General features: G+C 44.0%; 1 protein-coding gene across 1 annotated transcript; it reads left to right on the top strand.

The window, feature by feature from the left end:
* Nucleotides 1–21,577: 21,577 nt before the first annotated feature.
* Nucleotides 21,578–170,008, top strand: TMTC1 (transmembrane O-mannosyltransferase targeting cadherins 1; the record flags this gene model as incomplete). The annotated part of the gene is made up of 20 exons (XM_084278677.1): nucleotides 21,578–21,897; nucleotides 33,772–33,949; nucleotides 35,636–35,709; nucleotides 36,823–36,999; nucleotides 38,855–39,061; nucleotides 76,404–76,485; nucleotides 77,450–77,553; nucleotides 91,093–91,282; nucleotides 107,355–107,476; nucleotides 124,107–124,271; nucleotides 132,638–132,751; nucleotides 148,060–148,203; nucleotides 157,281–157,389; nucleotides 161,190–161,292; nucleotides 166,151–166,286; nucleotides 167,021–167,165; nucleotides 167,592–167,729; nucleotides 168,087–168,209; nucleotides 169,056–169,133; nucleotides 169,868–170,008. 20 exons carry the CDS (start codon nucleotides 21,578–21,580, stop codon nucleotides 170,006–170,008), a joined length of 2,850 nt encoding a protein of 949 aa, XP_084134803.1.
* Nucleotides 170,009–229,537: the final 59,529 nt, after the last annotated feature.

Below are 229,537 nucleotides of genomic sequence, written 5' to 3'. Positions count from 1 at the left end.
GCCAACTGCACCAGACATGGGGTGCATTAATACGAGTGTGGCTGGGAAGTGAGGTCACATCTGGCACAACGTGTCTAGTTATGGCTCCCAAAAGGTTTGAGAAGAGACATTGGGAAACTGGATGGCCACTGATGTTGTCAAGGGGCAGGAGTTTGTAATGTACAAGGAAAGGCTGAGGGAGCTGGGTTTGTTCAGCGTTAAGAGAAGATTCAGGTGGAGCCTTAAGGCTGCTTTGAGCTACATAATGGGGGTTGTAGAGATGAGCAAGCTGCTGAGAGGTGCCCAGAAGGAGATGCCAAGAGGCACCAGGCATAACTTGTACCAGGGGACATTCCTACTGTGCCTACGGAAAAGGTTTTTCCCACAAAGGGAGATGCTGAGCTGGGGGTGTCCAGAGGCGCTGGACAGTCAAGTTATCAAAAGGCCCTGAGCAACATGAGAAAATTTTGAAGATAGCCCTGTTTTAAATGGAAAGTTTGGTTAAGGTGTTCTCTCTGTTATTCTATGCCTCACTTTTATTTAGATGCCCTGGATTTACTCTTTTCCCAGCTCATCAGATTTCTCTATCAGACTGTTAGATACTGTAGTCATAGCTGTTCATGGTATCTTACAGAGGAAATACGTGTAGCCTGCAACTCTTGAAATGGAGTGGACCTAAGCCAGTGAACACCTTGGTGCTAAGTGTTGTATGTCTAGTCTTGTCCCCACTGAATGCAATAGTTCCGTATTCAGTGGCTTCAGAGAGGTTGGGTCTATTGCCATTCATATTTAGTTGTTACTGATGTGATTGGGGCTTTCTTACAGAACAAAAACTCTTTAGAGAGACAAGAGCTTTCAGTTGTGACTCTTTGCCTTACAGCATTGTATGGCTGTTCCTTAAATGCACATTTCATATGAAGTGTGCTCATTCTGCCTTGTAACTGTAACTGCCATAGCCTGTTTATGATCCCTCACTTGTGTTTCCCACACCTTTACTTCTCTTCCAGTCCCTGGAATAGTAGACAGGACTGTTGTAGATGTCTACTGAGAAGATCAGAAGTAGCTGAAGAGGAGTGGGGTTGTGAAACTGCTCTGGCAGGCTCCCAGGGAGCCACCACGTCCCACCATGTGCCCCTGCTCCCCTGAAAAACCCTCTCATTGCCTCACCCATGCCAAAAGTCAGATTAACTGTGTGGCCCCAAACCAATTTAAAGGTCGAAGCCCTATTGTTAGAGCCAGGTGTATATGGCTGGAGGAGAGGTGAGGTAGGAACACCTTCAACCCACCATGAGAGAAGAAGCCAATGAATGCTTTCCCACCTGGGCATCAGCATGCAGGTTAGTGTTTCACAGTTCTCGTCTGTATCACACAATCTGTCATTTACAAAGGCAATTAAAAAGCATGCTGCAGGAGCCCGCTTTGCTGAGCAGAGGGAGCTGAGCACAGGCTCTTTGAGATGAATGTGACCAGGAGGTGTTGGCATTAGTCCCCTAATGATGTCAGCAGGAGAGCTGCAGCAGAGATGCCTGGAGAACATCAGGCTGCTTATCTCAGCTGCAGTTCATCCTTGTGATACAGGGAAAGGTCACACTTGTGACTTCTGCACCAGGCTTCCTTCAGACCCTGCCCAGCAGCTGTGAACGAATATGGAAGGAAAAAAAAAAAAGAAATTAAACCTGAAGCCGGTAATGAAAAGATGGGGAAGGCAGCTGTGACATGTCCTTGCAGTGAGAATGTACACACTGCTTCTTTTCCCCTAGCAGATAATCCACAGGGGAAATAAGCCTTTGCTTTTGCTGTCAGCTGATGAGGTTATTCCTTTGGTTCTTGCTGACAGTTCTGAGGCTGGAGCTCCTGAGGTCCCTCATCACCTGTGTTCCCCCTGCCAGGTGTGGGGGGGTTACAGTAACTGTGAGCTTTTCTCATTCCTGCACCTTCCCTTAAAAATAACAAGGCTGGTCACAAGGAGACAGAAGGGAGGGGGGGCGGGGAGAGAGGACAGCTCTGTTGCTTTTTAGTCCTTGGTAATGGTCTGTGAATTTTCTCGTAGGAAGCCAAGCAACATGGGGATCTTGAGGGCAAAGTTTCATGAGGTCTTTCACACTGATTTTGTGCTCCGCTACCCTTTTGCAGGGCAAGGACATTCTGTTTTCATATTAACACTGCACTATAATGCTTTGTATTAGCTCACTCCATTGTTTCCTGTATTCCCAATACGCCTCTTCTGAAAAATAATAATAAAAAAAAGAATTAATTTTTTCTCCTCTTAGAATTTAGGTGATCCTTTCACCAATGCCTCTCTCAACAAAACCATTTTTATGTAATAGAAAAATACCAACATTTTATTTCTCTTTTATCTGATATAAACTGTTTTAACTTCACAATAACGTGGCACAGTGGCTGCATTTTCAATGCCAGCACAAATGGTACCTGCATCTGATCACCAATGATCACACGGTACCTTGACACACCATGCAAAACCTACCTGCAATCTCAAGTATTTTCCTGTTCCCTTATATGGCCTGATGAAGATCACAACCTAATGGAAATGCATGTGAGGGAAAAGTGTTTTGGGCACCTATTTGTTTCCTTGGACTGCACCAGAGCACAGCAGTAAAGCAGAGAGCAGTGTAGAGCCTCCTCATCCTTGAGTCTCTGAAATTTGCTGGCCTGATCTGTATATTTTAACTGGGTCACTGAGTGGGAGCCATTTGAATGCTTTATGCTCTGCATCTTCCAAGTAATTACAGTTTAAGGATTCATTTTAATGTTAATTTTCCCACTTTTACATGTTTGAAGCTGAGCTTGGAGTTATGGAAAAAAGAGGCATATCTCAATCTATTTTGAATCCAAAACCAGCAAAGTATCAGTATAAAATCAACCTGACCTTATAACTTTACACATTAAAACTTTTACATTATGCTTTTTGAGGTGGTGGAAGACAAAGGACTCTGCTGTGTAAAAATGACCCTGTTTAAAAAAAAAGAGTTGTTAAATTCTGACAAAGTGCAAAACAACATGCTGCTTCATGTATCCTGTCCCTGTTCCCTCCCTAGAGACTCCCCAGGGTCTGACAGCCCTGAGGGTGATATGCTTCCAGGGTGAACTTTCTTGTAGAGAATCAGGGAAAGCTCTGGGGCAGAGTATGGGGCTCGGGTTGAGGTGGTCACTGACAACGAGGACAATGTCTGAATCATGAGCGGGGCTGGTGAGATAGACAGAGCAAGGAGAGGCTCTGAAGGTAAGATTCAGGGAAAAGCAACTGAATTAGATGAGGGATTCAAAGAGAATGGCACTCTTCAAATGTCCAGGCATGAAAGAAAGCTTCAGAAGCAAGACACAATGATAGCTGGATTGTAAAGAAGGCTAATAAGTGAATGATACAGATTTTATTGCAGAAATATGCAGTGAAAAAATTTAATTACAGTCATGATTTATTAAAATGAGTTGGGAAGTGTCCCAGTTCAGAGAAGCTTTGTATAGAGGATGCAGACCACATATTGCCTATTCAATTATCAAGATAGATTTGTGGACATAGGATCTGGAAACTGGCAGCTACAGGATGAAGGAAGTGTGTCTGTAAATAACATGCTGACAAATGAGGAAGAAGACTCTCTTGGCTTGTCACAACCACTCCCCTGTCTCTTTTTTTTTCCAATCCCAAACTGACATTTTTGGCCCCTTGAACAGCTGTCCTGTCTTTGCTGGTTTTGATGCTGTGAAGTTCACCAATATTCATCAGGGCCAGAGAGAGAGAGAGAGAAACTAAGTTTCATTGGAGGCAATTGGGTGACTCCTGTTGACACCAAAAACCAGCAACAAGGCTGGATCGTTTTCCTTTTGGCATCTCCCATTACCCTGCAGTAGGAAGTCTGCCCTACTACCACAGCACTGTTGGCTGGGGAGGTCTGCTGAGGACAACAAGGATTCAGACATGATGCCCACGTTAATCATGGCAACTTCAAACAGGAAAAATCTAAACAAGGTGATGGGCTGAAGCTTTAAAGGATTTGCTAATGTGCTTGGCTCTTTGGCAAAGGAAAGCCTCCACAAGTCTCATGAGAACTTTTCAAACAGCATGTTGGATGGTCTTTTTTTTTTATTTTTAAGTTTTTTAAGCTGTGCACTGCTTTTCCAAAGTACTGGTCCGAGCAGACCAGCTCACATTTTCCTTTCTCTCTGAAGTGTTTTCCTAGTTACTCTAAGTTATGAAGCATCTGCTCTTGCTTTAGGATTTGTGAATGGTTTTTACATGTTGGGGGCGGGGGGGACGACAGTTAGCATAGCTGTGTTTTGGAAGTCTCTAAGGAGCTTGAATCTTGTTTCAAAAGTATTGCTGTCACTCAGGGCAAAGACAGATGTTACAGATCTGCAAACATTTGCCACCCTAGGAAGAGAAACCGTGGGAAGTGTTGGGCAGAGACATCTCACAAAGCTCTGCAAGACAGCTCTCTGAGCAGCAGGGCCGATTGCAGAGACCAAACCATCTCCAAAGCTGTGCTTGCACCCACATGCTGTGTTCCATCACTGAGTAGCCCTGGTGAGATGGGATGGCAAGTTCAGGGACAGCACAACTCTCCTGATTTTCTAAAGGCAGCACCTAGGCTGTGCCAGCCTCCTTGGAGGTATTGTGTCCACCTCTGTGCCCATGACAGCACAGGTGTGCTCTGTGTGACTTGTGTGTTTCTGAAGGAGGTATTTGTGGTGTTGCATTTAGCAGTGTCACCCCCCCACTCCCCCCCCCCCCCCCCCCCATCTGGAAGAGACTTGTTTCTCATGTTGGTAAAGGCTATCAGGAAGAAACAGCAGCAATGGCTGTTTCCTGCCAGCCCTTTTGGTAGTGCACCTTGGGGTGATGCTTCCCTTCAGATTTGAGACCTGTCACTCTGCCTAGGTTCTGGTGGTGTCCGTGGGGGTGGTAGGTGTCTACAGGCAGGTGTCTACTTATTTGTCCTGGGCAATGACAATAAACTTGGTTTCTGCCAGGTCTGCCTGAGCTGTGCTAGCGGTGGCAGATCTGAAGTAACTCCAGACTTACCATGTCTGTTCCTTTATCAGCTAGTCACCACAGAAGTAAATACTGCACCCCACTGAAGAGAGCCGCTGAGCTGCGAGCAAGATGGACACTTCTTGTTACATCTGTACTAAAAGCAATTTTTTAAAATTTTCTTTTCAGAGGCCCCTTCACACCAACCAAATTAAGACAACTCTTCTATACAGCCAGTGGCACTCCAAAAATTCTCATGTGCTCCCTGGGGTGGCCCTCAGGCTGTAACTTTGTGACCTCAGGTAGATGCTGCATGTATCCCAGAGTCTTAAGTTTTATATTAGCTACATACTTACCTTACTGGAGCGAAACTATTCTTGCTACAACAATATTCTTCCCTACTTGCAAATCTCTGTCTAATGGAGCTTTCCATAAATCTGCATCTATAAATGCAGAGACAAAAATCCATAAGAGAAACCACAAATGGTTAGGTACATTGCTTTTACAACTGCCTGGTATTTAGGAATCTCATGTTGTGAATGATGTGCAAAGTTTCTGCTTTTTTTTTTTTTTTGTCACATACATTAGCCACTAATCCAGACTTGCTATCTGTTTGGGATGTAAAAGTGAAACTGACTGTCGTGGTTCAGCACCAGCTAGTAGCTTATCCCCATGCAGCTGCTCCCTCACTTCCCCCAGCAGGTTGGGGCAGGGGGAATCAGAAGAGTAAAAGTGAGAAAACTCATGGACAAAGACAGCTGAATAGGTAAGGCAAAAGCCACACATGTAAGCAAAGCAAAACAAGGAATTCATTCCCCACTTCCCATGGGCAGGGAGGGATTCAACCATCGCCAGGACAGCAGGGCTCTATCACATGTAATTATTACTTGGGAACACCCCCCTTTCTTCTTCCCCCAGCTTTATATGCTGGGCATGACATCACATGGTACGGAATATCCCTTTGGTCAGTTGGGGTCAGCTGTCCTGGCTGTGTTGCCTCCCATGTTCTTGCGGGCACCTCCAGCCATCCCACTGGTGAGGTGGGGAGCTGAAAAGTCTTTGGCTCTGTGTGAGCACTATCAACAGTAATAAAACCAACCCCTTGTTACCAACACTGTTTCCAGCACAAATCCAAAACACAGTCCCATACTAGCTACTGTAAAGAAAATTAACTCTACTCCAGTCAAAAGCAGCACACTGACCCGGGATTACTGGGATTTGCTTGATTTCATGTATGAGTTGGACTTGCTTTTTGACAAAAAGGGTGCTTGCAGCTGATCCCAACCCATTCAGAAGGTAAGCAGATGCTTCTCAAAGCCTCTTCTATGTTTAAAAATTGAAATTAAGCATAAACCCCAGTGCTTTCTGTGCTGTCCTGAAGTATGTATTTTATTCTTCTTGTTAAAACAGTTTACGTGTCTTCTGGTTTATCATTTTTGAAGATGATACAGTGTAAAATACCAGGTTCTGCCTGATGAATGGTGGAGGGATTCCAGGAAATGCTTTCTTCTCTAAGGCACTGCTCCAGTTCTCATGAATTCAATAGCAATCCTCTCAGCTGAAGGATGGGGGGAGGGGGGAAAGGGGTTCTGTTCATTGCAAGGACCCACTAAAATTAAATAAAACTGAAATTAGTCATGGACTTTGCTGAAATTCTTCACCTTGCATTGTGCAGGAGTTCAAACAAGAACTTCTAACCTAAATCTCAGTGAAAAAGGGACCCACATTCTTGAGATTAAGCATCAGCAGACTTTTTTATGAAGAGTTTTCTGAGGAAGCAAGAACCACATTGCTTTAATTTTCTGGTCGGAAAATGCCAACAGTTTGCTTTATTTTGAGAAAAAGCCATGAGATGGTAAAGCAAATGCCACCATGCCTGCAGGTTTGCAAAAATAAAGGCAAAGTGGGCTGCTGTATCTTAAATATTCCATAGTGTGTTGTTATAGTTTTGCGTGGCAGATTCTTGTGGAGGAGGGGAGCTGCAGGGGTGGCTTCTGCAAGAAGCAGCCAGAACCTCTCTGCAGGCCTGAGAGGTTCTGGCTGTGGAGACATACAGAAGACATCAGCTGGATCAAGGCCGGAGTCATTGCTGACCAAGGCCAAGCCCATCAGTGATGGTCACAGCACCTCTGAGAATCACATTTAGGAGAAAAAAAATCCACAAGCAGCTGCTTTTTGCCATCAGAGAAGGGAGTGATAAGGTGTAAGAAACTGTGCTGACACCAAGGACAGTGAAGAAGGTGGGGTGTGGGATGAGGTGCTCCAGAAGCCAGAGAGAAAGGTCAGTAGAGGAGGTGCTCCAGGTGCTGGAGAGAGAGATTCCCCTGCAGCCCATGGAGAAGACCGTGGTGGAGTGGGTGTGCCCCTGCGACCCATGGAAGATGACGGGGAGCAGAAACCCCACCTTCCAGGAGAGGGCCATGCTGGAGCAGGTGGAGACATACAGAAGACATTGTGCAGTAAGCCCCTGGCAACACTTGCAGCCTGTGGACAGAAAGACAGAGAGAGAGAGAGAGAGACCCAAGCCAGAGCATATTTGTGGGGGGTGGGGATGGGGACTGGGACTTGTGACTCCGTGGGGGACAAGGCTGGAGCCATCTGGGCCTGAGAGACATTCTATGATCTATGACTGCACCCCATAGGAGTGACCCGCGCTGGGGCAGCTGGTGAAGAGCTGAAGCCCTGTGGGAAAGGACTCATTGTATAAGTTCACGGAGGACTGTCTCCCATGGGTGGGACCCCATGCTGGAGCAGGGGAAGGGGTGAGGAATGTCCCCCCAGCTAAGAAGGAAAAAAACTCATGAGAAACTGACCGAAACCCCTATTTCCCCATTCCCTGCACCTCCATGTGCCACAATGCTGGGGAAGAATGGAGCAAAATCATGACTGAAGTGAAGTCCACAAAAAAGGGAGAGGTGGGGGAAAGTGTTTTAAGATCTGGTCACACTTCTCATTACCCAAATCTAGTTTCACTGTGTGTGCAGTGTAGTGTAATAAATTAGATAATTTTCTTTCCTTTATTCTGTGTTGAGTCTGTCTTGCCCATGATGCTGATTGTGGAACGATCTCTCCCTTTCCTTATCTCGACTCTTGAGCCTCTCAATATATAATTTCTCCCTTGTCCAGCTAAAAACGGGAGCGATAGAGTGACTTTGGTGGGCATTTGGCCTCCAGCCAGTGTCAAACCACCACAGTGGTGCTTTGATATACTGATGTACTGGTAGATTTTGTACTTATCAAGAATGATCACCTTAATACTCAGCTGAAATGCTAAGTGGAGAAAAAAATATTATTATAATGCCTGACCAAAACCTGGCAGGATTCTTTGTTGTTTGTGGCTTACATTTCTTAAAATGCTTTTCAGCTACTAGAACTCTGGGTCCTCTGTGTACTAAACTCAGAAAATGAAGGTCAAAAATGGGAGAAGAAAAAAATGTCACAAACCCATCTAAAGGCAAAAGGTTTAAACCTCTGGCTCGCGTGAATTTGAAGGAAATCCACTGTCATTTTGTTTGCGATGATTAAAGGTGAGCAGCTTTGCCCTGTGTGGGATTTCTTGCCTTTGAAACACATTTGGTTAATTATTATATCCTCACTTATTTCCTACTCTAGAATAAGCCTTGTTGTGGGAAGCAAAGCACAGTCAACACAAGATGATGCTTCTCAGTGGCAAAGCTTCAAGTATGGCATCCTTTTTCATACTTGCAATATTAAGCCACAGTATCCACAAGGGAGGTACCATAATAGCAAAATGCTATTAAAGATGATGGTGTGTTTTATAAGAGCTTCCAGTGTCTCCCATAATATTTGCAGATAATCTCGTTTTGCCCATTTGTCAAGTCATTATTCTCCATCTGTGATATCCAGTGATAACCAAATAGATTTTTCAATTCATTTTTATCAACATCAGCAAGCTCATCACTAATGCATTGGAAAAAAAAATGCAAGCTCTAAAAGTGGTGTAAAGGCAAGATATTGTTATTCTAGCATGCCATCAAACCTGCCTAATAACTGCTAATTAAATTGTTAAAGGTCTTCGTTTTAGAAAGGCAGTGGGGCTGTCTGCCTTCATACTCTGCTTCCCATGCATCTTTTCTTGCCATTTGCTTTCTAGGGTTAGTGGCCACGAGCTTGTTTTACCAGGGATGAGACAATATCACTTAATGATATTGAAGGTCAGAAGTTGCAATTAGACATTCACTTTTACCCAATATTCTACCTCAAGCCAGTATGTGCGCATGACCTTAGCAAATGACAGGCATGTCTCTGTCTTGGGAGAGAAGCACAGTCAAAATGTTAAGCCTTTTTTTTTCCCAGCCTGGATGTTGACAGACACACACACACACACATCCTCACAGACCGAGCCAGAGCCACTTCATCAGTGCAGAAGTTCCTTTCAGACACAGATGGAGAACAATAGGTGAGAATGACGGAGGCCACTGCACCTTGCTTTAACACCTTGCATATTGGTAAGCGCGATAGTGATGTTTAAGTAACACTTTGCACGTGATGCATTAGCACTGAGTACCTAAGAGACCTAGGCCTTGCATTTCACAGCATCTTCTTCCCGAACTGCAGTACTGGAAGTGAACACTAGAGAGCTCCTTTTACCAAAGACGAGGAGAGGCGAGGAGAGGGGAGGCTCCCCTGAGAGGTACCTTTCAAGCGTTCCCCACTGTTGTTTAGGGGAATTTTACTCGGTTTTCATTTTTATGTTGAAAAATTAATATTCTCAAGGGAAAACTACCTTTACCAGAGCAATGGCTGCAGCTGTAACTCCACATCTCCTACCCCCAACAAGGCAGGGATTTTGCAGGAGTTGTAACTTGGGAACTAATTATACAATTTCAGAGATGGCAAAAAGTTAATCAAATGCTGCCAGCTTGGAAATTATAATTAAGTTTTCCTCGGTATAACAAACATGCTCAGTATGTTATTTACTATGACTATTACTATATTAATGATAGTAATAGTCTATGTCATGCACCTATGCAGAGTACATGTTTTCATCTAAATTGCTGGATTACAGTCACAGATGTGGGATGAATTCTAACGAGCTCTCTGCAGTCACTCTGCTGATAACCTTAAGCCTTACAACATGCAAGCTATTGCTAAACACTCCTCTACTTGCGAGTGATATAACAGGATGACGACTGGGTCTACTTTTTTCATTAGCTGTGTTTGACCCGTTTCCCCTCCAGTTGCCTTTACCCTATCAATCATTTATTCAAAACAGAAACAAAGCCTCCTAATGCTGTCACTGTAAGGGCATTTGCACCCCTGCTTCTCAGGCTCTGACACAAGCACAGGCTGCTGCAAGGTGCTATAGCAATGCGACATCCTATCCCCTCATCAGGGATTTTGTTCTGGGGTTGATTTACAGATAATCAGGGGCAGGGCGAGGGGGCGGGTATTGGGAAGGCGCGGGCTGTGCCTCCCTCAGGAAGTCCTCTCTTGTCCCTCTCTTAAAATCCTGGAGTGCAAAGGCTGAAAAAGTCTATACAAAATCTTGAGAAAGGTTTGGGATAGCCTTGTTCCGACCCCTCCTGTGCATGGCAGCGATGCTTGGCCAGGCAGAGCAATAGCTGGCTCTTGAGAACTGCAATCACTGCTACCATGGAAGCTCTTACCAAAAGCAACCGCTCAATGATGCCCATTTTCCTCACTCCCACCTCCTCCTCCTCCCAGTGTGAAACCAGAACACAAGAGCCTGTGAAATCTGGAATGGAGAGCCTTCCTGCTGAATGCAGATCTTTCTTATTCCAGTCCTTGTGTGCCCTCAGGGGTAGAAGATGGTCTCTCATTCAGGAGACATGTTCTCACCTCCTGCCTTTATTTTCTGCCTGAGTTCCTTCCTAGCTCTGAGCACATCTCTCAGCCTTCCTACGCCTCTGTTGCTTCAATAATGAAGCCAAGGCTTGCTTGCTTCCACCATTGCTTTTCCTTGTTCCCCTGCCTGGATTGGGACCAGGAGCCTTTGACTGGGCAGGTGTGAGGGACTTCTGGTCTGTGGGTGGCTGTAATAAGGGCCAGGCCTGGGTGCAGGTGCCTCTTGTGTCCTGGCAGGAGGTCTGTGTCTGCAGCTCATGGCACAGCTGGGAGACCAGGCTGGCACAGCTGGCAGGGTCGTCCACAAAGTTGGAGGCTCACTATTGCAGTTGCTTAGTGACACTTTCAGCTGGATGGAGCAAATAATATTAATTAAGATGTTCCATATCTGATTAAATTACTTGCAGGCAGCCTGATGAGGTGAAAATGTTTATTGTCATTGCCTGGATGTTGAGGAGGACATTCTGCAGGAAGGAGTCAGATCTGGAAAGGGTTACCTAGAAAGCCAAAGAAACAGTATTGAGTTGTGAGGCATCTTCTCTTGTAGAAGGGTGGGACTGTGTTAATGACAGTGAGCTGAAATGCAGCATGAACGTCACTTAGTTTCTAAAAGCAGCATGTGACAATGATAGCTGAAAGATGAGCTGGAATGTTTCTTTTGTTGTTCTTTTCAACCCACAGTTCTCTGAAAACGTCTAGACGGATGGAAAGAGAGAGGGCTTCAAGCATAGGGCAGCTCTAAAGAAGGTCAGTGTGGGAGGGGAGAGGCTGCGTTTTGATTCATTTGAAATTCTCTCTTCCCAACTGCTTTTTGTGAGCCTTGGCCGTGCTGTTACACAAGCCATACACTGAGGCCCATACATGCAGAGCAAGTCCCCAGTGAGCCACTCATCAACTCTTCCTAAATGACCTTGAACTATCTGGAGGATCTTCTCCATGCTTTGAAAACAGAGGATTGAAAACGTAACAAAATCCAGCTGTAAACTGCTGAACTGGAGCTAACGAAAGGGTGCAGTGAAGTCAGGACTAGTGTGGCCCTTGAAAAACCCCATTTCTCAGAAAATTGCCTTTTATTGTTTCCGGCCCTGGGAGCTCACGTTACACCCTAGCCAAACCTACCAGGGGCCTGTCATTCATCAGTCAGTTTTATGGCATGACAGGAGTCTGCAAAGCTAGAAGCCAGTTAAACAAATTTAAAAAAATAAAATTAATGGGATCCTCTGACTATGTCTTGCAAAAAAAAAGAAAAAAAGGGAAATTCTTTGGGATAAGTTTTCCACATAGGGAGGATCATATGGGCCCCCAAAAGGCAACAACAGCAAGGTGGCCACTGGAGAGAGACAGAGAGAGAAGCATGAAAAATTTTACAAAGGAAATGAAAATGTGATTTCTGTCAAGTCCCCCCTCATGAGCCCGTCTTTTCTCATCAACATTTAGGACCATGTGATATTCAGAAAAAATGAAAATGCTAGCTGTGGCTGTGAACTACTTTTCCCCCCAATTTTATTTTGTTTCAACTGTCAGAGAACAAATCTTTTGGGAGGTATCCAAAACCTTAGCGTCTGAGGAACTCTTTCTGGAAACTAAACATAATAGCTCTGCCAATTTAGCTGACAGATGTGGTTATTTCAGTGACAAAGCACCCTGGGACCTTCTAATCCCCTTCTCCAGGAAAAAAAAAACCCTAACCCAACAAAGAACTCCACTATTGCTTTATTCATCTCCCCAAAATATTTTGGTATGTGGTCTTAGGAAAAATGGCTCATTTAATATCATTTTTATGGACCATTATTGAATGGATTGTGATCCATAGTCTATTCTTTTCATCAAGATATCACCCACTGTCAGTTCTGACTAATAAGAGTTTATAGGCCGGAAGTGAGTGTAAGTGGCCTCAGTGACACGAATACAAACTCAGCAGCTCAGCTTACTGCAGCTTAGCATGGATTAATTTCCCACAGCAGATGCCAGCCTCATACCAAAAAAAGACTAACCCCATCTTTATGATTTTTACTCTTCTTCACAATTGTCAATCTACACAAATACAGAGGTAACTAGAAATCAACCCAAATTACAACATGGATCTCTGTGGCACTTCTTGGATGTTGGACTGTGCCTTAGTTTCTCCTGAGGCTTCTCTCCCTTATAGTCCCTTCCCTTATAGAACTAGTCAATAGCAAGCTCAGTGTGTTTTTATGGATTCTATCACCAGGTCTGTTTAAGTAGTACTGATATAAATGATGTTGGCTCTCAGGTAACGGATTTTTTTTTTCTCTCCCCATCTTTTCCCAAGGAAGGATTGGGAGTACTGTGGTTTGGTGGAGTGGTTCATTTGCTATTATTATTATTTTTATTGTTTGGTTTTGCACTAGAAGATGACAATGAGGGTCATAAAAAGCCTTAGGTCTTGCAGAAAGTCATTCATCATTCTTGAAGCAGCTTTCCAGGGAAGCTCTGTCTCAGCATACGTGACCTCTACAAAGTTAAAGGTTGCCTTGTGCCTGAGGAACAGAGCTGTAGAACAAACTCCATAAGAGTTAAGATATGCTGGGCTGTGGAGCATCTCTGAAAGTCTCTAGAGAGCCCAAAGGAAAACTAAGGAGAACCTAGGACACAGTCCTCGAGTCAGGTCCCTGAATGTGTTGCGATGTCCCAGGGATGGAAGAAAGGGGCAGGTGTAATTGCTGGAACCAGGCCACAGTGCTGGAGTTTCCAGGCTGGCTGCAGTTTCCCTCCCATGGACGGATTAGTACATTGGTATTTTGCATCACTCTGGGCAAAATAGAAAGTGAAAAAGCACAAATAAGTGAATCCAGAGCATCATTAAGCAGCTTGGCATGAAACTTTTGGTCCAGGAGAAGTGATACAAAATACTAGAGAGAAAAAGTTGCTGAGCAGGTTTAGTAAGAGCAAACATGCTAGATTTGCTCTCAAACTGTGGCATGTTTTGATTTCTATGTTCCAAATGCTGCAGGTTCCAGAAAGCTTGCAAACTCCCATCGCAGGGATCCTAGGAGTGTTTCAGCTGAACTATGGCTGACTTTGGGCTTTGGGATGAAGCCATGGGAAATAATTTTGTAAACAAACTTTCCAGGCAAGGCACAGTAACTTGCTTTTTAGAAGTTGTTCAACAACAGAAATTCAAAGGTTCCAAGTTCCTACTGAGAAGAAAACTGGAGTGGAATCAGGCAGGAGAAGTCAACTGAAACACATGAAAGGAATGTGCGTGGACATAAGAAAGTAAGAAAGAGAATCATCTCCTTGGAGAGAGACTGAGTTCTCAGACTCTGAAAGGAGGGAATCCTGTGGTCCCCATTAGCAGGAGAAGCTGAAAATCCTGAGCTCATACATGTGCACTTGTCTCTGGGAAAACAGAGAAATCAGACATGTTGTCTCCCCAGAGCATTTCAGGCAAGCCAAAAGTTTGCATATGTGTGGATAAATTGTGTGTAAGTATTGGTAGCACATATGGCTCCCAACTCCAACATCACCAGGTTTATAACGCTGAAAGCAATTTTGCAACATTGTGGTAGCAAACCTGAGTGGGTGCTAATATAGGAGAGAAAGGGGATTTTACCCAAAACAAAATAGAATTTTCCAACAGTCTCAAACTCTTGTACTCCCAAACTCCCAGAGACATGAATACAGGTGGCCTAGCCCAGATTAAGTCCAGTGGCAAGGAGGGAAAGGGGACACCAGCTCTCTACATCTCAACATATATCCTGGGTTCTTCTTAGACAGGAAAAAAATAAGATGTGCTAGCATCTCAATGACATGACCTAGGCAACATCCACACCTGCCATTCTCTCAGCACTTCTCCTGGACCTCTTGGTGCTTCCACACCTAGATAATAATTTTCTTTCAGAAGAGGCTTAATATTTTTATTATGATTTCCTCGAGTATTACAACATTTTACCCATCCACAACAGAGTCACAGGTGTGCTGATGAGTGCTGAAGAATACAGATCACCAGGGAGGGTCCATTTTATCCTACCTCCAGTTTGAGGGTCACTTAAATGCGTCGTCTGTGGAAACAATGGAGGAAGAAAAGGGGGCACAGAACAGGATTCCAACCATTCCCAGCTGCCTCTTGGTCCATCCCACATCTCACCACATCAGCTACTGAACTGGGACTCCAAATAGCAGCTGGCACACAGTGATGTTCACAGGTGAAAAGCAGACCTGCAGACAAACTTCCCAGCTAGTGTAGGGCCGGTGTTGGCTTAGGTATTTGCAATTGCACTTGAAAACTTTTATTTTTGCTTTAACACAGCTAGAGCTCCTCAGTACAAGATGGTGTAAGAGGACTAGTGAGAAGAAGCAGTGCCCAGAGTGGATGATTGATGTGGGTTCCTTATCTGGGGTGTTTGTTCAACATAAACACTAAAGTTAACTAAAGGTAAGCACTGTAAAATAAAACTGTATCTGCTTGCAAAAATAAAATACAAAGGAGTCATCTGAAAAAAAAAAAAGAAAAAGTATTCCTTCCTCAGTAGCTTTTATGGACTTTCACCCTCCTCAAATTACAGTGACTCCATGTGGCTTATTCCACAATATGGTTTTTAATATTTTTGCTAAAATTTATGCCAGCTGTTGCTAATCATGGAGATATGAATAATATTACTACGCAGAGTCTTGACTGGATTCGGTGCAGATTTATTAATTTGTAATTTTTCCATCTTAAACACAAATATTAAAAAATAAGTTAAGGGAACGAAAGGTAATTGTAACCACTGGCTCCTATTCCACCACGATGAAATTGAGCTTGCTCAGTAAGCAGAGAGTAAATGTAGAGATTTCCTGATTTTATCCAACTGTCTGGTTTTATCAGACCATTTGCTGTGACTGCAATTCAATTGAAACTAGGGATGCCAGAAAATCTTACATATAAATCAGTTACTTTTTGGAGAGAAGTGCTACTGAATTCCAGCTCAGAGTTTCCCAGAAAACAAACCCAACTGAATCCAAATAGGGAACTGACTTGATGTCTTTAATCTCTGTTCTTATTTTGACATATAAACTTCCAAGAGACGATTACACTGGGGAATGTACAGTCAATTCTAACAGGTCAAATTAATGGATTCACATCAGTCCAAGCTAAAAATGCCTTCTCTGTCTTGCCAAAATCAGTTTCTTCTTCCAAATCCAGCATCTCCTTGCAGAAGCAGTATGAATCCCAACCACTAAATATTGATCAGGGTGCTGTGCCCGAATCTCATTTCCTACTCTGTGTTTGACTCCAGTGCCCTCAGCAGCTCAGCATCTGACTTCACATCGTGGTGACAATTTCCACGTGCCCTTGCACAGCCTTGTAGGAAGTGTTTGGTGGCTGAGTTACCAATGTCCATTTCTCTGGAAAGCTACATTTTAAAAACAATTTCCCCCAGCCCCACACTTTAAACAGCCTCACACCCTTTCTGACCTGCTTGTACTCAGAAACAAGACTCCAGGCAGAGCAAAAATTCAGTCGGGCTATGCTCTCCAGTGAAAAAAATGTTGGTTCATCTAAGAGAGTCTCATTTGCTCACCCAGAAACAGTACTGCCTTGAGTTGGGTTTTCCCTTTCTAACTGTTGTGTTTCTGAGCCATTAGCTCATTTCTGTGAAGTACATAAAAATGCAACTTCAACTGTCTTGTACTTAATCAGCATTAAAAAGATGACTGTTACAAGTGATAACTCTTATGATTTAGGCCCTTTTCCCCGTGTTCTGATGACATAAAAAAAAAGATCTTTTGGGCAAGGGCAAGACTGAGCACCTTCTTGGTACTGGGAAATTTCTGCAGTGCTTCTAGAGAAGGGCAGATCCATGCTCAATAATTAAAGGGAAATGCTCTCTTCCCTTCACTCCCCATTCCACCATGTGGTTCCAAATACCCACATGAAGCACACAAAGATGGACAGCACTAATGTCCTCAGCTGACGAGTGAGGCTGCCGGAATGGATGACTTCAGCAGCCTGTTCCATTGTCTGCGTCTGCTCTGTCAGCGAAGAATCCTATTCTTCATTACTGGGACTTGTACCACCTTTGTATTTTTCTTGCCTTTTAAACTGTGACTACCAATCCATACCTTTGGCTGTATGCCTCTCCCCTGTCAAATCATGGACGTTCCACCCACTGCAGGGGTTCAAAGTCCCTGCAAAATCCTGCCTGTAGACTAAGGCTTTACCTGGGTCTCTTCAAAGGCAGAAAACGCATTTTTTGTATGGGCTGAAAAAGAGATTCCCTCTAATCCAATAACAACTATGGCAAGCCTTTTCTCAGCTTGAAATCTCTCATTTTACACAAGCATATGAAACAGGTGACAAATGGTTCTAAAAATGGGTCATGGTTTCTGTGTTACTTGCCATCTGTATCAGGGATGGGAAATGTGCATCCGTGGGGATCCACCAAGCCATGCTTACCATGTGATTACCTATAATGTGCTTACTTGTTTACACAGTTTGTGAAAGGTGCGGGGGTTGAATTTTTAGGGCTAATATCTACCACACTCCATGACTACCACAGGGAGAAGGTTTATTATTTGGGATGTGGGCTGAACTTGAAACACCACATCCCTATTGAAAAGGACAGGTCATCCCGAGGATACTGGATTGTACTGGTGCTCCTAAGGATCACAGGACCAGGGTACTAAGGGCAAGAAATTTTCCGCTCCTGCTTGTAGTAGTTCTGGCTTTTGGTCACAGTTGAAAGTGAAAATAAAACCATGGGAACTTTTACTGGGCTTTGGGAAAAATTCACTTTCTGTAGCCTGCATAGACCTAGTAGCAATTTGGTAACAAGTGAAAAGGATCATAAATAAGATTTCTCCAGCCCCATATAGCACAGTGCTTCACTGCATTGTTGCAGCGCTCCAGGTGACACTAAAGTTCAAATCCTACTTGGCTAAACTGGACTCCTTGCAGGGGCTCTGGACCACATGGATTGCTCTCGGTCTCTCCCAATCTCTTCCAGCACAGGCAGTGCACTGGGTTAAAGATGCCAAATTCAGTTCCAGGTTTTGCAACACTCCTAATTTAAAATGGCAATTTCCTTTAATACTTTAATAGCCAGTAGAACCTGGTGGCTGGCTCATTCTTTAAAATTGTTGTTGTTGTTGTTGTTTGGGTTTGGTTTTTTTTTGGGGGGGGTGGGCTGGTGGTGGTGGTGTTGCTTTTAACCATATGAACATAATCTGTATCAGCCGAGGAATATATGCATGGCAGATACAGAGTTTCATCCTGGGGCTACTAAAATGATTTGCAAAACCATTCAGCAAGTGACTACAAGCAGAAATCAATTGTAGCAGTTACCAAATGACTTAGTTTAAATGTAAAATTATTTGTTCAGCCAGCAAGAAACTATTTACACATGCTACTTTTGAAATTTACCTCTAGCTATGACCATATGGTAATTTAACTTTTAAGTGTATTTACCACATTCTTATCCTTTAATCAGTCAGTGCAAAGCTAAGCTCATCAGAATTCCACATTCAAGCCTGAAACTCAAAACTTTTGCAGTTTCTCTCTGCCTTTGAGCAGCTGACATCTTCAGATAAAACAGATCAATCAGTGCTCAACCCTTTGAAGTTTAACAGTTCAGATGTATCTTCTGCCTCATATACCTTGCTGTATGTTTCACTCCAAGTGGAGGCCAAACTTTCCTACTTTAGAAGTAATGAGCTCTGCTCAATTAACAGAGCAGGTTGGGTTTTTTTTTTGAGCATCACACATAATTACTTCCAAGGTCTCTAGTTTTAACAGTCATTTCATAATTTGTTTATATATCTGGCATGCAACTTTTGATTCGAACACAAATAGGCAGTCAGGTAGCTGGAGTGCTTCAACTACACACACAATCCCAAAACTCAGCTGGGCTTTTCTGAGAAGCAATTGGGCTTTACATTTCAGAAGTGATGCCATGGCTACCTTAGGTAGAGAAAGAATCAAGGCTTGCAGGAGGAGGAAATCTTATTAGTCCAGATATTTTTGGAAGTGGCTTTGGAGCAAACCATCCCATTGCAGGATTCTCTTCTCTCTCTTTCCTCTCTCCCTATGTATACAACTGCATATAGACTGTATACAGACTTCAGACCCAATATACAGCAGCATTCAGTGTGTGTCCTCCTGCTCTCTGAATCATAAATTTTTGGTAATGGTTTCTCTATAGATGGTCAGGACTTCTAGCAATAGACAACATCTTGAATTCAGTCTGCAATGGTGACTGCTGCATGATGAGGTAATGTTTCCCTTTGTGGATCAAAAGGAGAGGACTATATATGTGCCTGTATTTCAACAGGTCTTGGAGTGAAGAATGGGTCTTCCTCCGTGGCTGACTGCAGTATTGCTTTGTCCCTTTCAGATGTTTGTTTGAGGGAAGAAAGGAAAGATCTGGTCTGTCTTGGAGAAGTGAGAATAGATTTTCTTCTCTTAAAGCCATGGTTTGTTGATAAAACAGTGTTAACTACACTTTGTGTATAGCATTACAGTAACCACATTAAACAAAAAAATAAAAAAGAAGAGAAAATAAATTAGGTTTTTCTCCCTTGCAAACACTAGGTTTCTGTGCCAGAAGAAAGCCAATAGCCAGTGTTGTGCCCTCCTAAAGAAAGTGAGGACATACTTTTTCCCCTGCTTTTAAGGGTTACTAAGCATGGTGGGTTGTGAAAGCAAAGGGAAAATCACAGATCTGTAAAGGAAACAATGTTATTTATTCAGTAGAATATGTATGTTGTACTATGTGATGTTATATGGCTGTGTATGTTCCTCTCAAGATATCGACAGCAAATCTCTTCATTAGAAAATGGTGCTTTATCACCTCATTTTTTACCATTTTAGAATTCTGCATTTTTTGTAGTGAACTAGATAAGCTCAAAGGGTGGATTGGGACTTGTGACACAGCACAGTCCTGGATAACAAACGGAGACACCCAGCCTCTGTCCCAACATTGGGTTGCCTGATGGCAGCTCTGGGCCCTGTTTCATGGCATGAGTGGGCTATTGGCAAGTTGCCCCCACCTGTGATGAAGAAGGACAGAAGGCTGAAAGACATCAGCAAGAAAGGCTGTGCGGACCCTGGTCCATGCTGGACATGAAGTATAGTGCAGGTCTTGTTGGAAGGGACAGCCTGCTGAGTCCCAGGTGGGTGGGTTGGGTTTGTTGGGGTCACATCAGCAGTACTGCTGACATCCCTTTAGGCTGCTGAGCTACATGTCACAAGGAATGCTCTCCCATTGTGGGGAAAGCTCAGGCAAGCCAACTGGCAAAATGTCATCTGCCACTTCAAGGGAAAGTTTGAGTGATGACCCTGCTTCTGGTGGAGTTTCCTTCTGTCCCGGATGTAAACACACTGTCCTACTTGGAGTTAACTGTTATTTTTAGCGATGACAAAAGTGCATCTGAAAAGCCTGTTCTGTTGTCCTTGGAAAATACCAGATCACTCAACGTGCCAGATATGCTGGGGGGGGCGGGGGGGGGATAAGCATTCCTGAAGAGGGCTTGCCCCGGACAATCTGTGTGAACCCTTCATGGCTTCTGTTCCACTTTTTCCCACACACAGGCATGCATGCAGGCATGCAGGCACACTCACTCACACACACACAGCTGGCGGTGAACCATGCACACCGTATCTTCAGGAACAAATTCAGGGTATGACCAGCATGGTCATTCACCTAATGGAATCCAAGCTCCTTGGCTGAGATATGTTGTTTCTTTGCTTGGTTAGAAGCAGAAAGTTTTATTTAAATGGTAAAAAGCATTAATGGACTCTTTTTTTTTTTCTGATTTCTGAAAAAGCCATGGCCACCTATCTTTTGCACATGACTGAGAAGGTGATCTGAACACAACCTTTTCTTAAGTGGAAGTTTTTGGTAGTTGTATGGTGTATGGGAGGTGTATGGGAGGGGATGGACACATTGCAGTCATCAGAATAATGCTTTGGAGAAGGCAGCTCTCAGGTGATTTTGGAAGAGGAACAGGTGATGGACCATGGTAAAGAAAACAAGTTCCACGGCACCAAAACTCTTTCACTGCCAGCAGGACACAGTGGGGACTGTTGGGCACAGCTGATGCTGCAGCACGGATGGTGTAGATCAGCATCTATAGTGCGCAGCAATGTGTATGTGATGGAGCAGCATTGATACTCTGGATGACCCTGCACACTCTGGATGCTGCAGACCCACGTGGATGGGGCGGACCAGCATGGAGGCCACCGTGGAGCCAGCTGGGACATTCCCGTGTCCCAGGTGAGCATGGCTCGCAGTGAGGCCGGTCATGACCGGCCGTGGCGGGGTGGGGATGCCCGCGGGGGAATGGGGGGGGCTCTGGCACCAGGCAAGGCTGCCTCGCACCTGTCTCCCGTGAGTGAGAGGGGCGACCGGCCGCAGCAGGACTCCGTTCTCAGCCCCGCAGTGCACCCCGCCCACGGACAGCACGGCTTCGCCTGGGTACTGTTCTGCCGTGCTGTGCCGTGCCGTGCCAGGAGCGGGTCCCTCCCCGGTGCGCGGGGACTAGCCCGGGCAGAAGCCACCCAGCCAGTGGGCTGAGGTGGCGGCGGGCGTGACAGTGCGGCAAGGAGCATGCGTGCGGGGCGGGGGGTTAGGGGGGAGGAGGAAGAGGAGGAGGAGGGATGGCTCAGGGAGGCGGTCGCTGTTTATTTGCAGCCGGTCTGGCAGCGCCTCGGTAGAGCGCGAGTGGCCGGCGGCGGTCCTGCTCCCCGCCCAGCACCATGCGGGCGCCGCTGCCTCCCCGCGCCGCGGCGGCGGAGCCGGGGCAGCCAGCGCGGCGCCCCGGGCCCGCACCCGCGCTATGGTGACGGGCTCGGCGCTGGGCTCCCGCAGTCGGGACCGAGGCGCGCCGCCCCCCTACCCGTCCCCGCAGCCGCCGGCGGGCGGGCGGCGCGGCGGGGCGGCAGCGGTGGCGGTGCTGGCGGGGCTGTGTGCCCTGTGCTACGGCAACTCTCTGCGGGGCGAGTTCGTGCACGACGACGTCTGGGCCATCGTGAACAACCCCGACGTGAGGGCAGCCGCCCCCGTAGCCACCGCCTTCGCCAACGACTTCTGGGGCAAACGGATGTCCGAGAACACCAGCCACAAGTCCTACCGGCCCCTCTGCATCCTCACCTTTAAGTAAGTGCCGGGCGGCGCGGCTCTTCCTCAGCCGCCCAGTCCCTCTGCCAGACTCGTGTCCGGCCGAGCCGGGCCGCGGGGAGGCAGCTAGCCCCGGGTGAGGGGTCAGGGGGAGATCCTGCATCCTCGGCTTCGTGATTCAGCATTTCTGCCCGGAGCTGCATGGCACGGGGTGTGCCCGGGGGGCAGCTTCGGCCGCCTGCTGCTGCCGGGCCGGTCCCGCGGGCCGGCCCAGTGGAAGTTACCTGGGGAAGAGGAATGATGAGGAGCCGCTCTGGAGGAAAACCTTCCGCTGTCCGGCAAGTGCCCCGCTTTCCTGGGCGTTTGGAACAGGTGGCGCCTCTTCCTCGGGCTGCCGGCGGGTGAAAAGGAAAGCCGAGTTTTTCGGAGCGCTTTTCTGACCGGGAAGGGTGTTCAGATTGAATTCCTCTCGAGTTCCTCCCCTACACTTTCCCTCTCTCATCTCTGGTACTTTTCCCTGCAATGGAACGGTCGTGCCAGAAACTTCCCTGGTGCTGTTTCGAGGCAGATCCATAGTCATCTCTACCTTTATTTTTAATTTTTTTTTAATGCTAAGCTGGAGCTCGAGGGTACCGCTGCGTTTCTTGCAGCCGGGCTGTCGGCTGCAACCCTCTCATGTCGTTCACGGAGTTCTCCGCCAGCCTCCTCTGCTTCAAATATTCCTTGTGCGCTGGGCAGAGGTGCTGACAAGGAGCTTTCAGTCGCACAGGCATAAAGAGAAGTTGGGTAGCGGCAAAATAACTGATTGTTAATCCTAGAAGGAAAACCTGGACACCTGTGTCTTCCCGAGGAGAATGATTTGTAGCAGATAGCTTAGTTACAGTTCATAGTTTGCTATCCTTCCCATTAGCTTGTTCTCCTCTTAATCTGGTGAAGCATAAATGATGGTGAATGTTTGCCATGTTTTAGTGTATAAAAATAATAGTGTTTGTGGGGAGCTGTGCTGCAGACGTAGTGCAGCTGGGCTATGTTTGGCGCTGGGGTCCTGTTTGTAGCTGCTCACTACAAGCCAGGCATAAGGAGCGTGCTGTACAGACTGTGGTAAGTATGCTGGGAGGAGATGTTGTTCCTATTCATTAAAATACCTGATTTTTATAAACAACATTTGAGGAGCTGTGTGAAAATTTTGCGTTTCTGTGAGGCAAGAGTAGTTTTGGGGAATGCTGGATCCCTTTGGCACTCCCATGGAGCACTTCCCGCTCTCCCCTTCTATGCGTGGGCTTGGAGCTGAGTGTAATCAGTTATTGGCTCTCAGGGAAGCTGAGCTGAGTGGGCATGGGGTGGAGTATTCCTGGTAAAACAAAACTCAACCACATGTACTTGTAAACAGGATTGTTTAGGTCAGGTTCTGTACTTTCTCTCTGAAGGGGCTCTTTGCAGGCTTCTGTAGAGAGAGAAGGGGATGTAGGCAGCCATGGGCAGGGGTGGATGGCCTCATGCACACAGAGTGTCTTCTCCATTGCGTGTTCAGACAAACTGTTGCAGTTTGGGGAATCATCTGATTAATCCATTCCTCCAGCAATATGTGTGGGGGTAACATGAGAGGGGAGCGAGCTGACAGGTATTACCACTGACTGTGCTGTGTGTGGTGTTGGTGCCTGGCTTGGCCTCCTAGATCAGGTTGCAGGATTAAGGTTATGTTATGCTAATCAGCAAAAGGATCTGAAACTTTAATACTGGAATGGAAACTAAATGCCTTGGTTCCTGTTTATATGTCTTGACTTCCAAGTGGTTTTGCCTTTGCTGTTTGAATGGGGGGGGGAGAGGGTGTGTTTAAAAATAATGAAAATCACATCTAGTCCTTTTTGGAAATTAGTAAGACTAGTTTTGTGAGCGAGATTTCATCTTTAAGTGCTTATAATAACCATGCAGTTAAGATAGAGAGGTCAAAGGCAGAGTCATTTGCTTACCACTTGGTGTTGCATTTGGAGTGGGAAAGGAAGATTATTTCCTCTGCCCTCAAATACTCTTCCAGCCCTCCAGTTTCCACATTCTTCCTGTTTCAATTCTGCCAGTTGGGTGTCAGCAGAAGATGTTCAGATCTGGGTGGAATGTATAGTCCACACCCAGTGCTGCCAGAGAGGCTGCAGGGACCTCCTGCCCTCCTGCAGAAGGAAAAAAGCTTTACTCTGTTGGTTGTAAAACACTCCATAGAAATGGACTTGCAACAGAATGGAAATGAACATTGTTTGATAATGTTTTGTTAGAATTTAGTGCATCTACTTAAGATATTAAAGAAATATGTGTGATATGTTTTGCAGGATATTGCTAAATAAGGGAGGTGGGGACCAAACTATTTTGGTCTCTTTATTTTTTTTATTTGCTTGGGTTTTTTTGGTGTGGGTTTTTTTTGTTTGTTGTTGTACTAGTTTGGTCAAATCCAAGGCATTTCAGTAATAGCAGATTCTGTGTGCCTGCCTGTGTATGTTGCATGAAACTTTAATCTAGAAATACTGGTTTTGAGTCTTGCTGTACTAAGATTAAAAATCTGGGAGATCTCCAAATTGTATGTACAGAACAGATGTGAAGGGGGGGATGAAATTTATACCTACAGATCCGTCATGCTACAGAAACCTTGTCTTAGTCTCTTTCTTGTTCTTCGTGACTGTGAAGGTAAGAGGAAGGGCTCCTGATGTTCTGTGGACTCTTCACTAGGTTGAACATACCCTACATATATGCTATGTAATCTTGAAATGATCTCAATTTAAAAAAATTACCACCCACCTGTCAGGAATCTCAAGCAGACGTTGCTGAACTTCTGTAACAGTAACGCAGTGTCCCTGATGTATTGAAATCTTAAATGACAGTCCTCATTCCAGTAGACTAATGCTCTGAAGCCAAACAGTGAAAAGAGCAAAAGGATTTTTACATTACTCAAACTGGATTTGTCAGTATGTATGATCAGAGGAAAATAAGAGTGGCCTGTGTTACTGGAACCATTTACAAATACTTAAAATGTTCACAGACCTGCTGCATTGTTTTGTGTAGGTTAATATCAGGTGGTGGGGAAAAAGCCTGCACATGGGCTGTTGAATTAAATCATGTTTGCTGTGTGTCTTTGAATGTCTCTCGCCTTTTCTCCTGATACTATTAAAGGAGTGTTAAAACTAGTCAGTCCAGAAACATTCCTGTTGTATGCAGGTAACTGTGAGGTGATGGGTACAGCACAACTCCTCATCTGCATGGGAGCTGAGATGGTAGACAGTGGTTTGGCATAGTCCTTAGGAAGAACTTACTTCAGGGTCTCTTCTCCAGTGCTGTCACTTGGAGATGTCTGTCCCAAGAAATGATTCAGTATGCTGCTTCTTAAAGGTGGCTTTAGGACTCAGAATATACTATTTATTGGTGTCTTCCGTATAAAATGTGAAGATGAAAGGTGGCAGATAGGGAGGGAAGAAACCCCAAGCAAACCCCCAAACCAAAAAAGCACAGCCAGTTCTGTAATTCACTCAGGATTTTATATTTAAGATGAGTGCTTTCTGTTTTACACCTTGAGTCCACTAACAGAAGTTCAGTTATTCCTTGGTTCCAGTGGTTTTGCAAAAATATTGTTGAAGAAGAAGGTGCAATCCTCAGAGCTGTCTCCCTCTCTCTTTTTCTTCTCGTCTGTCAGATCCCCATTTAGATAGATTTTCACCCTAGCAATAAACAGGTGATGGAGGTTTGATGTAGTCAGCAACACTCAACCTGAAGGTGTGCAGTAGTAGGAGGTTGTGAGGATGAACCCTTTGGAAAGTTGCCCCTTGCCATGGTTTAAAGACCCTTCAACAGAGGGCAGCCTCCTAGATTTTCAGGTGGTGGGGCAAAGACTCTGAAGAAGTGGAGGTCCTGCCTGCTTAGCCTTGTTGGTGTTGGATGGAGGTTGCTGCTGAGACAGATGCTGGTGAAGGCAGTGCCTCAGGTAACAGCTGCCAGGGACAAAAAGACTGTGAAAAGGAAAAGGTCAGAGTATGTTTAGGCTGTGTAGCTGTGACAGACTCAAGAGATTGACAGTGGGTGGAGAAGCACAGGAGATTGTTGGCCTTTTTTGAAGGAGGTGGAAGTCAACGTTCCCTGGGAAAGCACATGGCTCTGTGGGAATGGTGCAAGGGAGCCCATACCGATGCTGCTGCTGGGTGGCTCTGGTGGCCCAGGAGGATAGGATCTGAGAGAGACAGGCTGTCAAAGGCAAAGTCGACTCCCCCACTGGAAGAGACTTAAACATGTGATTTGTGCACAGACCCATCCTCCTAGTATTCTGGCTGGGGGAAAAAAAAGATGGAAAAGATAAGTTTAAAGGCCCTGGCAGCACTCAGCTACTACCTGCAGAATGGCTGACCTGCTTGTTCTCCTGCCTGGGTTGCAAGGTAGTGATGGCTTGGGCATGTATGTGCCTAGGAAGTAAACAGGACCCTTCAGCAACAATCTAATATTTTGTGTGGGCACCGAGAGCCTGGTTTGACTATCAGTGGCTTTGGATCAAAGCCTCTAGTGACTGTGAGCTTGGGTTAGATGTAAGTATGCAGCCAAAGAGAGGATTAATTCAGTAATTCACTGCCACCCTGCAGATCTATCTAGTTGCTTAGAGCTGATCTTTCTGTTTTTTCAGCTGTATTGGTGGCATGAGTTTCAAGGACAGGGAGCTTAAAAACCCAAAACAACCCAGGGAAATAAAAGAAGACTTTAGATTTTTATTTGTTCTTGATTTAATGCTATATTACAGTTTGACATCACAGGGTAATATAGTGGAGCTATAATGTGTCAGGTTAAATACACAGTGCACAAGTATTTTCTTCACTCTGTTCATCTATATTAGGGCAATATCACAATGTTTAAGATGGTGTCAGTATTTCTTCTGTACAGCTTAGTCTAATATTTCTACCCTAGCTATAGCAGTCACTCTCCATACTGATACTGTGATGCCTGCTGTTAAATTGATGTAATACTGGTGCAGCCACATCAGGTGAGGTGGAGTTTGTGAAGAGAGGCAGTTGCTTTTATCAGACTGCTTGTGTTATGCTTGGAGTAGACTAGGCACATAAGCTTTTACTCTGACCTGGAGCAGAGTGCCTTGCTGCTGCTTCAGGTCTGGGAGAGGGGGTGTGTGCCTCAAAGATCAGATTTTTCTCACACTTAAAGATCTACAGAATTCATGTAGCAATGTCGTGTTTGTAGCAGGTGGCTGGTGTTTTCTGGTCCTACGTTTGGGCTGTGTTTCTCTAGGGGGGTGGGCAGGGTTGTTTGCACTCTCTGTAAGGAGTACAGGACTTACAGGGAGGGTTGGGGGAAGCTGTCTGCCCTGGGGAGTGAGGGTGCAGACCTGACTTGGGGGTGGGGAGGGGGAGGGTGTCTGTGCTGCTTGCAGCCAAGCCCTAAGGTGAGGATCTGCTCAGGAGAAGAGGCGTGTACAAAACACATCAAGACTTCTGCCTTGTTGTGACGTTTTTGCTGTCTTTAATACTCAATAAAATTTGTCTGTCTTTTGAATTAAAAGCCATTTATTTTGAGGGAAGTGTTCACTAAAAGAGCTGGGCAGATTCTCTTGAAAAGACTTGGTTGACATGAATCCAGTCACGCCTTTATTTGCTGCTTGCTTCAGTGGTGTTTCATCTCTATTTAACACCTACCAATTCCTGAGGGTTTTCTCTCATCTGGCATCCTACTCCTCTTGCACCAATGTCACCCTTAATTTTCTTTTGTATTCTTTTACCTAAAAGGCTCAGCTTTTGACCAACCTTCATCCCCAGAGGAGCATCCCTGTCAATACCCTTTAGAGTCCCTGAAAATAAAGTGCTCTGGCTGCTGCTGGTGTTAGCTAAAGGCGTTTCTCTGCATTTACTCACTCTTTCTGACCACTTTCATGCGCTTTCTCATTTATTGTCTCTGAAATTTAAAGAAAGAAGGGGTGGGGGGAAGGCTATACTCAGTATGCTTGTTTGTTGGTTTTTTTTTTTTTTAATTTACTTCTGTATAAATTAAAATGGCACTTCCTTCATGGTCTGCATCTTGAGCTGACAGATTACCAAAGTTACTTCAAATTTGGTGGATGGCTCTAGTACCTAGTTTTGAGATACTGTCTTCATTAGGTCTAATAACTTTAGTCTGGATATCTGTTAGCATTGTTTTCTTTTCTTGATGAACAACTGTCCAAGCTATATTCTTGAATGCATCTAATCTCTTAATCTGCATTTGGAAGAGGACCGTTCAATGGCTGCTAAGGAGTTTTGGGTGATGCTCCTTTCCTTCAGGGCACCACTCTTGCTGAGATGATACTTAAGAATAATTTTGAAGGCGAATGCTCCTTTGCTCCAAACCTGGTTAGTGACGTGTGGTTTGTCAGTTTTTAAATTGCGATCATCTGGCTTTTTTTTTTTTTTTCATTTTCTAAGGCCATTTTACAGAGACAAATCAAAAGCTGCCTGAACGATGCTTTTGGTGTTCTTAACACAGGAATGATTGTCAAACCACACTTCCTAGGGTTTCACCAGAAGCTTCTACTGGGGTGTATCTGCTGCTTCCTAGTCTAATTGTGATTTCTTGTGTTCTTTTCCTAAACGTGCTGGAAAGCAATGACCTGCTTTGAATGTCAGCACTTAACTAACACTCTTGTAAGCGGTGGCTGTTGTGCTCAAAGGGAGTTGGAATAGCTTGGGAATTGACAGTGCCTCTGTCTTCTCACCCGTCCCCATTACAGCACATCAAGTAACAAGCCATTTAAGCCTTCTTGTCCATTTAATTCTGAGGCATTGTACTGTAGTATGAAAATACTGTTGGCACACAGTGCTGTTGCACAGTGGCAGAGACTCTTCCTGGCCTCTGCCGGCCATTGCAGGAACGCTGCTGCAAGCTGGGCTTGCTTTCTCTTCAACTGCTACAGGCTTTTCATTAATCTTTGAGCTGTTTCCACAGCGAGCTCTAACAGTTATTGCCACTGATGCAGCTGCACCGGTTTTGGAGTGCAAATGCTCATTTTCCTGGCATGTGGTAGATGCATCTGTGGGGTTTATAAGGAGATTCCACTGCATACTGAAATCGGGCATTGGTTTGCATGAAGTTTGTGTCACTTCTATCACACAATTCCAAAAGGAAGGAAGGATTACTGAAAACTTAATCCATCCTTGTGTATTAGATTAATTTATATAAATCTGAATGTGAGCCTTCCTCCATAAAAACTGTGGGGGTTTTATGAGGTGTGGAATGCTCTGAGACTTTCCATTAAGTGTTACTTGCTATAACAAATTACCATTATTATCCTGTGCGTTTCTCTTTCATAAGATGTTGTGTTTTTTGTTAGTCTTTTGAAAATAATAAAACAGATTAAGCTAAACAAGAGCTGCCCAGGGATAATAATAAAGTCTATAAAAAGAGAAAATCTCCAATTATGGTTTATAATATTATTAAATCATAAGAGGCCTTAAAGGTTGAATGAGTCTTCATGTATACAAGTGGATAAAAAGTACTATGTTAGAGCCTGGGGGTGCTGGTGATTATATACTGTAACTGGATACAGATGGGATTTGTCTGTGAGCCCATACTGACGTGGCATAGCCCCCTCTAGTTCTGGGTCCATGAAGATGAAGTTACCGAATCCCACACGACTTCCAGGCCTTCTGTACAGGGAGTTGCTCACCCAAGGACACATGTCCCTGCCTGGCCACTTATGTAGAGGAGGAGTAAGTGCCTGTGGCTTGGAGTGCCTGTGCCATGGTGCAGGTGTTCCCTGCTTTACAAATCCCATTCCTCAGATGAGACGGCTGGACCAGAAAAGGGAGGGTTAACTGGGGGTGTTGATAGATGTTGATTACTCCTTTAATAACAAGTGTGATTTCCTTTCTGCTGGAGAGCTCTTGCAAGCTCTACTCATTGGACTTCCAACAGCTGGTACCTGTGAAAGTCTTTGTGAGAGCAGAGCTATGCAAGTCCTTTTCATAGAGTGGAGAGGGGCTGAATGGGAAAGCTGCTGTAAGTAGCAAGCTGTATTGCTGTTACTAGAAAACCTCCATTAGCCTTTATAAAATCAAGGGGTTTCTCTGTTAGGGCATATACCTCTTATTTTGGCATACCTCCTGCTTGGGCTTGCATTTTTGGCAGTGCTCTGCCTTGGTTGTGACACGCTAAACCACACACATGCTGCAACATTTGGATGCAAAGACTATGCCTTCTTTGTCCCCACAGGGCATGAGATCAATGCTCAGATATCCGTAATGAGTCTTTATTATGGTGGTAGCTTGGGTGATGCTCTATTAGAAGATGTCACTTACTATTGAGAGACTGCTCCTTGGTCTGCATGCTCCTCCCCTCCTTTTTCCCAGGCCTCTGCAATTTGAACTACCACCGACCACTTCTGGGAGGCTTGGCATACTCTTTGCCTCCAGGAACTGATGGAAGCAAAGGTGTTGAAGTAATGCAAAACTCTTATCTGAGTGTTTTGTGGGCAGCTCCCCTAAGGAAAGATCTCCTTATCTGAAAGAGACACCACAATCCAAGGCATCTCTATTCCTATGAGCATCACTTGCCGTACTCAGCCCCAAATCTATAGCATACAATTTTCAAACACCTCTCTGGTTTGATAAGCAGACAGTTCAGAAAGCATCTGCCCACCTAGATGTGTGCTCCACCAAAGCCATAACACTTACCTCATAAGTTGTGCTTTAGCTCTGACAAATGTTACAATCTTCATGCAGAAGTATCTAAGGTCTTCAGCCCCTCAATTGCGGCAAACTAGAAATGCTGGTAGTACTGGTGTCTTTTGGGCTTGTGACTTGAAATAGAAAACTTTCCCAGCTGGTGAGCCAGTTCAGATATGGAAACATAAGGACAAAGCTCTTCTGTAACGGAGTACAGTTACTGCCTCTGAGCCTCTGTTCGTGAACACTCTGTTGGAGTTAATTTTGAGATTCCTATCTCTGTTCTACTTTGTTTACTGAGCTATAGACCATGTATAATTACTACATGATTCCATGAGAATGCTGTTGCTAGTAAACAAAGACAAGACTGAATTTTTGCAAGGGTATTAAACTTTAAGAAGTGAGAAGTCATTCTTGTTGGTTTATCCATCCCTTCCCGCTCTCTTGCCCAGAAGCTGCTCCACCATGGAGCAAATTTACCTTTCCATGGTAGGCTGCATTTTTTCCACATGGGTGAATGAGTGTACTGGGGAGCTCTGCAAAGTTCTTGTCAGTTGGATTAGAGCTGTTCAGAACCCCAGATATGTTTACCCATTTGATGTTCGATAAACTTAACCACTGCTAACAGTTCAAAATCATTCTGCTGGGATTGTTTTAGGACAAAAGAATGTTTCCTTCATCGCTACGTGGCCTAATTTCTTATGACAAAGAGCTTTAGCAGCAAAAAACACTGGTGTGAATGTTGCATCTGCACACATTTTGTGTTTAATGTTCACGGACCACCAAAGATGGTGTTTAAAACCTATACTGAGGCGTGCTTGCAGTCAGATTTTGTTGTTTAATGGAAGGCTCATCTAAATCCTATGGCACTGTTATGTTTGTGTTTAGTTCTGCCTTATTTCTTTTTTTAATTTTATTTTGAAGAATAAAGGAGAATGGCCAAGCTGTGAGGCTGATGCTTATACATAGCTGTTTTCAATAATTTACACAAGGTAATTTTCAGTATACAAGCCTTGTTGGCTTCATGTTGACCCCAAGAATAGCTGTGAAGAGCACATACCCTGGCTTTGGCATAGGTGACCTGATGGGGGCAGGAAAAGCTGTACCTAACCAGGCTCTGCCTCTCTTGGGGTAGGCCTGTTTGCAGGAGCAGATGTGATCCATGGGATTAGTGAGATTTTTCAAGCCTGTTGTCAGGTGCTGTGGTGTTAGTGCTTGGTCCTCACAGCTCTACCAAATCAGTAAATGAGAATTTCTCACATTTGGGTGCATGGGTTTGTATTGCCTGATAGCCTGAGCAGTTCTTGTCCTCACCTGTCCACATCTGTTTTCTCCAGAAATGTGGTTGCCAGAGAACATTTTGGCATTTGGGTTGGGACAGAGCTGAGGACTGTGCTCCATCTGGCTGATTGACAGCTAGGAAAGATTAACTTGTACAAATAATGTGCCCTGCAGGTGGTCTTTGCTGTTGCACACATCAGCAGGTGCCTCTGAACAGGACCTTTGGCTCCTTTGGGGTATGGTGGCTCTGTGCTGCCCCTTGGTCCCTGCAGCACGATGAAAACAATGTAAAGGCTTGGGTGTTTCTGCAATTGCAGGATATTTACAGCTGAAACTCTGGCTTGGGTGTCTGTTGCTGCCATTTGGTGTAGTTTGTCAGTCCGTGTTGGTAAAAATGAGGGAAAGTGATATATGCTGCTGCCCTGAAGTTGTGTGCAGGAGAAACGGGGGTGGGGGGAGAAAAAGCCCAACTCTTCATGTATTTCTGAATCACACAGACTGATGTCTTGTCAAAGTGTAGCTGCATCAACCTAGACTTCGAAGGCAAAAGTCAAGTCATAATAAGATCTCACTTTTCCCAAACTCTCTGGGTTTTGGCTGTTGCCTCCACAGGCAGTCCAGCATGAGCAGAACAGGGATGCACAAGTCTCTTGGACTTGTAAATTTAGATTGACCTGCAAGATGCAGCCCAGGATAGGTAGCACTCTGTCACTTATGTGTAAGGAATGTAGAAAGCATTTATAAAAAGCACATATTGTGTGGCCCTCATGGACGCACCACACCTCTTCTGTCTTACAAAAAACCCCCAGCACCCTAAAGTGACTGCATTGTAGCAACAGCTACAATGGAGGCTTTGCTGCTGCATCAGGTATGTCATAGAAGACCTTGAGTCTGTTAGTAACCACAGGAGGGTTTATTGTCCCTTTAACTTGTTTGCAACTGCATGCAAAATATTTAGCTTTGTTTTTTTCACTGTGTGTCTTGTCTATTTCTGGTTCTATAGGTGTCCTTTAACATCAGTACTTCCAAATTCCTTGTTCAGATATGGAGTCTTTCCTAGACAGAGCCACCATGGATATGTGCATGTGTGTATATATTTGTCCAAATGTACAGAAGCAGTTATTTCTATAGAGAATCAAGTTATCTTCAACTGTGTGTAAGGCAAAGCCTGTCAGCAGCTGTTAAGCAAGCTGGCTGTAAAAAGCAGTGACCAGGAAATGTGTTAATACGTGCTGCAAGACAAAAGTTGTAACATCTTGTTATATTTGTTTTTTATGATCAAGACAAATAACGAACCCTAATTGCCTCATTGAGTCTAGGGTAATGTTAGCTAACTTATCTTTAACATCAGTGTCCTTATAAAAATGATGCTAACAATTAGGCCAGCCTTTTAGTGTAGTTCTGATGTCAGTAAAGCATTTAAATCATTACTTAACCTTTGGTATGTGAAAGTATTTTGAAAGTGAAATGGGAAGAATAAATCTGCTTGTAACACCAAGCAGATGCTCCAGTTCCTCAGCGAGTCCTTGTCTTGCTTGTACCCAAGCAAAAGCATCTAGCCCACCACAGAAAGTAACTACTCGCATTGTAAAGCTGCTGCGTGGCTGAAACAAGGGTAGAAGGTGCCAACAGGGAAACGGAGCAAGTGCTGAGCTTCTGGTGTCGGATGGTGTTATTCGCCGCGAAGGAAGCAGAGACATTGTCTCCCTGCAGCCAACCATACTAGGCTCTGGGGCACAAGCCTCCTCCATCTCTGTGTCAGGAAGACTGCCAGATTCAACCGTGTGTCTTAAAAATTGGGGAAGCAGTTCCTCTTTAATCAGATAAACTAGAAGTTCAGAATAATTTTCATTAATTAGTTTAATAGGACTTATGTTAGAAGACTGCCAAGCAGGCTAAAAACATGACTTAGACTACGTGGAAGAGCTCTCCAGTCTAGTAATGGGTCCGTTCTGTTTCCTTACAGGTTAAATATATTGCTGGCTGGTATGAACCCCTTCTACTTCCATGCAGTGAATGTAATTTTACACTGTCTAGTGACTCTTGTGCTGATGTATACTTGTGACAAAGCTGTGTTCAAGGACTGTCGACTTGCTTTTGTCACGGCGCTGTTCTTTGCTGTGCATCCCATTCACACTGAGGCTGTAAGTATGTGACACAAAAAAACCTGGTGACACAAATGCTAAAAATAAATGCATGCTTAAACATTTTTTTTTTTAAGAAACCCCTGAGTCATACAGAATATGATACTTGTGATTTTTACGGTGGAGGAGCAAAGGTGAGAATATACTCCTCTTCAAAATAATCTGTAGGAGTCATTAAGAAAAAAGTGTATTATTGGTTGCCACTCTTTTGCTCTGGCACTAAATTCTAATTGACAGTCCTAATCACCGATGCTGGGAATAAATGGACAGTCATTCAGCTGATGTAAATGTCAAGTCTTCTGAAACCAAAAAGACCTTGGTGAGGCTGCACTCTCCTGCTGGGACATTGTTACATACCTTCAGTCATCTCCTGTAGTCATCAATTTAAGGGGGAAAAAGTGGAGGCAGTATATATTCTGGAGGGCATCTCTCAGAGGTGATATGACCCATGGTTTAATTTATACTGATTTCAATTAAAAGCTAGGAGTATCATTTTCAGAAAAAAGCTTATTAGCTTAATTATAATGGTAAGCTTATGGAACAACAGCTCCAATTGGACGTTTTTCTGTTCATTAGAAGGAAATATTTAAGACAGTCATGCTAAAACCACAGCCTGTTAGCTTGGAGAAGTACTTTAGATAAAATGAGTCTTGCTCCCTTTGAGAAAGAAATGCAATATTTAGCTATCTGAACTTAAAAAAAAGAAATATGCTTGTTAGCTGAGATACCACTGACATCACACACTCTCCTTATAAGCCTTTGTAAATGAGTGAGTGAAACAGCTGTCATGGCTGAGAACTTTTGAGGAGAGATTACCTTAATAACAAAAAGCCACAAGCTTTACAGTTGCTCCCTGCGCTGTCTTGCGTGAACTAATCAGCTAGGCTCCTTTTGATAACACAGCTTTATATTGTAAGGGAGGTTTTAGAAGAGGCACTCTTTGAATTTATTTTTGTCTTGGTCAGAACTTAAAAAGGTTAAAAAAACCCCAATACCCAAAGTGCTGAATATAGCTTAATTATGTAATCTCAAAAGAGGCAACATTTCAAAGGGCCTTTTATTTCCTTTCTGGGCAATTTTTAGATCTTTATTAAATGGAATATTGAAATAGTTTGTGAAAAAAGAGTGTTTATACATTCTTCAGTATTCCTTTTCCTACAAAAAGATCTAATTAATATGTAAGAGACTGTCATAAACTCAGGTTATTCAGAAGGAGAATAAATTACATACCACTCTCTTGCTTTTTGGTGATAAAATTTATTCATATATTAACTCATTCCTATATAAAAAGTCTTATCCAAGGAGTTGCTCTTGCATTTGTCTGTGTTTAACAAGTCTCGGCTGTGGGTTGTCAGATGCGTTTCTCATTTGAGCCTTACTGTACAAAATAAGAGGTCCCTACAATTGGCACTTCTCTATGCAACCTTTTAAATACATTTTTAATATGAAGGTGAAGGAACTAATCTGTTGGCTTACTCATTTGTTTCGCCAAGGGAGAAATGCAGCAGGCAAAACTGAGCATATCCTACATTAGCCAAATAAGGTCTCACCACATTGAGGGAGGGCAACAACCAAAAGATGAACAACTGAAAACTGCAGCGGGTAGTATGGATTGATGAAACAGTCGCTGAATGCACATGTCTTCATATACGTGATTTTTACACTTGTGTGTCTCTTTCTTTTTAGGTAACAGGTATAGTAGGCAGAGCAGATGTCCTAGCCTGCCTGCTCTTTCTGTTGGCTTTTCTCTCCTATAATAGGTATGGGTCTTTTTGTTATTGGGTGTGATAATATCATGAGATGCTGTAATCTGAGGAGGAGAAAAAGAGGAAACCTGTTAGTTTTTGTGGTTGTTGGTTGTGTTGAAGTACTTCTCCTAGCACTTCTGTGTGTAAGCACCCTGGCCCCTGCTTTTGTGAGAACAAATAATTAATAATTAAAAAAGTCAACCTTGAAGGTGCCTTCTTCCATTGACAGTGCAGCTGGACATACATTAGAGGAGGGCTTGTAGAGCTAAAAATGATAAAGAAATGTTTTCAACCGAAGGCAGATTGTTCTTAGCTCAGCATACAGAGAGACAGACACATCTGCCTTTGAAATATGTGCTGTGGCTGTGGCACTCTGAAATATCCAGTCTGGGATAGTTAAGGATTGCATTTAGACTGTTAGTCATCCTTTTCAGATGAAAATTTGACACCATTTGCTAGTGTGTGTCCTAAAATCTTAACCAGGCATGTATAGGGATGGGGTTTCTCCCCTTTTGCATTGTTTCTTCATTTAGGAATTGCACTGTGTCATTGTGGCTGTGTGGCAAAACTGCTTACATCCCTCTTGGGATGACTGCTGTAAATCTGCAGTGCTGTTCCTCTTGGAGGGTTTCAAAAGTGTAAAGTGGGTTAGTGACCCTGCAGAAATCCGGTTGTGTGATTTTTGTTCGTTCTTGCCTTACTCCCTTTTGTCCCTGTCCAGCCTGTTAATGATTAGGACACGTTTTTGCTCTGGGGTAGTGTGGGTGGGATAGAGGAATTTTTTTTCTTGCATGGTGTGTTTTATTGCATAAGGGGAAGCAAGCATGTGTGTTCAGGATGACAGAAGGCAGGTGTTTTCCTGTCCTTTCCGTCTTTGTACTTACTCTGCCTTCCTCTGGCTGTTCTGAGTCTTTTCTCCTCTGCTCAAATCCTTGGTATACCTCTCAAAATTTGTGTTCTCCCTTTCTGTGTCCAAGCCTCTTCATTTATCAGTGAACAGGGTAGATTGGTCATGTCTCTTCTTGCCAGGATCTTAAGAAATTAAGGAAGAGTGCCTCAATGTGTGAATGTAGTAAACATGAAAATAACATACAAGTTAAAGTATTTGTCAAATCTGTTTTTCAGGAGTGTGGATCAGCTTTATGTTGGGGAACATTTCCCTCCCACTGCCTCCCCATTCTTTTTGCTGCTTAGTTTATTCCTTGGGACTTGTGCAATGCTGGTGAAAGAAACTGGAGTCACTGTCTTTGGGGTCTGCTTAGTTTATGACTTCTTTTCCCTCTCCTGCAATGGACTCAAACTGTAAGTAACCTGCTCTCCTCGCTGTGCTTTTCAAGTGTTACCACCCATGTGCACAAAATACGTATTATTATATATAGCACTGTGGGAGATGGACTTGCCCTGCTGAATTGGAAGTCACTGGGGTTTGATTCTGTGGGGTTTCTTGGGTTTTTTTAACTCTGTTGCTGCCTGATCCATTTTGATGGGTAGATATGCCAGATGCGAAGAAACAATCTCTGAAATGCTCAGTGCACTCTGGCAAGACTAATGTTTATTGTTCCCATGGGAGTTACGACCGAAGCATCAACATCTTTAAATTTCTCTGGCTTAACTCTCCATTCACAGTGTCTGCTTGATTACTCGGTCACAATGTCCTGGTTGTAGAAATACCAGATGATGGTTAGTTGTAAAATCAGGTTTGATCCTCTCTGTCCTTATAGAATGGAAAAAAAGAGGGAAAATATCCAGCCAGTTCCAGAATGATTGGATCAATTAACGGCTCTCAGGAGTCACTGGAGAAAAATCAAGTACTTTGAAGTTTGTATCCTTCACCCACTTAGTGTCACAAATAACTATACTATACTATTCTGTATTTCCATTAAAAGTTAGAAATCTTCTGTTTGATAGAAGCTGGGTTTTATCCACTTCTTTCCCAAACAACACCTGGTACAGATGCGTTGATGAGGGAACACAAGAGATTGCTGCCATTGAGAATGAGGTCTTGTTTCTGCCATCACTTCTCAAGTTCCCACTGCTGTTGCACCACAGGCTCTAAAAAGGACTCTGAATTCATGTTTCTGCAGTAATGTATTAAATGAGCTCCCAGAAGGTTTCAGGGAGCGCCAGAGCTGGCATGATGCTACAGCAGCAAATGTAGGGAGAAGAGGGATTTCCCTTTTTCAGGAGCATCCTGGCTTCCCTTCCATTTCAGCCCTTCCTCTAGGTGTTAATTGGGGATGGACCACATGTCAGGCCTGCCACCCCCTCCCCCCCAAAGCCTCTAACAGCAGTCACAATCTGAGGGTAGGTATGATGGATTGGCAGAGGATTTTTTCCTCCTTTGACTGGATGAGTAATTCACAGCAGCGTAACTGGTGGGCAAGTAGCCATCGAGGAGTATGTTGGGGACTGAGAGCCAGTCTGCTTGCTAACACTTGTGGTTCCAGGAGCTGCCTAGCTAAAGATAATGCAAATGTTAATCGGGAAAGTCTATGCCCTCCCCCTTCCCAGGGCTTCACATTCCAAGTTCAAGTGATTTCTTTGCTTCAGAAGCATCCAGTTGCCCAGATGTGGCAGTTATTTAGATTGCAGGAATGAAGCTCTGTAGTCCAGATGTGCTGCACCTTCATATTTGCTCTGGTTGCATGTATTGTTTTTGTGTTGCTCAGGATTTTATGATTGTATTTGATTGTTTTAGGGAGCAGCATGAAAACAGCAGCTCTCTACACACTGCTGAACCTCATCTCCTCCTGCTCGTTCCTTCAGCCTGTAGAGATTTGCGTTTTTGTTTAAATGAGGCAGAAGACCAATTATTTCTGCAGAAAAAAAAAATAGAAATAGGACCATATCCTTCCTTGCAGTGTTCCCATCTAACCAGAGGTCTGGAGAACAGCTTGATATAGGAGTGCTCATCTTCTGTTGCTGTTGTGTCTTTTCCTCTAGATGTAGTTAGGAACTAATAAATCCTGTCCTCCCAGCACACAGAGACTTTGTATTTTGGATTAAATAAAATGTTGTCTGCTGTAGTTAGGTACCATGTTGTGCTGTTCTTATAATGTTCAACCTTTTGATAAGTAAAAGTGAAAAAGAAATATCCTTAAATCCTTTTATTTCCCTTTTATCTTTGTTTTTCCCTTTTCTCTGCATGCGTAATCAGGAGAAATGGGGGTATCCACCAGAGACCTACCCGTCAGCCTGCAGGTTCTCCCTCTGCCTCGCTGCAAGTCCCTCCGGCTGGTAGGGAGAACGGGAAGCATCGCTTGGCTCACCGGGGCGCCTGGAGCTCCTACCACCCAGCATTACCTGAGGAGCAGCGGAGCAGTGGCCTTTCTGTGCCCAGCAAAGCCATGTGGGCCATGTGGAGGTACGGCTGACTGCCTGCTGCTCTGTTGTGGTTTACGCTTGCATCTTAAATGTCAAGTCATTGACTTTGTTTTAGCCTTTTTTATCCTGAAATGTACACTAAGTTTTCTTATGCTAGTGGAAAGGGAGGTGAGAAGGTAGAAGGAGTGTTATGGGGGGAAAGAGGAGGGAATCAAAGTGGTTTTGAAAGAGGAGAATATCTGAGCATGGACAGTCCTCAGTTTCTGTCCTAATATAGCTGATAGGTGATGCTCCCCTTCCCAGCTTTTGCACGGAGAAAGACAAAATTGAAATGCTTGTTTGAATCCCAAGAGTGCATGGATATGATAATGCCTGAAGTGAGGGGAGTGCAGTGCAAGCAGTGTACTATGTGACTGTGCCATATATCTATATATACGCACGTTTGTAGGTATAACTTCTGCACATGGATATACTTACATGTAGATATGTATATATAGATCTGTATATATGAGATTAAACGTGATGTCCACTTCTGCATTGTGCATAAGAACACACGATGGTGAGAGCCAGGCTCTGTCAGTAACAGTGATTTTCACTGGTCATGTCTAGCAGTTCTTAGCGTGTTCACTGGGAAGGAAGGACAGACTCCAAGGCCACGCTTTGGTATGGGACCAGTGCTTGGTGCCTTTATTCCTGTGGAACAGCACTCAGTAAGAGTATTCAAGGGATGTGACTCAGCAACCGCCCTATGGATCTCTGCCAGAGTGTGATGTAGTGTTTTGTTTTATTCTTTTCCTTTCATCCTTGACCTCTGTACAATCTCCCTGGTTGCCCTTGCCCAGCTCACCCTTTGTTTCTGACTTCTGGTTTTGATTACTACGCGCTGACAGTGTGACTTTAACTTGGAGACCCGCAATAGTGAATTGCCCCACAGTACCTATTTCTTAAAGTGTTTTAATCTTTAAATAGATCAGGAGTTACCTGGTGCAGTTCCTTGATCATTTAATGGCTGGGACCTGAATGGGCCCCATAGAGCACTCCTGAAACCTTGGAAAGGGAGTGTTTTATTCCCACGTAACACCCCTTGTTAGTGCAGTAGCAGCTGTTTGTTTGGTGGTGGCATTGTATGTGTTTGTTTTTAAATAATCTTCTTGCTGCATCAGTATTGATGGCACATAGGCATCACATGGGATCTGTAACTTCTTGCGTCAGTCTAGTTTCTCTGTCTGTAGTTTAAACAGTTCACCCCACTCAAGAACTTCTGCTCTGCAGGTGTTTTGTCTGATTGGTCTGTCTTTTGGAATGGTTGGGATTTTTGTTTTGTTTTTAGCAAGAAGGGTAGCCAGGTGTGAACCTGTGACACAGAAATGGGGTGAAAGTCAAGGCTTTTTGGAGTGGGTCTGTGGTAGCTGCTCTGGCATGGAAACTTCTAGCCATTAGGAACAGCTGCTGAATATTTTTTTGAAGTGATTTCTTCTCCTGTATCCCCAGATGAGTAGAAAAATTAAGAGTGTGGGTGACCCCAATTCCTTCTGATATGCTAGGTCTGTGCAAAAGCATCTTGCTTCCACAGTTTGTGGCCTGGTGGGGAGGAGTAACCTGAGCACAGCAGGTGCTGTTCCTGGCCTTTGCTCTGCCCAGGTTTCTTTCAGTGCTTTTATTCTCTTTGTATTTGTTTGTTTTCCCTAATGGATACTATGGTGGAGGGTATAATTATAAAAAAATGTCTCCTGTCTTTCTCGGTCATCTTGGTTTTTGTTTGTTTCTTTCCTCTTCCCCCCCTTCCTTTGCTTTATATTTTTTACAGACGCCCTCCCTCTGCCTCCTGTTTTGGGAATGTCCCTTTTTTACAGCCTTGGATTTTTCCAGCCTCTTCAGAAGAGGCTGCAGAAATTGCGTTGGAGGGACTGTGCACGTGGAATGGCTTCAGAGGGAACTCGTATGCGCTGCCAACTGGCATTTGCTTTACAGCAGCTGCCTCTTCAAGTGTTGTAAAGGATTTCTGCAGATGGCAAATCAAGTTCTGCATACACAGAGCTACTTTCCTTTTCAAAAAGGGGTTCTCATGCTATAAGCCACTCAGCTTCTCTTTTCAAGACACTGATTGTGCAACATGCTTGCAAGAAACTGTTGCGGAATGGGTTGCTGAGGGGTGCGCAAAGTGTAGAGCTGGCTTGGTCCTAGTGCCCTCGAGGGAAGTCTCCTGCCACATATCTGTGGAAAATTGTGCCCAGGAGCCTTGGGAGAAAGCCTGGGATGGGTTAATGGATGCTACTATAAAAGAAACTTATTTTAAAACTGCTGGCGACTTTCTTAGCTAGTCTTTCTCTCCTGAATTTCTGTTACGTCTGAAGGCAGGATAAAGGCGGGTGATAACGGAATGTTAGACACTGGAAGGAACCTTGAAAGATCACTTAGTCCAACCCCCCTACCAGAGCAGGATCACCTGGATTAGGTCACACAGGAACACATCCAGGCGTGTTTTGAATGTCGGCAGAGAAGGAAACTCCACAACCTCTCTGGGCAGCCTGTGCCAGTGCTCCGCCATCTTCACAGTGAAGAATTTTTTCCTTATGTTCACATGTAACCTCCTGTGCTCCAGCTTGTACCCGCTGTCCCTTGTGCTATCATTGGACATCACTGAGAGAAGAGCTTGGCTCTGTCCTCCTGGCACTCACCCTCTACATATTTATAGACATTAATGAGGTCACCCCTCAGTCTCCTCTAGGCTAAAGAGACCCAGCTCCCTCTGTCCTCATAAGGAAGATGTTCCACTCCCTTAATCATCTTGGTGGCCCTGCGCTGGACTCTTAGAAGTAACTGAACTGAGTAGTTAAACTGTCCTTGAACTGAGAGGCCTAGAGTTGGACACAATATTCCAAATGCAGTCTCACCAGGGCAGAGTAGAGAGGGAGGGGAACCACTTTTGACCTACTAACCACACCCTTTCTGCTACACCCCAGGATGCCACTGGCCTTCTTGGCCATGAGGGCACCTTGCTGGCTCATGGTCATCCTGCTGTCCACCAGGTCTCTTTTCCCGATGCTGCTCTTTAACAGTTCTGTCCCCAAGCTATACTGCTACATGGGGCTGTTCTTCCCCAAGTGCAAATCTCTACACTTGCCCTTGTTGTATTTCATGAAATTTCTCCTTGTCCAACTCTCCAGCCTGTCCGTATTTCACTGGGTGGCAGCACAGCCTTCTGGTGTGTCAGCCATTCCTCACAGTTTCCTGTCATCAGCAAACTTGCTGATGGTACACTTACCTCATCCAAATTGCTCATTAATATATTGAATAGTACTGGTCCCAATACAGATCCCTGAGGGACTCCACTAGATACAGATCTCCAGCTAGACTATCCCAGTGACCACACCTCTGACTTCTTTCAACCAGTTCACAGTTCACCGCCCTACTTGATCCTCCTTGTTGTGTCTAATGGCAGCGTTGTGGAGCCTGGGTGATTCGGCCAGTGCCTGCTTGTCTAATGTCAAAGCTTGCTAGTGACTATGAAAAATAAATGTGCTGCTACAGCACTGGTAACTTCAAGAGATTCTCTCAGTTCTCAACCACATGGAGCGTGCTCACAGCAATATGGAACAGCAATATTACATGTATTGCAGTTTGCTGACTCCAAAAAACGGCACCCATTTTACCTGGAGGTTTGTGCACTGCTTCCTGATCGTATGTGTGACTGCAGTCATTGTCTTACTTCCATTTGCTGACTCCTCTCACAGAACAGGTTAAAGTAGTCGAAACACTTCCTTACACGGTCTTTCTCTAGTGCTGTTGGCATGTTATATGATTTGAAGTAGGAAGCACTCAAGGCAATTGCTCTATTAAAATACTATCCATCTTTAAAAAGTCCTTGCTATAGCTGAAAAAAGATAGAAGAAAAAAACCTGAAGCTGCTGTCAGATATGTAAAAGTAATTACAGAATTTCTTCTCTGTAATCAATGTTTCTCTGACTAGTGCAGGCCTTTTCCACAACAGAAAGGAGGGGGCAAAGATTTAAAATATTCCACAGAGTGGATTTGGCATGGTGCTGTAGCTTCAGTGAATGAGGCTGCTGGTTGTAAGGTCTTCATTAGAAGAAAATAGTTGTTCACTGCTTAATCTGTACTTTTAAGTACTTGTGATCAACAAGGTTTCTATTTAATGATAATTTATTTTGTATCTTGCTACTAGAGCTAACTGAAAAATGCAGGAAAATGTAATGGAGGAGTTAAGGGAATAGGTCTAATTAGCAATAACTGGGCTAGTTATGTGAATTCTTAGTGCAGAGAGATGTCTGTATTGTCATGTGCTCTTTGTCTTCAGTTATCCAGTGAATGTGTAGGTTGCAGTCCTGGGTACTTTCAGGAGTAAGGAATAAGATAGTTTGGATGAATCTGTAGGTTTCATCAATGCAATTTATTGGAACTTTAGGGTCTGATGGCATATACTACTGAAATGAGGTAACCAGGTGTCCTGCTTGCAGCTGGGATAGAGTTAAATTTTCTTGCTAGCAGCTGGTAAAAAAAAAATGTTGATAATATACTCAGTGATTTAGCTGGTGAGACTGTTCACTTCAAATGGACAACAAATCAGTGTTGAATCCTGCCATTTTCCATGAACTGTTGCATTTGAGGTTTTTTGGGTGTGTGTTGTTTTTTCTGTTGTTGGTTGGGTTTTTTTCTGACAGAATGAGAGAAGAAGCAGGTATATGCTCAACAGCATCACTTTAAATCCACAAAAGAGAGCGAGGAAGCTCACTGCTTGTTAGCACTATAGGATCGAGACATAAAACCCCTGTTGATCCAACATTCAACTAAATCCTTAAGGCTATAGGAGGGATAAATGTGATCCAATGGCTAAACCAGCAGCAGCATTGTTTCCTTTTGCAGTAGCAAGGGAAGGGAAACGGGAAACGTTCTGGCAGAACATGGTGCATTCCAGGGATAGCTGTGCTGGCCCAAAGACTGATACACTGATGAAAAGTATGTTGAGGTCATTATGCATCTTCCTTGTGTCCTCATGCAGCGTGCACTGTCAGGGTTTGAGCCGAACCAGATACTGTTCTCCATACACGAAGGAAGAACAGAGGGGGAAGAGGGAGAACTGTTGGTATGCATGATGTGTGACTACATAGCATTTGCTTGGTATTGCTTTGGCTTTTCCTCATCGGGTGCTTCTATTTCTGATTCTTGTATAGCAATGATTTAAAAAAAAAAAAAAACCAAACAAGGTGGCAGTAGCACATTCCCACTTTAACATGAAATTTCTTTTGAAAAAAACAGGAGTCTCAGCTGCAGTACTGACGCTTCCCCTTGCCACACAGTATAATGCTGCTTTCTAGATTCACAACTGATACAGGAAGAATAATAGTGTGACCAGTTTTCCAGGCAGGGGATTTCATGCGTGCGAACTTCAGTTTTTCTTGAATTTGTCAGAGGGGAACATTTTTAGCAAGACATGGCTCAGAATACGAAACTGCCCAGGCTACAGAAGTGTGAGGAAGGCATTTCCTATTAGATTTAGTATGACTTTTGTACACTTTAGTTAAGTCATTCTCAGTTGTGCTCATGCAGGCTGAAGGTCAGCGGTGGCTGCGTTTGTATGCAAGGTGCAGCAGTAAAAAGCACTGCATGCCTTTGAAAAAACAGCAAGGTAATGGCTATTAATGTGTTTAGTTTGGTCAGGACCAAACACACAAGAAGATAAAAATCTGGATGCTTGATGCTGGTCTAAAAGGTCCATCCTTTGCCAACACCATGCTGTTAGTAAAGCAAAATAAGCAACCTGGGGCATTAAGCAGTGGAGCCAGTCTGGGCTTTTCCCATCCTCCTTTTTTCACTGGTGACCTCCTGAGGGTTGTGAGGTTTGGAAAATAAGGAATCAAGCTCCCAGTCTGTGGTGCTGTGATCAAGGGTTGGTGTTGGATTGTCCCTGTGTGAAAGGAGGGAAAAGAACGTGCTGAATTGTCAGTGACAATGGGGTTTTTTTTTTTTTTTTTTTTTCCTCCCCTCAGGAATTTGGTGTTTCAAATTGAACTGAGAATAGGATGACATGATTTCACCCTAGAAGACAAGCAGGACCTTGAGTCCCAAGGCCTGGGAAGGCACAATGTGTGTTGAAAGATGACAGAAAAGTTTTATTGTTATGGGATGCTTCTGTGGTGTTGCAAGCTTTTTTTTTTTTTAATTGTAGCAGGTTTGCGAAGGGTCTGTCATTGCTATTTAGTGAGGTTAGGTTATGAATGAAGTTCAGCTCCCTTTGGGGAGGTGTACTGCAGAGGTGGATTTGGCCTGTGGTTTTGCTCTTCTCTGAACTCTGAGACCATTTTCCATTGTGAGCCTGAGCAATAGGTCTAGCTACTGCAGTATCAGTGTCCTGTCTTTTTAGGAAATGTTTACTAGCAATAATACATAAATCTTTGCCTGCAGTCAGTGGTGATATTTATGGTCATGCTCAGATGGCACCTGAGGCCACCAGAAGACTCTGCTAGAGTCTACAAACATCTAAGAGGTAGATGCTCCTGTGCTTAAAGCCTTGGATTCGGCCAAGGATTTATGCACTCTGGCCTGTGACTGTCTTCCAGAGAGCCCTTGTGTAATCTTGGGAAAAAAATTAAATCTCTCTGCTCCCAAGGTACATGCTAGAAGATAAGGCATAGTAATGCATGCTTCCTTTCTACTTCTACTTGTGTGGCGTGGTGGTTGTTTTAAGACTTTAAAAAATAAGGTACCAAGGATGGTCTCTTGTGTGTGCTTGTGGCATTGTGTGTGTTAATCTTTCAGATCTGCAAGTACTCTTTCTGTACAAGTAACTGAACTCATTGTTTGCTAACTACAGATTATTTAAAAACAGCATGGCTTTTGTATGGTGATCAGACTAATGTTGCATGCACACACAAAAAGACGTGTTTAGAAATCATTAGGGCAGCAAAATTATGCAGTCACCAGGTAAGAAAGGCCTGATTCAATTTTGGCCTCGTTATGTGTTTGTTAGAAGTCTGTAATTACACTATCACATACCATTTTTTCTGCATCATCCCTGCTCCATTCAGTGCCCGGAATGGCAAGTGCTCACTTAATGAGCAACTATTCAATATCTTGGGTTTTGCCTTGTTCAGAACATGGCCCCATACCCTATTTACTTAATGTTATTCAAGTCCTGCTCTGAGAAAAACTGCCAAGTGCTGGTATTTCCTCACAATTTGTTGCTTCAGACTGTAATCTTTAAAGTACTTTTGGCATAGTTTCTGGGTGTGTAATTTCCTTGCTTTTCAAAACAAGGAATGCGAATAGCCAGAAATTTTGCAGTAGGGAGCCACAGGGGTGTGAATGGTTGGATTGAAACCTTTTGGATCCACCTCATCAACATGCTCAACACTGCTTGAGTGACCAGATTAGATGGTAGCAGCAGTAGGTTGTGCTCTATAGGAGTCAGTATTAGGAGATGGGGGACTGTTCCCCTTAGATATTTGCTAGCAGAGGAGGCACAATGATGGAATGTTCCCTTCCAGACTCTGCATGTGCAGCTGCTTCTGGCAGCTCCTTTCCTCTCTCCCCAGTTTGTTGTCCTGCCGTGTCTACTTCAGCCTGCCCCCATCTCTTCCTTTGCTTGTTTCTCCTTAATTCTTCCTTTTAATTGCTTCCAATATTTGCTCCTCAGGCTTTGCCTTTGGGATCTTGCTACTTTCCTCAAAAGCTGCTGTGACTAAATGCCCTTTCCCAGGGTCTTTCCTATACTCCTAGCCCCAAAGTCCTGGTCCAGTCAGTTTGAGGGCCACTACGTATGTCTCTATACTGCATATCCCATCCTCCATGTGCTTAGCTGCTCCTCCGAGCTTGCCAGTTCACTATCCTGCTGGGGTTCAGGTCCCTCTGGGGTTTTCCTCTCTCATCCCAGCTTGTCCACACTTGGTCTCTTTGCTCCCCTCTACGTGGGTTTCTGCTCCAGGGCTGCAAAACCCAGTTTTCTCTTTTACTTCAGCTTTGTAGTTCAGCTCTCCTCTGTTCTATACTGAGAAGTTCTCCCTGTGCTTTTGAGGAATAGAAAGCATGGAGAGCCAGGCAAAAGCCAGGAACCTGCTCTGCTCTGGTGCTCAATGTGGTGCAGAACCACAGTTGCTTGCACTATTGGCTTTTTTGGGTATGGCAGAGCAGGCACTGGTATCCACTGTTGTTAGAATGAAATAGGCTTGGTTTTGAATTTTACTTCCTTCGTTGGATTGTTTTAGCTGCTATTCTGGATAGTCTTTTGTTTGTTTGGTGGTGTTTTTTTGTTGTCTTGTAGCACAAAAGCGCACACTCCTCCCTCTTTTTAAATCCTTCTAAGGAAGTGGAAAGTGAACAACTAATTAGTGGACTACTAATACGAGGCAGTATCAAGAGGCTCTGGCTTTGTGTACATTAAATGTCAGGAAAAAAGGGTAAGACTGAGTCAGATATTTTTCTTAGATGTTTTAGCTAATTTATTTAGGGAGGAGTCCAGTCTTTTTAAAAAATTGTATGTATTCTGTGAAGATCCATTTTTGTGAACTCGTAAGTGAAACCTATGCCTGGGATGATCACCCACACTCTGCAAAACAGAATCAGGAGGAGAAACTAATGGCTGGTTTTTGGTGGGGGGTGGGGGGTTGTGTTTCCTCATCTTGTAAAAGATGCTGATCACTTATTCATGCGCAGAGGAAGTAGGTTGGCTTTTTTCATCTCGTTAATGGGACTTGAGTTTCAGCCCTGCAGTTGCATTCACTTCATTTTCTGTTGGACTCTTCTGTTCCCTGTGTTGCTAATTGGAAAACCCTAATTTGTAGGTGTGTCCCAGAGCTGACTCACAGGAAACTCTGTTCATTCCCTTTACTTCACAGGACTGCCTTTCTATTCACAGTTCATGGCAGTCTCATTAAACCAGCATTTGAAATAGCAGTGAGCCTGTGTTCCTTGGCTTTCTCTGAAATCCCTGTAAACCAGTGTCAAGGAATTAACAGCGGCTGAGAAACAGAAAAGCCTTAACGGCTTGCCAGGTCATTTTACTTGTGGTAAATCTGGGTTAGTTTGACACTGAGTGATATTTCAGTCACCCAGGAAATAAAATTTAAAAACCCCCAAACACCAAACAATACAACACCTGAAGACACATGATGCCCAGATGATTGCAGGTATTTCCCTGGAGCTAATCTAATTGAAGAGGTTTCTCTTGCCTTTTTGACTTCCAGACACATTTTTAGACATCTAGCAGAAACTTTGAGGCTGTTCTCAGGAGTGAAGGATTTGGCTGTAGCTACCTACCTCATTAACGACTGATGCTTTCAGAGCTGGTCCAGGTCTCCTCTGTGAACCTGGTAATTGCAGCACGTATTAAGTGAAAGGCAGCAGACTCCCAGGACTAAGTTATGTGGCTTTAGGTTTTCACTGGCTGATACAAGCAATCATTTGCTCAAAAACATGAGGATGCCAGTCTTGTCAAATACAATTTCAGGTGGGTGGTTGTAGCCTTGATTTATTTTTTTTTAATGTGAAGTAGCTGTTGATATTTAATACTTAGTTTCAAGAGACAAAATCTGTCAGCATATCTAATGCTTCTCCTACCCTCCTGGTATGGTTTCCAAGATGAATACATCCTTCCCTGACTAGAAACTTAATCTTCAACTTAATCTAAAGAAGAGTAGTAAATCCATTTTCACATCTCTAATTCAGTTATCCTGATACCCTTTTCGAATTAGTGAATTAGAAACCTTAATCCTCTACTTGGCTTGGAAATGCTGAAATGCACATTTCTTTCCTGAGTGCAGATCTTTGAAATGTAGATTATTCTTTTTTCTGTTCTTTTAAGCAATTTCAAGAATATGAATGTCCAGGAAGCTGCAGCACAGAAAGGACTTGTAAATGCATTCCACTTTCCCAAACATCCATACTGAAACTCAGATACTGGCTGAAGCCAGCCTTGAAAGACAAGGTTTGCATTTGGGCTGTCAGAATGGTGCTGTCAAGCGTTTGCTTTCCAGGTCTGACAGGTCTTGATGCTGCTTTGCCTTGTGAATTCTCATTACCTACCACAACTGGAGTGACTTAAATGAAAATCTTCCTCTGAAATATGTAGTAGTGGTTATTTGATTTACTTTTTTAACCTTCCTTTCTTAAAGTTAGGTTTGGTTGTCTTCAGAAAGTATCATCCTTTTCCTGTGTGGATAATATGGTTGTTGCCTCTGTTTCAAGCTTTGGCTTGACAGACACAATGGAGTAAAATACGGTTCCTTTTAACCTGTGAAAGATGCCAACAGACCTGCTGGGCATTCATTTTAGAAGAGGAACATTAGCAGGAAAAAAATCTCTTCTCCGTTTTCCATGGAGACTAGGACTTTATTGATCAAAATAAAGTTCAGGGAAGAAATAATTATCAGTGAGGGGTGGAAAGGAGGAGGGAGATTACTTGCGTCCCATAAACTGCAGTTTTGTTCCCTCATACAAGACTGTTACATGGATTGTTCTTGCACGATCATGCTAGGAATTTCTGCAGCCACAAAGCTGCTGTAAAGTGTTAGCCTTCCATTTTCTTGCAATAATTTTTGCTTGATTTAATTGCTTTTTACTGTAATCCATGTAATCTCATGACAGCTGTTCGTATCACTGCTGTGCCTGTGAGTTATCTATAAGTGAAGCAGAGATGTTTCTCTTGTGTCTTGGTGTAAGCTTAATTCACTTGTCATTCTCCCTCTTCTCTCCATCCTTCTCTCCAGTGTTAATTAAGTCACACATTTATTTCAGATGATGAATTGCTTAGTGTACAAACATTTTGGTATGAGCATCAGGAAATACCACCTTTAGAGCTGTCACCTGGTCTGTCATCTAAATGGCTGCCAGTCTTTCTAGTCTCTACATTGCATGTCAGCATTCCTTTCCTGATCTTGGCTGACACGCTGTGGATTCACTATCTGGACCCTGCTTATGATTCCAAATGGGATCTCCACTGTGGAATTAATATGGAAAACCAAATTCCTTTGTTTGGTGCCTGTATAAACGTTTGGAGCTGACGTATAACTTTCCACACAGAAAGCATTTGTTCATTCATTTGGTCTAGTGCTGTCCATGAATATAGGAATTTTTCCATAGTATTTCTTCAGTAAAAAAGAAACACTTTTTATAGTATTGAACTCATATTGGTATATCTCCATAACAGAAGAACACTTGTGGGTACACTGTATCAAACCAGTGGTCCATCTAGCTGTAGTATCTGTTTTCTGTCTATGATCATTACAGAGAAGAATAGAGTGGGAAGGGACTGATACAGGGTTATATCTCCTCACTGTGCATGCTGAATGTATGCCAGTCAGTGATTTAGAGTCAATGAATCTGGAAGCTTTATCTGGAACACCATGTTTAAGACTCTTTATGGACCTGTCCTCTATGGAGTTGCCTAATTTCATTTTTAGAACCTTTCTCTCCTCCAAGTTTTGATGACATCTGATTGCAATGAGTTCTGTGACTTAATTACATGCCGAGGGAAGAAGTCTTTCACTTTGCTTGAAAACTGGTAATTTCATTAGGAGCCCTTTGACTTTATATGATAAGAAGCAGAAGGCAATTTTTTTTCTGGTTCACTTCCCTAAGACCTTGATAATTTTATAGTAACTTTATATTTATTCCCTTTTCAGGGTGTTCTGTGGAGTATCTCCTTATGCCAAAGCTATTCCATGTGTCTGGACCTTGTTACCCTTTGCTGTACTTCTTCAGTCTCTATTAGATCCTTTCAAAACTGGGCAGAGGAGGGGGACATGTCAGAATAACATGCAGGGACATCTTGGATTTTTACTCAGTGTATTATTGCTTGTTGTTTCTGTTCTAAATGTGCTATTCAAAAGTTACATTTTTCCATGCTTATCTATGGTACCGCCCTCTAAAAATATTATTATTACATCTTTTGTTCTGACTGCAGTTTGTGTAGGTCACTGAGATTTAAACTCAGGTTTTTACTGTAGAATCTGACTATCTTTTATTAGCATGTTTTGAATTGTGTGCTCTGGGCTCTGGCTGAAGAGCATCTTGTGACTGCCTGGCCTGTTCCCCATTACAGGGGAAGGGCTGGAGCAAGATGCTGAACTCTGCTAAGATGGGGCAGGATGATTTTGGGGTCAGAGAGGAAGCCATCAGACTGGAAGCATCTGCTTTTTCTGGGCCTCAGATAATTAGATATGGGTTTATGTTTTCTATTTCTTAACTGTGGCGTGGGGGTAAGAACTCAAAGTAACCTGGCTTAGGCAAAGCTCATGGGCTTCCTCAGCCACTTGCTCATGAAACTGAGTCCTTCTCATTGCTTGTTTTAATGGCTTCAGCAGTTTTCTCTTCTGTAGTGCACAAAGGGGCTGCAGCTGGTGTTAGCTGCCTGGGACTGGCTGGGTGTGTGTGTCCTCTCACTCTGAGTATTCATGCTCCATGGTTGAGGGAGAAGTGTTACCCATCTAAACCACAGGGTAGAAATTCCCAGCATTTCACAAATCCTGACTTAACACAGGATTTTCCAAATCTAAAGTAGATCTACCTCAGCACAAGCCTTCCCAGTAAATTGTCAATGTCTCTCAAAATTTGCTGAAAAGATTGAGCCCCCCCATCCCTCTCCCATCTCCTAAAAGCTGAATGCTTCGGCATTTGATGTTGCTGAGTATGAAGACCTAGACAGTGCAAGCCATGATAGCTGTTATCCCAGCCAGGACTCTCATGTCAGTATTTGTTGCATTATTTATTTTGATCTGATATGGCCTCTTGACTCCATCAAAAGGCCTTTCAATGTGAATTAATTAAGAGAACTATATTTTCTTCTCTCGATTGCCTTTAAAAGAGGAAGTGTTTTTCTGCTCTGCTCAAGCCCCATTGCTGCTGTAGACCAAAGGCTTTCTCTGCCTTCCTTCACACTTTGGCAGTCTGCTGTTCAGATGGATTAAAGGTACTTTCTCCCTGCGATTTGGGAATGCCAGAATGTAATGAAACACACACACACACGCCTCCCCCCTAGTGGCATCCTAGCCCAAATAAGCAGCTTTCTAATAATGAGGATGACTTTAATATTGTATCATCCTGTCTCTGCAGAGCACTCTGTTAATTATGAGGTGTGAATAAGGAATATGTTTCACAGTGTCTTGGCAATTTTCTGAGTTCACTGATCCATAAACAAGATTATTCCCTAATAGTCCTTCATCTCTGCCATTATTACACAAGGATGTTCAACTTTAAATTAAATTTAAAATAATAATTTTTAAAGTTTGTTGAGCCACAGCTAATCTTTTGAGTGTTTCCAGGATTAACCATTTTAAAATTGCTTAGTTATTTGGGAGAAGAGAATATTTTTAGTTCCTGCTATGTCATTTTTATAAAGACCAGTGTGTAGCAACTTTCTACTGGGTAATGTGAATTAGACCCATTTTTCTTTCTTTCCGAAGTCCCTGATGCCATTGGAGAGCTGATGTTTTGGGGGGAAGCTGCTTCATCAAGGTACATTGTGTTTTTTTACAGCTCTTTCAGCTGCCACCAATCCAGGAGTGAGGGACTAAATTTGGTACCTGAATGCTAGCTGTCCAGCCCAGCTCCCTCCCTGGCCCCTGGAAGAGTCTGTACAGGATGGAAATAACTTGGGCTATTGCTGCAAAGCTGTCATGTGGTTTGTGTTCTCTCAGGGTTGTGCTACGTTGCAACTCTTTGAATATGTTTTTACTCTTCCTAGGAGTGTCATGGTAAATTTTAAACAATCATAAATGGTCCCTCTTGACCTTAAATCTGAGCTGGAGTATTGTGCAAGAGACAGAGGTTCATTTAAGAATTACTGCATAAAGCCTTGCATTTCTCCTTGGTCTGTGCTGCACGTTTGTCAGTGAGGCAGAGCAGCCCTGACGCTAAGGCTGGATGTGATTGAGTATTTGCGGTATCCTTAGGTGAATGGCTGCAGCAGTATGCTATTCTGTTAAAAATGCACGCCTGTTTCTAGGCTGATTTATCTAATTTCAGCTTCCAGGCACTACATCTCATAATGTCTTTTTTTCCACCAGATTAAACAGGGCTCTCCTAGCTGAAAGTTTTGCTGTCTGATAGTTGTTTTATCATTCTTCCAGACTGAAAGGCTGGGCTTTTTTGGGGTACATCTACCTACCTAGCAGGCACTGTTGTCATGCAATTTATGGCCGTTGATCTGAACAAGACTCAGGTTATGTAGCTGATAATATGTCTGCAGTGGTATGGAGATCAGAGCAGGTGAACCCACCTTTCTAAGCATTTCCCAATCTTTATTTTTTTCCATGTGGATGTCATGCTAAATTGTTTCAAAACAGTAAAATGCAGTTGATTTTTGCAGTGTAAAATTTATATATTGTAAAACTCACTACTTTTGAGTATAAACAAATAGATTATAGGAAAATTAGTGATCTTTGATAATAAATCCCTATGGGGGAAGAACGAAATCTTCCCATATGTTGGTTGTGTTTCTAGCACATCAGTGTTTCAATCGTAATTGGAAAATTAGTCATACGAGGAGGTACACCTGATACTGCATCTGCACACACAGATGACGTTTGGATCGTGTGCTGCTCTTATCTTGCAAATATTGCCATGGAATCCTGAACAGAAGCAGGTACTCTGAGCCTGAAGTTGACATTTTGCCTGGAAGGACTGTGAAAGTGCAGTGGCCTTAAATGCTGCGTGAAGTCCTTGTTCACCCAAGTGAAGTTAGAGGAAAAGGAATGGAGACAAGTACAGTTAAAAGTAGTGGAGACAACTTGGGCAGACATATCTTTTTCACACAAGACTGTCCCTCGCTATGTGTCGTTCCTAGCAGGTTTTATATTGAATGTAATTTTAGAAACGAGAAAAGATCTAGATTGGTGTCTTTAACACTCAGTATGTTTTATAAGCAGGAAGTATATTTCAGAGAGGAAGAATGCCTTCTGCTGACTTGCTGGCACCCTCACCTAGAGCGAGTAGGAAGCTCTAAGGAAAGCAGGGGTGTCAGGTGTTGACCTACGCCGATGATGATGCTTCATTTGTGATTTATGCAGATTAAAGCACAAAGTAATATGATTAATTTGATTCCAGGTCCAGTGTTCAAGAATACATAAGATAGAATATCAGCATCATTCCTTTATACCAGCTGAGGCTGTGACCCATCTGGCAGACTACTCCATGGGTACCGTTCTCTCTTACATAACAAGCTTCATATTCTCACATTTAATTTTTTTAAGCATCTGTCATTACCTCTTCAGAAACCCCTTACAAATTAGAGGTGCATCTTGCATAACTGAAGAGCAATTATTGTTCCATTACCAAATAATGAAGTGCACACTTGTGTGGAAAGAATGATGACTCCAAATATGATAAAGTTCAGCAAGATTCCCAAGATAATTTTGAGGAGTGTTTTCTACCTTCAAAGCTTTTATTTTAATAGGTGGTGGAACTTATGTCCAATATCTTTTCTTCCTTAATAGTTTTTTTTAAAAAACACGTATGTGAGACCTTGAAACAAGGAGCTGTTTCCGTATTAAAATTAGGGGAGTTGTTTTGCACCACCATGAAAGATGCCTCCCTGTCATGGCTCAGTTTGAGGTTACTGACTTCTGATTTATTGTGGTGGTTTGTTTTATTGGCTCCCTGGTAATTTTTCCAGGACACAGAAGAGGCTCCTGAGGAGACAGGAGTCCTGGGATTTCAGTACGATATGGTCACCCCCAAACGTATGTTTGAAGGAGACTAGTTTTCCACTTGATGCAGTAATGCTCTCCACCAATTAGCACTTGTATCTCAATGTTTGGGACACAGAGAGAAGATTTGAGCAGAAAACTTATCATGAATGTTTAGTCCTCATGTTTCATGTGGGTTTTTTATTTTTATTTTTGACTAGAGCTTAATGTGCCGATCACGACCTGGTAATCCTTGTAGCAGAGTCTCCCAGTAACTGGGACACATGATTGAGTCACTGCAACTGAACAGCTGGTGGGAATCACTGTAGCTGTGTTCCTACAGCAGCAGTTTCCACAGTCTCAGCATCTTCATGATGGGCCTCTTCAAGCTGGATGAGTGGCATAGCAAACAGTGCAGATCTGACCTGCTCCATAAGCCTGCCTGTAGGATTCCTCTCACCTTCCTAAACTAGACTTTGTAAATATTAGGCTGTTAGTTTTAATAGCCTTTTTAATCTGTTAATACTTACTTACTTAAATAGCTTCTCTGAGGGGAATTGCCTTGGCTTTAGCAAGGAGAGAGATATGCTCTGTAATTCAGTGAAAGAAAAAGTCACAACTTCAATAAGCCAGCACAATCCAGAAGATAGTCTGCAGGTGGTCACTTCTTATAGCAATCTCCTTCCATCAAAGGAACATCAGATGGTATGGGAATACTCAGCTCATCAGAAATAGTCCTGTGTTATCACGCACAGCCAGCTACCTTATGTCTTTCATAGACTGGTTCCTCTTCATAGAATGATTTTTGTTGGAAAAGACCTTTTAAGGTCATCAAGTCCAACCATTAACCTAGAATGGCCATGTCTACTGCATCTACACCACTTTTAAATACTTCCTGGGATGCTCAATCTACCACTTTCCTGGGCAGCCTGTTCCAGTGTTTAACAACCCTTTCAGTGAAGAAATTTTTCCTAATATCTAACCCTGGCTTCTCTAGGAGGGTTGCTTTACAGCCTGACAAGTTGGCCTGGCAAGCTTGCTTTTCCCAGCCTGCATGCCTCCATGGCCAATTTATGCCTACTTAACCCATACATTTTCTTTTAACATGCATCTCTTCTCTCTTCCTTTGTTTTTATGACTGGGTATATAAAACTAAAGACATGGTCAAGTAAGGTACAAAACTGGCATTGAATTGTGAGAATCAAGCAGCAACTCTTTATTTCCTAAGTGTTCCTGAGGAAGGGACACAGGGGATTATCATGGGTTGCTACTAAATAATGCAGTAACCTTACTGGCGTTGTCTAGGCATGCTTTGTGTTGTGATAACGGCTGAGGCTCTCTAGAGAAGCTGCCTTTGCTTTTGCCAAGGAGAAGGCTACGTTTGGAGGGCTCGTTCTTATTTTTATTTATTTCCCTTGGTTAAGTGCCATGAAATGCTCAGCAGCTTCGGAAACCTATGCTTTTCATTCTGACTTGCAGCTGTTTTGAGGAAGCATAGAACAAAAAACATCAGGAACTGCAAATGTGTGGAATAAAAAACGTACTACCACATGCTACCACCAATGTTTAAGTTCCCTTTATAGAAGAATGAAATGGTCTATAGCCTCCTGCTTTATCTTGGGAACTGGAGAACAGGACAAATGAATTCCTTTGACAGTGGCTTGTGCTTATGCCCTCTTGTACAACAGTGCAAAACAAGTCTAAATGAGGTGAGATCTGAAACTTAAACTGGACCAAAGACTTAAATATGCTTCCCTGTCGCATTAGTCAAGAAACTGGCTGCTTCTTGCCGCCTTCTAGACTCCCAGAGGAATTAGTTGTCATTATATGTCTTTTGGAGACCTCAGCTCCCTTTTTCATTAGCATGCTCAGTATGTCCTTTGCCACACTGATGGGGTTTCTTGCTCATGTTGTCAGAGTCTGAATCGTGTGAAAATTATGTAGCCTGTAGGCAAAGATAACATGAAGTTCAAGAAAAGGATGATTGTATTTCCTTTCCTGGTAGTGCACTTCCCAGAGGGGTGCCTGTCTCTTTTGCTCTCTTTCCTATGGATTTCCATCCACAAAGTCATGTAAAAAGCCTAAGCAGGAGTGACTTGCTCCTTTTTGGCTAGACAGTCTAAAAGGGTTGCTGGGTCTCTAGGAGAAGGGCCTGCAGTTCTATAACGTTCATTTCCGTTGGGAGGTGTGTAGGCATTATGGTACAACCTCAAGGCTGCCTGACCTTTTTTCAGATTCTAGGTGAAGTTGGGGGCTTTGCTTGGCCTCTATGGGCACATGAACTAATACTGTACCTGCTGTTTTATGTGCTGTAGATTAGGTTGCTGTTGGGTGAGGGAAGTCCTCTATAGGTTAGGTTGTTCTGTCCATCAGCTGTGCTCAGAAGTGCCCATCACTCAGCAATGGTACCAGCTCCTTTTCTAGCCAAAGGTGGAAACAAGCTAAAGAGGAAATAACTTGGAGCTGCATATATTAATGGTCGGAAGTGTTTCTTGTTCAGAAAAGACGCAATAAACTTTTTGCATGAGCTTGGATGGGTGGTGCTTTCCTCCCTCGCCATCCTCTCTGATGGCAGTGTGAGGTGAAGGCATTTGACACTGTTCAATATTGGCATCAGGAAGAGACTGAAGCTTCTCAACACCTCCCAGCAGTCTGGTAACTTTAATTTCCTGAGAGCAGAGGAAGGAATGCTGTCCTCCCCTCTCCATGGCAGGCTTTGGGAGGTGAATTCCTTTGCTTTGGAAACAGATTTGATCTGAAAACATTATTTTCCTGTAGCAAAAATAGACTGTGTGGCACAATCTCTAGATGTGATGTGAAGGTTGGATGTTTCCGTGGTGAGGAGGTGCCCTTGGCTTCAGGCAGTAGGTGGCTTCACGCATGGATGACACGCTGTCTCTTCTGAGTAGCAGCCATGGTATCAGTTATGTGCCAGGGTCCAAAGAGCTGAATATATACCTGTGTGAGGGGTTTTGAGATTTCCTTTTTCATCTTTTGGTTTTTTTTCTGGATCAGTAACATGTTTTTATGTGGAGCTGTGTATTGAAGAAATAAAGCCTAAATGCCTCTGCTGGCATTTTGAATAGAGACCCGCTACAGTGCGTAGTGAATCCCCTTTGGGGAAAGCATTGCCATTTTGCTGCTGAACTCACAGCTTTTTAGATTGCTCTTTGTTTGCCAAACTACTGATCAGTCACTGCTCTCTGAAAGTCTGCTTTTTGGTGATATTTTAAAGGGAAATAACAATTATAAACCCAGAAAATTGTCTGATATGAACGAGTGCGTTTTATTTTACTTTATAGTCCTGCCATGTTAGGATATATTAATGGCTTTCTTAACCTTAGTTCATTTTGATGGAATGGAGTTTATGTATTATGAAGTAATAAATGCGTGCTCGTCAGTAAAAATTAAGTTGCTGCTTTAGTTCTACTTTTGTCCACAAAGGTGTTAAGCAAATGGATGCATACGTATGGATTAGGTACCCAATGTAGGAAAAATCTCCCAGAGGACAGTAAGAAATGAATATATACAAATTGCATTTAAATACTATTGCCTTCATTTTCCCACACTCAAGTGGGAAATCATGCTGTTGAGAGAAGTAATGACTCTGTGATAGATCTTGAAAGAAGTACGGATGAAGCGTCCTTGTAATCATAGAATGTGTTGGGTGGGAAGGGACCTTTAAAGGTCACCTAGTCCAACACCACTGCAGTGAGCAGGGACATCTTTACTAGATCAGGTTGCTTAGAGTCCCATCAAGCCTGACCACATCTCCAGCCATGGGGCTTCCGCTGCCTCTCTGGGCAACCTGTACCAGTCATCCACCGGTGATCGAAGAATTTTTTTCCTAACATCAAAGCTAAATCTCCCTTTCTCTAGTTAAAAGCTGTCACCTATCATCTTACTGCTACATGCCCTTGTGAACAGTTCTTTCCCAGATTTCCTATAGGCCCCTTTCAGGTACAGGAAAGCCACTATAAGGTCCCCCCAAAGCCACCTCTTCTCCAGGCTGAACAAGCCCAACTCTCTCAGCCTATAATGCTGCCACTGTTTTTACTGTTTACCTGAGAAATAGCATGCAGAAAGTTGGGGCATAAAGTCACAGGCAGTTCACTCTTGTCCTGTTCCTTTGAAGGGTATGCTAGCAACAAGCCATCAAAAAACCTGATAATTAACAACAGTTTTGTTTTGGAGGGTGTATTTGGATGCCATAATTGTGTAGGTGTTGTGACAAAGCAGAGGAGGGCCTGGATTAAGAAAGCTGGCTCTTAAATCTCCATTTTCAGTCTCAACCAAGGTAATATCATGCAGTCTAATAAAGCTCTGCCAAGAGAAAAAATGCTGGGTTTTGCTCTTCTTCCTCCAACTCTCTGCCCTCCCACCTAATTTACCATCCTCTGCAGCATGTTTTCATGGTTGGTATGTTGTCAAATCTCTTTGTCCTTTTTTCTTTTTCTTTTCTTTTTTTGGTGGTGATGTTTTTCTTGCTGTGAAACAAAAGATCCAGGCTTACTCCCTCCTTGCTGTGAGACTTTTAATGAATTGTTTTTGCAATGCGTGTTAAGATCCTTGGATAGCAGTGTGGTTTTGGCAGTGGTTCAGTCTCCTAGTGAACACTATGTGTTAGTCTGGGGAAAAAATAATCTAGTATGATTTTAGGGTTTGAAATAGGTAAAAAGACCCAAAGTTGGTGGGCTTAAAAATTGCATTTCTTTGACTTCTGTAGTCTGAAGCTCTAGACTTGTATTAGCATATTTTTTAGTAAAATGGGCATCCTTCCTTCTTGAGTTGGGAGACATCCCAATTGAAACCTTAGGAACAATGCTCTTTTTGCACTGGTTTATCTCTGAAACAGCATTTCCTAACACAGACTTTACCCTTTGTTTCTCTGTTTTCATGGTAGAAATGAAAAGGAAACTTTTAAGACAACAGCCGTTTGCCATAGAGCAAATATCCCCACCTTGTTTTTCCAGAATTGCCTCTGCCAAAGTGCTGTAAGATTGGCTGGCACTTGGGGCTTTGGATAAGCTCTCCTCTGGCCTTCTCATTACTGATTTTGAACATGTGTTACCATATTGATGTTATTTGTAGTCTTTTACTGGGTTTTTTTCCTGTCAAGAGACAGCATGTCCTCGTACTGGTGTTACGAGATGACAGGAACTCTTCCATTTATGAATCTCTCCTGTTGATTGACCCACAGAGCAGCAAAGGAAAAGTTGGCCCCATGCTTTTTGAGGCTCAGCGACATACTTTCCCATCAAAGCTGGTGTCAGTTGCTGGGAACTCAAAGGCAGGCTTGCCAAGAAAGTATCCTGCTTTCTTTTGCTCATTAAGTTATCAGGCCCAAAAGGTGGGGTTTTTTTCTCCATTAGTAGTTCTAAATATTTATGTCATTGCCTGAGCTTTGTCCAGGCAGTGTAGGTTTTGAGGAGCTGGGTCTGTGGGAGCTAAGGTCCTTCTATAACCAACCCCAGTGGGTGACTCAGGATGGCTCTCCATCAGCCCTTCTCTCACCTCCCCTTCACTACTGATTGAATGGGTCTCAAAAGTTGGCTTGTGTGTGTACCCCCTCTGCTGCTGATGCTCTTGCAGGGGTTTCCAACAGCTTTCACCAGGATTTTAGTATGTGGCTTGGAGTGCTTTGTTTTGGGGCAGCAGACTCCTGGTGCATGCTGTCTGGTGATAATTGTAGAGGCAGAGCAAAGAGCGCTAGACAGAGAGCACGCCCTCTTGGGTGTGAGCGTGGTGATGTGCTTGCACAGGCATTGTAAATCCTGAGTGGTGTGTTGGTTAGTGCCAGGAATGCCAGCAGGACACAGATGAACAGATGAACAGCACCTGGTGGGACTGTCTCGTTCTTCATGAAGTGCTGGCCCTATACCTAAAGTTATTTTAAAAAAATAATAAAAAAGAAGTGGAAAGGAGTCGGGATTCTGGCTGTGAAATCTGCAAGGGGCAATCATTGAAAGAAGTGAAAGGGGGATGGAGTTGTAGGGTTTTGGCTTCCTTTTCCGTAACTTGGTGTATGCTGATATTACTTATATCAGAGTCAGCAAGAGAGATCAGTAAGAGAAAAAAAAATAATTGAAAGAAATGAAATATCTGGCACAGTTGAGTTTTAAAGAGGGTTTGTGTGCAGTTTAGGGGTGGTTGGCTGAAGTAAGGTGTGTGATCTGGTATGACAGGGAGCCGTTACTGGAGAGGTGTACACAGAATCCCAATTACAAATCTGAAATACTTCCATGTACCCATGATTGTGTCAGGTTTGAACCACGGAGTTGAATGAAATTCTTGCTCTGTGCCCAGGAGATGGGTGAAGGGCATGGAGAGACATCATACAACCAGCTGTGCCGTAATGTGTGGGAGACAGCTGCTGCTGCCTCCCACCTTACCCCTCCCCAAGCAGATGAGCAGGCACCAGGAGGAGCCTTGGGTTTGCAGTAATCTTGCCAGCACGGGACCTGCCAAAATCAGTGGGTAGCCCTTCCTAGCAAGGAACCAAAGCAGACTGCAGCTTGCTGACCTTGGAGGAAGGAGGGAATGAGCATGAACTCCCGCTGACTCCCAACTGGGTGAAAATTAACTTGTTAGATTCATCCTAATGGGGAAAAAAACCCACCCCAAACCCAACCGAAATCCAAAGCCAGACACGGACACCTTAAACTTTGCTTAAACCAAATTAGATTTTATTATTAACCCTAACCTGCAAAAAAAAAAAAACCCTGACAACCCCAAACACAGAAAAAAAAGGGAAAAAAGGATTTCTTAGTGAACAGCATGTTTTGTTTCTACTTTGGATGTTTTCTAAATAAGAAATGTTAAAAAAGAGTTAGATTCAATAGCAGTCACACTTTTCCCAGGAGTAGGATAGAAAGAGGAGGCTATTAAGAAGCTGTTTCTTGTCCCCACCACCCTGGATTGCTAAGGGTTGGTCAATGCAAGGCTACTTGTTTTTGTTGAGTTTGCCAGCCCTACTCTACACTTTTGAAAAGTTGCAAATCTGCATTGAAATAACCAAAAAGTTTCAACTGAAAAAAAAAATACCCCCTTTCTTTCTGAGCTTTGTGGAAATTTTACTGCTTCCCTGTGAAACTATCAGTATAGCACATACATGATAGCTTGGCCTGTGTAATAAAAAGGGAAAACCACACAAAGGAGGCAGAGATCAGCTCCCATTCCTTTTGGGAATTGGTAGTTCACCCAGCAGTAAAAACTGCCTTTTGAGCAGAATGAGGTCAGTTCAGTTCTTTTGGGGGGATCTGAATTTCTACCTCACCTGAGTGCCTGCCTGCTGTGGTGAGAGGAGCTCAGGGTAAGTGGTGTTCTCCACTCCCTCTCTTGATATTGCTCATTTATGTAAGATGCTGCAGAAAATGATCTGTTTCCTTAATCTGTACTTACATATGGATGCAGTAACTTCCATTCTCCCTCCATATTCCTCCTTCCTCCCCATCCCCATCTTTACATTAAATGTTTGAGGAATATATTTAGGACTTGGTTTCATGCAATACCAATAGCCCTCCTGGCTGACCTTCAGGAGTTCCTGCTGCAGCCCTCCACCTAAGTATGTTCATAAGGAAGCCAAATCATTTAAACTAGCTGGAAGATCCCCAACTGCTACACTTCTATAATTATTTCCCTCCCAGCTTATAAAACTGGCTGTCTCCAGTTTACTGCCAGGCCCATTCACTGCAGATTGAAAAAATAAAGGTCTCCAAGGACCCTGTGCTTCTCAAATCTCCGAGAGATCAATCGGATCAATTTGCCTCTGTGCGTTTCGATGTCTCTGTCCTAATTCTGGAGACAGCATCCCTGGCATGCTGTCAGGTGGCTGTTTGCAAAGGGAGAGACTCCTGGATCTGCTCAGGGCACTAAAACAAGCTCATTAGAGTTTTTTTTAAAAAAACCGAAACAAAAAAAAACCAAAAAAGGGAGCAGTAGGTTATTGCTCTGCAATAGGTACTAATGAATTGGGCAGAATTTCTCTTTTTAACTGAGGTGAGCAGATCCTGAGGTAATGCAGCACGCATGGTTTGGTCAAGACTTTAAACTGATGCAGATTGTTTGTAGTGATTTTTGTAATGTGAGTTTGATTAAGTTGCCCAAAGCACAGTATGTTCATCAACACTTTGCCTCGGTTCACTCCATCCGTCTTGTAAAATACGTTTCTTTCTGGCCCCTGTGAAAAGTGCCCTTTTCCGCTTTCTCTATCGTCGCCCTGAGCCATCAATTCAAGGAAAGAAAACCTAAGCAGCCGCAATAGCTCTGCTCAAGTAAAATGCATTTGGGTGAGTTTGTGCTCTCTGGAGCGCGTGCTCTGACAGCCTGTCAGCCACTTGGGTAAACTCCGCTCCACCACTTCCCTGCTCCTCAGAAAGCACTGCAATAACCCCTGCCCTGAGCAGGGCAGGTTACAGGCTCACTAGCAGCGGGGAGACCTCTGAACCAGGGACTGGGGAAAATGGGGTTCTTGGTAGCACCTTTCCCCCACCCCTCCATTCTAAGCAGATCTTTAGCCATGATCTTGCTCCCTTCTTCCCCTGCTTGCAGTACAGGGGGACAGGGACTGGGAAAAAAATGGGGTTCTCAGTTCATGAGCTGTTTTCCTCTTTCAGATCTTAAAATACCTCTAACCTCCACCCCCCCTCGGCTCCCTTCTTAGCAGACTTCACCCTAGTCATGATTTCACTCCCTTCTTCCCCCCCGATCACAGCACAGGGGGGTAGGGACTGGGAGATGGGGGCTTTGGTCAGTCCCTTGCAAGTTGGTTTCCTTCTCAGGTCGGGGGGGGGAAGGGGTATTCATTCCATACCCTCCCCCTGCTGCACCGTGGGGTCTCACCCACAGGAGACGGTCCCCCACGAACTTCTCCAACATGAATCCTTTCCCCAGGGCTTTATCTATTCACCAGCTGCCCTGGTGTGAGTCACTGCTATGGTGGGCAGTCATAAATCACAATGTCTCTCAGTCCCAGTCCTCTGTGGGGTCACCAGCCTCCCCCAGCAAACCTGTTCCGGTGCAAATCTGTCTCTCACTCATCTCCATGTCTCTCTTTCTCCTCATGGCTGCAAGTGATGGCAGCGGCTTGTTCCAATGTAGGGTCACAGCATCTCCTCTATGTCTCCACCTTCTCCATCCAGCGTGGAGCCCCTCCACGGGCTGCAGGTGGGGTCTCGGCCTTTTCCATGAGTTTCTCCATGGGCTGCAGGGGCATCTTTCTCTCCGGCACCTGGGCCACCTCCTCCCGCGCCCTTTCCTGGCCTTGGTGTCTGCACAGCTCATTACATCTTCTCGCTCCCTTCTCTGGTGGCAAAATGCAGCTGCTTCCGGGCTTTTTTCTCCTATATGTGATTCTCAGAGGCACTCGACTATCTCTCAGGCCACAACTTTGGCCTTGAATTGCTCGTTGTTTATAGTTTAGGCCGGCAGAAAACTGTAACTGCTTCTTAAAAATACTGTCTCAGCAGCACAGCCTCACAAAACTGCAACACTGACCATTCCTGGATGTGTTCAAAAAAAGGGTAACTGAGGTACTTAGAGATATGGTTTAGCATAGGACAGGAAGGGTTGGATTTGATCATCTTAAAGGTCTTTTCCAACCTTGTGATTCTGTGATTAATTTCTAGTCATCAAACCAAGACCGCTAAACTGGTACATTTTTTTGGTATTTATCTATTGCTTTTCTCAGAATAACCTTCTTTCCTCAGGGTCTGAGAGAAAGAGTTTTACATGGTTAATTCAAGAATGTTTTTCCTCCCATCCATTTCACCGCTTAAAACAACATTCAAAAATAAACCAGGAAGTATAAAAAAGAAAAATAATTTTCTGGAAAAATATAGCCTTACTGTTTCAGAATATTTGTTCCTACTGAGACATATTTTTGAAAAAGATCCTTTTTCCTCTATATAAATAACACATGTACATGTAATTTGAAAGTTTTTACAATGGCTTACCAACAACAGCCTGCACTGACACTTGATCTTTTGAAGTATGTTTTAAAAACCTTGCCTTTGTTTTTTGCTTCTCAGTTCATGTATCTGTGATTTGGTTTTGTTTAGCTTGTGGGTATATTGGCTGCTTTACTTGTTTAATTGCATTTTAACCACCAGAGTATATGTGATTGGCACTTGGAACAAGTCTTTATTTCTCTGGGAATGTTTGTGGAATAGCAATTCTGATTGCTGCTTTACGGATGTTACATTTAATCAATAACTCAAATACAGAAATAACAGCAGCTCTCTGTGTTCAGTCTTGGTTGGCAATATTACCTGCACCGGCTGGTACCTTTTTCTTAATTATTCAGCAAGGGCCTATTTATTGTGTTTAATAAGAGGATCAAGCGTACGTGGTGCAAATATTAAAGGAGAACGAGAAAAGAAAAAGAATTGGTTAGTTTAATGAAAATGTCTATTTCTTGTGAGCAAATTTATGCGTGCTGCCTTTAGATCAGTTTTGTTAGAGCATTGCTTGTCCTGGAGTGTCTTTACAAGTGAATTTGGGAGAATCTGTTCTCTTTGCTTAGCAGCAGTGGGCCTGTGGAGCAGAGCCTGTGCCTCTGTTCTTCTGTAGCGACACTGGTGGACCTTGAGGCCAATGTCCTGGCTGTGTTCATGCACTTGTGCAGCAGTAGTCCCAAGAACCACCAGTGTCCCTTAAGAATAAGCAGATGTGTTTGTGGCAGCCCTGATACCACTTCTTGCCTTTCCTCTCCCCCATCACCTATGTCTTGTCTGGACATCTGCACCATTTTTGACCAGATTGTATCACTTTCTAGTGTCCAGACAAGCACAGATTACGTAAGTATCTTCTGAGGGACCCACAACCTTTCCCACCATGTCTCCTTCTCCTTGCCCACCACAGCCTTTCTGCCCACATCCTTGCACCCTTCTTCTGGTTAGCCTGTGAGACGTGTGATGCCAGATAATGCCCCACATGGTAGCTAGTGGGGGTGTCCCTTAGGCAGTGTGGAGGCGTGTTGCATGGTGAGGCTGTGGAAGGGATGAGATGACCTTGTTAAACTGATCTTGGTTTATGGCATACCAGAACAACCCAAACCATGGCTTCATCAGAGAGTGATGAAGCCTCAAACAAACTTTGTTATATATTTTCACAAGCTGAATGGGCGACCTGCCTTCTATCGTGGGGTATCTGGGGAAGAGAGGCTCTTGACTCTGTGGGAAGGTTTGGTTGTCCCTGCAGATACGCACCTGAGTGTTACCAAGTGTCAGCTCCAGCCCCATCCTGTAAAAAAGTTCAGTGTGGTCATGGGGGTACGTTACAAGCTGCTGCAAAATCCCCATGGCAGAAGCTGCTTGTATTTTTGGCTAAGTGCAACATCTCTAAGCTTTCCTTTGAGCAACTGTGCAGGATCTTCCGTGTGTGCCAAGCCTTTAAATAGGAGAATTTAAACCCACTTCTGTGGAGATGGAAACTACAAAATGATGTTGTTTTCTTGCTACTCCTTATTTTTGGAAGTTGCCAGTGCAGTTCAAAGCAAGCATCTTAGTGACTTAAAGCTTAAGACTGGAATATTTGTGGTCTTATCTGGCAATAGAGGAGACTGAATTGTGGTCAAAATAGGATAAAATGTAATTATTTTTTTCTAATTCTGCCAAGTTTCAGAATTATTCTTTTATTGATGTGCTTTTGGCTTTTGCCGTTTATTATCTGTTTAGATGAGATACAAAGAATAGTTTTGCAGAGGAAATCCATTTAAAACAAACCACTAATCTTTACTAGCTATTGCAGATTTTAATTTTTATTTTTCACAGATGAACCCTATCATAACTGAACCATGAGTGCCTGTGATGAAAGAACCACTCCATTTTTAATTTGAAGAGTTTAAGGATTTGTGTGTAGATTATTGTGTGGAAAAGCGACAGAGATTTGGAAGTGTAGCCTTTGGTATTTCATGCCAACAGTAATAGCACAGGCACAGTTTGCTTGCAGGGCTGCTGACAAAAGAAGTCATTTGTTGCCAATTTCTGAATTGTTTTCTTTCAGATTCTGTGTTGCAGTATAACTTTGGCACTGAGTTGCATTTGATTGCAAACATAAAAATGTTTCTCTATACGGATACCAGCTCTGAAGAATGTTATTTAGCTTCTTCACTATATTGCTAACAGACTCGTGTCATTCATATTTAAAAAGAACAAGCTATTTTTGAGGATGTTAAAAATAACAGACGGTTTCCTAACAAGAAAAGAGTGAGGAAGGGTTTTGGTTTAGTTCTTTTTCCCACCATTTATTTTGTATTTAGAGATGGCTGTGACATATTTGCGTATTGCTTCATTTAATCTGACAGAAGCAAAGGGACATGCCAGATCAAATGTGAGATTAAGAATTTTCTTGAAGGGAAATACTTTCTTCCTGATGTAAATGAACAGGTTATTACCTCTTTTAATTTAGAGGATGTTTTCAGGAGAATCCACTCAAGCATTTCGGTCTTCCTTAACACCTCTTACAAGCAAACAGTTGCTGTTACAGTAGTGGCCTGTATGCTCTTTACTTGCTGCCTGCTCCCACAAGCGTTGTGCTAACCTGGTCCTTCAACCCAGCCCTTAGTCCTCAGGCCTTCAGGCTGGGTGCTTGGGCTCCTGCTTTTACCAGGCATATTTGTGGCTGGACTGTGCTCCTCACTAAGTCCCTGACTGTCTTCTGGGGGCTGGTTGCCTGTATGGTGCCATGTGTTTGTCCACAAGAAGTAGGAAGACTGCCTGAAGATGGTGGTTTCCATTTTGTCTTGTTCTCTTTGTTGTGGATTTTCCCCCCTCCCCCCTATTCCTTATTTGATCTTTTCTGGCAGTCTTTGAATCCAGCACGGTTTGCTGTTGCTGGTAGTGGCATATATTATTTCCAACTTTGAGGTGTGCTTCTTTCTTGTGTGGAGTATAGGAGACTAACCTGAAAGAGACTGACAGTCTCACAGATGTTGATTTCTGTGCTCTTTCTCTGCCACATTTTACTGATAGAATGGATTTATTCCTCTTCTGCCCTGTTGTAAATGTCTCTGTTTTTTTTCTTTTTAAGTTTGCTTACTGGGATTCTGGGCAAAGACAACAACAAAAAGTTAGAGACTTAATTCCCTAATTGCTCGTGCATAATATTAAAGCCCCCATGTGTTTTTCTGTAAATTAGCAGACTAGTTGGACCAGTGTGCATTTACTGACATGAAACACTTTACAAAGAGCATCAAAACAATGCAGCAGGCCTCTGAATCTTTTCTGGCTTGTTTGTAAATTTGTATTAGGACACTTGATTCCCAGGGACACCTCACAATAATGGAGCCTTTTTCATGACTGGACAGTAACTTCTTCCTCTCTTCACGTAAAAGCTGGTAAGCTAGTTTTTGTGATTAGGGAGTGTTTTAGATCCTTCACAGACCCCATGCTCCCTGCCTGTGTGCAGAGGATCTGCAACCAGCCCCTTCACCAAACCTGCCCTCCCCCTCCCCCGAGCGAGTGTGGCTCATGGAGACTGTGCTGTGTTTTGGGGAAGAAAGAGGGGAGGTTTAGATTAGATAATGAGGAAGAAATTGTTCACTCTGAGTGTGGTGAGGCACTGGCACAGGTTGCCCAGAGAAGCTGTGGCTGCCTCTTCCCTGGCAGTGTCCAAGACCAAGTTGGTGGTGCTTTTGGGCAGCCTGGTCAAGTGGTAGGTGTCCCTGCCCATCGCAGGGGGTTTGGAACTAGATGGTCTTTGAGGTCCCTTCCAGCCCAAACCACTCTGTGATTCTATGGAGGCTGTTCTATTAGAGAGCTGTCAGCTCTTTTCTGTGCAGACACAAAGGCCACAATCAGTCTGTCAGAGTCCTGGCTGTCCTCTGTGGTTTTGGGTCCATCTGCTCATGCTAGATTGGTTTGTTGAAAACACAGCTGCTTTCTTAAGCAGAGCTGCTCTGGGGAAGATGGGCTCTTAACTGCCTCTGGTGCTGTGGTCCAGCTCATGAGTGCTCACTGGGGACACGAGTGAATGGAGCTCCAGTGGCAGCAAATTATTGGATACTACTGCTGGATCTCTGACAGCAGCAGAGGTCTGAATATCTCCCTGTATCTCCACTTTTCACTTCTGCCTGGCTTCTTGTTCCCTTCCTTCTTGTTCCTGTTCCCTTCCCTTCCCCCCTCTCTTTGTAACACTATTCAGATTGCCTTTTCTTCAGACACAAATGTTCAGCCCTCTGCAGTTCAAACAAATGGTGGTCTCCAGGTTGGATGTAGGCATTATTGGCAAGAGTCTCCTATCTCAGTAGCTTTGCAGGAGCAATGCAAGGGGAGTCTGATGCTGTTCATGAAGGCTCCTGCTAGATGGTGTTTGGTAGGGCTAGAGACCCTGGGGAACTGATAGAAACTTCTAGTGAAAAGTGCAAATGGAGATTGTTTTCTTCCCAGTGGCTTGTCGTGTGCCCAGAAGCAGAGCGAGCTGTCACTGAAAGCCACAACAGGAGCATCTCTGCAGTCCTACTAAATTTCAAATCCCTGCTCCAAAGTACAGAAACACTGAAGCTTTCCCAATAAAGTGGTTGCACAACTTAGTTGATACAGGCAAATCTCTCTAATTGCTTTTGCAGGAACAGCTTTACTGTTTTATCTGATACTTTCAAGGAAGAAAACAAATTCAGCTTGACACAAGCTCCTGGAAGGGTAAAATTACAGCCTGAATGAATAAAGCTTGTCAAAGGAACAAGCAGCTGAAAGTAGGAGTTTGTAGTTGAATGTGTGAAGCAGCCAAAGTTGCTATCAGTGCTACTTACAATGCAGCACTTAATTTGGGCTAGGACAGGGAATAACGAGCCTAGCACTGGATTTCAGTGCTTCAGGTGTGTGCGATGCAGAGGAAATAAAATGGCTGAAATCAATGGAAGCTTTAAATTGCAGGCACGGTGCTTTGGTTTCCTGAGATCTGGCAGAAGGTGGACGTGCTTTGATGAGGTCTTATTTTTCCTGTTAGTCCTGCTCCACCTTGTCTCCTCTTTGTTGGTGGAATGTCTGGTATGAAGGGAAGCCCTTTTTCATCTTCTCGGTCACATCTTTGATCTGTTAAGTGCATTTTGTTACTTTCCTTTTTTCTCTTTCTACTCCTGATCCCTTACTATGCCTCTCTCTCTTCCTCTCCCTGTTCCCCCACGGTTTTCTTCCACCACTTTCATCCCACAGGAAATAAGGAAAAGCCACAAGTGGGATCACCCTCTTTGCTGTATGTGCCAATGTAGTTATGCCCTGCTCTGCTTCACCTGAAAATCCAGTGAACAGAAAGAACTCTAAATGTGGTCACAACTCAAAATGTACATGAAGAATATGTGATATCAGTGCAAATGAGCTGAACCGGTTGTGACTCTCATAAAATCTCTCCACGATCCCCTAAAGAGTCAGTAAAACTGCTTCTGTTTTGTATGTTTATTCATCTGGGTCTGCCTGGGCAGTGGTTACTGGGGTTTAAGGCTCTCTGGGGAGATAAGGAGTAAGGATGCCACACACATGCTGTGGGGAATGCCAAGGCTACTCATAAAGAAAGAAGCAGGAGGGTTTTTCTTTCTTCCCCTTTGCAAAACCTGTAGCTCTGGCTGGTATTTTATTTCTCTGAATTGACAGATAACTTTAAGCAAGTTAAAAATCCAGACATGTCAGTAATATATTGGGTTTTCTTTATTTTTTTTTTAACTTCACAATGGTTTTTCATTCCTGGTTTCTCCCTGGGATATCACATATGCTTGCCCTTCAGTGGTTGTCCTCGAGAAGGAATATAGGCTGAGCTAGGATGAAAAGGTATTTCATGTCTGTAGACAAAATGTGGCTCTACAACTTGCATATTCTCAGTAGGGGAGTCTGTCAAATTGGTTTGGAAATAGATGTGCAACTGCCAATGACCTGAAACTTTTCACAGTTGCTTATAACCTCTTCTGAGTTTAAAAATATCTTAATTAGAGGTGTCTTACTGTTACCAAAGGTTAAGAATAAGTTGACAGCCTTGCTTTTACACTCATCCTTCTAATATCTTAATTTAGTATTAGGGTTTTGAAAGCAAGAAGTCAGAACATTAGTGGTTGCTGGGAATTGGATTTGTTTCCTGAGAAGAATATAAATGGGAGCAATTGTCTTCGCATGGCAGAGGTACCTGGCCAAAACAAGGTCTTGAAATACCGAAGGTTGTTCTACAGAGTACTTATCTTGGTCTTTTAGATGTCCCCAGTGGGGAGCATCCATCATGTATCCTCATTGTTAGTTTACTTCCCTTGAGAAAGCCTTCAAAAAAACCACAAGAGTGAGTCCCTGTTTTATACCAAAGCTGAGGAAACTGTAGAGTGAGGTAAGGGTGTTGCCAATAGGGTTTTGCGACAGCTCCTAGAGCCATGGCAATGAAGGGCAGCTGAGGAGCTGCCTTGCTCCTTTCTGTAAACTCTAGATGGTACAAGCAAATTAAAAAGGCTTCCTGCTTCTTAGAGAAGTTTGTTTTGATTAACACAGAGTCCATCTGGTACCAGCAAAGTTTACATTCCTGAGTTTTACTAGGCCACCTACCCTGCTGGCTTTAATTATAAAACCTCTGAGTGCCCTGATGATGTAATTGATTTCAGGATGAGCTGTGCTTTTCAGGAAGCCAGAGCTGCCAAATATCTGCCTTGGCCTCCACTCGAACTGTGTGAGAGAAGTCCTTGTATGATTAAGTATTTCTTAGATTTATTGTTTATGTGATTCTGGTTGCTTCAGGGAGTATTCCTGAAAGGCTTTTAAGAGATAGCAAGTAGGCAATTACATGCTGGTTTGCTTTGTGGGAAAGCTGGCATGAAGCAGATTTGGAATCTCAGCCCAAACGGGCTCCTGTCACTCTCACTTAGCAAACCTGGTGATCTGGTTTTTATCCTCTAATTTCACAACTTCACTGTGAAAATCTGGGAGACCCACACCTCGAAATGGTCGCCTGCTCTGGAGGTAGCATTTTGCTGCTCAGAGCAGCAAATACGAGTATTTTCCTATGAACATCCCAGAGCTATTCTCATGTGGGAATGAATGTGCACGTGTGTTTTGGCATGAGGAGCCACATGATGAAGGCTGGGGTGGAGCAGGCAATAGGGAGTGTTTCCCATGAACAGCAGGATGTTTGGCAGCCTGGTGTGGTTGGAAAATGCATAGACATCTGACCTGTAAATGACTTTATAGGAGGTAGATGTTGAAAGCGGTTACAAAAAGTTGAACTGGTGTAATAGTAACTTCTTTTTAAAGACAAAGAGCTTTGGCTGATCTTAAGGTTGTCTGACCAAAGTGCAAGGTTCCCACACTGCGATTTTACATTTAAAATGCTGCTTCATTTTACATGCCATGTGTCACCGACACACATTCAGGTCCCATTTGTAGTTAATTCAATTTTAATACATAAATAGTGTATTATTCTACACCTGCACAAGATGCACAATGTTTTACTAGTTACCTTCCCCAAAACAAGTAGTAGCCTCTGTAAGGTAGTCTGGAAAACCACATGGTTCTTGTAAAGCTTTGATGTGTTTGGTCTAACCACTAATGTTTATACCACTCCCACAGGTTGATTGGATGGGTGGACAGCTGGATTCCCAAGCAATAAAACGATGTTATCTTTTGTGGCTTCCAGGTGGACATGGACAGCAGCTTTCTCAAAATGGAGAAGCTTTGTTTCTTAATTAAACAGTTGTGGACAGAAACATTTTTCACTTAAGTTGCAAGATAGCAAAAGTGTTTACAGAAAGGATCAGAAGACTCAGGGCTCCTTGATCTCTCTTACTTCAACCATTCCCAGTTACTGCTTTAATTCTGGTTCCTTCTTGCTTGCCGCCCACCCACTGTCTAGCACAGAGGGGGGGGTGATTTGTGGCTGGTGTCAATGCATGGGTTTCTCCTTTTTTTTTTTCTTCTCCCCCCCGGAGATGTTACTGTTCTGCAACATAGACTGTGAGGGGCCTGTCAGGGTCTTCTGAAATCTCTGTGGCAGCCCGAGGTACCCTGCAATTCTGTGGAGCACTTCAAATTAACTTTGACTTGCAGATAAGCTCAGGCCTCAAAACTAGTGTTTGGTAGCTTGTATGGTGTTATGGTTGCTGTGAGGAAGGTGTGAGATGTGAGCAGTGCCTTTGTTACTCGTAGATTAAAAAACCAAGATGTTTGAAGATGTAAGCACTGCTGCACTGTACTGCCAAGAATGAAAAAGCAACTACTGCTTCCATATACACTCATTTTTTGGCTTTAATCTTCTCTTTTGGCCAGGCTTGAGAGGGAACAGAGATGGTAATACTGAAGGCTCCTCTATGCCCTGTGGTGGTCTCTAGACCTACATTAGTATTTACAATGCCTTGAAGCACACGTGTGCTTTCCTGAGCCTCAGATGCCTAAATCGAAATTCACCCTTCTTGCTGAAGGGTCACCTTCACAAGCAGCCTGTTGTCCCTAGCAGTTGTTCTAGCCGGAATATCTTCCATGCAAACTTGATCTGTTAAAAGCCAAATCCCTGCTGAGTGTGGCAAAGCAGCAGGGTCTGCATCATCCCCCCAACTTCCCACAGGAGCTGTCCCCCAAGCTTTTCTGACCACAGGTGGCTGCCCTGGAGGGTGGTAAACATGTGGCCCAGAGATGATGGCTGCCTTGTGAGTTTTAGGTCACTGCTGCAAGGTGATGCAGTTTCTGAAGGATTAAATTGGCAGGCTTCTTGACACATATGAAAGTGCTCCTCTGTCTCTAATTGAAGTCTTGGAGAAAAAGCTGAACTGTTCTGGCTGATCTTTTTGCAGAACAATTCCACCTAAAAAAATATTTGTAATGGAAAATTTCTGCTGGAAGTGTTGCAGTTGGTTAAATTGGTGACAGTAAATGGGGTTACATCTGACTGGTGGCCAGTCACTAGTGGGGTTCCCCAGGGTTCCATTTTAGGCCCAGTTCTTTTTAATGTTTTTGTAAATGAGCTGGACATGGGATTAGAGAGTGTCTTCAGTAAATTTGTAGATGACGCCAAATTGGGAGGAGCTGTTGACTCTGACGGTGGAGAAGCCTTACAGAGAGACCTGGACAGATAAGAGCTGAGCAATCACCAACCACATGAAGTTTAACAAGGGCAAGTGCCTGATCCAGCACCTGAGAAGGGGCAACCCTGGCTGCACATACAGGCTGGGGGATGAGATGTTGGAGGCCAACCATGCTGAGAGGGATTTGGGGGTCTTGGTCGAGAGTAGGTTAAACGCAGGCCAGCAGTGTGCCCACACAGCCAGGAGGGCCAACCGTATCCTGGAGTGCATCAAGCACAGCATCACCAGCCACTCCAGGGAGGGCATTGTCATGCCCTACACTGCGCTGGTGCAGCCTGACCTTGAGTACTGTGTGCAGTTTTGGGTGCCACAGTACAAGAGGGACATAAAAATATTGGGGGAGGGCAGTGAGGATAGTGAAGGGTCTGGAGGGGAAGTCTTATGAGGAAAGACTGAAGTCCCTTGGTTTGCTCAATCTGGAGGAAAGGAGATCCAGGGTAGATGTCATTGTGGTCTGTGGCTTCCTGATGAGGGGGAGTGAAGGGGCATGTCTGATCTCCTCTCTTTGGTGACCAGTGATAGAACCTGAGGGAACAGTACAAAGCTGTGACAGGGGAGGTTTATGTTGGATATTAGGAAGAGACTCTTTACCGAGATGGTGGTTGGGCGCTGGAACAGGCTCCCCAGGGAAGTGGTCACATCACAAAGCTTGACTGAGTTCAAGAAGCATCTGAATAATGCCCTCAGTCCTATGCTCTCACTTGGCTGGCCCTGCGTGGAGCCAGGAATTAGACTGGATGATCCTTGTGTGTCCCTTCCAACTCAGGATATTCTGTGATTCTCCAAGTGAGTGAAAAAAGATTCTTGAAAAGAGTCAGGCAGCATGATTAATAGAGGGCTTGCCTCTCTCCACCCATAAAAATACAAACAAAATGCAACCCAACACTTCTGTTCCTCCTGCAAATCACCAGAGGGGGTGGGGGAGCGCATGGGTGTGTTTGAACTGCATAAAGGTTCCAGTAGGGAACAAAAGGCAGGGGTTTCATCCAAATACTATTAAAGTCGCTGAGAGTCTTTCCTTTTGGCTCTGATGGGCTTTGGAGCAGGGCCATGGTGATCACTTGAAGGCTAACCTGACCTTTCATGCAGAAAGCAAGCTGAAGGTTTAGTTTCATCTCACTTGTACTTGCTGGAGCCTGATTAAAATCAGTGGGAACTCAAAAAACTCTGCAGAGCTCAGCCCTTGAAGAATAGTCTGACGTAAGTCAGATTCAGTGTTTAAATGTCAACAATTGTAAATATGTAGACACCAATGACTTAGTCATCTGCCTGGCTTTATAATGTATGGTTCTGTTCCTAAGTTACAGGCATGACACTTGGGGCATGTTTCTGAAGACCAGTTATTTTGTAGAGAGCACCCAGATGTGCTTCTTTCTGCTTGCTTAAAGCCACCTCTGTTTCTTGCTGGCTTTGCCCCTGCTGCTTTTATCTGCACTGTTATCTTTTCTCCATCTTACCATAGTGACCAGACTTGCAAACTTCCTACTATAGAAAATCTGAACAAAAAGTCAGCTATTAAAGACTTGTGGCAGTGTTAAGAAGTCCTGCAGTCTTGGGTTTTTTTCAGACTCAAAGGGTGGAAGCAACCAGGTGATAGAATGTTTTGAGGAATTTGGAGAGGAAATAAGGTGTGGTTCATATGCTAGATGTTCATGGGAGAAATGTATGATGCAGTTTCATGCTCGGAAAGGTAACCTGTGTGCAGGTGTTGTGATTTCATGCTGCAGGTTTTGTAAATCATTTAAATAGAGTATGCTGATACTGACTCTGTTACACAGAGGAACCTGCAAGTGTTTTCCTTCTGAATTTATTTTGTTTACTCAATATTTATAACTTCTTAAAATTATTTGTCATTTTTCAATAGTTTTCTATCTCCTATGAGCTTACAATATTACTGTTGTCTCTTCTGTATTACTTTTGTTTCTCGTCACTTTATTACAATGTCAAAGCCTCTGTAAGGTTCAACAGAAATGGAATTATCATTGAATTAATGTGAGAGATATGACACCGTTTGTTATATTAAGAAAGTGCCTTAGAATTTTGCAAGTGCTTCTAGTCTATATTCATATAAATGTGTATTTTTGGCTTCAGATACAGTTTAATTTTACTCATTGAGAAACAAGAAGGGTTTTATGAACACTCCTACAACAATAAGCCACCTGTGTGTGTGTATATCTGTGCTTAATTATTATAACACTTTGTCAGTAGACTTTTAATGAAACTTCAGCATGTAGAAGACACTTTAAAAATAATGCTTAAAATAAGTTCAGTTTGGCTAGATGGTTATTCCTGTCTCTAGAGACTAAGCACATAGCTGGCAATAAGGAGGTTTTGCATTTTAATCATGGCCTAAAATTGAATTGCTCTGAGTGACCTTTTAAAAATGTGCCTCAGTGTAGTCTTCTGGGAGTCTGAAAACAGCAGTCTTAGTGAGGAACATGTGGACGTTTTCTGAGTTAATCGATAATTTAAACAAACCAGATTTTGATGGGGAAACTGCAATGTATTACAGTGCATATTATTTTAAGTGGTCTCAATATTTTACTCAAGTTGTGTGGAAAGAGCTTTGAAGTGTGAAGAGTGATGTCATTATTACTGCATGTTAGTTTAGGGCAGTTAAAACCACTTACAGCTTTTTTTCCAGTTTGAAAAATGAGTTGTTATTTCAAAGTATATCAACGAACACTTGTTTCCTTATATTTCAGCTACCTGGCTGCAAATAACAACCAGAATTTCTTGTATACCGCCAGGCCTTTTTTGAAGAGAGCTGCTTTGGTGATAAGCTATGTAAGTACAAATGGACTGACCATGTATTTCTGTGTATGTGATAAGAAGGTAGTGGTATCCCGAAAATCTCAGAAAGTTTAAATGGTAGATCTTAATACAAAGTTAGTCTTAGGAAAATAGACTAAAAAACCTCATCTGGACAGAGACAAGAATATTGCTGTGGATTTGGTTCAGATTTAATTTATAGTGATTGCCCTTACAACCGTGTAATCATCTGCAAGTACTTCCTGCCCTAAATACAGGAGGACACTCTGGCACTGCGCTGACTTTTCAGTGGCATGCAGTTTTGATGCAGGGCTTGGTAAAAGTGACAGGAAAAGCTCTGCCTGCTAATACCTGTTGCTTGGTGAGCTCAAAGCAGGACTTGACATGTTAGGGGAAGAAAGCAAGTACCTCCACAGGGGTGTGCAACTCTCTGTGCTTCTCTAGGAGCTGAGTCCCTTTCCTTGTCCCTTGACAAGTGGTTCCCAAAAAGATGGAGTGCCAGCCCGCAGAAGTCCTTCCAGGGATTAGGATTACACAGCTTGAGAAACAGCAGTGGAGCTTGTCCTTACACCTATGACAGTATGAGTGAACGATGATAGCTTTTAAGGCATCAGCCATATTTTTCCCCCTCTGTATTTAGGAAGAGGTCAGTAGCAAAACTGTAGCCTGAGCTGCAGCAGGATGGTGGGTTTGTCCTTCATAATGCTGTCTTTGTCTTGGGTAGCTGAGGTATGCCAGTTGCTGTCAGTGATGCGCACGTGAAAGGGGGACACATGACAGCATAGCGGGCTGTCTGTGCTGAGGGCTGGCCTGTTTGTTACCTTACGTAGGGTGCCTAAACCACAGAGCTGACTGACTCACTTCTAGGCACAGAGCAGAGCATGGAGATAAGCTTATGATCTGGAGATCATAGTAAAACATTTGCTGATGGCTTTAGTTCTTTGTAGAAATGCGTTGCTAACTGAGATGTTCTTTAAAGGTGATCCTTGTGTTGTACTTCCGTCTCTGGATAATGGGAGGATCCATGCCAATGTTTTCAGAGCAGGACAATCCAGCTTCATTCTCGCCGTATTTACTGACAAGGTACAATGCCACTAACCAAACTAAAGCTTTCAAAACTGTAGTCTTGATATTCTTTCACCTGCACTGAAGTGTTTTACAGTCGACAAATGGGAAGACTAGTTTTGTTGTCTTGACATAATTACTTCTCCTTATTGCTTTGTCTAGAATAGAATGCCAACAGTGTTATTTGAACTCCAAAGAATGCTCTAGGTCCTGTAAAGTCACATTACAGGTGTTTTCTTACTAAAAAATGTGGGCTTAATTTTTACGCAAAGCCCCAAAAATACAGTTTAATTACCTGACCAGTGACTGAAGCCTAATCCTAAACATTAAAACTGTCTGCGTCTGAGGTATTGGATGCAAACACTCAGTTTCAACTTCAGCTGAAATTTGTATAAAGGGGATGATGATGCCTGTTGGTGGAATATCAGTGGCTGATCAGCGAAGGTGGAAGGCAGGACCTGGTGACACAGACTGCTAACCTACTACTGCACAGCTCTGGATCAGCATAGGGTGGGCTGCCATGCGTTGATTAAAAATTATGTACTTGAAATTTGTGTTAACAGATACTTGTTATTTTATACCTTTTTCGTTCTAAGATACAGAAATGCTTACAATTTGTATTTTTCTTTCTTGCCTGGGACCTGGTGTGTGGTGAGGTGGGCTGATACCACATCCCTCTAGCTCTGCCAGGCCAGATGAGTGAGACAGTGGCAGCTGTGACTTAGCTCTTTACTCCAGACCTAATCAACCAAGTCTTACGAAGTTGATTTCCCCTTAAGACAGGGTCATGTGCTTGTGTTAGCTACTGATCTGGGGAAAGACATTTTGGGGGGTTCTGGAGGTATTTTCTGATGTCTCTAATGAAATGGGAACAGTCCTCATCTGTGCCACTTTCTGGGCATGCTGGCTCCTCCTTCCAGCAGCAGAATTGCAGCTGAGACACAGGTTAAGATCAAGCCATCCTTACTCAACATCTGCTGCAGAACTGAACTGGATCTCATTTGGGAGAACTTTGATAATGTGACAACAGTTCATATTACCATCAAGGCTAAAAGTGCTTCCAGAAAGCACGTTGTCTGATTTGGAAAGCTCTGAGCTGTTCATTGCATTTCTGGCAAGAGTCCTTAATACCAGACTGTGCGGCACGGTGTGAAGGATTTGCTGCTGTCCCTTTTTGATATGTTTATGTTGAGATGGGGGTCATTGAGTCATAAATGATCCTGGCCCGATTCCAATTACGTCTTCTGTCCTGCAAATGTCTTTCGCGTGTTTGTCTCTCTGCATCTTGTAAAATGATGGGAAGATTTTTTAAACCAAGAAAGAAGCTAAGGCATTCTTGGGGTATGAAGCAGTAACTATTTTTACCACCAGCAGTGTGGGTTTTATTAACAGCCTTATGAAAGACAAGTGAGAACTCTGCTTGTTGGCTGAGGTCCTTCCTGGCCTCAACTGCAACCCTGGCTTCATATGTAGTACAGCAACACTTACCTGCTCCAAACCTAATTAAGGAAACCCATGCCAGTAAAAACCAGCATTGTTGTTCGGGGGGAATTCTGAAAGCTTGTAGTTAACCCAGCTCTTCCACTTCTGCTAAGCTTGGGTCCTGAAACCAGAAGCTGAAGAGTAGGTTTGTTGCTGAATTCTAGTCAGGGTGCAGTCAGGAGACAGGACTGGAGGCAAGGCTGCAGCACTGGCCCAAAGTTCATCCAGGAGAAAAGATGGGAGTCAGGGGTAGAGACAAATGAGAGCATGTGTCTGGGCATTGCAGGATACAGAAATAAGCTGGGTCCTGAGCTTCTGTTTGCCTTAAGGGCTCATGCCAGGAGACCAGGGTTATCTTAGATGTGATGTACCTGCAGAATCTGCCGATAAATTCTTCTCTCCAATTCTTGTTATTATGAACTCAATCCTTAAATTGACCACCACCTTGAACTTGTAGCCAAACAACCGGAAAGAGGCTAGACCCCAGCTATCCTGATTCCATGCACCACCTTAAATTTGCAGGATCCAACTGCCAGCACAGTAGGCTTACTCAGCAACACCATCCCAAATGAACCCAGAACCTCACTGTAAAATAGTGACCCACTGACTGCCTCAGAGCTAGCTGTAAGCCCAGCTGTGCTGCTGGCAGAAGTCATGTTAAACCTGTGGGGTCCACTTACAAGCAAGGAATCAGATATAAGAACTGAGTTTTTTGTTGTTGCATCTTGCCAGTCTTACAGAGCTGTCAGAAGACTTCATTGGTCTATGTTGCTGATACCTTAAAAGTTTCTGGACAGAGGTGGCAAATTTTTTCTGAATGAGTGGTCAGTCTTGCAAGGTAGACAGAGATCTGGTGACTATCTCTGAACTGACAGTCCATGATGTACCCTGTCCTGATTCTGGCCAGGACAGAGTCAACCTCTCCAAGCAGTCAGCCCAGGTAAGCTGAGTCAGCCAGGCGAGCTGGATCAGCCCTGGCTGTTTCCACACCACCTGACATCACTCCCCCATAAAAGAGGAGGGGAATGGGTTTGGTACCTTCAGGACAGTCTGAGTGTGGCTGGGGTGTTGGGCCAGTTGGTCCTTGCATTGTGCAGCTCTCTATGATCGTGGGGTTGGTAAGGTGTACTCTGTGTTATCACTGGGTGTGAGTGTAACTGGCTGTTATTGTTCTACATTCTTGGTGATTTTTTTCAGTAAACTGTCCTTATCCCAACCCACGGAAGCTCTGTGTCTTTCTGCTCTGGGTGTAAGCAAGTGGCATGTGGTGCTCAGCCACTGGTTGGGGCTGAACCACCACACATCCACTGACAACAGCCTTTAATCTTGGCACCAAACTTTTCCTTCCTCGCTTCAGGCTCAAACTGTAACTCCCACCAAAGACTTTCTTACCATAGTCAGAGCTGAAACTATCACTGCGGAACTGGCATGCCAGTTATCATATGTGCAGGACTGGGATGTCAGATGGAGCCAGCAAGGTTGAGTGGCGTTGGCCTGGTCTCCAGGAAGATCTTTGTGTCTAGCCCAAAGGAAGACTAGGCTGAAGTGCAGGGCTGCCATTCAGCTTGGGTGCAAGGAAGAGTGGCTGATAGAGCCAGGATTGGTTTTGAAGTCAGGTATTTCCACAGGGTAGAAATAAGAAGTGGTCTTAGATGAGTAAATTGCTCGAAGGTGGATATGGAAGTGATAACTTGTTGCCCTAGTGTTAAGGGTTTACATTAGGTTAGAGTCTAGGACATCAAGGCTCAAAGATACTTAATGTCACAATAGGTGCTGATGTGTGTGGTTGCTTGCTTGCCAAGCTGGTGGATGTCCAGTGATATGGGAGAGTGGCCCAGACTCAGTGAAGCTACTAAGCAGTGTGTTTTCCTCAGCTGTGGACACTTACAACAGCAGCATATGAAGAGAAATTTTTAATGAGGTTTTGAAGAGTGTAATCAGGCCACAGGACCAATTTTAAAGCCAGGATGTTGTTTGCAATTTGGGTTAAGTTGGGAGGGAGTGGAAGGGCTAAGTTTGGTGTCAAGACCAGTAACAGAAAGCCCCATAAAACTAAAAGAAAGGCTAGTGTTGGGTGGTGATCTTGAGGTGCTTACTAACACCTTAACTATGGCTAAAGTAAGGTGTAGCATTTAGGCAGAAGCCAGATTGTTTCTTAACTCTCTGGAGATCACACAGGGTGCAAATGGGAGTTTCTGCTCACAAGCAGTCATCTTTATTTGCACAGAGCTGGAAATGTGGTTACTGTGCGTGTCTCGCCAGGGTAAATGTTATCGCTTTCAACAGAATTGAATGTTATTTCAAGACTTGGTCAACTCTGGGGCTGAAATGAAGGCTGCAGACAACAAGTAGAATAAAAATAATTTAAAAAAAGAAAAATAGAAGTTTGGAAATGTGTGGCAGTCTTTGGGAAATGCATAAAGTTAGGTCTGGAGTTAAGGTCCTAGCTGATACAGGATTATCTGAGAGGAATATTGTAAATTCTGAGGTTTCTGTGTCAGCTGTACAAGTACAATTTACAGAGTCTGGAGAGGGATATTGCAGTGTGGCTAAGATCAGGGGTAGGTTTGTAGGTATTAGTAATGTATAAGTAATGAGTAATGTGTAGAGGTGTAAGTATTGAGTAATGAGGTCAGATTTTGTCTGCCCTCATAATGCTTACATTGTAAATTAGATGACAGAGGATGTGATAGAGGTCTGTGCACCCATGATTGCATGGAGGAGGGGAATATGTATAAGTTAAGGTGCATCAAATAAATGTGAGACAAGACAGGTTTCAAAACAAGCCAAGGAGGTGGCTTGCAACAGGTAATTGAGCTGAGAGCTCCTTGCTGTAGGGTACCATGGGTGTGCTAAAAGTTTTTTGGGCTCCTAGGAATTTGCTAAGTTAAAAAAAGAAATCCAGGCTACTAAATATGCAGAAACCACATCCAACTCAGGGACATAATGATAGCTAGAAACTGGAAAAAAGTATTGTGCTTTTATCCTGCTCTTACAAGCTTTGCTTGTCATGAATTTCTGGTCACTGCTGGAGAGCATCTGGACAGACCTTTGTACCTGTGGTGTGGCACAGTTTGGCCTTAGAACATGACTATGTTCTATGTAACCTATTTCTAATCTTGGACATCACAACTGTATACACTAAATAGAGAGTTGACTTATTTAGCTATTGGAAGATGAAATGTGCTGAAACAGTGACAGTTTTCAGCCTTTTTAAAAAAATCATCTGTTCATTATGTTCCCTAAATTACTGTCCCTAAAATCAGAAGTGAATGGAGATGCAAATTATTGCTTTGGAAGTCAGAATATGACTGCTTCAGTACCTGCAGAGTACTGGATTTTCTAATATTCCCAAATACCTTAAAACGTCCAGTGAGATAAATGAAAGCTGTGTTTCTATGTCCTTGTTTCTTGCCAAGGCTGACCTGAAGAGATGAAATATGTCCATCACCTCCAGGGTGTCGAGTGGTGTGGCTGAGCTTCAGATGTTTTGCACAGTTTCTTCATTCTGCCATTCTTGAGGGGAAAGCAGGAGGAGGCCTCCAAATAAACAGGTTGATTACTAACAGCATGGTAAAACAAGAGAAAAGTCTACTGCAAAGCATGTCTCAAGGTGTGTGAAGGGGATGAAATACTTCCAGTAATTTCAAACTAAGAAAGGTTGTGGTTTTTTTAAAATTCTATATGCAGGAATCAAGTTATATCAATTTCTGCTGACATTTGCCTTGTGATCTCCCTCAGCTGATCACTGTGTTTATTTGTTCGATTGCATTAAATAGTTAATGCATTTCAACAAAGACTGCCTCGAGATAACATTGTCCTGTGGTTGAACCGCTCTCTCTGTAAGCTGGCCTTCTGCATTACTCTGTTGTTTCAATCAGGTAAATGAGAATTCAGTTCTGCAGAAGGCCAAAGAAATGCTTGTGTGTAAAAACTGGCACATACTCCTTTTCATAGACGTTTGTGACTGTTTTCTGAGCAATTTTTCACAGACCTTAGGGTAGGAGGTGTCATTAAAATGGACTCCTGTAACATCTTAGTTCTTAATTAGCCAGGATTGCACACACTTGAGTTGAAAAGTTCTGCCTTATTTGTCAGTGCCTTATATTGCGTGCCCAAAAGTGCTTTAACTTCAGCCCTACCTGTAATCTCTGTAGGTACCCAGCGTTCAGGACTTGCTTCTAGACAAATTGCGAGTAACAGTGTTGGTAAGAATTGCTGTCATGCCCACCCAGAGTCCATACAGTCTGTATGTTACATGTAAAATGTATTTTTTTATTCCAAGGACTATGGGGTTTGCAAGGAAGCCTATCTTGGAAGATGGTACTACAAAACAAAGGCTGTCCTACAGTAGGAAGTTCCCAGAGCAGCTAGCTTTCCCAGAACCACTTAAAAGTTTTCAGCATCTCAAGGTATTTTGGTTTAATGAACAAGCCTAAGTAGGTAGCACTGCTCTGGAAATCAGCTTGATAGGCCTTTTGAATGGGTCATGCCATTTACTGCAAGCACTGGTTAAACAACAAGCCTTCCCTGCCAAAATAGAGCAGAGGAGGTGGAGCCGAAGCAAAGGCCATTAACTCCTGTAAGCAATGTGTTTTGATTTTTCCAAGACTTTCTGTGCCAGGAGGGCTAGACCATGGCCAGTCTCTGAGGCAAAGCAGCACGTCCAGGACATCCCATTGGCTCTCACTGGCGCAGAGTAGGTAATGTTCACGCATACAATGGACTGCTTCAGGAAGTGTTAGTTTGTTGTTATCTGAGTGGCTTTATCATTTCTGGTTTTAAATTCCTGAGGAATTGCCACCAGTATCTCAGTGGCTGCCCAAAGGGGACCCTTCAACCCCACCACTGCCTCAGTTGAGCCTCCTCTGAAGCAGTCACCAACTAGTGGCTGGGGGTTTTGGCTTTGTGACTTTTGGCACGTGCTACTGTCAGTGGGGAGCTGAGGGTGTTTGATCACAAGTCACTCTCTCAGCCTCAGCATATGGGGGCTTGCAAGAAGGAAAACAGTATGAGATCAACCCCAGGTTTGAAGCTCTGTCAGCAGGCTCGGGTTTCACTGGAAATTCAGAGTCTCTTTGAAAGTCTTTACTCTTCAAGTGATATTTTTCAGATTCTTAGCCACAGAGTTGAAACAACAGAGTGAGCTGTTCACTACATCAAAGCTCTTCAGGCTGTGAAGCTATAGAGGACAACATAGTCTGCCTGTGCCCCTGGTGCCCACAAACCCACCTTCAGGTGGAGTTACCTTGCCAGTCATCGAGATGGAACTCTGTCTGTCCTTATCTTCATCTTTCCGACTCCTGTCCTCTGCTGAGTGGCAGCTCTTTTCCCCTAGATGCCAGAGTTTTGATGAAAAAGAATACACGGGCACTTTTGCCAGTTACAAGTGTTTTCTGTCACATTTGGATGTTGAATGGGAATTAGTCTGTCTGTTGCCTGTTCATGTAGTCTTACCCCACTGTCACTGGATGTGCTGGATAGACAGTGTGATTTTTCTTCTAAGGCTCTGAAAAGAAAACATTTAGGCTGACAATACACAGAGCAGGAAACTAAACTTGTGGGAAGGTCTGACTGGACTTGCAGCTCCCCAGGGGAAGCACAAATACATACAATTTTAAGATAATATCCTTAAATAACACCACCTGCTTATAACTGCAACCACGTGAGTCCTAGGAGGACATTATTGAGAAGCGGTTCATCAAACACACTTCATTTTAGGGCTTTGTAGAGGATGAAGAGAGCTTTGAGCTGAAATCAGTTCAGCTGTTAATGGAAGTGAGAAACCCTATTCCCTATAAAGGAGCTCTTCTCACCCTTACAGTGAGCTGAAACCTCCCGGAGTCCCTGGCAGCATGCAGGTCTCCTCCTCAGGGGAGCATTAACAACAAAGTCTGTGATTTCTGAAAGGGCAACAACTGTCTTCCTGCTTCTGTTTCAGATTGGTCCCACCTTCCCTCTCTCTTCCCAGATACCACTTAAGTGCATTTTTACTATCATCACAGGTCTATTTTGTATCCCCCCCCCCAGCCAGGTGAATACTTTGCCTTGATAAAACTCACCACGCAGAATAATCTTCCACTTGCAGATGCATGTCCCTCTGGGCCTTTGGGGTAAGATGGCTGCTTGTTTGTCAGGAAGGGTATACATTGTCCCAGAATTGGGTGGGTGGGAGGCTGTACTGCTCTGTGCACCTGGAAAGAATAGGGTCGCTGGCCTCTACTTGTCCGTGTGGCCTTGGTGGGGCATGGTCAGAGTCTTGTGATAACTTGCATAGCACAGCTTGGGAAAGAAAGCTATAATCTCAGTCCCTGGGAGCTGGAGGAAAAAGCTTAAAAAGCTAAAAATCATAAACCAATTGAAACTCCTCATAAATTTTGATAAATCTCTTTTTAAAAAATTTTTTTAGCTAATCTTGCAATCCTTGTATGCTCTGATTGCCTGGATTTGGCAGAGCTGAGACTAGGGCTTTTCCAAGCTTGTTAGTCTCTATTACAGCATAGAGTCTAGATAGTGTCTATAACAGACAAACCCTGAAGTATTTTATGTTGTATTGTTTATGGCTTTAAGTAGCACCCTTTAATTTCTGGAAGAAATTACAGAAGCTATCAGTTCAGATAGTTAGTTATTTTCTGCAACAGGTTCTAGATATGACTCACCCTGTGTTTATCTCAAAGCACACAACAGTAGATTTAAACTAAAAAATTTAAAACTAAACAAACTGGATTGCCATGACAACGCCTGCTACCTACAGGAGGAGCGCTGTTTTTCTGAGCATGCCAGAGATGCTGAGAAGTGAAACACATTATACTTGCTGAAACTTGGATTTCCGTGTTCAATTTGCAAATTAAAAAAAAAAAAAAGAAAAAAGACTCTGCTGCAATGCAAATGTTGTTAACCAGCCTGGGAGAAAACTGATTGCCAGTTAAGAGGCAGATTCTTCCAATCACCTCACCAGTAATACCCTGTCTTGCCTGGGATTAACTGAAAGAGTGGGAGATGTTATACGCAGGGATTTTTCTCCCTTGGAATTCCAGCAGACATGACAGCAATATAGAGAAGATCATTAATTTAAAATGTAATTCAATCAGTCAACTAATTAAAAGAAAATACTTTTGTTGCCACTTGCAGGTAGGCTGCTGAAATTTAATTAGCTCCTGGAATGATTCCACAGATCTTTTGAGTCTTTTCAAAATTTGCAGTTACTTCCTTGCAGTGTCAGCTTTGGTGAGACGGTTTGTCAGGAGATTCTCACGCGTTTAGCTTTCTCCCCAGTTAGCCTTGTGTATGTAAAGAGCCACGTGTATGTAAAGGAATAGCATGTGCTTTTGAGAGCCAGAAGTAAAAAGCAGCACTGAATTGTCAGTAATTATTAGCATCTTCTTATTAGCATCCTATTATTGTTCTGTTTCTTGTACGTAGAATAGAAATAGTTTCTGGCACTTAATTTTATACAGCGGTCCATCGCATTCAAGGATAGGTCATCATATTTAAGCTTTTACTTGGATCAGAGCTTGCTCTGTGCTTTTACACTTTACAAACACCTGCTAAAATCAGGCAGCGCCCTCCTGGATCCCACTTCTGTGTCTGCTGTTTGCACACACGCATTCCCCAAGAGCCTTCAGGCTTGATGACAAGAGATTTGGTCTAGGGATCTCCAGTAGGAGGTTTGGAGAAGCAAACTGGTTGACTGTACATAGATGGTAATGACTGTCACAGGCTTTAAAATAATTTGCTGTCGTTAGCAGAGCATATTTAAAAAACTAATTATTGCTGTAATGAACTGGAGTGATTGCCCATCTCTTCTGGGATCTTCCTCTGGTAGTGAGTTATGTGTGTGGCTATTAAGGAAAACAGAAGCCCCACAAGCACAGGGAAAGAGAGAAACCTTTCTTCATTGGTGTGTGTCCAGGAGCCTGTCTTCTCATCTTCAAGATCAGTTTGTCCCAGCCTTCCATGACAAATGCTTTAACCCACACTAATTCATCTGTCCTAAATTCCTCTGAAATTTGTTAAACTGACTCAACTTGTTATTGCAGCAAACTGTGTTTATTCTGTGCTACGTAATGATTTATCAGCTTCTGCCTTATCAGTGGAGACAACTGCAGTGCTGCAGCTTTGCAAAGATCCCAGGATTGTTGTCTTGATACTTCCTACCCAGCAGCTCAGTCTTAGCAAGTAGGGGAGGGTTTCTAGTGTGCATTGTGGTTAGCATGTAAACTACCATGACTGTTGTGATGCTTATTGAAAACATTAATATGCAATGGCATAAAAGGACACTACCTCCAAAAACTAGGCTCTACTAAGGCATCAAGTGTAAAACTAATTCAGCAGTTCTGAAAATCCTAATATGCACACTTGTGACAATATAATATGTCATAACATTATTGAGACTGATATAAATTTATTTTTGTTTTGAAACTAAAGTGCAAAATGGATCTCAGTTCGGCTTTTAAGTAAGTAGCTGTAAATAAATGCCAGCAACCCATTCTGATCAGTTGTATTCAGACTGATACAGTAATCTGTTTTGCTGCTGAGCAGAGGTGGAGCCAGGCCACAGGTATCACCACAACTGAGTGCCTTGTCGTGATTAAGCTCCACCACATTTTGTGTTGCTGTGTTTCTCTGTGGACCAGAAAATATTGGCTTGGCAACTAGAAAAGATGTATTTGTTTCTTTAGGAATAGTGAACAATAAAAATTGTGAGAGGAGTTTCAGTAGAATTAGATTATGGTTTTGTGGGATGCTTTCCTAAATAGAAACTGGCCTTCTAATCACTGCCTGTTAAGAGAGAAAATGAGTTTTTGTCGTGGTTTTCTCTCTTTTTTTCTTGTTATTTACTACTTCAGGGTGGTGAAGGGGAAGAAAATGGAAGAATGGAATTGTAGCAAATGGCTGAAAACCTTAAAAATGTGGGAATATTCCATTTTCCAACAGAATTGGGAACCTAAAATTGCAGGGAAATGAGAATGTGCCTTTTCCACTGTTTAAAATGAAACGTTACTCCAGCTCTGTAAGTGTTCATGCTTCTGGACACTGTGCTGCTGGGGATGTTTGTTTTTCAGATGAGAAGAGAAACTGATAGCCCAACTGTTTGTGGTTATTCAAAAATATTTTCACAGAAATTTAGGTTTGTTTCATCTCTGCATCTTGGCCAAATGCACATCTAGGAACATCTATCTGTCCTGGAGTCAGTCACAGTTAGCTTCAGTGCGTTACCTGTTTGTCACAGTTTTGCGTAGCTGGGTGCTGAGAGAGAGACCGGGGGCTGCAGAAAATGGCTGCTGGAGTGCTCTGCCTACCCCCAAAAGTGTAAACATCAGGCAATTCAAGGCCAAAGTCGCTCTGACCAGGGATGAGCCAATCAGAGATGGATTCATAGCGCTTCTGAGAATCACATATAGGAGAAAACAACCCGGAAGCAGCTGCATTTTGCCACTGGAGAAGGGAGTGAGAAGATGTAATGAGCTGTGCAGGCTCTAAGGTCGGGAAAGGGCAGGGGAGGAGGCGGCCCAGGTGCTGGAGAGAAAGATGCCCCTGCAGCCCATGCAGAAACCCCTGGAAAAGGCCGAGACCACACCTGCAGCCTTGGAGGAGCTCCATGCTGGATGGAACAGGTGGAGACATAGAGAAAATGCTGTGACCTTACGTTGGGATAAGCCCCTGCCAACACTTGCAGCCATGAGGAGAACCAGAGACACAGAGATTAGTGAGAGAGTGAGTTTTGCGTCGGAATGGGTTTGCTAGGCGGAGGCTTGGAATCCTATGGAGGGCTGGGACTGAGAGACACTGTGATAAAGAGATAAAGCCCTGTGGGAAAGGATTCATGTTGGAGAAGTTTGTGGAGGACTATCTCCTGTGGGTGAGACCCCATGGTGCAGCAGGGAGCTCCCCCGGCCAAGAAGGAAACCAACTTGCAAGGGACTGACCGAAGCCCCCATCTCCCAGTCCCTGCCCCCCTGTGCTGCGATCGGGGGGAAGAAGGGAGTGAAATCATGACTAGAGTGAAGTCTGCTAAGAAGGGAGCAGGGGGTGAGGTTAGAGGTAGGTGTTTTAAGATCTAAAAGAGGAAAACAGCTCATGAAGAAGTAACCGAGAACCCCATTTTTTCCCAGTCCCTGCCCCCTGTACTGCGAGCAGGGGGAAGAAGGAGCAAAATCCTGACTACAGTCTGCTAAGAAGGGAGTGATGGGGGAAAGTGTTTTAAGATCTGGTTGTGTTTGTTTTAAGATCTGGTCACGCTTCTGACTCTGCTTTTCACTGTTCTTTGTAGTGCAGTGTAATAAATTAGGTAGTTTCTCTCTTCTTTACTTTGTGTTGAGTCTGTTTTGCCCACGTTGCTGGTGACAGAATGATCTCTCCCTGTCCTTATTTTGACTCCTGAGCCTCTTAATATGTATTTTCTCCCCTGTCCAACTAAGAAGGGGAGTAATAGACTGACTTTGGGCGTCTGGCCACCAGCCAGGGCTAAACCATCACACCCTTCTGCCTTAAATCTAGTGTGATGTTTTAAGTGCTGTTGTAAGGGACTGTATTTTGACCCCAAAGAGGCATGTTTCTAAGTGTCTGTCTACATGGTACAACATCTCTTGGCCATCCTTTGTTATCATTTTAATAAAACTGCTAAAGGTACTATGGCAACTGGGTGTGATAACACCAGCCAAAGCAGGCTTTGATGAAAGAAGTCCTATGCAGGATAGAATATAATTTCATTTCTGTTCTAGTTGCTGTCTTTGGTGTGGTGTACTGTGTGGGTTTTTCCATTTGCAAATGGAGGAAGTGTTTGTTCTAAGGTTGTCATAGTTTTGCTTGGTTGACTTTGATTGCTGGGATAATCTCCAGCCTCTTGCATACCAAAAAGTATGGAGAGGGGCTTAAAGGTCTTTTCCATCCATGTGGTTCTGTGATTCTGTGACTGTTTATAAGGGCATATAGCAATAGAACAAGGAGTAATGGCTTTAAACTGAAGGAGGGGAGATTTAGAATAGATATCAGGAAGAAATTATTCACTCTTAAGGTGGTGAAGCACTGAAGAGGTTGCCCAGAGAAGCTGTGTCTGCCCCCTCCCTGGCAGTCTTCAAGGCCAGGTTGGATGGAGCTTTGAGTAACCTCGTCTAGTGGAGGGTGTCCCTGCCCATGGCAAGGGAGGGTGGAAATAGATGGTCTTAAGGTCCCTTCCAACCCAAACCATTCTGTGGGTCTATGAAATGTGGTTTGAGGGGGAGACTCTTTTGGACAAGTAGGTGCCAAGCAGCAAAAGTTGATGGGGGGCAGTGGTGGGGGACAGAGGGGATATTAGTTTGGTTTTATTTATTTCTTTAATTTTGTTCTGTTGTCTGTAGCCCAGTTGCACACATGCTGTTCTTGTTCAGTCTTCTGAAAGCACTACATACTTCCCAGAGGGCAGCGTGGTTCCTGATTTCCATTCTCCATTTATTTCCTCCCTATTGAGAATACCAATTAATAAAGATTACAACAGTTTGAAAGACTCCCTACTTCTCCATTACTTCTGTGTCCAGCTCATGCAAGCTGTCCCCACAAGCTGTGATGGTATCAGCTGAGAATCACCCTGTGCTTCCTTTCTACTCTATTTTTTCTGCCTGTGCTGGGATACAGAGAAAAGACAGAAAGGTCTGACTTTATTTGCTCAACATTGTGCACACAGGACAAACTGTAAGTTAAAGTCAGCTAGAGGGATATTTTATATTGCAGGAGTGATGCGGTGAACTGTGAAATCTGCTTAGTTATTATTTATCTGTTGTTGAAGGTGATAGAAAGTCACTTTAAAAATCTAGCATTTGAATGTGAGGTGGAGATGTATTCGTTTTCCAAAGGCTGGTGTGTAGAAACCACATAAATATTATTGATCTTTTGTTATTTCTTTATAGTGACCTGTTGGAGTGCCCCTTGTCTGTCTTAGCGTCTTTGTATTGACAGAGACATATGGTACTGCCTGAGAGTGCAAAGCTGATTTTTTTCTTTCCTCCTCCTTTATAGTGAATGGTAATTGCAAGGGGAGATGTTTTATGTGATGGCAGTCATTCCATGTGTTATATTACCTGTTTTCTCTTGTAGGTTTCTAACTTACTCCTACCTTCTGGCCTTCAATGCATGGCTTCTGCTGGCACCAATCACTCTGTGCTACGACTGGCAGGTCGGCAGCATCCCTTTGATCGAATCCATCTGGGATGCGAGGAACTTAGCCACACTATTCCTGGTGCTGGTGATGACATTACTCAGCCTACACTGCATAGCTGCATTCAAGGTAACGCTGAAACACATACAAAGCAATGTTTTGTTTAAAATCTTTCGTCTCTTCATCTTCATGTGAAATGGTCAGAAAGCACAAGTTTTCCTCTTGAATATGTTGGATTGAGGTGAAAAAAACCTCACACTGCTATGTAACTACTGCGTGCAAGCTTGACAGATGAAAATACCCCTTGAAGTTGAATGCCTCAGTCTCTAATTGGTCTGATTTGAGGGCAAAACTGGGCCTGGAGTCCTGCATTCAATTAGAGTTAATGATCCAAACCCCACTGAAGTTGTTAAGTGCTTCTGCCTCCCCCGTAGTCATTAGGCTCTTTGTCACTGCTTCAAACAGGACTGGGAACTGTCATGTGTGGAGCCATTTGAAAATTAAATCAGTTCTTGTATTCATACCTTTACTATGCTTGTAAAAAATGTTGAATACAGAAGATTTCTCATCAGCAAAGTAAGGGAATGAAGGAAACTTGAATGAAATTGTTATTGAGTGTAAATAATATAGTGGTAAGCCACACTTCACAATTTAGCATTTCAGATCCACCGTTCATCATACTGCAGAAATTAAAGTGCCATTGTGCCAGACTTGTCAGAGATCAGATCTGTGTATGTGTGGAAGGGCTGCATTTGTGGATGCAGGATAGGGAGTTCCAGGCAATTCCTTCTGCAGTCGTGTTGTGGAAGCTTCTTTAGAAAAGGTGGTGGTACAGAAGTTTCTCTTCTTTAAACATACATCTCATTCAGAAGCATAGTAGAGGAGGAATAGGTTTTTATGCTATGCTAAAATGTGCAGGTCATGTACATGCTTCAACCACCCTGACATCTGTTGGAAAAGCAGCACGGCAAGCTGTAGGCAATCCAGGAGACTCCTAGAGTGCACTGAAGATAACTTCTTAGCCCAGGTAATAGACACCCCTACCTGAGGGGATGCAATACTAGACCTGATGGTCACCTGTGCATGTGATCTTGTCAGTGACATCAAGATTAGAGGCCTGCGGTGATCACACTTCGGTAGAGTTCAAGGTCTGGAGGAATATGGGACAGGCGAGTGTAGTTAGGACTCTAAATTTTAGGAAAGCAAACTTCCAGCTCTTCAACGATTTAATCAGTAGGGCTCTCTGGGAAACAGTCCTCAGGGACTCTTCAGGGACTCTCCTGAGGGAGCAGAACAGAGCTGAGAGATCTTTAAGGAATTTTTCCACAGAGCATAAGAGCTCTCAATTCCCAGATGTAGGAAATCAGGAAGGGAAGGGAGGAGTCTAGCATGGTTGAGTAAAGACCTGCTGGTCAAACTGAAGAGCAAGAGGCAACTGAACAAGGAGTGCAAGCAGGGACAGGTAACCTGGGAAGAATATAGGGATGGTGCTTGGTTTTGTAGGGATGGGGTCAGGAAGGCCAAGGTACAACTGGAGTTGAGTTTGGCAAGAGATGCAAAGAATAAGAAGGCCTTCTGCAGGTATGTCAACCAGAAAAGGAAGGTGAAAGAAAGTCTACCTACCCTGATGGCTGAAAATGGTGACCTTGTATCAACAGATGAGAAGGCTGAGGTACTCAATTTCTTTGCCTTTGTCTTCACTAGCAACAGCACTCTTCATCCCTCCTCAGTCGGTGGACAGTAAGATGGGGCACAAGGGGGTAAAGGTCATTCTACAGAAGGATAAGATCAGGAACCTGAACATACATGTCTATGGGACCTGATGAGATGCAGAGTCCTGAGAGAATTGGCTGATGTGGTTGCCAAGTTGCCCTCCATCATATATGAAAAATCATGGCAGTCAGGGGAAGTCCCTGGTGACTCGAATAAGGGCAACATTGTGCCTGTTTTTAAAAAGGGTGCCTCAGAAGATCATGGAACAGATCCTCCTAGAAGCTATGCTAAGGCACGTGAAAGGCAAGGAGGTGATTCAAGACAGTCAGTATGGCTTCACCAGGAGCAGGTCTTGCCTGACCAACCTAGTGGCTTTCTATGATGAGGTGACCACATCAGTGGACACAGGAAAAGGACTGGAAGTAATCTATGCCTTTGACACAGTCTCCCACAACATCCTTCTTTCTCAACTGGAGAGATGGATTTGATGAGTGGACTGTTAAGTGGATAAGGAATTGGATGGATGGTTGCATCCAGAGAGTAGTCATCAGCAGCTCGATGTCCAGATGGAGATCTGTGACAAGTGGTGTCCCTCAAGGGTCCACACTGGGACCTGTATTATTTAGTATCTTCATCAATGATTAGGTTGAGTGCACCCTCAGCAAGTTTGCAGATAACACCAAGCTGAGTGGTGCAGTTGACACTCCAGGGACCTGGAGAGGCTGGAGAAGTGGGCCCATGTGAACCTCATGAGGTTCAACAAGTACAAGTGCAAGGTCCTGCATGTGGGTCAGGGCAATCCTCGTCATCAATACAGGCTGGGAGATGATATGACAGAGAGCAGCCTGCGGAGAAGGACCTAGGGGTGCTGGTGGATGAGAGTCTCAATGTGAGCGGTCCAGAAGGCCAACTGTATCCTGGCCTGCATCAAAAGGAGCATGGCCAGCAGGTTGAGGGAGGTGATTCTCCCTGCCGTACTCCGTTCTCTTGAGACCCTACCTTGAGTACTGTGTACAGGCTGAGAGAGTTGAGGTAGTTCAGCCTGAAGAAGAGAAGGCTCCAGGGCGATCTTATAGGAGCCTTCCCCCCAGGAAGAGGGACTACAAAGAAGCTGGGGAGGGACTTTTTTGAAGGGTATGGAGTGATAGGATGAGGGGGGATGGTTCTAAATTTGGAGTAGATTTAGATTGGATATTAGGAATAAATTCTTTACTGTGAGGGTGATGAGGACTGGCACAGGTTGCCGAGGGAAGCAGTGGATGACCCCTCCCTGGAAGTGTTTAAGGCCAAGTTAGATGGGGCCTTGATCAGCCTGGTCTAGTGAGGGATGTTCCTGCCTGTGGCAGCGAGGTTGGAAACAGATGATCATTAAGGTCCCTTCCAGCCCAAACCACTCTGTGATTCTATGTTTCAGTCTACCTTGGCAGATTTCTCTGTGCTCCTGATAAGGGGATGGAAGATGAATCAAACTGTATGAGACTGCAGAGCCATTAATTTAGATTGTACGTTGACAGATGCTGCATGGGAAATATGGGAAAATACCCTATTAGCTATTCACTAGTTCTACCTGCAGGTCATACATCATCTTGTATTCCTCCTGCTTTCATTACTCACTGCTAGAGATATTCAGAACTGTTTGTATTAGACCTACTCCTGTTCCCAGGGAAGTTAATGATAAAATTCTCGTTAGCACAAAAATGAACACTTCTGAAAAATGTTATTCCATGTTCTTTGAAGTTTCAGTTGCTTTCTATTTCTTCTGTTGTCAGGGTTGGTACTATGTGTAAGGTGAATGTTGTTGGTTTGCTGGAAAAATAACTTTCAGGATTATTTGGGGATATCTTGTGTTGTTTTGTTTTGGGTAAAATGTTAATCCGGAAAGATTCCTTTGAGTAACTGAGTTGTGTGTTTTCTGTCAAAATGCAAAGCAAAATATTTTAAAACACTTCATACATTAAATGTCTAGATTTCATCACACTTTTTTCCTTGTGTTTTTTGTTTGGTTGTTTTTTTCTTAAAGGCAAAACAATTCAGTTTGAATTTATGAATACCACTGTTAGATTTGAAATTGCAACTTCTGATTTTTTTTTTTTTCTGAAAAGAAGTTCACTGTTTTGCCCTAACCACTGCTAATCTTGTGTTAAAAAACATGAATTTTGCTCTCCAGACATTTACTTACTGGATGCTTTGAAATTCATCTTATAGTTTCCCTTAATGTTTATTGCTGAAAACCCCAAACATAGAATAAATTGGATCTGAAGTGATCTGCTTTTGGGTATAATCTAAGTAAAACCAGAACCATCACCTATTCATGACAAAGTGCTCTAATTAGTCTTTGCTTGCAGCCACCCAGCAAAGCTGTGAACATGGAACTGGCAGTGGTTCTTGGGGGTCATCTTGAGCGTGCTTCTCCCAGCCCTAGGCATAGTTAGAGGTAGCTGAAATATTTGCTTTTCAGAAAATTAAAAATTTCTGAAGCTATTTACTATTTTGTTTTTAACAGCTCTCCTAACAACCCAATTGTGATACTGCCATTAAGCAGTATTAAGGTGATTGTGTTGTGCCAAGTAATATAACTACTGAGGCACATTTCCTGGAAATAAATTATCTCACCTGGCTTTGGGAATGTCTTCTACAGGGAGAGGAAAGGGAAGGTCAGGACACATGAAATGAGGAACAATTCATGATATTAGGTTCTTTTAAGAAAGGTGCTTTCTAAATGCAATGGTGGTGGCCTTTAATACGATGTTGCTTCCCCGAAGAGGGACCATCCTTCTGCCAAGCCCCAGACAGTTTCTCAGTATTCTGTAGCTTGTAGGCAGCATGAGCCGCATCGCTTGATCTTTCCCATTTCATAAGGTGTGAGATGTGCTGCTTTCTTTTTGAAGCAAATGCATGAAACTCTCTTAGCAGCCATTTTTCTCTCCTTTTTCATTGCAAAGTCAAACCTGAAAGCAATAGCTTTGCAATTTTCTAAGGAGTGGTTTTAGAGTGAACAGGCACGCCTTTGTAGAGTGAACAGGTGAGCCTTTTGTTTGAGTGTGTAGGTGTTCAGGGGTAAAGAGGACAAAACCTCATATTGGTTCTTACTGGCACTAACGCTTTCCTTTCTGGGGCACATAGAATGGGAATGCTGGAAATGATTTTGGCAGAAATGAAGAGGTTTGTGCAGTGAACGCTAAACTGATTTTCAGTGGCAAGAGGTGATATGTGTGCATCCACAAAGAAAGCTCACAGACTGTTAGTAGAGAATGCACATATTGGATTTCTGCCATTGTTGCCATTGAATTTTAAACAGGGCTAATTTGCTGTTGACGTTTGTGATTAGGGTAATAACCCTGTTGGCATGTATGTGTAGTGCTGATAAAGGACATCTAAGGCACGAAGCTTTCTTGTTCCACTTCATATTGTGAACATTATTATGTCTCGGAAGGAGAAATAATCATGCTTTGCTTTAAATGTGGCTGTTACTGGATGTGTATGTGTTACTGTGAGAACTGCAGAAACAGAGAAGGCAGCTCTCCAGTGCTGTTGTAGCAGAGATAGCAGGAGTCCCCAGTGGGTCTTGAAATCTTGTGGTGAACTTCCTCACTCAGTCTGGTTGGCCTTTGAGTAGTGTGCTGGGGGTGTGACAAAAGCTGAGGATGAGATTGCAAACACCTGCATCCCAGAGAAATTATAGTACTTGGGAAAAGAAGATGAGATTTGTTTATTGTTCATTTGCAGAGACAGCTTCAGCTGCAAGGGGTGGACATGGTCTGTCTTCCAGCTTTGGGACTAGGTAGGTTGCAAAGGTACCAGTGAAATGGGTGAAACACAGTCTCTTTTTGTTTGCCAAGCATTCCAGTTACAAGGCCAAAGAAATAATCCATTTTATGCCTCACTTGGCTACTAATGTGCCGAAGGGCCCATAGTGCTGCCTTTCTGTGCTGGAAGAAATGGCAAGCACCTGGTGAAATAGAGGACAACAGTTCTTGGCGTATTGTCAGGACGACAGTTATTTCTTTGACATGTTATAATAATTCTATGAGCATGAAAGGAAAACCCTTTGGATGTTTGAAACGCCACTCTGCATGGCATTTTTAGGCCGCTGCTTAATAAGCAGTGTGATTAGAATGCAGATTGTCCTATAGTTGTAGCTGTCAATATACGTACAGAGCACATGATGGATAAGATTCTACTTTCTGTGTAGTACCTGGTATGTGGAGGGTTGATAGTGGGAGAGCTCATGTGCATGCAATGGGGTAATTCAGAGCGGATCTGGAAAACTGATTTGAAACAGTAGTTTTCGTACTGGACCAGTCTGGGGGAATTATTGCACCTCATACAGCTTGTCCCTCATCTTACGTTCATACTTGTGACCAATGCTGTGGATGTACCACAGCACCTCCTACTTGTTCAGCAGGAGCACGTAATGATGGGCAGCAGCTTGCTCATGTCTGAAGAGGGAATGTTACTTATGTTTCACATCAATTAAAAAAATAAAACCTCTTAGTATCCTCCAGGATCTGTCTTTTTAAAGAACATGCTTTGCTTCTTTGTGTGACACTGCTACATATGGTACAGGAAACGTGATGATTTTCAGGTTATATTCATTACATGCAACTGAGATGTATATTATTATCCTGTTCTTTCATATGCTACAGTTGGTTGTTTTTTACTTGAGGAATAATTTTAAGGTACTGCTGTATCTTCATTTCTTTGTATACTGCTTCTTAGCCAAGACAAGGCATTTTATACCAAATTATTATGGCTTTAATTTGTGCTGTAATTGGCATCATATCACCATTTATGTAGTGGTTTGTATGTATGAATATCATCTAAGCATATTCCTCAGTCACTCGCAGACTATTATTTCTTAGCTGACAACATTTAATGCCATCAAGAAGAGGAATGCATTTGCATCTTCTCTTTGTGTGCATGTTTCTGTTGTTTTTGCCAGCACTCATTACGTGCTGTCATGCTATTTACTTTGCCTTGTGCTCCTGAGACTTTTGCCTCATTTCCCAGCTTTGGCATTTCATTAATAAATCACAGTTTATTGACCTTTCTCAGGAAAAATTGCTTGTTATAATATTCTACAGTAGTTTCAGCAGTTAGAAAGTATGCCTCACAAAATTGATATGCCCCAACACTTCCAGAACAATACCCACTTTAAAGGCACGGCAAGGTGAATACGGCTATTTATTGTCAGAGTCTATCTGACAAGCTGGAAACCACAGTCATTTTCATAAAAGGTCCATTTAAAATAAATCCTGCTTTCGTTTTCCTGAGGGTCCACTTGAATTCCTTCCACGTAGAGAGGAGGTCAGGACTGATGTTCTTAATCCTTAGCAGCAAGGTTTTTCTATGTTGCTTCTGTTGTTAATGTTTGCTGTGGGGAGAGAGTAATAAACTGTTCAGTGAAAGCTGGAGGAAGGAGGGAGTCCCTCACCGGTGTCCTGTGTGCCTCGCTGGCCACATTTCTGCTCTGTCAAGTGCTGCAAGCAGATCAGCTGCCTGTCCCTGGTGGGGCTGGAAGAAACATGAATACCTTGCTGTGCCAGCTGACAAACGTGCAAAAGAAGAAACCTCCTTCAGTCTGTCTGTATGTAATTGCTGTTCTGAATTTAAAAAGCAAACACAAGAACTACCAAAATACCTTTTGCATTAGGGTTTGGTTTTTTTTTTCCCTTGGTAGAAGTTTGAATTAACAGGTTTAGAGTGCAGTACTCTGAGTAAATACAACCATAGCTGAAGGAGTTCTGATTTGGCTCACCAAAAAGAAACCCAGCTTCTCACTAGATGGACTCTTAACTCCTGCAGGAGTTAGTCACACTAGGTAGGTCTTTCTTATAGGGCAGGTAGTTCTGCCATTTGCAGCATATTCACAGTGAATTACTATACTTTCAAAGATACTCTTCTTGTCTGTACATTTTCCTTCTTCTGATTTGAGTTGGTATTTCAAGGCCCACTCACAGCTGAAAGGTTTTGGAGTGGTACAACAGCAGGGCTGAATAGGAGAGGCTAGGTGGAATGAGGACCAAGAAATGTACAACGGGGGGGATAATGACACTCATTGTGGTTACTTGGCCTTAGTTAAACATGAAGGTGCCAAACTATTGTGTGATTTTTTTTGTTAGGATCCTCTTGTTCTGTGTTACCTCTTAAGAGCAAACTCACCATGAACACAGTTGCTTTTCCAAAGATCCTGCTTGTATGTACTGCAAGAAAAGCGCTTGTGTTTATTTTTACCTTTTTTCTTTTTCCTTTTTTTTTTTTTTTCCCCTGCAGTCACAGAGTGAAAGGGAAGAGGGAAAACGAACCTCAAGGTCAAAAGCGTTATTCTAATTTCTGGAGTAATTTGTTGACTTTCCTATTTCCTTTTGGAATGTTCAACTTCACTTTCAAAGATGTGTGTTCTCCTGTCTCCTGCTCAAATTGACTTGCCAAGCAGAATTAGAGGCTGCGGAAATTAAGGATTGGGAAAATGAGTTTATATCACCAGGGAATTTTAGAAACCTAGGTAAGAAAGACCATAAACACACAGCTAAATGAATGGGTAGCTGAGGTGTATAGGGGAAAAAGAAAGTAGTAGATAACCAAAATTTTACTTTAAGATGCTAAATAAAAAGTAGAATATACTTCTGTGCCCTGGCATGGCTTGTGGGATTAGGAAAGGACTGCTTTCCTCTTTTTATTCCATAATTGAAAGCTTGATTTCCAGAGCTGTTGAGCATCCACAGTTCCCACTGATGCAAATAAAGTTTTTAGGCACTTTCAGCACTTCTGACAAATGTGCAGTTTTACCTAGTGGTGTATGAACTTGCTTTTTCCTGGAAATGGTAAGTGAACAATCTCATAGGAAGTTCCACACCAACATGCAGAAGAACTGTTTCACAGTGAGGGTGACAGAGCCCTGGGACAGGCTGCCCAGAGGGGTTGTGCAGTCTCCTTCTCTAGAGATATTCAAGACCTGTCTGGACAACTACCTGTGCAATATGTCCTAGGGAACCTGCTTTGGCAGGGGGATTGGATCTGATAATCTCTTGAGGTCCCTTCCAACCCCTATGATTCTTGATTAATTAGGATGGTCTGAGATGGATGCCAAAGATTTCTTTTCAGATAATCCTGGGTTAAGAAGCCAATGACACTTTCAAGGGTTTTGATTCAGCTTCTGACAGGTGTACATTTGCCTGTATGCCAGTTCTTGAATAGGTGCTCATGCTGGTTGAACTGGAAAGTAGGTTTTGTTGTTGCCGAATGCTCAAAATAGGATCAAAGTGTCAAGTAGTTAATAAGCAGTCAGTAGCAATTGATCAAAATAGATTTTGGAAATCTCCATGGCTTTGGGCTATCTGTGAACTATGAAATTTGTCTAATTCTAGTCAGTAGTAACTGTGGATGATTTTATCAGAACTAGATGATCACCAAGGAAAACAGTTATTTTAGGAAGACAGCAAGTTGCTAAGGCTGGCATTCAAGCAGCTGAAGATGCCGGAATTTTGTTGGGGTTTTTTTGTAATGAGATGAAAGACTCAAACTCCTGATAAATTGTAGTGATTACAGAATTTGTGGCTCTTTTTGTAGTTGCAAGCTGATTGTCAGTTGTCTGAGCTAGATTTGAAACTGAGCAGTTACCTTTTCATTACCAAATGTTTGAGCTTTTCAATCCATCTGTTGACACCTGAATTTTGCCACTGTTTGCTCAGAAGTGATAGCACAGGCAGCAGAGCAGAACAGTCACAGCTAAACAGTGCCCTCCTGTTTGGCCTCTGAAGGTAAAGATTCACGTGTCTCATCCTGATTTTTGTCAGTGACCTAAAGACGACCAGACTGATGTGAAGCACCCAGTTGATTCCTGATTAATTGAAGTTTGCTTTTTTTCACCTTATGCATGAATGCAGAGTGTATTTGACATTCTTCTGCACCATCCCTTCTATTTGTAATACTGTAGAAAGTGCACCAGATCCTCTTGCCAGGTGAGATGCTGCTAGTGGTTTGGTGCAGGCTTGTGGGGAGTCATGTTCCCAAGCTGCTTGTCACTTCCCAAGCGACTGTACAACAGGAATACATTGTTTGAGTGCAGTCTGCACTAAGGGTTTGCATGTATGGATGTGAGGAATAAACTGAAGAAATGCAGTCCTGTCTGTGGTCTACTGTAGAGACATACAGTGATTTACCACCTTTGAATCTGTGTCTCCTTTTAGGGATAATGCACTTACCTCCTAGGCCTGCAAGCATTTGAAAATGTGTAATAACAGCCACTGCTTTTTCATATCCATGCACTATCAACTTTCCTGGATACGCACTTTTCTGTGTTTGCAGTCAGGTATTCCAAGCATAACATCTAACTGGCTGCAATGGACCATCCAGAGCTCACTGGCAGAGGGTGATTTATGCTTTTGGTGGGAAGGAAGTCATTACTCTATGGAGCTCTTGGTTATAAATGGTGGAGAGGTGGTGACACTTGCCTCATTCTCAAAATAAACTGTTAGAGGAAGAAGTTAATCCCATTTGATTGCTACCTTCCCATCAAACAGACAAGTGTATATAAACACCTTCAGAAATGTTCCACAGTAATGCAGAAAATTGTTTGTATGTATTTGCCCAGCTGCTGTCCTCCTGAGGGCACAACATTGTGTATGAGGACAAACTTCCTCCCAGCTCTGCTTTCCAGTGCCTCAGACCTTGAAGGTGCCAGGGGATGCAAACGTAAGTCCTGTAATTGCAGTGTGAGGCTTAATGATCTGGCACCTCAGGATGCTTTCTCAGTGGGAAAAATAAAGACTTTACAGTGGGCTTCTGCAAGTCAATAGTTTATGACAAGTATGTCAGAATAATCAGCACACCTTCTGTGGTTGTACTTAGTGGGCTTTGGCTTGTAAAAGGCTTGTGATTGTTACAATAGTCAGCAAATATTTACTTATGGCTCAGGAATATGTCTTGTATGTGATACAGAAAGATCTCTTTCAGTTTGTGGTGGTTTGATCCGGCTGGAGGCCAGATGCCCACCAAAGCCGCTCTATCACCCCCCTTTTTAGCTGGACAGGGGAGAAAATATATATTGAGAAGCTCAGGAGTCAAGATAAGGACAGGGAGAGATCATTCTGCAATTAGTGTCATGGGCAAAACAGACTCAACACAGAATAAAAGGAAGAAAACCATCTTAACTTATTGGACTACACACACACAGAAACTGGAGTTGGATAACAAGACGTACAACTAGGTCTTAAAACACCTTTCCTCCCTGCCACCTTCTTTGTGGACATTATTAATGATTTCTCTCCCTTCTCCCCCAGGTGTCACAGGGGGAGATGGGGGTTTTGGTGAATTCCTCACAAGTTGTTTTCCTTTTAGCTGGGGGGGCTGTGGGGTGTGTTATTCCTCACGCTCTTCCCCTGCTCGAGCATGGTGTCCCACCCACAGGAGACAGTCCTCCACAAATTTCTCCAATGTAGAGTCCTTTCCCATGGGGCTTCAGCTCTTCAGCAGCTTGCCCTAGTGTTGGGTGACTTCTGTGGGGTGCAGTCATAGATCATAGAATGTCTTTCAGGCCCAGACTGCTCCAGCCTGGTTCCCCATGGAGTCAGCCACCCCACCCCCAGCAAACCTGTTCCATTGTGGGTGTGACTCTGTCTCTCTCTACGGGCTGCAGATTTTCTACCAGGAGCTTGCTCCATCGTGGGTCACAGCATTTTCCACGTGTCTCCACTTGTTGTAGCATGGGGCCTCTCCACAGGCTGCAGGTGGGGTCTCTGCTCCCCATCATCTTCCATGGGCTGCAGGGGGACAGCCTGCTCCACCATGGTCTTCTCCATGGGCTGCAGGGGAATCTTACTCTCCGGTACCTGCAGTGCCTCATCCCACCCCCCTTCTTCACTGGCCTTGATGTTAGTTTCTTATACCTTTTCACTCCCTTCTCTGGTGGCAAAAAGTGGCAGTTTGTGTTTATTTCTCCTAAATGTGATTTCCAGAGGCGCTGATGGGCTCAGCCTTGGCCAGTGTTGTTTCCAGCCTTGATCTGGCTGGTGTTTGCTCTGTTTGGCCTGGGGAAGGCTTCTAGCTGCTTCTTGCAGCAGCCCCCTCTGCAGCCCCCCACCTCCACCAGAACCCAGCCACACAAAACCACAAAGCAGTTGTAAACTCAAGACTTTCCTCCTTTTACCCCAAATTGCTGAGGAAGCCATTTCTGAGATTTATTGCTGTGTTGATGGCTTTTGGCCTTGGAATGATTCTTTACTATTTGGTTTGATGTAGCGTGACAATTTTTGCCTTGTCTTTGGGAGAAGAAGCACTATTCTTCAGTTTTTTGGTAAGTCTTATGAAAAACAGCAAGCTAAATTATTTATTGGCTTTTGGTTTGATTTATTGCTGTGGTTTGGGGGTTTTTTTGGTTACAATGTAATGAAGGCCTAATTGTAATTAGAGGTGGATGTGAATTTGAAACCCACCACCAAGCTATCTGCTATAAGGAATACTAGTTTGATTTTAAGTCATCTTGTCTTTAACAAAAGGAATCAGTCTAAGATTAATTCCAAGGTGCTTTTTTTTTTTCCCAGTGACCTGTGACAGATAGGAAGATAAGTTTTGTATTTTCAAAAGAAAGCACTATCTTTAAGAGGAAAGGAAATGTCTGTTTGTCAAAGGAACGAAGTGATCCATAATTTCTAGTCATAGCCTTTTTATTGTAAGGAAGAAGGAAGATAAAATTGCCGACTGTTCTTTAAAAGCTTTTGCTACTGCTCTGGATACCTGCAAGATGCTGATTGTGCCATCTTTAGTTCAGCCATCTCCTAAGGAGGTTTATGTTATGCGAGTAGTTAAACCAAATAAATGATTCCAATATGGAAAATCTATAAAAATACAAGTTGGTGGGTTTTAAAAATTATTAAAAAAATCTCATGGAGGGCATCTCCTATGGCTTGTGTAGAATGGAAGATGCTGCTGCCCTGTTTCCTGCAGCCCTAGCGTATGGGTCTCTGATGTTTTTGTGCTGTCTACTCATCTGTGAGCCCCTATGGGGGAAGGGGGGATAAAGTATGAATCTGCAAAGTAAATTTTGTTAAGGGAAAGGGTAAAGCAGAATGCGGTGTCATGAGACTCCTGCTGTCAGGTTTTAGGTAACTAAGGCTATCGCCTGTGGTACACACAATCATTTCAGTACGTCATGGTTGTATTTCTTTCCTTTTTTTTTTTTTTTTCCTCCTGTTTTCTCTGAGCTGCACAGATGAGCAGATGTTAGCCTTTGCTGGGAGGGCAGTTCTGCTTTGCCTCCAGCCCTTACAATGCAAGGCTGGGGCAGGAAAGCCCAGGGTAGAGCCAGGTTATGTCAGTGTCTGTGGATGGTAGAAACTATTTAGGGAATTGGGGAATAAGATCTGGCTGTGAACAGGGTAACTTTCCCTCCAGTATAAATTCTCAGCTTTGGGCAGCCGGTGGTTTAGGAATTGCATGCAGACAGGACAATGTGTAGCAGAAAATCAGCCAAAGACTGGCCTTCAGGGACCAGCTCTTCACAAAAACCTGCCTGAACCAAATGCTTGAAAAAGGGTGCTGCCAGTTGCCAGATGTTTTCTGTTTCAGAGATAAATATCACTGCTGAGGGCTCTGCTGCTCCGTGAGGTTCATTTGTCAGTGCTGGGCCCTGGGTCTCAGCCCTGCCAGAGGGACTGAACTGGTAGCCTTACACAGCTTCAGTCTAGAGCTATGACTTCTTGTGGAGGGAGAAAGGGCACACAATATCATTTTCTCTGAGCTAAGTCCTAAGTTTTCCTTTCTTCCTTTTGATGTATAGTTTTTTTGTTGTTCTCCAACATTCTTTTTCCTTCACTTATCTGCAATGCTGCAGCCTTGAATAACACTGTATCCTACCTAGAAATGTTAACTAGAGGTTTTCTCAACTATTGATTTAACGAACAGCAACTGGAGAAATATTTGATACTTGGCTCTTTTGAAAACAAGAGGGCATCCTTGGGACAGAAGATTTTATGCATCAGCAGTGCACTCTTTCTGGCCCAATACACACTTTCTTGTGCCCCTGGTCTTTGTTGTTGTCCTGGTTTCAATTAGGATAGAGTTAATTTTTGTTCTAGCAGCGGTGTGATGTTTGGGAGTTAGGATGGGAGCAATGCTGATAACACATGGATGTTTTCGGTTGCTGCCAAGTGGTCAAGGCATTTTCAGTTGTTCATATTTCCCTGCTAATGAGAAAAGGTGGGGGTGGGGTGTGTGCCCAGGAAGCTGGGAGGGGACACAGCCAGGACAGGTGACCCAAACTGGTCAAAGAGGGTATTCTGTGCCAATTATGTCATGCTCAGCATAAAGGAGGGATGGGGGGGCGGAGGGGATGTGCGGTTTTTGGGAATGCTCTGGTTTCAGGATGACTCTGAGCTGTATGGCCTGAGTTGTGCGATTTGGTGAGAAACTGCATTGTGTGTCACCAGTTTTGTGTATTTTGCTATAAAGTCCCATTATTGAAATATCTGTCTTTCTCTATTGTCCCAGTAAACTGTCCTTATCTCAACCCATGAGGATTTTTTGAGGTTCTTTTTCCTTCCCTTCCCTACACCACTTTCCCCCCAGTTCCCCACACACTGCCTCTTAGAGCTCTCAGCTGGGGCAGAACCATGACAGTTGTTAAACCCTTGGGGCAGTGGGCACCATAGAAGTTGGGAAGGGAGTGTCAAATGGCAGGAGAGAAATAGAGTATATGTCCAGAGCTGGTTGAGAGAAGCTGGAGTTGAGCTAGAACTGATAATTTGCATTCAGAGTTGAGAAATAATTTTTAATCCTTTTTTTTTCTATTCAATTTTCTGTTGTAATTACAAGCCAAAATGACCATTCCTGGGCACCTCTGCTTGTCAGCTTTATGGATTACTGTCAGCTTTAGCTCTAGGAATAATGTATTTTAGGTACTGTTGTGACTGCGAGAAGGCACTAATAACTATGGTTCCAAGACTGAAAAAGTGGTTAATAGAAGCAGGTGACTGTGGTGCTGCTGAAAGCAGATACCGATAAAGAAGTTGAGACAAGAATAATTCTTCTCTGCCTTTTGTTTCTTTGGCCAGGAGAAATCAGTGCACTTTTTTGTGATCATGTGGTTCACTTCTTTTAAAACCACATCAGAGCTACTGACACGTATCCTTGCATTTGGTACCCATAGAATATGTTCACTGTCTTTCCTACAGAAGAGGATGATTATATTTTAGTACTGGGACATTTGAATTTCAGCTGCTGACTACACCAGTGGTAACCAGTGTCACAATCTGTAGCTATGCAAAAGCAAGATGGGTTGTACTGCTTGACCCCATGTCATTGATCGAGCTCCCTTCCTCTACTCAGAAATCTTGTTCAACATTTCAAATTTAGATCCCTCCAGTAAAGAGAAGTCTCTTTGCTCTCTAAATTGTCCACAACAATGAGAAAACATTGCAACCCTTAATTCATTCTGGTTGCATCGGTTTCTAAGCACAACAAAGTTTCTCCTAGTGACTGCAGAAGGGTTTTGCAGCAGCTGCTGAGGAGCAGTATTGCAGGGCAGGAAAGCACAGATGTCTCTCTGCCTGGGTGATTTAGCAGACCTCATGCTACACTTTGCTTAGCCTGATGTCATTCTTTGAGATCATACGCAGAAAGCATGAGCTGATTCACACACACTCTTGCAAGGGAGCTAACTCTGAAACTTGCCAGATGAGTCTTGGGTCTCTCCATGGCGGGAACAGTGGCAGCTGCCGATTGCGGTGTCCTGAGATGCTTGTGCTGGCTGTGTAGATCACAGTTGTTTTGAATTGCGTATGGCAATTTGATTTCTCCTCAGAGCAAGCCAACATTAAAGTGGCCTCAAATGGAGGGAATTAACTGAGCTCAAGTGAAAAACATTAATTTTAACATATAGCATGCCTCAAATTTCCAACCCTGTATGAGTATGGAGACCTCATCTGTGAAAATATCATTTAAAGTTTAGATACTGTCTCGAAAGGGATAAAATGACTTGCATTAATGAGCCATTTGGGGCTAGTTCCCTTTACACAAAATGTGACTGATTGAACAGCTTTTTCTCAGTTATGAACACTTAGGATTGAATGCAGCAGTCTGTGTGTATGTGATATGCGTTTGTGTATTTACATACAGCCACACTGTGGTAGACATGCTAATGTATATATTCACACTATTGCTTATGTATTACCAATGTGGGATATATCTTAAGTACTACCTATGCCATCTCAAGAGAGCTGCATATGATAGAGCTGACATTGGAAGAGATACCAAGGGTAATAATACTTGTGGTTATGTTTGTGCACGGTCTGGGCACATCAGAGGCACAAACAGTACATAAATATGGAGGAACGGTGCCTTCGAAGAATTCATTTAAAATGCAAAACATATCCTGTGGTAATCTAAGTTGGGTTTTTTAATGAATAAGAATCTCAAAAGGAAAGGGGAAAGTTAGTGGTGAATTAAGTTGGATTTTTTTAGTTGATACTTGTTTAATTTTGTGTTATTGCAGAAACTGGAACACAAAGAAGTTTTGGTTGGCTTGTTGTTCCTGGTTTTCCCATTCATTCCAGCCAGCAACCTCTTCTTCAGGGTGGGATTTGTGGTGGCAGAGCGAGTCCTTTACATGCCAAGGTAACTATTGCAATTGAATTCCTTTCTATGAGACCACCATCCCATTTTCTAAAAGCAGGCATGATTGTTTCTTCCCTTTAACAATACTTCAAACATTATATTGCTAGTCAGTATGTTCTCTGCCTTTGAATATTGGCATTATAGCATGAGATATTTTATAGCTGGTTGAGAGCAGATTGCTTGGCAGGAGGAAATCTACCCAAAATAGTCCTTTTTTTTTTTTTTTTTTTTTAACCAAAGATTTTTGAGTGCTTGAAACAGTTCAATACAGGGATGAGGTGGTGTTTCTTGAGAATTGTCGTCCAAGACTCTTTTTCTTGGTGGTATCATCAACTTAAAATTGTCCAGTGTCTTTACCTTAAGGACAGCAAGCTGAAAAGTTAACCTGTCGTATTTTTACTGTGGTATTGCTCAGCTTTCTCACTATATCAATCAGTAAAAACAGCGGTAACTATTACGGTCTTAAAAGGCTGCTGGCTTCAGTTGTGGAATATGTGCATGACCTCTTGCCTGTAAGCTACTGACTGCAGAATTTGCAGTTGTTGAAGAGGATGAGGGAAATCCAGACACTTCTCCATCCCTTAGACTTCGCACTTGGATTTTCCTCAGCTTCCAGCCTCTAACAATTGCTACTTCAGCAGTCTGGGTGCTTCCAATTGCGTTTCCTCAAGGACAGCTTTGAAGTGTTAACTTCTGACGTCTTTACAGTATCTAGACCAGAGGCTGCAGTGGCAGTTGGACATTCATCCAAGAGGCACCAGACCCTTTCCCATTCACAGAAATACAGCATGGTTGAGGTTGAAAAGTACCTCTGTAGATCATCTGGTCCAAACCCAAGCAGGGCCACCTGCAGCCAGTTGCCTAGGACCGTGTACAGGCAGCTGTTGAGTATCTCCAAGGAGGGATTCTCCACAGCCTCTCTGGGCAGCCTATGCCAGTGCAGTTTGTTCCAGCCATGAGCATAAATGTCACCAGTCTTGGATGATTCAAGTCAGAAAGCGCAATTCTGCCCTCAGGTTTAGAGGGCAGCACCTGTTCTCTCTAATGGGAACTGACATTGTGGAGCTGTTGACAAAGCTTAACTCCTCAATTTCACTCTGTATTAGTTTGTGGTAACTAAAACAATAGTTTTATTCTACAAAAGGTTTACATTTTATTCCTCAGAAAATGTGGGTCCAAGGATTCTAGGAAAAGCACATATGGGTGGTATTTTGCAAAACTGTGTGTATCTTCTGATTGTCACTTGTATAAGTGCTGTCAGGAAAGGGCTGCTTATTGATGTGAAACTCAGGCTGTGTAGGAGCTGTTGCATTTATTACAAGCTGCTTAGGCAGTTAGGTTATGTCTCTGTGCTTTGCTGTATACTGACTTGCTTTTTGGGTCAAATTCTGCTGACTTACATCACTAGCTCTTGTTTGCTGAGAGTATACCTGGAAGTATACTGAGTGAAAGTTATCCCTCGGAGTTATTTTGCAAATGATAGTCTCAACTAATGGATCTTGCATCATTTCAAATTAACTTGGAAATCAGATTGCTTTAAATTCATGTAACAGAAAATGAAGGAACACATGAAAGCGCAAAGCTATTAAGGAAACAGTCAGCTGAACGCAGGGCTGTGTTGAGTGGTTGCATTTCTGAATCTCAGAAGAACGACTGCAGAAAATACTTCAGCCGTCAGCAGTTCCTTGTCCTGCTCCAGATGAGACTGCTGATATAATGAGAGGAGGGGCAATGAAGAAGAAAAAAGGGTATGTTTGCACAGAGAAAATTCATCAGCGTTAACATTTGTGCATATAGTTTGTATAATGCTTTTCATCTCCCTGAGGGCTTTGCAAATATATGACCTACAAAATAGGTAATTGGTAGTTCCTGCTTTTTTCAGGCAGGAAAACTGAGGCAGATGTATTAAATGATTTCTGCAGAGTAAGTCTGTGTTGGAGCCCCTGGATGTCATGCTTTGCTCGGATCACTCGTGTCCTGCTTTGCAATTTTTGGGTTTTGCTTTTACCCCAGACTGGCAGGCAGCTATCACAAAAAGGGAAGGCAAACCCTGGCAGCTTGCAGGAGAGGTTCCCAGCCCAAGGATCTGGAGAGAGGTGAGCTCTTGGCTCCAAGATACCCAGAAATGAGCTCTTTTACACCCTCTGAGTGCAAAGTGACATGAGTGGTGAGAGGAACTTCTGCAAACAGTCATGACCAGAACAAAAGGAATGTGGGATTTTTTTGTTTTCCATGAGCGCATGGCAGTTTAACAGAGATGGCTTTAGGAAGGGCTTGTGTTCTTTATTTAGATCAGCCTTTAGCAGTTTTCTTATGTTTTGCCTTGAAAAGGGCTTCACCTATCTTTTGCTATTTCCTTCTCTAAAACTCAGCAAGTCAGAGGTGGTCATTTGGCTTTATTTAGACAAGGATGCTGAATCAGATGGAGAGAACCTGGCAATCTATGGGTTTGGGCTTGTGCTGGAAGTTTCTTTTTCTATCTCAGTTTCAAGTAATAGGCTTTTATCAATATTTATGGAAGTCATAGTTGTGTATGTGTGTCACAACCTGAAGTCTTATCAGTGTTGCTCAGCAGTTACCTGTGCAAAATTTAAAGCATTTTCTTTTCAATGCAAGTTAAGTAAAGACCCAAGGATTTATGTAAAAGATGTTGTAAATAGAAAGGAACAAGAAATAAGCCTTTTGCTGAATGTCTAATTACGTGGCTGGGCCTTGCCTTTGGGGGATTGATGAGTATTTGTAACAGTTCAGTCTGCAGCTGTGCCTCAGGGGAGTGGGATGTAAGCAAAGTCAACCCGGTTGAATGTTTACTTTAATTGGCTTTAGCAAATCAGAAATATTTTGAGAAAATGTTTCTTGCATTTAGCTTTCATTGCAGGGTTACAAACACTTACGTATTTAAAATGGTGATTTTTTTTTAAAGTGGTATTACTTTAAGCTAAATATAATTTGTAGGAAAATGATTTATTCTCTTTCAAATTTTTTTTATTGGTTTTGTATCCTGAAGAGGGAAAAGCTTATTTTCAGGAGGGCTAGAGGTGTAAAATATGAACCTTGGGTGTGGTGGACAGGATACAACTCTAGGCCACAGTTTTTTGAAAGACATCACAATAAATGTCAGGATCAGTGAAAGACTCAAACCACTGCAGGCTTTTCTCTCTTCAAAATATGGGTGTACTTACCTTACATCTGCTAATGCTGCTCTGAACACCACAGGCAGCATCATTAATTGAAAATCCAGAAGGACTATGTACATCCAGTTAGTCTGAGCTGTGAGCAGTTTGTCTGTACTTAAACTGGAGCACCAGTTCTTCCCTTCACATGGAGCAGATGCAGAAGCAGTTCAAACTCTTGGGCCATTTAGGAGCTGTCTGCCTTACTAATGGACCATCAGACCCAAGGTTGCCCTCATCTCATGGGCTCAGACCTTTCCTAGCGGAACAATTTCAACATTTTCCTCTTCTTTTATTGCTACCCTGATAGCAGTGGCTTCTAGCTGGGCTCCTGTAGTATAGTTTGTCAACTTAAGCTGTTTTCACAACCTCATATGAACCAATCAGTCAACCAAAACATTGCTACATGGCTTATTTCCAATTTGAACAACCACCTTGCTGAAAGTGACAGGCAACTCAGTGATACCACCATCACTTTTATGGCAACTCATTCATGGTGGATATTGCAAGGAGTGGGTTGCAGGGTGCACAGTACCTTTCCCAACTGAGACAATTACAGGTTGCCATCATTTTATTCACCAACTCCTGACTATGTCAAGAGTCAATGTTGCAGCCCTATACTACTTCAATACTAGAAGATGATGTCACTGCTATACACCGGATGGCATTTGCTTCGGTGTCTGTCTCAAAGTCTGGAAGAAAACCAGTACTGGTGTTTTTCAGGAAGCTAAAGCATCATGTTAAAGGTTTCCCCATGCCATAGCAAAGCAGAGACTATATTGAAAACCATATTGCCTTTGCATCAAGCATGGTTTTGATTCTTTGTGCTACTGCATTCATCCCAATTAGCATACTACCATACATTATTAATGTCTGTAATTGGAAAAGAACCTGGTAGGCAAGTGGGGTTATCTGTAAATTTTATGAATCCGAAATGACCCTGAGTAGAAGTTCCCTTTGCTTATGAGCAGACATCTGAGGATGGGGGTTATTGTTTCTTCTCTTTTCTGGGTGTATGTCATGGACTCCACAGTATCTGTGTTTTCTTAAAGGCCAGTTGCATGATGTGGTGTTGGTTTATTTTCAGTTTCCTTTTCCACCCATCTTCAACATCATTTGAGGCTACAAGTTCACCAGGAGCTGAATTCCTCCTTACTTTTTCAGCATTTTTTCAGTATTAGATGAGATCCCATAGGGATCATCTGATTTACAGAAGACGCTTCTCTCTTCAGTTGGAGTCAAACCCCAAAGTCAGCACTGAAAGTCCCATGGACTCAGTGGAGGCAGTTTATCTGCTCCCTGATCTGAATTGAGCAACATAATTAAGCTTTTTGACTGATTTAAAGTTAAATCCACAATTCATTTGGGATTTGGTCGTGGAATCCAAGTCACACCTGTTCCATTTACTTTAAAAGCTCGCTATTTTAATGCTTTACTCTGTGGCTGCCGTTCTTGCACAGACCACGGAGCTGCCCTAATTTAGAAGGAGCAAACTGGATAATGTTCCCTGTAACTCAGCCATGGACCCGAGGGCTCTGGGAGGGGACAGGGAAGGCATTACATGATGACGGTGGGTCAGATCCCCAGCCCCAGCCTGGTCCCTCTTTACCGTGAGGCTTCAGCAGGGAGCTGTTGAGCAGAGAGCTGGGCTGAGGCAAGCGACTGGTTCTGCTTCCCCATCTATTGAGTAGCGATAACAACTGTACTTCAGAAGAGGGCAGAGAGTATTCTCATTAATTGAAGAGAATAAACTGCTTGGAGAAAGGCTAAACACTGCGAGCATCTCCTTTTCAGATGCATATCCCAGCCGAAGCTCCTAGCTTTTGAAAGCTTGCCCACCCCTCTTACAGAACTTAAGGAGAAATCTAAGCAGCTCTCCTCTGTTAACGCAGGCAAGAAATGCCAAGATGCTAGTGCCAGATATTTTGGCAAAGGCAGTAAAGGCGTAGGAATAAAAGTCAAAATGATTCTGCGAAGCTGAAAAAGATTAGCTCATGTCATGTTTGGTCTAGACTGCAATCTTGCATTATTTTAACTAAATTTAAAATGTGCTTTTTGAGAAACATGTTGCGCTTTGGCCGTTTACAATCAGTTCAGGAAAGAGCTAAATTTATATTGGGTATAAACATTAATGGCTATGTTGGAAAGATCTTTGGTTTTGTTGTGGTATATATTAGGTAAGAGGAAAACTTTCAAATGCATTTATTCTGCTCTTGAAAATAATATAGATACTTAAGGTTATTGCTTCTAAAAACTAGTAATAAACTAATGACATCTTGTGGAAATAAGCTAGTTGATCATGTTGATTAAAAGATGAGTTCTTATTTACAGGGGACCATGGTGCCTTGTGAAGCTGCCCTGTGAGACTGAATAGATAATAGTTTCTTACATTAAGTTTTTGGAGACTTGTGGTGGAATTGGATGGAAAATGACGTCCCTACTATAGAGTTCCAGATGTTACAATGGTATTTTAATTGAAACTGTAGCATACAGACCCTTCTCTGGTAAAATATATAGGATTTAGGGTATCCTTCATGGAATTCCCTTGGAGTTATATCAGATGTTTCATTTAGAAAATGTTTTCTTTCCATACTGCATGTACTAATCAAAAGCCTGAGAGATTTCTTTATTACCTGGAAATAATTCAGCTAGGAATCTCTTGGAAGTGAAATCTTGGACTCGAACATTCTAATGAAGTAGGTCTGTTTATCATGTGAGTTATAGGAAGGGAACGAAAACATGTCCAAATGTTAAATATCCATTCAAAGGTTAGCAAAATCCTTCACTTCTAGTCTATATTTTCTCTCTAATAAGGAAAATAAGAATTTCTGCATTTTTTCTAATTACATTATGTTCTGAGGACCACATTGCTAATGGAGGTACATAATTTTGATGACTTAGCTGATCATGTCTAAGTGTCTTTAATATAGGCCTGCATAGCTTTTAATTTAGAGCCAAAGTCTAACACTAACTTGTAAGGTGCCTTTTCAAATTAGATGTATTCTGCCAGTGTTTATGGTTCTGTCTTTTGCAGACCTTACTCCAGGAAAAGGTCTCTTAATTCTGATGAAAATGTGACATTTTATTCAACAGACTGAGTGGTAAATAAAGCAGGCTGCCAGTTACATTTTTGTCACACTGATATTTTTGAGCTGTGAGGCTTGGGTTTTTTTAAATGTGAATTATTTTGCATGCTAAATATTATCCTTTGATGATGGTCCTGAAGTCTTTTTAAACCTCTAGTAACCAAGAATGAAAATGCTATTGATTCCATAGTTTCTGGGAGAAAGGCATTTTAAACAATGCTTTTCCTTTTGTCTTCAAAACTCAGTACCAGTGAAGAAGCAGAGATGCAGAATGTATGCTGATGGCTGTCAGTGCATGACAGGCACATCCTGCATCCTCCTTGCCTTTGCATGGTTAGTCCAAAACCATGACTGTTACAAAAGGATGAATATGGGCCAGCAGTGTGCCCGGGCAGCCAAGAAGGCCAATGGCATCTTGGCTCGTATCAAAAACAGTGTGGCCAGTAGGTCTAGGGAAGTAATTGTGCCCCTGTACTTGGCATTGATGAGGCCACACCTTGCGTACTGTGTGCAGTTCTGGGCTCCCCACCATAAAACGGACATTGAGGTCCTTGAGCAAGTGCAGAGAAGGGCAACCAGGCTGGGGAAGGGGCTGGAGGGCAAATCATATGAGGAACGGCTGAGGGAGCTGGGGATGTTTAGCCTGGAGAAGAGGAGGCTGAGGGGAGACCTTATCACCACCTACAACTACCTGAAGGGAGGTTGTGGAGAGGTGGGCGATGGTCTCTTCAGCCAGGTGACAGGAGATAGAACAAGGGGAAATGGCATGAAGCTGTACCAGGGCAGGTTTAGATTGGATATTAGAAAAAAATTTTTTACTGAAAGAGTTGTCAGGGCCTGGAACAGGCTGCCCAGGGAGGTGGTTGAGTCACTTTCCCTGGATGTGTTCAAAAAAAGGGTAGATGAGGTACTTAGGGATATGGTTTAGCATAGGATGGGAATGGTTGGACTTGATCTTCAAAGGTCTCCTCCAACCTTGTGATTCTGTGAAAAGGTTTTTCCCCTCATAGTCCACACTGATTGAGGAAAGTTTTATACAACCATTTCCCTTGGAAAAATACAACATTTTAGTTAACCCAAAACTTTTTGCCAGGGTGTGACAACTACAGTGGAACTTTGGATAAAAAAGTTGGAAACAAAAGACTTCTCAAACCCAAGATGGAGTTTATGGTCAAAAGGAAATGGCCAACAGAAACAGGTGGATGGATGTGGCCCAGAATTGCCTTTTTGGTGGAGGATGCTCATATGAGAGCTGAGACATCAAGGACCATCTGCCACACACCAGCATTTTTCCAGGATCATCAGTGCTGGATCTGTGCCCTGCTGGATGAATTGGTGATCGCAGTTTGATCCAGACCTGATCTTAGCCTATGCTTGCCCTCGTGCCAAATTAGCCAGCCTGTAGCTTGCTGAATTCAGGCCTTGTCCAGATGCAAGAGAAAAGCCTGAAGGCTCCTGAAAACTTGTGGAACGCATTTGGCCCAGTGGAGTGTTACTCCAGGTCAGTACTTTGGCTGGAGAATTTTGGGGCCCCTTAACTCAGAGCCCTACAAGTCCACTCACTGCACCCCCATCTCTCAGCCTGACCTGCTGCAGTGGTTTGGATTCAGGTGGTCCAGGTTGCAGGGAGTGCCCTTACTCCTCAGTTTCTAGCTGTTGTGGGTGACCTGGGTGCAAACTAACATGCACATACAAATACACTATTTTCCCAGACAAAAAACATTATTTAGAAGCCTGGATCTTATTCTGGCCCAGAACAACTCCAGCCTTGGAACACTTGACATTTTTCATAAAGCAGTATCTTTGCTACACTGCCAGCACTGCTCCTTGCTGGAGCTCCTTGCCTGAGGGTGCTTTTTGGGTCAGAAAGAACTGCCCTGGACATGCTTGTTTTTGCCAGCACTCCCTTGCGCATCTGACTGCTGCACAGCCAGCATGCCAAGCTTGCTTTTTGCTATCAAATTATTCCCCATTAGAGAAGTGTGAGCAGAGCTGATGAGTTTAGCAGGGGCAAACTGTTTCCATGCCCCCCACCCCTCCCCTTCCCCTGCAACAGCCCTGCCTTGCAAGCTGCATTTCAGCTGACTTTGGCTGTTCCTCTCTGTGTGTTTCCTCACCTCAGGCTGGAGTGGCTTGGACTGGGAGGATGAAAAGCATGCGGTGCAAGGTAACATACATGTGGGAGTAGCGCTACTAACCTTGTGAGAAACTTTAAAACCAAGAAGAATCAAATGTTTGTCCATAGACCTGGCAGCAGGCACCATCTTTTCCCAAAGCTTTCTGTCTTCCTGTTCTCTGAAGGGTAGCAGCAGAGTATGCACCTAATTTAACTGATTTATGCAACAGTTAAACTTGCTTCAGAGCAACTTGGAAGTGGAAGCTACTTTTTATGGTGGGAAAGGGAGTCATCTTAAGTGCTGGAAATCAAGAAGGAAGTTTGCAATTCAGAAAGAGCCTCTGGGGTGAAATGTCAAAGCCAAGCACGTTTTCTGGTCTCAGTATATCTTTGAGATAATCCCTGATACGTATGTATCTGTATTCTTACCTAGACTGAGCTCTGAAATCTAGAGTAACCACTTTGATATATGTAGTTGACTTCCCAAAAATAACCATTACTGGAGTACTGCATCCAGCTCTGGGCTCCCCAGTGGAAAGACATAGATCTGTTGGAAGGAGTTCAGAGGAGGACCACAAAGATGGTCAGGGGACTGGAGCACCTTTCCTATGAAGACAAGCTGAGAGAATTGGGCTTGTTCAGCATGGAAAAGCGAAGGCTCCAGGGAGACCTAATTACGGCCTGCCAATACTGAAAGGAGTCCTACAGGAAAGTGGGAGAGGTACTGTTCATTAGGGAGTGTAGTGATAGGACAAGAGGCAAAGCTGTAAGAGAGTAGGTTTAGAATAGATGTTAGGAATAAATTATTTATTATGAGGGTGGTGAGGCACTGGCACAGGTTGCCTGGAGAGGTTGTGGAAGGCCCCTCCTGGAACTGTTTGAGGCCAGGTTGGATGGGGCTTTGGGCAACCTTGTCTAATGAAGGTGTCCCTGGCCATGGCAGAGAGGTCGGAACTAGATGATCTTTGAGGTTCTTTCCAACCCAAAGCATTCTGTGAGTCTATGATTCTATAATTAAAAAGTGCAAGTGAGGGAGGCATCTTTTCCACATAATTTATCCCACTGCTTTTTAAATGTGGAGTTTACAGCCCTACCAGTGTTGATTAGAAGAGTCTAGGGCTGCAGCACTGCTGCTGCCCAGCCCGCTTCCCTCTTGCAGCGTGCCTCCCAGCTGCAGTCCTCAGCCTGCTGTGCCCACATGCTTCCCTGTGGAGTGAAACCTGCTCTGTGCAAAGTTGCAGCTCAAAAAATAGTGAAGTGCATGACTAGATCATACCTTGGTTTCCAGGAGCTTTCTGAGGCAGTGGGTTCTCTAGGCAGTTTCAGGAGGAGGAAAAGATGCAGACAAAGATGCAGGTGGATTGTTGTAGCAGAACATCCTGATAATCTTGGGCTGCAGCACTAACCACATGTGCCTTCAATCATATGTTGTCATCAAAGATAAAATGCAGTGAAGCTACTCCTGGCTTTACTGAAAAGTGATAAAGCTGATCCACTGAGAGAGAGAGAGGAGCCATCTGTAAGCACTGTCAGGAACAGCCTCACCTTTGAGAAGCAGCCATAATGGCCAAAGGAAAAGTTGAATTTGTAATCTAAGAAGTGTTTGCAAATATTAAGTATCTGCTGGTTTGGCTTTTTTTAAAAACCTGGTGGTATGTGCACTGTGGTACATGGGGTCTGCATGCCACCTCATGCCCATCTGTTTGTGCCTCCTCTCACTTCACTTCCTTGCAGGTAGAATGATATTAACAAATCACAGACATTATAGAAGAAATCCTGTCACTGCACAGCTGCCTGCGTGCGATCTGCCAGAAACACATGGCAGTGGTGCCAAGGGTTTGCCGACTGGGTGCAGCCCTGCCCTCACTGCAATTCAGGACATGCCTAAGGTACTACATCATAGTAGCGCAGGAGTCTGAAACACAAGGAATCAGGGAACGACTGGCCTGTGGGTCCATGTGCTGAACTCAGCAGCAGCAGCATTGAATTTCTGAAGCCACAGGTTCTCCAGTAGTAAACATTCTAATTGTGAGCCCACGGAAAAACTATTACCATCTTAACCTGTTGGGATTTGTATCTGACCATGGGGACCATGCTGGCATGGTGGCATGGGCTTTACTCAGTGAGGAACAGTTGCTGTAGGAGACAGTTGGTTATCCTACAGAAGAGGAGAAAGGAAAAAAAAAAAAAAAGGCTTAGCAGTTTTACAGTAATCCAGTGGAAAATGGATTTAAATAATCGCGGGTTAGGGATTTTGCTTGTTTTCTATTGTTTTGTTTTGGCTACAAAGTATTTCAGAAAAGTGGTTGCATGACAGCAGATTACAGTCCCAAGAGCCCTTGAGGAGGAAAGATCCACTCGCTTTCCTTCCCTAGGAAATGCTAGAGTTCAAATAAAGTCCAAACAAATCCCAAACTCACAGTCCCCATACGTGTGCAGATAGCTGCAGAGAGGACTGGAATGTAGCACTTGAAAGTATCTTTTTCATATGGCTAACGGGTCTCTGATGAAAGATGTTTTTGTGAGACATTTTCATTTTTTCTAGTGGGTGCCCTGCTAGACCTTCTGTTCACAGGCTCCAGCCCCCTGACCATCTGGTGGGAGGTGTGGTGGTTGGGACCTGTCTTGGGCAGAGTGACCGTGAAATGGTAGAGTTCTCTATTTCTTGTGAAGTCGGGGCTGGTGGTGGTGTCAATAAAACTGCTACCTTGGACTTCCAGAAGGCAGACTTTGAACTGTTCAGGACACTTGAAGGGAAGGTCCCTTGGGAGGCAGTCCTGAAGGGCAGAGGGATCCAGGAAGGCTGGATGCTTTTCAAGAGGGAAGTCTTAAAGGTGCAGGAGCAGGATGTCTCTGTGTGCTGTAAGATGAGCCAGTGGGGAAGAAGACTGGCATGGCTGAGCAGGGAACCTTTGCTGAGCCTCCAGGGAAGAGAGTGCCTGCCCAGTAGAAGAGAGAACAGGCAACGTGGGGAGAGTACAAAGAAGTAGCTAGCATGTTGTGGTGGTTTAGCCCTGGAGGCCAGATGCCCACCAAAGTCAGTCTATTGCTCCCCTTCTTAGTTGGACGGGGAGAAAATATATATTAAGAGGCTCAGGAGTCAAAACAAGGACAGGGAGAGATCATTCTGTCACCAGTGATATGGGCAAAACAGACTCAACACAAAGTGAAGAAGAGAGAAACTACCTAATTTATTACACTACACTACAAAGAAGAAAAAAACGGAGTTGGGAGCACAACCAGATCTTAAAACACTTTCTCTCCACCACTCCCTTCTTAGCAGACTTTAGTTAGGATCTTGCTCCCTTCTTCCCCCTTCTCGCAGTACAGGGGGCAGGGGTTAGGAAAAAATGGGGTTCTTGGTTACTTTTTCGTGAGCTGTTTTCCTCTTTCAGATCTTAAAACACCTCTAACCTTCCCCCCCTGCCTGGCTTCCTTCTTAGCAGACTTCACTCTAGTCATGATTTCACTCCCTTCTTCCCCCTGATTGCAGCACAGGGGGGCAGGGACTGGGAGATGGGGGTCTGTCCCTTGCAAGTTGGTTTCCTTTTTGGCTGTGGGGGGGGAGGGTGGAGGGCATTCATTCCACACCCTCTCCCTGCTGCACCGTGGGGTCTCACCCACAGGAGAAAGTCTTCCACGAACTTCTCCAACATGAATCCTTTCCCACAGGGCTTTATCTCTTTATCACAGTGTCTCTCAGTCCCAGTCCTCCACTGAATTCCAAGCCTCCCCCCAGCAAACCATGCAAATATCTCTCACTCATCTCTATGTCTCTGTTTTTCTCCATGGCTGCAAGTGCTGGCAGGGGCTTGTTCCAATGTAAGGTCACCACGTCTTCTCTATGTCTCCTCCTGCTCCATCCAGCGTGGAGCCCCTCCACGGGCTGCAGGTGGGGTCTCGGCCTTTTCCATGGGTTTCTCCACGGGCTGCAGGGGCATCTTTCTCTCCAACACCTGGAGCGCCTCCTCCCGCGCCCTTTCCCGGCCTTAGTGTCTGCACAGCTCATTACATCTTCTCACTCCCTTCTCCGGTGGCAAAATGCAGCTGCTTCTGGGTTGTTTTCTCCTATATGTGATTCTCAGAGGCACTGTGATTATCTCTCGGGCCGCGACTTTGGCCTTGAATTGCTCGTTGTTTGTAGTTTAGGCTGGCAGAAAACACTAACTGCTGCTTAAAAAAACTGTTTCAGCAGCACAGCCTCACAAAACTGCAACACGTATGCAGGGGGAAAATCAGAAAAGGCTTAAAGCCCAGCATGAGCTCAGCCTGGCCACTGTGGTAAAAGATAATAAAAAGTGTTTCTACAAATATATTGACAGTAAGAGGAGAGCTGAGGAGAATCTCCCTCCCATACTGGATCTGGTTGGGAACATGACTACTGAGGATAAGGAAGAGGCCAAGATTCTCAATGCCTTCTTTACATCTGTCTTCAATAGTCAGACCGGGTATTCTTGGGGTATTCAACCTCCTGACCTGGAAGACTGGGACAGGGAGCAGAATAAACCCCCCATGAATTAGGTTGAAACAGAGACCATCCACCTGCACTGTTACAAGTCCATGGGGCAAGATGAGATCCACCAGAAGGTGCTGAGGGAACTGGTGGATGCGATTGCCAAGCCGCTCTCCATCATCTATCTATCAGTGGTCATGGTCAAATGGAGAGTTACCAGGTGATTGGACACTTACTAATGTGGTGCTCATCTATAAGAAGGGTTGTAAGGAAGATCCAGGGAACTTCAGGGCTGTTAGCTTGACCTCAGTGCCAGGGAAAATTATGGAGCAAGTCATCCTGAGCGCAGTCACAGAGCATGTATGTGACAGCCAGGGGATCAGGCGCAGCCAGCATGGGTTCATGAAAGTCAAGTCCTGCCCGACCAAACTCATCTCCATCTATGACCAGGTGACCCACCTGGTAGATGAGGAAAGAGCTGTTGGCACAGTCTACCTCAACCTTAGCAAAGGTTAGAGTCTCCCACAGCATTCTCCTGGAGAAGCTGGAGGCCCATCGCTTGGACAGGTACGCTCTTTGCTGGGCTAAAAACTGTCTGGGTGACCAGGCCTGGGGAGTGGTGGTGAATGGAGATAAATCCAACTGGTAACCAATCACAAGAGGTGTTCCTCAGGGGTCAGTACTAGGGCTTATCCTCTAATATCTTTATTGATGATTTGGATGAGGGAGTTGAGTGCACCCTCAGTAAGTCTGCAGGTGACACCAGGGTTGGGAGGAGTGGGGAAGTTTTGATCTGCCAGAGGGTAGGAAGGCCTTCAGGAGGGACCTGGACAGGTTGAATTGATGGACAGAGGCCAATGGGATAAAGTTCAACATGACAAAGTGCCAGGACCTGCACTTTGGTCATAACAGCCCCAGACAATGCTACAGGCTTGGGGAAGGGTGGCTAGTTAGGCTATACAATTATGTAGTTGTGGCACAACTACCACTCAGTCCTAAAGTTGTCACAATTGTCTCTCTCTGAATAAAGCGTAAATCATGCTTCTGCCTCTTTAGCACCACTCCTTTAATATTACCCCTAGCAGCTTTGTGGTTTGCAATTCTAGTACGTTACATGTGGTCATCGGGGAGCTCATTCCCCTCTGTGTTCATACTTATTGTGGTCCTGTAGTCTTGCTGCCTTGCTGAGTGTGGATGCAGAGCCTGCCCTTTGGGTTATTTACCTGTTTATCTCTTGGGGAGAGCTGTGGGCTTTCCAGCAAGATACCTTGGTTTCCATTGCATACTCCCCGCTCATAGGTAGAGCTGGGGGCTGCAGCTTCAGCACCTTGTTTGCCAGTTGCCTGTCAGGAGCACCAGGTTTTGGGTTCCTGCTCTGTAAGAGTAAAATGGCAGCAGACCCCTCCTAGAAGGTTCTTTGGGAGCCCCCAGTGAAACATGCCACGCAGAGCTGGGCACTTCTACGTGTGTCGTTGCCAGTGCTGCTGGGATGGGAGCTGCAGTTTCAGACGGACCCATTACTCCTGTGTAGCACCCAGCACCTCTCTCTAACTGTTGTGGCAACACACTGCAGGTGTTAGTAAAGAACCCCTGGAAGCAGTACTTTCCCAGTGGCTGTGAGAGCTTTCCCAGTGGCTGGTGCTGGCTGAGGCCTGGACCAGCAGGCTGAGTGCTACTGCTAAAGCAGACATTCCCAACAGCTGGGGCAGGATTTGACACAAATACCAAGACATTGACGTTTGCATTTTTTGTTTTCTGGACACGTTCACGATGCTGTTAGGAAAGGCCTGTTCTTGAAAATGTGAAGGTGTAGGGAAATTCCTTTGAAAATGGCCTTGTGCTAAAGCGATTAAATAATGTTTATGTCAGATAATTAATTCCAAGGGAAGGATGAAATTGCTGAAAGGCAAAATAACAGAGTGAAAACCGTCTGCAGGTTTTTGAGATATTTCTTATTGGAAGGGGAGAGCTTATTACCGAGATTAGCTTTTCAGAGGTTTTAAAGTAGAGTTCAATAGCTATAAAGGCTGGATTGTTTGGCACCAGCATCTCAGTTTGTAGCTCTAAATGCCTGCTTGCAGTTAATGTAGATGCTATAAACATATGCGTGCAAAAGAATTCATGGAAAAGAAACCCAGTGCAAGGGCCATAAGAAATGTGTTGCAGCAAACTGCAAGCGTAGTTAAGTGGAAAAAAAAAATAGACACCCACTTCTGCAAAATGGGAAATCTCTAAAACAACAATGAAAAAGTTTTTTGAATGATCCATCAGTAGATCTAATGTTGTCTCTGGAATTGCCCCCTATGTTTATACCGCTCTCAGTGTCCCATACAGCACCTGTACTGTGCTGGAGATGGCACCACTGCCTGGTGCTGATCAGTACATACAACCGAGACACTTCTTCCTTTGGTAAAAGCAAAAATCCCTCCTTTGGAAGCCCAGGCAATAGCAATGTGCCCAGCCCTGCAAGAGGGCAGAGAAACTGTGCCAAGAAGCACACTTGCAGCTCCTTGAAGATGGGATGTTTTTCTGATTTCTGGATTGACTTTCACCATATCACATGCTTGCTTGCAAGGTCAGTTCTGACAGGGGAGTTGCGTTCTTAACTCACAGCTGTCTCACCAGGAAGTTACTTGGATGCCCCAGTATGGGCCAGGAGAGGCTGTAGGCCTCTGCCTGGAGTGCAGGCAGGTGTGATGAGGTATCTGCCTCCAGCCTGCCTGCATTCAAGTGTGGGATTCAGCTGGGGTTCAAGGTGTGCCAGTGTCTGGGAAAGGCTGCTTTTTTGTCATCCTGTATCAGTGGTAACTCCAGATCTCTTTCTCTCTCCCTTTTTCCTTCAGGGGGAGCTCCCTGGACCAAGATAGTTTTAAATCTAAAACTAACTCAGGAGCTAAGTAACTGCATTAAAGAGTTATAGATAAGCTAGTGAAATTCCTCAAGCAATAGGAATTGAAATTCATTTTTAAAAATGCCAAGTAGAATGAGCTGAGTACTAAGTATAGCAACTGAAAGCACTCCATTTCCAGCTCAGAGGGGTATCGTTGGAAAAATTAACATAATGCTTGAATTAAGGTAAAGAACTACTGAATCAATTTAAAGTTACACAAGAATAAGACTTCTGTTTCAAATGCGGTTGGTTTCACATAAAATGCCTCAGTGTGGAGAGGCAGGGTGCTGGAGAAGACCCTGTCTGGTGTCCTAGAAGGGCACTGAGGAAGCTCTGCTAGAGCATCTCAGCTGTCCTGGACTGGCTGCCAGAATGGTCATGCTGCTCCTTTTGTAGATGTGCAAGTCCTGGGTAGGGGTTTTCACCGTGGCCTCTGCCACCCCTTCCTGCTGCAGTGTTGGCTGCAACACTCTCTCCTGGCTTAGCTTCACGAATTATAAACTAGAATTAATACCGGCCACCCATTGCTTAGAGGCTTCCCTGTGTTAAAATGCTTTTTGCTTCCATGCTGCTCCAGTAGTGCTCAGTATTACTGTTATTACATGATGCTTTCTTAGCTTGCTGTTCAGAAAAGCAGCTGCCTTCTGCGGGCTGGTGTAAGCTACCATTATGCTGGGTGGTATTATGTACGCTACTGTACTTCTGGCATCTGGGTCTATCATTTAGATTAATTTGGAAATTGTGTAGTGACTTGAGGAAAACTGCTGTTGGAGTTTGTTAGCCTGGAAAATATAATTAGTCCAAAAACCCTGTAATTGTGTAAAAAAATGCATTTGTGAATGGTCTTGCATATAAACCAGAGTGCTAGAATGTAATTTTTGGTACCTTTTTACTTTTTTTTTTTCCTTCCAGTATGGGGTACTGCATCCTTTTTGTCCACGGTCTAAAAAAGCTGTCTACATGGTTAAGTAAGTGGAGAATTACTGTTCTGACCCTCTTTGCTTTACTGCTGCTGCTCTTCTCTTGGAAGACTGTGAAGCAGAATGAAATCTGGCTGTCACGAGAATCCCTTTTCAGGTATGGGTGACCACAGGAGAATACTTGTGGGTTTGTGTTGTTTAAAATAAGTTTGCTACATGGAATTAGCACAAGTCCTGCTATTGGTGCATTGCTGTGATTAACATTTTGATTATTATAAAATAACACCTACTTTCTGTATTCTACTTCTGGGAAAAACTGGTGTCAGGACTTTATATGCTTATGTGCAAACTTTTATTCTGGCAGTCACATTTTTAAGATGCAGTTTTTAAATAACTTCAGTTCTGTAGATTTACCAATAATGTAACACTTTTCTTTTTAAAGACTTAGCAAAAGTTCATTGCAACCCTCCAGAACACCATAGTAACGCTATTGAATATATTGAATTTTCTTTAGTGATGTTCTTAGTAACAAAAATGCAATGCCACAAAGTGCCAAACTTAATGTACCATATTTCATTTTATTTGATTACCCTTTGCCAAATAGCTCTCTTTACAACCCCATTTATAATTTTTTTTTCACTGAAACAGACTGTTTCACTTTGTGTTTTGCTAGCAAATGTGTTGCATTTTGCCTCCAGCTGCTTTCAGCAGTTGTCTAATTGTGAAGTAATTGCAGAAACGCAGGTGATCTGCATACGGGTTGCTTTGCTTTATTTTCTAACTTACTGTCCAGAGAAAAGTTTAATTTATGCAGCACTAAAGAGTATGAAATTATTTTTTATGTGTACCCTTCAGTCTTCAGGAAACACTATTTAAGTGGTTGGAGGTCTGCTAGTGGGATTTTATTTTTTTTTTAAATCTGGAATGGGGGTTTCTGTGTTCCAACATGATTCATTGCCCATCATACTGAAACACTGCTGTTCAAACAATAACAGCCATGGTGACCAGTCTGGACTGCTGCTCACAAAGCGCACCTCCAGTCCAAGCTCTTCTGGCCAGCAGCAGCTGCTTGGACTCCTTTCCAAGTTGGACAACTCTCATGTTGAAAGGGAGGTGGGAAGATGGCAATTCCATATGCTGAGTAGCAGGCATCGTCTGGTATCATGTTGCATACGGTTGTTGTCATCTGTGTTTAGGAATGATGAACTAAAGCAGATGACAGGAGGACATCTCCACCTTCTAAGGAGCACTCTTGAGATGACATGGGATGCCAGAGGGTCTGTTGCAGAAGAGAAGGATAGGGTTATGTCTGCTTAGTTGGATGCAAATGGACTTCTGTCTATCCTACCTCTGTTCAAAGCAGGGTGACCATCTACAAGACAGCTTAAATTCAGAAACCATGCCGCTGCTCCAGCACAGAGCTGGAGCTAATACACCTTGCCTCAAGGTAGGGATTTGGTGTTACCCAGGGTAGTACGCACGGCTTAGTGGCTTCGATCAAGCTGCCTTACTTTTCATCTCAGGTCTTTTGGGGACAATTCCAAGAGAGAGATCTGCCCCATGCTTTTGAAGAGAGGGCTCATGGTTGTGCTCCTGCTGGGTGACCTCATATCATGGCCTGCCCCTGAGAACAATCAACAGCAGATGTCTAGAAAAGCAATGTAAGAATAGGGCCAGCAATGGTGATGCTTCTCTCCAGTCCTTTCCCAGCTTGCAGTAATCTGCAGTTTAAAGACTTCCTGAGTCAGGAGTTACTTTCTTTTTTTTTTTGCTTTTAACAGCCACTGATGGACTTTCTTCCATTAATGTCTCTGACTGCTTTTTCAAATCTATTTATAGTTTTGGCTTCTGCAGCATCCTGTGTGCTGGGATCTGTTGTTAAAATTACACAGTGCACACTAAGATTTCCCTTCTGTGTGCTGTAAGCCTTCTGTCTGATGATCTTGTTTGGTGTCCCCTACTTCTGCTGTGCTGAGTAACCTGCAGCTTATCAATTGTCCTCTGCATTCCATGCCTTCACCCCCATACCCTTACCCAAGGTGAGTTCTCTTTTTTCACACTGCAGTCTTCTGGCTTTGAACTCCCCTCATGGAAGTTGTTCAGCATTTCTGGTCCTGCTTGTCTGTCTTCACTGGATGCTTTCACACTCTAATCCACCCTGTGGAGAAGGAGACCGGAATCACCTCCCAAGAGATACATGCAGCATAGTAACATAGGACTGGCTTTTGTTCTTGTATGCTGATTCTTATCTTCTACCTGCCTTTTGTGACCCTTTCTAAGCACTGGATGATAATTTTCACAGCACTGTTGTCCTGGTTCTAGCCAGGCCAGAGTTAACCTCGCCAAGCAGTCAGCCCAGGTGAGCTGAGTTACCCATGGCTGTTTTCCACACCACCACTCCCCCATAAAAGGGGCTGGTTGGGGAGGGGTGCTGCTGGGTGCTCCCAGGGCAGTCTGAGAGTGGCTGGGGCATTAGGTCAGTAAAGTACTCTGTGTTATCACTGGGTGTGAGTGAATTTTGCTACGGGCTGTTATTGTTCCCCTTTCAGTAAACTGCCCTTATCCCAACTCCCCCCCCCACTCCGAGGGCTCTGTCTGTTTCTCCTCTGAGAGTAAGTGGTGTGTGGTGCTCAGCCACTGTTTTGGGCCAAACCACCACAACTTTCCACAGGAACTCCAGGATACATTATGTGGTTTATAGACATCAGTCTGTGTGCAGATTTAGAATGTATGTACACACTTTCTAATACTTGTGCCTGTATCAGAATTGCGTTTCATCTTCAATACCACAAGATCATTCTGCAACAATTTATCGTTTTAATTCCTGCAGTGTGATTCGCATTGGTGTCATCAGCAAATGTGTCTCCTTCCTGTTTGCTCCCTTTTTCAGCATCCTTTGTGAACACATGAAACAGCTCAGATGCCGCTGCATGTCTTTTGGGGACCCTGCTGACAGTTTTCCCCAAGTGTAAAAATTGTTCACATACTCGTCCTCTTTGCTTGCTGTCCTTAAACTCTATATTGATTCAGGAGAGGACCTTCCCTCTAATTTCACAACACCTTTAAGAAATTGGAAGTCTTCTGTGAGGGATTTTATCTAAAGCCTCTTTGAATGTTTAAATGCACAACATTGATGTATGTGTTTCTGACTGGTCTGTGTTTGGATTTTCATAAGAGCTTTCCAAAGTTTCGGTGCCGCATACCCATTGAGTCTGTCAAAGAACAACACATCTGCCCAACTAACTTCTTTCTGCAAAATACAAGGTTAATTCTTCTCTGTTGGATTCTAGTTATCCAGAAGTTTGCTAGAACTAGTCTTCATTACAGTTTTCCCTAAATTGGCGGGGTGGAAATCAGACTTGCTGGTTTGTTGTCCCCCCTCCCGCCCACCTCCAGTTCCCGCCCCTGGAGACAAATGATGTCAATGTCCATCACCTTCCATTTCTCTAGTTGACAGACATTTTTAAATGATTACTGCAGCTAATAGCAGCTTCATATTTGATTTCCTCTTGGTGCATACTACCAGACCCAATGGATTTATAACTGTTCTTGGTGTTGATTTGTTTTAAAGCCTCTTTTACTGGCACTTCAGTTTGAGACAGTGCTTTGGACTTGGCCCTATAAGGAACAGCTCCCATGTGGCAACCTCCTTCAGTTCCCCTGTTGTGAGCATTGGTGCAGATAATCCATTTAGCTTTTCTGTTGTGGCCTTTTCTTTTTCAAGTGCTACTTTTAGACCTCCATTATCTATTTGCCTTAGGGGATCTTTGGCAGGTTTCCTATATCTGATGTATTCCATTATTAGCTTTGATGGCTTTAGCAAGTTTTTCCTTAAATCTCTGTTGGTCTGCCTAATTATGGTTTATGTTTAACTTGCTGAAGTTTATACTCTTTTTCCTTATGTAGCTGTGACTTTCACTTTTTAAAGGGTGTTTTTCATTTCTCATAGTCGCCTTTACTATGCTGTTTAATCATATTGGCGGTTTTGTTGTCCATTTAATATCTTCTTTGATAGGTGTTACATGTCTCTTTTGAGTCTGTAATACTGTAGGAGTCCTCTTGTTGATGGGAAGGAAATGAAGAAGAGTAGTATAGCAAGAAGATAATTCCATCTCAGGAGTGGGAGATCTCATCTTTGGGGCAGAAGGAGAAGCCTCTGTATAAGCTGTTGAGGGGAGAAGTGCATGGAGGCATGTACAACAGCAGTAAATTAGAAAGGACAGAGCAGGAGGAGATAAAGAATGGTAAAAAAGTATGAGGGGAAAATAATGAGTCAGAGCAAATCTATAGATGTGGGAAATGAGACATAAATCAACCTACTTGGTAGTCTTTGTGTGTGTTGAATTTTTACAAGTAGTATGTGCTGGGATAATCTTTACTCCCATTCCTAGTTCTTCATTCGTCTTTCTCCAGTTGCTGCTTTAATTAATTACTGCGTTTTCTCTCCTTGTATTTTTTCCCCTTCACGTCTACTTTGTGTTCCTTCATTTGCTTGGATGTGTTTCTTCAGGGTCAATCTGTCTCAACTCTCTTGGCTGACACCTCTTGTATTGTGCATGCTTCCTCTACACTGGTCCAGGAGATGTTTGTATACTCAGCATGTTACCAGTTTTGTGCTTGTACTCCATTTTGTCCCGTTCTCAAGGCTGACCCTGCTTTGACATTGTGCGGCAGCATCGTTGCCATCTTTGGGCCATCCTGACTCTCAGTCTCCAGCCCAAGTGACAAGTTTTCTGGGTGCAGAAATCTTGCTGAATCCTGGCTGAAAGAAGCAGTGTGGGGAAGGATGTCACTGTCTCAGGAAATGATGCATCGATGCCTAGATGCATAAGCATATGTACAAGGACTGAATGAGAAGCAAATGAACCACAAGTAGAAGATACTTGAGACATACTATATAAGATATTTGAGGCATACTATTCCAACAGGGCTCTGTAAGCCCCAGGCAGTTTGTCTTACTGTATTGACATGTCAGCAGGGAGGGTTTATTTGTTAAACATTTAAAGATCTACCCTGTAGAGCATATGCATGGGCCAGGAGGTCAGGCTGAAACCGCAGTCAGTGGTAATGTCTTGAAGCCAGGGAGAGGGAGGTGAGGCCTGTGGGTTAACCTCTGCATCCGCTGTACCAACTTATTGAAGGTTTGTCAGGCTGTCGCATTTCCTGTTGTTCTTGGAAAGCATCTGCATGCACTGCCTGCATTTGTGACAGAGCCTGGAAACACACTTTTAACCAGCAAAGCAACTGTATGGAAGTTGTGCTTTCTTAGTCAGCAGTTAGCCCTCCCAAGGCCGATCTGCAGACTTCAGTAATTCGCAAAAACTAACCCAGCCCCAAAGGTGGCATTTACTGCCACTTACTTTTGTTAATTCTGAAAAGTAGCTCAGCTGAGGGGAACAAGTCCTATTGCATTTTGTGCATCTTCTGTAGAACACTTCAGTATGATCCAACATGGATTATGTGCGCAATCAATACAAGGAAACATGGGTGGTTGTGTCATCCAGAGAATAATTTGCTGTAGAGAACCCTTATTGATGGTAATGATTCACAAAGCAGAGGAGACCCCATTGGTCTCCCAGGACTCCTGCTGAGGCAGGAGTGGCCTCATTTCATTGTAAACTGAGCACTTTTCATATATGGAAAGCACAAAGAAGTAATGAAGCCTCTTCCCTGCACCCAGTCACTTTGCAGAGCAGAACCTGCACTTGCTAGAGGGGATCACAGGAGACATTTTCCAACTGAAGTGGAATTTGGGCAATGCTGGTATTTGAGGTTGGAAAATGCCAGTGGTATTTCATTTCTCTGATTTACAGCTAATAAGCTCCTTCCACAGAGAGGAAGTGTTATGTGAAAGTGTTTTCCTATTGTTTACTTTCCATTTATGTCACTTACTGCTGTTGTAGAAGTCAAAAGGGAAGGAAATCCTCCAGAGCAGTGATGTCTGCTCTCAGTGGGTTTGTTTCTGGCTGGAGCTGCACTGGTGCCATAGGTTTTCAGAAGGGCACATGTGTGCTGGGCTGGGAAGAGGAAATTAGAAGTTAGAAAAGGCATGTTGGAAAATTAGATTGAAATTGTGAGAGACTGGGGGCTTGCGGGAAGTAGAAATGGAAAAACATTGTGTTCTGCTTTGTTATTTATTCTCCACCCTTTCCTGCTTGGCTTTCCTTATGGACATTATTGTTTCCTCTGTCAGTGAGCAAATAGTGTTCTTGGCTGATCGGGAATCAATTAGCAGGAGTGTTTGCCTAACTCTCCTAAAAAAAAGCCCCTCCACATCCAGCATGGTTTGCCACTACCTCCCGCAGCACAGAGACTCCAAGCAGCCTCAGCCACTGCTATGTGCATTTGCAAAATGAAACAACCCCTCCCACCCATGCAAGGAGAATAAATAGGTCAGGGAGTGCGAGCAGCATGATGCAGAGGAGAGCATCGTAAGAACCCAGACTGATTTCTGCCTTTCCTGTGTCACCCCCACCTCCAGCAGAAGCATGCAGATGAAAGAAGCTTTATTAGTGACATTGTAATAAAGGGGAATAGTGGGATTAATAAAAAATTCTGTTTAAAGGGAAACAGCCCAGAATTAAAATATTTAAACATATGCATCTTACTGTTAATACTGTATCTTGTTAGAACTGAAGTACTTGTGCATATGTAATGTACTCCTCCCTGTTAACTCAGTTTGCTCTGTTTCAGCAGGGTCTGTAGCAGTGCCAGCAACTCTGCACATGGCTCTGAGAGCACAGCAGTTTTGAGAACCTGTCTGTGTCTCTGCCTGTAACGCTGGCGCTGATGTAATGAAACCTTCTCTGTATAAGAATTAATATTCCAGTAATGCCCAGAGGTTGTAAGTGTGTAGTTAATAGCTCCCAAGGCCAATGGAAATTAACACAGACATAGCAGTCACACATTACTTGCTGCTGGTGCAGTATATCTTTGTGAAAACTAATATAGAAAATCATTCTCTTAAGAATAGCATCAATTAACTGATTTAATTCAGCGATTAGTCACAAAATGTCTTATTCCTGTAGTGCTCCCAGTAAGTAATTTGGAAATACCTAATGATTAGGAAGCCAAAAGCAAGGTATATTTTTTCATTTTAGTAGGCAAACTGTGGCTTGTTGTGCTTAACTCTGTAAGGCAGCCATGGGCGAAGCTTGGAAGCTCTCACAAGTAGGCATTAGTGATGCTTGATACCACTGGCTGCAGATAACCAAAAAGATACCATATTTGCCTCTATGATTCTCCAGCACCATTTTAAAATGAAAATCCCCAGCAAAGGATTTATGCAGCTGTGGGTGCATTATCCCTGCAAGGAGAGGGAGTACATCCTGCTGTGGGGGCTGATCTGTGACCCTGTCTTGTTATGATTAACCTCCATGCCCACCAGAGTTAAACAGGGGAGATAGACAAGGCAAAGCAAAAAGAATTGGGAATGTCCTAATCTTTGCTTCTCCTACCTGAGGTAGGAGAGTCAGAGATGGTGGGGGGAGAAAAGAGAGCAGCTGTCAGGAATCTGCTTGTGAGCAAGAAACAGTGCTTTCATCCATCCTTATTTCCCATTACCTCAGAGACCCCACACTTATGTTCTGGAAATGATTCCTATGTTAAACGGAGTACTGAATTCTCTGGGTTCTTGTAGGGAAAATGTTTCCATGGCGTATGTGCTCCTGTGATTTCTTTCTCTCTTTAACCTTGAAACGGCATTTCCTCTAGCTGTTCAAGGTGTACTTTGCTTCCTGTGCTCTCAGTTAAGTAAATAAGCATATGCTTGCTCTTCTTTTGTCTTCATGCCCTCATTAATTCCAAACGTTGAGTCCAATCTACGCACGGCAGGGGAGACAAAAGGGAGGGATAGGATGGCTGTGCAGCCACATGTCTTCAGTTGTGTGTTATGCCAGAGCGTATGACTTGCCACCTAAGGGTGAGAGTCCTGTTAGCCCTCGCCTCCTGGCAGTGCTTTGCTCGGCGCTAAGCCGTGCATCCTGCTGGCTCGAGTATGCTCTGCATCCCCTCTAGTGGCTGATACGTACGGGAAAGATGCCTGCTTTCTGGCACTGCAGCCTACAGATTCAAATCAAGATTTTTTGTAAGGTGCTTTATGATACTTGAGTTTAAGCAGGGAGCCTGCTATGGCTATATTATGGACTACTATGTGCTTTCCCACTAAGTATTAGCCTTTTTAGGCTCTTTCAGTGTAGTAATTCAGATTGTGAAGTACAACAGCATCTGGCTGTGGGGAGTATTGCACTGTTGGTGCTAGACCTGCCCATGGCGACAGTGGCCAGGGAAAGTTGAATTGCTGCCACATATTTATGTCGACTCAAGGCGTGTGGTGTGCCAGTGCCTGGGGCAAGCTCGGGCTTGTAACATGAGTTGTGTTGGCACAAGTGCGCAGGAACTGACAAGGCACTCAAAATCCGAGCACGCTTTTTGGAAAAAGGTACTGTGTGAGATAAGGTAGACATCGGGGTCGGAGGGGTAACCTGGCCGCTAACACCATCTTGCTTCTGTTCCTCTTCGCAGCTCAGGAGTGAAGACCCTGCCCCACAACGCCAAGGTCCACTACAACTACGCCAATTTTCTGAAAGACCAGGGACGTAACACTGAGGCGATCTACCACTACAAAACTGCTCTCAAGTAAGTCCTTTGCGGGCCCGGTGGGGCTCCAGCTGTGTGGTGCAGCCTGACATTAGCCCAAACCTTCACAACTGGCTATGGGGAGAGTTGCCTGCTCTTCACACCTGGCTCCCAGCTTTCAGAGGCTGGGAAAGTTCCCTGGCTCAGTGTTTGTGTGTCATCAGATGAGGTAGCCTGGCTTCCCTCCAGCTCCGCGTGTGTGCATATGTGTGTGTGTCTGTGCGCGCGCGCATATGTGTACACACTTCAGTATATGAGATAGAAATGTTACCATAGCTACACGTTGAGCAATGAGGTGTCATTTACTTGGCTGAATGTATGCTGGTAAGCAGGAGGTAGTTGTCATAAATGCATTTTTGGGTTCCTGGGCCATTTATCTTCGTAAATTGTTAATGGTGCATGCCTGGAAAACGCCAGTGCTGCAGCCCTCTGAAGTACAGTAATAATAATAGTACTTACTGCTTGTATTGAGGCTCCTGTCCACAGAGTTTTGCATGAACACTAAACTAATTGATCCTGAAAGCACTCCTGTGCAGTAATAGGGTAAATATCATTACTGTGGTTCTGTGCAGAAGGAAGCTGAAGCAGGAGGGGGTATTGCCTGGCCTGTGGTTACACAGTAAATCTGGGCCCAGGGTTGGGCTGTGATATGCGCCATCTCCTGCAGTATCTCTGCAAGACCCTCCTGACCATGAAGGAATGGGATCACTCCCTGTGAGCAGCATCCCTCTGCTTGCCACTCCTGCTGGGGTCTTAGCTGCTCCCTGCTGCCTAGGCAGCAGTTGATGCAGCAAGGAGGTCGCCCCAGTTATCCAAACCTCTCCCCTCTGGTCCTGGGATCTCAGGAGAAGGGACAAACCCCTGAGAGAAATGAGTGCAGGGAAAAGGGTGGTGGGGAGTGAAAGCAAACATAGAGGGTGCAGATTTTGTCTTTGGGAGTAAAAGTGTGTGTGGGAAGGACAGTCAAGGTGAGGAGTGGCTCTGACAGACAGCAAGAGCAGAGCTCAGCTCCAGCGAGCATGTCAGAAGGCACAAGAAATGTTCTTTCCTGACCTGTGGTGTGGCAGGAAACTCCAGAATCCCCAAAATCTGTGTTTTGATTTCTGGCCGGCTGACAGAGTTTACAGCAAAGGGTCTCCAATGGCTTCTAACCCGCCCAGGTTAAGCTGGGAGGACAGGAGTTCATTGTCATTGAGAAGGGCCTGAACCTGGGTGAAGGTGACTTTTAGCTTTTTTTGAGCAGCATCCTGTTCTGTTTTACCATGCTGGGCGTTTGAGAAGTCATTTAGAAAAACCTCTATCCTATTTTTGAATGTTTCCAGGAATGGAAAAGTCAACACAACCATCAAGGTTAATTACCTTGGCGATTGAAAATGTTCTCCTTTATTTTTAGTGTGATTTGTTTAACGTCTGCTCCCAGTTGTTGGATTTGTTTACACCTTTGAATGCTGCACGGAAGTTCCCATTACCAAAATCTGTTTTCCACAGTGATCAACTCCTCCCTTAATCTGCTGCTTGATACAACCCACTGATGTAGCTACTGGTGTTTCCAATGTTACATGATTTTTTTTTGCAGTCCCCCAGTCATTCCTGTTGCCAGTCTCTGAACTTTCTCCAACTTACTAAAAAAAGTCCACTGCAAGTTAAAAAGAAGAGAGACTAACAAAAACTATCCAAGTCCCACAGTGAATGTGCTGGTACAGAGTAACATAACTGCTCCTACCAACATTGCCCTTGTTTGTGTAAATGGGATTTAATGACAAAAGATTTTGCTCTTCTCAAACTCAGCAGCACCCCTTTATTCTAATTGTGTCTTCTGCTCTACAATATTTCAATTATGCAAGAGTCGTTTTTGAGAACTGACTGCAAACATTTTTTCAGCTTTGTTGGACAGCATGGTTTGTGCTGATGGTACTGTTTATAGAGTGTCCGAAGCCTTGTCAGGGCTTGGAGCCACATGGAACCAAGCTCTGGGTGCTCAGTGCCTCAGTGGCACCAGTTCTGGTGCTCCATTGGCTTCAGTAATTACAGGGTTGGTTGGCACTATGAAGAGCAAGCCCCTGCCCCACCTTGCACACTCACTGTCTGACTAGGCATTGCCAACCAGGAGTTGTGAGTCTCCTGCTGGCTCCATTCCTGGGAAGCTGCACTACTTGATCCCACTACCTCATTTTTCTGCACTGATGCTTATTTTTACTCCTTCTTCCCACCCCTGTCACAGGGAAACTGTTTGGGGCCTGTATATTAAGTGATAAAACAGTGTAAGTAAAGAGTGTAGCCTGTTCTCCTGTTGAAAATCATGTTCTGTGTTTTCCCCTCAGACATACCCTTTCTGAAATGCCTGGGTTTGTGTGTAGGCCTTGCAGCCTCTGCTAGCTGGCTGTGTTGTGAAGTGGTGGAGAAGGTGATGGATGTGGGATGAGCAGCATGATGGTGGGTATAGTGGAAGATCTTAGACAGGTATCACAGATAAGAATGGATTTCATGTCAAAGCTTACAGCCTCACAGACTACAGCTGTGCAATCACTGCTCTGATCATAGACAAGTTGCTCTACAGTTAGACAGAAGGAAGTAGTAGCTGTAATATCCTGACCAGATTTTGATGGTTCAGGGTATTCTTGGCCACTGGCCTAACCTGAAAATGGAAGAGCAGCTGGGAAGCTGAAGCTCTGCTCACTCCATGAATTTTCTCATCAGGGACTAGGGGCAGCTCAGGTACCAAAACAACTATCTTCCCTGATTTCTACCAGGTACCTCTCACTGGCTGCCTGCTCTCCATGTGAGTCCAGGTAGTTCCACTCTGCCCAGACTAAAGGAAACACAAGCTGCTCAAGAGGCTTCGCAATCTATCAGCAGCACCATCAGAAGCATGGGAGATCAAAATACCATATCTGCCTAGCGCACAATGAGCAGATCAATAAGGGAATTAATAAGGAAATGGAATCAGTAAGGACACGGATTGCCACTACCACCACCCAGGAGCTCCTGGGAGGTAGGAGAGCTAGAGCAGCATCACCTGGTACCAGCTCCACCAGACCCATGGGTGATGGCTCATCCATCCTTTCAGCTAGCTTCTAAAGCTTGTGCCAAATTACAGCGTAAGTCTGCTTGATCTCCAGTGAGTGTTTAACTGTTTTCTAAACAAAAGTGATCCTGTCAGTCCATATTCGACTGCTTGAACCGCTTGCCATTACCATTCCACCAACGTAACAATGCGTTTCCACGCACTGCTTCTCTGCCAGAAGTGTCGGTTGCCATGTAGCTATTTAGTGAAGCAACCCACAGCTCCTGTGAAGTAGGCAGGTGATAAGCTGTTGGAAAGGATGTTGAAGTGCACCCAGGTTACATAGTGAAACTATAGCGATTGTGACTGAATCCTGAGAAAGTTATCCTTGATGCTTCAATCTCTTCCTCCCATTGCTGCTCTCAAAGGCAGGCAAGATCCTCTGCTAGCATGTGTTAATTTTTGGGCAGAGAAATGGTGGAGGAGAAGAATGTGTTTTCTCTGAGAGCGAAACTGCAGGGCAGGTTTTCGAGGTGAATTCAGCAATTCACCTGAACAGCCACTTGTTGATGCCATTGCAAAGAACTCACCGCAGCCCAGGGGCTAGTGACACAACACCTGGACTTTAGGCTTAGGTAATGAGTGCAATCTAATCAAGCTGCCCAAGAGTGGGAGAAATGAAAACTGATATGAAATGCAAAAATGGAAAACAGCATTTGAATTGGAGAAGGGGAGAATGGAAAGAAAAAAGAATAAATCTGTGTATATATGAAAAGCTGTTCCTGTATGTTGGTTCCTAAAAGAGCCCTTCAGAGATGCACGATCAGTTGCCCGTAAAGCAGACCTGATGAACAGCTGGTGTTCTGCAGTTGTAACAGTGGGTTGTAAACCTTTCAGCTTACCTTCAGTAAAACAAGAAAAACACACTGCTGGATTAGACTGCTTGGCTGGTTTGCTTGACATATGGTAGTGACCCCGGGAGATACTTGTTGGGTTTTTCCCTGCAAAATGTAAAGGCCAGAAACACTCCGACATATGACTTGACAATGACTACTCTGAAAGCTGGCCTTAACGTTCTTGCTGTTCCTTCTGCTGCAGATTTGCAGCTGTTGCTAGGAATTTCAGAAAACCCTTGCTGCTGGAGATCAGACAGTGCTGGTCTTATCTGAAATAAAACTTGTTTCACTGCCCTCAAGTCTCTGAGTGAGAGTATGAGGTTGTGCAACCTCACGCAAATATGAAGAACAACTCTGATGTGCTAATGAAGACATTTTTGCTGTTGTTGATAGCTACCAAGCTTTTGTCCTGCTTCTCCCCAGCCTTGTTTGCTTGATGTTGCTGTTGAGACTCTCTTACTGCTCCTCAGGAATGCACATGAGCTGGCATACCAAGAGAGAAAAACAGCGGAGCCCATTTAATGAAGATTCATGTCTTTTATAACCATTTTAACCATGGAGGGCTGGGTGTAAATTCACCTTCCCTGCTACAATTGCACTCATTCAAAATTTTAGTTACCAAAGCTGCTCTGTCTTGCCCTCTCTATCTCTGTGATTGTTCCCAGGGTCATGTGTCCCATGGATGGCAGATGGAGGTAAGAAGCAGCAGGTGGGGCTGAAGGAGGTTGCTGCGTTTCTTGCTGGAGTTAGGGTGAATAAATGTGCTGATGATAATACTGTGCTATTCAAGTTACGTGTATCTGTTCAGCAAAAGGTCAATATCTAAAATTTCATATTTGCACTTTTGGACATAAAAGATTTGCTCATAATTAAAAAACATCAGTAGAGTATTGTGTTTGAGTTAATAGGTGGGGAGAGTTATCTTTGCATAAAGGCAGACACTGAAACCCTCAAATGGTACAATATGGTAGAATTAAAACTGAATTATTTCTTGGTAACTGATTTTTTCTGGACCAGAATCACAGAAATTAATTTGGGCTGGGGGGCACTTAAAAAGGAAAAGTTCTGGAAAGATATAAATGCTAGGCAGTGAGGTGAAGAGAGAAAGAGTGAGCAAGCATCAGGCACCACCCTGGGGCAACCTGGAGCTGCTCTGTGGGGTGCTGCTCTTTTGCGAGGGAGACATGGGCAAGTATGTGAACTGGCTGTTACTATCAGCGAAATTACCTGGTGGTGCAGAGCCCTGCAGGAGGTGTCCAACGTGTATGTAATAGTGTGAGTTTCTGCACATAAATATACATGGGAGTGCACACATGTTTGGAGTGTGTGTAGCTGTCCATCAACAGGTTCATAGACACAGGCTCCCCTTAGACATTCCATGCCAAATGCTGCTGACAAAAGAGTGGGAAGGGGACCAGCAGAATACCTCTATTCTCCCTTGTGAGAGGGAGCCTCTGTGCAGCAAGCAGAAACCCTCAGGCTGGCTTTCTTTGTCGCTCAGGGAGCTGCTCTGGTGATCAGCCTTCAGAGAGGGAAGAGGGATGAACAGGAAGCAGATGAACTGGTATGAAAACACTTGGTGCTGTGACATGTGTAGGGTCTCGGTTTTGCAGAATTTGCAAATAATTTGGCTTGGGGCATTCCTTATGGCATGGAAACTAGGAATACTGGTTTGTGTCATCAAGAAGTGTCACAAGATCATGCTTACGTATACTTGATACTCAAATGCAGGTTTAGATGGGGGAGGAGAAAACAGTGTGGGTACCACATCCATGCCCCTCACTGAGGAAATAGAATTGGTGCCTAATGTTGCTGGAATGGGTAGAAAAGGAGCGAGTGAGGCTGCTTTGTCCTCACTCCACTTTAGAAATAAAGCCCTAATGCTGTGAGGGTTACTTGCTAAGCTTTCCCACACACGTACCCACTGGGGTTTTATGTATCTTAAATCAACAGTATCTGAGCTGGTTTAAATTCGGTTAAATTGCACTCTCCATGCAGTAAAAAAATTGTGTTCATACAGCCCTTTCTGTATGTGCATGTCTATGTGTATGCCTTCAAAATGCCTCTTGGTGTGGACTGCAGGTGGCCTTGGATACCATCTGTGATTTATTTCTGGGAAGAATTAAAATACCAGCACCATTTGTTAGCCTGTTTTTACAGTGAGTCAAAAATGTGCAGCGCTGCTTTGCTGTGACTGTCAGGTCTGCCTTTGCTCCCGAAAACATGAGTGCCCTTCTGACACGTAATGCTACTGAGGTCAGGCCTTTGGAGCAAGCCCTCTGGTTAGGCATTTGATGAAACACCTTCATAGAGACTTCACATAATGCCCAGTGTTAGTAGATGTTACAGGTTTGAGGCAGATCGCATCCAGGCTGCCAGAAACATCTTTATGCGGTGTTCTTCTGAATCACCCTTTGACAACAGGCTTTTGTAGTAATATGTGTGGTGGCTGTCCTGAAGCTAGACAAAATTGATGAGCGATTTAGTAGTAATTGATGACTGAAAAGGCAGCCTGATAATTTGTATCAGACTTAATGGCCTTTACAACACAGTGCATGGAATGATGGCCAAATTACTTCAGCTAGCATAATTTATTTTTTAACCTATTGTCTATAAATCCCTGCCTGTTTTGGGGTCTACTCCACCTCTACTCAGTTTTTCTGCTTTTTGTTGATCAAATACCAGTCAGCCAAGCAGAGGCTTTTATTGGTCTATGAGTCTTGATGCAGTGGCAGTACATGTGCAGTGTCACTGCGTTGACAGTGATGAGAACTCAGTGTCCCTGCTGGGATGGGCAAATGTATACATAACTCACCCCTGGACACTGGTATTTACTGGTACGTTTCCTTCCTAGACCACAACTTCTGTCCTGGGTACAGGTCCTTATCCACTGTCCTTCAGGGACTTGTTGGTTTTCCAGATACATCTTCTTGGAGAAGAGCCCCCATAGCTATGAGAATGACTGCTCCATTACTTTCCTTAGACTCATTGCTCTGACTACTGTGTATCAGGGAGCAATGCATCCCTAAAAATGCTTCCCTAGTGAAGCTTCAAAGCTGTTGTCTTACTGGGAGAAGAGATTTGTTTCATTTTTTACATGGGCTATGCAGAGGGAAACTTAGAATTCTATTTTGCAGATGTTGGAATCTACTTCTTGCTAGCAAGAACTTCAAACCCAACAATTAATTATTCATTGTTCCCGTAGCTGTTTCTTTTCTCCTAGTCTACCATCCTTGTCTGTAACAAAAAAAAAAAAAAATTGGACTATTTTTTCCTCAAAGAATGGCCAGGTAGTACTGATTATTCCTGTCCTAAATCATCAGAGACTCACCTTCACTGATCCTTACCAAGAGGCAGCAAAACAATCAGTTCCCAGCACACATCTGTCAGGGGTTTGGCAACAGGAGTCACAGTGCCCTGCTTATCCCCAGACACTTGAATGGCCCCTTCAAGCAATTTACACAATGTTGGAATGGGGCTGCTCTGATTTACTTTGAAGACTAAGACAACTCCCAGGTATCTCAGATGCAGCTGAGATCATGGATGACAGTATGGCATCTGTGAATCCTGGGAGATGACAGGCATGATTTCATCCCATCTGTTTAGGCAAGATACAGGTTGTTATTTCATCCCACTCATGTGAAGGTTTGGTTGAAGAACTCACCCAACGGTCTCCTGTTTGCTGTGGTGTCCCTTTAGTTTCTCTGGGCTCTGTGGGGACGCCTGCACTGTTCGTGCTGTAAATCAGGTGTGTAGTGAATTTTTAGTCCTTTGCAAGGCTTGAGTGGTTTCTGGGATTTTCAGGACTTACATGGATTCAGCATAAATTCTTTATGTGAGACCATAAGCAGGTAGCTCGGTGTGATAATCTTGTGTTGCCTCAGCATTGGAGGTAACATGTGAGTTTATCAGGAAAGGTTTTGTTTATATTTAGCTGGGACATTGTTTGACTTAAAATACTTTTTTTCTCCTCAGCTCTTAATTCTTAAGCTTCTACCCCTGTTCAAGTTTGAAAATGTAATAAAAATTCATAAACTGTAATATTGTTTAATGTGCTACAGGTTTGTTATTAAATAGTATGCTTCTGGATATGCTTTGGTTAGGGTTTTTTTTTTCCTTAATGGATACCAGGCTCAAAGAATTCATAGGGCTTTTGTCAATTTACAGATTAAATCTGTTCAGCTTCTCTTTTTTTCAAATTTCTGTCCTGGAGAGGTCTCTCTCAATGTGAGGGTACAGCACCGCTGCTCTCCTCAGTGCTCTCTGCCTGTCAGCCTTGGGGACTCACCCTGGTGAGAGGGTTTTCTGGTGGCAGGATGCCTGAGGGTTGTTGTTCCTGCCGGCTTCTGCCAGTCCCTGGGTGCAATTCAGCACTTACTATTTGTACAGAGTTGACCTCTGGAGGTCCCAGCTGAGATCAGGATCCTGCTGTGCCAGCTGCAGACAGTAACTGGAGATTGTTATCACCACAGAGGGCTCTTGCTGTGAGCAGATGCCATACTATGAGGGAGGGAAGTTTTATTAGTGTTGCTTTAGGGTTGGGGCATGGAGACCCTGAGAGACAGTCAGAAATGTGGCAGAGATGAGCACCATCTCTTAGTGTCCATGTTGTAGGTGCTCAGTGCTGATGTGTGGTGACTTCTGCTCACTGGAATGTAGAAGATATTTCAGGTGGGTTGGGGTACCCAAAGCATCTGCATGGTATCCCCTTCACCATTCATCTGCAGCAGGGCGAGAACACCCCGGGTGGGTGTCTGAAATAGTGGTAGGCACTGGTGACCAGGCATCTTTCCCACTGGCTTCTTGATCAGGACCTCCATCAGGACCTGAGTTGGTCTGTATAACACTAGTGTGGACCCTAACAGGACCTACAGAACCACTATGAGATGCTGAGAGCCTCTAGCACCATTCTGACATGGCATCACTTACTTGCCCTATTCCTAGCCTTGCATCAGGCTTTGAACTGGACTACCTCATGGCCAAGTACATAGAAATGGGTGTGATGTCATACCCAACACAGCACCATCCTGTGTACAGCCAGGAGTCTGACTGCTTTGTCACACTTTTGCTGAAGAAGATTATGCCTAATGTTTTCAAGGAAACCTCAAAGCATTAGATCTCTCACTTGCCTGATTTTCAACAGGGTTTCCTTTTTCTTTTTTTTTTTTTTTAATATAAAAAATCCCAGCCTGCCACACGCCTTCTACCAAGCTGAAGGGTGTTGCCTTTGAGGAAATATGGATGCAAGCACTAAAACTCTTCAAGAGAAAACCAGCTGCTGCTTAATAGTGCAGGATCATCTCTCCCTCTATAAAAGGGATTAAAATACTGAAAATCGAATATCTTTTTTGAGAAGGACATGGGATCTGGCTCTGTGACCTCCCCATGTCTATATCAGGTAGAGCAGCTCTTGCAGCAAGGTGCCATGCTATTGTGAGGCCGTGGCCTTAGCTGTTGCCAGTGCAGGATTGTATGATGACTGTTCTCAGAATTACATCAAGTTTTAATTCAACCTGACAAAGAACTTTTTTTAAGAACTTAGGTGCCTGAAAATGAGGGTGATGTAACATTAAAATTGGGAAATTGGCTTGAAATAGTATACCAGGGTAAATATAATGTGGGCAGTATAAAATTTTGGCACAGATTAAACATTATTCACGTAGCATGCTTACTTTTGTTGGTAAAATGATGCCAATAAAATATTACGGTATGTGTTGGAGTGTGCCTTAAAAAGAAATTGCTATGCTGCCAGCAATAATTTGGCTTAAGTAATTAAGGCACTCCTTGCACTTAATCTGGCTGAAGTGAGCATTGTATATGCTGAGCATTGCAGTAGGGTCATGTAGGTACAGGGAGGGCCTAGAGAGGGTAGCAGGGAGGTGTCCTGTGGTATGGAGGAGTGGTGGGAAGGAAGTCTGTCCCAGGGTTCTTCAACCCCTCATCTGCTCTTACTGTGGGAGAGGTAACACAGCCTGTTTTCTTACTGCAGTGAAGCGGAGATAATTAATCATAGCTGCTTCAAAGGTGGAGCATTCCCTGCAAGTACTAAGTTTAAATGCATTCTTTAATCAAAAGATGTATTAGCAGGAAAGAGGCATGCTAGATCTCCCCAGCTGCGCCAGTTGCTGATTTTTCTCTCTAACAGAAATGAATGCACTTGGAGACCCTTCAAATGTTGTGCAAGAAGATGGAGGCAGGTTTTTTTCCTTCTGCTGCTGCCGTTGGCATGGCATTTGTGTTAATGGTGGCTGGTGTTGCTTACAGCTTTTATTATGGCTTTGAAGACTTCTGTCTCTTGTCACTGGGAATGTGCTTTTGACAGGGTTATTGTCAATGCTTGGAAAGATGATGAGGGACTGGGAAGAGTCATGGGTGGGCACTGGGGTGGGGCATCAGGGAGAGTCACCCTGATGTGTGACATCTCAGGGCTATCTCAGTTCTGAGAGGTGGCTCTGGATTGCTTTCAATAACCCCTTTATCATGTGGTGGCTGCAGGGGGCTTCCTAGACCCCTGAAAGGCAGTGTTGCAGCCCTTTCTGTGCTGCTCCTGGTAGTTTCCCTGTCTAATTGTGCGCTGGCTTGTCCCCATCCCCTGTTGCTCTCTGATCTGCACAGCAATGGCTGTACAAACCCCACTTATAACACACTAAAGAGCAACTGGGGAGTTGTCAGCCTTTTGCTCTCTGAATACTTCTGGCACCAGACCAGCGCCCTTGAAAGTCAGGACTGTGAGCGGAGCTTGCCAGTTGTTTTAAGTGGTCTCTCTCAATCTGAATTAAAAGAATTAAAATTCTTGGTGGGTTATAGGTTGTAGTCATGACAACAAATTCCCTCCCTTTCTCAGTTTTGTAGAACTGTAGTTCAGATACGTTGCCAAACAAACTCCTTCCATTTTTTTTCTTAACCAATATTTGTTTCAGGTAGTAACAGCATTAAATTAAAAAGCAAAATAAATGGCCATCAGCGTTTTGATGACAGATACCTTTTATGCCTCATATCTTCTTGTGAAACTGGAAATCTCTTGACAGTGCAAGTCAATAAGGCTTTTGTTCAGTGGTATTGGAGGGGATTTTGCTAGCCTAAAAGAAGCGGGCATAAATGCTAACATGAGTTCTTGTGCAGTGTGTACCTGAATAGTTAAATTTATTCTGACAATTGCAGATACAGCACTGGAAGAATCATTTGAATAATTCATTCTGCAACAAGGAAACATCCCACTTGTCTTCTCTTTAGAAATGAAATCCCACTCTGATTTGAAATATACTTTTATCGGTTGGATTCTTTTTTTTTTAAAGTAATTTTGCTGTTTCAAGACTTCTGTTATAATTACCTGTGAATATAGGTTTTAAAAGAAAATTGTTCTGATTTCTAAAAGAAAGGAGAAATTGATTTTTTTACATGACCTGCTTCTTGTAGAATAAGTGTAATGAAATTCAGCTTTCTTTCATAAATAATGCAGCACTTGCATTTGATTAGGTGAAGCCTGGAGGAGTTTCTACCTAATCAGATGCATAGCAAGAAGGATATTGCCTACAGACTGTTACCATTATCAATGGTGGTGGCAAGGAAAATAAAGCTCCGTGTGTGTCCAGATAGAAGTCTTTGTTTCTTAGGAGAAGGTGCAAAACAAGGTATTTTTGTTCCAACAACTGTTTGCTTGTGTCTCAGAGTGTCCTGACTATTTGTAAAACAGGGTCTGGCTTCTGAGTATTATCATTGTAGTGGCATGAAGAGACTCCAGGTTAACTGGAGACCCTGTTGTCCTGGTAATGTGTGACTCTTCCAACAAATAAATACATGTGGGGGATGAGATAATCTTTATATCAGAGAGCTTACGGTCCAAATAAGCAAAGCAAACATCTGGAATCATTGGGACCAATTCCAAAAGTCCCAAAAAATGACACAAACCTCTCAGTAACATAAAAATGGGGGGTGAGAGGGGGTGGGGAAGTATATGTGCCTTCATTCATTAGAACAATAGATCACATACAGCACATAGCAAACCAGTTTGCCAATGGTCTATCGTCAGGTTTTGCTGAAACATTTTGAGAGTTCTTGAGTAAATGTTGCTTTAATTAGTCACCTGTGGTCAAGTTTTATGCTGTTTTGTTTATCCACCCACAAAGCTTTTTTCTACTCTGCTTTTATCCCCAGGAAGCTGATACTGACAGCAGTGGGTGTACATGAACAGAGGGGAGTTTGAATAAATCCATTAGTCCTTTAGTGAACATCCGCATTAATAAATAAAAAAGGATCTGGTTCCCTTCTGTAGCTGTGAGGCCAACTGGCATAAATTCACCTGCAAGTATTCAGTAAGTTTGTATCCTCTGGGGGATAGTGGCCATGCTCTCTGCTGAACTTTGTTGAGTGGCATCTTGCTCTCCTGCCATAATAAAGAACTACTCCAAATAAAACTGGAAAGAACTGAACCCTAAGAGCAAAGCCCAACAGCACTGCCTTATCTTGCTGGGCTCAGATTTTTCTCCTAACATTTGTTCAGCTATGTAAAATTTCATATGTCGAAAGTTCTTTGGGCCAGATGCTAAGAGGGTTTAAGCTGACAATTTGTGCTAGCTGGGGTTTCTGGTTTTTCACTTATATTTCTTGGAAAGGGCAATGAGATGCAGAGAATAAATGTAAAACACAAGAAGTAGAGCCCAGGATACATGAGAGACGTGCTTGCATCCTGTGATTTGCTGTTAAGAAGTTTTAGTGCTGAGCTCAGAAATGTATTTATGGAGCTGCTGGTCAGAGCTGTGCAATTTAAAGGTGAAATCAGTTCTCTTTTTTTAATCTTGAGTTTTCATTCCTCTTCAGATTGGTGCAAGCAAATCTCCTGGGCCTAAAATGTCATGGGAGCAACTAGAGGCCAACAACAGAATTAATTTCTAAAGATTTGAGAGAAAAAACATCAGGTTTAGGGCTGTAAAATGTTAATCTGTTTCTGACTTTCCCAAGAATTGCCTGAAATATTTTTGTTCACTCATAACTCAAGTGACTTCATGTCAGATACTAGAGCTGTTTTTATGTGTGAGTAGTGACAGAAGTAGTGCACAGTTTTTATCACAGAAAACTGGGAAAAAACCCTCCAAAATGTAACTCCCAGTCCTTTTTTTGTTGGTCCAAACCAATGTCAAAATCCCATGGAAGAAATGGGAAAGAAGGCTGAGCCATTGGTCATTTGCCCTAAAGTATATAGGACGTTCTTTGCTTAAAATCCTGTTCAAGGTATCATGCAGACCTGTATCCCAAGTGCTGAAGAGCAAACAAGCCTGGTCCTTTCCATCACTCCCCTGCTGTTGCTGTGGACTGCATTTCTTCTACCCTGCCTCAGCTAGGGAGGCTTAGCTTTGATTACCAGTGGATTTTAGGGCTAAGGTCAAGACTCAACTCTATATCCTCATCACTGTCCTGTCCTTTGCTGATGCAGAGGACAGTGCTGATGTGAGAGACAGTGCAGACTGTCTCTCACATCCCAAAACCCATTCGTGAGTGAGAGTGGTACTATTTCTATGCAAACTGTAGCCTCACCATGAATTTTCCTACTTTTTTGCTCCTCTGCAACAAGATCAATTGGGGGAACTCTACAAAAACCATTTAAGCAGTGAATGCAGATAGCATGAGGGAATGCAGACACAGGGTAATGCAGCTGAGGGCTTGCAGCAAGAGAAGTGGTTACCTCTGGGAGATGCTTATTCATATGGAGGGATGTTGACAGAGCACAGTCTTTAGTTACTATGAGCGGTGGTCAGTGCATTTATCTTTTGTCATTATAATAGGCTAAGTTTTAAAAAACATATGTAGCAGCATCCTTGAATGATCTCTTCTTGACTATGTGGCTTTGCAGTCCTTGTCTGCTAGGCTTGGTGTTAGGTGGAAAAGGACTTTGGACTCCTCTCTTGCTTCGTTGTAGGAAGCATCCTTAGTTTGTTACTGGTGCATGTCCATTTCTCCCAGAGTTCCCTTACAGGTTTACCCCAAGTAAGACCTTGCCAAAATCACTTATGTGCTGTAGAGTGAAAATGTGACTGATACAAATGTTGCAGCAGTGTATAAAATACTAAATTATTCATGGTTCTTAAGTACTGAAAATCCCAAGGCTAAACTGACATAATGAAAAACTCCAGGCAAAAAAAACCTCACCATAGAAAGTTTTAGATTAAAACCAGTTGCAAACTTTAGAGTCAGACCATGTTATAGAGTCTTAATCCTTTCTTCCTTTAAATGCCTCTCCTTATGCTGTACCCTGGGCTGTCATAGCCAACTACTTTTAATACCATTGTCCACATTATTTTTCCATGATCAAGGACCTACGGCAAAGAAATGTCAGATGACTTGTCCTCATCCAAAATAGAAAACCCAAATGGCAGCGGGATTTGTGACTAGGTGCTCTCAAACCAAAGCCTTTACTACCTTAAACCACTTCCTCCCTATCACAAATAAAGTGATCATCTGGAGGAGTTCAGTGGGCAAGCACCTGTGGGCCGTTTCATACCAGATCATCAGACCTTCTCACACAGCTGATGTTCCAGCTTGCCTGTGACCTGTTTGGACTGCCATCATAGGTTAATTTCATCAACATATGTCAGTTTTCACCTATCTATGCCATCGAGGGTCTTTGGTGCTAAGTCTTGTCCTGGATCACTTTCACACCTGGAGTTTCCTGATGAAAGACCTACAAACGAAAATATTAACATAGGAGCACAACTGTGAGAACTTAAGCAGCTGAATGGACCGTGACATGCTTCTTAATTCATGGGGAATTTTAACAGAGATGCACTGGGCCAAATTTGTAGTGTTATAACTGAAACACGTAGTTGTAAAGATCAACAGATCATTTAAAAGGAGAACAGAACGAAGTGGTAGAAAAATGCAAATGGAAGCCGTCTGTATCCAGAAAAAAATGCTCAATGTGTGATTTCAACTTTCCTTTTGCATTTTATTGTAACTCTTAGTGTGAAAACTGGATTTTAAAAAGGCAAAACAGATCAATTTTATCAGTGTTGTGTTGGTGTCTGTATATGTCAAAACATATTTCCATTGGAAACATATTTTTGACAAAGTTCTTGCTTGTTTGAAAAACATTTTGAATAAAACCATTCAAGTTGCTTTAGTCACTTTGCCTTTTGCTTGGGAGGGTAAAATAGACTTTCAAAGCTATTCAGTGTTCCCTATTGCCCTGGAGGCATACAGGAACTGTAAAAGAAGATCTGATTTGTAACCTCTTTGGGAGTTGAAAATGTTCCTCAGGATCCCATCAGAACCTGCAGCAAATGAAGGGAAAAGTGTTTCCTAGCTGACATCCTCCTCTTGACCAAGTGCTGAACAGCACCGGTGGCAACATTGGTGTCCTCAGCTTTATTTGTCAATTAATGAGTGCCTGTAATGTGATATTTCATTTTTCCTAGACTATATCCTCGTCATGCAAGTGCTCTCAACAACTTGGGGACGTTGACCAAAGATGTGGTGGAGGCAAAGGACTATTACAAACGGGCCCTTCAGTTAAATCCTCATCACAACCGAGCTCTCTTCAATCTTGGCAACCTGCTCAAGTAAGTTGAACATTTAACTGGCACCAAAGAAATTCACATTCTTTCTGCACACATCACCAAAGTAGTTTTTTCTAACAACTAGTGAAGGAATGGCTTTACTATTTACTTAGTACCAGCCTAGTGTGCCAGAATAAAGGTGAGTTTTGGTTTGGATATGCTTACGCTGTCTGCCACATCACTTACGTGCTGTTTAGAGTTGTGTTTCAGCTGGAGGGAATTCACTTGTTCCAAATTAGGCATCAAAATACAAAATGCCTAAACCCAACTAATCACCTGAGGCTCCCATCTCAGTGGAGAGGTGTAACCTTTACAGTGGAGCAAGCCATGTTTTTCAAAGGCAGGCCTTTGATGCAAATCTAATAAATCCGTCTCTGCAAGTGTCCACTTCTCATTAGCTGTATGGAAGGTTGATGCCTAATTTAGGCATCAGCAGCTAACTCAAAAAATCTCAGAGCAGAAGAAGGTTCAGACCATTCAGAGAGTGTGAGCAGAAAGCTGTTTTACAACCCTATACAGTTACTTTGCTGAGCAAAAAAATAAGTTAATCACCTCATAATTTCAGTGTCAGCCTCCAGCAAGGAGAATAGCAAAGGATCATGATCAGGCAAAGGATTTTGACTAACCATATCTAAAGACTGAACTTAGATCTGCAAAAGAAGCTTTGTCAGTATGTGTTGTGATTTTGTGTGGCTGGGTTATGGTAGAGGAGGGGATGCTGCAGGGCTGGCTTCTGCAAGAAGCAGCCAGAAGCTCTCTGCAGGCCTGAGAGAGCAAACACCAGCTGAGCTCAAGGCCGGACCTGCCGCTGACCAAGGCCGAGCCCATCAGCGATGGTCAGAGTGCCTCTGGGAATCATGTTTAAGAAGAAAAAAATGCAAGCGGCTGCTTGTAAGAAACTATGCAGACACCAAGGTCAGTGAAGAAGCAGGGGTTTGGGGGAAGAGGCGCTGCAGGTGCCAGAGACAAAGATTCCCCTGCAGCCCATGGAAGATGATGGGGAGCAGACATCCCACCTGCAGCCTGTGGAGAGGCCCCACGCTAGAGCAGTTGGAGACATATGGACAACACTGTGACCCATGTTGGAGCAAGGCCCTGGCAACACATCTGCAGCCTGTGGAGAGAGACAGAGAGACACCCATGCTGGAGCAGGTTTGCTGGGGGTGGGGCTTGTGACTCCATGGGGAACCAGGCTGGAGCCGTCTGGGCCTGAGAGACATTTTATGATTCTATGACTGCACCCCTAGGAGTGACCCGCGCTGGGGCAGCTAGTGAAGAGATGAAGCCCCATGGGAAAGGACTCACATTGTTTAAGTTCATGGAGGACTGTCTCCCATGGGTGGGACCCCACGCTGGAGCAGGGGAAAGGTGTGAAGAATGCCCCCCATCCCCACTCAGGAGGAAAACAACTCATGAGCAACTGACTGAAACCCCCATTATATACACCCCCACCATCTTTGTGGAGAAGTGAGCAAAATCATGACTAAAGTGAAGTCTGCTAAGAAGGGAGGGGTGGGGGGAGGTGTTTTAAGATCTGGTAGCACTTCTCATTATCCGACTCTGGTATCACTGGGTGTGCACTGCAGTGTAATAAATTAGAGAGTTTTCTTTCCTTTATTCCATGTTTAGTCTGTTTTACCCGTGACACTAATTGCAGAATGATCTCTCCCTGTCCTTATTTCGGCTCCTCAGCCCCTCAATATATATTTTCTTCCCTGTCCAGCTGAAAAGGGGAGTGATAGAGTGACTTTGGTGGGTATCTGGCCTCCAGCCATGGTCAAACCACCACAGTATGGTAAGATCTGCTAAGGGTGTCAATTAAAAAAAGTAAAACATACCTACTCCTGCATTACTACTTTGCACCAGAAAAAAACCCACTTGTTTTTCTGAGGGTAGGGTGTTATTTTCTCACAAAATTGTAGCAGTAAAGTACATTTTTGCTGATATAAACTGTACCGATTTTTCTGGTAATAGGTCTCTGGTAAGTCTCTTAGAGCAGATTGGGCTTTAGTGTTGGACTGGATGTAAGGTGTCAGTGTATCATCAAAGCATACTCAATCTCTCTGGTTCTGAAATGCTACTTTGAGTTTATCTGACAGATAGTAAGTGGATTGCTTAAGTTCTGCATGGTCCATTTGGTAGCAAAGAAATTATCAGAGTAATATTACAAATGAACCTGATGGTTTGGCATTAGAATATGGTGGCTGAGTAATTCTTAAATAAGAAGTGGGGGCTTTACTGGAAATACTCACAGTAAAGGAAAATGGTAAAGACAGGCTTATTACAAGAGAAATGGAAGGTTTTTATTATTCATCAGATTTGGTTGATTGAAATTAATCATAGGTGGCAATGCTGTTTAAAAATACATATTGTCCTTTTAATCCATCATGTTTGCCTTAGTTACTATTCTCTCTGATTTTTTTAAAAATATAAAATATTAATACAAAAGGTTGTAAGCCAGAGGCAGTATGAGGATATTCTGCATCAGTAACTCTTTAGTCGGGCCTGTTGATGCACTCTTATAACCCAGCAGATGGGTAGAAACTGGATTTGTTGCACTGGTAAAGCACAAAGGAGAAATGTGGGGTAATCTCTTCAAATTGCTGTTTGTTTTGTGTGCAGTATGTCATGTTTTTCCTGATTTGATAGTTAAGATACTGTGTGTCCTGTTGGATCATATGCACTTTGCATCCTTCTCGGTTGACGTGTGTTGCAGTATGTTAAAGGTGTGTGATACTTGTGCTAAACTCATCAAAAGAAGGTACTCCAGTTCCACCTACCCTTTTCCCACACACATTTTTCTCCCATTTTCTAAGCATTTTTGGGTTTCCAAAACAACCCACTGCATCTGGACATCCAGTAGCCTTAATTATAATGGAAATTGGGTGTCCTCATCTCCCTGTTCAACTTCAAAAAAAGCTGCTCAGAAATAAGTAGAGTACATGGGAGAGGGATTAGCACATACATAAAGCAGATGATATATGGCAGATCCTTTATGAATGTCTCCCCTAAAACATTTAGCCCAAATCCCTTTGCCAGGACCTTTGCTGGATCATCCATGAACTTTGTAGAGAGCATCAGCCATGCTAGAGCATGAGGTGACTTGTGAAAAGACCAGATGGGAATAAGACAGAGATTTCAGGCTTTTCAGTCCTACAGCTTTGTCTTTGCTCATGTTTTCTACTTGGGTTTTCGAATTATCCTTTCATATATAGGTATATAGGGCACCCAGTGTTCAGTGTTCTGTAGAGAGTAAATGCTACTGTAATCTAGGTTATAGATTAAAATCTACAGAATATTACAGGCAGATATTGTTTTCTGGCTGTCCTGTAGGGTGTTATGAAGAGTGTTTTATCTTAAAACATATGGCAGAGAGAGGATAAATGATCAAAACATAAAGGCTTTTTCTGTCTTCTTTACAGAGGCTTCAGTATATGGTGCAGATCAGGAGGAGCCAGATCTGCAAGATAATAAAGCACATCCAGTAACAGCAATACTTGCACTGGGACACATAACTAAACTATCTGGTATGGGGAATTCCCCACTGAATTCTGTTGAGTTCCTTATACCCCTTGCTCATAGCATGGAAATCCAATGGTGGATATTAGATTTCACCTCCCCTAGAGTACTGAGAAAGTGGAACTCCTGGATTTTGGAAGGATGGGATTGCTATTCCCACATGGGAATCTGCCTCTTGTTATTCCCTGTAGATGAGTGTTCCTCTCTATTCAGGCATCCATTGCTTGTTATTTAAGCTTGAGTAAAAATCTGATCTGAGGACTACAGGGTGGAATTTTTAGGGTTTTTTTCTTGTTGAAGCCCTAGATGAAAAAGGATGTTTCCATTTTCTGTTTGCACATAGTGAAGACAGATATGTGACAGAAGAAGAATGTTCTCAGGAAGCATTGCAGGGTACTGGCTGAATAAGCATTTGGGTTTGTTTACATATCCTAAAATAAAGTTGTATGTCATTATTGTCTTGCCTAATATAAATATTGGAAAGTAGATAATTAAACAATGCTGACAGATTTCTTAGTTAAAATAGACCCAAAAGATGTCCTACCTAAAAGTGAGAAATCTCTGCTTTCATGGCCCATGAACAGTGACGCAGAGCAGCCTGATGCAGCTTTCTTGTGTTTTATTTTGAAGTTTCCCAATATATAAATATTTAACTCCTCTATATAGATTAATTTTTATTGAGCTACAGCTTGAAAAACTGGGCATACCTCACAGATTTATAGCCTGTGGGATATTCTGTAAAGAGACAAGAAATAAAATATCATGAATGTTTGAAGTAAATATTTATCTCAGCTTTCTGGTGCAGGAAGAATTAGAGAGAACATTTTATTTGCTGTGCTGTATCTATACCTAAAGCAGAGTCCAATATTCAGTACACTATTTCTAATGAAGAAAAGTCTCATACCTCTTAGGTGTTTCAAGAGTGTTATGGCTGCATTTTTAAGGGGAAAGTAAAATGCCTGGAAACAATGTCTACTGAAATCTTGAGTTTATTCAAAGAACTGAGTTTCTTCTGATTGTAGAGTAACACACGAGGTGTCCTTTGTGGTTGTTGCTGTGATTTAGGCCAAGTTTAGCAAATGCATCTGATGAGAGGAAAGAAGGTTATCTGCCCACTCCAGTACAGGCTTCTGGGTATACGTTAACGTGCTGACACAGGCTTGCGTAACTGTCTGAAGATGCAGAAAAACTTCAGATGGATACTATGTGTATTGAGATTTAAGGTCTGGCGGAAAGCAAAACACTTTGTCCCTTACGTTCAAAGAAGCAAGCTGAGCAGTAACATTCTGTGGTACTGCTGCTGGCTTTCTGGATGGTCTCTGGTTAGGGTACTCTGTTGCACAAAGTGCTGAAGTCACACATCAACATCACATACACATTTCAGCCTCTGTAGAAAAAAAAAAAAAACAAAACCTCTGACAGTGTTGAGTTTACAATAAATTCAAGGAATACTTTATGTTGGAACGGACCTCTAAAGATATTTGGTCAATCCCACTGCTCAAAGCAGGTCTAATTAAGTCAAGTTGCTTTGGCAGTTCCCAGCCAAATCTTGAACACCTCCAAGGACAGAGATGCCACAATCCCTCTGAGCAACCTGTTCTAGTGTTTGACTACTTTCATGGTGAAAAATATTTCTCCATGTATCTAATCAGAATTTCCTATGTTCCTACTTGAAAAGTCCATTGCTTTTCACCCTGTCACCATGCACCTCTAAGAAGATTGTGGCTCTGGCTTCTCTGTAGCCTCCAGCCAAGTGGCCACGGATAGCAACAAAGTCACCCCTGGCTGCAGGCTGCACAGACTTGGCTTGTTCAGCCTCTCCTCATGTGACAGATGCTCCAGCACTGACCTTGTTCGTGGTCCCATTGGGCTTCTTCCAGTATGTCCATGTCTTTCTTGCACTGGGGTGCCCCAACACTGGACAGACATTGTTCCAGATGTGGTTTCACAAGTATCATATAAAGGCGAAAGATCACTTCCCTGGACCTGCTGCTGGCCACCTTTGCCATGTACATTGCTGGACCACAGTCATAGGACCCCAGGGCCTTTTCTACAGAGCTGCTTTCCAGATGAACATCACCCATCCTATGTTTGTGTACGAGGTATCCCATTCCAGGCACAGGACTTGCGTTCGCTATTGTTGAACCTCATGAGGTTCCCGTCAGACCTGATCCATCTGAAAGCAACTCTGCCTTGCGGCATATTGCTTGCACCCCCACTTTTGTATCATCCACATATTACAGATGGATGGCAAAGGAGTGCAGGCCTAGAGGCTTCCTTTCAAACAGGCAGAGTCTGAGTTATGGTGTGAAACAAGATGTTCAGAGCATTGTGCACCCCTTGCAGCATTCTGTGTTTCTGGCTCTAGTGCAGTCAAACTAACTTCACAACATAAATCTTCAGCATTAAAAAGTCCTATGTGCAGCCCATGGAGAGGCCCCACGCTAAAGCAGGTGCAGACATATGGACAACACTCTGACCTGCACTGGAGCAAGCTCCTGGCAAGACCTGCAGCCCGTGGAGATGGACAGAGAGAGGCCCATGATGGAGCAGGTTTGCTGGGGGGCTTGTGACTCCATGGGGAACCAGGCTGGAGCAGCCTGGGCCTGAGAGCTTGGCACCCCATAGAAGTGACCCACGCTGGGGCAGCTGGTGAGGAGCTGAAGCCCTGTGGGAAAGGGCTCACATTGGAGAAACTGGTGGAGAACTGTCTCCCATGGGTGGGACCCCACTCTGGAGCAGGGGAAGGGCATGAGCAATGCACACACACACACACCCTTCCCCCCCATCCTGCTAGAAAGGAAAACAACTTGTGAGGAATTCACCAAAACCCCCATTTCCCTCTCCCCTTGTGACACCTGAGTGGGGGAGGAAAGGAGAGAAATCAGGACTAAAGTGAAGTCTGCTAAGAAGGGAGGGGTGGGGGGAGGTGCTTTAAGATCTGGTCGCACTTCTCATTACCCAGACTCTAGTTTCATTCTCTGTGTGTGTAGTGTAATAAGTCATATGCTATTTTTTCTTTTTAGTCTGTTGAGTCTGTTTTGCCAGTGACATTGATTGCATAATCATCTCTCCCTGTCCTTATCTCGAAAATATATAAAATATATATTTTCTCCCCAGTCCAGCTGAAAAAGAGAGTGGTAGAGCAGCTTTGGTAGACATCTGGCCTCCAGCCAGGGTCAAACCACCATAGGCACCTAAGAGATGCTGCCAGGGGAAAAAGCTTTTCCTTGCTCTTGGCTTGATCCTGCTGGAGATTCAGGTGGTAGAGGGAATCAGAAGAGGGCATTGTAAGGCAAGGTATTTGGAGAAAAATTGGATTAAGTGATATTAGACTCCTTATGTCAGGTGAATTTGTTCCTCTCCCTGTCATCGAAAGTATCTATTGCCTAGCTTATCCTGCTCCAGTTCCCCAGTTTATGGTAAATTAGTGTATTGGACTGTTCTTCCAAAGCTCTGTGCTCTCTCAAATTGCACAAGATTTATATAAACAATGGCCTCAATCCTGCAAAGCATTGGCCTTGATCCAGGAAAGCACTTCAGCCAGTAATTAATTTGCAACTTGCATACATAAAAGTTAAGTACACATTTAAGTGCTTGGCCAGAGCGCTTGGTATCTTACAGGCCTGAGCCCTCTGAGAAACTATGGGATCTGCTTTTGTTCATGTAATTCAGTCTGTCACATAAAAAGATACCATAATCTTTCCCTCTCTACCCCTACTTTCAGGAGACAAATATTGTTCTTGGATCAAAAAGAAAAAAAAAAAATTGGGGAAAAAAAAAGAGTAATTAAGAGGGCTGCCCTATGTTCAGAGTACATGCTTGTGGTTAATGGAAACTTTTACTGCTGCAGAGTGGATCACTTAATCCTTTTATTTCTGTAGCTGGCATTTCCTACATTTTTTTTGCCAAACAGCAATACCTTTATAAAGCAGTCATCTGGTTTTGATTTACAAAACTGTATCGTGAAACTCCAGCCAAGGGATCGAAAAGTTTTATGAATAGACAAGCTAGCTAGTCTTTAATTAGTGTAGGAGAAAAGTGGTTCTTTATTTGGTTTTGCTTCATTCTTGTAATTTATATGGAACACCACTGGAAGAAGAAAAAGACTAGCGCAACTGGTTTTACTTAACTTAGTGCACAAGCAGAATATCCTTCCAGTTACCCAAACAGAAAGGGAAAAAAATCTGCAAAGCCACATGTATTATCAACTGAAATTTTGTAAACAAGATCTGGTAACTTGACCATGTCACTTGGATGAAATCTAAGGCCAAAGCAGCAAGGTGTTCACATATCTTCTGTGTCACAGAGCCCTTTGTTTCTTTTTATAAGCCCTGCTATTTGTATTCTTTGTACACCCAACACAAGGGAAATGTTGTTCAAGTCCAGCTAAACATCCTTAGATGTTTGTTCAGGAAACAGACTCCTTTTACCAAGGAAAGAAATACAGAGTGATAGCGGACAAATTGTAGCTCAAATAAATAAACATCCCTAGATTTTTGTTCAGGAAACCTTTTCTGTTTTCCATGGCAATAAGTGCAGAGTAATGCTGGGGAAAAAAAACTCTCGTCAACGTTGCCATCTCTCAACTGTCCCTTTGTAATCATTAGGATCTGAAGAAAAGACTCCTCTAGCCTCATGATCAGTTTGCTAAGGAATTATTTAGAGATCCCAGGCAGATTTAACTTAACAATATTTTAATTTCAAAGTACAATTTTAACTAAGTCCTAAGTGGATATAGAACAGCACTCATTGTATAGGAACATACAAAGACTCCAGGGTTGTGTGTTTGTGGTTTTTTAGGAAATGCAAATATTTTGGTGTCTCCAACCTACCCATACCAGGGTTCCTGGCAAATGTCCTGTTTCCAGGTCACTCAGTGGCTCAGTGACATGACTGAGGCCAGACCTCTAGAAGCTGACAGCAACTCCCAACATTACCCCAACAGCATCCCTTCCCGTATGGTATGTGACTTCTCATCACGGGGAGGATCTTGTGCAGTACTTCATGCCCAGGGATGCTTTTGCTGCCTTGTCCTTCATATGTCTTTAATTTCTGATGGCATGAATGGGGCAGAATTTTATGTATTTGCTATAAAGATAAATACTAAGAGGACATGTAGAGCAGGGCTGAAGAAGTTTACGAAATCTAGTGGTTATGACTCAGTAGATAGAGCATGTGGCCTGATAGCCAAAATAAAGTACTTTTTGCTCTTCAGTGTGCGGCGTTGAGGAATGCAGTATTTTGGGGATGTGACAGTGAACTGTCATCATTGCATATTGCTCAGTATGACAGTCATCAGAATAGTAGACCGAAGAGCAGGTTCCTTAAAGCCTATGTCCTCCTAACTCCGGAGAATAACAGATGGAAACAGTGATGGGCTGAGGAGATGCTGGTATGCACACTATGGAGAGGAGGTGCGAGTGAATCATTTAGTCTCTGCTGGAAAGGTCAAGCAAGGGCTTTCATGTCTCTGTAGTGTAGTTTAATCAGTAGGATGACCTAAACATGCACTTACAGGAACTCTTCTTTCTTTTTTTCCCCTCCTTCACTGGATGCAGGTCCCAAGGGAAGAAGGAAGAAGCTGTAATCTTACTGCAGGACTCCATTAAGTACGGTCCAGAGTTTGCAGATGCTTACTCAAGCTTGGCCTCGCTGCTAGCAGAACAGGTAACAGGCAGTCAGTCACTTGAGCTCTCCTGCCTCCTGCATGTGGATGTGCTGCTGTGGCAGCTGCAGAACCTCCAGTGCATTGCATTTCTTGGGAGTACCCTTGCCTCACGCATGTGGTGGCAGGCATGGGTCTGTCCCTGTCTGCAGTGAGATCTTGGGCTGCTTTAGAGATGACTTTTTCAGGATAGGAGGCAACTCTTTTGCAGTCAGTAATTACACCCACGTGATCCGGCTCTGAATTAAATTACTGTTGAAGCTGTGAGTAAATATCCTCTCTGCAGCTCCCCACCTCTATGGCAAAGTCTTAATCCATCGCACCTTGAATGTTGTGACAGCAGAATAAGTGAGCATTGCCCCCTCAGACACACACCCCCCTATGCAGATAACCTTGAGATTTCATAATAAATCACTCCAGAGCTAGGAAATGTCAGAAACCAGGTGGCCTTTGCAGCCTGAATTCTGCCCCTTGCACATCAGGATATGGCCCTTAATTACCATGGTAGCTGATCACATGCAGGGGGTGGGAAAGCTCACTAGCTTTGTGTTGCTCTTAATGAGCAGCTGGTTTATTTAGCTATTTTATTTAGCCTTGTTGTTCACTGTGTGTCCCCAGGCCTTGCTTAATGTGCATGGCCTAGGAGGCAGGATTGTTCATTTCCACTCAGGCTTGTTCCTCATGCTCATTACTCGGGGCTCTCCATACTCTCTGCAGCTAGGTAATTTATTTCTACACAGTCCCTGTGAGGTGAAATGTCGTCCCCACAGAGGAAAAGGGAATTTGAGGTACAAAATGCTTAAGTTCAGAAGAAACCCTGAAGCGTGAGTGCCCATACCCGAACCACCAAGCCCCGCTTTTCTCCATGCCTGCAGCAGCAGATTAGGGATGCTGTGCTCCCATGGACTGTGACCACAACTGTGACCCAAGTCTGTGAGGGTAGATGGTGTGGTCCTTGTAACTGCAGAGCTGCAACCTTCTAAAAACTGGGTTTTTTCTTCCCTAAATTTCACATCTAACTGTTCCATTGCATAGACTGCTAAAGCTTGTGTAAAAGGTTGCCAAATAAAAATAAGGAATCTAATTTTTCACTGTTTTCCACTAATCTGGTTAGTCAAATCTTTTCTCTGTAAGGGAAGTGGATACATGTCAGCAAAAGTATAAACAAAGGTCTTGTTCTGGTTTAGACTTATTTAATAATGCAAGCAGACTGCAAAATTCACCGATGATATATGTAGGTTACTGAAAGATGTGCTATTTTATTTTCCCTTTTAAGTGACTTTAAAATATTTGAATATTATCAGTATCAGCTGCAGACACCTAGAAAAATAATGCATGAATTAAAAGAAGGACTTTATTGAATGGGAACTCTGTGTTTTGAATAAGCCCATCAATGAAGAGTCTCCTGCAAGTATAGGAAATGAATCCTCTGCTGTAATACCTGGTTTTAATGTTATTTGAAATTATTAATTAGAACCATTGATTGTAAGGTCAACAGAGCAATAACACTACTACAGAGTTCCAAGGCCTTCTGCCCAAAGCAAATGCCATTACTAAGTCCAGCAATAATTTATCTGCTTTTACGTATAGATTGTTCATCCTCTTGTGACCTGAGTAAGTGGTAGGAAAAAAAGTTAAATATTATTTCCTCAGAAAATAGCAATTTCCTGCAGGCTTTTAACACCTTCTCATGTGCAGCCACAGCAGATGACTACCTGGTTGTACAGCTCTTGTCACCACAGCAGGGTCTGTCCTACAAACACGTGCTGCTGCCTGTGGCTCCAGGCTGCAGAATCACACCCTAACTCTGTGCACTTCCTGGAGGTGTACAGGCCTAAGTTTTGGCATCTTCAGCCCAAAGGATGGTGAAGTGACCTAATTTTTCAGTTTGGGCTTTTCCTTTGTGGCTAAAAGCTACAAACCTGTTTTTCTGTCTACTTCTGACCCGGAGTCTGTCTCAGAGCTGTAGGGCTGTCTGTGATGCCAGGCAGTACGCAGTGGGCTGCATGGACAGTATCACTGTGGAGCTTTGAGGAAGGGAGCACAAACCAGTTCCCTCTCACTGGGACATGATAGAAGGGGCCAGAAGTGGCACATCAGAATAAACTCAGATGACGTGACCGTGCCCATGACAAACTCCTGCTCCTCCAGCTTTGCACTGAGGCTAAGAAGGGGTGAATGCAGGTCAGTGAAATAGTGCCAGCATTGCCTCCATTCATGAAGACAATAAATCCAAAATGGGGCTTAGGGGTCCTTTCTTCCAACAACTGTAAAAAATGCTACTGAGAGGAATGTCTTGTGTGCCGGGGACATAGCTGGTAACTCAGTGTAATCGCCCTTTTCTCTCGTTGATAGCTGACTTTGAAGCCAGAGCTGATGTGGGAAAAAGCCCCACCACATTGTATGAAAGAGTTTGGCTTGCTTCTACCGTTACTAAATGCTTGCCCTTACTGTTCTTTTTGCTTGATGTCATAACTCAGTCACAGGGTATTATTTTCTATGGTAGGGGAAATCAAACAAGATTTTTTGCCATTTCCACTCTACTCCTGTAGCTGCTTCCCCAGGATTAACTCTAATGCACTTGGGATTTGCAGGACTTAAGGAGACTCCACGGCTGAGAATGGACCCACCTCTCATTTCAATGTGGGTTTAGCTCCCAAGCAGGAGTTCTGCCTTGCTAGCTCCAGGCTTTCCTCAGCAGAGACAGAAGCATCTGATTTCACTTGGGAGCATGGTCAGGAAGCTGTGGGGGTTGTTGTGGTAGGGATTCTTTGGTGCTGGGGTCTTGCCTGACACCCCTCTTCACTGTGCTGTGCACAGCCTCCTTCCATAGATCTGGGTCCATGAACCCAAGAACAAGGCTTTGAGGTTAGGAAGACCATTATAACTGGTGCTAGTGAGTATGCAGGCAGTGGGCACACACCAGGTGACTAGAGGGAATTGGAAACCTTATTAAGTTGCTTTTTGATCCAAATGAGGCACCTTATTTGTGTTTCAGGACCAGGCTCAGGCTAGGCAGAGCCCAGCCAGTGGGATGCTTTCCATAGGCAGGATGATCCTGAAGAACAGACCGGTATTCTCTAGAAATGCTTAGCACCAACAAACCTCCATGAAATCTATGCAAAATGTAAAGGTCTCAGTGTATCTGGGATTCAGCATGGTGGCATGTGCCATAGATCCTAGTGAGCTGCATCTCTTGCATTGATGACACCTGGTTTTAATCTGAATCTGTCAGATTTTCCCTACTCTTTCATTGCTCCCCATTCTCCTCCAGCATCCCTCATCCTCCTGCATGAGCTTGCTGTCCTCCAGCCATCACACACACACCAAGCTTTTGTTCCCTGCAGCTTAGAAAATGAACAGTGGAGCTCCAGAGGGAAACAGTTAGCCAGAAAGATGCTCATTAAACAAATAAATTAAAATATGTCAGCTCCCAGATGACAGATATTTCTTAGTGGAACCAACACAACCCCTCATCGCTGTGCGTTTCTTGGCTGGGTGCGTGCCCAGATGGGGCTTGCTGCTTGCACAGCAGGCACCTTTTCCAGCTCTTATTTTTGTTTCACAGGTAGCTCCAATTGCAAATGTGTAACGGGAAAATCTCTCTGATTATTTTTCTGGGATACCAGATGGCAGCTATATCACACCCATGCTGTGGGGTAAAACTATGGGCTCACAGAAGGTGGGGTGCGCTGGGCCCCCGAGCTCCTCCTGCAGCAAGGGAGTTGTCACAAATGCAGATGCGCAGCAATGGTGCTGATACCCTTTCCGTCATGGCTAAGAAATTTCTGTCTCTTTTAAGGAACGGCTTAAGGAAGCAGAGGAAGTATATAAGACTGGCATAGAGAATTGTCCAGAGAGCTCTGATCTGCATAACAACTATGGTGTTTTCTTGGTTGATACTGGTAAGTAAGAAGGAGCAAGGGATTTTCCCTCTGTCTTATTTGCTGCCTTATTTGCTTTGATTTGTTTTACGCAGCAGTAAAAGGGTGCCAAAGCTTCCAAAGCAATGGATGTGTCTCCACTGTAGCTTGGAAATAGATGTCTTCATGCTGCTGGGATGGCACAGTGTACTGGAATTTGTAGTCAATGCAGTCACTGTGCAGCAGTAGCATTCAGCCCAGTTATTTCCTTCAGTGTTTCTCCCTGTCTTTGTGCAGGCAACTGTCCTCTTCTTTTTGAGGTGGGCAGCACCCTCATAATAGTGCCATTTCTGCAGGAAAGCGTGGCCAGATCAAACCAAATCCCAGGCACACCAGTGGATCATTATGGTCTTTGGAGTACTTGCAGCTCTAATTAGTGACAAAGCAGCTCTTTGACTGTAAAGGTTGAGTGCAACCGCTATAAAAACAAACACAGCTTTTAAACCACAGTCATCTGTGAAAGCAAACCTAAGATCCTATGGGGTGAACTGATTTCTCAAGAGGTCCATAATGACATCCAAAGCCTTTCTTTCCCGGGGCTGTTTCCCATCCAACTTCCCTGAACTCAGGCACTTCAACATAACAAGAAAAAAAATGCCACTGTAATTGCTACCTTTTATTGGCAGCTTTATAAGCAAGGCCAAGTTTGACACGTGACTAGTGAAACCAAACTTCTGTCTCACTCCAGTCCCTCCAGAATGGAGCTGAGACCCAGTGATGAAATATTGCAAGCTTAAAGTGTGTGGTTGCTACCCATTCTGCACTTTTGCACTGTGCCTGGCTTCGATGGTACTTGGGAAGAAAGGACAATGGTGTCCATCAGTCTGCAGCTGGCTGTCCTACCTTTGAGCCATCACTCTTCTGAAGTACCAGTGTGAAATAGATAGGAAACCAAAATGAGTATTTGTAATAAAAAAGACATCATGGAGATAGCAACAGAGGTTGAGACTTCTGATACTTGAGACACGATGTGTAAATAACCCTCCCAGCGAAATGACGAGGTGTGAAGGAAGTGGCTGGTAGCAAAGCCTGTGCCTGGCACAGGGAGATGCTGCGAAGCACTACTGCAATTAACTTGCAGGATTATGGGCAACAAGCCTCCAGCAAGTGTCAGCTCCAGGAAGCCATAGCTCTAGACAGCTCTGCAATGGTCATAGAGACTCAGGATCCTGGGATCAGGACCCTGAACTTTAGGAGAGCAAACTTCAGGCTGTTTAAGGACTTGTTGGCCAAGATCTCCTGGGAGGTGGCCCTTAGAGACAGAAATGTTGAGGAAAGTTGGCTAGTCTTTAAGGATGACTTTCTGAGAGCTCAGGAGCTCTCTGTCCCTCTGAATAACAAAGTGGGCAGGAAAGGCAGGAGACCAGCATGGCTAGGCAAGCACCTGCTGGCCAAACAGGGAAAAGAAAGGCAAATACAAGCTCTGGAAACAAGGGTGTGTTGCCTGGAAAGAATACAGCGTTGCTGTTCGGACTTGCAGAGATGGGATCAGGAAAGCCAAGGTGCAGATGGAACTGAACTTGGCGAGGGATTTTAAACACAAGAAGGGATTTTAGAGGAATGTTGGCCAGAAGAGACAGGCCAAAGAGAGCATATCCCCTTTGGTAAGTGAGAATGGAGAATTGGCTGCAACTGGTGTGGAGAAGGCTGAGGTACTGAACGAGTTCTTTGCCTCGGTCTTCTCTGGCAGCCAGGATTTTCATAAGTCACAAGTCCCAGAACCTTGCATCCCTGGACCTCTAAGTGGGAACTGGGGGAGTGAATCATCCCTCCCACACACACACTGTAAGGGCAGAGCAAGTCTGAGTCCGCCTCGTGAGGCTGAATGTCTACAAGTCTATGGGGCCGGATGACATGCGTCCCAGGGTCCTGAAGGAGCTGCTGATGTGGTTGCCAAGCCGCTCTCCATCATATTTGAAAAGTCGTGGCTGTCAGGAGAGGTCCCTGGGGACTGGAAAAAAGGTCACGTCACTCCCATTTATAAGAAAGGGAGCAAGGAAGACCCAGGGAATTACAGGCCGGTGAGCCTCACCTCTGTGCCTGGGAAGATTATGGAATGATCAGATCCTCCTGGATGATGTTGAAGCACATGAGGGATGAGCAGGTGATCCAGGACAGCCAGCACGGCTTCACCAAGGGAAGGTCGTGCCTCACCAACCTGGTGACCTTCTATGATGGAGTGACAGCATCGGTAGATAAAGGGAAGGCAGCCGATGTCATCTACCTGGACTTGTGCAAGGCCTTCGACACAGTCCCCCACCACATCCTTATCTTTTAATTGGAGAGATGTGGATTTGGTGGGTGGACCATCCAGTGGATAAGAAACTGGTTGACAGAACGTAGACAAAGGGTGGTGGTCAGTGGGTCTATGTCCAGGTGGAGGCTGGTGACAAGTGGGGTCCCTCAGGGGTCTGTCTTGGGACTGGTGCTCTTTAACATCTTTATCAATGACATGGATGATGGAATTGAGAGCACCCTCAGCATGTTTGTGGATGACACCAAGCTGAGTGGTGTGGTTGACACAATAGAAAGAAAGGAAGCCATCCTGAGGGATCTTGACAGGCTGGAAAGGTGAGCCCGGGTGAACCTAATGAGGTTCAACATTGCAAAGTGTAAGGTGTTGCACTTGGGCTGGAAGAATCCCAGACACAGATACAGACTGGGAGAAGAGCTCCTTGAGAGTAGCCCTGCTGAGAAGGACTTGGGGATTCCGGTAGATGAAAACTTAACATGAGCCAGCAGTGTGCTCTTGCAGCTTGCAAGGCCAATGGTATCCTGGGCTCCATCAGAAGAGGGGTGGCCAGCAGGGACAGGGAGGTGATTGTCCCTCTCTACTCTGCTCTCATGAGGCCCCATCTGGAGTGCTGTGTCCAGGTCTGGGGCCAGCAATACAAGAAAGATGTAGAGCTGTTGGAGAGGGTTCAGAAGAGGCCACAAAGATGATAAGAGGGCTGGAGCACCTCCCTTACAAAGAGAGGCTGGGGGAGCTGGACTTGTTCAGCCTAGAGAAGAGAAGGCTGCGGGGGGGATCTTATTGCAGCCTTTCAGTACCTGAAGGGAACATACAAACAGGAGGGGAATCAACTTTTTAAGAGGGTAGACACTGACAGGACAAGGGGGAATGGATTAAAACTAAAGGAAGGAAGGTTTAGATTAGATATTAGGGGGAAGTTTTTTACAGAGAGTGTGGTGAGGTGCTGAAACAGGCTGCCCAGAGAGGTGGTGGATGCCCGGTCCCTGGGGTTGTTCAAGGCCAGGTTGGATGGTGCCCTGGGCAACCTTGTGTAGATCCAGGCCTGGAGGTTGGTGTCCCTGCCTGTGGCAGGGGGGTTGGACCTCTATGATCCTTGGGGTCCCTTCCAACCCATGCCATTCTATGATTCTATGATCCTGTGATTCAGGGTGTCAGCATCCCTTAATGATGCTCATTACACTGTTGTCTTGAGCAGGGGACACACTGTCTGACTTTACGAACTGAGGTGCACACCCAACTCTTCCCCAGGATGTTCTGTAAATCTAATTTTCAAAAACATCTGTGCACTCAGCAGTGGGAGAAGACCAAGGCTGCTGCTGGATGTTTTGAAAAAGTCCTGTCCTGAAAGATAAGTTGTTGGCCTTGGAGGAACCTTAAGTGCTCCTAAATCTTCCTACAGACATGTCCCCTCTGTCCTGTAAAGGAAACACCGAGAACTGTCAGTGTTAGTTTTGCCTTGCATAGTCTCAGGAAAACCAAGCTAGATCTGAAAAGCACTGAAAAACAAAATTCCCACAGCAGCATATCTTCAGTGCCCTACTATGCACAGGCTGTTTTCAAGTTCTGCCTTCCAGCTACAAATGGAATTAAATACACTGTGAAGTGATTTGGCTTAAAGAAAAATGCCAATACTCAAAGGCTTTGTTGGTGGACAAAGGTCTGAGAGTATCAGTTTTCATCAGGAGATTATTTGGTCTAGCATGTGCTAACCAGCTAAACGAGTACTGGGGTTAAAAATTGCTGAAATGCTGTAACTCTGTACTGTGCCCCATTAATTTATTTAGTAGGTAGTGGGCGGGCCACCTGAGGAAAGCACTGCAAGATCCTTCTTGAGGAACTCTGTTATTTAGCTAAATAAAAATAACACTGTTAGAAATAGAACGTTAGGTTTTTGGGGTAGTGGTGTGGAACCTTTCTTCTTTGCAGGGTGGTGGTGTTCTGTTGTGGTGCCCGGTGATGTCATGGACTGCAGGACCTTGCACTGGTAGCAAAGCAGTGCCACCCAATGGCTCCTCTGCAACACAGAGGTGGTGCCTGTGTACTCCAAAAGAGGCTTCTGGGCACCTCTGCTCTGGCATTTATTGCCCTGGTCAATGGCAGCTACTCCTAGTCCTGCTGAGCAACACAGGGAGGCTGAGCAACAGAGGTGGGGGGAATAGTCTCTGGGAAGAGAGGAAAGTATTTGCAGCTCTGGTGGGCCAGGATGGAAGGATGCTCCTACAGGAGGGTGGGACACGCTCCCCAGCCCCCTCTCTGGAGTGGGCTCTGTCCTTAGCATGGTGGGGGGCATTCCCCTTGCAGCGTGACAAGAGGGCACTTTCAGTCAGCAGTCTGCTTCTGGTGAAAGTACCCTCGATTTGCACAACCCAACTATTTATCAGAATTATCTCTGAATACTGGAGCTTAAATCTTAATTTGGACAGCAGGTTTTTTTATCTTTAGAAAGGCTGAGGTAGGATTTCTATCTTAAAATGATTCCCACGCACAGAGCAATAGCTGAAAGAATTCCAAGACCATTACTGTGTGCTGAGTTTGTGAGGGGATTTTTCCGAGGCAGCAGTTTTTAATGGTGGTTCTCCTCTCCAGGGGCTCCTGAGCAAGCCGTGTCCCACTACAGGCAGGCCATCCACCTGAGCCCCGCTCACCATGTGGCCATGGTGAACCTGGGCAGGCTTCACCGGTCCTTGGGGCAGAACAAAGAGGCCGAAGTGTGGTACAAACGGTAAGAATTTGGGATGGGACACAGTGATTGCCTTTGTCCCCCTATACAGCTTGTTTCTCTAAGGCACCTCTGATACATGACTGTCAGTGCATGTATGGGGTTTCCCCCATTTCTTCTTCATCTTTTTGAAACCAGATTTACCTTTGCTTATTTGGCTCTTCTGGGGGATGGCTGAAGAGGCAGCACAGACTCAGGAGGTGTTGAGTTCTCAAGCCCCCGGGAAGGACACACTGCTTGCTTTTGGCTGGAGGATGCTCTAACAACAAAACCAGAGGTTTCTTGGTGGGATGGGCAGGTTGTTATCGCCAATAACATCCACAATTGCTGCACAGCCCAGCACCAAAACCTTGGCACCATCAGGAACTTGCCAAGTCCTGGCCAGTAGGCAGGCTCTGAACTCCTGGTGTGTAGCAGGGTGAACCATCTCTTTTTGTGTGTGTCCTCTTTAGCATCCTGATTTGTGCTTAGATTGCCTGGGCTCTGTCACCATCAGCCATCCCCATCCCTGCTGCTGCTCATGTGCACTTTGGAGGTGGCCCTCTCTCTTTCTCAGGGTTTGCTGCTGCGGGCACATTCATCCCTCCCCAGGACATTAAATTTGTGCTCTCCAGAGTGGGATGAATGTACCATGCAGAGTGCAGAGCTTCGCTGCTCCGTCCCAGCACAAGCCACACCTCAGTCTTCAGTTTTGATCCTCACACCACCTGGAAGCATCTCTTCTTCCCAAATTCCAGGGCACTGAAGGTATCCCGTAAGGCTGAAATCCTGTCCCCACTGGGGGCTCTGTATTACAACACGGGGCGGTATGAAGAAGCGTTGCACATTTACAGAGAAGCGGCATCACTGCAGCCTTCAAACAAAGAGATCCGACTGGCGCTGGTGAGTGTGGGGCGAGCTCGGCTAGGGCAGGGCCACAGCACTGGAGCGGGATGGCTGTGTCGTGGGAATTTTCCCAAGGTTCAGAGCTCGGTTCTACCTCCATGCCAGCTAACCAGTGACCATCTATCCTGTCCTCCTTGTTTCCTTCTCATCCATCCCAATCTCCTTGTTCCTCCTCACCCACCCCAACCTCAGACCTAAGTCTCGGTCACTCCCCTTTCAGATGTGCAGGACTCAACAGAGAGAAAATCTGACCTACTCCTTGCTTGCTAGTCAGGGTTAGTCCTTCTGCCTTTCCTCAAAGTATCTCTTAACACCATCAGCAGCAGAAGCAGGAGCCCAGCACCAGCTGCTGGGTGTAGCATCATGGATTAAAGAGGGATGAGTTTTTTAAAGATCATAACCCTTTATAACATGGCTCCATAGGCTCAAGTTTTAGCAATGATGGGGAGAACAAAGGAAGCCGAAAAGATTACAAACCATATACTCAACGAGGATGTGGAGTGCCTGGAGTGTTACCGCCTTCTGTCAGCCATCTACAGCAAGCAGGAGCATTATTCGAAGGTACCATGGCCACAGGGTACTCTTTTCCTGAAGGCTCACACTCTGTCTTTACGTCACATGCCGTAATGCATATTCAGTAGATGTATTTTTTCACTAAAACCTGTTTATCTGAGTACTGGAAATGAAGCTAAGCAGTGTGGTCTTCTTACCACTTACTGCTCTTGCTGCTGCCAGCCCCACTGCCCATCAGTCCCAGGCATCTAAAAAATGTGTTTCTACATGTGTTAACAGTGGGGGGCAAACAAGGGAAGGAGGAAGATGTCTTTTATGCTGGGAGGGAAGATGTGCTGAGGAGAGCATGAGAAGTGGAAAGGCGCAGAACAGAGTAGCACAATGCCCTCTTACTTTTTTTTGCAGGCACTTGAAGCTATAGAAAAAGCTCTTCAGCTAAACCCAAAGGATCCAAAAGTCATATCAGAGCTCTTTTTCACTAAAGGAAACCAGCTAAGAGAACAGAATCTCCTTGACAAGGCTTTTGAGGTATGATTGGTCTCAGTCCTGTGGATAGTTTTATTTGTTAAAAGATAGAGTTAGCTCACTACATCTACATCTAGCCTGCTGCCCAGACCCTTGGTCCGTCCAACCCCTCTTGCTGGTTCCAATTCCAGGTGATTCAGATCAAACCTCAAGATCCCCTAAGAATCCACCATGTTGTTATATTATTGCCCAATAGCTGAGAGATTGGCTTATCCTGTGGAGCAGGAAGCTCAATAGCTTAGAAATTATGTTAGTGTTCAATAATAGCTCAGGATATCATCAATATTCAATATAAAGATATTCTCAATATCCATAGAGATGTCTAATTCTGATTTGAGTCCTTTCCTGTTGTGACACCGTAAATTTGGTGCTGTTTGGCAGAGTTCAGAAGGTCCCTGTGTTGCTTCTGCTTCTAAGCACAGTGGCAGAAGCAGTGGGGCAGGACAGCACTGCCCTCAGATCCTTTTGAAATTTCCACACAGGTGGCTGTACCATGATCCACTGCCAGCTTCAAATTAAAGCCTTGCAGATAAGGAGCATCACACGGCTTGTGAGTGGCAGGCACCTAGCCAGGACAATGACCCTGAAGTGTAGGAGACCCTGGTGATACAGGGGTTGGTGTGACTCTTCATGTGGCACCGTGGACAGGGAAGACCATTAAGATGAGCTAAGCAGTTAATCTGTAAAGAAACTGAAATTCAGCTCATGCATTATATCTGAGAAGAATTCGAAATTACAGTTGAAGTGGATTCAGAGGGAGAGGAAACTTAATTCTCTTTCCCCTCCAGCACTGCTTTTTTTTTTTGAAGACTCAGACTCTTAACCTAAAAATGTTTCATATTTATGTAGAGCTATAAACGGGCTGTGGAGCTCAACCCAGACCAAGCACAGGCCTGGATGAATATGGGAGGCATTGAGCACATCAAGGTATGTCGATTTTGCTCTTCCTTCAGCTGTTAACCACAGAGACCACTTACGTAGGGCAGAAAACTAAATTTGTTTTGGACTGCCAAGAGCTGCAGGTTCACAAACAGTGAGTGTCCACAGTGCATTTTATCCAAAAAGGAGGTAAATCTGCCACCGCAAATGGAATTTCCCAAACAGGTTGCTTGGGAATACGTATGAACTAATGTAAATACCATATTTTAAGAGGACAGGCTGCAAGGAACAAAGTGCCCATCTCTAAAGTTTTCCTGCTTCAATTGTTGACCTGCCTTAAAAAAATGTCACCATGAGTTGACTTCTAAGATTCCTCTCTACCTAATTAATTTAATAAAGATGCAGAACACTGGCATGAAATTATGGAAATAGCCCGTCCTGTGGTTGCTTATCTTCTTGAATACTTTAGCTTATCATTATGATTTGGGTCTTAAGGAGTCACATTGTGTGATATCCTCAAGCTATCCTGCTGCTGAGTAAAATTAACTCTTATGGTATGACATAAGGGAAGAATATGTGTCTACTTCTTGCCGTGTGTGTTTGATCAAATGTGGGCTAACAGCACTTGGTGATCCATTTCATAATGAAGATGTATTATTCCAGTTACCTAACAATACCAAGTTTTATAGACCTTTTCCTTTGTAGTACAGTCTTCACCGTTCCAAATAATGAAATTTCTGTGTGAGGGAATACGAATGATCTGTCACTCATTTTCTCTGTAGGGGAGCTACGTCATGGCCCGTGGCTACTATGAGAAAGCCTTACAGCTGGTTCCAAACAGCAAGCTGCTGAAGGAGAATCTGGCCAAATTGGATCGCTTGGAGAAACGGTTTCAGGAAGTCCAGGAGAAAGATCAAACATAGCATTCAGTTATCAGTGGAAAGAAACTCATGCCCCTTGGAGAAGAGTATGCTGGAAGCCTATTGCTCAAGGTGGTGCTGAAGAAACTTTGATAGGACTCAGAATTACAGAAAGCAAATTTTGAATGCATGCTTATGTTTGACCAAAGTTACAGGAGACACTTGGATCCTGTAGGACATGCTGGAGAATGAATGAAAACCTTCTTTTAATCAAGAGTAATATTTAGGCAGAACCCATTTTAATCATGCCGGGAGTGCGGGTGGGACACGAACCTTCAATATCTTGGTTATCATGGGGAAACCATGGAGACAAACCACTTGTCCACTGCAGCAGGGGTGATGTAACACTTCCTGTTACTCAGCACAGGCTTAGCTCGTTCACATAATGTACCACTGATGAGCTACATTGCAAGTGCTGCCAGGTCATTCTGAGCCAGGAAAGAAGGCCATAATGGTCACATAAAAAGGTTTCAGAAGGTTAATACTTACGAAATGATGGCCACTTGTACAGCTCTAAATGTGACTTGTAAATTATTCTAAAGAAAGGGAAAACAGTGTCTGAATATCACCCTAGAAGGATGATTCTACAAGTAGGACAAAGATCCTTTGTGGGAAAACCTCAGCTGAATGTTTTACTAATAAGATGATAGTTATTTTGTAATAATTCAGGTTCATAATGTCAGTATTGTCAAATATCATATGGCTTTACCCTTTGCCCCTTCTCTCCAGACCAAATAATCATTGCTTCGAAAAGACCGAAATCATCCAAAGGCGATGGGAAACTCAAGGATTGCTTGTCCTCCTGTCCAGTCCCCAGTAAAAAAAACCCCAAAGGAGGAAAAGTAAAGCCACACAGAGATTAGGGAAGATTTCATAGGTTGAAAAGGTACTAAGGAGGCTTTTTCATGGGTGTGCAGGGACAGAGCCCACTTATCATGGTGATAACGCTGACAAAACACTTTGTCAAAGTGTTCTCACCCCCTCCCCCAAAAGATGCAGAAAATGACCTATCATAAGTCAGTCATAAATCTATATTTTTAAATACTGAAGTGGGAAACCAAATTCTCTTCAGAATTGGGGCTTTTATTTTTGAGCTTTATTTATTTAACTTATAATAATCAAATAGTTAATATATTTTCTCTGTTTTATATGAAATGAACAGTATCCTTCACAGCTGGCCACATGGCTTGGTGTGACTTTTATTGTCTGCAGTTAGAAAAAGGCAGCACCACCAAGCATCAAGGATGTTTCCAAAACAAATGGCTGCAGAGCACATTGGACCAAACTGCCACCACAGTAACAGCACTTCTGCTGCTTCCACCAGGGTTCATACCAGTTCAGAGAGAGCAGTGGCAGGATCGTGCTTGGTGCCACCGCCTTTGGGTTTGGACATCAGGGTAAGTCATCAGTTTGTCCCTCTAGCAGCAGAAAACTGCCACAGAAATTGCGGCACCTAGGTTTAGTTGGTGCTGGCCATGACACCTTGTCAAGCTCCAAATTTGCTCAGTGTGATGGGACAGCTGGGTGTTGGTGGCTCCACTGGCTTCATTCAAAATCTCAGCCACTACTGGTGGTCAGATTACTGACAGATGATGAACATAAATCCAACTGCATTTGGAGCTCAGAGATAATCCAAACTGGTGCAGATGTCTGCCCTGCCAGGGCTTGTGGACCTGCTAGAGCCATGGTAAGGCTGGACTTGGGAGGCACTAGTCTCCACTGGCCAAGGAGACTGGCCAGAGCCAACACCTAGGCGGAGGTGGGAGGGGGAGACCATTGGAAGCAGAAGGTGATGACACACATTTCTGTGTGTCTTCAGCTTCCTAAGGCAGCAGCTGGGACCAAAACAAGTCTTTTGCTGGTAGATTTTCCCTTCTCACCCCCAGCCCAAGCAGCCTACCTTGCTTTCTGGGGCTGAGGGCAGGTTTGTTATATTGCTGCGTCAGCAACCCTGGTCTTTTCACAAGACTTTCATGGCCATGAACTTGCTGACCTGATGTTTCTGCGGGTCCCCAGTGCAGGTTCTATGCTGGAGGCCATGCATGGAGTAGCTTTGCACAGCCCTGGTGCTGCCAGGATGGCCAGGAGGAGGTGGGGTTGCACCAGCAGAGTCCCCTGGGATGGGGAAACCAAAGCCTCTGGCCTCTGAGAGCACTCGGTGCATGGCAAAGTTGTTGGTGGTTCATTACCAGGTGGCAGGGTATTCGGAGATACCTGAACCATAAAGCTCTCTGCCTCCTCTCAGGGTGAGCCTGCCTTCAGGGCACTTTCACCAAAGCCCCATGTGCCCAGGCTGGCTGCTGCAGGGAGTTTGGGGGCTGGCAGAGCAGTGTTTGGTGCAGCCCTTGGCAGCAGTGCTGCGGGAAGGCCCCTGCATAGCAGACAGTGGCAGAGCATGCTACCTGAAGCGTGGTGGTTAGGGGTGGAGTGAGATACGTCTCATTTAAAAACATGTATCAGCTATAAATTTTGCCTCATAAAGATATATTAAATAAAGACTTTATATTCTACAAGCCGCGCAGCAGCGTGTCTTTAAATTGTGGCCAATGAAACGTATTTTTGCAAATATAGAAGAAGCTGTATTTTTTTATACCAATGCTTTGTGAGGGGAAAGATGTGATTTTGTGTTTTTAACTTAAATTTGCTTTGGCTTTCCTGAGAGATCTGGTAGAAATTGTTCTTCTCCTAGAACCTGATCAAAGCCATCTTGACTTCCTAAGACCACGAGGTAAAAGTATAGTATAGATTTGGGTGCCCCCCTCCCAGGTCCTGGAGAAGGATCGATTACGATTTTTGCACCGCTGTCTTACTTGCAGAATAACATAGAAAGATGAGACCGTTCTCCCAGTGAGGGAGGCGGTTTGGTGGGAAGTCACGGCGTATGTTCATACGCCCGCCTGAATTAGGCGGGTAATGTACCCGCAGAGTTTAATCCTGGTTGAACTGCATTAAGTTTATATGCCGAAAGGCATATAAGGTGGCTTTTATGGTAGCTACAAAGAGAGGAGGAGGTGGGTTTATGGTAGCTACAAAGAGAGGAGGGACTCGGTAATGAACCTTGCTTTCCCCTGCCAGCACTTTACACCCCGTCTCTGCAGGATGAGGGTCTGCAAACTGGCAGCGTGTTTGGACGACAGTTCAAACCCTGAGCTGCCAAAGCAGCTAAAGCCTTGTGAAGTTTGCGGCTGACTCCTTGGCTCGCCGGCATCCGTGCTGAAATGCCATGTTTGTGCAGGACATTAATCTTGTGAAAGGTTTATTGCAGGCAAAGAAGAAGAAGAATGGAGTATGATATGAAAAGGGTTACCTCCACCGAAAGGGAATGCGATTGTGGAAGATAAATAGAGTGACTTGCCTCGTGATAAACTGGATATTATCCTAATTAATCATAGGAAGTGTCCTATTTCTCTAGCTCGCATAGCTTCTAAAATAATGAATTATAAATACATTCTTTTCTGCCAACTCCAGTGCTCAGCATGATTAGCAGAGATTACAAAGTAATAAATGGCTGAAGCTCTGCGCAGTGGGGGAGAGTTCACTCCCTCTGCAAGTTGCGTTGGCTAAACCTCAGCGCTCACCAATATTAGAGCAGAGAATTAATGGAAAGCTGGTTAGATAGGACTCTCATGTACTCGCTGTGCATCTTAATCCTAAATGAAAAACATCACAATTGTGTCGCTTGTTCCTTTTCCCATGAATAATATTTTCAGCTGATAGATTTTGGTTTATTGTTTATTTAAAGTCCAGCACTCTTTGCTTACATTCCTTTTCCATCCCCTGGGATAAATGATGCAGTGGGGGGGCACTTTCTCTCTCTCATGGACTGGTTGGACTAGATTGTCCTACAGATGTGCAGGCAACTTGTTTTGTCCAAACAGTAAGTGCAAACTGCCTTCATTCCAGAGATATTCACGAGGACAGGGAGGGGTGTGACACATGCACATGGGTGTTTTAAGTCAAAACAATCCAAAATAAAGAGCCTAACTTTCAGGGGACACTGGACACCCCTAAAATATCTAAAAACTAGGAAGGCTTTTCAACAGTTACAGGAAATCAGGCTAAATATAGTGGACAACATTTGGTAAAGGAAGATGATTGTCATTCTAATTTCACTAATTATACCATTTGGAATATAGTTGTATGATCTTTTGCTCCCTCTTGTCCTCCAGCTCATTGAAACAGTTGGTATATGCTTAAGTGTCCTCAGTCCGTATGTGATGAATTTGACCAAGTGCTCTATTTCTATCTTTCATATATGCAATTGTGTGCAATCTTTGGAAAAAAAAAAATATTAGCCCTTAGAGTTTTCTTTCCCCAACCTTCAGTCTCCTGCAGTAACTTCACAATTTCAAAACGCACCTTTTTTTGTTTTCATGTACATTTAAACCCAGCAGCAAAGAAAAAGGGAAAAAAGAAAAAAGGGCTTTGCATTCACTAGCATTTCAGCGTGGCAAAGTTGCTTCAGGTAAACTCAGTGGCTTTGTGCAAAAGTTCATTGCCATGTTTGTAATGACTTGCTGGAACTCTCTTCTTCCAGAAAATACCCCCAGTAATTTCCCCTGTAAAAGTTACGGCTTCTAAACTGTATTAATGTTGCAATCTTTGCCTGAAGTGGATGTCACACTGCGTGTTCCTCATGCGGGAGTTGTTTGCATTGCCTCTTGTTCTTATGGGTCTGATTTCTGGATGTTTTTTCTTTTTCTTTTTAGTCAGTTGTGCATATCTTATAAAAACAAGCAAAAAAAGCCAAACAAGAAAACAGCCCATAGATTATAAATCTTTAAAAAAACAAATCACACTTAGTAGCAGATGGGTGTGTGTCAGTGGTACAGGAATTTGCAAAGTCTTTGCTTTTTTCACTGTGGGATTTATGGCTAGATTTCACATAAAGGAGTTATGCTCAAAGTCTGCAAAAGAAAATGTATGTAAATGTCTATTTTATATAAAAAGTAAGAAAAGTAAGTGTCATGTCTGGTTTTGTTCTCTTGGCTGTAGAGTCAGTCTGATCCTCACGACCAACCATGAACAAGTTCTTCTGGAGGTGGAAGGGCCAAAGTTTCTTACTCCACTTGATTTACATTTTACTGCCCAAGAAGTCCCAGTTATCAGTCATGTAGGAGCACTATGCAGCACATTTATTGGAGTCTGGCTGTATAAAAATATTGGAGCCGGTGTTTTTTGGAGCCCAAGCATGAGAAAGGATGAGGGCTGGTGGTTACAGGGTCTTGATGATTGGACGTTACACTGACATAAGGTCTTCATGTCAGGCTTTATACATTGGTCATGAATGCGTCAAGCCTACAGAGTGCAATGAGAAAAACAGAAGAAATTAAAAAGAAACTAATTTTGTTCTAAATTTTTTCTCCCTGGCAGACAGTCCTAGATGCTCCTGTGTGCTCCCAGGGCTTGGGTTCACTTTGGGTCATGATGGTGATAAACACCTCCACTGAAATGGATCTGGAAAAGCAAATACAAGCCATAGTGTTTTCTGCCATCTTGGTGTGTGCAAAACGCTCTGTAGCATGAAAGGGAATTGCATGCTTACTTTGAAGTCAGCCCATACACCCTGAAGTTCTCCTGGATCCCAACAGTGCTGGGCTTCTTAATGGAGCTTGCTCCCCAGTGCCCCTCTGCCCAGGTCCTCAGCTGTAGTGTTGGAGATGGAAGATGTACGTCCAGGTCATAGCCTGGATCCTGCTCCATGGAGCAGTGTGCAGGTTTTTGCCCTTTCAGTAGAACAGAAGCTACAGCACGGTGGTCTTGCTTCCCTCCATTGCCCACAGATATATTTGGCCTTTGGCATTGTTATTATCCCAGGAGAGGGGTCTTCCCACTGCCAGCTGGGACTGGCAGTGACATGGCAAGAGGGGACAGACTGGGCAGTGCTCACCTCCTCCAGGCTGTGCTGCCCCCCTGGCTGCTCAGCAGCTCTGAGGTGGGGTGGAGATGGCTGCTATGCTGTGGGAGACCCTGGGGGTCCATGTGCCTGGAAGCACTGCAGCGCCTGGGGGGCTCTGCAGTCCCTGGCCCCAGAAGAAAAGTCAGCTCTGTGCTTTAGTTGCTCTTGCAGTATGTGAGTAGTAGCTCTCCTTGTAAAAAAGGTCACATAATTCTCATCCTTAGAGCAGCTACTTCAGCCTCTCAGTAAATCCTGTGTACTGCTTCACAGATGAAAAGCTGGTATTATCTGCTGGTTAATTTTATTCATAGGGATGTGTTTGGATTTGTGCTGGAAACAGTGTTGGTAACAAGGGGATGTTTTCCTTACTGCTGTTCAGTGCTCACACAGAGCCAAGAACTTTTCAGCTCCCCACCTCACCAGTGAGATGGCTGGAGATGCCCGCAAGAAGATGGGAGGCAACACAGCCAGGACAGCTGACCCCAACTGACCACAGGGATATTCCGTACCATATGACGTCATGCCCAGCATATTGAAGCGGGGGGAAGAATGAAGGGGAGATGTTTGTCTGCAGCGATGGTGTTCTTCCTGAGTCACTGGGATGCATGATGGAGCCCTGCTGTCCTGGTGATGGTTGAACTTCCCATGGGAAGTGGGGAATGAATTCCTTGTTTTGCTTTGCTTGTCTGTACGGCTTTTGCCTTACCTGTCTTTATCTCAGTCCATGAATTTTCTCACTTTCACTCTTCTGATTCCCCCATCTTGCTGTAGGGGAGTGAGTGAGCGGCTGCGTGGGGCTGAGATGCTGTCTGGGGTTAAACCACGAGTACCAAACAGGCGAATATAGCCAGTCAGTTTTCATAAACCGTGCAGGATCTTGGTGTGCTTGCCCCAGGTGAGTGATTTTGGGCTGCCCTTGCTTAGCTCTGCTGGGACTGGAATTCTTTTGTACCCCCTCCTTCTAGGTGCTGCTTGTCACAGCTGCTGTGGCAAATAAGTGGTTCCTCATGCAAGCCAATCAGCTGTGGTGAGGTGCCTTGTCTGCACAACAAAGAAAAATTGCTTGGTCCTTCTCAGTCTGCTAACTGGCTACCCTGAGGCAGACAGGTCAGAAAAGCCTCTAGGAGGGCAATGTTCTCAAACCTTTCTTACTTATGCTACTACAGTGGCTAATGTATTTATAATTCCCTATCTAGCCTGCTCCCCCACCCATGTAAAGATTTCTTTCCTAGGGATGCTTGTAGGTAAGAGAAGGAAATGGTAATAAAAAGATCTGCCCATCTGGGGCATGAGATGGAGTAGCCACCTAACTCACATCCCTCCCACCCTGCTCCAACACCATGCTGGTTCTTCTGCAGTTGTCAACGCTAATTCTCTCCCCACCTAAGGGAATGGTGTTTTCTCCATCATTTAACTCCCTAATGAAGTCTGTCTATTTTCTACTTCGCTAGTAGGCTTGCTGCTTTAACAATAATCACCGCAGTGGTGTTTATTGGGAGATAATTGGATATGGGGAGATACGGGAGAGTTAGTGAGCAGCAAGGGCTAGGGAGAGCTTGGTCCAGGTCAATGGCTTAGAAAATTGTGCATGAATTTGTGACTGAGCTTTCTGCAGTGTTCCCCAAGTGTTTTGAGGCCAGAGAGTGTCCTGGGAACGCGGTAACATGCTATTAAAGGGAAAAAAAAATAAAAAGGAAGAGGCTGGGCTGAATGGGGTGGCAAGGAGCTCAATTAGCCATTGACAGCCAGGAGTGCTTGCAGGAGTTGTGCAAGGATCCCTGCAGCCTTGTGGGATGAGTCCCACTTGCTGCTGCTGTCTTTGGGGTGGTTGGCTGCCTCGGTAGATGAGAAAGGTGAGGGCTCCTCAGTTCACTGCCACTTGGATAGGGTGGTGTGAAAGACTGGTGGGTTTTCTAATGCCAGCCTGATGGGAAGGTTAAGGAAGTAGCTTAAGCCAGTGGAGGAAGAGCTGCTGTCCTCAGCAAAGAAGCCAGAAGCTCCATGACTACTCCTTTCCTGAAACCTCCCAGCCTTGAGTAGCAGACCTCCAGTCTGAGGAGCTGCAATTGGTTCCTTTTGTGTCCCACACATTTTGAGATAACCCCTCCTGTGTGATCTTTGCTGTGCAGATCAGGTTTTGGAGCTGAGCCTGGAGAGCAGCACACCCCTTCCTCCTGCACCCAGCGTGTGGCTGGCAGGCCTGTCAACATGTGCGTTGCTTCCTGCTGGGTCAGGGCTGAAGGGGGTTTTCCTGGAGAATGTAAATGGGTTTGCCAGAAGTTTACCTCAAACTGCACACGGTTTGAGGAAGCATTCAGATCTTGACCGGACCTAGGCATTCCTAGCTGGACATCAAACTTTGCCTGTGCTTATTTTCCATATTCCTAAGGCAGAATTGGTGCCAAAAGCCACATGAGAAAGCTCCGACTCCTTGCAGTGTATTTCAGACCAAGGCCAATGCTGGGCAGTTCAGTTTCATGATGACTTGGGCACTTCAGGTATGGAAGCATTAAAATAATAAACTTTGAATAAAGTCTGGTGGCATCTAACCTGTTGCACTTGTTACTTAATTTTGTAAGTCCCACTTGCATTTCATCAAGAATAATTAGGCTGCTGGATGAAATATAAATTTGCTTTTTTTATGACTCTGCACACACATCATGAAAGTACCTCACAGGAGACCTCAGCTTTGCACACATCAGCTTCTTATCAAGAATATTATTTCTGTGTGTTTTCATTTATCTCTATATAATTGCCTTCAGCTTGGAGCTCATGCTGAAGCTAGGAAAGCTGTGACACCTAGGATTCGTCCTGTTAATTCCCTACCTACCAGAAGAGCCTGAGGTGATGCATCTGAGCATATGGAGTGTTGTCTCACAGCAAAACACTCTTGTTTGTCTTCTGTATAGGCCTGAAGTGTGTGGAATTTGTTGCGTTCACCTGAGGAGCTCAGAGGATGCTCTGCTGCTGGGATTCTTCTCTCGAGTTGGTGCCTAGAGATCAGCACTGACAGGTTTGTGTGCCCCAGAGGAGAGGCAGGAGCATCTCTTTCTTCCTCAAGTCATCAAACCCTAGCCCCTCTGGAGTGGAAGTTAGACTAAAGTCCTTCTTGCCTAGCTTCCTAGGCTGACTCTTCTCCCAAATTGGGGGGAAATGAGCTGATCTAATAGCCAAGGTGAGATCTCTAAAAGGTGTGAGCTACTGCAGCTGCAGATCTTTGGTGCTATGCACCAGCAGAGGACTTGCTCAGTTTTATGGTGTAGAAAGAGACTGCAGGGATGAGAAGGGTGGATGTCTCTCCTACAGAGGTAAGTTTACTTGCATGTAAGGAAAATCACAGACTGATAGCTGTAGGATGATGCTTTATGAGCAACTGAGCAGGCTGTGGTTCTATTTAGACAAGCACCACCTATTTGCATGTTGCATGCTTGCAAATGGTATTTGCCACCTCCTTCTCTCCAAACCCAGTCCCTGCAGGTGCAGCGGCTTCAAAATGTATGCAGGTAGGAGCATGAAGGACAAGAAGGCAGAGGAGGAGGAGAGATGGCATATGAGACATGGATTCTCTGGACCCCTGGCTAGCATCAAGCCCTGGAAACTCAGGAATGTAAGGAAGAAGAGTGAGGTGTCCATTCCCTCCCTGTTTCAGGATGCTTCAGGGTCTTTCATTCCTTCTGTGCACCACTGGGGCCAAAAGCAGCTGCTAAGTGTCAGACGCAGCCTGGAAACAACTCCTCTGGGCTGCCAAGAATCCCATGCTGATACTGGGAGGAAAGAAGTTGTTTTCCCGGCTGGGATGATATTTGTTATTTCCCATTTTGGGAGGAAACAGGAGTTGCCTCATCTCAAAATGTACCTGACCCTTTCTTTGAAGTCATTCCTCAAACTGGGCCATTTCCATTCCTGTGGTGGTGGTCTGATCTGAGGAAATGTTGTCACTACTGCTGCTCACTACACAGTCAGTCTGGAACAGCAGGTCAGCCTGATGTCTTCACTCCTGACACCTCTTGCAGCAGAAATTCATCTTAGCAGGAACCGCCTCATGCACCACCCAGCAGCACCCTGCTTGCTCCACCTGGGTCTCTGCATGTTTCTCCCTACAGCCTGGGCAGAGGGCTTTCCTGCATGGGGGAGACTGCAAAGCCAATTCAAATGTTCTGTTCAGTGCAAAGACCAGAGAAGAATTTCTGAGGCAGAAGGTGAAGCACTGCAGCTTGCTGGTAAAAGCAGCCCTGGCATCTGTCCCATTACTCATAGCAGTCACGTTGGTTTCTGTACTTTTAATGCAAGACCAGCTTTACAGGTCACACTACAGACCTCTTGATGGGCAGGGACAATGATATAAGTGGCCCCTTTGCCAGCTTTTTTATAATTCTTTATAACGTAACGGCAGACTGGTCAGCTTCACATCTGTTTCTTGCTCAAATTGAGCAAGACTCAGTTTTTGAGGACTGATGTTGAATAATGACGAAGTTGCTGTGGTGTAAAAATTCCAATGTGCAAGATTAACCTTGATAATGAGGCACCTCCTCATTCCTCTTGTCCACGCGAAACCTGCCGGTGCTTTTATGCTGCGCTGTTGTGCTGCCGCTGCTCTTCCAGTGTTCCCATTACTGTAGCGTTTGCACTGCCAGGCAATCCCGGTGTCAGCCGCTGCTGGGAAGTACAGAAACGTTCCAGTTCCAGTAAGCAGCCTCCTGAGATTAAAGCTGAGCTGTGTCATTAGCAGGTCTGTAATTTATGGCTAGGAGTGATTAGAAAATGAGAGGGGGTGGGGAATAATCTTAATTTACTAGAAAGCACTGAAGCAAAGGCTTGGTTGAACACACACTGCCCCCAGTACGTTGATTGAAGGTGCTCAGGCTGGTACACTTCAGGGAAGGCAGCGTGTGCCTACCAGCCCTGGCAAGCCAGGCTGCCTGGACTTGTCACCTCCAAAGGTGGCACGAGTGAAATAAGGTAGTGATAATTCACAGCAGTCAGACTTCCATGAAGGGGTGCAATCCCATAAAGGTTAGAGAAGAGATTGAGGGCAGGGTTTAAAAAAAACCAAAAAACCCGAAATCCACCAAAAAACCACCCCCAAAAACCCTATAAACCTACTAGAAATCAGTGATAAATGGGCTTCAAAATTCTTGTCTGAGCATTGGCATTTCTTGGACTCGAAGAAAGTGGACACAGTCTAGAGAGAAAAGGCAATTACTTCAGGAATTAGTTTTGTCCTCTTTCAGTAGTAGTTCAGGAAAACCTCTGAATCAGGCCTCACTGCACAGACCATGAGATGGGGTCACTGCGGCCTTGTGCCCTGTGCTGTGGGATTTGGTAACAGGAAACACTGGCAGCCAAAACTCAGACAATTTGTGGGGCTCCTGTAGGCATCTCTGGCAGTGCCCGGTACCAGACAGGTCGATGGCTGCAGTTCATGTCTTCCATGAGTGTAAAAATGTCCCACCATGCACCCCAGGGTGCTTGCTTGGTCTCTAGAGCAGAGTAAACTCCTTTGCTAAAGGTCTTGTTTGCTAAAAATGGGATCTACTGCCAGTCTATTTTTTGCTGCTCTGATAGCGTAGCTAGCGACCGAGTTGGTAACAGGAATACTGAATGGCATTTCAACTCTTCTGGAGGGGATTGCTCTAAGTTTACGTGTGACATTGTATTGCTTATAAAATATGCAGAAAAAACATAATGGGGCATATGCTTTTTATAGTGTTATTTTAAACTACATGTAGCTGCTGAAAATCATTGTAAAGCTCTTGGATACAGGCTCATCTCTAAAAGGCACTGATAACGAATTAGAAAGGAAGATTTAAGGGGCCAAACTGACTTGGCAATCACTTCCCGTTGTTCTTAAGGCTTCTTGTGTGCCTTTTCATCTCCCAGACTGCAGGTAACAAGGGCTGAGGTTCGTGTTTCAAGCCCAAAACTGGCACAATGATTCTGTGAGTCCCAAAACAAAAGATAAACTTTTCCCTCTACCAAGGTGGCATCAGTGAAACCAGCCAGCAGCCCCCTTCTCTCTGTTGCCCAGGTATGCGCCGTGGGTAGCAGATGAAACAAGAAGCCCGTTTAGCCATTATAAAGGAAGTTCAGCTTTTCCAGCTGGAGGTCAGGGAATCTTCAGCCTTGCTGCTAATGCGAAATCGGCCATTCTTTAAGTCCTGTTACCAAAGGCCACCCCCAGCTCCAAGGGCTGGAGCTCTTTGTGGTGGTAACCTCTTCCCTCATCACCCCGGAACTGTTTTGGGGTTGTTTTTTTCCCCTCAGAAAGCTCCTGAAGAGCGTGGTGGTGATAGGGAGAGACAGACAGGAGCAGAGCATTCCTGTCTCATGTGTTATTGCACACTCTGCATTCAAACATCTGCACAACACGTACTGTGCCATGGCCCTGCAGCAACCAGCCCAGTATGGTAAGTGGGAGCCCAAGGGCTGGGGGGTGAGCTGCTGCTGCAGGAGGCTGCTTTACATGGGCAAAATCCTCGTCTGATCCAGAAAAAACACCTTCCCTTCCCCTTCCTGTTCTCTATAGTAAAGAAATGTCCCTTCAGTTATGCCTTTAATTCTTACTGAATTAAAACAATTGAGTTAGTTCTTGCCCTAGGCTTTCATTAATTGTCCTGGAAGTTAATCCCTTGGTCAGGGTCTGTACTCTGGATACATCTGTGTTTTCTCTGTATGCCAGATTCCTGCGTGCCTTGGTCTTCCCCTCATACAAACTGCACCCGCATGTTTCCTTCCACCCTGTGGTGCTAATGTGAGCTGTCAGCTGGCTGCTGGAAAGCCATCAGCTTCCTCTTGGCCACAGACCTGGGCAATGAGCTAGCAGTGGGTTGCAAGGACCCTGCCTGCCGAGAAGAAAGCTGTATTAAAGCCTTCTTGATCCAAGTACTTCTGCAGGGAGAGGAAAAGTCTCTGGGGGTGATTTTAGGATGTCAGAGATAGGGAAGCTCCAACTTCCTAAGCTTTTCAAAGGCAATTCCCAGAGTTGTATGGAGTTATGATGGGTTGCAGCCAACTGGCCATGACTGTCTATGACCATCAAATGGCAGATCAGCCAATATAAAATAATCTTTTGTCACTGTCACATCTCAAATCACTGGTGTGGATGGTAATAGCCTTACCGTTTACCCATAATGGCAGGAATAAGGGAAATAAGAAATACTTGGACATCCTGGTGCAGGCAACATGATGGATGCTGCTTGAGGGCTGCCTGTGTGCCTGTACTCTGTGGCTGAGCAGGTATGTCTCTAGGTGTGAACTGGGCTTGATGGTATCATCTGAGCTGTAGGGACAACCCTTGAGGAAACCCTATGGGGCTCCTTGCTTCGCCCATCTGTGAAGGCTGGGCAGCCAGGAAAACTGTGATATCAAGGAAAAATAATCAGTATGTGTCTGGATTGAACTGAGCTGAGTTTTTTGTGTCCTGCATAACTCCTGTGATTTGACCAACACTGGTCTTTGGGGAGAATGGTGTGAAGAGTTTCCCAGGCAACGTCTGGTCTCTTTGCTGGATGAGAATGGTACAGATGCAACTTGCTTTCTTTTCCTGGTCCATGCCATGCAATTCCCCCTCTTCTTTTGTCTCCTTCCTAACTATCCTTTTTCTGAAATTAATGGTCAAAGACAGCTAATAGTCTTCCTGATCTCTCTCCTGAATTGGCCCTGTGTGTAATTCAACTGCACGTGACTATATTTAGGGAAAGGGAGAAATGGAATAGTGCGACTTGAACAATGCCATTTGTACCTGGAAATCAGACATGCTCCCAGAAGCGTGGGGTTCATTTGCTCATTTGTGCACCCTTTCCTCTGCAGGGGATAATGTTCAGCCCATCCACTTTTCCCACAAGGATAAAGAACTTCCAGACTGGGACACTGGCTAGCAGCTGGGGGAAGATGGCTGAGAATGAGTCATATGGCAGTGTCTTCTGCTTCTGTCAGTTGGAGGAATAAAGGATCATGGATAAGGGAAAGGAGCTACTTCCTTTTAGAAATAGAAACATAAGAGAAGGTGACTCCTGCCAGATAGAAAATACAAATACCCCTTTGCTCATCAGGTCTGCTGTGCTTGTCAGAGGACCAGCCCCTGCCTTAGGAGATCAGCATTTTTCTGCAGCATGGGACCTTGGAGCACATTGGGGAAGGTTGCATGTTTACAGTGCTGCTGTGTATATTCATGACGGCGTACTGGAGCCTCTCACAAGCAAAGCTGTCCCTCCAAATTGTTACAAAAGTGGAAATAGTTCCTTTGTATGTAAAATTCTTACTTTTTATACTCTCTCCTCTAGATATCTGAAAACTATTCTCTCAAAGGAATTGCACTTGCTTGAGTTTTGGTAGATTTTAAAGGAGGTGGGAATGCCTGTGAATGTTGCTTTTAATGTGTACATCCCCAGTGACTTGGGCCTCATCCACAGTAGAGGAGACTTGCCTGCCCCCACTCCTCAGCAGCCTTCCCAAGAGAGGGCACTCGCTCCAGTGTGGGGTCCTCCAGGGGCTATAGATGGGATCCCTGCTCCCCGTCATCATCCGTGGGCTGCAGGGGGACAGCCTGCTTCACCACGGTCTTCTCCATGAGCTGCAGGGGAATCTCTCTGGCACCTGGGGTGCCTCATCCCTCCCACACCCTTCGTCATTGACCTTGGTGTCTGTATAGTTTCTTATATCTTCTCACTCCCTTCGCTGGTGGCAAAAAGTGACCACTAGTGGTTTTTTTCTCCTAAATGTGATTCCCAGAGGTGCTGTGACCGTTGCTGATGGGCTCGTCATCAGTCAGTAACAACTCCGGCCTTGAGTCAGCTGGTGTTTGCTCTGTCAGGCCTAGGTGAAGCTTCTAGCTGCTTCTTGCAGAAGTCACCCCTGCAGCCCCCCCTTCTCCACCGGGATCCCGCCATGCAAAACTACAACATCCTGCCCTAGGGAAGGCTGCTGACCAGGCTGTCACTAGTCTCCTCAGGGTGTGCTTGCATGAATATTTTTTTAGCAGTAGCTTGGGAAGATCCCTGCCCTCTGTCATTGATCCAAATGTTTTCAAAGCAGTGCTGCAGCTGATGTTGGGGAAATGGCATTAATTTTATCACCCTTCATGCAAAATAAGGGTTTGTGTACAGGGAAGGGTAGTGTGCCAAACTGCAAGTCACATCAGGGGAATGAAACAGAGCTTAGATTGGTGCATTTTAGATTAAATACACAGGGATAGTGCCAGGCCCCTGTGACTGGAAAGAAGCGAGCAAGGTTGTGTTGGCTTCTGCAGCAAAGTTGGCCTGTCATGCGACACTGTCAAAGGTGGGTACAGCTGGCACAGGAATAAATGGTACCTTTCCTCCTCAGCAGGCTTCAGACAGGGTGATGGCAGAGGCTTCCTTGCATATCTAAGGACTGGCAGCACCTGGACTCTGGCTGGTATGTTGTCCTGTGCAGGGTTGGTTGTGCCAGAGGATGGGATACTCTCCAGAGAAGCACCACGGCCCAGGGCTCACCAAGTATCTTCTCCTGGGTAGCTGCATTTTGTGAACTTAATTGCCCAGCACATGACACCAGGTAGGAATGAGTACTGGGAGGTACTTTTTCTTCCCTGTCTGTTCAGCAACTTAAGGACCCACACTGCCCTACTAATTCTGCCTCCACCAACAGCAGTTCTTTTTAATTTCCTGCAGCTGCTTCAGCAGCAAGGTTTATCAACTTTTTAACTTGGGATGGCAAAACCAATGGCTTGAGCAGAAAAGTCCCCCCTTTCAGAAGCCCTGTTGTAATGATCCCTGCATCCTCTGAAGGAAAGAAGGAGGATACTCAGACTGCCCTCTTTCTGGCTGAGTTTAAACCTTCCAGCTTAGCAAGATGTCCCTCGAGCACTGTGCATCAGCCCTGCTCTAATAAAAGCCTGCTTTGAGCACCTGCCAGCTCAAGATCTGAGCTGTTGCTGTGCTCCTCAAGCAGTATGTGGGATTGATCAGTGTCGTGGCTTTGCTTGGTGGGGTTCTGGTGGAGTAGGGGGGCTGTCTTCACTACAAGGGTGGTGAGGACTGGCACAGGTTGCCCAGAGAAGCTGTGGCTGCCTCCTCCCTGGAGGTGTTCAAGGCCAAGTTGGATGGGGCCTTGATCAGCCTGGTGTAGTGAGAGGTGTTCCCACCCATGGCAGGGGGGTTGGAACTTGATGATCTTTAAGGTCCCTTCCAGCCCAAACCATTCTATGAAATACAGCTCTGAATGTGAATGGGAAGAGAGGCACTGTATTAAGTGTTGCAGTTTTAGTGGCTTATCAGAAGTGCTTTTCACAGCTAGGCACAGGTCTAGCGACTCCCCGCCGACCACTTGTATTCTTCTGTGCCGAATTAAAGACATGGTGCTATTTCTGTCACAGCCATCAAAGTTGAGGTGCTGGTATCAACTAATAGCCAACCTATTATCACTTTGCTAGGGATCCTTAATGATTATGCTTTCAAAGGGGGACTGTGCACAGTTAAGAATGTTCCTCTTAATTGGGAACAGTAGCTGCAAGGAGCAGAAGTCGCATGGTTAGAAAGTGGGTACATTACCCTTTGCAAAGCAGAGCTGTCAGGGCTGACACAGACCAAATGCCCACAGAAGATGAAGATAAGGCCAACATAAAAGCAGTGCTTTGTTAAAAAAATAAGCTTGCAATAGTCACATCAGCTCTTGGCAGGCTGAATGAATGTGAGCCCACTGTGTTGCTGGTTGGTGGGACAAGTTGTGAAAGTTCAGGATTTTTTTTTTTTAAGGACTTCAGGAAAGAAATAGTGTGCTCTCACCTGAGGCTTTCTCTCAGCTGGATGGCAAGCACTTTCTGTTTTAAACCACTGCAGTGCCATAGCGTGTGCCTTGACCAATAGTGCATGTACATTCCATTCAATTTATTTTTTCTCCTTGTGCAGGGAATGCAGTTTCCAAAGCATCTTGCTTTTTGGAGAAAGCAGCTGCATTTGGTACCCACAGGCTTTGGAGGATAATTATCCTGACAGCAGGTAACTAGTTTGGCCATAGTAACCAAACACTCCCAGTCTGCACTGGGACTTAAAAGGGTTAACTAAGCTCAGCCATGCAGATAGATGCTGTGGTGGTTCAGGCACAAACAGCCTGTGGCTGAGCACAACACACCACTCACTCACTCTTGGAGGAGAAACGGAGTCCTGTTGGGTTGGGATAAGGACAGGTTACTGACAAAATCATCATTGGGAAAGGGGAACAATAACACCCCGTGGCAAATTACACTCACACCCAGTGATAACACAGAGTACTGCACCACAACTCCAGGACCAACCCTGGCCACACTCAAGACTACCCTAGAGGCACCCAGGAGCACCCCTCCCCGACCAGCCCATTTTATGAGGGAGTGATGGAACAGGGCAGAAGGGACTGAGGGACATGTTTATATTTGTGCTGGCATCTGGCATGCTGTGGTGGGCATCTCAAAGTCTTTCAGCTCTATGTAATTATGTGCTTCATCTGCCGTATCTCTAAATATAACTTTTTTACTCCTGTGGACCCTGGAATAATCAGAGTGCTTAGCCTTGCTTAGCTGTTGCACGTCCAGATGAGTTTCTGACATGTTAGCAGAGCCTGTAAGTGTCACACACACTGGAGACACAGCTCAAAGGCTGAACTTTCCAGACAAAAAGAAACATAGCTTCTTGTCCTGACATAAGGTGTGTTTAATACTGAACCAAGAGTGAACAAACATTTCCTTGAAATACTGGCTGCCTTTCCATATTCAGTTAGCATTAATGGCAATGTGTTGATGATAATGTTAATCCTTAGTCCATGCAATTCATCTTCTAGAAATATTTGGTTGTTCCTGTGGCTGTTATGGATCAAGTCCCATCTCCTCAGTTTCTCTGTACCACCTCTAAATATTTTCTAGGTAATGAAAGCTGAATAATCTTTCCATTCAGTGCGAGACCTTCTCAACGGGATCTAGCCTAATGAACCACTGTGAGACTGACCTGAATAAATGTATGTTCAGCTCACCTCTACCACCAGCTCTTTGTGTCCCTCGGGTAAAACCTGCAAGCACATCTTCCCAGCCTCTCTGCTACCAGAGTCAGGCCAGGTCACCATTAGATTTGTTTCTGAAAGTGAGCAATGCTGGCTGTGACTTAAGCTCATCTTCATAGCCATCCATAAGGACTCTGAAGCAGGTGGCCTTGCTGATGTTGGAGAAATGTCTTTCCTTTCTGACCCCTTTTAAATAATAACTATCTGTAATGTGCCTGGGTTCCTTTAAAACCAAGTTGTTGATTTGGGTTTATTAAAAGGGGAAGATTGATACTGCTAATTACCCTGGCTTGTATCCCATGAACATAAAGTGCCACCGGCTCATTGAGGCTCCAGCAGAGTATGTTGTAAAGGTAATAAAAGGAGAAAATGCACTTAAACCACTGCACTAAGGACTGTTTAGGGGAGTGATTCCATAATATCCTGCCAGAAACATCCGTGACAAGCAAGACCATGAACTGTAAGGTTCTGAGGTCACTGATCCTCTGGGCATATTTTGTCAATTAGACATCACCTCCAAACTCATGTATGGAGGGGCTGTGACTGTTGTAAGTGCTGTAGGCACCTGTCTCTCCTACCTCAAGATAGCTTTATCTTGAAGTACAGCACAAAATTCAGGGTAAAGGGAAAGTAGAGAGCATGTTGCACACAATATAGTCAGCCTTTTCCTCCAGGCAGTGCCAGAACCTCCCAAGCAACTCCTTAGCCCCATGCGAAGGTGTCTACTCTTACTGTGCATGGTCTGTCTGATAATACTTCCCACCCACAGTACCAGCATCTTTATTTTTATTGCCTGTTACTGCTTGCATGAGGCAAGTATCCCACCGAGCTCATTCCAGCCCGTGATGAGTCATGTTGCCATTTCTACTGTTCACAGCAGCAACATTCCTTTTCCCCTGCTGCCTTGACAAGGGGTGGATAATCAGTGCTAAACCTAGGGATGCTTGAGGGTATACAGACCTGTTGGTTGGGTTGCCACTGCCCTTTTGGTGCAAGAACTTGCAGTCTGCATTAAAACCAAACCAAACAAAAGGAAAGATCACCTACTTTACGTGCTGGAATGAAAAGCTCTTGGAAGGGCACTCTGTACAGGACACTGACTGTTTTGAAGTATGAAGCATTGAGTGTCACAGTAAAGACAACAGTAGAAACGCTTAAGGCAAAGCTTAGGCCAGCCTAAGGCAGCAGACCTGACTGTAACCCAGCATAGGAGGGAGCAGTCAGGCCAAAAGTGCCCCAGACTGCTTTGGTTCAAATTGTGGCATACTCCCCAAAGGAAGCCATACCCAAATTCTTCTGAAATTTAGGTTTTGTGCAGTCTGTGGTTATGAAGATTAGGTGTTTCCATCGTGATGACTTTGTCTTGCTCTTTCTCTTTGCTGCAGAACTTATCCCAGGCTGCACTTATGGTGCAGTTATTATTTACATTGATGAAGAAAACCAGTCAGGTAAGCACTAATTGTTTAGTCTCAAATTAGAAATCCCTGTGGAAGCAGGCATATTTTATCACCAAGAATACGCTCTCTCTGTTAACATGGTACTTGGTACCATTGGGAGGACAATGTAAGAGCTTCTGCAGTAGCCTTGACGTATGCCCACCTGTCTTGCCCATCATGATGTGGCCAAGCACATCGTTGGCATGGGAGATCCTGCATCCTGATCCAAGGCTGTGTTTTCTCATGGAGAGCCATCTGGTGTTGTGGGGCTGGATGTAAGACCGTGGCTCTCATTTTGTTGCAGAGCCAGCAGAGCACACAATCATGTGCTGCTGGCTCAGGCCTCTGCTCTGCATCACTCTACTCAAGGAGGAGTGAGAGCAACTTTGCTCCAAGTGTCACTAAAGATGACAAATGCTCACAGTAAGGCAGAGCGAAAGGGTGATTGTTGACAGTTGTCTAATTCCACTGAAATGGATGTGAGTTCTTTAATGAAATTTCAGCAGAATTAGTTCAGTTCATAATGAAAAATTGTAAATCTGAGGCATCTCTTTCCCGTACTTTTGAAGGGAAATATTTTTATTTCCTTGCTTTAAATCTGCTTCAGTTTTATCAATATAAAAATCTTTAGTGAAATAAATGTTCTTACCTTCCTTTTTTTAAACATCTATACATCCATATGTTCCTCCTGCTTGGACCAAATAAAAGCATGTTGTAACATCCCAGGTCTTTTTAAAAAACAGCTTCCAGGCACCACACTCACTTCAGCAGAACTTGATATCTATTCTTCAGGTGAAAAGCAATCTGGCACTCAGAAGTGAAGATATTTGAACTGAATTCTGTCTCTTTACAGGCTTGTACATGAACCAAAAGACAGAGCAGAATGGTGAGGGACTGATGCACTTTTCTTTACACCAAATAAACTGGGTAAGAGGCTTGAGCTGTCCTGGGCTTGCTATTGGCAAGTGATCTTTGGCAAAAAAACTATTTTTCCTCCATCTATTTTGTGGTAGTAGTTCAGTTGCACATGTTTAGCAAATGCTGGATAAGTTTTAACACTACAGCTCCCTTGATAAAGAAATCTGGTTTCCATTGGAAAGGAGTCTTTAAGTGGGGAGAAGGTGGCTGACATTTGGATCTGGAAACTTTCAGGGGAGAGCTTTCAGCATCCTGGAGCATTTTGCTTGATGCTTTCCAGCTTTGCCATCAGAAATTCATATTTTTATAGGAAAGCTCCTCTGGAATAAAGTGCAAGCTTCCTATCCAGCTGCAATTATGGGACTTCCAGATGCTATGCAAGCTGTGTGCTCTGAATAGGAAGAAAAGTCTAACAGCTGTTCTCTAGGTCCTCAACTAGTACATGTAGACCATTCAAGAGAGACTCTGCTTGTACCCCTCAACCATGGCAAATACAATTCTCAAGTGAGGGACTTTTTTTTGTGCAATCAAGGGCATTCACACTGTCTGTTGAAGATTGCTTGTAATGCTGCTGTGAGAAAATTAGCATTGCTTTTGTGTACCTGTTGTATAACTGTAGTAGATTAATTCCAGTTGCTATTGCTTACTGGCATCACTGATTATCACTGTTTTGCAGGCACCTCTCCTGAAAAAGTTCTTGCTGTAATCAGAAAGTCACCAAGACTCTGGGGTTTTGGTTATTTTAGAAACCTAGATTAGCTAAAGCCACAAATGCTTACAGGATGACATTTCTCATCTTAAAAATACAGCTTCTTGTATTCTCCTCCCACAGCTAATCTCTGGATTCTCAACTCCCAAACCAGTGCTGAGTCCGTACCTTTTGAAAGTGATAGGGATAAGACCTTCAGAGGGTTCAAAGCCCAGCTTGCTCATTCAGTTTAGCAGAGAGATGCTTGCTGTGTCTAACAATGTCTGTGTCTTCTGCAGCTATTTTTAGACACCTGATCTTATTTTTTAGGCTAATCCTGCTGCATTCTGTCAAGGTAACTTTAAAACAGAATAGTTACTTGTGGCAGAACTCCCTTCCCTAAATAAGGGAGATGATTTCAGGTGGTGGGTTTTATTCTCACCGGGACATGAAATGACTAACTTCTGTTACCTCAAATAAGCAGCCTTGTTAATTCTGCCAATCTGATGTTCTCCTTGAAAAATCTCATTATAGAGAAGAATCTTGATCCTGGGGGCCAGTCTGCTACTGTTGCTTTCTACTTTCGTGAATGTGTGCCAGCTGCTGCTTGAGGGGATGAATACATTTTCCCTTCCAGATTGGGGACTTTTTTTTGAAGAAACAAGCCAGAGCTCTTGACCCAAGTTGGAGTTAACTCTTATTTCCTGTCTTGCAGAGAAGACAGGAAGAGAAGATTCAGGATTAACTACTGCACTGGTTGGCTCTGAAGCATGTCTCCTTAGGTAAATTAAATTCTGCTCTGGTCTGAGAAGCATTCTTCTAACATAGAAGAGGATTATGTAGTGAGGCTGATGCTTTCTGACCTCAGGTCATCTTTTGTGATCTTCTTGCATGGATGAAAAGTGATAGGCAGGTGCCCTATCTCTCATTTTCCATCCATGTGATATGTCCTCCTGTTGGGAGTGGGGACACAGAATAGAGGATGGGAGAGACCTGCTTTCAGCACCAGAACCTCCTTTGCCCTCTGACATGCTCATCTTAGGACTGAAGCAGAAAAATATGGCCTCTCTTGGTTGTCTTGTATCCACTGTGAGAGGTTATCTAGCAAAACAAGAAACTTGCCTGTGAACACATAACTAGTTTTCTGGCTCTCTTGCAGACATCCATGACATTTCTGCAGTTACTCTCCTGTGGCTGATCAAGTGTGTTAGTGGGGCTGAGGCGTCCTGTCATCATTGTTGTCAGTGGCACGCTGCCCTGAAGCTCCTGGGAGATTACCAGAGTGATGGGGCTGTATCAGCCCTCTGTGGTTGCTGACAGCTGCCCACCATGTGCAGCTGTGTGATCAGCACATGCCTGGGCCACCTCTGCTCCTCCAGGCTGGGGCACAAACAGCTGGAGAGCTATAAATTATATTCACGCCTCCTGTCCCCTGTGAAAACCTTCCTTCTGCCCTTTCTCCATGATCACTGATTTTAGAGATGGCAACAGTTTGGTCTTGCTTGTAGGAGATCCATTAAAGTTAATTGGACTATCTGCTATCAGAGCTGTAGTGAAGCCAGAACTGATGCAACGTATTTATCATGGTGAGAAGCTCTTGCTCAGCAGTTCTGATAATAAGTGACTAATTAGAGAAGAGCCAGAAGGGATGTATTACAGATGAATAAGGAAGCTGTACGGCTGACTGTAAGTAGCTCCAATGCTTTCATTATATGGATCCATTAAACTCTGGCACTGGACTATGACAGTAGGAGACCATGATAGAATCCCAAGAGAGTCAACAGAACAGGGAAAAAACAAGCAATGCCATTAAAAATGTTGACTTTGGTGTAATTGCTCCTACAATATTTCTCAAACTAGATCTATATGCACAGATAAAATGATGTTGACAGCAAGATAAAATTACTTCTATGTAGCATAGGTTGAAGAATGAGAAGGGAAATCCAGTAACTCTGGTCTCATTTAACTAACTTGCAGTTTATAGAAGTATGTTTTATATCTGGTTCTTATTGCTAGCAATAAAAAGTCTTAAAATCTAACAGAGATGACTGAATGTCCTCAGCATCTTACTCTCTTGGTGCTAAGCAATATACCCGTCTATAAAAATCTTGCTGACTCTATGGGAAGGAGGCAGAAATACATGTGAAAAAGAAGCACAAGTGACTTACACGAGTATTCTGCAAAACCTTAGTGGCTTGTCTTTGCCCAGCAGAGCAGCCAGCCTGCACTCTAGGCAAAGGAGGTCTACATAATCCATCCCAGCAGTCTTCTCAACTGAAAAAATGGAGAAGGGGGGATTTTCTTCAAAGTCCTTGCACCTTGCTTGTTTCTTTTCATGACTTGTTTTGAGCTTGGACATTGCCCATGGAATTTTGCCCCTTCCTTTACAAGTGTGCTTTCAGGATGCGCTTAGAGGGCAACTTGTTCCTTCTCCCCTGACTCCTCTGCCCTGGTCACAGGTGAAGCAGTTGAAAAGCATCGTGGTGTGTCCCCACTTCCACGCACTGAGCTAGGTCCAACATTGCCCTGATACAGCCAGACTCCCCCTGGAGTATGTTACTGGGAGGCCAGTGTCTGTCCAACAGTAGAGAGACATCCTTCTCTCTGCACTGTGTCTGGATGGGGAATCATGGAAGAAGGTGGGTCTCTGATTTTTCATGTTTGCCAGAACATACATTTCAATCTCATGTTTTATTCTAGCTAGGCGGTTGCAACAGACACAAGTACCTGTACTTGAGAATGAAATCTGTGAGAGAAATTACTACTTCAGTCAGCCTGGAGGGATCACAGCCAGCATGCCTTGTGCTGTTTTTGTTTTTGCAGGAGGCCAGGACTCCTACCAGGCGAGGTAAAACCAAAGGTGAGCACTTTTGAAGGTGTCTGCATATGGCTCATCTAGGGGAAGGAACTGGGGAGGACAGGGGAGAGCAAGTGGTGGTTAAAAGCTCCCACAACTCTCTGTCTCTGGAGTGGGCAGTACTACAGTCTATTGGGATGGAGGATACAGGCAACAGGAGGTGTTGCTTGAAAGTGGGACCACTGAGTTTAGCAATCTTTCTCTAAACTGTAATTTTCATGAGGCTTGTGGAGAGGGTGTTCTTCATCTGTACTTCCTGAGTCACATCTCTTATCCCAGTGAAACAGTTCCTATTGAAGCTTGCTTTTTTTCATGGCACTCTTTTGTCAAGATAAACTGATGACTTCTATTGGTTTTATAAAACTCTTATGTTCAGGGGACTGTTCAAGAGCTGACTAATCTTGAAATCACAAGGCAGGCAGGTTAAGAACAGCTGAGTAAAAGAAAAGCATAGTAATTCTGACTGAGGCACTGTCAAGCTAAACAGCAGGTTCTGCTCAATACAGTAATCTTATGGCAGAATAGTAAATTATGTGTAATGCTAAAGAGCACTGTTTGGTCATATTTCACAGAATCACAGGATCACTAGGTTGGAAAAGACCTTTGAGATCATTGAGTCCAACCGTACTTGTCCTCTACCAAACTGTAAACATAAGCACCTCATCTACCCATCTTTTAAATACATTGGACAGCCTGTTCCAATGCCTGATAACCCTTTTGGTGAAAAATTTTTTTTCAAATGTCCAATCTGAACCTGCCCTGGTGCTGCTACAACAGTCTCTGTTGTAGCTAGAAGCAGTGGGCTCGCATGGATGAGTCAGGGGTCCAGCAGCACTGGACCCAGTAGCAGGTTTCCTGTGCACTGGGGTATGTTGCTTAACCTGCTCTATCTCTCCCTCACCATCCTTGGAATGAGATGGGGTTTTTCTTGGGGGGTGGTGTATAAGTTTTTATTATCTTCCGTGTTTTAGACTGAGTTTCTCAGGGCAGAGGCCGTTACTTACACATGCACTTAGCATACCTAGAGTTATGCTCTTGGGTGAGGCACTCTGTCAGCTTGCTGCTTTTGCTGCCCTCTCCTGCTGTGGTGCCTCCTCCTGCCCATTAAGCATTTAAAGGTTTGCCTACACCTTATGCTGTGACAGTGTTGGTGGAAGAGTGATGAAAAGGCTGAAGTCCCCCTGAGTTGCTAGGTGACACAAGCTCTGGCAACAGATCAAAGAATGCTGCTGCTCATGGGTTTAAAAAGCAATATGTTCGGGAGGGAATGTGCCACCAGCTCTGCTTGCAGGTTTGTGCTGTAGCCAGGGCGTGGGCATGCAGTGAGTGCTTTCCTCCCCTTCCCACTGAAATGGTTTCTGGTGCTCCAAGACATCACACCATTGGGATAAAAATAGGTCCCCCAGACTGATAAGCAACAGGAGGTGGGGATGCTTTCTCTCCTCAGGAAAACACAGCCAGAGACTCTGCAAGCATCATTAGTGCAGCAGCTCTAGGGCTGGTTAACAGGGGCTGCAAGTGCACACGAGGCTCTTCCCCGAGGTGGGTGAGCTCAAAGTTATGGCAAGTACATGGTGCTGTAATTGACCTGAATTGGAGCATCATCCTCAATGCAAAAAATATTTTTAAAATTAATCTAGAGACAAGTTTTTGTGGCTCAGCTTGGCTTTAATCCCCTCGAAGCTGCTGTACCCACGCCGGTACTGCCTTTCCCTGCTGTCACCCAATGCAAACGCTGGGCTTCTCTGTCTTTTACATGCAGGAGCCTCTGCCCTTATGCAAAACTGTCTCATTAACTTGTTGCTTTTCAATCCAGACTGTGATTGAAGAGGTTCTGGGTTGTTGGGTTTTTTTTACGGTTAGTTCTGCTGAAGGAAGGGTAAATCAGCTTGGCCAAACTCTTTTTGACTGTGGGTTAAGCCACGTCATGCTTCCCCACGTGCACCCTCTAACAGTTACTGTGCAGTGCCATTCACACCGCAGCATCTTCCTCAGCAGACAAACGTTCCTCATCTCCCTGCTGGATTTGAGAGATTTCTAGCCAGCAGAAGGGCTCAGCTCTCCCCCTCTGCACTTTCAGCATCCCATCCAGGTATGTAGAGACGCAGTGTGGTGTCCACATCCCATCTGAACAGAAAGCTCATAAATGCTGATGTAGGAGGAAGCATGCTAGAACAGAATTTAAGCTGCTCTACAGAGGGTATGACTTTAAAAATTGCTGCCTTCAGAGGCAAACAGCCCTATTATGCTTGGTACTAAAGGGACATACAGTTCTCATTAGTGAACTTGTTTTCTCTCCTCCTGCTCTGTTACAACCACTCAGATGCTTCCAAATATTTCCCTGTTGATTTGATCTCTTACTTAACGAGTATTGAATCTGGCTGCACTGTGTGTGCATGATGAGCCTGCTCTTCTCCCCTGTTTCTGAAGAAAAAGTGTGCATAGAGAAAAGCATAACCTTTGTCAAGAGCTCATCACAAGATCATTTAAAAAAAATAAATTACATTTCTTCCTCAGTAGTAAATGAGCATTTGAGGTTGAGCCTGACAACCCAGATACTTGACCAACCTGGTTTCTGTTGCTATCTGTTTATCTGTTTTCCAAGCACTGACTCAAAGCCAGCTCAGAATAAATTTACAAGCAAGTCTGCTTTCCTCTAAGACCTGGCAGCTTGCTTCTTTATGCTGCCTAGCTTGTGTCCACTGCCCATCTCTCTGAGGCTTAAGGGGACAGGACTGCCTTGTGGCCACACACGTGGAGAACTCCTGCAGGTTCATACCAGCCTGTGAACTGGAGCTCAAGAAATTATGCAACTGATGGGAGCAGGTTTTAAATAGACTTTTTTGTCTTTCTGTGTTTGTGTATATATAATATATGTAAAATATATATAATGTATTAACTATATATTATATAATGCATTAAATATAAATATAGCATATGTTATGTATCAATTCTATACAATGTATATAATATATAAAATATAAATACCTATTTTTATATATATAATCTACCTTACTTAGGGTAAAACTTTTTATCAGATTCATTCATTTTAGCCTTCCCAGTGGCTGCAGTAGCTGTGCTTTTGCCAGTGATACCAGGATGATCAGGCTTCTAGCAAGTCCAGTAATACTGGGGTAGGGAGGGGGAAGAACAGCTTTAAAAAAACACAAAAGGAAACTAAGTATTGGAAAACCATTTCCCACTACGTTTATTGACCTGCTAGACTATATTCAATCATGGACAGAATTTTGTAGAAAGCCCTTACTGTCTTTTCTTAATGCTTTTATCACTGAAGTGCACATTTATCCACAGAATGTGCGTCAGAAGTGGAGTTAGAAGAGCCCTGGGGGTTTTATCTGCTCCTTCCTCATCAGGATACATGGGAAGCACAGAGTGCTCTTGGATACTTTGACTGTCTCTGAAGGGCATGGCAGAGATTATAGTAAAGCATCTGTCAATAGTATCATCACTGAGTTGCCAAGAGGAGTTTCTTGGGATTTATGAAGAGAGTCAGAGAGGAAGAAAAGTGCTAGGTAACCACAAACAATCCAGCTGAAGATAGCCAGGCATAGAAATCTCTCAATCTGGCTTGAGCCAGTTTCAGAAAGGGTTTCCAGTTCCAGTTTCACGGTTCCAATGTGTGGCAACCTTAATTTAAGCTTCAGAGCCTGGGCTTGTAAACCTTCCTGAAGATCTTAGTCCCAGCATAAGCATGCACCATTGACCAAGCAGAATTTAGTATGCTAGAGAATGGTGAAAGAAACTACATATAAATAAGCTGTGCTATTTGGACAGCCCTTATAGAAACTTGTCTATATAAGTGACCTGTAACTTCTTGTATTGGCAATTTGTTATTCACTGTCACCTCCCCCGTTCCTCCATGCCTTCTGAGGCACTGCAGTGAGATGCCATGACGGTACATATTATTTGCTCCTTGGAGGTGGAATGTGTGACACTGAAGTATTAGTGTCTGGGAAAGAGGGACATGGCTTTTTATACCAAAGCCAGTATTATCACCTGGCTACGGTCTTCCTCACACTGACCCTGCTGAGGTGCAATCTGGTCACTGAGATACTAGTCTAGATGAACACAATACACAGAATTAAAAGAAAGATAAATTAAAACCCAGTGAGAGTTTATAATTGCTCTTTACTGGGAAGTTTAGATTTCTGGAAGCCTGCACAGCCATATGTGTGGTTTCCTTGTGTACTACTTGCTGTGCAGTGAAGTAAAATCTAGTTGAAGTGCAGCGTGGCAGGGAGCAGGAGCACATCAAGGTTACTCCAGTGAGTTGGGCCACTTCAACATGCATGGGGGAAATGCTTTTTGCTCCCTATATCGAAGGCTCTGTACAAACAGTAGGGGAGAAAGTGGAAGAGAGAAGATGCAGGGCAATAGTACACTCCTACACTGGTTTGAAAGGGCAAGACAAATGACAACTTTCTTGTCTCTGTAGAAGCTGCATAGCATACAAACGTTTTTATACATAAAGAAAATTAATCTCTACCTTCACTGTATTGAAGTCTTGAGACAGAAGGGAGGCCCATTATCTACACCAGTGATGAGCTTTAATTTAGCTGCTGTCAGAGAAACACTGTCACTGGAGCAGATGCGTACCCATGAAAAATACAAAGCAAGGTGTGAATGTCAAAGGGGTAAAGACTAAAACATGCTCTGGCATACAAACATGAGGAACTACATTTTTTTTAACACTAGGCAAAGTTTCTCCATTTAATTCTTCCCCCTCCTGCACACAGTCATTTTGAAAAGGATCTAGAAGTGCAGAGGAGCATGACAGATATCTAGGGGTTGGGCTGGCTCACTGCAGGGAGAAACTAAACAGGCTCAACAGGCTGGAAGAGACAATGGACCCAAAACACAGTGGCTTTATAGACTGCTATCATCAATGGCACAGAAAGGTAAGTAAGGAATCCTCAGTCATTAATTTTTGCAAGGAAAGGAGTAGACACATCAGACAGCAACTTGAAAGCAAAAGGAATTGATTGGAACATGCTGGCACAAAATGTAAAAGGGGAGGGTGGAAGTAATGGGAAAGGAATGGGGGAAAACTCATGAATGCTAGATCTTACAGAGATTTTATTGGGTGTGCTGAAGGATTTCTGACCGATGAAGAAGTTCCTTCTCCCAGCTCTTCAGTGTGTTTGTTTCTTCCTCTCCCTCATTCCCCTTTTTTTTCTGCTTCTGTATAGGTTTAATTTACTATGATTATAAATTCGATATGAAGAAGCATTTCTCCCAGGTAGGTATCACACTGGCATCCTGGTAGACAAAGTGTGGTGGAGAAATCCATCATCAGCCTTTGGGAGTTCTGTGAGTAAATTCTAGTGTATGTGTTCTACAAATATTTTAAAAATTAAGTGATGCCTCTGGAAAAAAAAAAACCTTTTGTACAATATCTAGTCTGCATAGACCCTCATTCTCTTACATCACACCAGTGGTGATGGCTGATGCTATAGGGAGGAGGCCCTGTATAACTTCTGTCTGGGTGTAGATGAGGGCTATATGTGTGGTCATCATAGTTCTCATACAAAGGAAATAATCTGTTGGGGTTTTTCCCTGAAATCCTTTTGTTACCAAATAGAATCCTTTTGTTGCCAAGTAGAAATTCTTCTGGATTAAAACCTTTAGGGTGATGGAACATGCTAGGATTTTTTTTCATTAAGAAAAAAACCAACAGCCCTACCACCAAATCTGAAGGACAAGGGGAGGAGGGAGAAGACAGAGGAAGTGCTAAGGAGCTCTCAGAGCACTCCACAGCTACCCTCCTCCAAGAAATTATTTATAAAAGCACACACCCAAAAAAAAATCTAAAAATGTCTATTGCAGCTGAGAATAACAGTTTAACTATCATAACTATTTATATGCAGGACAGAGGAAAATACTATCAGAAATGGGGCCATCAGTCAAACTTTTCCCTGAATAGGAGTCTAATAGATAGCTCCCTTGAGTGTCCTTCAGCACACAGCCTGGCTGCTATGTAATAGCATTTGTTACAGCTGACAGTTTTTCAACGTTGGGTATATTAAACTAGATTCCTTTGTCTATTTATATGCCAACATATCGAAACAACCTGTTTTCATTTTGGGGTTTTCTTTTTCCCTGCTCCTTCTTTAGACCCAGTGAACAACAGAAGTCAGTGAGTGCCTGTCTTTTAACCAATTACTTTCACTGAGGAAAATGAAACATAGGTTCTAACATCAGCATGAGCTAGAACTTTAGAATGATGGTATAACAGGGGAGAAAAAGGCTGGAAAATTCACAGCACCAGAGAGTGACCTGAAAGCAATTTAGTGTGCTTAACAACTGGAAGTACCTATCAGTGGAGATGGAGTAATGGCAAAAATTCCCCATCCCATCTAATTTTTTATATAAGTCCAAGAATGAACCCTTAAGTATCTGTCCCTTCAGGACAGATAAAGGGAAAGAGAAAAAAAAACCAAAAAGCCTAGCCTTCTAGGTAGAGCTTGGGCTGCTGATACTGTGCAATGAATGGAACAAATCCTTGCATGGCAGCAGTAGGGCACTTCTTGCAGAACCTGGACTGGAGGTGCTGCCCACTGCCTCATCACAAGGTGACTGCCTAGCAGCCATGTTACCAGCACTGGACATGTCTCAAACATGAGTAGTTCCTCACTTTTCTGCCTTTCCACAGAGTGGTTTGTAAGATGTGTTTACAGTGGTAATGGCGTGCTTGGATTTGCTTCTAGCTGTGTTATACAGTACTGTGTAGTCTCCTGTGGTTCTCCAGAGGCCAGGACCTGTGCTGAGGACGGTGCTCTGCTTCACTGGCCCTGCTGCTTTCAGCATTGAATTACTTGATGCTCAGGCTCCAAGTTACAGTCAGGTTGTACAGCCACTTTAAAGATGAACTGACCTGCTTGATTGAAGCTTCAAGAATGTACTTGTTTTCAAGATGTCTTTATGGGCTTTCTAGAGTCTTTACATGCAGACAGTCTCTGAGTGTATGAAAAACAGAGATCTCTCTCTAAAGCTCTTGCCTGGATAGAGCTGAGTGATATGCAACATGTTGAAACTTGAAAGAGGGGTACAGTGAGTTTCAGTTTTGTAGGATTATGATGAAGAAGGTCTGACCTAGTAGAATAGCAATGTAGCAGATTTCCTGATTGGTTTGTCCTCTAATTGAACACTTATTTTCCAGGTGGACTTTTGAAATGAGTATTTCAGGGTTCTGCTCTTCAGGTTGGCTCTCACCCATGATCCATGCTTGTGCTCTGGGGTAACATGTCATATAGGAGTTGCCCTAGACCCTGGTGACAGTCCATTTAAAATTTAATAAAGCTGAATTTAATGCTCCATATTCTTATTCTTTCCAGGATGAAAACCTGACAATGCCCTAAAAAAGTTCCAAGGAGAAGAGCTCAGAGTTGGCAAGAGGCATGGACGTCATCCTTAGACATAGGGAAGGAACAATCTAGTCACTGGCATACCCCATGAGATAAGCAAATTCCATCAGATAAACGCCTAAGCTCTTCTGGATTTTGTAACTCCATTATAAAAATCTGCAAATAACTGTGATTTTTTATTTTTAATGAATCCGTAGGTATTTCACAGCATGTTGGAAAACTGGGAAAGTTCATCAAAGAGTTAGGAAAGCTTGGGGGGTACCAGTACCTTCTTTGCAACAAGCAGCAGAAAAAACTGACACCTCTGGGCACAGGTCTCATCACAAAGCATATTAGAAGCCTGAACATGGTGTAACTGAGGGGTTAACCAGGAAATGCTAAACTACATCACTAAAACTCTGTTGGCACTTGAATCTGTTTCCTTTTCTTCCTCCCTTACCATGCATGGTTAGGATAACTTTCCATTCATGTGGCAATAACATAGGCTTCTAAACTGTTTGAAACATTAACTTTAGAGGTAATGAATAATATGACTGAAATAGATTTGGACCAGTACCCATTTTTGATATTTTTCTCTTTTTAATGGGCATTGCAATCCCTTTTGCCTTTGCTCACATTTTGATAGCTGTCCCTAGGAACCAAGGGACAATTGTAAAATACACTGGCATTGTGACTTTGTTCTTTGCTTTGTGCTGCAGCTGCCACTGGAGAATTGGTAGCCCCATTCAAATCCATTGTTCAGCATGAAGTCCTGGACTTCTGGACTGAAAGAAATCTGCCTAATTGTTATGGCCAGCTGATGGTGTATGAAGGTCTAACCAGAGAGTTAATAGGTGAGAGAGTGAGAGAAACAGAGGAGCTGAACTAAGAATCTTTTGCAGGCAGACGGGGAGTTTCACATGGCAGACTTCCATGCTTTAGGTGGGATTTCTGATAACGCTTCAGCTACTTCAGCTAGCTCAGTATCTTTCCCTTCCCAGAAATACTGTCACAATCAGGTATATTGGATGCAAGGTCCTAATTGAGGCACGGCTGTGCCTCAAAAGAATTGTCCAGCGAAGTGCTACAAAGATGATTAAGGGCCTGGAGCATCTCCCCTATGAGGAAAGGCTGACTGAGCTGGGGCTGTTCAGCCTTGAGAAAAGAAGACTGAGAGGGGATCTCATTAATGTTTACAAATATCTCAAGTGTGCCATACAAGGGGAAATAGCCAGCCTCTTTTCAGTTGTCTGTGGAGACAGGACAAGGGGCAATGGCTGCAAGTTGGAGCACAGGAAGTTCCGCACCAACATGTGTAAGAACTTCTTCACAGTGAGGGCGACAGAGCCCTGGGACAGGCTGCCCATGGGGGGTGTGGGGTCTCCTTCTCTGGAGATATTCAAGACCTGTCTGGATGCCTCCATGTGCGACCTGTCCTAGGGAACCTGCTTTGGCAGGGGGGGTTGGACCCAATGATCTCTAGAGGTCCCTTCCAACCCCTAGAAAGTTCTGTGAAGAAATTCTGTGAATGTGAATCTTCCTGGTTTTCTCTTCTCCAGACTTGAACTCACAGCATAACAACCTACTGTGTGCATCTGAAGCTGTTTGCCAAAGGTAGCAGGTCAAAGCAATGGGACCAAGGGAAGGGAAGTTTTTCCTGCTGTCCTGCTGTACCAGAGAAGGTACCTTCTCACCCTACGGAGCTATTGGCTTGGTTAGGTATGATATTGCTGAGGAAATGAAGCTGTGTGTCTTCTGCATCAGGAAGAGAAAGCATAGACTGGAAATTTAAACTGTTTATGTACTCATGGATGTAAGGTTCTTCAGTGCTAGGTCTCAGTTACTCTCCAAATGACTTATTCCCTAGGGAATGTGGATGTTCCATAGGCTCATGGGTGTTGCAAAGTGTCCTGCACAAAAGATCCTGAGGCGAGGCAGCTTTGTGGCAATTGCAAGTGTGAAGTGAAAGAAACATCTATGTAAACACTTATTTTAACAAATGTTTAAGTTTGCATTTGGCAGGTTAGGAAAGATTACTCCAAGTGATCTTGTATGTAGGGTTTCATTGGCCTCTGGATCACTCTTCAGAGTTCAAGTAGTCTGTAGCCCTTTTCCTAATTGAACAGTTCTTTGTGCAAATGGCACATAGAACTTGTGCTTTGAAGCCATGCACATGTTCACTCCAACCTACAGAACATTATACCCGACACTGAGATCTCTTCTTTCTCCATACTAACAGACCTCCTTAGGGAAATTCACACAGAAACTGGTTTTTCTTTGTGATATGATTGTTTTGTATTTTTTTCTCTTAAGAGTGCCCAGGCTTTGATCTAATTCCAGTTGGAGCCACTGAAATAACATCTCCTGATTATCCTGACATGCTAAACTGCACTTGGACAATTTATTCTAATTCAGGAAATAAGCTGAGGCTGCACTGATCAGTGCCTGCATGACTCAGCCAGGTAGCAGCAGGCTTCCTGGGAGCTGTGGAGAGGAGCTCTTGTCAACCAGGGCTGCTTCTGTAGAAGTGGCCCAGACTCAGCACCTCTTGATTTCCAGCATCATAGCTGTACCTGAGAGGATACTTCTATCAATTCTTCTTTTAAGACCTTTTTTCCTTTACCCTTTTGTATCTTGGCACTTGTCTCTGTGTCTGGAATAGTTTAAGCACATGCTGCTGTGAGTACCAAAGGTGCCTTGTGCCATATGGACATCAGGATCTTTGGCACAGAAATGTTCACTGGAATGGCTTCATGCCTTCCTCGTTTTCTCACTGTCTCCCCTTTTCTCCTCCCATGTATGCAGACATTTAGAGAACTGGTTATTGAAGTCATCTCACTAAAGTATGAGAGATGTGCTCATATAGAGCAGGACAATAATCTGGCCATTGCATTGCTTCACCTCCTCAGCCTGGAGGGGGAATAATACTGCATAGACCACTAGAGATGTATGTCCTAAAAGACCTCAGGGAAATCCTGGCATCCCCTAATACTCTGAGTATCAAAAACCTTGGATGGAAAAGTCTGTCCCTGGAAATAAATGTTGCTGCTGTGTCTGAAACTACTTGGCAGTGGTTACAACTGCAGTATTTTCTTCTTTCCCCCACCAGCAAACTTGTGTAGCCAGAAAATAGCTTTTAGTGTGTTGTCTAACAGCAGCTTCCTGACACTGCATTTCAAAACTGATGACTCTGTTGGACACAAAGCCTTCAAAATCCTTCTTGAAGAGTTGCATCAGCAGCCAACACAAAGTGAGCAGCCACTGTGAATAAGGGTCTGGGTCTTTCCCTGCCTATGCTATAAAGCAATCCTGCTGTTAAAGTAGCACTGAGGGCTACAGGCAGGCACATTCGTAATGTTTATTTGCTGAATGTGTTTGCCCTAAAGTTATTGCCTGAGGTAACTTAAACATATTCTTCTGTGCTCTGATGTATCCCAAACTGCAGGTCAACTCAGTGTTCACCCCCAGCACTTAATTCTAGGTGGTAGGGCCTCATATCTCTGCAGTTCTCACTGTTCACCAAGCCAAATACAGATGGCTCCCTGAGGAATGACTGTTTATTTAAACTCCTTTTAGCGTTGGCTTGTTTTTGTTTAAAAAAGATGCTTACTGGGATAAATGATTGGTCTTAGGATGTAACTGACCTCTGATTAATTAATAAACACTGTCTGGAACCTGACACTGTAAACAGGAAGAAGAATGCCAAACAGTTTATTCCATCTGTGCTAACTTTTGCTTGAGAGCTTGGCCGCTCTTACTAGAGGGTTGTGCCTTTTCCTGGGGCACACAGAAGGGATAGAGGGAGCTCCCTTCTAAAAGGGAGGTTAGCTCCCAGTGACCCAGAGTGCCACTGAAAGAGTGAAAATTGGAAATGTGTTGTACCTCGGCCCTTGAAAACCTCAGTAGGTTTATCCAAACCAGCTCTACGATTGACAGACTTTTAATGGACTTATTTTCTGTTAAACCTTCCCCCCTCCCAAGACTCATCCTCTCTATTACCAGTTTCTGAGGGAAGTAAATACTGTTCACTTCTAGTTTTTATTCTTTACTTTCTTACATTAACATCTCTTATGATCAGTAAAAGCTGCTGGTGGTGGGATACAGATTATTTAAACACTTAAATTTGCTGTTATTGGAGATAGTTTGGAACACTTTAGTGAACAGATTTTAGAAAATGGATATTTACTGTAACAAAAACACTTGATAAATGTCAGTTTTGAGTAAAAAATCAAAGAGAGTCAGGAAATGCTTCTCACCTGCAGAATATGACTTCCTGAAAAATCCATGGAGAGTTGCTTACCCAGGACATGTTGCCAGCTTGTACACATCTGGGACATCAAGGTTCCAGTCCATCCTCAAATAGTATTAGTTAAAGTATTTACTGTTTTGGTATAGCATGTATGGACAACTTCTTTTGAAGCGAAAATCAGAGCAAAGCATTCCCATCTCTCTCCAATACAGATGCTTCAGTCCCACCAGTAGGTTATTGTGGAACCTTTGGTGGGCATGGCTGTACAGAGCAAGTCTGGTGCTTGTTTGGTGTTGGAATGTATTAGTTCACCCACTTATGATCAATTTTCTTTAACAGCACCCCCCCACCCAAACCACCACAAAACAACCATCACAAAAAAAAACCCAAAATATCCTCACTAAGAATGAAGAAATAATTCCAGAGAAATGCAGATTTTCAACAGTGGATCTATTGCCTGTACTGGAGGGAGCAACAAGTGCAGAATCGCTGGTGGACCCATGCGGAAAGCACAGGATGGATGCAAGTGGACAGTCAACTCTGGTGTCCTGGCCCTGGCTGGCCAGCCTGCAGTATGAGGGTCTACACTTCTGTGGAGGCTTTCTAATTGAGTTAAAAATGGATCTTGACAGCTGCACACTGTAAATTCAGGTGGGCAATGTCACCTCACCCCAGACCATTGAGGGCTTGCTAGCCTCCAGACAGGATGATTTAGAAGCGATCTTGTCAGTCCAGGCAAGTGCTTACTGCTTCCCACATGGCTACACAGATCCAGAGCTGCCCTCCAGCACCTTAAACCTTCCTGTGCAGCTTTCTGTGCTGCTAGCACTGGTGGCAGTAGAGATGGACAAAGGCCTTTGATGTGTACCTGGTAATTACTGTAAGCATGCAGTCCTGGGAGAGCCTGTCCTTTGTCTCCTAAAGAACAGCTGATGCCCACATTATATCTCTGTCTCCCCTCAATTAGGCTGTGGTACCATGTGCTTCTGTTGAACCTTCATCTCTGGTGTATGTAGACACCCATGATGGTAGCATAGGTCTTGAATGCTTCATCAAAGTAGTATACATCCCAGATCTGTCCCTTTGATGTAAGCTCCATCTGTGTTGGACTTGGGTTCCTGAGAAGGTAAGCGACTGAGCTGCCTTTGGACTCCCTGTGTTAATTATAACAGCAGCAAACCTTCGGAGGTACAAGTCAAAGTTCTCTATCAGCACAGCACAAAAAGCACTGATACCTCAACTGGGATTCGCAGCAGTGTCCCTGAGATGTAAGGTCTTGAAGCATGAGCGTTGCTTGCCAGCAAACGTTACAATGATGGCTGAATGAATCAATTACAATGATGACTCTGATGGCTGAACTATGGGGCCCTTTACATGGAAGAATGTATTTGTTTTCCTTCTTCGGACAGTGCTCAGATGGATCAGTTCTGGAGGAAAAAAAAACTGTACTTGTTCCCAATGGGAAGGATGACAACCCATGCTTGTGAGACCTGGGCACATGCACTATGGCTGTGGCAGGTTTCCTTTCAGAAATGACCTGAACCTGAAGAAACCCAGTGAACCAGGTACTGCTTGGAGCCTCGTCAGCTGGGGTCAGAGTTTAGAGTAAGACTCTGACATGGGGCATGGTGTTTAATGTGGGGAAGAGGGTGAGAGGGCATTTGTATGTCTGTTGTAGTTTTGCGTGGCTGGGTTCTGATGGAGGAGGGGGGCTGCAGGGGTGGCTTCTGCAAGAAGCAGCCAGAAGCTCTCTGCAGGCCTGACAGAGCAAACACCAGCCGGCTGAAGGCTGGACCTGCCTCTGACCAAGCCCAAGCCCATTAGCCTCTGGGAATCACATTTAGGAGAAAAGGCCACTTTTTGCCACCAGAAAAGGGAGTGAGAATATGTAAGAAACTGTGCAGACACCAAGGGCAGTGAAGAAGGGGAGAGGGGAAAGAAGGGGAAGGGAAGGGAGGGGAGGGGAGGGGAGGGGAGGGGAGGGGAGGGGAGGGGAGGGGAGGGGAGGGGAGGGGAGGGGAGGAGAGAGTCATTCCAGGCACTAGAGAGAGAGATTCCCCTGCAGCCCATGGAGAAGACCATGGTGGAGCAGGCTGTCCCCCTGCAGCCCATGGAAGATGATGGGGAGCAGAGACCCCACCTGCAGCCTGTGCAGAGGCCCCACACTGGACCAGGTGAAGACATTTGGAAGATGCTGTGACCTGCATTGGAGTAAGCTTCTAGCAGCACATCTGCAGTCCATGGAGAGAGTGAGTGTAATAAATTAGAGAGGGTTTTTTTTTTTTTCTTTATTCTGTGTTGACTCTGTTTTGCCCATGACACTAATTGCAGAATGATCTCTCCCTGTCTTGACTCCTGAGCCTCTCAATACATATTTTCTCCCCTGTCTAGCTGAAAAGGGGAGTGATAGAGCAACTTTGGTGGGCGTCTGGCCTCCAGCCATGGCCAAACCACCACAATGTCTTACACACTAAGAGCGAAATGACTAGCAAGCCTTTGGGGAGACTTGCTTCCTGTTATCCAGATAAAATACATCAGGAGAGTTAGGAATGCTTCTGCTGTTGTCAACAGACTTTGAATATGGTTCCTCCAATCAGACCTCTCTATGACTTTAAGGTATAGTTGTGGCTAGACATGATCTAGAGAATAGCAAAGATCACCTATTCTACCTGTCTTCACAACTTGTCACAGCTGTACTATGAATGTTAAAGTTAATGAGCCAAAAATAAGCATGTGTGTCCTGAGGGAGCTGTTCCTATTTTTTTTTCTCTATAAAGATTGGTATGCACAGCACTAAAATGGCTGTGCTACATGGAAAGTAATGTCTGAGATAGCAGGGTCTGATATTTAAAGAATTAAAACTTTAGGTTGCCTATATCCTTTGTCTAAGCAAAAGAATATTCTTGTTAGAAGAATTTTTTGCTGCAGTGTATAATTTAGATTTTATATAATAAAGTGCAAAGCTGAGAGAAGTTACTCCTCCCAGATTGTTATGTGCAACTTCGGGTAGGACCTGTGGGAAGGAAAGGGGAAGAACTGAAGACAAATGTTAAGCAGTGGGAAAAAATGATCTAAATAGAGGTGGAGCACAAGAACAGAGCATATTAATTAGGAGCCTACATAGGTATATGGATCTCACCATGTCCTCTTGAGACTATCCAAAAAGAAAATGCCACAGTCCTTGCAAGAACTCTCTCATTAGGTTCCCTGATGACAGGAGGCTTCTTCATTCAAGTTGTGAGATCCTGGGGCAAAATGGCCCAAGGGAAGTGTATGACTTCAACCCCTTGGATCCATGTGTCTTTGGAGTGTCTTCTCTCTCATCTTAGAAACAGCTTTCAAAAGATGTTCAGTGTGACTGTACTGTGGCCTCAGACAGTGGTATGTGGCAAAAGCCAAGTCTGACTCATTAAAACAGAGCACTCAGGCATACAGTGAGCATAGTGAGGGAACCTATACATTATTAAAGCTCTGTCTCATCTGTTTTGCAGTCTGGTTATGGGATATTTTGGAGGAGAGGGAAATGAAGCAGTAAGTTAGGAGGCAAGCTGACAGAAGTAAGAGCAGGGAAGCTGTACCTGCTTTTGATGGGAATTTGCTTTCCAGTGCAGGTGGTTCTGTGGCAATGACATGCTCATGAGACAGCAAGGAGAAAACAAGCACTGCTGCAAGATGCTTAACAGTAGGATGGGGTGAAACAGGAACTGGCAGTAAGTACGGGTTCTGCTAATGCCAAAGAACCTACCGAGGGCAGTGCCAGTTCAGACTGGGGGCAGTGCCCAGAGATGTCTCCCACACTCCCCAGATGTTGCCTGCAGTGTGTGAAATCCTGTCTGGACAGGAACCAGGCTGATGCTTCTGTCAGAAAGCTGCCACATCTGGAAAGGAAAAGCCAAGGTGCAGGCTAAGTGATGGGCAACAAACTCAAGGGACATGGGATCACTCTCAGTGCCTGGGACCTCTGGTCTGTGTCACCCCCCACTGCCCAGCAGCATGGCCAGATACATCCTGGTGCCTGTCTCCTTGGAAAGGTTTGCTGGCTGGTGAGGAGACACTTCTCCCCCTCATCTTCAAATTGAAAAGATCAGTACCAACTCGTTATTCAAAATAGCCACTGAGCCCTCTGCCAGGAGACATGGGTGTGTGTGCCTGACCACAGCTAGCACAGAGCTTCTCTGTTTCCCATCTGACCAGTCCTTAGTCAAAGCCTTGCACTGATAGGAGCAAGGTACAACCTGGCTGGAGGTTAATCTGGGAAAGGCAGTAGCCTGATGAAGGACTTGGGGTTGCTGCAGGAGGGTTTGTGAGGGCTCATCTGTGCCTTGCAAGAAGGTTTTATCCTTGGTGGTGTGCCGCCTTGCTCTCTCTTAGGGAACCTGCCTTTCTGGTCTTTTGGTGACCCCTGTGAAGGACAAGGGAGAGTTGCAGGGACTATGGTACTTAATATATCATGCATGCTTCCCACCCATGACTATCACTTTATTACTGCTTCTGGCTGATGGCCTTGGTTCCCCTGCTAACATCACACCTCCCAGATTTAGAGGACCCTGACTGCAAAAAGCAAAGGTTTGACTGTCTGAAAAGAGACAACGACTTGTGAAGCACATGAAAATCTGTTTTGTGTAGTACTGGATAACATACCTACAAAGGGAAGTAATCCCTAGGCTGGGGTCTGTGCCCCAAAGTGCGCTGAATGGCTGCCAGGAGCAGTTGTGGGGCCATACCTCTTCAGCCTCCCTGACTCCAGCACATTTTCTAGAGGAAGAACTGGCTGCCAGGCTCCAAGCAGCAAAGATCTCTGTCCTCTCTGACCAGGCCTGTGAACTACTGGTGACAAAATGTTGAAGAGACCAACATCTGCAGGACAGCTGCTGGGTTTTGCAGGGTATGTAACCAAAAGGGTGGGAATGCCGTGCTCCACATGAGCAGCACCCAAAGCCGTGCCCTCCCCTTGCTTCCTGGATGTGAGTGCTTTTAACACTGCCGATGGGTGGTAATTCCTTGATTCTTCCTTCTCTCCCCTTCCACTTTTCCATCTTCCAGGGTGGCTGCTGGCGGGTGCTGGATTGCATCAATCACAAACTGAAATGTCTGATGAACTTGAGGAGGAGTTTTCAGGTTTCTGTGTATTTTTCCTCAGTGAAGAGACTGTGGTGTATACTGGCTTAATGTTTGTGATTCGGGTCACCTTCCCCCAGACCCCTCCTCTTGGGAAGTTCAATTTCAGAAATCCTCTTTTTACTGCAGCAAAGCTTGTGGTGCAGCAGCACTGATACCAGTTCAGTTCCTGAAAGGTGCCTGGGAAATGCTATCAGTGTTTGGGTACACGTTTAGTGTCAAGTCCTTTATGCAGCTGGTGCTCATCTGTCAAAATAAAATTGGTATGCCCTGTTCCTCTCCGATAAGGTGATTTACCAGAGAGAAGTAGCTGCTGCAGCAGCATGGGTAGCTAAGATGGACTGCTTCAGCTGCAGTGTTCCTTTGCTGAAAAGGAAGCGATCGGGAATTTGGTATGATGGTATGATTGTAAATACACCTTCAGGTTTTGGAAAGACTGATCTATGCTGAGCTTTTAGCCTTGTCTCTCATATTAGAAAGGCTGTGCTGACAGGATTCCATTTGCAAGAAGCTTGGATTATTTCTTTTGTTTGAAAGGAAAGGGTTTAAATATACTTCATCGGGGGAAGGAAAGTTGGTGTCTGACTTATCTAAAGCTTCTATGAGCTGGTAGCTAAAAACTAGCCTTGGAAGTGTATTGAGAAGAAGTGTTTTAATGCTTAGCCCTATCAACATGTATCAGTGAGTTACAAGCCAGGAAATCTCTGCTTGCATCCATCTCCATTTTCAGCACTGTTCTGCACTACATATGCATCTATCTTCTCTGTAAAAAGAAGATAGCAAGACCTTTTCCATCTTTCTGTTGTATAGTGCAGTCCACTTAAATATGGAAATACCAACATAGGAGTGTTTGGGATGAAACAATTCAATGGCTGTTGTCTAGCCAAGAGAATTCAGCAACTGTCTGCTACCGTAATGGCTGAAGAACTACATCCTGCCCTTACACTAGGTCATTCAGACACAATAGTTTAGTAAGTCAGAAGTTGTGCACTCCTGTGAACTCTTTTGAGTTACCAAATACTAGTATCCATGTTGCTTAAAAGAAACCTTCTCTCTCCTGTGCCCATCCCATGCTGCTTCTGGAAAGAAAAGCTAATATTCTAGCGCAATTCAGAAAACATCAGTCAATCTTTAAAAAAATAATGGCTTCCCTGAACTAGCAGAGCTGTAAATTGCAGTATTTTGTCAGGCTGCTGTTGCTGATGACTGACTTGTCATGTTATAACTAACTTTAAAAAACTGCTCTGCCATCGTGACAGTAAATGCGTTGGGGTTTTGGCTCAAAGATGTGATTTCCCCAGTGTGCCTTCAGCTGTGCAAATAGAGCAGCTTGGGGTTTTGTAACTCAGTGCTGTATCACAGACCAGGGAGGCTTCCTACTGTGAAAAAATGCTCAACATTCAGCAAACAGCCTACTCACTCAAACCTTCAAAGGCGTGGGGGTAAGGTAGGTCACCATACTTACTCTTGGTGGGAGGAAGCTAGGGAAAAGGAAACCTGTTCCTGGCATGGCTGCCATGCCAGGAACCACATCTTACATCCTGAAAGAGGATGGGGCTGCCCAGTGAAGTGAGAGCCTCATCCCAGGCATGGTCCTGCCCATGCCTTGGAAGACTGGCAGAGCTGCAGGTGAGACCAGCTCTGGGACATGCCTGTGGTAGCAACAGAAAGGCCTGGCCCACTACAGGGGATTTTATATCTTAAATTTTACTGGGAGTGTTGGAAAGCTGCTGGTAAAGCTGAAGAGAAACAAATAATATTCACTGGAATGTGTTTTTCTTTAATGACCTAGAAATGGGCAGCCAGGTACTAAGGGGTGTAATTACTGATCTGGTAAGGAAAGTGTCACCCTATAGAGTAACTGGGAGTTCCAATGCGGAGCTAGAATTGAAATGAACATGTAGATTATCTGCTGTTTATGCCATCCCTCAAGATGTGCTGCATGCTTTCCTTCTGAACCTTCTGTTTGACACGGAGACATTTAGTAAGAGGAGAGAGCTCTGTGGCCCAGGGTGAGGTGCAGCACTTTGTATAGGGAAGTTTTCCTTCTGTACCTTTTTACCAGCAAGTCTGGTACTCATATTATAAATATACTCACGCAAGGAAAAGGAACAGCAGAACCAAGAATTATTTGCATCTTTTCAAGGAAGAGGAACTGAGATATTGAAGAGGAGGCATAGATGGTGGGAGAGAGTCGAGTTGCATACTTAGAGCATGGTAAATAATTCCCCAAAGCATGAAACTTAATGAGCTCTTTCCTCTAGTTCTAGACCTACATGAAGCAAAAGCAGATTATAAATTAGTCTACAGTGCACTGCTTTTTGGGGGAATAGCTCTGTTCTCCAGGAGGGTGGTTTTCCTCCCTTCAGAAATACCTTATGCACAAATCCACAGCACTGACATTTTTCTGCTTACAGCGGACAAGGCAAGAGTATATCCCACCAGTTATGACTATTCCATGCCATTGGACTATATTGCTCCTCAAAATCAGGAGGAAGCTCTCCTGACTACCAACTCCTCCATCAGCCCAACCTGCGGTTCAAGCTAACCTGGCTTTCTCATTCTGGGGGCTCTGGGGTTTGCATTCTTGGGTCTGGAGGCTCCTGCCTGGCACCAGATGGATATACTTGAATATTCTCTGCAAGTTTTTCCATGGCACAAGAAATAGGACTATGAAATCCCAAATAGGCTTCTCATTAAAATTTATCAAGTAGCCAGGAACACAACTTGTCCTGGTGCTTCCAGAAACGTCCTTCCATTAGCAGGTACCACACAGAGCTGATTGTCCTACTCGAGAGGCATGTTCTGCTTAATTGCAGTGGAGATGTTATCCTGGTTCACTGTTCTCACTCCAAGGATTTTTCTTGTCTTTGCTTAAAAGTAGTTTAGCTGCTGGTTGTACAATCAATAATTATTTATTTATTGGCTTGGTTTTAAATTTTAGCAAGTGCAGGTTTAAGATTGTTGCTGAGATGTTCTGTATGTTTGGAGGACTTTTAGGGGGGTTTTGTTTGTTTGCTTGGTTGGTTTGGTTTGGTGTTTTGTTTTGTTTTGTTTTTAAGAAAAAAATACCCCACAAACAAAATTTTGATTACTCATTTACCGGAGTAGCTCATACTTGATGTTGGGTCTCAGATTTCTTCCTTTCAGTGCTCTAAGTCACCTGTTGTAATTGTATATGGTCTGGAAAACCTCCAGAAGAATCTGTAACTTTTGATATAACTAAAACTTATAAACTAAAAGGCAGATTAGTATATCTTTGAAGCAAAATAGCCTGAGCAGTCTGGAGGCTGTGTTTTAGCACCTATATTTCCTTCCCAGAGCCAGTTCTTTGTAAGCTTTTGTTGGATATCGAATGCATGCACACCCCCCACACCCACCCACTCCCCCCAGCAAAGGATCAGTTGCTATTCTTCTTCTCATGACACGTACAGGATTTGATCTATGCTTGCTGTACTCTCTGCTCTCCCATCATTTAGTGGCACAGTTTATATAATTGCTGCTTTTCTGATTCAAGTGTGTGAGTACAAGCTGAAAGTTTGACACAAGACAGCTAACGGGGTTTAATTGCCTGTAGCTCCCCTCTAGCTGTGGTACATCTCTTTGAATGCAGCCGACTTGTGAGGAAGTCTGGGAGGGAAACGATGCACTTTTTTATTTATGCTTTTTCCCTGCAAAATTGCTCTGTGAATTTTTATTGCCTAATGGTTTCTCTGACACCTTTTAAAACTGTTTAGCTCTTCACTAAGAGACTATGTTATATGAGACTTAGGCCAGTAAACCATTTCTGTGATCTGGGAAGTGCCATCCTCACTTCGCAGAGCAATCCATTTTGAAATTAGCTGGGCCTGTCTGCTCAAGAAGAACTCACGGTTGCTTGGCTGCTAGTCCTGAATGGACCTATTAAATGCCATATTTCTGTTTAAAAAAAAAAAACCAACTGCAAAAATCTATTGCTGACTAGCAGGTCCTGAAATTCATGTGTATCAAGGGTAGCATAAATAGTTTTGGTGTGTGATTTTCAAGAGAATAGTTCTCTCTGGCTTAGTAAATACTAACTTTTATCCAGTCTATTGGAAAAGGTGATTATGGAAGGTGGAAATGAGCCTGGAGCTTCAGCAGAGCTGGGAGGAATTGCTGCTTTTCTGTTCAAAATGCCTTTTTAAATTGACAGCCCTTAGTGATAGTTCTTAATTGACTTGTCCTGGACTAAGCTATGTCCAGCCTTGTTGTCCTCTGCCTGTGGTTCCAAAGCATTTTCTGAAGCTTCAGCTCCTTTCTCTTCCATCTTGCAGAAAGGGTATCAGCCTACATCACCCCCATTGATGTAAAAGGGAGATTCGGTCTGTGTCAGTTTCAATAGGACATTGCTGCTGCCTCTGACCAGTGAGGTGGAGTTGTGATAGATTTAAGCACTTTGAGTTTCTTCTGGAAATCAGCATGTTATGAGTAGGTGTCTGCTCACTACAGCAAATTGTAATGTCAGGTTTGAGGCAAGCAATGTGCTGATCTCCATTGTTTTCAGGAAAATTATTCAAGCATGGACCCTAAACTATATTTAGCTTGCATTTGTATATCAGATTTAGTACTTAGAGGGGAATGGAGACTTGGGGCACCACAAGGTATGGCGAATAATCCCAAAGAGGAGGCATGAGGGAGAGAATGGGGACTTGTATATGTAGGCATGACAGCAAAGGTACATTGTGCTCTACAATCATGACCATCTCTATGTTTAGAATTGCAAGCAGGAAACCATGTTCCAGGAGAGGCATACAGGTTTTATTTGGGAGTGAGAGCCCTTTAACCCTGGCAGTAGGCTGGAAAGTAGAACTAGATCCTGAAGGCTCGCAGTCAATGAAGACAGCCAAGGACCAAGGACAGGTGTCCCAGAGTCCTTAACCACTGCTATCTCCTTTTCTTGCCCCATCCATGGAGATGAATCCTAGTCAATGGCAAATGCAGATTGCACTCCAGCTAGGTTTTGGATCTTCATGATACAGACATGTACTAAATGTCATCAGTCATCCCCAGTCTTGACAGGAGAATTACATTCCTGCTGTCCTGTGTCCTGGGGACACATTCCCCATTGTGTGGAAAGGTACCACCAACAGACACCACTTCCTGATAAAATGGAAGCACTCAGGACTTGGGCCTTCTCTTATTGGTGGTCTGCTGTTGGCACTGTATGGGTCAGAAAAGGAGCTTATGCTGCCACAAGCACAGCAGGGCTGGGGACATCTGGAAATGAAACCGGTTGGGAGGAGGCTATTCTCACTTTCTGATCAGGAAATGCAAACACTTCTGTGGGGGGCGATATGGGTTGAATTGCCTTGTAATTGTCCCACTCCTCTCCCAGTGGTTTCTCAGGAAACAGAGTTCCTGTGAAAAACCAGAGGGGCACCTTGCTCAACTGCTCATCTGAAATTCAGGGCATTTTTTCCAGCAAAGCAAATGCATTAAATTTGTCAAAAGCACGTGCTGTACCCTACTCTGGGACGTCGCTCAGAAGTGACCTGCCTGGAAATACCAGCACAGACCAGTACCAGTTCAGAGACAGGAGACTGTCAGGTGCCTTGTTAAGCTATTAGAATCTTTCAGAGCAGTAGGCAGGAGAAAGGATGCACCCACCTGGCTTGCAAAAGGCAAAGCCAAGCCTTTTTTTTAAAAGATACAACAGAGTCAATTATACCAAGTATTTTCCAGAGTAGAAGACCATGATTTAGTTGCTTGAGGGTTTTTCTTGTCTGCCTCTGTTTTTATTAAGCTCATTTTTCTTTATTTCTGACCCATGACAGCTGAGTCTTCCTGAGAGAGGGAAGATGAGTGTGTGCATGCACAAGGCAAGGAGCTGGGGAATAGTGGTTGAGCAGGCTTGTTGTGTGAAGGATGCTGTATATTTTGGGTTCAACACAGACTGCTCTCCTCCCATGGTTGCCATGTGAGGCTGGGAGTCCAAGCTTTCTTTTTTTTAATTCACCTCTTCTGTCCTGCTTGATGAAAGGCAAGTGAGCTACAGGTTTCCTTAAAGCTGAGGTTTTTCTTTCCCAGAGCAATACTGAGACACTCCTTCCAGGGGGGAGGGATGCTGCACTGCTAACATACATGGCAGGCTGCACCCCGCGATGTGCCTTGTACCTCTGGGGGAATCTCTGCCAGTCCTTGCTGCCCTCTACTTGGTTTTACTGCTCTGCTTCCAGTTTGATGAAATCTGCTCCTCACTCCTAGGTGCTGCTGGGAGAAGAGAAAATCTACGAGGCTCAGGAAGGAAAATGGCTCTCTATGTTTGGTGGCACAGCATGCCCTAAGCTTAGATATCTGCTTTCCCTCCTATCCCACGACACCTCTGCAGAGCATCTTTGCTCCCAAACAGTGTCAAGTGACAGGAAGCTTGTCATTGTGACGGTATGTAGACTTCAGTCTTCTGTCTCGATTTGTGTAGTCACAGGTGCTCGGTGCATTGGGTCACAGCCCTAATTTTGAAGATGCGGTTAATTAAGAAATGCAGGTCTCTACTGGTGGTCTTAGGGTTTTCTGCAGCTTTTCCCTCACTTTCCTTCTCTGCTGCCACCACGTGGACATGTCTCTAAGTTCAGCTGAGGTTCGTATTCAGCTTTGAGAGGAAAGTCCATCCTTGACTGTATTACAGTTTTTAACTGTACACAATATGTTTCTTCGTTTGCTGTCAAATTCAGCCGGGAGGAATCTGACACACTAACATAACAATACAAGGACAGAGAATCTCCATCATGTTTTTCTTTCCCGTTTTTCTACTTTTCTACACTTTCAAAGGGTGTACATTCTGCACAGTCTAGAAAAGGTTATGTAGAGCATGAGAGTGTATATAGCACAGACAGAAGTTTCACAGGCATCTCAATCAAAAGCCAGGCTTAAGCCTGAGCAAAATTTGTCCAAAGGGCTGTTTATGAGTCAATTATATGCCGAAGAATCTGTGTCACTGAGGGTTGATTGACTGGCTTTTGCATGCCATACATTCAGCTCTGAGAATTGCACTTGGTACTTGACACCATTTAAGCATTTCTGGAAATACTGTTTTGAGAGCAGAACTCTATTCAAACTGTCAACATGGAGTTCTGGAGTAGAAGAGGGGCTAATGAAGATGTCTGGGGCAGCTCATACAATTCAATTCAATTTGGTGCAGCAGTGCAGCCTGGATTCTCTTCGCCTTGGGGCTTACTCAGGTCAGAGCCAAGTGAATAATCATATTTGAAACTTGACACAGACAAGGATGGTCTAATTTCAGATCAAACTATAACTTATTTTTCTGTATTTCTGCATCAATAGCCTTTGACAATTAATACATCATTTATAATCTACTGCATATAAAAAAGCAGTGTATAAATGCGCAGAAGTGGTGGTAGTATGCTGGGGCAGGTCCTGCAGCCTTCGCTTTTGAGATGTTAACTTGTTTTAGTATTACACATGAGCAAAACACTCATCAAGTCCTTACTTTGCCTAGTGATAGGGTAACAGAAGGGGAAAGAACAGCAATCATTCCCTCAGCAGTGAAATGTTGAAAGCAATAGGGAAGTTGGGGTCCTCTGTCCTCTCAATCCAGGACACAGTTCAGGGGTGGTTGCTGGGGGTAAACACCTGAGAGTGCTTTCTCCTTACTTTGTATCTGGAGCGGTCTCATTTGATCACTTCACAGTCTTGCTAGGGGAACAAAGTTTCAATGAGACACAGACTTTAATGCATCAAATGCAGTTGTAGGTGTATGGAAAGCTGTGCTGAGTCCGGTTGTCCACAGTGATGTGTCACTGTCAGGACAGATCACAAGTGGATTCAGTTGTTGATATTAGCCACACAGAAGGATGTTCAATGTGGTTACAGTATCTAAAAGAATAACTAAATCTCATGTGGTTTTAAGCATTACAACAGCTCTGACAGAGCAAGTTTGGCCCCAGGGCTGCCAAGTTCTGCTGCCACTATGAAAGAGAATTGCGGTTCAGCCTCAGAGAATGAAGAATGACTCTCATCTTTCTATTTTCTTTCTCTTTCCTCCCTCTACTGGCGGACAGAAAGAAATCACGAAGACTTCAGAGTGTTCTTTTGGTCTTGAGAGACATCAAATTCTAGAATTCCACAAAATTTCTAGCTCTGACTCATCTGAGCAAAAAGAGTTGCACCAAAGACCCATCCAAGATGTCCTTGCCATTCTGGGGCTAACCTTGGTTTCAGCCCCAGGCTACCATCCACCTCAGGAATGCTCTAAAAAAGGCCAGTGTCCACAAGTGCCTTAGAAAGAAAATGCCCTGAGAGCCAATCTGGTGCATCTGGCTGACTGGGACTAGGCTGACCATTACCATCCCAGAACTGCTGAGGTGTGAAGGCACCTCTGGAGGTCTTCTGTCAGCACAGGGACACCTAGGACCAGCTGCCAAGAGCTGCTGTGTCCAGTCAAGTTTTGAACGTCTTCAAGGATGGAGTCTCTACAGCTCCTCTGGGCAGCCTCTTCCAATCTCTGACCATCCTCATAGTAAAGAAGCTTTTTCTTATGTTTAAGTGGAATTTCCTGTATTTCGGTCTATGCCCATTGCTCCTCAACTTTCCACTGGGCACCACTGAGAAAAACTTGTCGCCCTCTCCTTTAGTCCTTCCTACCAGGTATTTATACACATAGGTAAGATCCCACTGAACCATCTCACCTCCAGGTTGTACTGGTGCATGGGGCTGTTCCTCTCCAGGCACAGGACTTTGCCCTTCTCCTTGCTGAACATCATGGCATGCCTGTCAGACCATTTTTCCAGCCTATTGAAGTCCCTCTTGATGGCAGCTCAACCCTCCGGCATATCAACTACTCCTCTCAATTCTGGATCATCTGAGGATCCACTCCTCTGCCTCATCAAGGTTGTTAACAAAGATGTTAAACAGTATTGGTCCCGCTACCTACTCCTGTGGTATGAAATGGAAAAACCAAAAAACACATCTTAGAAGTTTTGTGTTGTCCCATCTAATGCACAAATCAAAGACAAGAAAACGAGTTTGCTATTGGTTTCCATATGTGAGAGGTGCATTTATGGAGCTGTAGGACAGGGATGGAGACTGCTGAAGGACAATTGCTTTCTGCCTGGGAGGAAAAAAACGGCCAAAGGGTAAGCTAATGTGGGACATCCCAATGAACTCTTTCACTAGCTGTTTTTCTCAGATCTTGGGATCTTAATGTGCAATGACAACATTGAAAACATTGCTTGTTAACACACCACAGCCTTTACTAGATGTGACCAGCTCTGCAATCTGTATGATACCTGTTCCCTTGATAGAAGGGAACTAGAGTCACTGTTCATGGGAATACCACCTGCATCACTCCCTTCCAGAAGCTTTCAAGGGTTCTAACAGCAAATGTTGTGAATATCCAGCATTGGTGTTTGTCCTGGTTCTGCCCAGGAGAGAGTCAACCTCCACAAGCAGCCAACCCAGGTGAGCTGAGTCAGCCCAGGCTGTTTCCACACTACCTGACATCACTCCCCCATAAGAGGGGCTGGTCAGGAGAGGGTGCTCCTGGGTGCCTTTGGAATAGACTGAGTTTGGCTGGGGCCTCGAGTTGGTCCTTGCGTGCTCTGTGTTATCACTGGGTGAGTGCATTTTGTCCAGGGCTTTTGGGTTTGGTTTTTTTTGTGTTGTCAGTAACCTGTACTTATCCCGATCCAGCAAGGCTCTGTCAGTTTTCCCCTCTGTTAGAGGGGTGAGAGAGCAGCATGTGGTGCTTGGCCAGTGCCTGGGGGTGAACCACTATGGTGTTAAATGCTTTTGCACCCCAGATTCCTAGATTTTTTCCCTTCTGTATTGCCTACTGGTTGATATCTTCTGAAAAGCCATCTCTGAGTATAAAATCAGATAATATAGCAACAAACACTCTTTAAGGTCTATTCCTGCTGAAAGAAAGCCTGTCCAGCTGCATTAAGAGAAATATGACACTTTTAAAGCTGCTCAGCCCCTTGACAGGAGAAAGCTATATTTTGTTCTGCTGTAGACAATTTAGTAGCAGCCATTTCAAACCAGCCTTCAGCATTTTAAAAGAAAACATGCTTTTGACAAGTCTGCTAAAAAAAAGACCCTCATAAAATGCATAAGTAATAAAAGCTATTCTCTTAAAGCAGCTGGTGAAATAATGGGAGGTATACTGGGCTAATGTTAAATTTTGCTAACTTTTTGATTACCTGCACCTCGGCACATAGAGGGTTTTTTTGTCCTCTCTCCTAATCTGTTTGGGAGTTGTTTGGAACAGAGCTGCTTTAGATTTAGTACACGTTTTAGTGTGACAATGAGAAAAGACATATTTAACCATCTCTTCCACCCTCAAGAGAGCTCTTTGTCTTTCTTCACAGCTTCTTCAGACTTTCTCATCTATGGCAGACTAGATGTTTCACAGTTTTTCTTCTGAGAGACTTAGAAGTACCCCATGCATTGCAGCAAGGTGCACTTCTGATAAGACTTCTTGAAATCTTCTGTATAGCAGGTTCACTGAACTCTTACCAAAAACAGTTTTGAAGATGTTAACCTACATCATCTTTGGCAATGTTTTACATGGCTAGTTTAATATAGCAGTTAGTAGTCTCTACCTCTTCTTCTTCCAAAATGGCAGTTTTTCTAAGGACAACAGCCCTGCCTCCCTAGACCATGGAGATTCTCATATGTTAAGGAGCAATATCTCATCCAGGTACATGATTGTTTAAGATTACCGTAGTTTTTTGCAATGGCATTACTGGTCTGAGGGTTTTCTCAGTTTCACACACGCACACAATTCAATCATCACCTTGCCAAAGTAAAAGTGAAGTGTCTTGGTTTTGGTCTGAAATCACTGCAGGGAAGTGGTGCTAGTAGTGTGTTTACTCACAGGAATATAATGCAGATAGTCATAAGCGGTGGCAGCAAACTGATTGGCTTTTATTATCCTGGCCAATTATGCAATGCAACAGTGATGTAAACAGCTCCTCAAACACTGGCATTTTGCAGTGGTTCTTTATGGATTCAGAAAATTGAACCCTCTGGAAACATCTGCAGAACAAGGAATATAAAGGCTTTTGAGATGTGGTGGTGTCCACTGGCTGACACATGGCGAGAAATGCCCAAGTGCTATCCAAAGCTTTCAGGTCAGTTTCTCTCCAAGTGCATCATTCATCGGGGCTAGCTCAGCAGCTACGGACTGACATGTTACATGTTGGAGAAGTAATCCCTGCAGGACTAAACAAAAGCCATGACTGCTTTTTACCCATGTAAGAGATTTTGAAAAGCTGTGTTTTGCAGTCCCAGGTCTGGTGTGTTTCCATTACCTTTGCTTCCCAAGAGATCCAAGGGTGTAACTAACTGTACCAGAAAAGCAAATCTGGTGTTTTGTTGGAATACACAGGTGCTGACTTTGCTGGGAAGAGTGACGGAAACCTCCCTGTTACATGTTTGTTCTGGAAAGCATCACGTCTGAGTGTTGCAGCCATGGGAAATATCCTTCCATGTGTTCCAATCAACTCAGCAATAATAACTTCCTTCTCCCTCTTCTATTTCTAGAGGGACAGCTCTTTTGGGACAGCAACCATTGTGCTGTTTGGCACCAGTGCTTTTTACTCCTTCAGGGTAAAAATAACCACAGGTCAACTCAACTTTGTCTTTTGTCTGCTAAGTGATTCTCTGTGACAGGTTTGTGCTTTCAGTCATTGTGAAAATGTCATCAGTGAACAACCCTCCATAAACTTACTGTGTGGTTCCTTCAGATTTAGATGCTTTCAAATGGTCCCTTTTCTTAAAAAGACAGAGCACCTTTTCAAAAACAAACAAAAAATAAAACAACTTCCCATAGTTTCCCAAGGCTTCTGGGAGTATGAGGTAGTCCCACCCTCAAGGCTGCTGTATACTCTTCTGTGAGAGCTGCAGTTAGCTCTGGTACGTAGATGCTGCTGACATAATACTTCTCACTACATGGATGTGTTGTGGCTTGTGAAACACTTCTGCATCCTAGATTAAATAATTGCATTGCCACATCAGCTTTCACTTAATTGTTGGTTGCAGAGTGGTGAATGAGGTGTTTGAGCATTTTGCTTGAAGATACATTTGCAGGTTTCTTTAATCCTAGTGGAACCATAATTCTGAGACATTCAAAAGAGGCATGTAAGTAGTAGCAGCTCAGCCTTCCATCTTTTCACTTAGCTGAAGAGCTTGCCTTAGCCATATTTATACAGAGCTGCTACCGCTGCTGTGATGGATGGTCTGAGAACTCACCATCCCATCCTGCCATTGCACATCCCCATCTGAAACAGTAATTCTGTTTCTTTTCAAATTTATTTGTGCTATCTAGAGACAAAGCTGTAAGAGCCCTGCTCCTGCCTGTCATTTTTCAAGACCTTGGTTTGGTTTTGGTTTCTTGGAAAAGAGCATTTGCCCTTCCGTCAGTATCAGGTTTGTAATACATTTTCTTTAGCAGTGACAGGTTTAACCTTTCTCAGAACCATTGCTATTATAAATATATAGTACTTCTCAAATATACAGTAAAAAATCACCCTATAAAACATGATTTATTAACCATGTGCAGAGGCCTGATATTTTCCAAGAGCATTTTACTCTCTAGTTAACAGACACCTCTTATCTCGGCAAGAGCGGCACAGGGCTGTGTACCATGTACTTGTGGGCATGAGGGTCAACACTTGGCTCTCAGCAACTGAGAGGACAAAAATCTGCGGAGCATGGGAATGGAAACCTCTTGGGAAATGAAGAGGCAAGACCTTCTTAAGATTGTTACTTTTAAAGTGCAAAAGAAGAATGTCGGGTACTGGTATGTTAATGGGGACAAATATGACCCACAAACAGGATGGGGTGGCTTTGTTTTGCAGCCGGTGCTGTGCTGTGTGGCTTTGCTGGGAAATGGTGCAATGTCCTGATTAAAACCTGGCACTGGGAATCCTGCAGGGTCTGCCAGACCCTGCCTAAAAGCAAATTTCTCAGAGAAAAGGAAGCGTGTTCAACACTGAGTGGGTTTAAGTCTGGTTTCCAAAGGAAGCAAAGCTACTGCAAGCCCATAGTGTTTGTCTGTGCATGTTCACTGTCACTCTACCAGCTGTTCCCTCATCATTTGTTAACTTGTTTATCAATCTAACAAGGTTTGACTGGGGGAAGGGTGATGCAGGGAATATAAATCCAGCCAAATTTTGGTGGCTGTGTCACTGGGTGACAATGAGAATACTTCTGATAGATCTGAATGAGTGCTGCTGGTGAGGGAAGGGCTTGCCTTTTGCTGCTAGTCATTAGCCACCTCAAACCAACCCCAGCAGATGTGGTTTCTAGGGCATTCTAGGGCATCAAATAAGGAAGGAAAGGATTAGGAGAATAGTAGGGAAGCCCAGGGAGCAAAGAATGCTGTGAGGGACAGTAGGAGGTATGAAGGGGTGAGAAGGAACTTATGGGAAGAGAAAGGAATAGGAATTATGTGACTGAATGGGAAACCTGGGTTAATCAGTTATACTCTGAGGTGCTTGCTGTTTGTGACAGTGGCCTTTGGGGTGCCATTTCAGCTGATGCAAATAATAAAAGGAGAGGACCAAATAATTCAGATTTATTTTCTATTTGTCCTGATCCACATTCTGGCATCTGTAAATAAAAGGCTTTTTTAGGATGCTTTTCTTGCCCTAGTTTCCCTTTTATCAAGGTCTGCAGAGTAACAGACACCCTTCACTTGCAGGGATCTTTCCTTCTGATTCCTTGCTCTGAAATGTCACTGTGTCTGGTTTTGGGAGCTGACTGACTGATTTCTCTGTCTCTGGATCATCCTTCCTGCTCTTCTTGCAGAAGAATGTGACACTTGTCTTTTTTTTTCAGTCACCAAGAACCTCCCCAAACTTGAAGACATTTAATGGTGATGGAATGGCATTATAAAGATATTTGCAACTTTGCTCTGGGACGATGAACTTCCTGTTCTCCTCTTTTACCCATGGTCTGATTCCATTTTATATTGTTTTGCTATTTAAAATACTTTTATCTTTTTTCCCCACCTTTTTCCCCTCTTGCACAGTTTCCCTCTCAAAGTCCCCATGTTGTTGTTTTTCCATTTTCTTTGTCTTTTCTTAAGGTGTAAGATGACATCCAGCCATTCAAAACTGCTACAAAGAAGCCAGATTTAAAGTTTTCATACAGGATTTTTTTTCTCATACTGGGCATTACACTCAAAGAGGTTTTCTTAAATATAACCACTCTTCCTGCACGAGGAGCTATAACATAAAAAGATGCTTAAACAAACAGGCACCCACCTGAGCACCACTAACCTGGGCTTATCTCCCCACATCTTACTTATTTTTTAATGGAAACCTGCTGGCTACTTGAAAAGATAATGTCTAAAGAAGCACAGCACAGCCCTTTAGAGAGATGGCACACACAAAGTTATTACAGCATCACATTTCTAAGAGAAGAAGTTTTCTTACACTTTTCTCTTCTGCAAAGCACTCTTACCACAGGTTATTTTTAAACTTTCATTAAAAAACTGGAAAAAAAATCTTTAAAACTTAAGTGATAAAATGAAACTATCCTGATTTAGTGATGTTAAGGGGCATATTCAAACCATGTGCAGTCTGATCTTGAAAGTCTAGCCATGGTTTGAGCTCTTAAGGAGATCACATTAAAGACAAGTGAAGCTATAAGGAAAAGTGAGAGGAGGCATGAATTTAAAAGGCTCGAGAAACACTGTCCCAGGGAGACACCAGCCCAACCAGCTGGGCATTATGACACCGGTCCCAGTTTTTCTTAAGACTGGCATCTCCCAGGGTAAGTTTTGGGATCCGCACGCACCCACAGTATTCTTGCAGCATCACCCCCCATTCATACTATGGCACTGAAACATTTAAGGATACTTTTGAGGTTCATCCACACTCTCACAGGAGAGATAAGAGCCCTAAAAGGAGCTCTCAAGTTTTATGGGCTGTCAGGTTGGCCTGCTGGTAGGTAAGGTGGTTGGATGGAAAGTCAGCATTAAATCTGTTCTCACCTTCAAACCATTTTACCTCATAAATGTCTAGAAAGCAGATTTTATTTGGAAGGAACTCCTAGCACCTAAAGCCCAGGTTTTTAGGTTCTTTTCTCCGGCTTCATCTAAGGACTCGAACACTCGAGAAAAAAAAATCACTGCTCTTGTATGGGAATGCAACTCACTCCATTGTCATACAACATCCTGGCCTGCTACTGGAGGTCCACAGGTAAGTTGGAGACTGTGTTAGTGTAGATCTACTGCCTTGTACTGGGAGTGCCCTAAGTACAAAACAGAAGACTTGAGGCAGATTACGTTTGGAAGTGCTGCCTTGGTGTGAATGGGTCTGTAATAATATTTGTTGCTCTTTTTTTTAGGGATAAATTTGACTTTTCATGTGGACGCAAAAACCTGCCTGCTTTGTGGGAAAATAGGGAACTTACCATCCCTCCCCTCCAGGAGGAGAAATGGGCCCTGGGAGTGAATAACAGTGAAGCCTCTGTGCAATGCAGAGATGGTTGCCCATGCAGGAGGTACCACTGCAAATGTGTTGTGGTTCTTCTCACCATGGGCTTGGGAGAGAAGAAAGGATAATGACACTAAACCACAGAGCTCTTGTGAAGATACCGCACATGCTCCTCTTCCATATTTCCATACCACTGTCTTTTGGCCTGCTTTTCCTCACCACTACCATCTGCAAGCTGTTGTGGTAGCCTTTGCTCAAGAAGACCTCATTTCCAGCTCCTCAGACTTCTGCAGGTGTTTCCAAACTATCTATATTCTCTGCCTTTTGGTTTCTGTAAGCAGTGATTCCCTGAGGGCTCCCAAGGTCCACATGTGCTCTGCAGTGCTTTACTGTACTCCAGTCTTCCCAGCTGCCACTGGCTGCTGAAAACCAGCTCGTCCTCACACAACATTCCACCTGGCCTGAATGTCCTCATCCTGTGCAGCATCATGGCTGGATGGATACAGGCACTGCAGGGAGAGACAAGGGATCATGGCTGATGCCTTAACACAGGTAGGAATTGCTTTACAACAGCCCACCTTTCTCTGGGCTTCAGCAGAAGATAGACACACACATGGACCTCCACCAGAAGGCACACACAGCACTGTGGCATGCACATGCCTCCACGTCAACTCCTTCCCCATAACCTGTGTTTCGTTTTACTTACATCTCGTGGGATTGTCTCTATGTTGGGTGTTGTGGTGAGAGATGGAGGACTCAGGATCTTTTGTAGAAGACACAAGTATCCTCTGTAGTGTCACCATAAGACATCAAACAGAGCATGGCAAGCTAAAGATTGCTCCTGCCTTTTGGTGTAAGTTCCTTTTATACCCAGCAGTATATGTGTGCATTCACCCCTCTTCTTCCTGCACTGTTCCCCACAGGCCTGACACCCTCTCTTCCCTCCCATTTTTGTTTGCTGTATGGCAGGTACCCCTTGGGTAGGAAGGGGCAATAGGGTGGGTCCTGCCACCGATCCCACACAGGCACAAGGTGAGGGTATCACCATACCCAGAGAGATGCAGCCTGACGTTTTGTTGTCGCAGAGTGCAGATGGTCAGCAAGCTGATGGGAGATGATGCAAATCGGGATGAGCAGCAGTGAAGGACATGGTCCTTTCACTGCCTTCTTTCTGTGGGCTAAGTGCCAGCCACCTGAAAGCTGTATGGAAGCTGCGCTCTTGGTCGGTGCAATGCAAAAGCAGGGGAAGTAGATGTGCTCTGAGCATCACAGGATGCTGCTCTGCACCAACGCTCTGCGTGGCGCTGCATGTGCTAAAAACGGGTCCAGAGTGGCTGTTAGCACTGAAGAGCTCCAGGGGATGGACTTCTCATGTTGGGTGTGAATGCAGACTTCGGGTGGCTGAAACACAAAGCTGACCCCCAAAGCTGATTAGGATCTCTGTGCTGTCGTAGCAGTTGTGAACCACACTGTGGCTGGTTACAAAGTGCCTCAGCACCCGGGTTTTGGTTTAGATAGAGTTCATTTTCTCTCTAGTAGCTGGTATAGTGCTGGGTTTTGGATTTAATATGACAACTGATAACATGCCAATGGTTTTAATTGTTGCAAAGCATTCAAGGGCTTTCCAGCTTCTCACACTGGCCTGCAAATGAGAAGGTGGGGGCACCCAAGAATTTGGGAGGGGACACAGCCAGGACAGCTGACCAAAGGGGTATTTCATACCATATGGTGTCACGCTCCATATATAAGTTGGGGGATGGGCTGGGAGGCAGGGAAGCTCAGGAACTAGCTAGGCATCAGCTTTGTGTGGTGAGCAGTTGTACTGTACATCAGTTGTTTATCATTATTACTAGGATTGTCTTCCTTTCTGTCCTATTAAACTGTCTTTATCTCAACATACTTTTACCTTTTTATTTTTTTGTCCTCAATTCTCTTCCCATCCTGCTGGGGGAGCAAGGGGGAAGCAGGGGGTGGGGAGGAGGGCAGGGCAGTGAGTGAATGGCTGTGTCAGCTGCCATCCACCTGAAACCACAACAACACTTGGCCAGGGTCTCAGAAGAGATGATTCTGTGTCTGCATCTCTGTTTAAGACCAGCATTGATACGGTGCAGACTCTAATTGGGATTCCAGAAACAGATTTCAATAATCTATCCTTGCACAGCCAGGATGGCTATTAGAGGCAAAAGTGAAATTGATTTTGGTTTAAAAGGGCTGTAAAGGAAGATACGAGTAAATATGGAGAAAAATAATCTAAAATTGATTGGAAAGGAGCCATTACCCAGAAGGCAGTAAACTCCTGAAGACAGGCTATTGAATAACCATGAAAAGAAAATGTGAATGCTCTGGTAGATACAAATAAGAATCAGAACATTGCACTCCTGCAGTGGTATTTTTTACTTGGGTCCATGATGTTACTCTCTTATGGTTTAAGATTATAAACAGCTGTGGAAGACTAGAGATGCACCCTGTAACTTGGGGAAAACTCGATCTGGATTGGTAATGACCAGAAGGATGTATACTGAAGTTCACCCTAGAAAGGCCTTTAGAAAAGGGGCAAGTATGGGTTTTATCCAACATATATGTATATAGAGGGGCTGAGGGAGGGAGTTTTGAAGAGCCTTAATTTCCTCCTGGAGTCCTAGAGATGAAAAGACTAAAAGGGCTAAAGAAGCTCTTTAGAGGACCACTGAGAGCAGATCTAAGCAAGTTAGGCACAGATTGATACACTTGCCCTGGTCTTACACTCTTTGTTAAATATTTAGGTTATTACAGCTGCTGAAAACAAAGACCCAATCCTGGGTTTGAAAATATGACTTTTATAAGATAAAGGAACCCAGAAATACAATGGACATAAATATGAGAAAAGGGAATTGCTCGCTCTCAGAAATGCGGAATAAATTTGCGGAGGCACAGTAAAAGATGAGAGATTATAAAAAGGCATTAGGGCTGCCACTGTAAAGGAGTCCGGGAATTACACAGCAAGCTCACATTACCAATTCAAACAGGATTTTGCTGTAAAGAATGGCCTGGTCTTTAGAGGTAGCAGAATAGCAAAGTGCATAGAAACCTGATATTCAGCAGGCACATATGGTTATCAGAAAGTGTAAATAGGGACCATAAGCTATGTGCATGTAGCAGCTTCATAAAAACTCAGATAGAAAGAAAATGTTTTAAATTAGCTATTTCTTTGAAATAACCTAGAAAAGAATACAACTCATGCTGATAGATCAGGACACGTAATACCCATGGTTTGAAGTAAGTGTAGATTCATACTGTATTTTCCTGTCAGAGACCACACTGCAGCATTGGATTGCTGTTTGCATTGCCATGTGGTTGCGCTCCAGGGAATCTAGCATTAGAGCATGTGAAAACACCCATCGGATCTGCTCTTGCCAGGCAGAGAACCACAGAAGGGGCTGAGTAATGAGTTCAAAGTACAGGATTTTCAAGCATTTCCAAGAGTTGACGAAGGAGATTCGACCATGTAACATCTAGTTCCAGATATCCTGTATTGAAAATTCTACTGAAAAATGGAATCAAGATCCTTGAATTTTCTTTGAAAAGTTACTGGA

Source organism: Gallinula chloropus, assembly GCF_964237585.1.
Source record: "Gallinula chloropus genome assembly, chromosome: 1".
NCBI classification, from domain to species: Eukaryota; Metazoa; Chordata; class Aves; order Gruiformes; family Rallidae; genus Gallinula; species Gallinula chloropus.
The sequence above is the reverse complement of the archived record's forward strand: the minus strand, read 5'-3'. Positions and strand labels throughout refer to the sequence as shown.